The 288,358-nt window shown below is 45.1% G+C and overlaps 2 protein-coding genes and 2 pseudogenes across 2 annotated transcripts; 3 read left to right on the forward strand and 1 right to left on the reverse strand.

The window, feature by feature from the left end:
- Positions 1-2,350: 2,350 nt before the first annotated feature.
- Positions 2,351-182,667, forward strand: DIPK1C (divergent protein kinase domain 1C). The gene is made up of 4 exons (XM_063924970.1): positions 2,351-2,629; positions 69,524-70,201; positions 176,164-176,328; positions 181,914-182,667. The coding sequence occupies exons 1-4, from the start codon at positions 2,453-2,455 to the stop codon at positions 182,106-182,108; spliced, it is 1,215 nt and encodes a 404-aa protein (XP_063781040.1). The 5' UTR covers positions 2,351-2,452; the 3' UTR covers positions 182,109-182,667.
- Positions 84,352-84,470, reverse strand: LOC134930248 (5S ribosomal RNA; annotated as a pseudogene).
- LOC134930176 (5S ribosomal RNA) lies at positions 92,341-92,459 on the forward strand (annotated as a pseudogene).
- A 27,013-nt stretch (positions 182,668-209,680) lies between the features above and the next one.
- LOC134929632 (uncharacterized) lies at positions 209,681-281,662 on the forward strand (the record flags this gene model as incomplete). Its single annotated transcript, XM_063925215.1, has 10 exons — positions 209,681-209,805; positions 210,613-211,185; positions 212,851-214,750; positions 216,130-216,140; positions 274,123-274,172; positions 275,167-275,238; positions 277,272-277,364; positions 280,039-280,237; positions 280,388-280,510; positions 281,650-281,662. Coding segments are annotated over 10 exons (3,159 nt in total), but the record flags the coding sequence as incomplete, so codon positions are not given.
- Positions 281,663-288,358: the final 6,696 nt, after the last annotated feature.

Raw genomic sequence — 288,358 nt, forward strand, 5'->3', positions numbered from 1 at the left:
TATATGTATTTTTGTTATTTGTTGTGTCTATATTTTGCCTTTTAAAATGTTTGGTGAGTATGTCTACTCACTTTTATGTGATCCATTAAAAGTTACGTTTTACTAATTCTGTTGTACAAACCACATTTTGATACCTCTGATCAGTTGGAGTGCTTCCTAGAAAGAGAGTCTAGTGCCGTTCTTGGACGGTTTCTGTGTGTTTGCATTGGTTTTACTCTTTGATAGCACCCCTGACATATATTGCATGTGTATTTCTCACCAATAATATTTAGTCAGGATTACTGATCACAATACTACTCAATTTTGTACTATACCAGTGCGGCTGGCATACCCTATAGAATTGTATAACCTTATAAACCTGCCTGAGACCAATCCCAATGAGGCATCATCCCAGCCCTCACAGCGCTAGTCAATGAATGCCTGGCACCTGTTCACTCCTGGAAGTCAGGGAAGGTGTCAGTGCAACCAATATGCTACTGTATTTAATTAGCTGAGATGCAGTGGTGTAACTGAGTATGTCATTGTTTCTACCCTGGGTGACTGGCAGGCTGCACCCGGATTGTTAGGAAACAATCAGGTAAAAATATAGAGTGATAACTGAAATAGTAAATTATACTTGCATTCATATGTTTAATGATGGTATCTGTGGGATTTATTTGTAACTAGTTACCAGCCGGTCAAAATGACGGAACAACATAACGGTCATGTCAGCGCCGGCGGCTGTGCGCGCCCAAATGGAGCAACACTTGAATTGCTCTGTTGAGTGCCATCTAGTAACCACCGGTGCCTGAAATACTAGAATTCCCCCCCATAGAGGTGAGGAGTAGCGTTAGCCTTTTATTATATAGGATATCTGTTATACATAGGCTTACATCAGTAGCAGAACTTGCCACGGGCAAGCAGGACTTTTGCCCGGGGCGCCGCCTTCCGGAGGGTGCCGCACCACGACAAGATCCGCTGCTGCTGTGCCCCCTGCTGCAGCTGCCCCCGCTGCCCTGCTGTGAAGGGAAACTAGATGCTACGCGTCTAGTTTTCCTTCGTGGAGAGGACCTTTGCTGTGCGGTGCGCGATTACGTCAACGCGCACCGCACATCGTTTCAGCGGCGCTACTACTGTACAGGGGGCGTAACTGACCACGCCCCCTGTATGGAGCCACGCCCTATATGGCCGCCCAGGGCGCTCAAAGGCCCTGAGCCGGCCCTGGCTTACATGCTATCCCTTTAATCGGGACACTCATGGATTATACAGGTTCTGTGGCTGGCTGACTTCAAGCCTGCATGTCACCAGGTTTTAAACAGCCACAGAACCTGTGTAATTCATGAGCGTCCTGGTTTAAAGGGATAGTATAGTACGCCTAGTTATACATGATGGGCATTATAAATTATTATTACAGCATACTCAATTTAATATTATTTATCTATGTGTGTGTGTTTACTCATTTATATACATATATACTAGTATTACTTATCAGGTACATAGAGCTGCAACTGTAAGTGGATACACAGTAATATGATGCTCAGTACCACTCAGTGGCAGTGAAGGAGTTAAGTAAATTAGATATTTATGAATTTCTCCTAAGTCCCGAAAGACTTTTGGCATACTCTGAGCATTCTTTTTTTTTTCTACTGGGAAGAAATATGTATGTAATTTAATCTCTGCACAAATATAATTTTCACACATTGGAGGTTTCACAAAATACTCTATCTGTAGACTAATTGCTTTTCCAGCCACCGCTAATGATGCTAAATACATAATTACAGCAGTCCATTAACATCCCTAGGAGCTAATAGGTTTTTTTTAATATAAATATATCTTCTATATGGTTTGCAGCAGTGAATGTGAGGGGAAGATGTTTGCAGTTGTATAGGACACATGCAATGTGTGTGGTGTGTTTGTATAAAACATAATAGCAGCATTCATTGTGGGACAGCGATAATATCTCAGACGGATCCATCAGTCTCCCTGACATCTCTACACAAATGCGGCCATCTACACAGAACAGACTGACGGGCGCTCTACCCGGGGGCTCAGAGGGAGCTCCCTGTATTCCCCGGTGTGAGCCTGACAGGCTGCCTGTGAAGTGGGATTTCTGGGTGACAAGGGAGAGAGCATAAGAACAGGGCGGAACTACGTGTCTAATGCATCATCATCAGCACACCCTGAGCCACGGAGAAGTGGCCACACGGGTCCAGGTGCCCATCCAGAAAGCAGAGGCAGAGCTGGTTACTGCAGATCAGGGCCGGGATGCTACAGCAACAGCAGCAACAGCAGCAGGAGGGGCTGCCCAGTGCACACCAGCAGGGGGCTTCCTGCTGCCCCTCTGCTACTTTGTAGCCGCTGCTCCTCACTCACTCTGTATAATAAGAAGTCTTCTTCATATGCAGCAGCAGCAGCATCAGGCGGTCGGGGTCCAGGACTATGGCACCAGTCTACTGAGTCTACTGATCCTACCATGAGGGTGATCACTGTCAAATGGCTGAGGTTAAAGATCTGGAAGAAAAACACTTTCCTCTTCCTGCTCTTCTGGGGCTCTTGCTGGATTTTCGTGAATACTTTTCTGTTTGTTCAGCGGAGCATGTTCTCCGACCAGTGCACTGATGAGGAGAGCAGGAAGATCCTGGCAGGACTGGTATGTAGTAACGCGGTGCTGGCCACAGTGCATTCACTTCATAGACCCATCTTAGCAGCTGCTCCTCTGTAGTGGATGATGCAGGGCTGCTGGCTTGTACAGTACTCTCCTTATAAATCAGGGATGACACTTGTCTCTGTCCCCAGGACACTAAACTATCCCAGCAAAGCGCTGGGCTCAGCTCCTTGCCCATATACTGTAGCATCTGTATGGAGCCAAATATGGGAGAAGCATATTCCCCATTATACAGTTCGGAATACTTTTCTGTGATTGGCACATAGCAGATACAATGTAGAGTAACATCTGGGTTATTCATAATCCATAGTTCGCACAGTTGTTTTGTAGTGCTGAAGTATCCTGTTCCTTAAGAGGAATCTCTGGCTGTAGGTCTGATCAGGGAGATGGGATAGTGTAATAGCCTGAGTCACTTTTCATAGGACAGTATTTAGCAAATCACACAAACATGACATATTTCAACAGTTGCAATTTAGAGAAGATCCTTGCAGTAATCTACATACGTTTGAAAGATAATTTTACATGTATGATTTAAAATATATTTATATGATTTTATATAATAATAATAATAATAATAATAATAATAATAATAATAATACTAGTTCTACTACTACTACTACTACTACTACTACTACTACGACTACTACTACTATTACTACTACTACTACTACTACTACTACTACTACTACTACTAATAATAATAATAATAATAATAATAATAATAATAATAATAAAATAAGTTAATTTCATGATTTTGGCAATAATGTACAAAAATACACTGGACAAATAATTAAGTTGTCAAAACAAAGGAAAAAAGGAATGTGAAAATATGCATGCCTAGGGTCATTCCCAATTATCTGTGATTGCTCATGTCAAAATGTGTCATGTGGGCTTTGTTGGAGGGGAATTGTCACAACTGAATTCTGGAAATATTCGTGAGAAAAATAACTGGAATAATATAACAATAATGAGGGACTGGTGAAGTAACATACTCTCTTGATAATGTTTTTTTTTTAGGTATGTTTTGCATTGTTATTTTATTATGTCTTGTTGCTGTTCGTATAAGAGGTTGTTGCACTTATATTACTTGAGCATCAAGTTCTCAACACAGATAACTTGAAATGACTTCACTGGAAAATACTTTGCTAGTGAAGAAAGCAGGAAAATACACACTCTATACTTTGGGCATGTTTAATATAGGTTACTTACAGAGACACAGGAGTTCTACAAGTTACATTTATTGACGCCCCTCCACCTGCTTGAGTGTGGTATTGAAAGTCGACAGTAACTAGGTCGACAATGTCTAGGTCAACCACTATTGGTTGGCAGTAACTAGGTCGACAGGGTCTTTAGGTCGACATGTTCTAGGTCGACAGGTCATAAGGTCGACATGAGTTTTTAATGTTATTTTGGCGTCATTTTCTTCGCAGAGTGACCGGGAACCCCAATTAGTGCACCGCGTCCCCTCGCATGGCTCGCTTCGCTCGCCATGCTTCGGGCATGGTGCCTTCGCTCCGCTACCGCTTTGCTCGGCACAGATTACCATTCCAATCGTAGTCCACATGGATCGTTAAGTATGAAAAGGTTCAAAAAAAGAAAAAAATTTGTGAAAAACTCATGTCGACCTTTTGACCTGTCGACCTAGAACATGTCGACCTAAAGACCCTGTCGACCTAGACACCCTGTCGACCTAGTTACTGTCGACCAATAGTGGTCGACCTAGACATTGTCGACCTAGTTACTGTCGACTTTCAATCCGGATCCCCACCTGCTTATCTGTTACCTACAGTACTTGGCTGTTGTATAGCAAACCGAAGACAAATTCCTAGTATACGCAAGTATACCTGGCCAATAAATCTGATTCTGATTCTGATATTCTCATGTTTTACTGCATGTATATGTCTTTGTGTGTAACATTTTATGCCTTAGTGGTAATAAATAACTTTTTTTGGTTTACTGTACATGTTTTATTGCCTGAAACCTGACTACTAATAAAAGCTTTGTGCTTTTTAAAACAAATTAGATATACTGTATGTATATATATATATATATATATATATATATATATATATTTTTTTTTAAACTAAGCTCTATGTATGAGATATATACAAGTGGTTTTGATAAAATGGTAATTTACATATATTTACACAAGTTCTACAATATCGCCCTTCATTAACTAACAGGTGCTGTGATTACACCTGTTGAAGTGGGGGTACTGTATATTTTCGATAGTAAATACAATTCTGTGATCATGGAAATCTCAGCTTTATCTGTTAATTTGGATATGTGCTGTAAACTGGTAAAGGAGATAAACACAAATATGTTGGAACATACACTGTAGCCAGTTATTTAGAATGTGAGACTGACTCTCACAGAATTACAGAATTAGAAGTAGCACACAATGTAGTAATCATCAGTACATATTTACTTACTTTCTGCTTGCCCTTTGTGAAGCCCCAGAAACTGCACTCCTTCGTTCATATTCTGTAGCCCCTGAAATCTTTTATTGCTCACTAGTTTAAAATTACTCAGTGGAAGGACTAATAAGAAGCCGTATTTTCAGACTGTAACTTAGTGGTCTATGGCAGTGGTTCACAATTTTTTTTGAATCACAGCACGCTAGAGTATCAGAATTGTTGTCATGGCACCCCTAGGCCAAAAGTTTCTTATTGAGAAACTTAGAAATAAATATTAAATTAAGTAAATTGTGTTTACTTAATCATCCTTAGGTTCAATTGTGTGGCGATGGACAAGATCTGCTTCTGTTTGTCCATATACAGTATGTTATGATTGGCAGCCACCAGCACTGGTTTTGCCTATTACATTGACGATAAATAATTTGAATTGGTCCTGGACCAACAATCCAAGGCACCCCTGCAAGAGCCTCGCAGCACCCCAGGGTGCCACGGCACACAGTTTGAGAACTACTGGTCTATGCTTTCACACTCTACTCCTCAGCTTACAACATGTAGGTAGCGGGATTGGAAGTGAGGGATAAGTTCTGGAAAGAAAAGCTGAATTGCACGATAAGTGACCATTTTGTACGCAAAAAGTGCAACGAAAATACACAGGTTCTTGATTTTTGTGGGACCTATGTATTTTTGCACAAAAAAACGAGTGTTTTTTGCATGACATAGTTGGATAGGGGTGAAAAAAATGTGGCTATGTGGATACCGGGCACAGCTTTTATTGAACACCTTACAGTACACAGCATTGCAGTGAGTGACATATAGGGGGTCATTCCGAGGTGATTGTAGCTGTGCTAAATTTAGCACAGCTACAATCTTCTTCCCCGGCATGCGGGGGGACGCGCAGCACAGGGCTAGCCTGCCCCGCATGTGAGTTCGGCCCCCCCTCGCAGAAGTGCAAAGGCATCGCACAGCGGTGATGCCTTTGCACTTCAAGAGTAGCTCCCGGCCAGCGCAGCTTTAGCCGGGACCAAACCCACCAAACCCACTTTAGCCGGACCAAACCAACGAAACAGCGGCCAAACGCCACCGTTCTGCCTCCTCCCACCCAGCGATCGCCTCTGCCTGTCAATCAGGCAGAGGCGATCGCATCCCTGCTACGGCCTTCCGCCGTCTTGCATGCGCAGCAGGGACCCGTTACAATACAATACAATACAATACAGAGACAATTTTTTGTGACTGCCATACAATCAGAGCCAGCCCTAACCAGTATGATGCCCTAGGTAAGATTTTGTCTGGTGCCCCCTAGCACCACCACTAGTTCCGCCTCTGACCTTGCATTCCTTTCCCAGCACCATCACCCCTCATCCATAGCAGTCCTTATTTTGGTGTTCCTACCCTCTATATTTTAAATAGGAACAAAAAGGGGTGTGTTTTTGCTGGCAAGGGGCATGGCCACACAATAGTACCCTAATTCAAATTACGCCACACAGTACTGCAACTTTAGTCTCATTTTATCATGCGATAGTGTCCCTTATTCACGTTACATAACACACTTTACCTTATAAACGTTACTCCTCACATTAGTGCTCCTTATTCACATTACATCACACTGAATTGCTCCTTATTCACATTACACCACACCATATTGCTCTTTATTCACATTAGACCACACAGCAGTGCCCTTTCTATATGTTATGCCACACAGTAGAGCACCTTATACACATAATGCCACACATTAGTAATTAATTTATACACATAATACCACACAGTATTGCCCCTTACACATGACACACATTATTAATGTCCTTATAAACATAATGTGCCTTACACATTATGCCAACCTTTATTAATGCCCTTATACACATAATGTCCCTTACACATATGCCAAACACTATTGCACAACCAACTCACTCACACACAGCACTTACACGGCCGCTAACACTGTGACCTCTGCCTGGATACAGATGTATCCTCATACATCTTGCCTCAATGCGCCATGCAGCAGGAGATGCCAGGCCAGAGTCAGCTGGCAGCTATGCTAACGTCGGGCGCCTTTTTTTTTAAATGAAAATGCATCTTATTTGCATTGCTATGTGGCAAGGATGCACAAGCAGCTTCTGCTGATTAAAATGATATGCAGCATGCCTATATTCTGTGTGCAACTGTGGCTGTATCTGCATACAAAATGCTACACACAGAATATTGGCATGCCGCATATTTTAATCAGCAGAAGCTGCTTGTGCCCCTAGGCATACCAAATGCTCTAGGCATTTGCTTAGTTTGCCTATGCCTAGGACCGGCTCTGCATACAATACTATGTACTGCTGTGTGTTTTACATTGTTCTCTATCTCCCCCACATTTTGTAACATAGGGGTCTATTTACTAAGCCTTGGATGGACATAAAGTGGAAAGCGATAAAGTATCAGCTCCTAACTGCCATGGTACAGGCTGGGTTTGAAAAATGACAGTAACTGGTTGGCTGGTATTTTATCTTGGTCCACTTTATTTTTCTCCAAGGCTTAGCAAATAGACCCCATATTCTCAAATATGCTGTTTGTTACGACCATGTTCCTTGGGATTGATTTGCTTTGTAAAATAATACTCTGAAAGGGTGAGAAGTCCCATTTTCATTCCCCAATAGGCAGCATTCCCCTCCCCTCCCGACATCTCTAATACCCCTTTCAGACCGCTATTGGCGGGTCGCACCTGGGAGCTGTACACGGGTGCTTCACGGGTGCGACCTGCCTGAGCCCCTTTTACACCGCTCAGTGGTGATGCTTGTGGGGGACAGCGCTTGGAGAAAAGATGATCTCCAAGTGCCACCCATCCATATAGTGTGAACGGAAAAATGGGTCGCATTGACCCGGCAACCCGTTCACACCACATAGCGCTATCAGGGTTGAAATACCGGCTCACTCGACAGTTGACACTGGGCCCTTTCAGACAGCACAGCAACCCGGGTTAATGCGCACACATGTGCAATAACCCGAGTTACAAGCTGGCGGTCTGAGAGGGGTATAAGTTTTGTAATGTTAAATCTCCCACCCCTGTCTCTAAATCTAATAATCTTGTATTGTGCTCGCACTAGCCCCTGTATATTTTGCAATGTTCAACCCCGTGGTTAAGTGGAAAACTTATACCAGGCTGCTAACATTACCTTGTGTTCCTCTCCTCTGTTTCCATTTCTGCTAATCCCGTCCTGGCACTGTCATTGCACTCACCTGATGACAACCATGCAAAGTTCCAGTTTCCATGATGTTTTCTTGTCACTGTCACTGGCAGCTGGGGATTAACTAGTGACCTGGGCACCCTATTTGCATAAACCTGTGGATCTGGGAACCCCCAGTTTGTGGGTCCCTTGGATGATCACTATGTTGGTAATCCTACACTGCCTGTCGCCTGGCTATGTGACTGCTCCTCCGCACTCACCTATTGAAGTTTCTTTAGCTTGTCAGAAGTGAGCTATTAGCAGCTCATTTCCCCCCTGTGTCCACCTCCAGAATGCTGCATTGCGACAGTCCATCTGTTGTGCAGAGAAAGGGGGGGGCCACATTGAGCCACAGAGTGTGAATGTAAGTGTCCACCAGTGAGGAGGTAGGCCATGTGCTGTAACAATAGGCTGCACACAAAAACAACGGGGAGGGACTAAAGCAGCGCCAGGTTTTGTTACAAAACAAAGCAGTGCTGCTGCAGTTTTCTCAAACTTTGGGAGTCACGTGGCTTTTACAAATGCCTATCACTGGCCTGAGCTGTGAGTATGGTACCATACTGGGGGCATGACAGACAGAATGTGCTTGGTGACTATGGGTAACACCGCCACTTGTTTGCTTTAGAAGCTTTAGTAAGTCTACCCCAAGATGTCTATTTGCAGGCCAGACACAATGGGATGTAGTCAGGATTCTGGCGTTTAGAAACCTGACAGAATCCCAAAAGTGGAATCCCGGATGGTCATAATGCTGACGAATCTTGACGGTGAGTATTAGGGTTAGGTTTAGGGTTAGTCACTAGGGGGAGGGTTAGTCTGTGGAAGGGGTGGGTTAGGGTAAGGCTGTGGGTGGTGGGGGATATTAGGGTTAGGCTGTGGATGGGGTGGGTTAGGGTAAGGCTGTGGGGGGTGGGGGATATTAGGGTAAGGCTGTGGGGGGATATTAGTGTTAGGCTGCGGGAGGGGTGGGTTAGGGTAAGGCTGTGGGGGGATATTAGAGTTAGGCTGTGGGAGGGGTGGATTAGGGTAAGGCTGTGGGGGGATATTAGGGATAGGCTGCGGGAGGGGTGGATTAGAGTAAGGCTGTGGGGGGTGGGGGTATATTAGGGTTAGGCTGCGGGAGGGGTGGGTTAGGATAAGGCTGTGGGGGGATATTAGGGTTAGGCTGTGGGAGGGGTGGATTAGCGTAAGGCTGTGGGGGTGGGGGGATATTAGGGCTAGGCTGCGGGAGGGGTGGGATAGGGTAAGGCTGTGGGGGGATATTAGGGTTAGGCTGCGGGAGGGGTGGATTAGGGTAAGGCTGTGGGGTGTGGGCAGATATTAGGGTTAGGTTGCAGGAGGGGTGGGTTAGGTTAAGGCTGTGGGGGGTGGGGGATATTAGGGTTAGGTTGCAGGGGGGTGGGTTAGGGTAAGGCTGTGGGGGGATATTAGGGTTAGGCTGCGGGAAGGGTGGGTTAGAGTTAAGGTTAGGGTAAGAATACTCACCTGGTTCTGTCAGCATTGTGTACATTGGGATCCAAAATAACAGCATTTCATACCCATCCCGATACAATTATGAACGCAGTGAGAGCCACTAAGTTTTTAGGGAAGGTACAATGGTTTAAGGTATCGGGAAACATGCTCAGAATCCCATGTTACGGTACATAGCACCTTATTAACCCCTTCGCTTGCAATAATGTCACATAGTAATTGTTGGGGTGTGTGTTTTGTATTCGTGTTGTGAATCTTCTAAGCTACATAAGAATACAGTAGAATGAGTATCCCCTATAGGCTATTGGCTCCTATATGCTGCTACAAGACTTCTCCTGTGCTGCTACCCACTTATGGAATTCTCTACCACACTTCCTTAGATTCTTCCCTTTCAAAATATGAATCTGTAACTGGAAACCCTTTATTAGAGCCTAATATCAGTGGTTCCCAAGCTGTGTACCTAGGCACCCAGGGGTGCTGTGAGGTTCTTGCAGGGGTGCCTCAGGTTGGTCAAGAACCAAATCAAGTTATGTATGGTCAAAGTGATAAAACGTGGGCAATCAGAAACACAACTGTACACCACCGCATAACTGACCCTAAGGATGACAGGTAGGGCACAACTTAGTACATTTAATATTTTTTTTTCAAATTCAGCAATAAAAAACTTTTATCTTAGGGGAGCTGTGAAAAAAATTCTGATACTCTAGGGCACCGTGATTCAAAAAAGTTTGGGAACCACTGGCATAATCTATTCCCACCTATACTACTGACACTAGAACACCCTTGCTACTGTCCGACTCTGCCTTCTTTGCCATAATCCCGTGTATTAGGCTGCTGCTGCACCTGGATATTAGGATTCACTCTCCTTCTAAGCCTGCCCCAGACTCCTGTGAAACTAGCCAATAAGGACTCTGGGGGCGGGCTTAGAAGGAGAGTGAATCCTAATGTTGCTGAGTTCCGGGTGCCTCACAGTGGCTAACCAGCCAGCACATATATTACATACAGCATAACGTGTATACACTGTGTGGTCTGCGTGCTGCACCCACCACTAGTTATATATATGCTCAGTTTTTCCTGCTGTCCAACTCTGTGGAGCATTGTGGAACAGTGGCGTAACTAGAAATTTTTCTCCCCCAAGCCAAAAAATTCTCCGGCGGCCCCCACCCCCCATCCCCATAATTGGCAGTAGTAAAAGGATGAAACTGTTGCAAAAGGGGGCGTGGCTTTGTTGAAACGGGCGTGGTTTCACATAAAGGGGCGTGGCATTGCAGGAAAAGACTACCTTATACCCCGGTTTTGCAACCTGCACGCCCAGACGTTGGCCACCACAGGAAAGAAAAATAATCCTGATTCATGCCCCTTACATTATTTGTCATTTTTCCTCCTTATAGTAATGCCCAGTATACATTATGCCACATACTGCAATGGCCCTTAGACATTATGCCACACACAATAATGCACATGACACAATATGCACACACCATAATGCCCCCGACACATTATGTCACACACCGTAATGCCTGTGACACATTATGACAGGAATCGCAATGCCCGTTATACATTATGCTACACACTGCAATGCCCCTGATACATTATAGCACATACAATGTCTGTGACACATTATGACACACACCGCAATGACCCTGAGACATTATACCACATACCACAATGCCCGCGATATAGTATACCACACACCGTAATGCCTGACACATTATGACACACACCGCAATGTCCGTGATACATTATGCCACACACTGCAATGACCCTGAGACATTATACCACATACCACAATGCCCGTGATATAGTATACCACACCGTAATGCCTGTGACACATACCGCAAAGCCCATTATACCCTATGCCACACACCGCATTGCCCGTTATACATTATGCCACATTGCAATGCCCCTGAGACATTATACCACATACCACAATGCCCGTGATATAGTATGCCTCACACCGTAATGCCTGTGACACATTATGACACACACAGCAATGTCCGTGATACATTATGCCACACACCACAATGCCCATTACACATTAAGTCCTACAATAAGGCTTCTAATTACTTTTAAATTACCTGCTCGTTGCCAGGGGTTTCATGCTCTTGGTTCCATGCACGGTGCCACGGGTTTTCATGCTCAGGGTGTCATGCTCGTTGCCAGGGGTTTCATGCACTGGGTGTCATGCTCGTTGCCAGGGGTTTCATGCTCTTGGTTCCATGCACAGTGCCAGGGGTTTTCATGCTCAGGATGTCATGCTCGTTGCCAGGGGTTTCATGCACTGGGTGTCATGCTCGTTGCCAAGGGTTTCATGCACTGGGTGTCATGCTCGTTGCTAGGGGGTAATGCTTGTTGCTAGGGCTGTGTTCCCAGTGCCACATATGCCCCCAGCGCCAGATATTCCCCCACAGTGCCAGGTACACACATGCCTCCAATGCCAAATATGACCCCCCCCCCAAGTGCCAGGTACACATATACCCCCCAGTGTCACATATGCCCCCTCAGTGCCACATATGCCCCCCCTCCCCCAGTACCAGGTACAGCTCCCCCCCCCCCGCTACCCCGCTGTTTTGTGAAGGAGGGACACGGAGGGCACAGCGCGTGCCTCTCCTGTGTCCCTCCTGCGTCTCCGCGTGTCTGTTAAATGAAGTTCCGGTTCGTGAGCCAATCAGAGCTCACGAACAGGCACTTCATTCAATAGACACGCCGGAGACGCAGGAGGGACACAGGAGAGGCGCGTGCTGTGCCCTCCGTGTCCCTCCTTCCCAGCAGCGGCTACGGAAGGAGGGAGACAGCAGATTGACATGCGGACGGCTCATCCGCATGTCAATCTGCGCTAAATCAGTGGCGGCGCCCCCCCGCAGCCCTGCGCCTCCAAGCCACTGCGAGGGCTGCGGGGGCAGTAGTTACACCACTGCTGTGGAACCTTACAAATCAACAACAATAATAGCAATAAGAATAAAAGTTAGCAGTATGCAGCTATAATACGATGAAGAAATTCTAATGGAAATATAATGCTTAGCCTACAGTGATACTAGCATTAAAACAGCTCATTTTCCTAATATAACACACTCTGCATATTCATCTATACATTTCTTGTCAGCAGTGTCCAGACTTGTTTATGTTTAGAATGATTAGCCACTGAGCACTGGAAATTAGTGTATATATGATATTGCAATATAGATATAAATTTATTAACTTCAATAAATATTGTATAAACATTTTCATCTTTTCCTATGACATATATGGGCTGATTTAGTAACAAAGCGCCTGATTCTGATTAATACGCAAACTTGACGTTTATGTACAAATCTGCCGCTTGGGGAGCTACGTATGTGCAGGACCCATTCTGCGCATGTGTAGAACGGGTTCTGTGTGATCATTTGCAGTCCTCCTTTAACCACCTCACGATTGATTAAGGGACAGTGGCTGGGACCGTGACGTCCCAGTTTTGTAGGTGTTCTCTGCAACGTCAGACGCAGACTTCCTGGACCCGGCAAAGGGCTTCCGACGGCCAGTTTGAGTAAGCTTTGGCTTATGTAGACAGGCCGAGGGCATCTTTGGACGCAGCACTCAGATGCTGGCAGGAGATGTTTATTTCCTACAGACGCCTCCCGCATCTTTAGAATATTTGTTGTATGGCATTGCACAGCTGCTTCCTTGCAACTGTGCAATAACTACCGGATCAGAATCAGGCCCAAAGCCAAAAAAGTAAGTGACTTTGGGGTCTTTTCATTAAGCAGTGAAAAGTATGGAGAAGTGAGCCAGTGGAGAAGTTGCCCATGGCAACCAATCAGCATTAAAGTAACATTTATAATTTGCATACTATACAATTGTATGGAGCAGCTGACTTGTTGCCATGGGCAACTTCTCCACTGGCTCATTTCTCCACTCCTCACTGCTTCATGAATAGACCCCTTATACAGTATCTGTAACAAACCATGTTGCACTGTAATGGTTGCAAATACATTTATTTTTGCATGCAGGATAAATACTATCTGCTTTTGCATGTAGCCTACAAATACTGGAAAGCTTTGCTGTTATACTGCAATTTAGATTTTAGTTTGTTTTGTACATGCCCCTCTCATATCTAGGGCCTAATTCAGACCTGATCGCAGCAGCAAATTTGTCAGCAGATTGGCAAAAGTGTGTGTGTGTGTGTGTGTGTGTGTGTGTGTGTGTGTGTGTGTGTGTGTGTGTGTGTCAGATATAACATATGCAGAGAGAGTTAGATTTGGGTGGGTTATATTGCTTCTGTGCAGGGTAAATACTGGCTGCTTAATTTTTACACTGCAATTTAGATTTCAGTTTGAACACACCACACCCAAATCTAATCCTCTCTGCACATGTTATATCTGGCCTTCTGCAGTGCACATGGCTTTGTCCATTAGCTAGCAAATTTGCTGCTGCGATCAGGTCTGGATTAGACCCCTAAATGTGTCTGTTCATTGCTAACCTGCCCCACCTGCAGTGCAATATGGTTTTCCAAGGAGCTTACTGGCTCTTTTTTTCTTTTGCACCTAATTCATAATCAGCTCAATATATAGGTTCTATCACTACTGTCCACTGTTTTCAAGAAATACTGTTACACATAATAAATATGCTCAATAACTGTGACGTTTTTATTACAAGTTTGAATCTGTTATATATCCTTATTTTTTATGAGAAACACACACGCAGTAAGTCACTGGCTATCACTACATAATAAAAATAGAAGTTTAAAAGTTTCAGAAAGACATTTAAAAAATAGTTATAATTATTTTAATTGTCTGTAAATTAAACCAACTGTAACGATTTTGCTGAAAAATGATAAAATTGATTTAAAAGTTGTCAAAATGTCTTAATGGCAGCTGGGTTAATCTACATTTTTAGTAAACCTTAAATATTTCTTTATTCTTTTCAAAAGTCAAAGAATTGTAGAAACAGGAAAAGCTATAGCCTGGAGCCATAAAAGTAATGTGTAAGTTATGGATGCTGGCTCACCAAGGTCAAGTATGTCGCTGACTTCAGGTGTCAGACACAGCTTTATGTTTTTTTCTATTGTGTCAAATTGCAGGTCTGGGAAACAGAAATAGCACTTTGTCATGCATGCATTCCAAATTCATAATATTACCTTGCTGTGAAAGGCAGCACCTTCCAGCTATAATTGTTTATTTTATCCACAATTACTTCTAACACTCTCACATATTATGTAACACTTTCCATGGAATATTTTGTCATTCACATCAGTCTCTGTAACAATGCGAATCCCGGATGTTGCCTGGCAACCGGGACATCGCATCTTTCGACCGCAAAGGCAGCAGGTCCCCGTCTGTCGCTAGGCAACTGAGGCGTCGCCTGCTATCGCATCTCTGGTTGCCTAGCTACTCAACCTGGCTTCTCACTCGCTTGTCAGTGCAGCTATCGACGTGCAGCACTGCAGCTGCATGTTGTTTGTTTGAGACACTCCCACAAAGTGGGAGGCACATATAGCAACCGTTGTAATTCCTAAACTGTTCACCTGATTTGGATGTAAATACCCTCAAATTAAAGCGGAAAGTCTGCAGTTAAACCACATCCTGTTTGTTTCATTTCAGATCCATTGTAGTGGTGTATAGAGCCCAAAATATGAGAATTGTGTCGACGTCCCAATATTTATGGACCTGACTGTACATTTGTATGTTATTTTAATTTAATTGGTGGGCTCATTAATAGAAAGGGGATTGTTAAGCCTTCATCTAAAAGAAGTCTAGATCTGCTGCATCCTGCCTACACAGTCATTTTATAAGTGGTGAATATAGTTTTTCTGCTTCCATATTACAGAAATATAGGAGACCCAGGGAAAATTACTGCATGAAGCAGCTTATGGTGCTCCTGAAGGCAAAGGTTAATAACATATTACCATTACATGTTAACGCATATTTAAATATCACTTTTCAAGGAACAGATGTAGCCATGTTCATCTTTGCTGCGATGTGGCACGCTGCATGGTGTTCTGGGCTGTAACTATTTGCAGCCGGCGATCACTCCATTAGCGATCTCCGGCTGCGGATGAACATGACTACATTTGTAGTTTCAAAACAAGAAAAGATCTAGCTTGGGGCCATTAGGCTGAGTAAAGGCCCATATAGACGGGCCGATGCGGGAGAGATGTGTGCTGTGCGAACCGCTCAGCACACATCTCTCCCGCCGCTCAGCACAGCGCGATCTGTGCTGAGCGTGTGGGGGGAGATGGGGGGGGGGGGCGCTCATTTCACCCACGGGTGAAGTGAGCGACCCGCTAGATTGGCCTGCATGCATGCTAGATTGGCCTGCATACCCCCCTTAATAGATACCAGCTAACCAATGTCAGGCATGTTACTGACAGACAGAGCTTATGGGGGATATTCAATTGTCCCTGAAGACGGCATGAGGCAGGTGAAAAAATAAATCCCTGATAATCAGTCCTAATCAGCCCCGTTTTCTGCAAAAACACATAGGTTGATGAGCTTATCATGGATTCTATGTGTTTTTGCCTGAAAATAGATATTTTTTGGGGGAGAAAAAAATGGGTTTTAATTGAATAGCCAAAAGTGAAACATCAGGGAAAAAAAAAAGATTTTTCTCCCGAAAAGTTATTGAGGCTAATTGAATATCCCCCTGATGTGTTTCTCCTTTTGTGTCTGGGTTTGACAAATATGTGATCAGATGATCATGCCTGTGACACTCACATAAAGCACTGATAAGACGGACCATCTCCGTGCCTGCATAAAATTGCTCAACTACATGATCATCAGCATTGTGCAATGCTCTGCATTAGCTGTCGCAGACACAGTGATAATATGTGGTACTCTATTATTCCTCTGTACATTCTTAGCACCACCTATATTTACATCATGGCAATACTGAGGGGATACGTACTATTTGACGGCTGACGGGATGCCGGCTGTCATGATCCCGACAGCGGGATCCCGTCCACCGGAATGCTGGCAGCGGGGCGAGCGCTGGAAAGCCCCTTGTGGGCTCACTGCACTCGCCATGTTGCAGGCACGGTGGCTTGCTGCGCTCGCCACAGGTTATGTTCTTTATTTGTGTCGTGGACACCCACAGTAGTGGCATTTCACCCCCTGCCGGGATTCCGCGGTCGGTATTGGGACCGCCGGGATCCCGACTGGCGGTATTTTAACCGCTTCCCATACTGAGGGGTAAATGTATTACAAGGCACTGATTGTGCTGGTAATTCTCTTCCTACTTTGCTTCTATACCAAGGCTAAGCAGGAAGCAATAGCAACAAGATGTATCAATATATTGTTTGCCAAAGTGGAGGAGTGAGAACTCCCCCCACCGGCGATCTCTGCCAGCCCCCCACAGTGCATCAGCCTAGTGCTGATGCACTGTCTCCCCACCTGGTCGGATCTAGTGTGTATGTACAAGTTCTCACTACTATCATGAGATCTCCCATGTGCAGTCCAGAGCTGGCACCCGCAGACAGGTAAGTAGCTGTGTATGGGGCAATTACACCTACAGCTGTCAAAATCGGTAGCTGCAGGTGTTGAAACGGTCAGTGCCTCTGACCATTCTTACATCGCTCCGCACATAGGCATGCCAGCGCCGATAATGGCAAGGGTGCTCACACCGCTGCTGTAATACATCGGGGAGAAGCGGTATCTCGGCACATAACGTGCGCTGATATTACTTCTCCCCCATAACAGAAGAAATACATTTACCCTTTATTCTCTATATACTGTACATCACACTTGCCTACTCTCCCTGAATGTCTGTGTTAGGATATGCCTGAGCCAAGTTCTGGATTGGAAGGGTAATTCCCTTCCAATCCAGATTAATTTACCTGGAGTATAGCAACTTTCAAGGCAAGGGTAGATTGCAGGCAGACTCGATGCAAGATGAATTGGCAAGACTGGGGTTAATTGCAAACTTTGGCTAGGCAATGCAGAGAAGGCTGATGCAAGTGAAGACAGCAAGACTCGATTTAACCAGATAGCAAAGCAGGGGTAATTGCAGGTCAGGTTAGCAGGATACTGGAAAGGTTTCTGCAGACAGGCTTGACAAGGTATGATAACGGGAAGCCACAGGACTGAATATGCACTGGTAACTGAACAATGGTAACTGAATGAATGAGGTGATAACTGCTGGGAGTAACCAGGTGAGTGTTGATTGAAAGCAAAGTTCTGTCAGCCTGAGCAGAGAAACTTGCTTGGTGAATAGTGACTAGGCTGTAATAACACACAGAGGCAGAGATGTAGCTTGAATACAGATATCCAGGAAATGTGGGGTTCAGACAGACAGGCCAGGGTTACAGGAACAGGGAACTGAACAGCATGCAGCGACCGTGTAACAAGCTGACTAGGTGCAGAAACATAGTAATATTACCGGAAACAGGAACAGGGCAGAATCCCTAATGAAAGGGAAAGGTACCAATCACAGGAGGAGTCAGATAACAAAGGCATTTCAAACAGGTTTGCTAGCAGCCAGTAGCAACCAGCTTCCAGGTTGCTAGGAAACAGCCAGAACATGTGGGTGGGTCTTGATAAATCAAATCACGTGAATTGTGTCATCTTGGCTCCTCCTGCTGACAAGTGACGCGAATCATGGCATTTTGTCATAGGGCTATTACACATATCACATTGGCTACATCACATCTTTCTCCATCTTTATCTTTAATAGGACAACATCTTATTTGATGTAAGTTGGCTAAGAAAAATATTTGTCCTACATCTTTTTGTTCAGGCTACCCTTACAAAATGATGGTTGAACTCAGTAGCGGTTCTTGACATGGGCAAGCAGACTTTTTGCCCGGGGCGCCACTGTCCCCAGGGCGCCGCCGCTGCTGTGGCAAGAGCCGCTACTGATCCCCGCTCCCCGGCTGCAGCAGGCGCCGTGGGCTGTGTGGGCGCCCGCTGCAGCCGGCTCCGCCGACAGACGGTATCCGTTCACATGGTCGACCATGTTATGGTCGACAGTCATTAGGTCGACCACTATTGGTCGACATTGACATGGTCGACATGGACACATGGTCAACACATGAAAATGGTCGACACATGAAAGGTCGACAGATGAAAAGGTCGACATGATTTTTTCAACTTTTTTCTCTTTTGGGGAACTTTTCCATACTTTACGATCCACGTGGACTACGATTGGAATGATAATCTGTGCCGAGCGAAGCGGTAGCGGAGCGAAGGCACCATACCCGAAGCATGGCGAGCGAAGCGAGCCATGCGAGGGGACGCGGTGCACTAATTGGGGTTTCCAATCACTTTACGCAAAAAACGACACCAAAAAAAGTAATAAAACTCATGTCGACCTTTTCATGTGTTGACCTTTCACGTGTCGACCATTTTCATGTGTCGACCATGTTTCCATGTCGACCATGTCAATGTCGACCAATAGTGGTCGACCTAATGACTGTCGACCATAACATGGTCGACCATTCATGCCGGAACCCCGACAGACACTAGAGGTCATAATTGACTAGAGGTCACGTCTCTCCCATAGAGAGGAGCCGGCGGCCGGAGACGGAGGGCAGCGCAGCAGTGATCCGAAAGCAGGAGCGGGGCTGGTAAGTATTGTGTAGTTGTTTTTTTTAATGTGTGTGTTTGTAAGCGGCACTACTGGGGCACAGCTACAGGGGGCACAGCTACTGGGGGCAGAACTACAGGGGGCACAGCTACAGTGGGGCACAACTACTGGGAGCACAGCTACTGGCAGCACAGCTACAAGGGGCAAATCTACTGGGGGCACAGCTACAGGGGGGCACAACTACTGGGAGCACAGCTACAGGGGCCACAACTACAGGGGGTACAGCTACTGGGGGAACAGGTACTAGGTGCACAACTACTGGGGCACAACTACAGGGGGACAACTGTGGCCACGACCCTATTTTTGGGAAACTTTCACCCTGGGCGCCACAAGGTCTAGAACCGGCCCTGGTTGAACTAGTAATATGTTCAGATACCGAATGTGCCAGCAACAGGATTTGAAATGAGGCAAATATGTTAAACTGAAAGTCATCACCAACATTTTGATTTGTGGAATGTAAGTATAGATGCTGTCATGAGTAACTGCATGTGGTGTAATCAGCCATATGATAACTACAGGATTTGTTATAGTGGACAGTGCCAGACTGGGGCATGAAGGGGCATGCTGACATTGTGTTAGTAAGAGGTTACATAATGTGGAAGTTGGCTGCACCTGGCAAATAATAAGACCAGCTGGTATATTTATCATTAGTGGCAGGACAATAACAAGGGGAGTGTGTGACTGGTGCTGCCTCCCAGGTGACAAGGCCGAGGAAGGGGCAACACCACTGCCCTGCTGCAGGGAGAGGCACCTAGTGCCAAACTTCCTGCTTCTGGCCTCCTCTTTTGTGATTTCACAATGTCACATGTGCTGGAAGCATTGATGGGCAGCCCATGGCACAGAAGTCCCCTGTTATGGCATTGATTGGTGGGTCATTGGCTGTGGTAACTATAATTGTATTTATTGCATCTATCATGTATATTTTGTATCATTGCAATCATCATATATAGTTGCATATTGCAAGCAGTGGCGGCTCTGTGGTTGGTGACACCTGGTGTGGTAAATAGCCCCCCCCCCCTTCTCCCCTCCCCCCTTCCCTGTCATTGCTTGCGGAAAGTGTGTGAAGGGGACATTGCCTCACGGGAAGAGGGCATGACCTCATTGAAAACCCCTGACCACATCATTTCGTGAGAAACCCCTGTTTGCATCACTTTGCGGGCATTTCCAGCAATCCTGAAGTTGCTGGGCTGCCCCGGAGACTCTACCTGCACTGTGACAGGAGACGGGCTCTGCATGACGGTTTCCAGTCACTGCAGAGGAGCCATAATTGTGGTGTCACCCCCTAGAAAGGTGACACCCGGGTCCTGTCTGCACCCCCCTAGTGACGCCTCTGATCGCAAGATAAATATACAAAGCTGGGTCTGCTTTGAGATGATGAAGAAGGGATTTAGGGGGTAATTCCAAGTTGATCGCAGCAGGAAATTTTTTAGCAGTTGGGCAAAACCATGTGCACTGCAGGGGGGGGCAGATATAACGTGCAGAAAGAGTTAGATTTGGGTGGGTTATTTTATTTCTGTGCAGGGTAAATACTGGCTGCTTTATTTTTACACTGCAAATTAGATTGCAGATTGAACACACCACACCCAAATTAACTCTCTCTGCACATGTTAAATCTGCCTCCCCTGCAGTGCACATGGGCCCTCATTCCGAGTTGATCGCTCGCAAGGCGATTTTAGCAGAGTTACACACGCTAAGCCGCCGCCTACTGGGAGTGAATCTTAGCTTCTTAAAATTGCGACCGATGTATTCGCAATATTGCGATTACTAACTACTTAGCAGTTTCAGAGTAGCTTCAGACTTACTCTGCCTGTGCGATCAGTTCAGTGCTTGTCGTTCCTGTTTTGACGTCACAAACACACCCAGCGTTCGCCCAGACACTCCCCCGTTTCCCAGGCCACTCCTGCGTTTTTTCCGGAAACGGTAGCGTTTTTTCCCGCACGCCCATAAAACGGCCTGTTTCCGCCCAGTAACACCCATTTCCTGTCAATCACATTACGATCGCCGGAGCGATGAAAAAGCCGTGAGTAAAAATACTATCTCCATTGTAAAATTACTTGGCGCAGTCGCAGTGCGAATATTGCGCATGCGTACTAAGCGGAATTTCACTGCGATGCGATGAAAAATACCGAGCGATCAACTCGGAATGAGGGCCATGGTTTTGCCCAACTGCTAAAAAATTTCCTGCTGCGATCAACTTGGAATTACCCCCTTAATATTACTGTCTAGCCTGTTAAACCAGAGTTTTTTTTACTGAGTGCAGAGTAATAAATAATCCAGTCCACTTTCATCCTCTGTTTTATTACCTGCTAAACTTCACACAATACTGCAGCTCTTAATTAATGGGTCTGGGGTCCTAATTGAATCTCAGTATGATGTAAAGTAAAGAATAAATGCTGAACCCGAAAGACATAAAGCAGAGAATGGAATCAACTACTGTATATAAATCAGGAATTTGCCGTGGGCCCCAGGTGAAGGCTAGGAGGCCTGCATTTGACCCTGCGGACATCTATCGCATGTCATTTTGGTTCAGCATTTTTGTGTAGCTAGGTAAGTTCAGCATTTTTGTGTAGCTAGGCATGTCACTTTGGTTCAGCATTTTTGTGTAGCTAGGTAGCTGATTTATATACAGTAGTTGATTCCATTCTCTGCTTTATGTCTTTCGGGTTCAGCATTTATTCTTTACTTTACATCATACTGAGATTCAATTAGGACCCCAGACCCATTAATTAAGAGCTGCAGTATTGTGTGAAGCGATGTGTGCTGAGCGAGGTGGGGGGGTGGGGGGGACGCACATTTCACCCAGCGGTGAAATGAACGATCTACTAGATTTGGCATGCTGTTGCCGGCACCCCTACACTGTGTTCTTAATTTCTAAGCATAGAAATTAAGTGAGCATCGTTTGTGGGGGTCATTCTGACCTGATCGCATGCTGCCGTACATCGCAGCGCAGCGATCAGGTCAGAAGTGCACATGCACCATGCCGGGGGCGGGCCGCAGCGGCTGCGTGATGTCACACGCAGCCGCTGCGCCCCGGGCAGCGACAAGTAGCTCCCGGCCAGCACGCAAAAGCTGCGCTGGCAGAGAGCTACTCCTGAAGTGCAAAAACATCGCCACTGTGCAATGCTTTTGCACTTCTGCAGATGGGGGGGAGGGCCTGACATGCGGGGCGGACTAGCCCCCGCATGTCAGTATGCCTGATCATAGTGCAGGGCTACGATCAGGTCTGAATTAGGCCTCGTGTGTACCCCCCTTAAGAATGAAATGGCTTAGAATAGACAGGTTTATGCAATCCTTGTATTAACCTCTGCAACATGTAGTACATGGATTTACAGTGTCTGTTTTTAGAAGAGAAGTTCTATGAAATAGGTATCTTATAAAAATCTTTATGGAGTAATTAGTATATGATTGAATAATAAATAGTGGCGTCTATTACAAGCAGATGCCTACTGATGCAGTAGTGATGCGAGCTGCCCAAGATGTTTGCCCAACGATGGAGATCCTTGTCTCTTCCTTCCCCTAAATATCAGCGACACATCTCTGTTTTTACAAACAGAGGCCCTCTCCCTTCCAGAAAATGGTATCAGATTGCCAATCACTAACAGTCTGATGCTGTCCTATGTCTTGTGGCGCAGGACCGACCACTTCTGAATGAGGGCAAATATGCGCTGTAACATGACAGAATTCTGGGATTTTTGTCCAGGAAAACTTCCTGGCCAGAGACAAATTAAGGGGGGGGGGGGGGGGGCACAGGGAGTGAGCTATCCCGGGATCCCACTCTCAGGGATCCCCCAGGTCGGAGTTGACCCAGCGCAGGAAGCAGCTCTCTCTGCAGCTGTGCTGGGCCACATGTCAGTTGAGGAGGACATTGTCCCCCTTAAAGCAAAGCGTCCTTGGCCCCCACACCTCAGCCATCCTCCACTTCCTCACTCAGTGTAAACATGCCACAGACGGGCCACAGCAAGAGGAAGTGGAAGCAGGACTTGAAGCTGAGGAAGGGAGGAGGCGCGACTAGTCAGGAGGAGGACCCAGAAGAGTAGGGCAATGAGGCTGGCAGACACAGGGTCGGAAATGAAGCTGACAGACACAGGGTGGGGAATGAGGCTGGCAGACCCAGAGTGGGGAATGAGGCTGGTAAACACATGTTGGTTGATGAGGCCGGCAGACCCAGGGTGGTGAATGAGGCTGGCAAACGAGGGGGTAGGGGAGTAAGGCTGACAGATACAGGGTAGGAAATGATTCAGGCAGACACAGGGTGGGGAATGAGGCTGACAGACACTGAGGCTGACAAATACAGGGTGGGGAATGAGGCTGGCAGACACAGGGTGACGAATGAGGCTGAGAGACACAGGGGGGTAAGGCTGAGCATGTGGGCAATGAGGTTGAGAAACGGGGAGGGGTGGTAAGGCTGGTGGACACAGGGTGGGTAATGAGGCTGAGTGCACATCCACGGGGGCGGTACTGACAAGAGGGGAGGTAGGGCACCTCTGTCTTTAATGTCCAGGGCCCCCTAAGGCTTAATCTGGCCCTGCCCTGGCCCGGAAGAAAGCTTTGTGGCATGGCGTTGGGATGTAGTTAATGCTGTTGGGAGATATTCTGAGAACTGTGGAAAATTACAGAATTGGACTGTTTACAATAAAAGGAGGCTAAAAAATGGGTATGGAGACTAATGCAGCAGCCTGGGCAGACACCGCCCCTTGCTGAGGAGGAGTTGAAACAAAATATGCCCCCTGAAAATGGTGAAGACCTGAACATTAATGATACATATAGACCACAAGCGTCATCTGTGTCCAGTACGTGCAAACATCATATAAAATATTTGCCTTTTCATTAAAAAGACAAAAAAATGTGAAAACCATATACCAACAAAATACATTTGTGTCATGAAACAAAGTAATGCAATTGCAGTTTTACCTGCAACCGAGCGCTAAGTGTGTAAATAATGAAAAAATAAAAATAAGTAAAAAGTAAAAAATTTTTTTTATAAAAATAAGGACAAATAAAGAAGGAGGTGTGTGTGTGTGTGTGTGTGGGGGGGGGGTAGACATCCACAGAACAATATTAAAACAAGTAACAAGTAAAAAGTGGCAAAGGACCTAATGTTTACAGCCTTTTTTTGGAAAAGGTGTGAGCTGATGTGCAGGTCATCCAGGACTGGTCACTTCACTAATTGTGTATGGTTATAAATACGGAAGAGGATGCTGAGTCTCTTCAGAATGACTTAGGTAAACTAGAAGCTTGGGCAGCCAAATGAGAATGCGCTTCAATACAGACAAGTGTAAGGTAATGCACTGTGGTAGCAAGAACAAATTAAATGAGGTAAAATTAGGGGATTCTGTACTGGAAAAGGACTTAGGTGTTCTCATAGATAGCAAACTAAGCAGCAGTACCCAAAGTAGGATTGCAGCAAAGAAGGCTAATAAGATATTAGCATGCATATAACGGAGAATTGATGCAATGGACGAGAGTGTTATACTCCCATTATACAAATCACTAGTGAGGCCACATCTTGAATACTGTGTACAATTTTGGGCACCATACTATAAAAAGGATATCCTGGAGCTAGAAAAGGTTCAGAGGTGGGCGACCAAACTAATTAAGGGCATGGAGACACTGGAATACGAGGAAAGGCTTGCAAGGCTAGGCATGTTTACACTGGAAAAGAGGAGACTAAGAGGGTACATGATCAACATCTACAAATATATAAGGGGACAATACACAGAGCTTGCGTGGGACCTGTTTTTGATAAGATCAGCACAGAAGACTCGTGGACACTCGCTTAGGTTAGAGGAGAGGAGATTCCGCACAATGAGGCGTAAAGGCTTTTTCACGGTAAGTACAATACGTGTTTGGAATTCCCTGCCTGAGGGAGTTGTAATGGCGGACTCAGTCAACACCTTTAAGAATGGGTTAGATAAATTCCTAATGGATAAGGATATCCAGGGTTATGGTGCGTAGTCACGCACTATAGTTACTATAAAAAGAGGGATAAAATGCAACGGCTGACATCAGCATCAGACAAAATTATAGACCAAAATAATCCTGCATAGGAGACCATAAATAGGTAGAACTCGATGGACAAATTGTCTTTTTTCAACCTTAGATACTATGTAACTATTAAACGGGAATGTCCAACAGTCCAGGAATGTTACTATTTCCTACCTTGCCCTGAGCTAACTTCTCTGTAGGAGCGCGGCTGTTATAAGCCGCTACCGCTGATGGCGTAAAAAAACGGAACCGGAAGTGGTAAGTCCGTGATCCCGCTGGCCTCCTGATGCTCCTCTGCAACTGCTCACTCAGCATCCAACGCATTTAGAATCACCTGGATTCTTTGTCAAGGATGATTGTCTCAGTCTGCTTTAGTGCTTTTTAGAGCAAAAACCTTATTGATAAAACCGGAAGTACCAGGACCAGGAAGTCTAATTAATGGTGGGAACCTTATGTTCATTGTCTTTCAATGGGATTCCATTATAAAAATATAATGGAAACATTTTTTAAAAAGGTTTTCAGTGATGCTTCTCTTAGAAAAAGGGAAGGTAGGAAGGGCAAATGATTTTTAATTTTACATTGATGACATATTCTTTTTTTGGGACGGAACGGAAACCGAATTGGAAGTTTTCATTTCACATATGAACAAAAGCCATCTGAATCTGGAGTTCTCAACCACACAGAGCAGCAATATAGTAGTATTCCTTGACTTAGAAATCTACATTAAAGAAAATAAAATCGAATCCAGAACACACTTTAAAAAAGTGAACGGAAATAACATGCTGGCCCACAACAGTAATCATCACAAACAGGGCCGGTGCTAGGGTGCTCGGCGCCCCCCTACAAACTACAAATTTGCGCCCTCCCATATTTCACAAAGGGACAGCGTGTGCTGAAGGAACAGTGGTTGACAGGAATTGCTTCCGCGTGGTGCCTGACATTAACCAGTTATATGAGAGTATGTACCGTACTTAAATGGGATACGGTCATTAGGCCGACAGCACTTAGGTCGACAGTCATTAGGTCGACCACTATTGGTCACCATGCATTAGGTCGACATGGTTAATAGGTCGACATGTACTAGGTCGACATGGAAAAAGGTCGACATGAGTTATTCATTTTATTTATTTTTAATTTTTTCATAGTTTACGATCCACGTGGACTACAATTGGGAACGGTAACCTATGCCGAGCGCAGGGGTAGCAGAGCGAGGCACCTTGCCCAAGCATGGTGAGCGAAGCAAGCCACGCAAGGGGACACTGCGCACTAATTGGGGTTCCCTGTCACTTTACGAAGAAAATGACACCAAAAACAGTAAAAAAACTCATGTCGACCCTTTTCCATGTCGACCTATTGACCATGTCAGCCTACTGCATGTCGACCAATAGGGGTCAACCTAATAACTGTTGACCTAAGTGTGGTCGACCTAATGACCCATACCCACTTAAACGTACACAGGTGTACAAGGGGATTGGTGGGATCAAAGAGAAAATTAATCCTGTTTAAAGAAATCCTTTCTATTCACATATTACAGGCACTGAATGTTTCATAACCTAGGCTACCATAAATCACAATTAGTATCCTACCAGGAACCACACAGGTAAATCGTGTATGGTATCTCTGCATTTGGAGGCTAGGACTCCAGGATAACAGTGTGGGAAGAGGTATAGCCAGGTACAGGGGAAGCGGTTGTCTGTGCTCCACCACTGATAGCTGGCTGGCCTGGTAGGTAGCCGCAGCAGGATCTGCAGCAGCCTCCCATGTAGCTCCGCAACCTTAGGTCGCATTGAGCTCCGCCCCTCAGCTCCACGTAGCCCTGCCCCCTTTTTGGCCAAGCACAGCCGCTGTCAAAGGGAAGGGGGAGGAGGAGGCTACAAGCTGCCGGCGCTGCTGCCTGTCAGTGTGACAGGCACAGCAGCTGGCAGCAACAGCAGGGTGACAGGGCGGAGCACCAGCAGGGATGCAAAGCAGGGAGAGCGCCTCTCCAGTCAGGCATCTACCTGCTTTGCATCCCTTTGCTGAGCGGGTAGCGCCGGGCCTGATCACAAACACTGGATCGGAAACATTACAGGAGGCCAATTCCGCCGTTTGAGAAAAAACTGCACAGAAGATAATGTTTTCTACCAACAGAGAAGACATGAAGAAGAAAAAAAACATAGACAAAGGATACAATGAATCATTATTAAACAAACTACTGGAAACAATAAAACATTTACACAGAGAGGAGCTCGTCAAATACAAGAGGAAAGACAACTGTAAAGAACTCTCCATGTCCTTTATAACCCAATTCAACAGTAATCATAAGGAAATCGAAAAAATCTTGAACAAGCATTGGCATATACTACAATTAGATGAAGAAGTAAAAGAGAACATCCCTACTAAGCCAAAGGTTATATACAGAAAAGCGAAGAACTTAAAACAACTAACCAGTAGCATTCTTCCTATAACAAAATCAGCAGAAAATATACAACACAACAATGGTCTTCATTATTGTACAACTTGATTGAAAACAATTTAGCAATGATGCGCAATAAAATCTGATAGGCAGCCACAGAGCAAACAATCAAGTGTGTATCCCACACACCACAAGAGCAAATTTGGTAAAAAGATTACTTGTGTGCAAACAGAGCACCCCTCAGATATCACATACAGTGGGGATCGAAAGTTTGGGCACCCCAGGCAAAAATTCATTTTAATGTGCAAAAAGAAGCCAAGGAAAGATGGAAAAATCTCCAAAAGGCATCAAATTACAAATTAGACATTCTTATAACATGTCAAAAAAAGTTTGATTTTATTTCCAACATTTACACTTTCAAAAGAACAGAAAACAAAAAATGGCGTCTGCAAAAGTTTGGCCACCCTGCAGAGTTAATACCTTGTACTGCCCCCTTTGGCAAGTATCACAGCTTGTAAACGCTTTTTGTAGCCAGCCAAGAGTCTTTCAATTCTTGTTTGAGGTATCTTCGCCCATTCTTCCTTACAAAAGTCTTCCAGTTCTTTGAGATTCCTGGGCTGTCTGTGACGCACTGCTCTTTTAAGGTCTATCCATAGATTTTCAATTATGTTGAGGTCAGGAGATTGTGAAGGCCATGGCAAAACCTTCAGTTTACGCCTCTTGATGTAATCCACCGTGGATTTTGAGGTGCGTTTAGGATCATTATCCATTTGTAGAAGCCAGCCTCTCTTTAACTTCAGCTTTTTCACAGATGGCATCAACTTAGCGTCCAAAATTTGCTGGAATCTTATTGAATTCATTTTTCCTTCTACTCGTGAAATGTCCCCTGTGCCACTGGCTGCAATACAACCCCAAAGCATGATTTATCCACCCCCGTGCTTAACAGTTGGACAGAGGTTCTTTTCATTAAATTCTGTGCCCTTCCTTCTCCAAACGTACCTGTCACAACTGAGGGCCTGAGCTGACGGGAGGCAGCCTCAGTTGTAGGGGCTGAGATGTAACGGAACCTGGGAGGTTGTATCAGACCCCTAGACATGTAAGTAACATGTAGAATAACTGCCCGAGGCGTGACCACGACAAACAGGATAAAAGTCAATGATGTTTATTATGACAAACTCCGTAACACAGCAGCAGTAAAAGGAAACATAAAAGTCAACAGAGGATAAATACAATTCCTGGGTACTACAGGGTGGCAAGGGCCACAGGCACTGGTAGTGTGAGACAGTTCTTATAATCTTCTAGTTGGAAAGTCCTTACCAGGCCTGACTGTAGCAATGGAGAGAACCCAGGATCGTACCAGCTGATGTTCCAGGAAAGGCTGGGCTGCTGAAGGTAAAACGGCTGCTGTGGATACTGGCTGGAACCAGACTGTTGTTGGTACGGAGTGGATACTGGCTGGAACCAGTTAAATAATAAACGAACTTGAGAGCGATGAAATAATAATGAAGTTTGGAGTTTGAGAGCGGTGAAATAATAATTCCGGTGGAGAGTGGTAAACTGCAGAAAAGGACACCGGCCCTTTAAGAGAAGCTATACACTGCTGGAAGCTGGGCTGGAAGCAGGTGATTGTTTGAGAGCGGTGAAATAATAATACCGGTGGAGAGTGGTAAACTGCAGAAAGGACACCGGCCCTTTAAGAGAAGCTGTACACTGCTGGAAGCTGAGCTGGAAGCAGGTGATGTTGTAGCTGGAAACAGGTGAGTCCAGAATGGATCGGAGAGTCAGGCTACACCGCAGATGGAATGCTGGTGCGGGTCTCTATAGCAGAAGTCTGGAGACAGGAGCTGGAACCTGGAAGACAACCACAGGAGAGAGACAAACTGGAACTAGGTTAGACAACCAAAGCACTGACGTCTTCCTTGCTCAGGCACAGCTTACTTATACCTGCAGCAAGGAAGGGGTTGGCTAGGCAATTATGCAAATCAACAATACAGACAGCAGATTGGTGGAAATGCTCAGATGACAAAATCCAAGATGGCTGCGCCCATGCAGACACTTGGAGGGAAGTTTGGTTTGTAATCCATGTGAGAATTGAAACAGTAATGGCGACGCCGGCCACAGGAGACAGGAGACGCCAGACTGACAAGCGCACATTTAACCACGCGGGCACAGCGGAGGCCGCGGCTGATGAAATCACCACTCTGACATTCTGCATGTGGAAACTCAGGAGCAGCGGGATCCGGACCTGGAACGCTGAGCCAGCCTTAGGAGGCATCTGAAGGGTAAGTAATGGCGTCCAGATACCCGGATCGTGACAGCACCCCCCCCCTTTAGGAGTGGCCCCAGGACACTTTTTAGGCTTTAAAGGAAACTTTGCGTGGAAATTTCGGACCAAGGCAGGAGCATGGACGTCTGAGGCATTGGTCCAAGAGCGTTCTTCAGGACTATAGCCCTTCCAGTCAATGAGGTATTGTAACTGACCGTAACGGAAACGTGAGTCCAAAATCTTGGCCACCTCGTACTCGACTCCCCGTTGAGTCTGAACTTTGGGAGCTGGAGGAAGTGCGGAATGAAACCGATTCAGGATCAGCGGTTTCAACAAAGAAACATGAAATGTCCTGGGTATTTTCAAGAAGGATGGTAACTGTAACCTGTAGGCAACAGGATTGATGACTTGTTCAATCTTGAAGGGTCCGATGTAGCGAGGTGCAAATTTCATGCTGGGAACTCTCAACCTCAAATTCTTCGTGGACAGCCACACACGATCACCCACCTTGAGAGTGTTATGATTCCAGTACTTCTGACCAGAGGAGATCTTATGACAGAGGCCAGAGTACTGGAAGGAAATGCTGGTTACGGGAGCGGGAAAGCCTAGTAACCCCTGGCGCCCTAACTCCGTTGTCTCGCCCGTGTAATCAGAAATCCCCTGCGAGACTATGGTTGCTTGAGCCCATGGCAGCCGCGTTTGAAGGGCGGATTATGTCTGCCCAACTCCGATGCCCCCTCAGGTCTTAATGGGAGACAAAGGGAAATCCGAGACAGGGTGATAACAAGGGGCCCTCTGACTAAGCAACCAGGCCATGGGCTACAAGCTAACTAACTTAAACCAGAAGTATGTGCGGACAAACCGCCAGGGAAAAGGACAACCAAAAATCCACTAATCCGTTACTCCTATCCAGCACCGCTGGATACCAGAGTGGATTTGTGGGAGCGGAATCCTCCGCAAAAAGCTCCGAAACACAATATAACCAAATAATAAATAGTAAGCGGTCAAGCCGCAACACACGGCTACGCCGCGACTCACGAACACCACAGGATGTTAAAGGTGCTCGGTCTGGACTCCAGGAAAGGATGACAACTTCCGAGTACTGGATCACTGAGGACAGGAACGACCGGATAGAACAGGACTGGAAAACTCTCTGCAACTGACACAGCAAACAGGAAGCTATAACCGGCGTCTGTGAGAAGTCCTGAGAGTGCCTTTAAATGGAAGCCCTCCAATCAGGAGCCAGACAGGGCTAATTACAACATGCCGTGCAGCTGCATGCTGCACGGCCAGGAACCAATGAGGTGATTAACTTAGACCCAGCAACGGGGAACGCGGTCCGACAGTGGCGTCCCCGTTGCTAGGGTCTGTGCGGCTCCGTGCGCCCGGCGTCTAGCGTTGCTAGGGAGCCGGCGGCTGTCCGCATGCGGCGTCCCTAGTTGCTAGGCGCCGGGCCGCACTGACGAGCGGACCCTCGGCGCCTAACAGTACCCCCCCCTTGAGGAGGGGTCAAGGAACCCCTAAGGCCAGGTTTCTGAGGAAATTCTCGAAAAAATGCCCTCTTGAGCCTCGGGGCATGGAGATCCTTATCCAGGACCCAAGACCTTTCTTCTGGACCATAACCTCTCCAATGTACCAGAAAATAAAGCCGACCCCGGGACAACTTGGAATCGAGAACCTTCTCCACCAAGAACTCCTGCTGACCCTGTACATCTACTGGTGATTTCCCCTGAGAGACCTTTCGAGGAAATCTACTGGAAGAAACGTATGGTTTCAACAAGGAGCAATGGAACGTATTTCCGATCCGGAGAGTTCTTGGTAAACGTAACCGGAAAGCAACTGGATTGATTTTTTTTATAATATGAAATGGTCCAATAAATTTGGGGCCCAATCTGGCTGAGGTTTGTCGAAGTTTAATGTTGCGAGTCGACAACCATACCCTATCTCCTACTTTAAAAGTGCAAGGCCGCCGGAGCCTGTCAGAAATTTTTTTCTCCCGAAATGCCGCTTTTCTGAGAGCAAGGTGCACTTTTCTCCAAATGAGTCTGAGATGAGAGGTCAAGGTCAGCGAGGAGACAGAGGAATGTTGAAAAAAGGAATTAGCCCTGGGGTGAAAACCGAAAACTGTAAAAAATGGAGACACATTGGTGGAGGAATGACAGGCATTGTTGTAAGCAAACTCCGCCAAAGGAAGAAACTCGAACCAATCATTTTGGAGTTTGGAAGAGTACAAACGCAAATACTGTTTTAATGATTGATTAACTCGCTCAGTCTGCCCGTTGGATTGGGGATGGTAGCCGGACGTTAAAGACAATTTCATCTTTAATGAGGCACAAAAAGACTTCCAAAATTGTGCAATGAATTGTGGACCCCGATCAGAAACAATATCAGTGGGTAATCCATGGAGTCTGAAAACATGGCGGAGGAACAAAACTGCCAATCCCTGGGCAGATGGCAGTCGGGGAAGAGCAATGAAATGGGCCATCTTGCTAAAACGGTCCACTACTACCCATATGACTCGGCATCCGGCTGACAGAGGGAGGTCTACCACAAAATCCATGGAAATATGAGACCATGGCCTGAGAGGAACATTTAAGGGCATAAGTTGACCGATAGGCAAGGAACGGGGAACTTTATGCTGTGCACAGACTTGACAAGAAAAAACAAACTCCTTAATGTCTTTGGAAAGACCAGGCCACCATACTGAGCGGGAGACTAATTCCAAAGTCTTAGAGATCCCCGGATGCCCGGCAACTTTGCTATCATGAAACTCAGTCAAAACAGTTGCTCTCAAAAACTCAGGGACATAAAGACGACCAGCAGGAGTATTTCCAGGAGCTTGATGTTGAAGCTGCTTTAACTGGGTGAATAAATCTTGTGTGAGACCTGCCCGAATGACTGAAGACGGAAGTATGGGAGTAACAGGACTGTTATCATGAACTGGAAGAAAACTGCGTGACAGGGCATCCGCCTTGGTATTCTTGGAACCTGGCCTGAAGGTGATAAAAAACTTGAAACGAGTAAAAAATAAAGCCCAACGAGCCTGCCGGGCATTCAGCCGTTTAGCTGATTCGATGTACTGAAGATTTTTGTGATCAGTCAAAACTGAAATGGTATGTGTTGCTCCCTCAAGCCAATGCCTCCACTCCTCGAAAGCCCATTTAATAGCCAGTAATTCCCGGTTACCAACATCGTAGTTGGATTCAGCAGAAGAGAATTTCCTGGACATAAAGGCACAAGGATGTAATTCTAGAGAGTCCGGATCCTTCTGAGACAGGATAGCCCCTACTCCAACCTCCGAGGCATCAACCTCAACAATGAAAGGCAATTCTGGGTTGGGATGTCTGAGGACTGGGGCTGAGATGAAGGCTTGTTTCAAGGCCTGAAAAGATACTTCAGCTTCACGTGACCAGTTGGTTGGATCCGCTCCCTTCTTAGTCAGTGCCACAATGGGAGCAACCAGGTCGGAGAAAGAATGAATAAATCTTCTATAATAATTCGCAAACCCTAAAAAGCGCTGAATTGCTTTTAAGTTGGTGGGTTGCGCCCAACTAAGGATGGCTTGGAGCTTCTTTGGTTCCATACAGAATCCCCGAGGGGAAATAATGTACCCTAAAAAGGATACCTCCGTGACATGAAATTCACACTTCTCCAGCTTGGCATATAGGTGATTTTCACGTAATTTTTGAAGAACCTGACGCACCTGGGTAACATGTTGTTCAATAGAGTCAGAATAGATCAAAATATCGTCTAAGTAGACGACTACGAATCTTCCAAGAAAATCACGGAGCACATCGTTAATGAGATCCTGGAAAACTGCCGGAGCGTTAGACAGGCCGAATGGCATAACCAGATACTCGTAGTGACCCGATTGAGTACTGAATGCCGTTTTCCACTCATCTCCTGACTTGATTCGGATGAGGTTATACGCTCCTCTCAGGTCAATCTTAGAAAAAATCACAGCCGAACGTAGCTGATCAAAGAGGACAGAAATCAGCGGAAAAGGGTAAGTATTTTTTACTGAGATCTTATTCAAGGCTCTAAAGTCAATGCAGGGTCTGAGTGATCCATCTTCTCCACAAAGAAGAAGCCTGCACTTAAAGGGGATTTAGATGGCCTGATAAATCCTTTCCCTAGGCTCTCTTTAACATACTCATTCATGGCCACAGTTTCTGGTCCGGACAATGCATATAACCTTCCCTTTGGCAATGTGGCACCAGGAATTAGCTCAATAGCACAATCATAAGGCCGATGGGGAGGCAGAATGTCCGCATTGCCCTTGGAAAATACATCAACAAAATCCTGGTATTCCACAGGAATAGGTGCGGGAATGACAGCAGCAATTCTGAGGGGAAGCGTAATACATTCCTTATTACAGATGGTACCCCATTGTGAGATCTCCCCCGACTGCCAATCAATGATGGGATTATGAAAGGCCAGCCAAGGGTGACCCAGAACCACTGGAACTGCTGGGCAATGGGTAAGGAAAAATTCAATTTTTTCGGAATGAAGAGCTCCAACCGAAAGTAGAACAGGGGGTGTACAGAGAGAAATAACCCCATTGGATAAGGGACTCCCATCTAAACCATGCATGGTGATATGCCTACCCAAGGTTAACTGAGGAATACCTAAGGCCTTGGCCCACGTTAAGTCCATAAAGTTCCCTGCAGCTCCACTGTCAACGAAAGCCGACACCGAAGAACAGAGGCTGCCAAAGGAAACTTTAGCTGGGACTAACAGGGAATTATTCGAGGAGATAAGCTGCAGACCAAAGTGAACCCCCTCACAATTCACTTGGTCGAGGCATTTCCCGACTTGCTCGGACAATTACGGGCAAAATGTCCTTTACCCCCACAGTACAAACAAAGACCAGAATTTTGCCTTCTGGTTCTTTCTTCAGGAGACAGCTTGGAGAGACCCATCTGCATGGGCTCCTCTATGTCCACAGGAATGGAAAAAACACAAGGGGTAGACCCGACAGGTGCTCCTTTTTCAGCCCTCCGCTCTCTGAGACGACGATCAATCTTAATAGAAAGCTCCATGAGTTTATCGAGAGTCTCAGGAGCGGGATACTGAAGGAGACTGTCTTTTATAGACTCAGATAAGCCGAGGCGAAACTGACTGCGCAGGGCTGGGTCATTCTATCCACAGTCGTTCGACCAACGGCGAAACTCCGTACAATAAATCTCTGCGGGATTCCTACCCTGTCTGAGAGCACGTAACTGACTCTCGGCGGATGCCTCTCTATCAGGGTCATCATACAATAGCCCTAAAGACCCCAGAAAGGCGTCTACAGACAACAATGCCGGATCCTCTGTTCTTAAACCAAAAGCCCAGGTCTGGGGATCCCCCTGAAGTAAAGAAATAATAATTCCGACCCGCTGAGATTCCGTACCTGAGGAGACTGGTCTTAAACGAAAATAAAGTTTACAAGACTCTTTAAAATTAAAAAACTGCTTCCTATCACCAGAAAAACGGTCAGGCAAATGCATTTTCGGTTCAGGAACGACCCTCGGGGAAGTCCGTAAAAGATCTTCCTGTGACCTCACCCGAAGGGAAAGATCCTGAACCATCTGAGTAAGTTCTTGAATCTGGCTAACTAGAAGCTGGCCAGGATTTGGCCCTAAACCAGTGGGATTCATGAGGCCGACAAATCTTCTAAACTGAATAAGGGAAAAAATAAAACCCTGTTAAATTTTAAGTTTTGGTCTGGCCGGTTATAATGTTATGATTCCAGTACTTCTGACCAGAGAAGATCTTATGACAGAGGCCAGAGTACTGGAAGGAAATGCTGGTTACGGGAGCGGGAAAGCCTAGTAACCCCTGGCGCCCTAACTCCGTTGTCTCGCCCGTGTAATCAGAAATCCCCTGCGAGACTATGGTTGCTTGAGCCCATGGCAGCCGCGTTTGAAGGGCGGATTATGTCTGCCCAACTCCGATGCCCCCTCAGGTCTTAATGGGAGACAAAGGGAAATCCGAGACAGGGTGATAACAAGGGGCCCTCTGACTAAGCAACCAGGCCAGGGGCTACAAGCTAACTAACTTAAACCAGAAGTATGTGCGGACAAACCGCCAGGGAAAAGGACAACCAAAAATCCACTAATCCGTTACTCCTATCCAGCACCGCTGGATACCAGAGAGGATTTGTGGGAGCGGAATCCTCCGCAAAAAGCTCCGAAACACAATATAACCAAATAATAAATAGTAAGCGGTCAAGCCGCAACACACGGCTACGCCGCGACTCACGAACACCACAGGATGTTAAAGGTGCTCGGTCTGGACTCCAGGAAAGGATGACAACTTCCGAGTACTGGATCACTGAGGACAGGAACGACCGGATAGAACAGGACTGGAAAACTCTCTGCAACTGACACAGCAAACAGGAAGCTATAACCGGCGTCTGTGAGAAGTCCTGAGAGTGCCTTTAAATGGAAGCCCTCCAATCAGGAGCCAGACAGGGCTAATTACAACATGCCGTGCAGCTGCATGCTGCACGGCCAGGAACCAATGAGGTGATTAACTTAGACCCAGCAACGGGGAACGCGGTCCGACAGTGGCGTCCCCGTTGCTAGGGTCTGTGCGGCTCCGTGCGCCCGGCGTCTAGCGTTGCTAGGGAGCCGGCGGCTGTCCGCATGCGGCGTCCCTAGTTGCTAGGCGCCGGGCCGCACTGACGAGCGGACCCTTGGCGCCTAACAGAGAGCAGGAACCGCTCTACGCTTTCTATCGGCAAACTTCTTATACCTGAATGAGGCTTTAAGCAGGGCTGCGCGGACGTTCCTCCAGTTATTTTAAAACTGACGCAAGGTGACATCCACTGCTGGAACAGAAGTTGCGGGAAGCGGTTGGAATTCTGGAACTTTAGGGTGGAATCCATAATTAATGAAGAATGGTGTAGAAGAAGATGAGGAATGGTATTGATTGTTGTGGCTGAACTCGGCCCAAGGAAGGAGTTGAACCCAGTCATCTTGAGAGGAAGACACATATATACGGAGGAAGGCCTCCAAGTCCTGATTCACCCTCTCGGTTTGACCATTGGTCTGAGGATGGTAAGCCGTGGAAAACTTTAACTTGACTTGGAGGGCTTGACACAAACTTCGCCAAAATTTGGCTACAAATTGTACTCCACGATCCGAGATGATCTCTTCAGGAAGACCGTGAAGTCGGAAGATCTCTTGTATAAACACTTGAGCCAACTTGGAAGCTGACGGAAGACCGGTGAGAGGGATGAAATGTGCCATCTTGGTGAACCGGTCAACTACCACCCAGATGGTATTAAACTTGTTGCAGATAGGTAGATCGGAAACAAAGTCCATCGACAAATGGGTCCAAGGTCGACGGGGAACAGATAATGGAACCAGTTGCCCCGCAGGCGACTGGCGGGAGACTTTGTGTTGGGCACACTTTGGGCAGGAGGCAATAAATTCCATAACGTCCTTCTTCAGAGTTGGCCACCAGTAGGACCTAGAAATAAATTCAAGGGTTTTCTGAATGCCTGTATGTCCAGCAAAACGGGAAGCATGGGCCCAATGCATGAGCTTCTTCCTTAGAACTGGCTTAACAAAACTTTTCCCTGGTGGAGGCGTAGAGTCCATCCCTACCGTGGAGAATGCCAACGGATTAATAATAGGATGCTTGTCTGCAGACTCGGACTCATTTTCTTGCTCCCATGAGCGGGAAAGGGCATCGGCCTTACGATTCTGAGAACCCGGACAGAACTGGAGTTTAAAGTCAAACCTAGAGAAGAAAAGTGCCCATCTGGCCTGACGAGGATTCAGACATTGTGCGCCTTTGAGATATAAAAGATTTTTGTGGTCGGTAAGTATGGTGATTGAGTGGGAAGCTCCCTCCAACAGGTATCTCCACTCCTCCAGAGCGAGCTTGATGGCTAGCAACTCCTGATCGCCAATGGCATAGTTGCGCTCAGCTGGGGAGAACTTCCGGGAGAAGAAACTGCAAGGATGTAGATGTCCATCTTTGGCCCTCTGGGATAACACTGCTCCTACTCCAACGGAGGAGGCATCTACCTCTAAGATAAAAGGAGAGTCGGTGTCGGGCTGTTTCAGAACTGGTGCAGAGATGAACCGTTGCTTCAGAAGGTGAAAGGCCTGTGTAGCTTCCTCGGACCACTTGGACGGATTAGCACCTTTCTAGGTTAATGCAGTGATAGGCGCCACAATGGTGGAAAAGTCTCGTATAAATTTTCTATAATAATTGGCGAACCCTAAGAACCTCTGGACCCCTTTGAGGCTTAAGGGTATAGGCCAATTCTGGATTGCTTGGAGTTTCTCAGGATCCATCTCTAGTCCGGAACCGGACACAATGTAACCTAGAAACGGAATGGTTTTAACTTCAAACACACACTTCTCCAATTTACAATAGAGGTGATTGACACGGAGACGGGAAAGAACCTCTTTTACCCAGAAACGATGATCTTCGAGATTATTAGCAAAGATGAGGATGTCGTCTAGATAAACCACGACATGGCGGTACAAGATGTCCCTGAAAATCTCATTCACGAAGTGCTGGAAGACTGCTGGAGCGTTGCTCAATCCGAAGGGCATGACGAGGTACTCATAATGTCCGTCACGGGTGTTAAAGGCGGTCTTCCACTCGTCACCCTCACGGATTCGGATGAGATTATAGGCACCCCTCAAGTCCAGCTTTGTGAAAATAGTTGCACCACTAACTCTATCAAAGAGCTCGGTAATCAGGGGTAAAGGGTATCGGTTCTTGACGGTAATGTCGTTCAGACCTCTGTAGTCGATGCACGGACGCAGACCACCGTCTTTCTTCTTAACGAAGAAGAAGCCTGCGCCGGCTGGAGAAGAAGATGGTCGGATGAAACCCTTCGCCAGGTTCTCTTTGATGTACTCTTCCATGGAGTGTGTCTCAGGCAGAGACAACGGATAAGTTCGGCCTCGCGGTGGAACCTTCCCTGGAATGAGGTCGATTGGGCAGTCCCATTCTCTATGAGGAGGAAGGATATCAGCAGAGGCTTTACTGAACACGTCCGTGAAGTCTTGATATGGAGGAGGCGGAACATCAGATGACCTGGGGAAGGAAGAACAAACAGGAAGAACTTTGGCTAAACAAGTCTCAGCACAGGAGGAACCCCATGCCAGTATTTGCGTAGTCGTCCAGTCAATTGATGGGTTGTGGAGACGGAGCCATGGAAGGCCTAAAACCACTGGATGTGTGGCTCTTGGAATCACTAAAAAAGAAATATACTCAGAATGAAGAACTCCCACTCTCAGACGAACTGGAAGAGTCCTTAAGGAAATGACTGCGTCAAAAATCTTGCTGCCATCCACGGCAGTCAAAGAGATGGACGAGGACAGTCTCTCGGTGGGTAGGGACCACCGTTTAACATAAGCTTCGGTTATGAAATTCCCAGCTGCTCCGGAATCAAGGAGGGCAATGACGTTCCTGTAACGTTGAGCAATTTGGAGCGACACTGGGAGGTTACAGTCATGAGGAGATGGAGAGGAGATCATTACTCCTAGCCGGCCCTCTCCTTGGCGAGCTAGGATCTGGAGTTTCCCGGACATTTGGGACAGGCATTGATAGTGTGCGACGGAGCTGCACAGTAGAGACAGAGAGACTCAGAGAGACGTCTTCGGCGCTCAGCGGGAGATAGACGGGAACGACTAATTTGCATAGGCTCATCCTTGGAACCAAAAATTTGAACAAGATCAACCACACTTTTTTTCCAAGTACAACAGCTCTTCTTGTCAAATAAGAAAGATTCTTTCCAATAATTTTTCCATTTTACTTACTGATCCCATTCTCAGAACAGAAATTGGAGAAAAACCGTCAGTCATTTTTAAACGTTCCAATAATTTACAACAACATCTTTCACCTAGTTTTTTTGTTGATAAAAGAACTCAAATACAGTCAGACAGTTCATTAGATTCTTCACGATGGTTGACTAAAACAAAAGGCTGTTTTAAGTGTGGTGCGAATAAATGTTTAACTTGCTCATTTATAAAGAACAAAATTAAAACCTTTACATCTTCAGACAATACACAATTTACTATTGGTTCATTTATCAATTGTAATAGTGTATTTGTCATATATATCTTAGTTTGTAGCTGTAAACTGATTTATGTGGGTCGTACTACACGTAAACTAAAAATCCGATTCTTAGAACATAGGCGTAACATTCTAAAGGGATACTCTCTGCATAGTGTATCCCGACACTTTGCAGAATTCCATGAAAAGAATCCACAGGATGTTCACCTCATAGGTATTGAAACTATCCCATCAACCCCTAGGGGAGGTGATAGATATAGGAAACTGTGTCAAAGAGAAAACTTTTGGATTCATCAGCTGAAAACCCTCGTTCCCGAGGGACTTAACGAAGCAATTGAATTCGATCCTTAATATTATATGAGGCACCTCTTTAAACCACAAACAGTTTGTTCTGGGTTGCATATCAGTATGTGTATCTTTCTTAGATTATTTATCACTGTGCTTACATTCAGGGGATGCATTATTATATAATGCATCCTATATAACATCTACCCATGTATAATAATTTTTTAAGTAGGATCATTTTGGACACATGGTCCTATACACATTTATGTAGGTACACCTGACATCTCTGGGTGTGGGGGGGTTTCTTTGTTCTACGGCCCGACGTCTCGCCCACATCGTTTAGTATAAATTTGTTAACACATGTCAAATTAATCCCATCAGGGGTTATGACACTCATATTCATATTAAATACAAGTTAAAAATTACTCCATACAGAATCAATTTTATTTAATATACTATAATCTATGCTAAATAATAATGGAATTAAGTTTGTATACAATAAAAATATAATTTGTTCTCTCTCCCAATATATTACGAATGATTAAAAAATCATAGTACGATCTTTGTAAAATTATACCCCTTGGGTCCTATCTTATCATACTATGAAGAACTTATATTATTCCTAATAAGCTCGTTACAAAATTACCTTTTACATTGTCCTAAATCTCCTGTGCCATCAAACACTGTCTGACATGATATTCACAATTTTTGTTTATTTCATTTGAATTTAATTATAAATTAATTATATAATTATTTTATTGCTTTATAAAAAAAACTCTTTTTTACTCGTTTTTTTCTTATTTAATAAATTATATCTGTATATTTACGTATATCCAAATCTTTATAGAGTAACATATTGATAGCCATCTAGTTGCTAAATGATTGGAGAGTTGACCTTCTTAAATGAGTTTCAAATTAGCTTTTATTAGCCACACATGGCAGCACTTCTATTAATGCTATATATAGGATCAACACAGTGGAGGTGGTATACCTTTGAAAAAGTCACGTTAACCGTGACGAAACGCGTTAGGCTCCCCCCCCCTTTTTTTTACTCTGAATCACCAGCACCGCAGTTTCAAGGAACTCTGTCTACAGCGGTGATCTCCTTAATCTGCATGGTAGCTATACTGCTACCTCTACACGGCACCAGCCCGCACTGTTAGACGGCTGCAATCGGCAGCGGGACTCGTCAGCATCTATCATCAGACGGCTGTCCCCGGCAGTGGGAAAAACGACAGCCTACATTACCACTCTAAAGCAACACCGGGTTGTGAGACAGCACCAGCATTTATCACCCAAAACGGCTAATTGGCCGTGGGACAACACTCCAGCTTCACACAAACCAGCACAACGATTCTGGATAACATCTGTGAACCTTCACCGCAATTAGCGGCTTCAGCGTGTGCTTCCTTGATGTCCTGGAAGACGTGTTAATACCTATGCTTAGGGCACAAAAAGGATTTCCACCAGCCCAAGGTAACACACAGGGAATTACCCTGTATCCGGGACTCCTAATATAACAGCTAATCAGCATGATTATTCCTTAATCAAGTCTCTCTTCCTAAAACATCATACGGTGGGCTCCACACAGGACTATACCGAGGACGCTCGGTAGTACCAGCCCACAGGAGAGGTAAAATTGTATACTGCTTATTGCACACCTGACTGCTGGGCCCCTCATTTTTCTGTCTCAGATTATTGGTGAAAAAACCTATAGGTTGCTGTCTCCATCCATATTGCAGATAGTTATATTGTAACCGTTTAGTTACATCGCTGCTACAATTTTTAAAATAAGTTTCAATTCTATACTTAGAATTAGGTGAACACCACACTTAAATCTCTATTGATACTGTGTGTTCATTCTATGGTGTTTCAGAGTACAATTTGTCATTCATTATGTTTTATATGATTTATTTTAAATGTTGTTAATGTATTTTTTATTGTAATAAATCCATTTTATTTAGAAGGTGGTCAGCTCTCCATGATTTATACCCAATTGTAAAGCACCTTAAGCGCAGCCGATATTTCTCCCCTTTTTTCTTATTGTATCCATAGGCACACGCACAGTGCCAATCATCGGCAGCGCTCAGGTGTGATTGCACTTTGGTGGATCTATCTATTTATTTATTTAGGCGCTGTCAGTATTGTTTTGGTATTCATCCTTGGATGGAGATGGTTGACGAGGAGGAGGAGCAGAAGATTTAGGAGTAGATGATCTTCCTCGCTCAGTTGCTCTCTCTCTGAAACGTAGATCAACCTTCGTGCAAAGAGAAATTAGCTCATCCAAGTTAGAGGGCAAGTCTCTGGTAGCTAACTCATCCTTGATGCGTTCTGATAAGCCATGCCAGAATGCAGCATACAGGGCCTCGTCGTTCCATGCCAGTTCGGATGCCAGGATTTTAAACTGTATAAGATACTGTCCCACAGTACGTGTTCCCTGGCGTAAACGGAGAATCTCAGATGAAGCAGATGTTATCCGGCCTGGCTCGTCGAAGATGCGCCTGAATGTAGCTACAAAGTCAGTATAGGAGGATAGCAGGGGATCAGACTTCTCCCATAAAGGTGATGCCCAGTCAAGGGCTGAGCCACTGAGAAGGGAGATGATATAGGCAATTTTGGTACGGTCACTGAAGAAATTGCCAGGTAGAAGCTCAAAGTGGATTTCACATTGATTGAGAAATCCCCTGCAGAACCTTGGAGATCCATCAAATTTTGCTGGCGTTGGAAGATGAAGATGTGGACTGGAAATGGGTAAGGTGGGTGGGGTTACAGCTGGTGTCACTGTAGTGGACGCACCGGACGTGCCAGGTCCACGGAGGGTCGTTTGAATCCCATCCAGCCGTGTAGAGAGATCCTGGAGACAGCGGATGATGTGGCCCTGTGCAGCCTCCTGATGTTCAAGTCGGGCTGCCAGTTCTTGCATCGGCCTGGCCGCTTGATCCTGGTCTCCGGCTGGATTCATTAGGTCAGTGCTTACTGTCACAACTGAGGGCCTGAGCTGACGGGAGGCAGCCTCAGTTGTAGGGGCTGAGATGTAACGGAACCTGGGAGGTTGTATCAGACCCCTAGACATGTAAGTAACATGTAGAATAACTGCCCGAAGGCGTGACCACGACAACCAGGATAAAAGTCAATGATGTTTATTATGACAAACTCCGTAACACAGCAGCAGTAAAAGGAAACATAAAAGTCAACAGAGGATAAATACAATTCCTGGGTACTACAGGGTGGCAAGGGCCACAGGCACTGGTAGTGTGAGACAGTTCTTATAATCTTCTAGTTGGAAAGTCCTTACCAGGCCTGACTGTAGCAATGGAGAGAACCCAGGATCGTACCAGCTGATGTTCCAGGAAAGGCTGGGCTGCTGAAGGTAAAACGGCTGCTGTGGATACTGGCTGGAACCAGACTGTTGTTGGTACGGAGTGGATACTGGCTGGAACCAGTTAAATAATAAACGAACTTGAGAGCGATGAAATAATAATGAAGTTTGGAGTTTGAGAGCGGTGAAATAATAATTCCGGTGGAGAGTGGTAAACTGCAGAAAAGGACACCGGCCCTTTAAGAGAAGCTATACACTGCTGGAAGCTGGGCTGGAAGCAGGTGATTGTTTGAGAGCGGTGAAATAATAATACCGGTGGAGAGTGGTAAACTGCAGAAAGGACACCGGCCCTTTAAGAGAAGCTGTACACTGCTGGAAGCTGAGCTGGAAGCAGGTGATGTTGTAGCTGGAAACAGGTGAGTCCAGAATGGATCGGAGAGTCAGGCTACACCGCAGATGGAATGCTGGTGCGGGTCTCTATAGCAGAAGTCTGGAGACAGGAGCTGGAACCTGGAAGACAACCACAGGAGAGAGACAAACTGGAACTAGGTTAGACAACCAAAGCACTGACGCCTTCCTTGCTCAGGCACAGCTTACTTATACCTGCAGCAAGGAAGGGGTTGGCTAGGCAATTATGCAAATCAACAATACAGACAGCAGATTGGTGGAAATGCTCAGATGACAAAATCCAAGATGGCTGCGCCCATGCAGACACTTGGAGGGAAGTTTAGTTTGTAATCCATGTGAGAATTGAAACAGTAATGGCGACGCCGGCCACAGGAGACAGGAGACGCCAGACTGACAAGCGCACATTTAACCACGCGGGCACAGCGGAGGCCGCGGCTGATGAAATCACCACTCTGACATTCTGCATGTGGAAACTCAGGAGCAGCGGGATCCGGACCTGGAACGCTGAGCCAGCCTTAGGAGGCATCTGAAGGGTAAGTAATGGCGTCCAGATACCCGGATCGTGACAGTACCTTTGCTCATTCCGGCCAAAAAGTTCTATTTTAACCTCATCGGTCCACAGAACTTTATTCCAAAATGCATCAGGCTTGTCTATATGTTCATTTGCAAACTTCAAACGCTGATTTTTGTGGTGAGGACGTAGAAGAGGTTTTCTTCTGATGACTCTTCCATGAAGACCATATTTGTACAAGTATCTCTTTATAGTGGAATAGTGTACCACAACTCCAGTGTCTGCCAGATCTTCCTGGGGGGATCGTGCAGTCAAACGTGGATTTTGACTTGCTTTTCTCACAATCCTGCGAGCTGTTCTGTCTTATATTTTTCTTGGTCTTCCAGATCTTGCTTTAACTTCCACTGTTCCTGATGACTGCCATATTTTAATTACATTCCGAACAGAGGATATGGGCATCTGATAACGCTTTGCTATCTTCTTATAGCCTTCTCCTGCTTTGTGAGCGTCAACTATTCCCAGTTTCAGTGTTCTACACAACTGCTTAGAGGAACCCATGGTGCTGATTGTTGGAGCAAGGTCAGATGAGTCCGGGCTTTTAAAACCTTTGAGATTGACATCACCTGGTCTTTCCAGATGATGATTGAGAACAATCCATGACACTGCCAGGCCTCAGCTGTCCAAAGGGGGCAGTACAAGGTATTAACTCTGCAGGGTGGCCAAACTTTTGCAGACGCCATTTTTAGTTTTCTGTTCTTTTGAAAGTGTAAATGATGGAAATAAAATCAAACTTTTTTTGACATGTTATAAGAATGTCTAATCTGTAGTTTGATACCTTTTGGAGATTTTTCCATCTTTCCTTGGCTTCTTTTTGCACATTAAAATGAATCTTTGCCTGGGGTGCCCAAACTTTCGATCCCCACTGTAACAACAGGAACCACACACTTAAATGACATAAAAATAAAAATAATAACAATCACCATAATTGATGTAATTGTCCTCAATGAATGTGGGAGGTGAGTGGATGAACAAACTTTCTTAAAACAATGTCTGTCCCAAGATGATTTAGGATCGCTTTCGTGAACCTGAAAGATATGTGTCTTTTTCCCCCAGAATGAATGAGGAACAAAATAGACACTAAAAAGCACAGACCATAGTGCAGCACAATTAAAAGTAAAAAATATATTTAATACTACAAATTGCACTCACAAACGTCATAGATAAAAACAGCATAACACACTATCCTCCATACGACCGCACATCTTATATCACTCGGGGGGAGTCCTGACTCCACAGATGTCCTTAAAGTGGATGGTTTCACCGCTTGGATCCCATTCAGGATAGCACTGCCCCACATAGAAGTGTGCTGGTCCAGGAGTTCACTACACAGAATAAAACGGGAGCCACGCTTAACGCATTTCAGACGTATCGTCCTTCATCAGAGCTTGGCTCCACGGCTCAAAGTGTCCGTTTTTATTAGAGATGAGCGCCTGAAATTTTTCGGGTTTTGTGTTTTGGTTTTGGGTTCGGTTCCGCGGCCGTGTTTTGGGTTCGAACGCGTTTTGGCAAAACCTCACCGAATTTTTTTTGTCGGATTCGGGTGTGTTTTGGATTCGGGTGTTTTTTTCAAAAAACACTAAAAAACAGCTTAAATCATAGAATTTGGGGGTCATTTTGATCCCAAAGTATTATTAACCTCAAAAACCATAATTTACACTCATTTTCAGTCTATTCTGAATACCTCACACCTCACAATATTATTTTTAGTCCTAAAATTTGCACCGAGGTCGCTGTGTGAGTAAGATAAGCGACCCTAGTGGCCGACACAAACACCGGGCCCATCTAGGAGTGGCACTGCAGTGTCACGCAGGATGTCCCTTCCAAAAAACCCTCCCCAAACAGCACATGACGCAAAGAAAAAAAGAGGCGCAATGAGGTAGCTGTGTGAGTAAGATTAGCGACCCTAGTGGCCGACACAAACACCGGGCCCATCTAGGAGTGGCACTGCAGTGTCACGCAGGATGTCCCTTCCAAAAAACCCTCCCCAAACAGCACATGACGCAAAGAAAAAAAGAGGCGCAATGAGGTAGCTGACTGTGTGAGTAAGATTAGCGACCCTAGTGGCCGACACAAACACCGGGCCCATCTAGGAGTGGCACTGCAGTGTCACGCAGGATGTCCCTTCCAAAAAACCCTCCCCAATCAGCACATGATGCAAAGAAAAAGAAAAGAAAAAAGAGGTGCAAGATGGAATTGTCCTTGGGCCCTCCCACCCACCCTTATGTTGTATAAACAAAACAGGACATGCACACTTTAACCAACCCATCATTTCAGTGACAGGGTCTGCCACACGACTGTGACTGATATGACGGGTTGGTTTGGACCCCCCCCAAAAAAGAAGCAATTAATCTCTCCTTGCACAAACTGGCTCTACAGAGGCAAGATGTCCACCTCATCTTCACCCTCCGATATATCACCGTGTACATCCCCCTCCTCACAGATTATCAATTCGTCCCCACTGGAATCCACCATCTCAGCTCCCTGTGTACTTTGTGGAGGCAATTGCTGCTGGTCAATGTCTCCGCGGAGGAATTGATTATAATTCATTTTAATGAACATCATCTTCTCCACATTTTCTGGATGTAACCTCGTACGCCGATTGCTGACAAGGTGAGCGGCGGCACTAAACACTCTTTCGGAGTACACACTTGTGGGAGGGCAACTTAGGTAGAATAAAGCCAGTTTGTGCAAGGGCCTCCAAATTGCCTCTTTTTCCTGCCAGTATAAGTACGGACTGTGTGACGTGCCTACTTGGATGCGGTCACTCATATAATCCTCCACCATTCTATCAATGTTGAGAGAATCATATGCAGTGACAGTAGACAACATGTCCGTAATCGTTGTCAGGTCCTTCAGTCCGGACCAGATGTCAGCATCAGCAGTCGCTCCAGACTGCCCTGCATCACCGCCAGCGGGTGGGCTCGGAATTCTGAGCCTTTTCCTCGCACCCCCAGTTGCGGGAGAATGTGAAGGAGGAGATGTTGACAGGTCGCGTTCCGCTTGACTTGACAATTTTGTCACCAGCAGGTCTTTCAACCCCAGCAGACCTGTGTCTGCCGGAAAGAGAGATCCAAGGTAGGCTTTAAATCTAGGATCGAGCACGGTGGCCAAAATGTAGTGCTCTGATTTCAACAGATTGACCACCCGTGAATCCTTGTTAAGCGAATTAAGGGCTGCATCCACAAGTCCCACATGCCTAGCGGAATCGCTCCCTTTTAGCTCCTTCTTCAATGCCTCCAGCTTCTTCTGCAAAAGCCTGATGAGGGGAATGACCTGACTCAGGCTGGCAGTGTCTGAACTGACTTCACGTGTGGCAAGTTCAAAGGGCATCAGAACCTTGCACAACGTTGAAATCATTCTCCACTGCACTTGAGACAGGTGCATTCCACCTACTATATCGTGCTCAATTGTATAGGCTTGAATGGCCTTTTGCTGCTCCTCCAACCTCTGAAGCATATAGAGGGTTGAATTCCACCTCGTTACCACTTCTTGCTTCAGATGATGGCAGGGCAGGTTCAGTAGTTTTTGGTGGTGCTCCAGTCTTCTGTACGTGGTGCCTGTACGCCGAAAGTGTCCCGCAATTTTTCTGGCCACCGACAGCATCTCTTGCACGCCCCTGTCGTTTTTAAAAAAATTCTGCACCACCAAATTCAAGGTATGTGCAAAACATGGGACGTGCTGGAATTTGCCCATATTTAATGCACACACAATATTGCTGGCGTTGTCCGATGCCACAAATCCACAGGAGAGTCCAATTGGGGTAAGCCATTCCGCGATGATCTTCCTCAGTTGCCGTAAGAGGTTTTCAGCTGTGTGCGTATTCTGGAAAGCGGTGATACAAAGCGTAGCCTGCCTAGGAAAGAGTTGGCGTTTGCGAGATGCTGCTACTGGTGCCGCCGCTGCTGTTCTTGCGGCGGGAGTCCATACATCTACCCAGTGGGCTGTCACAGTCATATAGTCCTGACCCTGCCCTGCTCCACTTGTCCACATGTCCGTGGTTAAGTGGACATTGGGTACAACTGCATTTTTTAGGACACTGGTGAGTCTTTTTCTGACGTCCGTGTACATTCTCGGTATCGCCTGCCTAGAGAAGTGGAACCTAGATGGTATTTGGTAACGGGGGCACACTGCCTCAATAAATTGTCTAGTTCCCTGTGAACTAACGGCGGATACCGGACGCACGTCTAACACCAACATAGTTGTCAAGGACTCAGTTATCCGCTTTGCAGTAGGATGACTGCTGTGATATTTCATCTTCCTCGCAAAGGACTGTTGAACAGTCAATTGCTTACTGGAAGTAGTACAAGTGGGCTTACGACTTCCCCTCTGGGATGACCATCGACTCCCAGCGGCAACAACAGCAGCGCCAGCAGCAGTAGGCGTTACACGCAAGGATGCATCGGAGGAATCCCAGGCAGGAGAGGACTCGTCAGAATTGCCAGTGACATGGCCTGCAGGACTATTGGCATTCCTGGGGAAGGAGGAAATTGACACTGAGGGAGTTGGTGGGGTGGTTTGCGTGAGCTTGGTTACAAGAGGAAGGGATTTACTGGTCAGTGGACTGCTTCCGCTGTCACCCAAAGTTTTTGAATTTGTCACTGACTTATTATGAATGCGCTGCAGGTGACGTATAAGGGAGGATGTTCCGAGGTGGTTAACGTCCTTACCCCTACTTATTACAGCTTGACAAAGGGAACACACGGCTTGACACCTGTTGTCCGCATTTCTGGTGAAATACCTCCACACCGAAGAGCTGATTTTTTTGGTATTTTCACCTGGCATGTCAACGGCCATATTCCTCCCACGGACAACAGGTGTCTCCCCGGGTGCCTGACTTAAACAAACCACCTCACCATCAGAATCCTCCTGGTCAATTTCCTCCCCAGCGCCAGCAACACCCATATCCTCCTCATCCTGGTGTACTTCAACACTGACATCTTCAATCTGACTATCAGGAACTGGACTGCGGGTGCTCCTTCCAGCACTTGCAGGGGGCGTGCAAATGGTGGAAGGCGCATGCTCTTCACGTCCAGTGTTGGGAAGGTCAGGCATCGCAACCGACACAATTGGACTCTCCTTGTGGATTTGGGATTTCGAAGAATGCACAGTTCTTTGCTGTGCTGCTTTTGCCAGCTTGAGTCTTTTCATTTTTCTAGCGAGAGGCTGAGTGCTTCCATCCTCATGTGAAGCTGAACCACTAGCCATGAACATAGGCCAGGGCCTCAGCCGTTCCTTGCCACTCCGTGTGGTAAATGGCATATTGGCAAGTTTACGCTTCTCCTCCGACAATTTTATTTTAGGTTTTGGAGTCCTTTTTTTACTGATATTTGGTGTTTTGGATTTGACATGCTCTGTACTATGACATTGGGCATCGGCCTTGGCAGACGACGTTGCTGGCATTTCATCGTCTCGGCCATGACTAGTGGCAGCAGCTTCAGCACGAGGTGGAAGTGGATCTTGATCTTTCCCTAATTTTGGAACCTCAACATTTTTGTTCTCCATATTTTAATAGGCACAACTAAAAGGCACCTCAGGTAAACAATGGAGATGGATGGATTGGATACTAGTATACAATTATGGACGGGCTGCCGAGTGCCGACACAGAGGTAGCCACAGCCGTGAACTACCGCACTGTACTGTGTCTGCTGCTAATATATAGACTGGTTGATAAAGAGATAGTATACTCGTAACTAGTATGTATGTATAAAGAAAGAAAAAAAAACCACGGTTAGGTGGTATATACAATTATGGACGGGCTGCCGAGTGCCGACACAGAGGTAGCCACAGCCGTGAACTACCGCACTGTACTGTGTCTGCTGCTAATATATAGACTGGTTGATAAAGAGATAGTATACTCGTAACTAGTATGTATGTATAAACAAAGAAAAAAAAACCACGGTTAGGTGGTATATACAATTATGGACGGGCTGCCGAGTGCCGACACAGAGGTAGCCACAGCCGTGAACTACCGCACTGTACTGTGTCTGCTGCTAATATATAGACTGGTTGATAAAGAGATAGTATACTCGTAACTAGTATGTATGTATAAACAAAGAAAAAAAAACCACGGTTAGGTGGTATATACAATTATGGACGGGCTGCCGAGTGCCGACACAGAGGTAGCCACAGCCGTGAACTACCGCACTGTACTGTGTCTGCTGCTAATATATAGACTGGTTGATAAAGAGATAGTATACTCGTAACTAGTATGTATGTATAAAGAAAGAAAAAAAAACCACGGTTAGGTGGTATATACAATTATGGACGGGCTGCCGAGTGCCGACACAGAGGTAGCCACAGCCGTGAACTACCGCACTGTACTGTGTCTGCTGCTAATATAGACTGGTTGATAAAGAGATAGTATACTCGTAACTAGTATGTATGTATAAAGAAAGAAAAAAAAACCACGGTTAGGTGGTATATACAATTATGGACGGGCTGCCGAGTGCCGACACAGAGGTAGCCACAGCCGTGAACTACCGCACTGTACTGTGTCTGCTGCTAATATAGACTGGTTGATAAAGAGATAGTATACTACTAATATTATATATACTGGTGGTCAGGTCACTGGTCACTAGTCACACTGGCAGTGGCACTCCTGCAGCAAAAGTGTGCACTGTTTAATTTTAATATAATATTATGTACTCCTGGCTCCTGCTATAACCTATAACTGGCACTGCAGTAGTGCTCCCCAGTCTCCCCCACAATTATAAGCTGTGTGAGCTGAGCAGTCAGACAGATATATAATATATATAGATGATGCAGCACACTGGCCTGAGCCTGAGCAGTGCACACAGATATGGTATGTGACTGACTGAGTCACTGTGTGTATCGCTTTTTTCAGGCAGAGAACGGATATATTAAATAAACTGCACTGTGTGTCTGGTGGTCACTCACTATATAATATATTATGTACTCCTGGCTCCTGCTATAACCTATAACTGGCACTGCAGTAGTGCTCCCCAGTCTCCCCCACAATTATAAGCTGTGTGAGCTGAGCAGTCAGACAGATATATATAATATTATATATAGATAATAGATGATGCAGCACACTGGCCTGAGCCTGAGCAGTGCACACAGATATGGTATGTGACTGAGTCACTGTGTGCTGTGTATCGCTTTTTTCAGGCAGAGAACGGATTATAAATAAAACTGGTGGTCACTATCAGCAAAACTCTGCACTGTACTGAGTACTCCTAATGCTCCCCAAAATTAGTAAATCAAGTGTCTCTCTAATCTATTCTAAACGGAGAGGACGCCAGCCACGTCCTCTCCCTATCAATCTCAATGCACGTGTGAAAATGGCGGCGACGCGCGGCTCCTTATATAGAATCCGAGTCTCGCGATAGAATCCGAGCCTCGCGAGAATCCGACAGCGTCATGATGACGTTCGGGCGCGCTCGGGTTAACCGAGCAAGGCGGGAAGATCCGAGTCGCTCGGACCCGTGAAAAAAAACATGAAGTTCTGGCGGGTTCGGATTCAGAGAAACCGAACCCGCTCATCTCTAGTTTTTATACCCTTTATTCAAGGGTTCCCAGGTGAAGTCCATTCCCGTTAATCGGCGCTCCTCCGTTAGTGTGCATGCGCAGTTGATCCGGAACACGGAAGCGGAAGTTGTTCATGCGATCCATGTGCGTTCCACACAGCCGGAAGCACCGATACTTGCGTGCCACCATCAGAATAGATGTCTCTAACCATCAAGTGGTACTTTGGATATTACGTGTCTCCATAAAACGTCCCATATCCACCATCAAGTGGTACTTTTGATATTACATGTCTCCATAAAACATCCCATATCATGGAAATAATCCTCCAAATACATTTGTATGCAAAATAAACAGAGTGCAGCAATTACCATATAATAACGCACAGATAAATATTACACTTATAAGTGTACTCCGTGAGTACCCCCCTTTAGATTTGGGTGGGGTGTGTTAAAACTGAAATCTAAATTGCAATGTAAAAATAAAGCAGACAGTATTTACCCTTCACAGAAACAATATAACCCACCCAAATCTAACTATCTCTGCACGTTATATCTGCCCCCCCCTGCAGTGCACATGGGCCCTCATTCCGAGTTGTTCGTTCGTTAGCTGCTTTTAGCAGCATTGCAAACGCTAGGCCGCCGCCCTCTGGGAGTGTATCTTAGCTTAGCAGAATAGTGAACGAAAGAGTAGCAGAACTGTTACTAAATATTTTCTTGCAGTTTCTGAGTAGCTCCAGACCTACTCCTAGATTGCAATCAGCTCGGTCCGTTTAGTTCCTGGTTTGACGTCACAAACACGCCCTGCGTTCGGCCAGCCACTCCCCCGTTTCTCCACAGACTCCCGCATTTTTCCCTGACATGCCTGCGTTTTTTAGCACACTCCCGGAAAACGCTCAATTACCACCCAGAAACGCCCCTTTCCTGTCAATCATTCACCGATCAGCAGTGCGACTGAAAAGCGCCGCACGAACACCAGCAAATCTAAAAAGTTTTGTGTACATAAACTTAGCGCATGCGCTCTGTGTACCATGCGCATGTGCATTTAGCAACAAATCGCAGCATAGCGAAAATCGGCAACGAGCGAACAACTCGGAATGACCACCATGGTTTTGCCCATCTGCTAACAAATCTGCTGCTACGATCAGGTCTGAATTAGGCATCAAGGCAAAGAATACATTCATATCGCAAATAACAAAGAAAGGATTTAAAATTTTAAATTATTTGTCATGCCAAACAGAAGCTGTTATTTATCTGCTATCCATGCGGCATCCAATAGATTGGTCAAACTAAAAGAAAACTGAAGATTAGGAAAGCTGAACATATCTACAATATTAAAAAAGGATTGAAGGCTCACAGGCTCTCTGTCCGTTTTTTGGAAAAACATAATAAAAACCCAAAAGGATTAACTTTCATTGGTATCCAGAAGGTGACACCCCACTGCAGGGGAGGAAATTTGGTCACATCTCTAAGGAAAAAAGAAACAGAGTGGATATATAGATTCAATACATTGGAATTATTAGGGATGAATATAGATATTGATCTTAAGGTCTTCCTTTAACCATCATACACATAGTACACATCATTTCGATTTTTTGGCATTACAGGTTGAGTATCCCTTATCCAAAATGCTTGGGACCAGGAGTATTTTGGATATCGGATTTTTCCGTATTTTGGAATAATCGCATACCATAATGAGATATCAAGGCGATGGAGCCCAAATCTAAGCACAGAATGCATTTATATTTCATATACACCGTATACACACAGCCTGAAGGTCATTTAATACAATATTTTTAATAACTTTTTGTATTATACAAAGTTTGTGTACATTGAGCCATCAGAAAACAAAGGTTTCACTATCTCACTCTAACTCAAAAAAGTCCGTATTTCGGAATATTCCATATTTCGGAAAATATGAATATGGGATACTCAACCTGTATTTATTTATCTTTATTTTAATATCATATTTTTCACTTTTTTTTTTCTTATTTTTTTTTTGTTTATCTCACATTTTTTGCCTATATCGTTTTCTCCATCCTACCCTACCTTTTTCTAAGAGAAGCATCACAGAAAACCTTTTCAAAAGTGTTTTTATATTTTTATAATGGAATCCTATGGAAATACAAGGAACATGAGGTTCCCACCATTAATTGGATTTCCTGTTCCTGGTACTTCTTGTTTTATCTATAAAGTTTTTGCTATAAAAAGCACTAAAGCGGACTGAGGGCCTAATTCTGACCTGATCGCAGCAGCAAATTTGTTAGCAGTTGGGCAAAACCATGTGCACTGCAGGGGGGGGGGGGGGGGGGGCAGATATAACATGTGCAGAGAGAGTTAGATTTGGGTGGGGTGTGTTCAAACTGAAATCTAAATTGCAGTGTAAAAATAAAGGAGCCAGTGTTTACCCTGCACAGAAACAAAATAACTAGTGATGTGCACCGGAAATTTTTCGGGTTTTGTGTTTTGGTTTTGGATTCGGTTCCGCGGCCGTGTTTTGGATTCGGACGTGTTTTGGCAAAACCTCCCTGAAAATTTTTTGTCGGATTCGGGTGTTTTTTTACAAAAGACCCTCAAAAACAGCTTAAATCATAGAATTTGGGGGTCATTTTGATCCCATAGTATTATTAACCTCAATAACCATAATTTACACTCATTTTCAGTCTATTCTGAACACCTCACACCTCACAATATTATTTTTAGTCCTAAAATTTGCGCCGAGGTCGCTGGATGGCTAAGCTAAGCGACACAAGTGGCCGACACAAACACCTGGCCCATCTAGGAGTGGCACTGCAGTGTCAGGCAGGATGGCACTTCAAAAAAATAGTCCCCAAACAGCACATGATGCAAAGAAAAAAAGAGGCGCACCAAGGTCGCTGTGTGACTAAGCTAAGCGACACAAGTGGCCGACACAAACACCTGGCCCATCTAGGAGTGGCACTGCAGTGTCAGGCAGGATGGCACTTCAAAAAAATTGTCCCCAAACAGCACATGATGCAAAGAAAAAAAGAGGCGCACCAAGGTCGCTGTGTGACTAAGCTAAGCGACACAAGTGGCCGACACAAACACCTGGCCCATCTAGGAGTGGCACTGCAGTGTCAGGCAGGATGGCACTTCAAAAAAATAGTCCCCAAACAGCACATGATGCAAAGAAAAATGAGGCGCACCAAGGTCGCTGTGTGACTAAGCTAAGCGACACAAGTGGCCGACACAAACACCTGGCCCATCTAGGAGTGGCACTGCAGTGTCAGGCAGGATGGCACTTCAAAAAAATAGTCCCCAAACAGCACATGATGCAAAGAAAAAAAGAGGCGCACCAAGGTCGCTGTGTGACTAAGCTAAGCGACACAAGTGGCCGACACAAACACCTGGCCCATCTAGGAGTGGCACTGCAGTGTCAGGCAGGATGGCACTTCAAAAAAATTGTCCCCAAACAGCACATGATGCAAAGAAAAAAAGAGGCGCACCAAGGTCGCTGTGTGACTAAGCTAAGCGACACAAGTGGCCGACACAAACACCTGGCCCATCTAGGAGTGGCACTGCAGTTTTCTAGCGAGAGGATGAGTGCTTCCATCCTCATGTGAATCTGAACCACTAGCCATGAACATAGGCCAGGGCCTCAGCCGTTCCTTGCCACTCCGTGCCGTAATTGGCATATTGGCAAGTTTACGCTTATCATCAGACGCTTTCAATTTTGATTTTTGGATCATTTTACTGAACTTTTGTTTTTTGGATTTTACATGCTCTCTACTATGACATTGGGCATCGGCCTTGGCAGACGACGTTGATGGCATTTCATCGTCTTGGCCATGACTAGTGGCAGCAGCTTCAGCACAAGGTGGAAGTGGATCTTGATCTTTCCCTATTTTAACCTCCACATTTTTGTTCTCCATTTTTTAATGTGTGGAATTATATGCCAGTATCAATAGCAATGGCCTACTACTATATATACTGCGCACAACTGAAATGCACCACAGGTATGGATGGATAGTATACTTGACGACACAGAGGTAGGTAGAGCAGTGGCCTTCCGTACCGTACTGCTATATATACTGTTGGTCACTGTCAGCAAACTGCAAAACTAAAATGCACCACAGGTATAGAATCTAGATGGATAGTATACTTGACGACACAGAGGTAGGTAGAGCAGTGGCCTTCCGTACCGTACTGCTATATATACTGGTGGTCACTGTCAGCAAACTGCAAAACTAAAATGCACCACAGGTATAGAATCTAGATGGATAGTATACTTGACGACACAGAGGTAGGTAGAGCAGTGGCCTTCCGTACCGTACTGCTATATATACTGGTGGTCACTGTCAGCAAAACTCTGCACTGTACTCCTCCTATATAATATACTGGTAGTCCCCAGTCCCCACAATAAAGCAGTGTGAGCACAGATTTATGCAGCACACTGAGCACAGATATGGAGTGTTTTTCAGGCAGACAACGTATACTGGTGGTCACTGTCAGCAAAACTCTGCACTGTACTCCTCCTATATAATACAGCTGCTCCCCAGTCCCCACAATTAAGCAATAAGAAGAAATATTTGCATCAAGATTAATAAATGGAGAGGACGCCAGCCACGTCCTCTCCCTAAAATTTCCAATGCACGAGTGAAAATGGCGGCGACGCGCGGCTGCTTATATAGAATCCTAATCTCGCGAGAATCCGACAGCGGGATGATGACGTTCGGGCGCGCTCGGGTTAACCGAGCCATACGGGAGAATCCGAGTATGCCTCGGACCCGTGTAAAATGGGTGAAGTTCGGGGGGGTTCGGTTTCCGAGGAACCGAACCCGCTCATCACTAAAAATAACCCACCCAAATCTAACTCTCTCTGCAAATGTTATGTCTGCCACACCTGCAGGGCACATGGGGGGGTCATTCTGACCCGTTCGCTCGCTGCTTGTTATCGCAGTCGAGCAAACGGGTACCCACTGTGCATGTGCCGTAGTGCGCCGGCGCATGGCAGAAGGCCGTAGCGGGGCTGCGATCGCCTCTGCCTGATTGACAGGCAGAGGAGGTCGCTGGGCGGGAGAGGGTGGAACGGCGGCATTTGGCCGCCGTTTCGTGGGCACGGTCCGGCCAACGCAGGCGTGGCCAGACCATGCGGGGAGTGGCCTGCAGCGGCTGCGTGACATCATATGCAGCCGCTGCGGGCCGGGGAGCGACGAGTAGCTCCCGGCCAGCACGCTAAAGCTGCGCTGGTCGGGAGCTACTCTGGAAGTGCAAAGGCATCGCCGCTGTGCGATGCCTTTGCACTTCTGCGGGGGGGCCCGGCACTGACATGCGGGGCGGATTAGCCCTGTGCTGGGCATCCCCCCCGCATGTCAGTGTGAATGATCGTAGCTGTAGCTGTGCTAAATTTAGCACAGCTACGATCATCTCGGAATGAGGGCCATGGTTTTGCCCAACTGCTAACAAATTTGCTGCTGCGATCAACTAGGAATTACCCTGAGACAAACATCCTTGACAAAGAATCCAGGTGATTCTAAATGCGTTGGATGCTGAGTGAGCAGTTGCAGAGGAGCATCAGGAGGCCAGCGGGATCACGGACTTACCACTTCCGGTTCTGGTTTTTGACGCCATCAGCAGTTGCAGCTTACAACAGCCGCGCTCCTACAGGGAAGTTAGCTCAGGGCAAGGTAGGAAAATATTAACATACCTGAACTGTTGGATATTCCTGTTTAATGGTGACCAGTCCTGGATGACCTGCACATTGGTTCACACCTTTTCCAAAAAAGGCTGTAAACATTAGGTCCTTTGACCACTTTTTACGTGTTACTTGTTTTAATATTGTTCTGAGGATGTCCGTTCACCCCCTTCCCCCACTACTTTCTTTTTACTTATTTTTATTTATTTGTACTTTTTACTTGTTATTATTTATTTTTTCATTATTTACACACTGAGTTGCAGGTAAAACTGCAATTCCATTTCTTGTCAAAATTTCTTACTGAGCGGCTGAAATACACTAGCACGGCATACCATACCTAACGAGTCTTAAAACAAAGTAAAATGAATAGAGAAATCCCACATAGCGTTAGGGTCCATGCCTCTCATGGCAAGAACATTAAAACAAAGTGCTGTTGGTTTTCCACACAGTCTATAAACGTGCAACATGTAAGGTAGTGCTGCTTTATGTCAGACATGGCCAACCCGCGGCTCTTTCCTTGTTGTGATGCGGCTCCCGCTCTCATTCAGGTGATGTGGCTCCCACACTCGGCACCTATCTCAGCCTTCCCACTAACAGCCTGCCTCCTTCACGGGAGGCTTGGGAGGCACTGGCACCGCTCCGCTCTATGGTGGTAATTCAGAGTTGATTGTAGATGTGCAAAATATAGCACATCTACGATCATTTACTGTGACAAGTGGGGGGACGCCCAGCACAGGGCTAGTCCACCCCGCATTTCAGGCCCTGCCCCCCCCCCTTCCGCACAAGTACAAAAGCGCTTTTGTACCTGGCGAGTAGCTCCCTATCAGCGCGGCTCCTGTGTGCTGGCAGGGATCTGGGTCGCAATCTGCCGCCATCTGGGTCGCAGCGGCTGCGTGGGACGTCACGCAGCCGCTGTGGCCCGCCCCCCCAAAGGTCCAGACACACCTCCATTGTCCGGACCGCGCCCTGCCAACGGCATTCTAACGCCGTTGGCACACCCCCTCCCACCCCACAACCACCTCTGCCTGTCAATCAGGCAGAGGAGACGATCGCAGCGGAGGGGGTGAGCCTGGAGCCTGCCTGGGGAGCCTGTCATCTGTGTGGTGAGAGGGACCAAAGCACTTTTGTCATCTGCACAGTGAGGGGGACCAAAGTGCCTCCGCTGTCATCTGCACGGTGAGGGGGACCCAGGCGCCGCTGTCATCTGTGCGGTGAGGGGGACCCAGCACCGGGCATCGCTGAGCGGTGAGGGGTTCAGATGCTATATGCCTGCGGGACTGAGAGTGGAGGAGGAGGGAATACTGGGGTCGTGGATGTTATGCTGTGTGTGGAGGTACGGGGATGCTGGCTACTGTGTGTGGGGAGGGGATGCTAGCTATTGTGCTTGGAACTGGGGGGAATGCTGTGTGGATGCTGGGGGGGATGCTGTGTGTGGAGCTGGGGGGGGGGGGGGTTTGCTGGATAGTGGATACTGTGTCCCCTGTCACCCCACCTATAATCCGGCCCTGGGCTGGAATGACACATGGAGAGTTTGACGTGTACTATGTGAATCTGACTTTTTCAATTATTTTATGTGGTTTTGTATTTCAAAATTTATTTTATGTGTATGTCTTTTTTTAAAACATATTTTATGTGGAAGTGGCTTTTTTCAGTGTATTTATTTGGGAAGCAGTTACCTTCCCAATGGTTGGGATCCCGGTGGTCAATATATCGATGCCGGGATCCCGAAGGAGGGCTCAGTGCCGGCGTCTACATCCCAAAAGCAAGCATCCCGATCGTCCTCACAGGGACGCTGCCGTGTGCGGGGCGCGCGCGCGGGGGGGGGGGGGGGGGGTTGGGGGTTTGGGGCCAAGGAGGGAGGGTTATGTATAGGCACTTAGAGGGGGAGGTTAGGGTTAGGCATCAAGCAGGGAGGGTTAGGTTTAGCCAGCGGGGAAGGGAGGGTTAGGGTTAGGCATCAAGCAGGGAGGGTTAGGTTGAGGCAGTGGGCAAGGGAGGGTTAGGGTTAGGCATCAAGCAGGGAGGGTTAGGGTTAGGTACCCCCAGGGGAGGGTGAAGGATAGGGGCCTTAATGGGGGGCCGTCAGGATTCTGATGGATGGGATGCCGCTGTCGGTATACTGACAGCCGGCATCCCATCCATCAGCAAATCATACTGATCCCCTATAGTTATACTGGTGTGTTGTTCAAACAAACACTTGATTCAAGATGTTCTAGAGAACAATTGAACAGTTCATATTGAATGAATGGGTTATAAGATTTGACCAAGCCCTTCACCAAAGTCTGAAGTTGACCTGATGGTGTTAGTAAAAATAAAAATTTGTTGGGATCTCCCGGTCTCCTGACAGGTGGGCATTTTTCCGGTGCCTCTCACTTCCAAACTGAACTGGACGGCAGGGAGGTTCACTTTAAACAGTAAGGGGTGAGGCAACTTCAGACTTGGTGCCTGCTTGGTGTCTAACCCTAACCCTCCCTTCCCCCATGTAGTCCCACATACTACTATAAAATGCCACAAATTGTAGCTTTAAACAGCAGGGTGTAGGACATGAGCGAATGGAATGTACTGCACTGGAGGCAGTTGTTCCATCTGGGACTCTCATGGAGGGGATTTAATAAAAGTATGTTATATATGTTTACATTTAGCACAAAATACATGCAATTTCAGCAACCTCGCCGGCCAGGGGCACCACTTTGTACAAGTCGTATGCTATTAAAGCTGCTGACTTTTACGTTTCATATGTCAAAAATCAGGACAGAAATATATATCCAGTAGAGTGATTCCGGCTGGTTTCTGGTGATTTTAAGTCCATGCGGTAACTTCAATCTCGCTAGAACATTTTAAAAACGGGAGGCTATTACATTCCTACTACATTTTAAAAGAAGCATCTTTTTTAGATCTGAAATGTCTGCTTTATTTAAGTCAGCCTCTTATGCATCAATAAAATAGCCCTAACAGGCAAGTACAGCCAATAGCCTGAAATGGCACAAAGGCAGGGGCTGGCTGGCAACTTTCAGCATGGGGGGCAGACTCAAGCAAGCGGCCCAGCTTTTCACTGGGAATCTGCAGTCAGGTGGCCCTGGTACACTTAATTGCACTGGCCTGGGGGGGCAGATGGCACCCTGCCCCCCTGCCCAGCCAGCCCCTGCACAAAGGTAAGCAGTAAACTGTGAAAGGTTTAAGAAAAAAGGTTAGGTCAGCTAAAACTGAAATATACTGTAAATTTCAGCATTAGAAAAGACTCTGTTAGGAAACAGGTAATGGGATAAGAACAGCAATGATAGAGGCATGGGCCATTATGCACTGCAGTGGACGACTGAAGACTGGATGACGGTCTTATGGACCAATTAATCAAACTCTTTGGCTCATCATGCAGGGTTTATTTACTGGACAATGCTTTTAAAAGCAAAACACCCAGGGCCTGATTTAGAGTCACACGTGATGTTCACGGCAGTGAGTGATTTTTTTACTGCAGTGCATGTGCGAAAATCCCCCCAAAACCCGTACAGTGCATGCGTGCATATAGTGTACACACAAACACGTTGTGGAGACGCATGGTGCCTGAGATGTCTTGGAAAAGTGTTAGAAGATGGTTAAACAGTCACATGGAGATGGTTCTTCTTACGGATGTGTTATGGGTGTTTTTGGGTGGAAACTGCCCGTTTTATGGGAGTGTGCGGAAAAATGTTGGGCTGGCCTATCACCTGGGCAGCTTGTCCACCATCAGGAGCCATGTTCTTTGTCTCTGAAGCCACTTTACCAGCAACTGACAGGTTCCTGCAATCAGCTGATTCTCAACACTGGACTTAAGAAATACCTGGCCTGAATTCTCTCCAGCCACAACCCTGCATTTTTACACCCATATCCAATTTATACTGTTTCTTTCACAAATCTCTCTCTCTCTCTCTCTCTCTCTCTCTCTCTCTCTCTCTCTATATATATATATATCCTGAAATGTGCCATTTTTAACATACTGTTTTTCTTTCACTAAATTAATCAGGATGCATTAAACAATTTTGCCTTAAGCTTATCTTGGAAAAACATGCATCAGTAGAACATACTAAATGGTATTTCTGTACTTCAGGTCAGTGAAGCACATAATTTAGTAGCAGATTACATAATTTAAAGAACTACAGGATAAACTTGAAGGGGGTGTCAAGACTTTTAAAGAGGAGCTTTGCCTGTAGAACACCCCTACTTGTCTAAACTGTGTTTAACTTTGCTTGTATTCAATGCCAGTTTAAGGCTTGTGGGTGACCTGGGAAATTAAGTTGTGGGGGCCCCCACGAATAACATTGATGTTACACCACATCCCCCTCACCCCCCGCCCTGCACACCGCACACTGCCGCACAGCACTCTGTTGCAGACTGTCGCACAGCTGCGCACCGTACACAGCATACAGCCGCACACATTACCTATATTCAGCCAGAGATGGAGCAGGGAGCCGCTGGGAGAGTGCGCTGAATCCCCTACTTAATCACAGTGACCGTGGGTGGGACAGATTTTCCGCAAGACTGACTTTTGTAGAGTGAGGAGCTCCTGGCAGCCGAAGAAGGTGGAGACTAGAAACACAGCTAAATGCTGTATTCCAATTTTTTTTTGCAGTGCCGGTGGCTGATTAGGGGGAAAGTGTGTGGGGGCACTGGGATGACTACCCCTGTCGCCTCTCCTATACTCCGGCCCTGCTTGTATTACATTTTGTTGCTGTTAGGATTTTCAGCTGCTGATTCTTTGCATCCTTGTTTCTAATTTAATCTAGGTGCAGTTCAGATGTGGTACACCAATCACGCAAATCCTTGATGGCTGATCCGATTTGCAGATCAGTGAATTCTGATGATTGGTGATTCTCAGCTGATTGGCAAAATATTACACATTGCAATCCCACATTTACCGATTCCAATCCTTTTTGGGTCAAAATTGCCAAATCAAGATTGTTTAACATATTGGGTTTTGCTGATGTAAGTCTGCACATGGTTATGAGAAACCAATAAAAATCGACCTTTAGTATCGCTGAAAAGCATAATAATAAGACCAATAGATAAAACAATATATTTAGCAATGTTGCAATAGAAAAATATAGGGAAATAAATGATAGTATTTTAACATTCTTTTTAAAGTCCAGCTTTAATTAATGGTGTTGCTTGCTCTATTTTCTAGTATGTTGAAGAACAAACATTTTATAGAATGGTGAAACTAAAGTCAGTTGTTCAGTATTGGAGGATTTAATATTGCTGTCACTAATCATCAGACCAGATTTATTACAATTAAATACTTTCAGGTTTGTAACCTTTATTGACACCTATAAACCAGATATCAGGGTGGGGCAACACGTGCCACTGCACAGGGCACCGCAAGGCAGGGGCGCTGTTCTGTAGCACCTGTCAATTTTTTGTTTTAATCAATCTCACGTACAACTTCCTTCTCTTTAATCCCAGGCATTACCTGGCCGCCCCCATCTCCCCCTCACGTCCCCAAACACCTTTAGTCACATGCTCCTTTATTTAAGGCACACATTAAGCTCATGGGTTAAAATCCTGGGTATGACAGTATTTTGAAATGTGTGATTTAAATGAAAGATGATGTGACTTAAGGTACTGGGCAGTGGCGTCACAAGGTGGGTGCGTGGGGTGCGGCCAGCACCCAGGTGTCACCCACCGAGTGGTGACAACAAAATGCCGTCTCTTGCTCAGTGACAGGAGCCGGGTGATGCACTGTAACAATACATGCATCACCTGGCTCCTGTCACTGTGCTGGAGCCAGCGCTGCATAGCTGGCTCCCCGTGCTCGGATGATGCTGCAGCTGCCAGCACAGCGGCCAATCAGTGGATGCCGAATTCAGCCTGTGCGCGAGAGACCTGCCGCTGCGTGAGAGAAAGAGACCGGCAGCGCCGCGTACACTCACATGCAGACTGGGCACAGAGCACCATGTCTCGTCTCACAAAGGTGAGAGACACAGTGACAGAAGCTCCAAGCTACAGGCTGAGGAGGGGTGGACCCTGGGATGGACTGGGCATGTATGGGGCATAGAGGCACTCTCCCCAGGGGTCAGCCAGCATCTCCTTAATCCCCTGGAGTGCCAAAAACGGGGTCCTGGCCACCAGGCCATGGTCTCTCGTGCTAGACCACGCCCCCATTTTGCGACCTCCCGCACTGGGTGTCACCAGGGGCAGTGACGTCCCTGGTTCTGGGTATAACTGCTTAGGAATGTATTATTTAAAATAAAGGTTAATGCAACTAAATGACTAAAACCTGTGTCCAGGTGTTCTATATATATATATATATATATATATATATAGTGACAGGGACAGTGTGCTTTCACATGAGGTTAATGTGGAGCAGCAGGTTTGTGCAGAGATGGAGCAGTAAACAGCATGGTATAATGATATCCTCTTCAGGCTTTCCTAGGATCAGCTGTAAGCCATGTACAAGGCTAATTAACAGCACCTGACATCTGCCTTTAAAGTTGTGTCAGTGCAGATCTACAGGGCTTCCGATGGTGAACCAGTCTGCTTATAAGCTGTGGGCATAGGCGTTTCTATAATGGGTGCAGTGTGTGCAGTGCACATGGGCCCCTGCACCTATAAAATATACTTACCCCTCCGGAGTCCCGGTAATTTCCGAGTAATTTGCGCTTGCGCACTGGAGGTGTCCCCGGGAGACCTATGTATGCGCAGGAGAAGAGGGGGTCCCGCAACGGAGGCTGAATGTGGGTCCCCCCCCTCTTAAAATGATGCCCTGACGAAGCAGCCTCTGTGAAACGTGTGTTGGCGTTTTTACAGAGACTGACGATTGCTATTAATACCACTGCAAATGAAATAATGCTCTAAAACATACTGAACTGCTATACTACCGACTTAATTCAGTGCAATAGGAAAAATATATGTTCCTTATATAGATTGTACTGCCTAACCGCGGGCCCAGGCCGGGAGACGCTGTGTGAGGACGTGGGCAGTGAGAGCTCCAGCTAGATCCAATCCTCACGCGGCGGCTACCCGGAGCACGGCTGTGTGGAGACGCGGGCGGTGAGAGCGCTAGTAACATCACCGGTCTCACGCAGCGGTGGTGCCGGGGACGGCCATGAACAGCACACTTGAAAATAGAAATAGCCGGCAATGTGCAGCGGGCGGTAAAAGCCACTGCATAGAAACAGACCACAGTTAGCAGCACTGTATATGGAATGTGGATGGAAACAAAGTAGATAGATCTACCCATTATAAACACTAAAAGGGAAAAAATACATATGTGTCAATTGGTGGACATTTTAGTTATATAACTGCCCACTAATAAATCATCACTCTTTGTAAATTTGATTAAAGGGCTTGATGTACCATTAATGCTGAGCCACTACTCACTGTCTAAGATTTAACTAAGGAGCTTGAGATACTATTAATGTTGTGTAGGTAATAGCTACAGGATATGGAAATAACATATTTAGCAGTATATTACAGCCAGCATTGAGTATAAGAGGAGAATGTTAACTCTTTAAATTATTAAAAATTTGATGTATGGATGTGCAATTATCCACTAATGTTGGAAATTTGGTTATATACATATACCTATAAATAAGTTGGAGAGATATATAGTGCACCCTACATCATATTCAAACACCATTGGAGCCAGTGTTCAGAAAGGGAGGAGGTGACTCTAGGAAAAGTTTGAGCATAATGGAATTAATCGAGACACACACACAGTGTATTTATTGCATGTAAAGAGACATGTTATAAAAAAGACACAAGTGTTAAAATAAAGCTTTATTCCAGCAAAGAGGTACATGATATTTCAGATGAATAATATTCTGTGAAGAGAACATACACAGTGTATTGCATTCCATATAACAGTGGTGGTTCTGGAAACAGTATCAGTATAAGTATAAGGAGCACGATAGCATTGATTTAAGGATATACACACTGTATCTATTGCATATGTAAAAGATATGTTACTAAATAGATACATGTATTTATAAACAAAGCTGCATTTAAAGGGGGAAAATCATATTCAAGATATTCTAGATTAATGAGAAAATAACTACACAGTGGATGTGATTATAGACCCTCCCTATAACAGTAAGGTGGGAAACACTGATCAATATTGCATGACAACACTTGAGAACAAGTAGAATCCCACCTTTAGGAGCTTTGAATAAGCAGTGGGGGCTATTAGGCCTATATTGAATATAGCAACGGCAGTCTCTGATGAGAAAAATTTATTTTAATATCACATCTTCTATACTTCTTCACTTATCTTATCTTCTAATTTTTTATTATTTCATATTGCTGTTAAAAAAAAAATTTTTTTTAAAGGAAAATAATAAAGGATACGTTTTATCTTTAAAAAACTTTATTTTTGAATGTAAAGTTCTCAGTGCACCCAAAAATGGCTTCTCTTTTTCTGTATGTTTTTGTCATGTATCCCTAGGCCAAGGGTAGCACTCCTGAATTCAAGAAAGTAATACGTGGACATTACACAATTTGATCACAAGGGAATGAGAACATCTACTACCAAAGTGCTTTAATACTGGTGCGGGAATATTCTTTGTTCTGTGTGCTCTCTTAAAACGCCCCTGACTATGGGTGTGGGGTTACGGTAGGAAGACATATGGATGTGTCAACAACTTGCTTGTGAACTGTCATGCTATCGATGCTGTCTGAAACTAACCTGCTGCTGTTACCTGCTTGACAATAAAGGAACTACTTGAATCTTTTAATCCAGTGTATGTGATCATTTTCACATTATATATAATTATATGGGAAGGAACATCATAGCTTTCACTGGGTTCCAGGTTGGTACTCGCCAGGTGCACAGGTTGATGAGAGGGGCACCACCCGGTAGTGCCACCTGCAGCCAAGGAAGTCTAATAAAATAGTAGTGGCTGTACCTAGAAGAGACTCCCAGCACCCTTGCCGCACTGGAACCACTGCCCTCGCAGGAATAATTCCTGTAGAGACCTAGGGATTTCTGACAGGGGAGTCTGAGGATCAGGCCCGTGGTCCAGGCTGAGGACAGAATAAGCATTTACGGGTGTCAGGAAAACCCGGGGATCTGGCCTGCTGGCAGATGCATAAGTGTAAGGAAAACCAGATCAGCCAGCTGCGTGGGGGGTTGGAACAAGTCCCTGCTCACTGGCTACTGGGTTCAGGAGAGGCTGGGGCTCTGCTGAGTGGGTGTCGGGTGTCAGGAGAGGCCGGCGCCCTGCTGACCGGTGTCCCAGTCCTCCCACTGCTGGTCCTCATTCAGCATGTAGACCTCCACATGTCTCTGGATGTCAGTCATCCTGGTGGCCCTATACTGCAGGAGGCCTGTCAGTGGGAGGACTGGGGCACCGGCCATGTGTCCTTCGGCTTCATGGAGAGGCTGAAGGGCATGTCACTTCTGGCGAGGGCCAATAGCGACAGCTCACTGCTGTTGGAATTAAAAATGTACCCCAACACAGCTAAACAGAAAAACAGGTAAATATACTGTATGCAGTTCTACAGCTTTAACCCCTTCAACACCAAAGCAAGTTTGTTTTTAAGTGGATAGAAACCTTTTATTTTTTTTATTCTTGTTTTTACTATAAATAACTTTTTTCTTTTCATTTCTTATTCTACTATGCCAAATTGTAGTTGTTTTTTTGTCTCTCCACAAGATGTAGCATATTAAAAATATGCATATTAGCAGTATATTAAAAATTGGTACTTTATATGTGTCCTTTGCTGACAGTCTGAGTGAGTTATGAGGACACACTCATGCATTTCCTTTCAATGGAAATACCATATTTATTGTCCAGCCAAAGAAGAATGAGCAGCGGGGGTAATTCCAAGTTGATCGCAGCAGGATTTTTTTTAGCAATTGGGCAAAACCATGTGCACTGCAGGTGAGGCAGATATAACATGTGCAGAGAGATTTAGATTTGGGTGGGGTGTGTTCAATCTGCAATCTAATTTGCAGTGTAAAAATAAAGCAGCCAGTATTTACCCTGCACAGAAATAAAATAACCCACCCAAATCTAACTCTTTCTGCACATGTTATATCTGCCTCCCCTGCAGTGCACATGGTTTTGCCCAATTGCTATCAAAAATCCTGCTGCGATCAACTTGGAATTACCCCCAATATGAGGAATATGGACAGCACAGATGGTGTAATGGTTAGCATTACTGTCTGAGGTCATGGGTTTAATTTCCACAAGGGCCCTAACTGTGTGGAGTTTGTATATTTTCCCTTTGCTTGTGTGGATTTGTTCCGGGTGCTCCGGTTTCCTCCCACAATTGAAAAATATATATTAGTAGGTCAATTGGCTTCCAGCAAATATTAACCCTGTAGGTGTGTGTATGTACATGTGTTTAGAGAAGACTAGATGGTCCAAGTGGTTCTTAGTTGCCATCAAAATCTATGTTTATATGTACCATGTGTGGTGTGCTGCCCTGGGCAGTAACTGTAGTTCATTTTGAGTTTGATCACTGTAGTGCTGTGTTGTGCTGGACAGTGGTGCCAGTAACAGTGGTTGCTGTTTGAGTCTCCAGGCCAGGCACTGCCCAGGGTGGCATACCACACCAGGTACAGCCACTACTATTTGATTCTACCCCCAACAACATGTGGTACCACTGGGCAGCTCCCCTCTTCAGCTGGGCCAGGCACTAATGCATAATGTGTAAGGAGCACTACAACTGTGTGGGTATAATGTGTAAGGGGCACTACAACTGCATGGACATAATGTGTAAGGAGAAGTACTACTGTAGGCACAATGTATAAGGGGCACTACTACTGTGTGGGCATAATGTGTAATGGGCACTGCTACTGTGTAGCATAATGTGTAAGGGCCACTACTACTGGGTAGGCATAATGTGTAAGGGGCACTACTACTGTGTGGCCACAATGTAAGGGGTACTACTGTGTGGCATAATGTGTAAGGGGCACTGCTAATGTGTAGCATAATGTGTAAGGGTCACTGCTAATGTGTAGCATAATGTGTAAGGGGCACTGCTACTGTGTGGCATAATGTGTAAGTAGCACTACTATTGTGTATGCACAATCTGTAAGGGGCACAACTGTGTGGCATAATGTGTGTGGGGCACTGCTACTGTGTGACATAATGTGAAAGGGCACTACTACTTTGGGACATAATGTGTAAGGAGTACTGCTACTGTGTGGGCATAATGTGTAAGGGGCACTACTGCTGTGTGGGCATAATGTGTAAGGAGCACTACTACTGTGTGGGCACAATGTGTAAGGGACACTACTGTGTAGCGTAATGTTAATAAGGGGTACTATTGTGTAGCATAATATTAATGTGTGGTGTAATGTGAATAAGGTACTATTGTGTGGTGTAATGTGAATAACAGACACTATTGTGTAGTGTATTGTGAATAGGGACACTACTATGCAGTGTAATGTAAGGGGCACTAAATATGTGATGTAATTTGATTTGTGGGTACTATTGTGTGGCCACGCTGTTTCTTCATAAGTCCATGCCCATTTTAAGTCATGCACATCTTCCCTATTTCAAATATGGACTTGCATCATGTCCCTGTTAAGAAATATGAGGGGACACCAATATTTTTTTTCGCCCTGGCTACCAAACTGTCTAGTTATGGCCACAGCAGAAACTGTATGTCATAGTTCCACTGACCAACTATTTGGATTGTCAATTTGTACACTGCACTGTAAGCATCCGCAGACATTGTATGTAATTGTCTGATTTATAATTATTCCTTTAAACGAGCTGGTTATTGGTGACTTAGTCCATCCAGTAACTATAAGGGACCCTGGTTTCTTTATATATAGCTATAGATTTTCATATAAAAATGTCAATGCTCTGTTTAGGCTTTCTGATATATAGTTATTCTTATTTTCTTTCCCCAGTGTTATGATTACAGCGATGGAGCTGTGACAGGAGACCTGTGTGAAGATCTCTGTGTGACGCACAAGTTGGTTTATAAGCATTGTCTTTACTACCGCCGGGGGAAAAAGGTTATACAAGCTGACTGGCAAGGCAGTTCAATAATCCTAAAGTCAAAGAATGACGTTTTTTCTAAATTCCAAGCACCTATCTTGTTGGACAATTCAGATCCCAGAACCCTTACAGATACAGAACTTCTAGTCATGGTAGCTGTGGAATTTAAAAATGCCCTGGGTTTGGACTTACCAAATAACACCCTAGTACCCATTTGGATTGAAAGGAAGAATCATCAGAACTGGAAAGTGGAGCTTGCCAGTATGTGGTCTTTATTTCAGCAAGAAGAATATCTGCTCTTTAATTTGCTGCAAGACTTCAGCCGACACGTCCTACATGTAATTGGAACCTGTGGACACTTCTATGCAGTAGAGTTCCTGAGTGCTGGACACTCTTGGAAGCAAAATCTCTTCTCCTTAGAGGAGGTTGTTGGTCAGTGCAGAACAGGTGAGCAAAGGATGAATGCTCTCCTTGATATCGCCATCAGTTTTTTAGACATGGTCCATCAGTTTGACAACAAGTTCTCTCACCGGCTGCACCTTTGTGATGTTAAACCGGAAAACTTTGCCATTAGAAATGACCTTACTGTAAGTTTTCACTTTCTTGTTTTTACAAACTGAGTGAGAAAGAAAACAAAAAGAATAATTTCTTATTATCCCATGCACAAAACATTTTATTTGAAATTAACGTGTAGTTGAAATAGCTGACTCCTCTCGAAACAGTGGATTATGGGCCTAATTCAGGTTGGATCGCAGTGAGCGATCCAACCGCAAATATTGAGAAAAAGATGCGGGCGCAAGTGCCTGCATTTTCTGCAGGGGGGCTGCAGAAAATGCGATCACCTCTGCCTGTCAATCAGGCAGAGGTGGTCGTGGGGCAGGTAACGCTCCATTTCCCGGAGGAGACGGAGCGTTGCAGGGGCGGTGCGGCGCGAACGGGGGGCGGAGGCGGCCAAACGGGGGAGTGTCGGGGTCGTGATCACGGTGGCTGCCTGACGTCACATGCAGCCGCCGCGATCGAGAACATGGTGGCGGGACTCCTGGGGGCGCAGCTAAACTGCGCCGGCAGGAGGCTTGCTCAGTTTCTGCTAACAAGCAGAAATTGTGATGCGTTCGCAATTTCTGCTTGTTGAACTGAGGGAGGCGCCGGTCAGCATGCTGGGTGGCCTTGCCCTGTGATGGGCGCCCCCCAGCATGCAATCCAAAGAATTGCATATTCTGCTAATTAGCAGAATTTGCAATCCTTACTGAATTAGGCCCTATAAGTATACTGTATAGAATGGTATAGCACATAGAACTGTAAAACCAATCATCAGATAAAAGGATAAATGAAGATAAGAGGACTGGTTCAGAGATGTACACAAGAAAGCTGCATATGCAGCTGTATTGCGGATATTCGGCAGCATTCAGATTTGGCTGCATGTATGTGGTTACCCATCCTTTTCTGGAATTCAACGTCATCACTGTAAGTGCAGACTTACACCAGCCCTATCATGTATCTGATGAAATCAGATAGATCTCTGCGTACACTCAACAGTGAATAGTATGCGTACCCATGACTCACCCATAGAACACTTATTCTCCATGTGGGATGTACTAACGACAAAATTGCTGGCAAAACTTCATTTTGGCAACATCCTATACAATAAAAGGCTAATGCTGCTCCTCACTTCTATGGGGGGAATTTAAGTGTTTTGTACCCGACAGAGCAATTCAAGTGTGATATTTCTGTTATGTTGTTCTGTAATTTTGACAGGCTGGTACCTAGTTCCCTATATAGTAACATAGTTTACATAGTAACATAGTTTCTGAGGTTGGAAAAAGACAATTTGTCCATCGAGCTCAACCTATTAGTGGTCTCCTACACTTATTTTTAGGACTAATTTATCTGTTGTTAATGTCGGCCGTTATGGTTATTCCTCTTTCTTTTTAACTATAGTTTACCAAGCTCCAGAAGTGTGATATATTCTGGAGCTGGAACCCAGTAGGCAATGCAATCTGGAGATACCGGCATTGTACATACCAGCATTAGTAATGCCAGTATTTGCCCAATAAGTGGTGGGATGTATCGTATCCACAATGCAATGTGTAGTACATCCAGGGTCGGACTGGCCCATAGGGGAACAGGGGAAACCACCGGTGGGCCTCAACCCTGTGGGCCCTCCTCCTCCTCTAGGAATCAGGTTCCAGACTCTATCCTAGTGCACTTGAATTATACATTATACTTTTGTTACATTATACTTCACAAGAATACGGTTTACTATATATTTACCAAGTGGAACAGAACATGTACTCTGTAATGATTAGCCAAACCTCTGTGGTGACTGGCCACGCCCCAGTGGAGCCTGGCCACACCCTTAGGAATGGGCCCCTATAACAGCATCCCCCCCCGGTGGGCCCTTTATGCCCCAGTCCGACACTGAGTACATCCCATCCTTAGTATTTATTTATCAATACGGTAATGCTGGAGACATCAGTGATATCTCCTGCGTTCCGGAATAAATTGTTCACCAGTACCGTCTACATAATTCTCCAAGTGAATGTTAAAATGGGGCGATTTAACATGCTGCAAAAAGCTTAGCGTAGCCAGACAGGGATCTTTAGATTCCACCCCAGCAGGTTACGTTCTCTTTCCCTTCTTGCTGTAAATAATTGTATTTTTGTACATTGTCAGGTGGCTATGCATAAGCAGTGACTAGGCTGGCACAGCTTTTTTGCCAGAAGAGTAACCTTTGGATCTCAGGCTGGTTGATGTAAGGTTGCTTCAGAATGAAGCCTCTAAATCTAGAAATTATGTCCTTTATATGTATTTTCAAGAGGTCTGCCACCCTCCTTCTTGGGGCTCAAGCTGAGTTGGACATATATGCTTTCAACACAATAAGCGCTACAAAACCACATATAAAAAGGAATATGTATGCCCATGTGCCATGTACACATATAAAGATGCCCTTAAGTCTTAAACCCAGATACACTTTCAGGCAACCTTCTCATTATCACAAGAAACGTAAAAACATCCATTAGATCTTATTTTAATAAAAACAAACATGCAAACAAAATCATACAATATATACTGTAGGTACGATAAATGAGATATCCTTAAACAACCAGCAGTGACTAGCAGGTGCTGGCAACTGACATCATCATTGTCGTCACTGTGTAATTGCACCAGCCTTAGGCAATTGCAAGTGATACTGCCGTGTCTCCATGCAAATCTGTCCCTTTGCAATTACCTGTACATGCCCTTACTGTACCTGCATTTTCATTGCCCTCCTCCCAAAAAAAGACAGCTTCATTACCAAATCGGAATACAAACCTCAGCATATGCCCTGATGGTGAGGATGCACATACAAATGTGTGTATTGTATTTACATTTCTGCTCTTCATTTTTATTAGCAAACGTAAACTATAAAATCTATCCTAACTGCACTAATTTGTGATTTGGTGAATATGTGCAAACCCTCTCCCCCCCCCCCTCTCCCCCCCAAAAAAAACACAGTTGCCATACTTCCTTTTGGGATCAAATTTTTAAACTTAAGACACTATGGGAGTCATTTAGAGGTGGATGCAAACCTCACTTTCTACTGAAATACACTTTTCATACTGATCAAGCATACCAAAAATCCATATCCCTACATTTATGTTATGAGAGATGGACTGGGAAAAGGAAGAGTAGGGAAATACCCAGATGCGGATTGGCCGTAGAGTTTACAGGGAAGATTCCCGGTGGGCCGACGCACCCGTGGGGCCTGTTTTGTTTGAGGACATGTGGTCCCCTTTTATAGACATAATGAATAAAATGCAAAATAATTTGCATATATGAAAATGACTTTGCCACTTAGCCTGTGATTGCAGATGATCTAGTGTATGCTCTGTCTGCCTGCTTGGCTGACATATAAGATTGAGTGAATAGTGATTGGGATACGGTTGTAATAAGCAAGAAAATATATCTTTCTAAAGAATTATATAATTTCCTAAATTCTGAAGGTGTATCATATAATGTGCTCATAATATTTAATTTTATTTCTTTTTAACTTCCCCCTTAATGCTGGACATGCCCACTATCTGGAAAGCCTTGGGGGGAAGGTGCTGCTGCCATGGCCCATGGCTAGACCTTACACCTCTGGTGCTGCCCAAGTGGGGCCACTAGTACAAATTTTTCCAGGGCCGCTTTTTGTTCCCAATCCGCCTCTGGAAATACCATAAAGGCATGTTAATGTAATTATTATATAGTAGAGACTGAAGAAACTGCAAGTAGACTTATTAGGCATATCTGTTTTGGGTGCTTGTAGAGATGGCTACTTAGTGAATGTCTCAACACACTGACTCGAATCTTGTAGATGTTCGAATGATTTGAGTCAGGAAAAGCTGAAGTGTCGAGACATAATACTCACTGCAGCAGCCTCTCTCCCTAGTACACACACACTCACATACAGCAAAGCGCAGCCCACATGTCTTTCTGCCAAGTCCTGAGTGACTCCCGGGCTCAGGATCCGCCCCCTTGTCTCTCCCCTGAACGACGGCTCTCCTCTCCTAATGAGTCCTGAGTGACACCAGGGCTCAGGATCCGCCCCCTTGTCTCTCCCCTGAACGACGGCTCTCCTCTCCTGATGAGTCCTGAGTGACTACCGGCCTCAGGACCCCCCCTGTCTCTCCCCCGGGCTACGGCTCTCTCCTGATGAGCCCTGAGTGACTCCTGGTCTCAGGATCCGCCCCCTTGTCTCTCCCCCGAACGACGGCTCTCCTCTCCTGATGAGCCCTGAGTGACTACCGGCCTCAGGACCCCCCCCCCCCCCCTTTGTCTCTCCCCCGGGCTACGGCTCTCTCCTGATGAGTCCTGACTCCTGGGATTAGGATCTGCCCCCTTGTCTCTGCTCTGAGTCCCTCTGCAGTGCGATGCATTGAAGATGAGCCGTGAGCCAAGACACTGTGTCGAGCCACTCCACTGAGCTGAATCATGTGACTCGGCACACACCAGTGTCTTGGCTTGCCCATCTCTAGGTGCTTGACCCTGGGATGTATTAATGATGATGATTAGCATGGTGTCCTCCTGCAAAAGTCACAACCATTCTGACTGGACTTAGGGGGTAATTCAGACCTGATCGTAGCAGCAAATTTGTTAGCAGTTGGGCAAAACCATGTGCACTGCAGGGGGGGGGGGGGATATAACATGTTCAGAGAGAGCTAGATTTGGGTGGGTTATATTGGTTCTGAGCAGGGTAAATAGTGGCTGCTTTATTTTTACACTGCAATTTAGATTTCACACACCCCACCCAAATCAAACTCTCTCTGCACGTTATATCTGCCCCCCCTGCAGTGCACATGGTTTTGCCCAACTGCTAACAAATTTGCTGCTACGATCAGGTCTGAATCACCCCCTTAGTCAAAATATAAAAGGGAAACTGTGGGCTCAACTGTCATACATAATGTGACACAGCCCCAGCTTGTTCAGCATGGGGCTTAATTCTCTATTTTTATTATTGTTCTAAACCTCTTTCTGTGGGTTTCCCCTGAGTACTGTACATGGTTTCCGTATAAACACTAAAAACATAGTGGTAGGTTAAATGGCTTCTGATGAATTTTACAGTGTGTGTGTGTGTTTGTGTAACAGATTGAAAGCGCCACTTTGGCAGGACTGATATAAATGTTTAAATACACTCTGTATGTGAGTGAAAACACTTATGTTTGATGTTTTGAATCTCATTGTAGAATTTTTACTGGTGTAAACAAATCTCTCACTTCCTACAACACTATTATCCAGTGTCATCCAATCCCCTACCCCAGTTGATTTTTCAGCTACTGTACCTATAATCTAACAATGAACACCTTAGCTAACATAAACTAACAATGTATTGCAGCATGAATTTATCATGCATACTGTCAGGGCTGGCATCAGAAATTATGGGGCCCTGGACTGGAAAAATAGGCAGCCTCCCCCCCCAACAAAAATATTTAAAAAATAAAAAAATATAAAATAAAATAAAAATAAAAAATCTATAAATAAAATACATTTATATATTATGATAATAATAATAATAATAATAATAATAATAATAATAATTCCTATGCCCCCATTATCATATTGCTAAAATGCCCCAGTACCTGTAATGGGGTTATAATTGCGTTGTCAGGGGTTCTGCTCATCCTCCACCCTTCCCTTCCGCTGCAGCAGGCAGTTCAGCAGCCTGCTTCTAGTAAAACTATTGAAAATATCCCTTCCAAAATGGCCTCTGCTTCAGAGGAGACAGTTATTAAAGATACTAGAGCCTCCTCTAGTATCTTTAATAACCGTCTCCTCTGAGGCGATGGCCATCTTTAGAGGGACATATTCAATAGCCTACTGTGGGCACTGGGCACACAAGGGCAGTGGCGGCGGACGGAAGGCGGCGGCTGGTGGGCGGGCAGTGGCATGTGCAGACCGGGTCCTCCCCTCTCTTTCAGAGAGACCGGGCCCGGGACAGCTGTGCCCGCAGCACCTCCCTGATGGCGGGCCTGCATACAGTCAAGATGGAGTACAAACACACACACTGCAGGAAAAAACAGCTATGTGTGTACTCCAATATTTCTGAGGCAGTCTAATACTGTAACCATGGGCATAACTATAGTTTGTGCAAATGGTGCCATTGCTATGGGGCTCAGAGACTTAGGGGGGCCTAGATCCAGGTTATAAAGTTGCATACCAATTTCCCAGATTTGCAATTGGGTCTGATCCATTGGCAAGCCTGAATTGTGTGACATTACTTTTTCAGTGAGGGGCGGGTGTAGTGGTTGTTATAATTGAAAGGGGGCACTGAAATGTGGCATCATTTGAAATGGAGGCCCATTATTGTTGCCAAATATGGCATAATATGAACTGGTGCACTGTAACATGGCACAGTTTAAACTGGGGGGCACTCTAAAGTGGCACAATACAGAGGGCACCATAATGTGGCATAATATGAACTAGGGACACTGTATGTCATAATATGAATTAGGGACTCTGTGTGGCCTAATGTGTACTGGAAGCCCTGCAATGTGACATAATGTGAACTAGGTAACTAAAATGGTTCATAAAATAAACTAGGGCACTACTATGGAGCATAATATTAACTAGGGCACTACTACGGTTCAGAAAATGAACTAGGGCACTATTATGGGGCATAAAATTAATAACGGCTGTGGAGGCCCACAAATTTCTAATTGTTCAGCTGACTGTAACCTGATAGTCATGGATTTCTGGACAATGCCGCAAAAGATATAGGATGATATACATGTCAGTTCTTCTGCACAATTTTGGCAGCACAGAACATGATTATCCCAAATGTTGCTTTATGTGCTAAAGGCAAATACAACCTATGGAGAATAACTATTTGTATCTGTTAAAATCATTTAAGTGAAACAGAGTTGTGGGTGCTTTGCAACATACAGTAATATCTCAGTCATCATCACAGAAAAGAACAAGATTGGCCTCCCCGTGCATTCTAATATGTATCATAACATACAAGAGTTTGCTTGTAGGAGTATGGGAAATAAATCAATTTGCTGGGACCTACAGAGTGCAACTCCTTAATCGGTGCATCTAGTAATAGGGGAACCCCTTGTTCAAACTGTACAGCCAATGCCTGCCTTTTCTGTATATAGGCAAAACAATGTACAGTAGAATTGCAAAGATTTGGGCGGGTTATTTTGTTTCTGTGCATGGTAAATACTGTCTGCTTCATTTTAAATTTCAATTTAGATTTCAGTTTGATCACACCCCACCCTAATCTAATTCTCTCTGCACATGTTACATCTGCCCCACCTGCAGCATGGTTTTGCTTTTTTGGTTTATTAACAAACCTGAATAACCCCCTTTATCATGTGAAAAATATTAAACATAAAAGAAAACAGAAGTCACAAGAAGAAAAATATTAATAAACAAAAAATGGAGGGTTATATTTCTAACAAACCATATTTGGGGGGAATTCAATTAAATGCACTTAAGTTAGGAAATGTATATTCCCACGCCTAAAGAGTGCAGTTTAGTTGTAGTAAATGCCATTCTGTGACTTAAGTGGCGGACAGGATGCTGTTAGTGCGGGCAGTACGTTAGCAATTCATATCACAGCACTAGCTTTGTCGAATTTCAGCTTGCACCTCAGCAGGGTAAAAGCCGATATCCTCTAGTTGGGAGTTTACAGGTATTCCTGGCTTTCCACATGCTATTTAGCAGCGTGTTTAATTGAATTCCCCCAAAGAGAGAAAAATATTTTTTTTTATCTATTTAAAATATGATGCAGAAAAACAATTGATATACCCAGACAGACAATAAATGAATAATACCATGTAAATCAGTTGTTTTGTTTAATCCATGTGGAGACAGACCATTGAATTCATATTTCCAAAAAAGGGATTTTTTGCACAGATGTCTTTATCTATCCACTCCCCTGATTGTTGATCAAGGCATCTGGTCTCTAGGTCGACCACACTTAGGTCGACAGTCATTAGGTCAATCACTATTGGTCGACATGCATTAAGTCGACAGGGTTTCTAGGTCGACATGGTAACTATGTCGAAGTGTACTAGGTTGACATAACAAAAGTTCGATATGAGTTTTTAACATAATTTTTTCATTTTTTGAACTTTTTCATACTTTACAATCCAAGTGGACTACAACAGGGAATGGTTACCTGTGCCGAGCACAGGGGTAGCGGAGCGAGGCACCTTGCCTGAAGCATGGTGAGCGAAGCAAGCCATGCGAGGGGACACGGTGCACTAATTGGGGTTCCCGGTCACTCTACAAAGAAAACAACACCAATTTAAAAAAAAAAAAAACACATGTCGACCTAATGCTTGTGTTGACCTATTTTGTGTGTTGACTTAGTCACTGTTGATCAATAGTGGTTGACCTAGACACTGTCGACCTAAGTGTGGTCGACCCTATGAACCACACCCATTGTTTGATTGTTGATCGACATAGAAAATACAGTCAGTTTAATTTTACCAGTTTGCCCAACAAAACCCACTCATCTGCACGCCAGCAAAGAAGTACAAAATATCCTTTCATTGTAACTCTTTATTTACATTTTAGACTAATGAAGCCTGCAAAGATTTTACGGATCTGTGCAGTGCTTCAGTTTTCCCTCGTTTTTGAACATCTATTTGCTGTCAGTTTTGCACTCAAACATTAAAACTGATGACATTTATAGCTGCAAAAACCAACTGACATCAGCATCAAGTTTCAGCTAAAGCTGAAATCCAAAGTATGATAAATAGTTGTTTTTTTAACAGCATCATGGCAGCGATCATGGATGGTTTCCACTGGTTTTGGATTAGAACTAAGGTGGTCATTCCGAGTTGATCGCAGCCAGCAACTTTTAGCTGCTGCTGAGATCAATAGTTCATGCCTATGGGGGAGTGTATTTTAGCTTAGCAGGGCTGCGATCGCTTGTGCAGTCCTGCTAAGCTAAAATTTTTTCAAGCAGAAGTAGACCAGCCCTGGACATACTTACCCTGTGCGATGTATCCAGCTATGATGGGCCTGGCTTTGACGTCACTCCTCCGCCCTCCGTTGTCCTGGACACGCCTGCGTTTTACTCACCACTCCCCGAAAATGGTCTCCAACGGTCCAGATCCGCCCTGCCATGCCTCCTTCCTGTCAATGTTCTTAGCGGTCGCCTCTGCAACCACTGCCGTCGGTAGCCGCGACGTAACCTGGCGACCTCTGTCGCTGGGCAACGACGCGCACGTGCACAGCGGCTGCCGCGCATGCGCATTCCGCACCCATTCGCACCGCAGCGAAAAACCGCTGCGTGCGAACGGGTCGGAATGACCCCCTAAATTCATCATTTAGTGAATTATCCTTCAGCTGAAGTGTCAGTATATTGCTAGGATTTCATATCTGTAGGCAGAAGGAAGATTGGAAAAGAGTACTCAAAGTGAAATTGATCTTTCCTATTAGTCTCAGTTGTCCTCTTTTCTGCCCACCAGTCCATATCAACTTTAAGGACATTGCTAATGTCTCCTAAGTACACCACAAGGGTGTCAGGAAAATTGGCAATAAATTCACTGCATTTCACAAGTACATCACCATTATATAGGGGAGGAACATATTCCACCATTATTAATATTGTGGATGAGTTTAAAATAGTTATACATTCACACTATATTGATGCACACTTTATCTAAAATAAGAGATGCTTACAAAACAACACAGAGACACCCCTAGTCCTTGAGGTATTGGTGGTATAGGTGGCCCAACATGCTCAAGGTTTCTCAAGTACAAAAAGTTTTCCACCTTACCGATCTGTCTTCATCAACCGATTGTTTTTAACCATCCTGGAGACGTAGAAGCATAGAATTTGATGGCAGATAAGAACCACTTGGCCCATCTAGTCTGTCCTTTTTTTTTTATCCTTTAGGTAACATTAACCCTATTTGATCCTTATTACTTTGTAAGTACTGTACATTCATATGCCTATCCTAAGCATATTTAAATTGCTCTACTGTCTTAGCCCTGGACGGTAGACTATTCTATCTATCCACCATACTTTCTGTGACGTAATTTTTGCTTCAATCTCCTCTAAATCTACTTACCTCAAGTTTCAGCCCATGTTCTTGAGTTCTAATACTTCTCTTATCCTGTACCTTGTTAAAACCCTTGGTATATTTGAAAGTTTCTATGCTCCAAACTATACATGTAAAGATCTTTTACTCTTTCTGGGCAAGTTTGTGATGTAGGCCATGCAACATTTTAGTTTTCCTTCTTTGAAAGGTATTTAAAATATTTATATCCTTCTGGAGATACGGTCTCCCGAACTGGACACAGTATTCAAGATAAGTCCGTACCAATGACCTATGCAGTGGCATTATTATTTATTTTTTCTTGCTACTGATTACTCTCGCTATGCAACCAAGCATCTGACTTGCAAGCCTCATTGCTTTGTTGCATTGCTTCCCTGCCTTTAAGTCTCTTGAAATAGTGACTCCTAAATAACCTTTCTCCTCAGTAGTTTCCATAAATAGTACCCTTTGTACTGTGTTAAGCTTTTGGGGTTTTGAGACCCAAATGTATGATTTTGCATTTTTCTTTTTTTGCATTAAACTGTAGTTAACAAAAATTCTATATCACTCCTCGCGCTAATAGATTAATTAGAGGCAACAGGGCATGAATAACCTCAATCCATTTATTATTTTATGATATTATTTAATATCCATGAAATTAATCATAAAAAATACAAAAAAGACATCACACAAATTGACTTAATTAATATGCGCATATATAAAACCCCCACTATAAAACCTAATATATCATAATATTAATATTGAGCATAAGAGGTGGATCATATAACTATATTGCTGTACTTGACCACAGTGGATTAATCCGATGTTTGTACAAATGATATTGTCCTTAATTTATTGGATTTCTAAATAGGACAGTCCCGTTAGATGTATTTGATATCACTTGAACTAAATAACTTGTAGTATACTATAGATGCAGTATATTACCAATCGCTGAAATTGTCCGTATGCTTGCAAAGAGCAAGATTCTTTGTTTCGGGGAGATGTCTTAGATCCTGGAGGATAGAACAACCATGCTGAGCTCGGTGCACTGCACGCACCTGTTGTATATTGCAGCTCCCGTTCACTGACCACTACTCGTGGCGTCCTCCGTCTCCCGCTATCTTGGCTCCAAAAGGCAGTGCCCACACCTTGCAGGCTATGGGGAAGAGACCGTCCGGCTACTGGAGCTCAGCGCACCGCCGGCACCTGTCAGCTGAATGCGCTCCCGTCCTCAAGCCGCCGCATATAGCGTCCTCCTTTCTCCCGACTCTCAGCCTTAGAGCAACAACTGCACATCAACAGGAACCACCAGATAGTATCAACTGGTTCACAATTCGGGCACTTTCCCTGACGCGTTTCGCTTCTAATTGAAGCTTCCTCATAGAGGAAGAGGACTCTATGAGGAAGCTTCAATTAGAAGCGAAATGCGTCAGAGAAAGTGCCTGAATTGTGACCCAGTTGATACTATCTGGTGGTTCCTGTTGATGTGCAGTTGTTGCTCTAAGGCTGAGAGTCGGGAGAAAGGAGGACGCTTTATGCGGCGGCTTGAGGACGGGAGCACATTCAGCTGACAGGTGCCGGCGGTGCGCTGAGCTCCAGTAGCCGGACGGTCTCTTCCCCATAGCCTGCAAGGTGTGGGCACTGCCTTTTGGAGCCAAGATAGCGGGAGACGGAGGACGCCACGAGTAGTGGTCAGTGAACGGGAGCTGCAATATACAACAGGTGCGTGCAGTGCACCGAGCTCAGCATGGTTGTTCCATCCTCCAGGATCTAAGACATCTCCCCGAAACAAAGAATCTTGCTCTTTTCAAGCATACGGACAATTTCAGCGATTGGTAATATACTGCATCTATAATATACTACAAGTTATTTAGTTCAAGTGATATCAAATACATCTAACGGGACTGTCCTATTTAGAAATCCAATAAATTAAGGACAATATCATTTGTACAAACATCGGATTAATCCACTGTGGTCAAGTACAGCAATATAGTTATATGATCCACCTCTTATGCTCAATATTAATATTATGATTTATTAGGTTTTATAGTGGGGTTTTTATATATGCGCATATTAATTAAGTCAATTTGTGTGATGTCTTTTTTGTATTTTTTATGATTAATTTCATGGATATTAAATAATATCATAAAAGAATAAATGGATTGAAGTTATTCATGCCCTGTTGCCTCTAATTAATCTATTAGCGCGAGAAGTGATATAGAATTTTTGTTAGCTTACATCTGGTTTAAACCAGGTGGGATTGTGTTGGCTATATCCACAAGCCAATTATTCTTCGCTGCTTTGTTGATTATATTGGTTTTTTATACATTTATGTTATATTAATGGTTTGTATATATGTGAGGTGGGTGTGTATTTAGATATATGCACCTATCCACAGTTATATATACATTTGTGTATTTAGTGATTAGCGCCAGACATTACTAGTGGTGTATTAAACTGTAGTTGACACATTCTAGACCATTTCTCAAGTCTGCCTAAATCATCAGTCAATTGTTTTACCCCTCCCAGTTTGTCTACCCTGTTGTATATCTTTGTGTCATCTGCAAAAATGCATACGTTCCCTCAATACTGTTTGCAGTGCCACCAACAAAGATATTAAAGCACTGATCCAAATACAGATCCCTGGGGTACTCCACTGGTAACATTTCCTGGTTTCCGGACTATAGATCTACGCTAAAAAGGTCTACAGTCAATAGGTCTACCACTAATGGAAGACATGCATTAGGTCGACAGGGTCAAAAGGGCGACATGGTCAAAAGGTCAACATGTAAAATGTAGACAGTTCAAAAGGTCGACATGACAATGGTCTACACACATATGGTAGACACAAGGTTTTTCATTTTTGTTTTTCATTTTTTCAACTTTTTCATACTTTTCCATCCACGTGGACTACGATTGGGAATAGTAACCTGTGCCGAGCGCATCGGTAGAGGAGCGAGGCACCTTGCACGAAGCATGGCGAGCAAAGTGAGCCATGCGTGGGGATGTGGTACACTAATGGGGCTTGTTTATGGCAGTAAAGTGACAATACACCCCCAAAAAACAAAAAAATTGGTGTCTAACTTTTTTGTGTTGACCATTTACAGGTTGACCTTTTGACATTGTCAACCTTTTGGCCCTGTTGACCTTTCCTGCTGTCTACCTATTCTATGTCAACCCTTTGACTCTGTCGACCTAATGCATGTCTACCATTAGTGGTAGACCTATTGACTGTAGACCTTTTTAGTGTAGATCTAATAATCCACACCCACATTTACCTCAATAGAATGCACTCAATTTACTAGAACTGTCTGTTTCCTATCCTGCAACCATTTAACTGTTTTATAAACCCAATCCCACGCTTTTGAGTTTAGCAGTCTGCGATGTGAATTCCTTACTAAAGTCTAGATATGCGACATCTACGCTCCCCCCTACCTCTCCTTTCTGATCTATTATTTTAGTCATAAAGTCAAAATAGGCATTAAGATTTGTTTGGCATGATCTCCCACCAGTAAATCCATGTTGTTTGGGATACAAAGCTTGGGGCGATCGGGCACAGGTTACAAAGTATATTAATGTATATAAACCAAAAACGGACAATTAATTACCCTTACTAGCGGGAGCGAGAAAATATCTAGGATTTTCTCCTATGTATGCTGTCCTTGTTGGTGGTGCGCCCAGAGCCAGAGAGTGCATAGACTGAAATGGGAGAAAAAGAAGGCTCTTGTGTGGGCGCACTCTGTACAGGAAAGAGTTCCTATGAATATATCAAGAATTATTTAAAACATAACTTTTATTGATATCAATGTAAACATAATTTACCCATCTAAATGATCCATGAAAAAATAGGGAATTGGAAAAAATGTTAAAATGTGCTGGTCTCTTGTTACAAAGAGTGATTGGAAAGGTTGTAGACACGGAATTGTCATACCACCATTTCCCCTGACCAGTACAGATTTCTGTATTAATCGGACCGAGGAGTGGTCAAAGCATTGTTGTAAAAATATCCAACTATGATCACTAATATTAAGTGGATATGTTACTAATCAATGGTCACCAGACTTTAGCACCTGAATCGTTTGACAAGTGTCACAATTGTGAGTAGAAGAAACATTGAACTGCACTGGGCATTAACTGACTAAATAAAGAATTGTAGAATAGAAATAGTGGTGATACTGCTGTTGGCGTGTTCTTCTCACACAGAGAGGAAACAAATTCCTACTCTACAACACCAGGTGTTCACAGGCAGTCTCCTATCCTGGTACTGGCCTGGCCCAACGCTGTTTAGCTTCCAAGATCGGACGAGATCGGGCGATGGCAGCGTGGTATGGTAGTAGAGGATAGTATGATCAGTACGCCAATGAGAGTGCACCTATATAAGAAATGCTTAGATGGAAAATAATAGAAAGAATAAAAGAAGAAGGAAAATAAAGGGTAGCAAAATAGGTGGATCTGCTGTCCACGTTAGGCACGGTTCGACAGTACCCACATCCGTGGTTCTGTGTTCCGTGGATCGTGGATGAGAGTCCACGAGACAGGTGAAGGAGTGAGTTGATCTAGATTATTCGGGTTGTAACCCGGATTTAGGGATAATTTGAGGACATAGAGTTCCACTGTGGATGGGGCTTATCTGCAAAAATGATCACCACAATAAATAAATAAATTGTTGTGGCAACCTGCCACCAATTGCTATCACTAGGATCCTCCTTAGGAATGTCGGTTATCACAGAGTATGGTATTGGGCGGCAGTATTGTCACCACTATAAACAAATGAGTTGATTGGGCAGCCTGCCCCTAAATGCTGTCACTAGGATCTTCCTAGGGGATGCCAGTTATCACAGAGTATGGTGCTAGGCGGTATTAACAGAATAAACTAAGAAAGTGAGTGAAAAAAGCATGTATGTTACATGCACATCGGTTTTTCTAAGCAAAAAGTACAGTGATGATGCTTAATGCCAACAATTCAGTGTTAGTGCAGATCAAATATAAAAAATCAAGCACTATGACACAGATTCATATTTCTGAGTAGGAGAGAAGAACAGCTAATCTGTGATTAGGAATGAGCCTGACAGGCTATGTCTGTCAGGTACCACAAGAAAATAAATGAATAAGCATGCAAATAATAATATATGAAATAATACTGTGTTGTGCTGGCCTCTGTTGGAAACTGAAAAAATGGTCCGTATCAGAGGACAAGGCCTCACATACAGAAGAAAAAAGTCATATGCTCTAATAAGCAATTAACATACATGCACTATTAGTGTGACTGAATGTGATATTACTGTCTGTGTGTCCACAGAACAGTAGGGGCTTACGATACTCCAATCAGAGGGCAGGCAATTGGATCAGTGCATGATCAGGTGTGGAGGGCTGGTGCCATGTAGTCACCCCATATGCAGACCCCTGTGGGAAGACGCGTTTCGCACGTATAGGGCTTGTTCACTTCCGGGTTCGGGTGTGTGGGCAGGGGGACGGATTATAAAAGCAGTTCACTCACTGGGTCAGGCCAATGAACAGAGCGGATGCGGTGGGCGGCTGCGCCGCATCAGCGGCCACGCCCGCCTTCGCTCCGGAGGAGTGCACAGAGAAATTGCGCATGTCAGCTGATAGCTGATGAGGCCTACGTCGCCATGTTGGAGAAGGGATAAGGTAAAAGGGGGATGTGGGCATGTTTGATGACCTATCGCGGGGCCCAGGACGCCATTATAACTGGGGGATAAAATAGTCCCAGATAAGTAGAAGTATGGGCAGAGGAAGATACATGCAAATTAATAATTAACAAAAGTACAAACAACGAATACCTTTAATGTTGGAAAAAAGGGGATATAAGAGAATCAGGGAGGATATAGAGATGTTGATAAGTATAGGCAAAGACAGTGTTGAAGTGAGGAGACTGCGATAAATGACAGTGAAGGGAATCAATTTGGGGGGAAAAAAATCAAAGGGAAAGAAGATAGATAAAAATATAGGTCAGGCCAATGAACAGAGCAGATGCGGTGGGCGGCGGCGCCGCGTCTGCAGCTATGCCCGCCATCGCTCCGGAGGAGTGCACAGAGAAATTGCGCATGTCAGCTGATAGCTGATGAGGCCTACGTCGCCATGTTGGAGAAGGGATAAGGTAAAAGGGGGATGTGGGCGTGTTTGAGGACCTAGCGCGAGGCCCAGGACGCCATTATAACTGTGGGATAAAATAGTCCCGGAGAAGTAGAGGTATGGGCAGAGGAAGATACACGCAAATTAATGAAAAAGTACAAACAACGAATACCTTTAATGTTAGAAAAAGGGGGATATAAGAGAATCAGGGAGGATATAGAGATGTTGATAGGCATAGGCAAGGACAGTGTTGAAGTGAGGAGGCTGCGATAAATGACAGTGAAGGGAATCAATTTGGGGAAAAAACACAGGGAAAGATGATAGATAAAATATATATATATATATATATATATACATACATATATATATATATATAAGTAGATAGAAAACTTATATGAGATAGATGACAGAGAAGAGGAAACCGAGGTGGGCATATGGGATATGATAAAGGGGGGGGGGGGGAATCAGTTAAGGTGATGATATTGGGTGCAGGGGGTGAAATTATATTGCGGTGAAGATGATGGAAAAATTATGTGACCTAAGAAGAGATATGAAAATGAGTTATGTGTGCTGAATAATTAGGATTGAACGGTGAAGGTGAATGATAGGCTGTGATATGAATTGGCGGTGTGAGGGGTTGACGCAATTTAAAAGTGAGTGCCTGTTATCAGGGAAACTGGTAGGGGACATGATGTGGGTGAGTAAGGGGGGGCTAAATGGGTAACTGAAGACATGTGGGAGTATGGGGGGGGGGGTGTGGGTGTGGGTAGGTGAGATGAGTTAAGTGTTGGAAGAAGGAAAAAAGAAAAATAGAGAAAAAAGAAAAAGGAGAAAAGAAAAAAGGAAAGAGAGATGGAGGTTAGGAAGATAATTGGGATTGAATGGGTAGAACAGAGTTGAGACACTGTGAGATGCAAAGAGGCGGTAAATAAAGGAGTGAAGTGAAAGGTGAAATGCAAGTGTGGTGAGTAACAAGAAAGGAACGAATTAAAGAAAATAAGTGCACAATTGGTAGACAGCTAGGATATAAACGTGCATGGGAAAGGCAAAACTGGGTGAGGAATGATTAGATGACAGATTGGATGGAGGAAATACGGTGACTGGTTGAGATGAATGGTGTATAGTATTGCAAAAAATGACCAGTATGGGTTGGAGATGAAGAGCTGTTAATTCACAGAAAAACTGTGTAATTGATATTTTCGTTCAAACCAAAAGGCTTAAGACTGTTGAGGCGAAAGATCCACTCGCTCTCTTTTTTATATAGTTCTTTCGTGATGTCTCCTCCTCGTATGCCCAAGTGAACACGGTCCAAGCCAAAGGCCTTAAATTCTTTGATGGATCCTTTGTGGTGAAAGTGAAAATGCCTGGCAACCGAGGTAAGCTGTTTCATGCGTGCCAGATCTTTTGCAGCATTACGAATATTTCCCAAATGTTCCAGGACCCTTTCTTTTAATTTACGTGTGGTCATTCCAATATATGTAAGATTGCACCCACAAGTTATGCAGTAAATCACTGCTTGGGTATTACAGTTAAAGAAATGATGTAGTGTGACTACTTGCCCGTATCTGTCTATGACAGTTTTAGTTTGTAATATCTGTGGGCATGATTTGCATTGGCCACACGGAAAGGAGCCAGAAATGGATGGTTTTTTGGGGGTGGATGTTACAAAATGGCTGCGCACTAGCTGGTCTTTTATATTCTTAGATCGGCGCCAACTCATCTGTAATGGAGAGTCCAGGAGCGGGGATAAGTCTGGATCCAACTGTAAAATAGGAAGGTGTTTGGTTATGACATTCTTCAACATTCTCCATTCAGGGCAGAAAGTCCCTATGAATCTTAAGGTATCATCTGGTTTGTTGTCCTCTTTCTTCTTCCCAAAAATTAAGCTCTCCCTCTTGGCTGCTGTGGTGGCCGAGTAAGCTCGTTTGAGTGAGCGTTTACTGTAACCTCTGGCAAGGAGGCGTTGGGTAAGTTCTCTGCTCTTTATTTTAAAGACTTGATCCTCCGAGCAGTTGCGTCTCAGCCTAAGGTACTCCCCTTTGGGGATATTTTCAATGGTTGGAGGAAAATGTGAACTGGTTTGAAAGAGGAGACTATTGGTTGCAGTCTCCTTGCGATATAATTCTGTTTCTAGGAAGCCTGTATCAGATTTGTAAATATTGAGATCAAGAAAGGGGACCGTCTCTGGGCTAATGGTATGAGTCAATGTAATATTGAGATCATTGGTGTTAAGGAGTTGGATAAAGTCCATAAGGAGACCTCTTTCTCCGTTCCAAATAATGAATATATCATCAATATATCTTAGCCACAGAGTCACATGCGTGGTATATTTTTCATTGATGGTGTTGAAAACATAAAGGTGCTCCCACCACCCCAAAAAGAGATTCACATAGGTGGGTGCACAAGCAGCACCCATTGCGGTTCCTCTTACTTGCAGAAAGAATTGATCTTGAAACACAAAATAATTTCGGGAGAGAACAAAATGAAGTAATTTTAGAAGAAAATCCAAAAAATCCTTTTCTCCTCCTTGGTCCAGATAGTATTTGACTGCAGTAAGGCCATGATGGTGATTGATACTTGTGTACAGTGCCTCCACATCTAGAGTCACTAAGAGAAAGTCATTCTCAAAGTGTACATCATGGATTTTGCGTAATAAATCCGATGTGTCCTACAGGTAGGAGGGTAAATCAAGGACAAATTCGCGTAAGTGTAAGTCCAGAAATCGGCTGGGTTGCTCCAGGAGCCCACCATTACCTGACATTATTGGTCTGCCAGGTGGCTGATGGGCATTTTTATGGATCTTAGGCAAAAGGTAAAAAGTGGGTGTTTTTGGATTCTGGACAGTAAGATATTGTAATTCCTGTTTGGTGATGGTGCCTTGGGTAACAGCCTCGTGTACTAAGATATTGTAAGCATTCAAAAATCTGGGGGTAGGATCGCTGAGAAGTTTCTTATAACATGAGAGATTATGTAGTTGTCGATGTGCTTCGGTAATGTACATTTCGCGAGGCCAAAGTACAATATTACCACCTTTGTCGGATGGTTTTATAATTATGTCATGCCAAGATCCCATTTCTTGCAGGGCTTTTCTTTCTTTGATTTGGAGATTATGAGAAGAGTGGTGAAGACCATTTCTAGTTTGAAGATAGAGATCGTCAAATTCTCTGGACACCCGGTTCAAAAAGACTCTGACCTCTGGGCTGGTATTGTCAGGAGGAAAAAAGGAGGATTTGGGTTTGCATTTCGGTCTGTGGGTGATTGTTCCATCCATGTTGGATTCCATTTGAAGTTCTTCTAATTCCTGAATGGCGTGGAGATCATCTGTGGTCAGTTCTGAGCTGTACGGATTCTCCACCTGTCTGTGTTGTTGCCTGGCAAATAATTTTTTGAGAAGAAGCTTCCTTCCAAAGATCCTCAGATCCTTTTCCCAGGTGAATCTGTTAAAAGGTCTGGATGGTGAAAAGGAAAGTCCCTTTGCAAGTACTTCCATATGGTCGTTGGAGAGAGGCCTATCAGATAAATTGATAACCTGTAGTTTGGAAGTATTGTTATGGTCTACCGCACCGTCTTCCTCTGCCGAGCTGGATATATCGGGCGGTCCTTTGTGTGTCCCAATCTGGATTGCGTCTGTCGCTTCTTCTTTCCACCTCTCCTGGTTTTCCTTGATTTCTGATACGGCCTCTTGGCCTCGAACCTTGGCCTAAAAAACGTGGGGAAAAGTCTTCAACTTCTGACTGGTTGTATGGGGTATTTTCAAATGTCTCACTGGCCGAATCTCTACTGTTGGAGGACTCAAATTCCGAGAGGGTTGGGTCTTCCCTCTGTTTTCTAATCCTTTTGAGGGTGTGGGATTCCACCTGAAGTTTGGTCCGGCCCACCAGCTTGTGTCAGTGAGACACGCTGCCGCTCAGTCCGGCGGCAGCGTGTCTCAGCTGTCAGAACAGGGAGACAGGGAGGAGAGCGCGGCTGTCGAGTGGGAGCGGCGGCGTGTAGTACTGCAAACCAGCCGCCGGTCCGTGAGCCAATCAGAGCTCGCGGACCGGCAGCCAATCAGGAGCCGCGGCTGCCGGTCCGCGAGCTCTGATTGGCTCTCGAACCGGCGGCTGGTTTGAAGTACTACACACCGCCGCTCCCACCCGACAGCCGCGCTCTCCTCCGTGTCCCACGGTAAGCAGCACGGAGGGGAGAGGGGAGGGGGGAGGGCATCTGTATACCTGGCACTGTGGGGGCATCTGTATACCTGGCACTGTGGGGGCATCTGTATACCTGGCACTGTGGGGGGCATTTGTATACCTGGCACTGTGGGGGCATCTGTATACCTGGCACTGTGGGGGCATCTGTATAACTGGCATTGTGAGGGGCATTTGTATACCTGGCACTGTGAGGGGCATTTGTATACCTGGCACTGTGAGGGGCATTTGTATACCTGGCACTGTGGGGGCTTTTGTATACCTGGCACTGTGGGGGCAATTGTGGATCTGGCACCGCACTATTGGGGGCATATGTGTATCACGTCCCATTTTAACTGGCCACACCCATTTTTTGGCACGTGTGCGCCTCCGGCGCGCACACACAGTACCTCTAAGGGGCAGACCTACTGGGGGGCAGGGTAATTTTTTAAGTTGAGCATTTTTGTATGGCCCCCGAAGGATTTTATAAATATCCAAATGGCCCTCGGTAGAAAAAAGGTTCCCCACCCCTGTAGTAGAGGATAGTATGATCAGTACGCCAATGAGAGTGCACCTATATAAGAAATGCTTGGGCCCCGCGATAGGTCATCAAACATGCCCACATCCCCCTTTAACCTTATCCCTTCTCCAACATGGCGACGTAGGCCTCATCAGCTATAAGCTGACATGCGCAATTTCTCTGTGCACTCCTCCGGAGCGATGGCGGGCGTGGCCGCTGACGCGGCGTCGCCGCCCACCACATCCGCTCTGTTCATTAACCTGACCCAGTGAGTGAACTGCTTTTATAATCCATCCCCCTGCCCACACACCCGAACCTGGAAGTGAACAAGCCCTATACGTGCGAAACGCGTCTTCCCACGGGGGGTCCGCATATGGGGTGACTACATGGCACCAGCCCTCCACACCTGATCATGCGCTGATCCAATTGCCTGCCCTCTGATTGGAGTATCGTAAGCCCCTACTGTTCTGTGGACACACAGACATTAATATCACATTCAGTCACACTAGTAGTGCATGTATGTTAATTGCTTATTAGAGCATATGACTTTTTTCTTCTGTATGTGAGGCCTTGTCCTCTGATACGGGCCATTTTTTCAGTTTCCAACAGAGGCCAGCACAACACAGTATTATTTCATATCTTATTATTTGCATGCTTATTCATTTATTTTCTTGTGGTACCCGACAGACATAGCCTGTCAGGCTCATTCCTAATCACAGATTAGCTGTTCTTCTCTCCTACTCAGAAATATGAATCTGTGTCATAGTGCTTGATTTTTTATATTTGATCTGCACTAACACTGAATTGTTGGCATTAAACATCATCACTGTACTTTTTGCTTAGAAAAACCGATGTGCATGTAACATACATGCTTTTTTCACTCACTTTCTTAGTTTATTCTGTTAATATCGCCTAGCACCATACTCTGTGATAACTGGCATCCCCTAGGAAGATCCTAGTGACAGCATTTAGGGGCAGGCTGCCCAATCAACCCATTTGTTTATAGTGGTGATAATACTGCCGCCCAATACCATACTCTGTGATAACCGACATTCCTAAGGAGGATCCTAGTGATAGCAATTGGTGGCAGGTTGCCACAACAATTTATTTATTTATTGTGGTGATCATTTTTGCAGATAAACCCCATTCACAGTGGAACTCTGTGTCCTCAAATTATCCCTAAGTCCGGGTTACAACCCGAATAATCTAGATCAACTCACTCTTTCACCTGTCTCGTGGACTCTCATCCACGATCCACGGAACACAGAACCACGGATGTGGGTACTGTCGAACCATGCCTAACGTGGACAGCAGATCCACCTATTTTGCTACCCTTTATTTTCCTTCTTCTTTTATTCTTTCTATTATTTTCCATCTAAGCATTTCTTATATAGGTGCACTCTCATTGGCGTACTGATCATACTATCCTCTACTACCATACCACGCTGCCATCGCCCGATCTCGTCCGATCTTGGAAGCTAAACAGCGTTGGGCCAGGTCAGTACCAGGATAGGAGACTGCCTGTGAACACCTGGTGTTGTAGAGTAGGAATTTGTTTCCTCTCTGTGTGAGAAGAACACGCCAACAGCAGTATCACCACTATTTCTATTCTACAATTCTTTATTTAGTCAGTTAATGCCCAGTGCAGTTCAATGTTTCTTCTACTCACAATTGTGACACTTGTCAAACGATTCAGGTGCTAAAGTCTGGTGACCATTGATTAGTAACATATCCACTTAATATTAGTGATCATAGTTGGATATTTTTACAACAATGCTTTGACCACTCCTCGGTCCGATTAATACAGAAATCTGTACTGGTCAGGGGAAATGGTGGTATGACAATTCCGTGTCTACAACCTTTCCAATCACTCTTTGTAACAAGAGACCAGCACATTTTAATATTTTTTCCAATTCCCTATTTTTTCATGGATCATTTAGATGGGTAAATTATGTTTACATTGATATCAATAAAAGTTATGTTTTAAATAATTCTTGATATATTCATAGGAACTCTTTCCTGTACAGAGTGCGCCCACACAAGAGCCTTCTTTCTCTCCCATTTCAGTCTTGTTTGGGATACAGTAAGTTGTTTGATTTAAGATATTCCACAACCCTTTATTTTAATAATGTTTCCATTACTTTCTCTTCTACTGATGAAAGGCTTACTTGGCTCTATCTATAGAAGTATCAACAGTACAGTATATCAAAAATGTATCCCAAAAATGTATGGAAATAATGTGTTTCTCGGGTTTAAATCTTAAAGTTATTACGTTATTAATGAGTTGGATGTAACTGTCAAAATTTTAAATAAAAATAATTAGCAGCTTAGAAGTTCTTCCATTACACCTATGAGGTGGCTGCCTAGTTTTCTTTGGTTTTTGTGGTGTCGTCAGTAGCCCTAATCCCCAGCTTTCCTTTCTGTTTAGTTTTATAATCACTTTTACATTGCGAGATGGGTTTAAAGTTTTTCTTTCTGTTATCAATATAGCTATTCCAATGCTTTTGGGTCCACATTTTTTTTTTGTCTTCCCACCTCCATTTTGTCAGTTATTTTAGTTCATTGAGCTATAGTTATTTCAGGTCATTGAATTATGGTTATTTCTGTCAGTTATTGTAGTTTATTAAAGTTCTTATCCAAATCCATCCAGTGAAAAACCCAGAATAGGCTTCCTGTGTCAAAGTTCTGTCTGAAGTACACCAACGGTAGGTCTAACCAGGACCTCAACCCTTTAGTATGTCTTCTTGGACCCAATGTTATCACTCTGTTAAGTTTTCATCTATATCCATCCAGTGAAAGGCTCAGAACAGGCTAACCGGGTCAAAGTTCTGCCCAGCATACACTAACAGGATGTCCGACCAGGACCCCAACACCCTAGTATGTCTTCTGGGATCCAGTGTTACCACTCTTTGAAGATTTCATCAAATCCATCCAGTGGAAGGCCCAGAATAGGCACCCTGGGTCAAAGTGCTGCCCAGTATACAACAACGGGAGGTCAGACTAGGACCTCACCTCCCTAGTATGTCTTCTAGGATTCAATAATACCACTCTGTGAAGTTTTCATCTAAATCCATCCAGTGAAAAGTTCAGAACAGACTCTCTGGGTCAAAGTTGTTCCCAGTGTACAACAACGGGAGGTCCAACTGGGATCTTAATCCCCCTAAATCCTGGCCAGGATCCAACTAGACCTCCAATTGGTGCAGGGGTGACCAAATGCAAAACCGGATAGACAAACAAACAAACAAACAAACAAACAAACCAACAGACCAATTAATTTTATATATACAGTAAGGGGGACTAACCAAACTTAGAGTCTCTGAATTACCAGTTATACTGGTAGGAAGTATGCTACTCTGATAATAAAAAATTTTTTGCAGCAGTTTGCACAAGTCAGCGATATTGAGCCTGAATCATACTTGCACGTGAATTTATTCACAGCTGCCATCCCACATGCAGATACTGTGCAAAATCAGGCAAATGTCTCAGCCAGCAGGATTTGTACTGAGACGCCCACTGGCGGCTGTGCTAATCTCAGCAACTGCATACAAAGACGCAGCTCAATTGCAGATCCTTTAATCGCCCTCTTGAGTAACCCCTGTGCTCATGCAGAATGCCTGCGTGTACTGAGACATCGGAGACATCTTTAATGCATACGATTAAGTGTCTGAGTCTGCAACCATTTATGCGATATGCACGTGAGATTCCAATAACATGTCCATAAGAAAGTGTATCTCCATGTGTCCAAATAAACCAAGTCCTATTCACTGCCCAGGAATGCCCAATACATCTGCAATGCATTTCTAAATCCGTGCGTTTCGATCACTACTACTTCTCTGTGTGTATAATACAAATCAGTGGAACCATGCGCAGTGTGACTTTTTAGCAATTTAGACAAATGCGTAGTTGAAAAACATTGATCATTTGCACGTATAACGGCATTGCATGCGACTGAGCATTAGGTCCATAGTGTGGTCTCATTGCAAATCACTAAAAAATCTGTGTTCTAAAAATGTCAAGTAGGAGTGAAAACTTAAATCTAGCTGCTACATAACGTTTATTTGCATTTATTTAAATACACTTGTTATTGTAAATGCCTACTTAAGGGATCTAGACAATGTATACTTTGTGATTTAACCCACACTGCTCTATCTGGTACTAAAAATAAATAAAAAGTTAAATGTTTGTTACTATAGTTGAACCAATGTAATAGTCCGGTTGAATTCATCAGTAGCTGTGCCAAAGTTCTAGTATTATTGGCTAATGCAATAATGACTACATAGTTTTTCTTGTGAAATTCCTACAGTTAAAATATATCACCTAATTTCTCATTTCTTCATCCACGCCCCATGTTCAGATTTCTCCAATGTTTTGTTGGCTAAAGTGACATGTTTGCATTTAGAAACTTAAGATTTATCCTGAAAGTATGTGCTCATTTTTATTCCGATGTCACGTAGAGAGTGGGTAGGAGGATCACCAGTGACTTCTAGCAAAAGTCTAAATTTTGTCAAGATGTGAAAGTTTATTTTGTTTATTATACATCTTGACTTCATCTGTTTTTTTCAGTTTAATATCTTATTGAAGCAACAATGTTTAGTCATTGTAGCCGAGTGTTACATACCCACAGTGCCGTAACTAGGCATTTTAGTACTGCGTGCAAGAAATGGCATTGGCGCCCCCCCCATGCAAGATAGGGGCAGTGCGTGCAAAAAATATATAGGGGTGTGGCTTCATGGGGAAGGGGCATGGCCACAAAATAATACCAATTCATACCACGATGCACAGTAGTCTCCATTATTCAAATTACGCTGCACAGTAGCGCCACTACACCAGGTAGAGCCCTTTTTACACATTACGGCAGACAGCGTCCCCCTTTTTACACATTACGGAAGACAGCGTCCCCCTTTTTACACATTACGGAAGACAGCATCCCCCTTTTTACACATTACGGCAGACAGCGTCCTCTTATTGCACATTACGACAGACAGCGTCCACCTTTTTACACATTACAGTAGACAGCGTCCCCCTTTTTACACATTACGGCAGGCAGCATCCTCTTATTACACATTACGGCAAACAGTCGCCCTTTTTACACATTACGGCAGACAGCGTCCCCTTTTTTACACATTACGGCAGCCAGCGTCCCCCTTTTTACACATTACGGCAGCCAGTCCCCCTTTTTACACATTGTGGCAGAAGAGAGAGAGAAAGAGAGAGAGAGAGAGAGAGAGAGAGAGAGAAAACATGAGAGAGAAAGAAAGAAAGAAAGAGAGAAAGAAAGAAAGAGAGATAGAGAGATATATACTTACCATCTCTCCCCGCTGGCTGTCAGGTTCCTCGTGCTGGCAGAGATCCCGGGCAGCCGCAGGGGAGAAGGAGGAAGAGGGAGGGGGACTGGAGCCGCAGCAGCGCTATGTCATTGGTAGTAGCGCCGCTGCAGCAGCCCCCTCTCCTTCCGCATTGGCTGAACACTGCTGTGAATGCTGGGATGAGGGAACCGCATCCCATCATTCACAGCAGCGCCGAGGAGCCAATACGGAAGGAGAGGGGAGTGCTGCAGCTGCGCTACTACCAATGACATAGCGCTGCTGTGGCTCCAGTCCCCCTCCCTCCTCCTCCTTCCCTGCCTCCGGCGCTGCTGCTGCTCCTCCAGCACGGCGCACGGCAAAAAAACGGCGGCTTGTAATGAGTCAATTTGACTCATTACAAGCCGCTGGCCATGTGCCCTCAGGGTAACTGCGCTGTGTGCCAGGCACACCTTGGCACACAGGTAGTTACGGCGCTGCAGTGCATACCCAATAACATAAAATAATTTGACTAATCCTTTCATCGCTCTCTTTATGCCATATTATGTGGGGTATCTCAGACTTTACTATTACCTACCAAAGCTTTACATATCAGACATGTTGCAACATTAATACTGTAGATTGTAATTATTTGTAGACTAAGGGGTCTATTTACTAAGCCCTGGAGAGAGATAAAGTGGACGGAGATAAAGTACGAGCCAATCAACTCCTAACTGCCATGTTACAGGCTGTGCTTGAAAAATAACAGTTAGGAGTCGGTTGGTTATTTATCTCCGTCCACTTTATCTCTCTCGAAAGCTTAGTAAATAGACCTCAAAGATGCAGTTGGCCTGTGGTTTCAATTATTGTGTTTACTGTTATTGGCGTTTCTTCTTTTATTGGGATGTAATGGATATAATTTTATTTCTGACTAATACAAATAATTTGTTACATGCCATTAATTGCTTTTTGGGTCAACCAGATTGCAATTGGAAAAGCTCTTAATGCACCTGAATGATCCAGTTACACAGCAGTATAAGTTTATAGGTCAGTAGGCTGAGTGTAAATATTGCATGAACAATATGGAGCGGTTGTATTGGGGTAGTATATTGTAGGGGAGGTAAGAAGGCTGTCCTGGAGTTTGCTTGCATTAAATGGTGTGTGTTCAGGGAACAGGTGAAAGTTTGAAGGCTATTGGAAAGTATTCTACAAAGGAGCAGTGCAGAAGCAGGACCCGCCATCACTCAGCCTGAAGCCTGAATACTGGGGCAGACTTAGGGGTCAGGCCCCTAGGCACATTACTGCTTCCCTCCCCCTTCTCCAATCACGTCATTGCCCCCTTAATTTCGGGTGACCGTCTGGATGCCTCGAGAACACCAAAACAGCCCCAGCCTCACCTTCCTACTGACTACTGGACCACAATTTGCTGCCCATTGTCCCACCTCCATCATTTGCTAAATTAAATATATAAAAAAAAGTCATAATGATGAAAAAAAAAGACTCACCTGGACCTAATCATGCAAGGAGACAGGCCACTAGTAGGAAAAAGTAGCTGAAGGGTGCCTTTCTACCGCTCCCTATGGCCCTGCAAGGGAGGAGATGTCAGAGTCGGTGCATAAAAGGTCCAGTAACTTGAAAAGAAGCTTATAATATTTAAGGATTAGATGCACAGATCTTGACTTTAAATGATAGTAGAAGTATTTTATACTGGAGTCTGTAATGAACAGTCAGCTAGTACAGAAGTGTGGCTCACCAGAAGAAGAAGGTTTGGAGAAGAAAAATAATCTGCAGTAACTGCTACAGTTACATACAAGGAGGGCTGAGTGAGTTACCTGGGTTTTAAATATACTAGGTGAACTTAGGTAGTCTAGAGATGTGCGGCGGGCACTTTTCGTGTTTTGTGTTTTGGTTTTGGTTCTGGTTCCATGTTCGTGTTTTGGATCTGGATTGGTTTTGCCAAAACTACCCTTTCGTGTTTTGGTTTTGGATCTGGGTGATTTTTTGAACACCCCCCCCCCCATAAAAACAGCTAAAATCACAGATTTTTCTGGTAATTTTGATCCTACGGTATTATTAACCTCAATAACATTCATCTCCACTCATTTCCAGTCTATTTTGAACACCTCACAATATTGTTTTTAGGCCAAAAGGTTGCACCAAGGTGGCTGTATGACTAAGCTAAGCGACACAAGTGTGTGGCACAAACACCTGGCCCATCTAGGAATGGCACTGCAGTGGCATACAGGATGGCACTTTAAAAAACTAGTCCCCAAACAGCACATGATGCAAAGAAGAAAAAGAGGTGCACCAAGGTTGCTGCATGACTAAGCTAAGCGACACAAACACCTGGCCCATCTAGGAGTGGCACTGTAGTGGCAGACAGGATGGCACTTAAAAAAACTAGTCCCCAAACAGCACATGATGCAAAGAAAAAAAGAAGTGCACCAAGGTCGCTGGATGGCTAAGCTAAGCGACACAAGTGTGCGGCACAAACACCTGGCCCATCTAGGAGTGGCACTGCAATGGCAGACAGAATGGCACTTACAAAAAAATAGTCCCCAAACAGCACATCATGCAAAGAAATAAAAGAGGTGCAATGAGATAGCTGTATGACTAAGCTAAGCGACACAAGTGTGCTGCACAAACACCTGGCCCATCTAGGAGTGGCACTGCAGTGTCAGACAGGATGGCATATTAAAAAACTAGTCCCCAAACAGCACATGATGCAAAGACGAAAAAGAGGTGCACCGAGGTTGCTGTATGACTAAGCTAAGCGAAACAAACACCTGGCTCATCTAAGAGTGGAGTGGCACTGCAGTGGCAGACAGGATGGCACTTTAAAAAACTAGTCCCCAAACAGCACATCATGCAAAGAAGAAAAAGAGGTGCAATGAGGTAGCTGTATGACTAAGCTAAGCGACACAAGTGTGCAGCACAAACACTTGACCAATCTAGGAGTGGCACTGCAGTGGCAGACAGGATGGCACTTAAAAAAAACTAGTCCCCAAACAGCACATGATTCAAAGAAAAAAAGAGGTGCACCAAGGTCGTTGGATGGCTAAGCTAAGCGACACAAGTGTGCGGCACAAACACCTGGCCCATCTAGGAGTGGCACTGCAGTGGCAGACAGAATGGCACTTAAAAAAATAGTCCCCCAAACAGCACATCATGCAAAGAAGTAAAAGAGATGCAATGAGATAGCTGTATGACTAAGTTAAGCGACACAAGTGTGCGGCACAAACACCTGGACCATCTAGGGTTGGCGCTGCAGTCCCACTAATGGCGGATACCGGACGCACGTCTAACATCAACATAGCTGTCAAGGCCTCAGTTATCCGCTTTGCAACAGGATGACTGCTGTCATATTTCATCTTCCTCGCAAAGGACTGTTGGACAGCCATTTGCTTAGTTGAAGTAGTACAAGTGGTCTTCCGACTTCCCCTCTGGGATGACGATCGACTCCCAGCAGCAACAACGGCAGCAGCAGCAGCAGTAGGAGGAAGTGGTTATTGATCTTTCCCTATTTTTTCCTGAAAAATGTTTGTTCTCCATTACTTTTCTGGAGTTACAGTACATAACAAAATGCAGCAAAGGAGAGCATACCTCTACACCACACAGGGCAAACCCTGTGAAAATTATTTGGATTTAATATTAATAACCCCTTTATTTGGAGTAAATAATATACAGCACAGGGCAGCACCACTGAACTTATATGACAGCACCACTGGACTGGACTTATACGGCAGTACCCTTGGACTGGATTTATATGGCAGTATCACTGGAGTTATACGCCATTACCACTGGAATTATACAGCAGTATCACTGGAATTATACGGCAGTACCCTTGGACTGGATTTATATGGCAGTATCACTGGAGTTATACGCCATTACCACTGGAATTATACAGCAGTATCACTGGAATTATACGGCAGTACCACTGGACTGGATTTATACGGCAGTATCACTGGATTTATACGCCAGTACCACTGGAATTATACGGCATTATCACTGGAATTATACGGCAGTATCACTGGAATTATACGGCAGTACCACTGGACTGGATTTATACGGCCGTATCACTGGACTTATACGCCAGTACCACTGGACTGGATTTATATGGCAGTATCACTGGAGTTATACGCCATTACCACTGGAATTATACAGCAGTATCACTGGAATTATACGGCAGTACCCTTGGACTGGATTTATATGGCAGTATCACTGGAGTTATACGCCATTACCACTGGAATTATACAGCAGTATCACTGGAATTATACGGCAGTACCACTGGACTGGATTTATACGGCAGTATCACTGGATTTATACGCCAGTACCACTGGAATTATACGGCATTATCACTGGAATTATACGGCAGTATCACTGGAATTATACGGCAGTACCACTGGACTGGATTTATACGGCCGTATCACTGGACTTATACGCCAGTACCACTGGAATTATATGGCAGTATCACTTGACATACACGGCAGTATCACTGGAATTATAAGGCCGTTCCACTGGACTGGATTTATACGGCAGTATCACTGGACTTATACGCCAGTACCACTGGAATTATATGGCAGTATCACTGGAATTATATGGCAGTATCACTGGAATTATACGGCAGTACCACTGGACTGGATTTATACGGCAGTATCACTGGATTTATACGCCAGAACCACAGGAATTATGCGGCAGTATCACTGAACATATACGGCAGTATCACTGGAATTATACGTCAGTACCACTGGACTGGATTTATACGGCAGTGTCACTGGACTTATACGCCAGTACCACTGGAATTATACGGCAGTATAACTGGAATTATATGGCAGTATCACTGGAATTATACGGCAGTACCACTGGATTTATACGGCAGTACCACTGGACTGGATTTATACTGCAGTATCACTGGATTTATATGCCAGTACCACTGGAATTATATGGCATTATCACTGGAATTATACGGCAGTATCACTGGAATTATACGGCAGTACCACTGGACTGGATTTATACGGCCGTATCACTGGATTTATACGCCAGTACCACTGGAATTATATGGCAGTATCACTGGACATATACGGCAGTATCACTGGAATTATAAGGCCGTACCACTGGACTGGATTTATACGGAAGTATCACTGGATTTATACGGCAGTACCACTGGAATTATACGGCATTATCACTGGAATTATACGGCAGTATCACTGGAATTATACGGCAGTACCACTGGACTGGATTTATACGGCCGTATCACTGGACTTATACGCCAGTACCACAGGAATTATATGGCAGTATCACTGGACATATACGGCAGTATCACTGGAATTATAAGGCCGTACCACTGGACTGGATTTATATGGCAGTATCACTGGACTTATACGCCAGTACCACTGGAATTATATGGAAGTATCACTGGAATTATATGGCAGTATCACTGGAATTATATGGCAGTATCACTGGAATTATACGGCTGTACCACTGGACTGGATTTATACGGCAGTATCACTGGATTTATACGCCAGTACCACAGGAATTATACGGCAGTATCACTGAAAATATATGGCAGTATCACTGGAATTATACGTCAGTACCACTGGACTGGATTTATACGGCAGTATCACTGGACTTATACGCCAGTACCACTGGAATTATATGGCAGAATCGCTGGAATTATATGGCAGTATCACTGGAATTATACGGCAGTACCACTGGACTGGATTTATACGGCAGTATCACTGGACTTATACACCAGTACCACTGGAATTATATGGCAGTATGACTGGAATTATATGGCAGTGTCACTGGAATTATACGGCAGTACCACTGGACTGGATTTATACGGCAGTATCACTGGATTTATACGCCAGTACCACAGGAATTATACGGCAGTATCACTGAACATATACCGTAGTATCACTGGAATTATACGTCAGTACCACTGGACTGGATTTATACGGCAGTATCACTGGACTTTTACGCCAGTACCACTGGAATTATACGGCAGTATAACTGGAATTATATGGCAGTATCACTGGAATTATACAGCAGTACCACTGGACTTATACGGCAGTACCACTGGACTGGATTTATACGCCAGTACCACTGGAATTATACGGCATTATCACTGGAATTATACGGCAGTATCACTGGCATTATACTGCAGTACCACTGGACTGGATTTATACGGCCGTATCACTGGATTTATATTCCAGTACCACTGGAATTATATGGCAGTATCACTGGACATATACGGCAGTATCACTTGACTTTTAAGCCAGTACCACTGGAATTATACGGCAGTATAACTGGAATTTTATGGCAGTATCACTGGAATTATACGGCAGTACCACTGGATTTATACGGCAGTACCACTGGACTGGATTTATACAGCAATATCACTGGATTTATACGCCAGCACCACTGAAATTATACGGCAGTACCACTGGAGTTATATAGCAGTACCACTGGACTGGATTTATACGGCAGTATCACTGGAATTATACGGCAGTACCACTGGATTTATACGGCATTACCACTAAACTGGATTTATTCGTCAGTATCACTGGATTTATATGCCAGTACCACTGGAATTATACGGCAGTATCACTGGAATTATACGGCAGTATCACTGGAATTATACGGCAGTACCACTGGACCTATATGGCAGTACCACTGGACTGGATTTATACGGCAGGACCACTGGAATTATACGCCAGTTCCACTGGAATTATACGGCAGTATCACTGGATTTATATGGCAGTATCACTGGATTTATACACCAGTACCACTGGACATACTGGAATTATATGGCAGTACCACTGGACATATACGGCAGTACCGCTGGACATATACGGCAGTACCGCTGGACATATACGGCAGTATCACTGGACATGTACGGCAGTATCATTGGACATATACAGTAGTACCACTAGACATTGTAAACGGTTAAAAAAGGAGAATGTAGGTCCATTAAAAGATGAACTAGGAGCCTTGATAAACGATGACAAAATAAAAGCGGATATATTGAACAATTTTTTTTCCATCAGTATTCACCAGGGAGGATCAGACGGTGACAGTAGTGCATAACGACAGAGACGATAATGATTCGTGGCTAGATACTTGTTTAAGTGAGGAATTAGTCCTGGAGAGACTAAGCAACATAAAGATTAATAAATCACCGGGCCCAGATGGCTTTCACCCGAGGGTTATGAGGAAGCTTAGGGCTCAGTTAGCAAAACCCTTATACTTGATTTTCTATAGTTCAGTTAGATCAGGTATGGTACAGAGGGATTGGCGTATAGCTGAGGTAGTGCCATTATTTAAAAAGGGATCTAAAAATCCTCCTGGGAACTATTGACCAGTTAGTATAACCTCTATAGTGGGTAAAATATTGGAAGGAATTTTGAGGGATAGCATAGAGGATTATCTGCGGAATTCTAAGTTTATTAGCAATAATCAGCATGGGTTTGTGAGGGACAGATCGTGTCAAACTAACTTAATTAGCTTCTACGAGGAGGTGAGCGATAATCTCGACCAGGGTAAAGCAGTGGATGTGGTCTTTTTAGATTTTGCAAAAGCCTTTGATACAGTGCCTCACAGGAGACTGATCATCAAATTAAGGGAACTTGGACTAGGAAATACTATTTGTACATGGATAGGAAATTGGCTGGATAACAGGGTACAACGAGTAGTGGTTAATGGGATGTTCTCCAGCTGGGCACCAATAGTCAGCAGAATACCACAAGGGTCCGTAATTGGCCCTCTACTGTTCAATATATTTATTAATGATCTAGGAATGGGCCTGGGAAGCACAGTGTCAATCTTTGCAGATGATAGTAAACTGTGTAAGGTAATTAATTCAGAAATTGATGTACACTTTGGGATTAGAAACAAACTTGCATCCTACACTTTAAATGGGGAAAAGATAGGGGTAACTGTGGTGGAAAAGATTTGGGGGTGCTCATAGATAATAGGCTTAATAACAGTACACAATGTCAAAATGCAGCAAAGAAGGCAAGTAAAGTCCTTTCGTGCATAAAACGGGGTATTGAGTCAAGGGACGCGGATGTAATCCTGCCCTCTGTATAAATCATTGGTACGTCCGCATCTGGAATATTGTGTTAAAGTTTGAGCACCATATTATAAAAAAGATATCGGGGAGTTCGAAAGAGTTCAAAAGCGTGCTACTAAACTGATTAAAGGGTTAGAGACACTGGAGTATAAGGAAAGGCTTACTAGGTTAAATTTGTATTCCCTTGAAAAGAGGAGACATTATTAATATCTTCAAATATGTAAAGGGTCATTACAAAGAGTTACCAGGGGATTTGTTTATTAATAAAACTCTGTATAGGATGCGTGGGCACTCGCTGAGGCTAGAAGAGAGAAAATTCCATACACAACGTAGGAAAGGGTACTTTACCGTAAGGGCAATAAGGATTTGGAACTCCCTGCCAGAGAAAATAATAATGGCGGACTCTTTAAATGCATTTAATATATTGATATTATGTATATGGGAGTGATACAAAATATAGTTGTCAGTAGGTATGAAACCATTATGTTGGCTGGTGCATTATAATACGCACTGCTTAATATGGATACAGGTTGAACCCAATGGGCATTTTGTCTCTTTTCAACCTCACTAACTATGTAACTATGTAACATATACAGCAGCACATGGACACCACCACTGGACTGATGCAACACAAGACACCACCACTGGTCTGATGCAGGACAACACAGCACCACTGCAATGGACTGGACTTATACAGCAGCACTGGACATATGGCAGCAGAGGACACCACCACTGTGACTGGACTGATGCAGCACAAGACACCACCACTGGTCTGATGCAGGATAACAAAGCACCACTGCAATGGACTGGACTTATACAGCAGCACTGGACATATGGCAGCAGAGGACACCACCACTGTGACTGGACTGATGCAGCACAATACACCACCACTGAACTGATGCAGCACAAGACAGCACCACTGGACTGGACTTATTCAGCAGCAGTGGGCATATGGCAGCAGAGGACACCACCACTGTGACTGGACTGATGCAGCACAAGACACCACCACTTGTCTGATGCAGGATAACAAAGCACCACTGCAATGGACTGGATTTATACAGCAGCAATGGATATATGGCAGCAGAGGACACCACCACTGTGACTGAACTGATGCAGCACAATACACCACCACTGAACTGATGCAGCACAACACAGCACCACTGGACTGGACTTATACAGCAGCAGTGGGCATATGGCAGCAGAGGACACCACCACTGTGACTGGACTGATGCAGCACAAGACACTACCACTGTACTGATGCAGGTCATTGAGGATGGAGACACGTCCTCTCGCTACACTCTCCAATGCCGGAGTGAAAATGGCGGTGACGCGCAGCTCCTTATATGGAATCCAAATCTTGCGAGAATCTGACAGCGGGATGATGACGTTTTGCCTCGTTCTGGTTTCTGAGTCAGGCAGGAAAACCCGAGCCTGCTTAGCAGTGGCATGAATAATCACCAATCCACTAGTTCAGGTTTTACTCAAACAGTATTTATTGGAATCTTGCTATTGGAATCAGCCAATGCGAAAAAGGGCTGTCATTTGTGGAGATGAAATCTGAGTGCCGCTCAGGAGAGAGAGAGAGAGAGAGAGAGAGAGAGAGAGAGAGAGAGAGAGAGAGAGAGAGAGAGAGAGAGAGACTGCCTGGCAAGCTATGGGGAGGAGCTATGAAGCATGGCAGGAAAATATACATAATGCAAGCAACAGATCATGGCGTTATGTTTGCCTGTATATAAATAAACACCATATGGGGGGATTTCTCTGGACTTTTCTCTGCACATAAATAATGGGTTAAATATAAATATCACATTCTCCAGCTAATATGCTGGATAAATGCAATCATTTTGTTTACTAAATAAACCACAATACCGCCACGCACCAGTTCTCAGAAAATTAACAACACTTCTCCAGTCCACACCCCAGAATGCAGAAGACAGTCACAGAGAACTCCTGGTCCCCTAACTTCCTGTCCTTTTAATCACTGCTGAATGTCAGGTATCTGGTAATGTTGTCACATTTGGGTATTGTATTAGAATTGGCTAGAGTAAGACTGAGCACGTACTTAGTCTGCAGACTGCTATATCCGCCAAGCGGCCGATTCTGGTAAGCGTACACACTTTCCAATCGACCACTTGATGTGTCTGCACAGCCCTGTTGAGATGTCAGTTATTGATGGTCCCTGCAGCAAGTGGTTAGTCGGTGGGTTGCCCGTACACACAGTCAAATGCCCCAATATATTTGCAGATATATCGGACTTCAGCTGTTTTGCAGGGCCTACGCGTTAACACCGTTCACAGACATATAGGGGCAGATGTATTAACCTGGAAAAGGCATAAGGAAGTGATAAACCAGTGATATGTGCAAGGTGATAAAGGCACCAGCCAATCAGCTCCAATATGTAAATTAACAGCTAGGATCTGATTGGCTGGTGCCTTTATCACCTTGCACATATCACTGGTTTATCACTTTATGCCTTTTCCAGGTTAATACCTCTGCCCCACAGTGTGTATACACCCACTGATCCGCAAACAATATATGGTCCATTCTACTGAGCAGATGATATATCGTCCAATCTGTACCCAGCTTTAGGATAGGGACTGGCTTGTGTGACAGTACATAACTTTTCTTTTCCTTTCTACCCCATGCTGGGGAGACAGAAGTTGTCTGCAAAGTGTAAAAGGAACTTGTAGAACAATGAAAAGATGCAATGTCTCTAGTGAAGAGAACCTCCTCAAGTTCCTTCCATGACTTTAGCGGGGCAAATGACTTCCTGTATAAGAGTGACAGGAAACAGCATCCTTTACAGATCATGTGATAAAGACCCTCTAGGTAATTACCCATAATACACATGGCAACATGATAACAGTAACATTGTAAATTCCCACAACATCCTTACAAGCTTAAGTATACATAGGGGTTAATTCAATTAGGAATGTATTATTATTATTATTATTGTTATTATTATTATTATTATTATTATTATTATAATAATAATAATATTTATTACTTTTGTTTATATAGCGATCTTTCTCCAGTTGGACTCAAGATGCTTAACAGGTAGAAATTGCATGGTACAGATGATTGCATTTTAAAAACAGAGAGATTAAGAACATAATATACCATAAAGAACATTTAGGGTCATCAGTAGCAGGATTATTCATCCTACCCATGAAGAATACAGATAAGGCATCCATTTTAGGCGCACTACATAGGATAACACTGGCAGAATAGGCAGTGCATGGAATCAATGACACATAATAGGAGAGATAAGAATACTAGGTAAGTGCCTCATAACCATGTATTTTCATTCTACACAGAGCACTAAACGAGGCAACCATGTTAGGCACTACATTGGTTACAAATTTGTGCAAATAAGTGAAGTTGAACCATAAGTGAATAGGATATACCCTGTATCAGCACATTAATGGGTTACTCATCTTGCACTTGAGAGTACCAGGGGACGCAGCCATCTACATAGGTTACAGTAGGCAGGATGGGCAATTCATGGAAGTGCGACATGCAGTGGGAAATTACAGGAAAAGGTAAACGAACAGTTGAAGTGGAGACCATGACATGGCAGTAAGGAAAGATAAAAACACATGTACACCTAACAGACATAAGAAAGAAAGCTGGGATAACACATGTTAATTAAATGATGAATGTCCTGCTCTCATTGGAGCGGTCCGGGTGGAGTGGTGAGAAGGTGGGTAGTCCACTTGTATCTGGTAAAAATATCTCTGCTCACACTGATCACACCGTTCTCCCCCCTTGCTCATTGGACAGTCCTGGTGTTCTTCCCTGTCAGCTCCCATTTCACCTGGAGTGGTAACCCCAGAGACAATCCCAGTGTTCTCAGCCAGAAATGAAGGCCCAGAGCTTGGGTAGGCCTGGTCCTGGTGTTCTAAGTCAGGAGGTGGTCTGGAGCTAGAGCTTGAGTTGGCTCAATCACTGTGTCAGAGCTGCTACGGTGACTATACTGGCAGTTAGAAGTGAGTGGAGACAGGCAGAGGCCTAGCTGATAGGAAGCATCTCTGGCAAAGCAGGAGGAGGTGCGCTGCGGCCACGATTAGCAAATTGAGGCTGCAGCTGCGACTGGAAGGGCTGACTATACGTTCTGGGCACTGTGTTATGTTGCACTGCACACAGGGCAGATTTAAAGTGTGCAGAGACATTTTTTTTTGAGAGATGCATTCCAAACTCAAAACTGCATTGTAAAATAAAGCTGACCAGCATTTGTGGGCTCCATGCAAAGCAGCCACTATTTACACTGCATGCAAAAATACCTGCACCCCTTGCTTTGCAACAAGGTACACACTTACTTGCTCTAATAGCTGTAGGGAGGAGTGTGTGAGTGCAGTCATTGCACAAGTTATAGTGTCCTGGGGTGGCACCATCACGGCTCCGTACCCCATGCATTTGGCTTGCAGTATGTCTGAAATGGCACTTTGCAGTCAGTATCAGAGCATGCAAACTGCAGCCTGTACAGCCTGTACAGCCACCTCGAGCATCCTGAGGAAGCTCCAGGCAGTGCTGTACTTCCCTGTGCTGATAGCCCCGCCCCTTCAGCATTAAGTCACATGTTTAGGGGGCAGGGCTGGCATTGGGTGCCCTGCTCCGGCACTGCTTGTTCTATTTTGCTTTGCTCCGAGCTTAGAATGTTGAGAGATTTGAATAAAAAATTTTGTTATATCCTCAATTGTCACAGGTTGTAGGTTTCATCGTTTTGATAATCATTAAAAGATAATTGCAGTCATCAATGCAGAATATTTATTAGTGCTTGAATTAATATTGAATTAACATTTTGCAGTGTCTTCTGTGAGAGAAGTACATATTCTGGGATGTTTCTTGCACAATGTAAAATGCATTCTAACAGGAGTTGGAGATCAGCTGCATGTCAGTTACAGCTCTGAGCGGTCTATTTACTAAAGCCTTGGATGGAGGTAAAGTGTACAGGGATAACGTACCAGCCAACCAGCTCCTAACTGTCATTTTTCAAACCCAGCCTTGGACATGGCAGTTAGGAGCTGATTGGTTGGTACTTTATCTCCATCCACCTTTTCACTCTCAAAGGCTTAGTAAATAGACCCCAGAGTCATGCAAAGACAAGCTCATGTTAGATCAGTTTTTGAAAGATTACATTTGAGGGAGTGACAGGGCAAGCAGGATAAAATGACAAAAGACATTCTGTAATGTGGGTCAAATCATATGGTAATTTAGAAAGGATAGATACATTTGGGTGTCATCCATATAGAGGTGAAACTGAAAATCAAAGGAGATTATGCATTTTTAAAACAGAAGAAGTATTGGTAGATAAGACCAGAGGGTCTTGAGTCTGAGTACCCCAACTGATAGGTGAAGTGGAGATGAGGTGGATCCACATAATCAAACACTGAAATTGGTAGTTTAGATGAAAATCATATTATAACCCTTATTTGTTGACCATCTTAATTACTGCAGCCTTTGTGGAATGTTGGCAATGAAAGCATGACAGAACAGCATGACTGCAGAAGGGCTAACTGGTTGTGTGAGGAAAGGATGCAAGGAAAATACCTCATGAAGGTTGAAGAATCATGGGAGTTGCGAGGCAGGATAATATAAATTGAGATTATTCTGGAATAATGATGGAAATATGCCTGTAGGGAAGGAGAGATTATTGATGTTAACTAGGACTAGCATGAGTACGGTAGACAGTGAGTTTATTATGTATCAGGTGATAGGATGAAGTGGACAGGTAGTAGAATGGGGGGAGAAGTGTAAGGACTTTGTACGGAATGTAGAGTGAGTACAAGACCAGTTATCATATTATAGAGTATATTGCATGAAATCAATCTGTGCTTGCCCATAAAAGTGTCTGATTATGTGAGCCAAATTTTCATTATTTCCAGAGGGTTAGGTTTTTGGAATTCAGGTCATAGATAGAGGTTAGTTAGTTGCAGGCAGAATGTGCATTCCATAGGGCATGTTTGAGGGATCTGATAATAGATGGAGAGATTGATATGTTTGAGATTTGTTGGATTTGCATAGTGGCCGATAGTATTATCAGCTGCTAGAAACAGTAATAAAGACATAGAGCAGGTGATTGCTTGATGAAAAAGGTTTTATTGTTGACTCCTAAAGGACTAATTATATACAGTTAAGGACATACTGTACTAAAGGACTAATTAGATACAGTTAAATTTGTCCTGGTGCAAGTAAATGCTAAATGATTGGATGCAAGGAGTACAAGTGCAATTTTTTTTTACATGCAGGCAGGGGTGTATCTACCCATTGGCCAGGATGGCACTCGCCAGGGGCGCCAGGCAAGGAAGGGGCGCCGCCTGGCTGTGCCACCCGTGGCCAAAGGGTAGAAAAGCAGTACTGTCAGACTGTACCTAGTTGGAGTCTGTTACTGCTGGAGCAGCACCAGTGTCCGGCAGCACCACACTTGTAATCAGACTCAAAATAAACTACAGCTCCCAGCAGCCCTTCTTGCTGGGAGCTCTGGCAACAAGGGCTGCTGGGAACTGTAGTTTATTGTGAGTCTGATTACAAGTGCGGTGCTGCCGGACAATTGTCTGATCACTTGTGCAGTGCGGTATGCGGTGCTGCCGGACACTAGTCTGATCACTTGTGCAGTGCGGTGCTGACGGACACCGGCGCTGGCAGTAACAGACTCTCACCAGGTACACAGCAATTGTTACATAGCACAGTGCTATAGGTCAATTTGTTGTTGAAGATAATAAAGTGTCAGTGTTTGGGAGAAGGGACTGTAGTACCTGGACAACTACATGATTTTCATGCATGTTAGATGTAAGTAAGTCAGCGAAAACTTTAACTTGTTGAGTGTAATAAAGAACATACATACATACTTATCTTACCTATTTCAAGGCCAGGTTCAAGGAACTGTATATCAGTTAATTGTATAATTGATCATGTTATCTTGGAAGTGATGGCACCCTGATGTTTCTTCTAACAGGAAGCACTTCTACCATCCAACTAATGGTGTTTGGTTAATGGCCGGGTCCATTTGAGGCTCATCTCCCAGCATCTCATTAGCATTTCATTCAGGATGCAGTCAAGATGCCGGCGTTTGGCATCCCGGCGGTCGGAAAGCTGACGCCAGCATCCCGAAACTGCTAGGAATGCTGATGCTGGCATCCCAACATAGATAGCAATGCAGAATGCCAAAAGCCGGATCAAGTTGGTGCCAAACTCTCCACTGGCAAGCCACGTGGGAGGGCTAGGGTTAGGCTGCGAGGGTGGGAGGGCTAGGATTAGGCTGCAGGGAGGGAGATTAGGAAGGGTGGGTTAGGGTTAGGCACCACTGAAGAGGCTGGGTGGGGTGGGTTAGGGTCAGGCTATGGGAAAGGTGGGTTAGGGTTAGGGGGGAGGGATGGTGTACCGTGAATACGAGACACTACTGTGTGGTGTAATGCAAATAAGGGATACTACTGTGCGGCATAATTTGAATTGGAAGTACTCTCGTGTCCACACCCTTCCCCCACAAGACCATGCCCCATTTCCAATACGTACACCTTATTCCAAATGTGTGTAGGGGGGCGCCAGCCCCTTACTTTGCCAGGGGCGCTCGGACCCCTAGATACACCCCTGCATGCAGGACAATTACCGTACTTCATGTTCTTGCATGTAATACAGTACATTAAGCTCTTTTACACTGAATTTTACTGCAGAGTGGGGCTATTATTGTGGCAATTTACCCCCCAGAATATTGCACGAGTGAAACTCAGCGTGGCAATACTAGATCAGAGTGATAATGGTTATCTTAAGGGCCCTACACACTTGGCGATAACGATGACAGATATGATCAAAATCGTTCAGAAATGAATGATAAATCGTTCATATCGGTCAGTGTGTATGCATCAACAAAAAATGATGCACGGTCCCGCAATCATTCATCGTTGATCTATCCTCGTTTAAACATGCAAGTAAATTTGGACGATATAGGTGTTTGTACTCTCATATCGTCCAAATCGACCATCAATATCGTTCAGTGTGTAGGCAAAAATTGTTGTTGAAAAAATCGACCAGAGATAATATAATATAAACATCGCTAAAATCGCCCAATGTGTAGGACCCTTTACTCCTTTGTCAGGACAGTTTCTGCAGATATGCACATGTACAGTATGAGTCAGTTGCATGGTTAGTGCATGCCCAGTGGCGCTCACAGGCCAGAACTGTAAGCTCAGATTTGGCCTTTCATTTCAACATACCTCCCAACTGTCCCGCTTTCAGCGGGACAGTCCCACTATTCGGGCCCTGCCCCCCCCCCACCCGCGGGCAGCAGTGTCCCGCGGGTGGGGTGGGGTGGGGCTGTTGGGAGAGCCTTTGATCACCCGCTGCTCTGCTCTGTAGAGCAGCCGGTGATCACTGAAAACATGCTGTGCGCACGAGCACTGCATGCATTCAGTGCTAGGAGGGGAGCAGGGGCTGCCCAGCTGCTTGGGGAGAGCTGGGCACGTCCCCAAAAGGCAGGAAAATGCCCCGTTTGGCGAGACCATGCCCACTCGTACGAGGTCACGCCCATCACGGGCGAGGCCACGCCCCTTTTTCGGATTGGCGCGCGGCTACTCTGCGCGAGAGTCCCGACTTCATCAAGCCAAAAGTTGGGAGGTATGGTTCAATAACAAAATAAATGCAGCAATAATATAAATAAAAATAAAACAGAGATAAAAAGTGATAATTATTATTTATTATTATTATCCTTTATTTATATGGCGCCACAAGGGTTCCGCAGCGCCCAATTACAGAGTACATAAACAAATAATCAAACAGGAAAACAGCAACTTACAGTTGACGACAATATAGGACAAGTACAGGGTAAATAAACATAGTTACATCAGCAGATGACACTGGAATAAGTATCAGGTGGCAGAAGACTGATGGATTTGGTGCAGTTGAAGATTGTTAAAGTAAGAAAGGATAAGCACATAAGGGAAGAGGGCCCTGCTCGTGAGAGCTTAAATTCTAAAGGGGAGGGGTAGACAGACAGGGGTGACACAGATCGGGTACATAGAGAGCGTAGAACAGAGGGTTAGGATGAGATTTGGCTGGGTTTGGTGAAGAAGTGGGTCTTGAGAGCACGTTTGAAGTTTTGTAGAGAGGTGGAGAGTCTGGGGGGGAGAGGTAGGGAATTCCAAAGAAGTGGTGCAGCACATGAAAAATCTTGGAGGTAGGAGTGGGAGGAAGTAATCCGTAGGCAGGAGAGTCGGCTTGCATTAGCAGAGCGAAGAGGACGGGTGGGAGTGTAAAGGGAGATAAGGTCAGAGATGTAGATGGGAGAGGAGTGGGTGAGGGCTTTGTAAGCGAGTGTGAGAAGCTTGAAATGGATTCTGAAAGGGAAGGGGAGCCAATGAAGGTCTAGTAAGAGAGGAGAGGTGGACGTAATGCGTTTGGTGAAGAAGATGAGCCAGGCAGCAGCATTGAGGATAGATTGGAGTGGAGAGAGGTATTTGTCAGGAATGCCAGTCAGGAGCAGATTACAGTAGTCCAGTCTGGAGACGACCAGTGAGTGGATAAGAGTCTTAGTAGCATCCTGGGTCAGAAAGGGTCTGATCCTGGAAATATTTTTTAGATGAAAATGGCAGGTTGGTGAGAGGTGCTGAATGTGTGGTTTGAAGGAGAGGGAGGAGTCAAGGATTACTCCAAGACAGCGCACTTGGGGGCTAGAGGAGATAGTAGTGCCATCAATAGATAATGAGATTGTAGGAGGTGAGGTTATGCGGGAGGGAGGGAAGATGATCAGCTCGGTCTTAGACATGTTAAGTTTAAGAAAGCGCTGGGACATCCAGGAAGAGGTAGCAGAGAGACAGTTGGAGATATGAGTGAGGAGAGCAGGGGAGAGGTCTGGAGAGGAAAGATAGATTTGGGTGTCATCAGCATAGAGATGATATATATTACCTCTTAAAACTATAAACCTGTACACATTACAAAAACAACTACTTTATTTTCTATATGTATTATTATTTATTAATGATTATCGTCAGTTTACTGTAACTGAGATGGCTATAGCTAAATATGTATATTGGATGCACAAGTAACACTGCAATATACGAGTACTGTATGTTACATAGGAAAAAGGATGGGATAACAATTTCTGCTGCAATTCAACAAATGCTATAAGTCTTCTGACCAATGTTATCACCAGTGGCAACCATTTGTTGTATAGGGCAAAGGAAGAGAAATCTATTATCTTGGGTAATAATATACATTACTAGGACTTTTTGGTGGTCATTCCGAGTTGTTCGCTCACTAGCAGTTTTTAGCAGCCGTGCAAACGCTATGCCGCCTCTCACTGGAAGTGTATTTTAGCTTAGCAGAAGTGCGAACGACAGATTTTTTTGTGCAGTTTTAGAGTAGCTCAATACCTACTCAGCGCTTGTGATGACTTCAGACTGTTCAGTTTCTGTTTTGACGCCACAAACACGCCCTGCGTTCGACCAGCCACGCCTGCGTTTTTCCTGGCATGCTTGCATTTTTTTCGAAGACTCCCTGAAAACGGTTAGTTGACACCCAGAAATGCCCACTTCATGTCAATCACTCTGCGGTCAGCAGTGCGACTTAAAAGCTTCGCTAGACCCTGTGTGGAACTACATTGGCCATTGTAAAAGTACATCGTGTGTGCGCATTGCGCAGCATACGCGTGCGCATTGCACAGCATATGCATGCGCAGAAGTGCCATTTTTCTGCCTCATCGCTGCATAGTGAATGAATGCAGCTAGCGATCAACTTGGAATGACCACCTTTGTCTCTTGCTAAATGGGTCCATAATTTTTTTACCAGATGCAAATTTTGCGCTTACAGTACCTGGATATTTTCCTAACCTTAAATCAGCCCCTAATTAGATAAAGTATTTATTTAAAAGAAAACAAATACACTTTCACTACAAGACTTTGTGCATATGTGCTGTGGTGGATCCAGAAAAAAATAGCAGGGGGAGTACCCTAATCCGTTGAGAGGTTGTGGTTAGGGGTGGAGGGAGTATGACCAAGGGCCTAATTCAGATCTGATCGCAGCAGCAAATTTGTTAGCTAATGGGCAAAACCATGGGGGTAATTCCAAGTTGATCGCATCAGGGATTTTTTTAGCAGTTGGGCAAAACCATGTGCACTGCAGGGGAGGCAGATATAACATGTGTAGAAAGAGTTAGATTTGGGTGGGTTATTTTGTTTCTGTGCAGGGTAAATACTGGCTGCTTTATTTTTACACTGCAATTTAGATTTCAGTTTGAACACACCCCACCCAAATCTAACTCTGGCAGTGCTAGATACACTGGCAGTGCTAGATACACATAATTGACCCCTGCTGTGCCAGATACACATAATTGCCCCCACAGTGCCGGATAACACATATTCCCCCATGGTGCCAGATAACAAATATGCCCCTACAGTGAAAGATACACATACTGTTTGCTCCCTTGGTGCCAGATAAAAAAATATGCCCCCACAGTGAAAGATACACATATGCCCCCTCTGTGGCAGATAAATATGCCCCCACAGTAAAATTTACACATATGCCCCCTCAGTTCCAGAAAAAAAATATGCCCCGACAGTGAAATTTACACATATGCCTTCTCTATGCCATATAACAAATATGCCCCCACAGTGATATTTACACATATGCCCCCTCTATGCGAGATAACAAATATGACAGTAAAATTTACAGTACACATGTGCCCCCAGCAGTGAGCTCACCACACTTTTCATGGCTCTGCTCGCACTGCCTCTGCTGTGGCTGGACGGCTCTGCTCTGCTGTGGAAGATGTCCCTTCGGTGGCGAGTGAGTGAAATCAGGTGCTGGCTCATGAGCCAATCAAAGCACACGGTCCGGCAGCAGCGGACCATGAGCACTGATTGGCTGATGATTGGCGCCTGATTTGAAATGGAAGGCCGCCTTTGGTGTCCGGCGCGCAGCCCGCAGGCCACAAAAGTTGGCGGTAGGGGATGCATGCGGCCCGTGGCCCGCGAGTTTGACATGCCTGCTCTAGGGAGTACGCACTGATAAAGGTGGCGTGGCCACTCAAAATTTCAATGAGGCAGACTAGGGTAGTGAGGGTGTAGTGGAACTGGTATTGGATGTTCCCAGAGTTAGCTCAAGGGCATCTCTGGCAGCATAAGCTTTGTCATGAGCTTATACAGGAACCGGACATTCTTGCTAAAGGACTACTACGCTGGAGTGGTAATTGACTAGTGAAACTGGGACTGGCTGGAACTGAAGGGCTTCTAGTGCCAAGCTAAAACAGATTGTAATATAGGATCAGTCTGGAACCGGTTGTGATACAGGACCGGGTTAGGGTCTGTTGAGGTACAAGGCAGAGCTGGGATCGGTAGAGCTTCTTATGCCGGACTGGAACCGGCTACAATGCAGGACTGGGCTGGGACCGTTATTGCTTTGTATGCAGGACTGGATTAGGGCCGATGGTGCGTCTTATGTGAATCACTGGAACCTGTGTAATGGCTGTAGACTGGCTAAAACCTGTAATTCGCTAAATGTGGCAGGTGCAGAACAGGAAACGTACTGAGATGTGAACTGCTGATTGAGGACCGTAATACACCCTGGTCAAGCTGGTCACCTGATCTAATTCCTCAATCACAGCGTAGCAGAGGGTATAAAGGGGACTACTAGGTTATTAACAAATCGTCAGAGGAACATAGCATATCCAGCCACGTCCCTTGGCTCCTGTTGCTTTGCGGTCCATGAACTTGTGTCCAGAGAATTAGCATTTCCACTCGGTGTTTAGTGTGCTGTCTCTTCAGTTTCCAGACCTAGGGGGACATGTACTAAGCAGTAATAAAAGTGGAGAAGTGAACCAGTGGAGAAGTTGCCCATGGCAACCAATCAGCATTGATGTAACATTTAGAATTTGCCTACTATAAAAGTATACAGAGCAGCTGATTGGTTACCATGGGCAACTTCTCCAATGGCTCACTTCTCCACTTGTATCACTGCTTAGTACATGTCCCCCTGGGTCTGGAAACTGAAGAGACAGCGCACTAAACACCGAGTGGAAATGCTAATTCTCTGGACACAAGTTCATGGACCGCAAAGCAACAGGAGCCAAGGGACGTGGCTGGATATGCTATGTTCCTCTGACGATTTGTTAATACCCTAGTAGTCCCCTTTATACCCTCTGCTACGCTGTGATTGAGGAATTAGATCAGGTGACCAGCTTCCATTGCCCAATTGGTCATTTCTGGTCAGCTGACTCCTTTGAAGGTGGCGACACCTATCGGGTGAAGCTAGCGGAAATGGACCACATACAATGCCAGATGAGGACACAGCAGAGCCACAGGAGCAGCGGGAAACCACGGGACAGGCACCTGAGCGCCAGGAGCCAGACCGGAATAGAAGAGACCAGTGCACAGGTAAGTAAGCTGGCTGCTGCTGCTGGGATCTGACACTGGTTTGTGTGTGGACTGTGGCTGCAGCAGGATGAGAATGCAGGGAGCCTATTGGCTGAGAACCATGAGAACTGCTCTCTCAGCCAATCAGCCTTCAGCCCATTGATTTCAATGGGACTTTGAAATTTGCACCCAAATTTAAAACCCACGAGATCTGACAGCGGGAAGATGACATTTTCCTTATTTTGGGATCCAAGGCAGGTGGGGAAATTCCAGTCCTGCCTCAAATCCACTTGTATCCCGGATGTCAATACAAATGGGCTATGCAGAGTTCGATGTAAGCATAATCATGCTTATTTTCAGGAATATCATTTCCACATAATTTAGGGTAGGTACAAGTGCTCACTGTTGAGGTTGACTAATAGAAAACCAAGTAAACACATAGGGGTGATTGCATTTCAAGATAGATTCAGTTTTGGAGAAACATATTCCCACTTTACTGTTCATCAGGCACCATGTATTTAACTGAGAGTAATGCTAGCCATACATCAGATCAACTTCAGACCAACTTTCTTCCAACTCTCCAAACTTCCAACCGTCCAACTTGTCTGACCAACTAAAACAGTGCCTCACACATCTAACCAACTTTTCATCAAACCAGCCAACCTGCCAACTTCTATCCAACTTGTGATGTCACATAAGTAGGCAGACAGTGTCTGCCTACTTCTGAAACTGAAAACTTTTTTGCTCTCTCTCTATATATCTAAATGTATCTCTCTCTCTATCTCTCTCTCTCTGTCTCTTTCTCTCCTTACCTGTAAATTTATTATTTAGAGTTGTCTGGTTACCTGAGGGGATATAAGTGGGGTATACAGTTTTGGCTGTCAGGAGATCACCCCACGTTGTTATTATTGTCCCCGGATGTTATTATAGGTATAATTCTTTAATTAATAGGTCTTCTTCATCTATTTTGTATTATGAAGATTAGATGTTAAACAGATATTTAGATACTGGTTTGGGGTTGAGTTTGTGTTGTTTGACCCACTGAATGGTTGCTTAGCGACCAGTATGGAACGTGACCCTCGGGGTCATGTGACGCTGTATGGGAGTGAGATTGAGTCTGTTTGTACAGACCCGTTCTGTGGTTGCCTAGCGACCAGTCGAGGCACGTCACTTCCGGTGTCACGTGATGCGGTTCACCTGATACAGGAAGTAGCTGGCGTGCTCCCTGTGAGAAGCGCAGCACCGTTATGCGAGGTGGCTGCATTTTGATGAGTACAGTGGGCTGGTGTTGTAGATGCGCTAGTGGGTAGGTGATACATGGCGAAGTGGCTTTACAATTTTGTTGTAATGATTGAGTTGCATTTACGATCTGGTTGATGTGTTTTGTGGCCCCGCCCACTTGCTGACGTCATTATGACGTCTATTTTTGCCACTTTTTGTGAATTTGAGGGTATTTAAGGAGCCGGTGAGGCATGGTCAGATATGCAGCTGATGATTTGGGATCTGGATGAGACAGCTTTCGTTACATCTGTTAATATTCTCCTGATGATGGTCTGTGTGGGACCGAAAACGTTTGAGAAAACCTTTACTATGCTGCAAGATGCAGCTGAATTATGCTGTCAATTAAATAAATTTGGTGCATATTTAAGGACTAAGACTGGTGAGTGCTCCATTTTCTGATTTCTATAAGTGGATGCTCGTGAGAGCCTCTGTGGATGACACCCCAGCGGATGGACTTTGGTCTAAACGTGAGTGCGACCCATATTTATATGTAAAAGGAAGTGGATCCATCTGTGGAACTGTTTCTCTGGCCTGACACCCGTGACCTTTCTTGTATATGAAGAGATTCTATTCGATTTGCTTAATATGACCTTATCTTCAACTTAACATGTTTGGTCATTTGAGGATGATTTTTATGACACTCTTTTTTAGAAAAAGTATTTTTGATTATTTATGTGCATTGGTCCTTTACCCCTTGGTGCCATTTCTAGGATGGGATATGATTTTCAAGTGTAGGAGATAAATAACAGAGTTGTTACTATGCTATGATATGTTTATATTATGTTCATTGATACATTGAAGCAAGTTTTATGTTGACTTTTTAGAACGATATTTGAGAACTTTCTGTTAAAATGTCTCAGTCAGAAGTGGTTTTCTTTGATGAAGAACTCTTGTCTGCTGCTGAAAATCAGCTCATATCATTGACTGATGACGATGCGGAAAACGTTTATTTTGACCATTTTGAGTTTACAAGACTCCCTGCGGAGAAACCTACCAGGGCCGTAACTAGGTGTGTGCCGATGGTGCCTTGCCCACAGCGCAAATGCACTGCAGGCGCACCATCTGGCAGCACACTCCCCTCCATCACCCCGCACGGCAGCTCTACCCAGTGAGGAACTAATGTAAATTCCGCCTACCGCCGCCTCTGGAGCTGCCATGTGGTAGCATAAACCCGCATGGCGCTAACACATCCCCCACCTGTGAGTCCCGCCGCCGAGTCCTACATAGAGAGGGAGCGCTATTTCAGAGCGTTGCTCCCCCGTATCCCGCTGGTGAGTCCCACTGCTGCCGCCTGTGAAGACAACGGGAGTGGTGCTGCAGCTAACACATCCCCACCGCCGAGTCCTGCCGCCGGGTCCTTCATGGAGAGTGAGCACTATTTCAGCGCGTTACTCCTCCGAGTCCCGCTGCTACCGCCTGTGAAGACAACGGGAGTGGTGCCGCATCTAACACATCCCCGCCGCCGAGTCCTACAGCCGGGTCCTTCATGGAGAGGGAGCGCTATTTCAGCATGTAGCTCCCGGATCGTGTCAGTGCCTGGAAGCCGGACAACCCCCACAGGTGACAATCACACACACACACACACACACACACACACACACACACACACACACACACACACACACACACACTCTCTCTCTCTCTCACACAATCTCTCTCACACTCTCTCTCTCTCTCACATTCTCTCTCGTGAAAAAAAGGGGGCTCTGTTCCTGTAACATGTAGAAAACAGGGAATGCTGCCTAATGGGCAGAGCCGGCCTTAGCTATAGGCAGGCTAGGCATTTGCCTAGGGCATTCAAGCATGTCTAGGGGCATCCAAGCATGTCCCTGCAGCATCTCATGCTGAGAGGGACAGTCCGCAAACTAACTGTTACTTTCCAATTGTATTCAATCAGTACTTGTATACACTGCTGTTTACATTTGTCAAAAAAAATGCACACTGTGCCTTAAACTTCCTCTGACATGCTTGAATGCCCCTGACTTTTGTGAGACCTCAGACAGACAGCAGAAGCCAAGTAAATGCAATTCCTGGACCTGTGACATTTTTACTGACTATATAAGGTTATTACTGGATGGCTTCTATAACACATGTGTATTTTGGAAGACTGCTTCACAGAAACCTGACATCACCTATACTGCTTGTGCACATGGGGGAGGGGGACCCTGCCATCCTGTGTGTGTCCCTTATCCCTGTGCAAACCCCAGGTGTCTGCAGGGACATAACATGGACAGTGTTCTCCCCACACTTTATTTCCTAGTCAGTCCATACCGTAAAATTCCCCTGCCATCTAGCACTGTAACGTGGTCAGTAAGTTGCGTTGTGCTATTTCTATATGAAACATCAGTGCAGCGTGACTTTCGGACACATCAGACTGGAGGGCAGAGCATTTAGCTCCCACAGTATAAAATAAAGGGCATGCAGTTAACGGGAGTAACAGACACCAGCAAACACACTGAATAGTGAAGAGAATGGACAGTTTCTACATGTTTGATACTGATCTTTTTGTATAACCAGCAAGTGTGGCAGTATCTGTGGCAGTATATGTGTATTATGGGCATTACTAATGTGGGGCATATGTGTAAGGTGCATTACTGTGTGGCATTATGTGTATTATGGGCATTACTAATGTGGGGCATATGTGTAAGGTTCCTTTACTGTGTGGAATTGTATGTATTATGGTCATTACTGTGTGGCATTGTGCAGAGTTGAACTGGCCCACAGGGTAACCCCCCGGTGGGCCCCACTACCTGAGCGTTGCAGGTACAGATGCAGAACTAGCGGCGGAGCTAGGGGGCACCAGACAAAATTTTGCCTAGGGCATCAAATTGGCTAGGGCCGGCTCTGCTAATGGGGGGAAAAAGGGAGATTATGCCTGCCGTGCTGTGTAAAATGGGGACTCTGCCTGCCGTGCTGTGTAAAATGGGGACTCTGCCTGCCATGCTGTCTAAAAGGGGGGCTCTGCCTGCCGTGCTGTCTAAACGGGGGACTCTGCCTGCCGTGCTGTCTAACAGGGGGACTCTGCCTGCCGTAATGTATAAAAGGGAGCTCTGTAGCCACGCCTCTTCCCCGTAAAACCATGCCCCTATATTTTATCACACGCCTGCGGCGCGCATTGACCTGTTTTATATATGGTGTGTGCGTTTGGGGGGGGGGCGCCGATGCTGTATCTTGCACACAGCGCTAAAATGTCTAGTTACGGCATTGAAACCTACTGATTTAGTTTTTAAGATTTCACGTCTAAAGAAGAGGGAAGTTGAATTGACACTCCACGGTCAGTTTTTATCCGAATACCATAGGTCCAAGAGGATACCACGAGGATTCCGCATCACTAACACTCCAACTATTGGTAGAACCAATGCTGTATTTTGCAGCAAGTGGTGCGGAGTCCTCAATAAGTGTTCCTTGGACCTAATTCTATTTGTTATTGAGGAGGTCGGTAATGAGTTAGTGAAAGTTCGTGATGAGATCACAAAATTTTAGAAAACTAACCTGACAGTACTCAGGAATGATAAAACTGAAAACTGGTGTGAGAAAATTCAGAGTCAGATCGACACTTACAAGGAAGAGCTTGTCTCTTTTAAGAGGAAAAAATTGCAAACTGTGACCAATGATTACACAACTCATAATGTATACAAATGGCTGTCAGGTGGCCCTAATAGTGGCAGGAGACAAAGATCCTTTCGTCCACAGAGAGCTAGGACTTCGCCAGGTGTAGAGTCTTCCACTTCACAGTCAGCTTCGGACTCAGAACCTTGTGTCCCACTCCCGCCGAGCATTTTTTTAGGCCGAGGTAGGGGAGGGCCTCAGGCAAGCAATGTAAAAAATCACAGAGACCGTACCCGCGGAGAGGGGGACACAGGGCAAAGATGGCGGAAACGGCAGACATAGGTTGTGTATTTAATTTATCGGATCATATTCTATCAGAGGCTGAACACTCTCTGTTGTCATTGGGGTTAAGTTTTGTACCGTCTTCTAGGCATGATGATTTTAAATTTGCCAGCGATCACTTTAAATTTGGCAGAAAACTGCGATTACGGGATTTCTTTAGTGACAAAGAAAAAGGAGGATCTGAACAATTAGGTACCTCCTTTTTGAAACCTAGCCTATTTGACCCACTGACAACCAATGCGAGTAAACATACTTATTTGAGAATGACAGAGAATGATTGTAGGGCTCCCACTGACAGGAGGAGTTTTGACAATTTGAACCCTGTGCAGAGGCAGGCATTTAAATCCTTACGGGATAATGATGCGATTGTGATTGTTATACAAAGGACAGTAGATTATGACAAAGAGATCAGACATCAACTTGCGGATGTGACTACATATTTTAAATGTCAGATGAACCCTATCCCGGGTATTAAAAGGAAGGTTGACACTGTGTTTGATATGGCTGTACGAAATGTGTGGTTGACTGAGCAGATAGCCTCTTTTTTTAAAAACTGATCACCTCATTTGTCCATTAATCTATACTCTACCCAAGGTCCACAAGTTTCTTGTGGACCCCCCTGACAGACCCATAATCTCTGCCAGGGGTTCCCTGTTGCAGCCTTTAGCTATTTTTGTAGATAGCTTCCTACAGGAGCTAATTCCTTTTATACCAAGCTATCTCAGGGATATGAGTAATTTTTTTGAGAATATCTTTGAGTTAGGGGATATCGATGAGAACGTTCTCTTTGCAACTTTAGACGTATCATCGTTATACACTATAATTCCCCACTCAGCGGGTATTGATGCTGTTAGGAGACTCATGGTGAAACTCAAGTCTCAGAACCCTCCTTGTGAATGTATTCTTGAATTACTGGAATTGATATTAGTACACAATCATTTCTCTTATCAAGGTGATTATTACATTCAGTGCTCGGGGACCGCAATGGGTTCAAATGTGGCCCCGATGTATGCAGGCATTTTTATGCATGATTTCGAGTCAATGAATATTCATCCAAAGTTTGGCTGTAAGTTAAATTATTACAAAAGATTCATAGACAACATATTTCTCCTGTGGAATGGCACTGAGGGGGAGTTTTCTCTAATGTTAGATGAGCTTAATTCTTTAGAGTCCACAGTCCGGTTTACTGGGACTTGTAATTCTAAATCTATTAACTTCTTGGATGTGACGGTCTTCTGTGAAGGGAGGAGACTGGGTACAACTTTATTCCGAAAAGAGACTGATAGAAACACTTTTTTACATGCAACCAGTAATCATCCCCCCTCTTTTAAGGCAAGTCTCCCAATATCTCAATTTATGAGGGTCCACCATAATAATACAAACCCAGTGACTGCAGAATCTCAGATTACACAGATGAAGGGTCGTTTCCTCGAAAGGGGATATAGAAGGAATGCCATAGAAAGCTGTCTCAATAAAGCGCAGAAGAGACTCACTCAGAAACGAGATAGTCAACAAGGACGAATGATCTTTGTAACGCAATATGACGATATGTCTCCCGTGATCACTAAGACCATCAAAAAACACTGCCCGATACTTAAATCTGAGCCGAGATTTAAAGGCATTATGGAAAAACCACCAATGACGGCCTACAGACGTGACAGGAACCTCAAACAGATCCTGATGCAACCAGTGAGACCCCTTGTATCAAGGGAGGATAATACATGGTTAAATTCCAGAAAGCCCGGGTGTTTTAAATGTGTGGGATGTGTAACGTGCCGATCACTACTGCCTGGTAGTACATTTCCACACCCACACACCGGTAGACCCATTAAGATTCGATATAAGTTGCACTGCAGACTGAGTTTTGTAATTTACATGCTCTTATGCGCCTGTGGACTAGCATATGTTGGAATGACGACATGTAGTTTCAGAGAACGAATGGCGAATCATAGAAGCTCAATCCATCAGGCCATTCTTTCTGGATGGACAGATAAACCGGTCGCACAACATTATTTGACAGCAGGACATCAGGTATCTGCACTCAGATGCAGATTGATTGACTGGGTACCAGACCCTATAAGAGGGGGTGATCAAACGATGATCCTGAAGAAATTGGAGGCCAGATGGATTTTCAGGCTGGGGACATTGGCACCGGATGGACTTAATGAGAATAACCCATTAGGGGTTGTTTTGAGATAGCAGTTATAGGACCAATGCACAATATAACATATAAGAACATTTATTAAAATTTATAAAAATTATAACATTTAGATCTCTTTTGTAATGTTGTGGGATCTAGTGTATATGTAGATATTGATAGTTTTTATGTTATGTGTTATATAATTGTCCTCTATGGCTCACCGGCTCCTTTTTCCCTCTTACTGTTATGAGTAGCATATGTTGCCATATTTATCTAACAGTATATGCTATTTGAGATCCGAGACTGCTCCTTACCTGTAAATTTATTATTTAGAGTTGTCTGGTTACCTGAGGGGATTTAAGTGGGGTATACAGTTTTGGCTGTTAGGCGATCACCCCACGTTGTTATTATTGTCCCCGGATGTTATTATAGGTATAATTCTTTAATTAATAGGTGGTCTTCATCTATTTTGTATTATGAAGATTAGATGTTAAACAGATATTTAGATACTGGTTTGGGGTTGAGTTTGTGTTGTTTGACCCACTGAATGGTTGCTTAGCGACCAGTATGGAACGTGACCCTCGGGGTCATGTGACGCTGTATGGGAGTGAGATTGAGTCTGTTTGTAAAGACCCGTTCTGTGGTTGCCTAGCGACCAGTCGAGGCACGTCACTTCCGGTGTCACGTGATGTGGTTCACCTGATACAGGAAGTAGCTGGCGTGCTCCCTGTGAGAAGCGCAGCACCGTTATGCAAGGTGGCTGCATTTTGATGAGTACGGTTGGCTGGTGTTGTAGATGCACTAGTGGGTAGGTGATACATGGCGAAGTGGCTTTACAAATTTGTTGTAATGATTGAGTTGCATTTACGATCTGGTTGATGTGTTTTGTGGCCCCGCCCACTTGCTGACGTCATTATGACGTCTATTTTTGCCACTTTTTGTGAATTTGAGGGTATTTAAGGAGCCGGTGAGGCATGGTCAGATATGCAGCTGATGATTTGGGATCTGGATGAGACAGCTTTCGTTACATCTGTTAATATTCTCCTGATGATGGTCTGTGTGGGACCGAAAACGTTTGAGAAAACCTTTACTATGCTGCAAGATGCATCTGAATTATGCTGTCAATGAAATAAATGTGGTGCATATTTAAGGACGAAGACTGGTGAGTGCTCCATTTTCTGATTTCTATAAGTGGATGCTCGTGAGAGCCTCTGTGGATGACACCCCAGCGGATGGGCTTTGGTCTAAACGTGAGTGCGACCCATATTTATATATATATATATTAGTTAGTGATGAGCGGGTTCGGTTCCTTGGGATCCGAACCCCCCTGAACTTCACCCATTTTACACGGATCCGAGGCAGCCTCGGATATTCCCGCCCTGCTCGGTTAACCCGAGCGCGCCTGAACGTCATCATCCCGCTGTCGGATTCTCGCGAGATTCGTATTCTATATAAGGAGCCGCGCGTCGCCGCCATTTTCACTCGTGCTTTGGAGATGATAGCGAGAGGACGTGGCTGCGTTCTCTCAGTTTCGGTGTTCAGTGTGCTGCAAATATCTGCTCAGTGTGCTGCAAATATCTGTGCTCAGTGTGCTTGCAAATATCTGTGCTCAGTGTGCTGAAAATATCTATATTCTCTGCCTGAAACACGCTCCATATCTGTGCTGCATTGTAGTATATAGTAGGAGGACAGTGCAGAATGTTGCGGTGACCACCAGTATATACATAGCAGTACGGTACAGTAGTCCACTGCTCTACCTCTGTGTCGTCAAGTATACTATGCATCCATAGTCATACCTGTGCTGCATTTTAGTTGTGCGCAGTATATAGTAGGAGGGGACAGTGCAGAATGTTGCTGTGACCACCAGTATATATATGTATAGCAGTACGGTACAGTAGTCCACTGCTCTACCTCTGTGTCGTCAAGTATACTATGCATCCATACCTGTGCTGCATTTTAGTTGTGCGCAGTATATAGTAGGAGGGGACAGTGCAGAATGTTGCTGTGACCACCAGTATATATATAGCAGTACGGTACAGTAGTCCACTGCTCTACCTCTGTGTCGTCAAGTATGCTATGCATCCATACCTCTGCTGCATTTTAGTTGTGCGCAGTATATAGTAGGAGGGGACAGTGCAGAATGTTGCTGTGACCACCAGTATATATATAGCATTACAGTACAGTAGTCCACTGCTCTACCTCTGTGTCGTCAAGTATACTACAAAAGTTCAGTAAAATTACCCAAAAATCAAAATTAAAAGCGTCTGATGAGAAGCGTAAACTTGCCAATATGCCATTTACGACACGGAGTGGCAAGGAACGGCTGAGGCCCTGGCTTATGTTCATGGCTAGTGGTTCAGATTCACATGAGGATGGAAGCACTCATCCTCTCGCTAGAAAATTGCAGTGCCACTCCTAGATGGGCCAGGTGTTTGTGTCGGCCACTTTTGTTGCTTAGCTTAGCCACACAGCTACCTCATTGCACCTCTTTTTTTCTTTGCATCATGTGCTGTTTGGGGACTATTTTTTTATTCTGCCATCCTGTCTGACACTGCAGTGCCACTCCTAGATGAGCCAGGTGTTTGTGTCGGCCACTTGGGTTGCTTAGCTTAGTTACACAGCTACCTCATTGCACCTCTTTTTTTCTTTGCATCATGTGCTGTTTGGGGACTATTTTTTAAATCTGCCATCCTGTCTGACACTGCAGTGCCACTCCTAGATGGACCAGGTGTTTGTGTCGGCCACTTGGGTCGCTTAGCTTAGCCACACAGCTACCTCATTGCACCTCTTTTTTTCTTTGCATCATGTGCTGTTTGGGGACTATTTTTTAAATCTGCCATCCTGTCTGACACTGCAGTGCCACTCCTAGATGGGCCAGGTGTTTGTGTCGGCCACTTGGGTAGCTTAGCTTAGTCACACAGCTACCTCATTGCACCTCTTTTTTTTCTTTGCATCATGTGCTGTTTGGGGACTATTTTTTAAATCTGCCATCCTGTCTGACACTGCAGTGCCACTCCTAGATGGGCCAGGTGTTTGTGTCGGCCACTTGGGTCGCTTAGCTTAGTCACACAGCTACCTCATTGCACCTCTTTTTTTCTTTGCATCATGTGCTATTTGGGGACTATTTTTTAAATCTGCCATCCTGTCTGACACTGCAGTGCCACTCCGAGATGGGCCAGGTGTTTGTGTCAGCCACTTGGGTCGCTTAGCTTAGCCATCCAGCGATCTCGGTGCAAATTTTAGGACTAAAAATAATATTGTGAGGTGTGAGGTGTGAGGTTTTCAGAATAGACTGGAAATGAGTGGAAATTATGGTTATTGAGGTTAATAATACTATGGGATCAAAATGACCCCAAAATTCTATGATTGAAGCTGTTTTTGAGGTTTTTTTGTAAAAAAACACCCGAATCCAAAACACACCCGAATCCGACAAAAAATTTCCAGGGAGGTTTTGGCAACACGCGTCCGAATCCAAAACACAGCCGTGGAACCGAATCCAAAATTAAAACACAAAACCCGAAAAATTTCCGGTGCACATCACTAATATTAGTACAACTAGTCAGCGGCACTCCACTTAACCCAATAAAACGTACAATAGCCGGTGCCCTCCAGATGTAACGGGACTCACCCCCGTCACCATGTGCAGTCAGATTCCTGTTTGCGGCACTCACGCCAATAATTGAAAGAAGACAGGAGTCTTGTATGCTGTCAACGTTTCAATGTTTAAAATAAACATTTTCATCAGGACAAACAAGATATGTACAACACTCACCAATATACCATCTTCCGTCTGTCCATGGTGCCGTCTGCCCGCCGTGTCCTGCTCGGCCACTGGTGACATCATTGCTGGGCGCCAGCGTCCAGCATCATGGCAACAACTGGAGCACATCAACTCAAACTAATACAGGATAAAAACACAGTTTCAAAAACCATCACCATACAAAAAAACACTGACTTTTCAGACCCCGAATCCATACACCAGACCCACATACACTTAAAGGTCTATTTACTAAGCCTCGGATGGAGATAAAGTGGATGGAGATAAAGAACCAGCCTATCAGCTTCTTATTCTCATGTCACAGTCTGGGTTTGAAAAATGACAGTTAGGAGCTGGTTGGCTTTTACTTTATCTCCATCCACTTTATATCCATCCAAAGCTTCGTAAATAGACCCCTTTGTCACCATGTACCCCATCTACCATATACTACTCAATCCTCTACTGGTACTCCCAATCCCATTCTTAAACTGTACTCCATATTCACCATACCCCATAGCATACTACCATTTTCTCTCCCAACCCCATTCAGACCCTGAATGCATACACCCTACCCCCTATACCCAATGCTCCTCCTGTACTCCATATACTCCACCCTCCCCTTGTACCTACATTCACCATCCTCTTTCAGGACCCACATATAATCCATCCACCCCCATTCCATCATACACCCCCCCCCCCTTCCCCCCGGTACAGCCCATATACCCCAGCCACCATCTTCCCTCCTGTACCTACACAATATACCGGCACACCCTAGCCATGCTAGCCTCTGGTCTCTCACCCCATATGCTGTGCTCTCAGGCTGTCCCTCCAGCAGTGGATGCTGCTGCCTCCCCACCTGATAGCAACCAGCTGTAGCACTGCCCCAATGCCCTCTGCACCTCCCAGGCCATGCCCACTTCATTCAGTGCCTGCCCAGCAGACACACAGCTTGTACCCTGACACACTCGGGGCTCACCCTGGGCACTACCTGAGGACCAATCTCTTCGCCTCCAGCTGCCACCTTTATCCATAGTAACATAGTAACATAGTAATTGAGGTTGAAAAGAGGCAAAATGCCCATCGCGTTCAACCTGTATTTTGTATTAAGTTGAGTTGATTTTACTGTACCTGCTGAAGAATGTTTTATGACTAGTTAACAACTATAAATCATGTTACACCAAGATTAGCAACGTCAGTATTTTAAATGTTGTAACCTTGGATATCCTTTTCAATCAGAAATTCATCCAATCCCCTTTTAAATGCATTTACAGAGTCCACCATTACCACCTTCTCTGGCAAGGAATTCCAAATCCTTATTGCCCTAACAGTGAAGAACCCTTTCCTCCGTGGCGTACGGAATTCTCTCTCCTCCAGCCTCAGCGAGTGCCCACGTGTCCTAAACAGTTCTTTTGATAAATAATTCCTCTGATAACTCTTTGTAGTGCCCCTTTACATATTTGAAGACATTAATAATGTCTCCTCCTAGACGCCCCTTTTCCAGTGTATACATATTCAACCTAGTAAGCCTTTCCTCGTAATCATGTCCCTCTAGCCCTTTAACTGCAACTGCAGCAGCAGGAGCTTCAATCCCCCCCCCCCCCACTCTACTGCTGTCACTGCCTGGAATCTTGGACTGACAGGAGGAGCCCTGGAAGCTCCTCCTAACCTGCTCTGCTGACAGAGAAGGATCCCAGGCTGAGAGGAACAGCCCTGGCATTAATGACTGAATTATAAGGTGGGTGCCCATCGGAGTGGTGGAGGGGCCATGATTGCGGGGTGCCAATCGGTGCCAGCGGTGGTACGGGAAGGAGATAACTGAAATAGTGCAGTTTAGGAGAAGTGAAGTGAGTGAAGTACCGACATATACACCTTGTGCAGGACTGATCTAGCACAAATGCTCCGACTCTACTGCTAACAGGCATCCCAGGTTGATAGTAACACAGCCATGTCAGTGATGACAGTAAAGAAGTAGGTGGACGCTGCTTGTCAGTGTCCGCCTACTTATAGTTTAGATGGGGGAAAAGTTTCCCCTACACTACAACGATTAGTTGGGAAAATCAAACAAGTTTGATTTTCCCAATTAGTTGGACCAACCGTTTTGGCCATTTTTCAGTGTGTGTGAGCAAACTGCTGATAATTGTTTGCTCCCACACACTGCCAGATTATCGTCCCAAGCAACCAAAAACTTGGCTGGTTGGAATGATATCGTTCTGGTGTATTTCTAGCATAACAAGAGAGCATTTTTTTCCCACAGTTTTCAATCAATGCCTTTTACACCAGATTATTACAACCCACTTTTCAGGTCCCTTGAACGTGCACTCAACTGCAAAATAAAAGATTTACCATGTCAAGGGTACAATAGGCCATTGTGTTGAGTGTAAAATGAAATTTTACTGCAGTGTCGAGTAGCTGACCTCTAGCTCTGCAAAGTGTTTGTCTTATTCATTTTCTTTATGTAAGATGAATGCTTATTATTCATATATTATACATGGACAAAAAACAGCATTCTTTGCAATACAGCCTCTAACCAAAATAGCTAGCAATGTAAGTTTTGGCAGAGATAAATGACTTTATTGCCTTAGTCAGCTTAGGGCTTCCTGCAAGGTGCCTTATGGCTTAACAAATCAGCCTGACTTAACCTTCCACACAAGCAACTGTGACAGAGATACTGTACGTGTCAAGACAGTACTGCTGCAATTATTAGATTTAAATAAATAATAAGGCATATATCAACTCTTGTAGGAATTTTACTCAGAAATAAATTTACTGAAAATGTTGTGCAACACATAATCTATACTGCTGCAGATCATTTTGTGCTCTTCTAATTTTTGTTGCCTGGTAATAAAAGGTACGACCTTGCTTTACTTTTATAAAGTTCAAATGCAAATTAAGTTGATGGAGAACTGTTCACTGCAGTGGTCTTTTTGCAGCAGTTATACAGATTGTTATAGTGTGCGAAAAAGCTGGGAGCACAAATCTCACCACCCCTCACCCAGCACCCCTCTCCCAGCACAGCACCCTTCACCCAGCACAGCACCCCTCTCTCACTACAAATCACAGCACCCAGCACCCCTCTCCAAGCACAGGACTTCCCAACCTGCACAGTACCACTCTAGTAGCACAACACCCCTCACTCAGCACAGCACCCTTCACCCAGCACAGCACCCCTCTCTCACTACAAATCACAGCACCCAGCACCCCTCTCCAAGCACAGGACTTCCCAACCTGCACAGTACCCCTCTCGTAGCACAACACCCCTCACTCAGCACAGCACAGATCACAGCAGCAACACCCCTCACCCAGTACTGCACCCCTCACAGCACAGTTAGTACCCCTGACTCACAGTCAGGGCCAGATTAAGGCTAGTGGAGGCTCCAGGGCAGCAAAGATTGGGGGCCCACCAACAAAATTGACTCTGCATCCCGCCACTGTCACTACTATGCCCCTTAGGAGAGCAGGAGAGAGAGAGAGAGAGGGGGGGGGGGAGTGAGAGAACAAAGAGGGTGTCAGAGGAATAGAGAGAGAGAGAAAGAGAGATGGGGAGGAGTGAAGGAGGGAGAGGGGAGAATGAGAGAGGGTAAAAGGGAGAAAAAAAGAGGAGCAAAAGAAAGAGAGAAAAGGTGTCAGGGAGAGAGAGAGTGTCAAGAAGAGAGAGCAAAGGGGGTCAGGGAGAGAGAGAGGGTGTTCGAGAGAGAGATAGAGAGGGTGTCAGGGAAAGAGAGAAAAAGAGAGATGAGGAGGAGTGAGGGAGAGAGAGAAGGGAGGGAGGGGAGAAGGAGAGAAGGTAACGGAGAAAGAGAGAGGAGTGAGAGAGAGAGAGAGAGAAAGAGAAAGAAACTCAGGTGGAGAGAGAGCGTGTGTCAAGAATAGAGAAAGCAAGGGGCTCTTGTGGAGAGAGAGGGTGTCAGGGCAATAGAGAGAGGGTGTCTTGAAAAGAGAGAAAGAGAGGGGAGAGTGACCGAGAGAGAGGGTGTCAGGGAAAGAGGGAAAGGGGAGCAAGAGAGAAAGAGAAGGTGTTAGGAAGAGAAAAAGATAGATAGGGGAGGGAAAGAGGAGCAAGAAAGAGTGAGAGGGTGTCAGGTAGAGAGGGAGACTGCGGTGGAATGAGTGGGATAGAGACAGATGGTGTCAGGGAGAGAGAGACAGGGAGAGAGAGGGGAGCAAGAGAGAGAGAACATGTCAGGGAGAGAGAGGGAAAAGACAGAGAGAAAAAGGAGCAAGAGAGGAAGAGAGACAGGGTGTCAGGGAGAGATGGGGAGTGTGGTGGAGTGAGTAGGAGAGAGTGTCATGAAGAGAGACAAAGACGGAGAGGGACACAAGAGAGACAGAGAGAGCATGTCAGAGAGAGACAGAGAGAGGGAGGGGGAGCGAGCGGTAGAGAGAAAGAGAGAGTGTCATGGAGAGAGAGAGATTGAGAGGAGCAAGAAAGAGAAGTAGACACTACCTGTTACAGGTTACAGCATCAGTTCTCTGATTGGGAACGGGCACTTTGCAGCATTAGGCCCTGACCCCTTCCCCATACACCCATGAATCCCAGCATTATGTCCACAGGGCTGTGGGGCTCTGATAGTCAGCCACACCCACTCACTGTACAGAAGGAGACAAAGCTGTCTCCGTTTAATAAGATAAGTTATCCTTCACTGACTAAACTTCTGCTGGAAGCTGTCCAGATAGGGTGCAGAGTGGGTCAGGCCAGGGCAATGTTTGCTACAGTGTGGGGCCCTCAAATGTGTGGGGGCCCCTGGGCGACCGCCCCATCCGCCCTGCCCATAATCCAGCCCTGCTCACAGTACAGGCTGACAGCTAAAATGATGAATTGAAGACTCTTAAGCTAAGAGGTACAGGCAGTCGCAGCTGCCCCTGATTTTCCTGGATCCTTAGTGTGCGCTCAAACAAGCTGCAGCTATGTGTCCCTTCAGTAGCTCCATCTCACAACCCACAAAGGTTAGTCACCATAAATTCCTTATAATAAAGCACAGTTCTCCAGCTGTATCAAAACAAGCAAATGTACTGTATCCTTCTAAGCTCTACAGTGAAACATTGTAACAGTGTCTTCTTTAACTTACAAAGATGATCACCCAAGTTTCTAAAGAGATTCTCATGTAGTTTCTTCTTCTTCTTCTAAAAAGATTTATATTCACATAAAAAAACAATAAAAATTATATTTCACATGTTCATTGGGGGTCATTCCGAGTTGATCGCTCGCCAGCTAGTTTTAGCAGCCGTGCAAACGCTATGCCGCCACCCACTGGGGATTGTATTTTAGCTCAGCAGAAGTGCGAACGCTTGTGCAGCCGAGCTCTGCAAAAACAGTTTGTGAAGTTTCAGAGTAGCTCTGAACCTACTCAGCGCTTGCGATTTTCAGCCTATTCGTGTCCGGATTTGACGTCATACACCCGCCCAGCGAACGCCCAGCCACGCCTGCGTTTTTTCAGACACGCCTGCGTTTTTGCAAACACTCCCTGAAAACGGTCAGTTGACACCCAGAAACGCCCCCTTCCTGTCAATCTTCTTGCGGCCGTCAGTGCGACTGAAAACTTCGCTACAACCTGTGTATAACCACAACGGGCTTTGTACCCGTACAAAGTCTATATGTTATCATATGAACCTTACCATCCATGAGAACAAATAAGACTCCATCGTGTAAGGTCCTTTATTTTGGGGGTATAAACTTAGCGCCACGTGGTGCCACATCTGTTCTGTTTTATTACATTATTGTGAATCACGGTGAAAGGTTTTCTTGGTAACCAAGGGCTGCTATTAGTATATAAGCGCACAAGGGTCCATTTTTTCTTTGTTTCATCTCCTTACTTGGACTTGGTGACTGCAGGAGGTGGAACTGTGAGGTATTGCTCCCAACCCCTTCCACCTTGTTGACCATCATCATCACTAGTCCACACCCTTCTTACCAATGTGGATGATGGAGTCTAGCCGTGCCCATAGCAGTGTCATATCCCCTTGGCCCCCTACTCCCCATATGCCTCCCCCTCACCCCCACAGCTGTGTCATTAGCCCCCTGAGCCCCCACTACCCATGTGTCTATGACTTTTGCCCCCACCAAGAGCAGTGTCATTAGCTCTGTGAGCTCCCACACCCCCATGTATCTGCCTCCCCCAACCATAGCAGTGTCATCAGCCCCCTGAGCCCCCACTCCCCATATGAATATGTTTCCCAGCTCTTACCTTTATCCTGTGTGTGCTGGGGCAGTGTCCTGCAACTCCGTGCATGTTGTCTGGTTTCTTCTGCAGCTGCTCAGCCTCAGGCAAAAGTGAAGATACACACACTTCCTGCCTGCCTGAGGCTGAGAAATGGCTTTGTGCTCTCCTGCTGCAGCCTCCTGATGTTTCCTCATGACTAGTTTGGATTGTTAATATAGTGATCAGCGCTGGAGCAAGCTGGAAGAAAACAAATCTATAGCTGACCCTTGGCTTGGGATGCCCCTTGGCATTTGCTTATGATGCCTATGCCTAGGGCAAGCACTGTCCTTGCCCCCTGCTATACAGTGCCATGATTACCGGCATTAGGAAGCCAGGGATAGGGCCATGATGATGACATTCAGCACAAATCACTCTTGCATAGCATCTTCACCTCCCCCCTCCCCCCCCCCCCCCCCCCCCCGAGTACAGGGCGTGAAATGGGGGTGGGGAGCCCTAAAGGCCATGCCCCCTTCCCATGAGACCACATGATATTTTGGGAGGTATGTACTTCAACTTCGAACGCCAGTGAAATTGCATGTCATATTCAAATATACTTGATATGAGGTTGATAACTATTTTATGTACTTAGGGCCTAAGTTAGATTTGTACATAAACCAAATGGTTTACACACAAATCTGATGGTGTGAGGTCTGCACAGGAGTAAGATCATTCTGCGCATGTGCAGAGCGGGTATTGCGATATCGCTCACAGCCCCTTGTCAGCCGCAGAATGATTGACATGGTGGCACCCAGCGCCATTCTTCAAAATGGGTGTGTGCTGCCCCCATTTTAATGGCTTGATGGGTCCAGGGTCTGCGTGGTTGGATGCAAACTTACTGGACCTGTAGCATAAGTAAGATTCAGCTTACGTAGGCTGACTGGTGCCTAAAAACATTGCGCATCGCGACCAATGGTCTTGATGGTGATCCAAGGGTGCGTCGCACTCAGATCTCGCAAATGCTAACAGGAGGCATCTATCTTCTACAGACGCCTCCCGCTGCATTTGCAATCCTATAAAAACATGAATTAGGCCCTTAGATCCTTTCATTTGACATGACCAATAGACATTTAATCCTAATGCAGACACAATATAACATTACATGTTTGGAATGTATTGTAATTATTTTTTATCAATATCAAAATTGTTATCAGAACTGTATTTAAAATTTGGGCCAAACCAATACAAGCCTGCAGTACAAAGATCCTTATCTTTGTTTAGCTCACCTACATTTCCATAAATTCACACATTTTATAGGCTTATGCTTTACGCATTTTATTACAAGTTGTAATGAAAAAAAATTATTGGGGTTAATTAAAAGCTTTGTGCTGCATCACACAACTTATTTTAATAATTTCTTATATTTGATATTGGACTTCTGCCTGAAATTTGCAGTTGAAGTTATTATTAACTTCAGAACTCTGTTTATAACAGTTAAGGATTATTGACAATAAAATGTAATGGGTGCTATGGAAGGATCTTCACACAAAGCCTTACCAATTGGAAGCTACTTCTAGGAGGTTGAAGATCCTATTCTATCTGTTAGGATTGGCACTAACTTGGACAAAGTCTAATGTGCCATTATCATATCTATAGTGGGTACAGGGTGTGCGGTGCACGTGGGCTCCTGGGTCCAGAGGGCCCCACACTGCACACCCTACACCCATTATACATACCTCTCTGGAGTCCCAGCGTGACAGGCTGATATGGGTTCACTACAATATGCCGGTGGTCGGGCTCCCGGCGACCAGCATACCGGCGCCGGGAGCCCGGCCGCCGGCTTACCGACAGTGTGGTGAGCGCAAATGAGCCCCTTGCCGGCTCGCTGCCCTCGCCACGCTACGGGCACGGTGGCGCGCTACGCTATTTTATTCTCCCTCCAGGGGGGTCGTGGACCCCCACGAGGGAGAATAAGTGTCGGTATGCCGGCTGTCGGGATCCCAGCGCCGGTATACTGTGCGCCGGGATCCCGTCAGTCGGCATACTGAAGACCACCCGGCTGATATGACAGAAGCCAGTTACTGAATATGGTTTGATCACAGTCAGTCAGGCATACATGGTGCAGATTCATAGATAGGGTAATACTAAGCCTACAAGAGAAGTTCATAGGTGCACAGGAAATCTGAATAGCATACAAGGAAACTGCAAGAAAAGTGAGGTGAATAGACACACGACTACAAATCCGTGTTTCACCATTAGGCTTTTTGGAACATCTTAAATTGGGGAAGACCGCCATGCCCATACAGGGCTATGTGAAGATCAGTTTTCAGCGGGTACCTGTAATATATGGCAGTACGGATGATGTAATGGTTAGCATTACCGCTTCACAGCGCTGAGGTCATGAGTTCTATTCCCACCATGGCCCTGTGTGGAGTTTGTATATTCTCCCCGTACTTGTGTGGGTTTCCTCCGGGTATTCTGGTTTCCTCCCACAATACAAAAATATACTGGTCAGTTAATTGGCTCCCAACAAAATTAACCCTAGGATGAATGTGTGTGCTTGTATATGTGATAGGGAATATAGATAAGATTGTAAGCTCCACTGGGGCAGGGATTGATGTGAATGGCCAAATATTCTCTCTGTAAAGCGCTGCGGAATATGTGTGCGCTATATAAATAACTGGTAATAATAAATAAAATTAAATACCCAGGTAGTTAAATTTGTTATTCTTGGCTACAGCAAACAGTGCAGCATATTTAGGTTAGATCAGTGGTTCCCAAACTTTTTGAATCATGGCACCCTAAAGTAAAGTATAAGAATTTTTTTCATGGCACCCCTAGGCTGAAATTTAGAACGATATATTAAATTAAGTAAATTGTGTTTATAGTAGGGATGAGCAGGTTCGGTTCTCAGAGACCCGAACCCTCCCGAACCTAGGGGATCCAGGGCGATCCGAGCTACAGCTCGGATCTCCCTGCCTGCCCCGGATCCCCAATCGAGGCAAAACCTCAGGATCCCGCTGTATCTGACCTTGCACTGTAGCCAACCCTCACTGCATGCACACCCACTGTATCCAACCTGCACTGTAGCCTACACTGTATCCAACCCCACTAATTCAACCCACACTCTAACCTGCACTGTATCCAACCCAAACTGTATCACACACTGTGTCCGACCTGCACTGTGTCTCGCACTGTATCCGACTTTGCGCTGTTGCCAATGCGCACTATATCCAACCCGCACTGTATCCAACCCACACTGTATCCGACCTGCACTGTGAACCTAATTCAGACCTGATCACAGCAACAAATTTGTTAGCTTATGGGCAAAACCATGTACACTGCAGGGGGGGGGGGGGGGGGGGGGGAGAGATATAACGTGCAGAGAGACCTAGATTTGGGTGGGTTATATTGTTTCTGTGCTGGGTAAATACTGGCTGCTTTATTTTTACACTGCACTTTAGATTTCAGTTTGAACATACCCACCCAATTCTAAATCTCTCTGCACATGTTATATCTGCCCCCCCCTACCCCCCCTGCCCATTAGCTAACAAATTTGATGCTGTGATCAGGTCTGAAGAAGGCACTGTGATCTGTACTATATACAACCCGCAATGAATTCCACCTACACTGTATCCGACCTGCCTTGTATCCACCTGCACTGTATGTGACCCACACTGTAACCTGTATTGTATCGGACCCGCTTTGTATCCAGCCTGCACTGTAACCCTCTCTGTGTCTGACCCGCACTGTATCCGACCACCAAAGTATTCGGCACTGTACTACGCAGGTACGGAATGCTGTTTTTTGTGATTGGGGAGAATTTGGGGATCTGCTCGACAAAATGGCTGATTGATCGGGACTTTACATGGCCACAGAGTGCCAGTCATCAGTAACCAAGAGCCCCCAGGAGGGAGGTACAGACTAGGCCCTGAGAATAGGCCTATGCTAGGGGCATGTGCACTTGTGTAGGGGGCAGAAATGTCTTCTGTTGCTATTTTACAAATGGTTTCATTTTTTTTCTTTGTTGTTTGATAACTACTTTAGAGCAATGTTATTGTACACACAATTCTCAGGAAATTTCTGTGTTAGATTCTATTGATAGTACTTGTGAGTTGGCTTGATTGGTTATTGCTAATACAGTACTAATTTGTGATTTTTTTTTAAACAGAAATAACTGCCGTGTGTTTGTGCCGCTGCTCTGTTGCTTAGTTTAACCAGCCAGGCTTTGGCTTATGTTCGTGAACAATATTGTGAGCAGTGAGGTGGTCAAAATTTACTGGAATTGAGTGGAAATTAATGTTATTGATGTTAATAACACTGTAGGAACAAAAATACCCCCAAATTCTGTTACTATAGCTGTTTTGATGATTTTTTCGAAAATAATCCAGAACCAGAACCAAACCCGAAAGGGTGGTTTGGCAAACCCAATCCAGATCCAAAACAGGAGATCCAGACCCAAAACCAAAACACAAAACACAAAAAGTGTCCTGTGCACATCTCTAGTTTATAGGTCATCCATAGGTTCAACTGCGTGGTAAGGGACAAGATTTGCTTCTGTTTGTCCACATACTTTATGATTGACAGCCACCAGCACTGGTTTTGCCAATTACATTGACAATAAGTAATTTGAATTGGTCTTGGACCACCAATCCAAGGCACCCCTACAAGTGTCTCGAGGCAGCCCAGGGTGCCTAGGCACACAGTTTGAGAACCACTGGGTTAGATTCTGTAGGTAATATTTTGCTTTTTACTATAATGGCTTTTTGTGATGTTTAATCCGTAAGAATCATTATAATAACATACAGTATATCACTGCAGGTGGTAAGAGACTTTCTAAAAAGATTTATTCCTGATAACAACCTGTGAAAACCTGTAAAATGTGGAGCTCACTCTGAATTTAATTTTATTTGATGAAACTACCATAAGACTAAGTAATTCCAGCTGGGGATCATATGTTTGGTTTGGGTTTAGTCCAATTTTTTTTTAACGTATTCTTTATAACCAGCTGTAAAAAGCTTGATATGTAGAAATGGCTCCTCTGTGGATTAAACTATGTATTTCCCTAAACCCATCTTCTTTATAGAGTAGTTATTATTTCAGTGTATGAAAGATATATTTTATTCACCCTCCATCTATTATATCTAATAAATTAATGGCTTGCAAAAGTCAAAAATGAATCCCAGTAATTATTTTAATTGTGCCCTGTAAGAAGCAGTGGTTTTATAATGAATGCATAAAATTATGTGACCAGCACAATACATGTTCATTATAGGGAATATGGGCCTAATTCAAGATTGATTGCAAAACAACATTTTCCTCTAACGGGCAAAACCATGTGCACTGCAGGTGGGGCAGATATAACATGTACAGAGAGATTTAGATTTGGTTGGTTATATTGTTACTGTGCAGGATAAATACTGCCTGCTTTATTTTGACACTGCAATTTAGATTTCAGTTTGAACACACCCCACCCAAATCTAACTATCTCTGCACATGTAATATCTGCCCCCACCCCCCTGCAGTGCGCATGGTTTTGTCCATTAGAGGATTTTGCAATCAACCTTGACTTAGGCCCTATATCCGTATAGGGACATATTTCTGTGTTTATTTATTTATTGCTGCGGCCACTATTTTTGACAACCGCAGCAATACCTGTAGAAGTCTATGGGAACTGCGATAAAGGCAAATGTATGAAGCTTAGCTTTTCAGTGCTTACCTCCCTATGGCATCTTTTGATGTGCATTAGCCATTGTATCCTATAGGATACAATATTGCATTGTTTTTTTTTTTTCTGAGAAGAATCCTCCAGAAACCTTTCCAGTAATGGGCGGAAGTAATGTGTTTGTGTTAATGATCTAGCTTGACTTCGGAGTTTCTGTCTCTGAATGAAGTTCTGAATAATACTGCACAACGGTGAAAATGTTTCCATCATGACAATAGTTACTTCTGATTGATTTTAGCATGTGAAAAATGAATATAACATTTAAAACTCTCAGCACTCAGTTTTGAGATATAACTAATTTATGATGATGTAGGGGTATTTTACTAAATATTAGGGAATTTTGGCATCTAGAAAATATATAGGATGGCAAACTTAAGTACAGTAATGCTGAGTCATTGTAGACCATGTTTTGTTCATTGTATGAGTTATGGTCCTTTCCTTTGTTTGAGTTTTGTGGTTATAATTTAAGCGAAAAGCCAGTAAGCTACATAAATGTGATAACATTGCTGACAATTTTTTGTTATGTGTGTAGTAATGTGACATTTCCACCCAGAAACACCAAATTACTCTCCTCATGAAGACAGCCAACTATCAATATTTTGCCATATAGGGGCATATTCAATTAAAGTCAGATCCATTCCGAGATGCATGTGTCGGAATGGATCCAACAAGGGCTATCCAATGATATCGGATTTGGCTGTTCCTGACCATCTCAATCTGACTTTAAAAAAAGTCGGATTGACTTGAGGGAGCTGAGAGGAGGAGACGGGGAGAGCCGCGGGGAAACAGGGAGAGCCGCGGGGAGATGGGCGAGAGCAGCGGCTACAGCTGTGTAGCACCGTAGCAGGAGGATGTGGCACCACCGCCAGACCTCACGGCAGCGTCCACCCGGCTCCAGCAAGCGGGACCTCGCTTGCTGTAGCCGGGTGGACACTGCCGTGAGCGGCGGCGGTGCCCCATCCTTCTGGTGACGCTGCTGTAGCCGCTGCTCTCCCCACTGCTCTTCCCTGTCTCCCCGTGCTGCTCTCCCCGTCTCCTCCTCTCAGCTCCCTCATCTTAATCCGACTTTTTTTAAAGTCGGATTGAGATTTTCGGAAAGGGGGCCAAAACCTGCCGGATTTGGGCCCGTTTCCGACAGAAGCACGCGGAACGGCAGCTATTCCGCCAATCCACGTGCTTTCCGACAAGTCGGGAATTCCGACTTGTCGGATAATTTTGGGGTGTATTGTATAGGTCGGAACCCCTTCCGACCTAAAAAAGTTGAATACTACGGTCTTTCCGACAGACGGCAGCTTTCGACTACAATTGAATATACCCCATAGTTAGGGGAACAGTACATACCCTGAGAATCTCATATTTGCTGCAATACATGTTCTGTGAAGCCTTTAAAGGTGCAGTGCATGGCTTCTTGGGTAACAAAAGAGCTGGAAACTATGTTGAGATTGTGAACAACCTCATAGAAAAGTATTTTTTAGGCTGCAACATGTCAAAATTATACTTGCCTACCGGAAGTTGCGAGAGACTCCTGATTTTTCGTATAGTCCTCCACACCCCTGAAAGAGTAGACTGGTCTCCAGCATCCTGTGTGCTTAATAGTGAAGATGGCTGGATTTTAGTGAAGTGGGCAGGATCACAGTGCAGTATTGGAGGGGGCGGATCTTAATTATGCAATTCATGTAATTTTAGCACAGACCCCTCCTGCGGACCCGCATATCTTTGCCTTTCTGGGAATGATGCTTATTGATGTACGCATGTCTGGCTCAGTTCTCAGAAGTGCCACCTCTCCCCACTTAAGTGTCCGGCCCCACCCCCTGAAGTGTTCAGCAGACAAACTGGGAGTCCTTTGCATGTGCAGCTGCTGGCCAGCCCATCTGTGAGCCTCTGGTGACACTGGGATGGATACTATTAAATCCCTGTTGTGGAATTCTGCATAGAAACTCAAAGAAACTGCATAGGAATTTGGCAGAGAAATTGGCTTCTATTATATTGTTTCCTCTTGAAGAAGACATACATCCACCATAACCATCTTATTGGAGACCAACAGGGACAGGGACAGATTAACAATGGGGTGGATGGAGCTACAGCTCCAGGCCTCCACAGAAAAATAGGCTCATTTGCTGGCAGCCAGATGATGACCAGGCACACAGCTGGCTACACAATCATAATCATAAGTATTAAAATTGTTTTTGTAGTTTTCTCCCAAAAGTATCCAATTTCTCTATGTTTATGTATTTAAGTGGACAGTGGTGCTCATAGTGTATTGGATGTACACGCCCACACGGCTCTGGCCACATTTACATAGCACTGGTCACAGCTCCTCTCCTTCTCAGTATAGGCAATAAATATAAACCTACCAGTTGAAAAACTGCTGTATGTAAAGGGATTTACTGGATCACCAATGAGAGTCCCAGAAATTATAAGAATAGGTTATTGGAGGCCCCTTTAAGGGAAATTCAGTTTGCCACGACAAACAGACACCAGAGTAAATGCTGGATCCATTAACGTTGAGTCACATGTCACTATTCTGTTATTTTCTCGCAGTTCACTGCGGGAATTAAATTGTGTACAAATCAATATTTGATCTTATGAGTAACAAATTGTGTTATCATATATCTGCTGCCTCGGGAGGCCAACCTCAGGCCATTTTTTCAATCCCGGGTATCGGGATTTAAAAATGATCAATCCTGGGATTCCCGGGATACCTGGGCTTGGCATTCAACTCTGTCCGGCCATCCCCCCACGCCCCGCCCCACCTCTCCCCACCCACCCTGCAGACATAAATAAATGTACAAACCTGCACAGCCGGGCGGTGAGTGAGGAGGAGGTGGCGGGTGAATGCAGGGGGAGCTGGCGGATGAGTGCAGGGGGAGCCGGGAGAAGGCGGTGGGTGAAGACCGCTGTACCTTCCGGATCTGCGGCTGCAGACAGCGCAGCTTGACCTCACAGTCACAGGTGACGCTGCGCAGGGGGAGTTGGGAGGGGGGAGCCGAGCTGCATCTGAGCATCATGAGGACGCTCAACGCTGTTCCCTCAATCCCCGCGATTGGAGCTTCCAATCCCGGGATTGAATCCCGGCCATTTTGTGCCTAAATCCCGGGATCCCGCCGATCCCGATCTCGGGATTGGCCTCCCAACTGCTGCCCAAGCGCCTACACTGATCTATTCATCATTTGTTTATGATAGGAGACCTTATTTTAGATTATTATAATAAAGGTTATGTTTTACAAAATACAATAATTCTACTTTGTTTTAAAGAGTGCACCAAACAAGAAGTCTTCTCTCTTCTCATTTGCATGTACAGATTCTACTTTACTTGAGCACGACACATCTTCAGGTGGCTCCAACTCATGTATATTCACATTTATATTCACATTTATGCTTTTTTCATGTTTGTTAAAAAAAAATCATCCAAGTCTAAATGAGCCCTATAATATGTCTTCTCCATCTAGCTACTGTAGATAATAAATGTAGCCTAAATTTACTCCTGCACACTTTTAATAACTTTGGTAAACTCACTCTCTGACCTTTTGATAGACGGATATTGTTAATTAACATTGTGATCAGGGGTGTAGGGAGGGTGGTTCCAGTGAAACTTCAGAGGGCGCCTGGCAGCGGCGCCGGCCCGGCAGCATGAAGCGGCAGCCTCCTCTCCCCCTCCCCTGCCACAGTGCAGTGTGTGTGCGCGCTGCGGACCTAAAAGGGGTGGGGTTACATGGGAAAATGGGCGGAGCTACACAGGACCAGACTGCAGCTCCTGCCTGCCAGATTTCCTTAGGTAAGTGAATGGAGATTGAGTGAGTGAAACTGTGTGTGTGTGCAGTAGCGGATCTTGCCACGGGCAAGCAGTACTTTTGCCTGGGGCGCCGCCTTCCGGAGGGCGCTGGCGCCATCCGGAGGGCGCCGCACCATGGCAAGATCCGCCACTGCTGTGCCCTCCGCTGCCCGCTGTGTCCCCCCGGCTCCTGCGGCTCTGGTCCCGTGAAGGGAACTAGACGCGTAGCGTCTAGTTTCCCTTCGCAAAGAGGACCATTACTGAGCGGTGCGCGATGACGTCATCACGCACCGCACAGCAAAGGTCCTCTCCGCGAAGGGAACTAGACACTACGCGTCTAGTTTTCCTTCGCGGAGAGGACCTTTTGCTGTGCGGTGCGCGATGACGTCATCGCGCACCGCTCAGCATTTAGGCGGCGCTTCTGCTGTACAGGGGGCGTGACTGACCACGCCCCCTGTAGTAAGCCACGCCCCCATTCCCTGCCCGGGGCGCCGAGGGCATTCGAACCGGCCCTGTGTGTGTGTATACAGTATCCACTGGCGTATCTATAATGGGTGCTATCTGTGTACTGTATGTATGTGTGACTGTGTATGTATGTACAGTACTTATGTGGTGTGTGTGTATGTATGACTGCGGCATAATGTGTGTAAGCGTCACTGATACAGAGGACGCTACGTGTGTAAGCGTCACTGCTACAGGGGGCATTACGTGTAAGCGTCACTAATACAGGGGTGTTACATGTAAGCGTCACTGGTACAGGGGGCGTTTTGCGTGTAAGCGTCACTGCTATAGGGGGCGTTACGCGTGTAAGCATTACTGCTATAGGGCTCGTTACGCATGTAAGGGTCCCTGCCACAGGGGGCATTACGTGTGTAAGTGTAACTGGTACAGGGAGCGTTACGTGTAAGCGTCACTGCTACAGAGGGCGTTACGTGTGTAAGCGTCACTGGTACAGGGGGCATTACGTGTAAGCGTCACTGGTACAGGGGGCATTACGTGTGTAAGCGTCACTGGTACAGGGGGCTTTATGTGTAAGCTTCACTGGTACAGGGAGTGTTACATGTGTAAGCTTCACTACTACAGAGTGCTTTTCGTTTCCCCCTGTGGAGGCTATTGTGTTTTTTTTCCCCCGTGGGGTTCAATGCTTCTTTTCCCTGTTGGGAACTATGTGTTTGTGTGTATATAGGGGGGCGCCGTGATGTGAGCTTGCTCCGGGAGCCATGGCTCCACGCTACATCTCTGATTGTGATATTTATTTTCCTTGATAGCCACTGTAGATGTATGCTGTATGTGGATTGCATTATGACTACCCACTTGCCATATAGAAAGTATTTGTTATACAGGAAGCTTTTATAATATACTGTAGTAAGTGCTGCTAGACATTGTTCAGCATGATCTGCAGGGAGTAAGGACACACTTTTACAGCTCTCCAGAGTCCTGTGGTGATTTGCACACAGACCACTTTACAGCCACATTTCCTGACTGGATCTTTTTAGCCTGTGGGAACATTAATCCACCATTGCTTTATTTGACTTCTGGTGCCAGCGTCTCAGAATAAGCTTCTACTACTGTGTTCACAAGACCTCAGGGTGACTTAAGCTGGGAACACACTAGAGTTTGACGGCAGATAAAAACCACTTGGTACATCTAGTCTGCCCCTTTTTTTTTACCTTTTGGTAACCTCAACCTTATTTGAACCTTAGTTCCTTGTAAGAATATTCATATGCCTATTCCTAGCATGTTTAAATGGCTCTACTGACTCTGATGGGAGGCTATTTGACCTATCCACTACTCTTTCTGTGCAGTAATTTTTCCTAAAATTTCCCCTGAACCTGCCTTCAGTCTCAGTGAATGTCCTCTAGTTCTAATACTTCTCTTCATTTCAAGAATGTCTCCCTCCTGTACCTTGTTAAAACCTGTGATATATTTGAACGTTTCTATTCATGTCCCCCCTTTCCCTCCTCTGCTCCAAACTATACATGTTAAGATTTATTAGTCTTTCCGGGTAAGTTTTGTGATGTAGGCCATGCATCATTTTAGTTGTCCTTGTTTGTACGCTCGCCAATGTATTTATATCCTTCTGGAGATATGTGGGTAATTCTGAGTTGATCGCAGCAGGAACTTTGTTAGTAGTTGGGCAAAACCATGTGCACTGCAGGAGAGGCAGATATAACATGTGCAGAGAGAGTTAGATTTGGGTGGGGTGTGTTCAATCTGCAATCTAAATTGCATTGTAAAGATAAAGTAGCCAGTATTTACCCTGCACAGAAACAAAATAACCCACCCAAATCTAACTCTCTCTGCACATGTTATATCTGCCTCCCCTGCAGTGCACATGGTTTTGCCCAACTGCTAACAAAGTTCCTGCTGCGATCAACTCAGAATTATCCCCATGGACTCCAGAACTGGACACAGTATTCCAGATGAGGCTGTGCCAATGACCTATGCAGTGGCATTATTACTTCTTTTTTTCCCTGCTACTGATTCATCTCCCTATGCAACCAAGCATCTGACTTGCATTTCTCATTACTTTCCTGCCTTTAAGTTACTTGAAATAGTGACTTCTAAATCCCTTTCCTCCTCAATAGTTTCCATTATAGTACCCTGGATACTATATTTAGCCTTTGGGTTTTTTAGATCCAAGTGGATGATTTTGCCTTTTTTTGTTGTTGCAGTTACCACATTCTTGGCCATTCCTTAACTCTACCTAGATCATCAATTATTTTTTCTGCGCAGGGTACACTGGTATTCCACAGGGAATAACATTGGGGTGAAGAGTTGGATCTTGATCCAAAGCACCAACAGGCTAAAGCTTTGATTGTTCCCAGGATGCACTGCACTGCCTCCTCTATAGCGCCACCTCCAGGCACTGGAGCTCAGTTTGTAAATTGGTGCCTAACGGGGGGGGGGGGGGGGGGGGGGGCTATTAAGAGCTTTTTAAGAAGAAAGTAGACTTCAAGGGCCACAGCACAGGCTCTAGATGCTGTGTATGTCATGCTGACATTCTGTCTAGCTCACATATTGCTATCACTGCATTCTGTGCCCTGGGGGTCTAAGTGCATCAGGGTCTCATATACCATATAGTGTTCCACAGGATATGCTGTTTTGTATTTTTCACTGCGTGTTTCAGTCACCTCATACCACTTAAATCCTCTGTTTGAGCTCTGCAATTGCGGTCACATATCTTAGGGGTTTTTTGTCAGGTATTGTGTTTGTCTGGTTATATTGTACTGATATGCCCTAAGGCTACATTCCCAGTAATGTCTGCAATACAGGGTGGGAAATCTGCAGACGCTCCTGCATCATCCGGTGCTGGCGCCACATATTTACCTGAGGATAAGATTTCTGCTGAGGGTTCAGGTACTGGGTGTTCTGCACCCCCTAGTCAGCCCGCAGCACCTGTGGCAAATCAGGATCCACCTTGGGCTACATTTTCAAATATGCTGACTACTCTTATAACACGACTTACGCCCCCTGTGGGACCTCCTGTGCCATTACAGCCACATATTGTCCCTGTAGTTAATCCACCATGGGCGGATGCTCTGTCAACACAGTTACAGCGATTAAATCAGTCCTTGGTTAAACAAAAACCTAACCCTCGCCTTACTGGGTCCAAAAGGTCATTTAAGCGGGCCATTTCTTCCTCACAATCCACTAATATTTTGGATGATTCGGATGGGGAATATACTGATCCATCAGATGCTGATACTGCTGCTTCTGATGAAGATTCTACAACACAGGTTGATGTTCCTGACCTAGTGGAGGCTATCAAGCTGGTTCTTCAGATTGATGAGATTGACCGTCCTGACATGTCTAAGAGACCTGATAAATTCAAACGTCAGAAGGTTACTGGATTAGTCTTACCACATTCTGACCATTTAATTGACATACGTCAGGAATCCTGGTCTTCTCCAGGAAAGAAATTTTCTCTGTCTAAAAAGGTGCTAGCTCGTTATCCTATCTCTGCGGAGTTGAGTAACAAGTGGGAAATCCCGACACCAGTGGACTCACATGTAGCCCGTCTTGTAGTGTCATCTACTCTGCCTGTCACCACCGTCACCTCTTTGAAGGAACTGACGGATAAGCGTGTAGAGGGTTGCTTGAAGCCTATTTACACTCTTACAGCTACTGTACATAGACCCACTATGGAAGCCTCTTGGGCTGCAAAAGGCATTGAAGCATGGGTTCAAGCAATTGAGGAAGAGCTACATCTGAATTTTTCTGACACTGCCAGACAATATCTGTCACATATTACCACAGCCTCCCACTATATTCAAGAGGCGGCCTCTGATGCAGGCGTTATGGCAGCCAAGGCATCTACTACGTCTATCCTGGCTCGCCGGATTCTGTGGTTATGGTCCTGGTTGGTGGACCTGGACTCTAAGAAGACCTTGGAGGTGCTCCCTTTAAAGGGAGATATACTATTTGGAGATGATCTAAATAAGATTGTGACCGACTTGGCATCGACCAAGGACTGCGTTTCTCATAAGTACTAATCTTTCGGCTCCGAAGGCTAAGAGTACTACATTTCATTCCTTTCGACCTCCAGGTAAAGCAAAGGGTCAGGCATACCCGAGACAGGCTCACACTTCCAAATCCTCTAAGCCCAAACCTAAACGTTCTTGGGACGCTCATCAGCCTGCTTCCAAACCGGACTAGCCTGCTGCATGACGGGGCGGGCCTCCCCCTGGGGGACCGCAGGGTGGGAGGCCGACTTCTGCAGTTCGCTCAGGTATGGTTAAAGACCACTTTGAACGCCTGGGTGCGGGAAGTGATCTCTTTCAAGAAACGTCCCTCTCACCAGTTTTGCTCAATGGTTATCCCTTTGGATCCGTTAAAAGCACAAACTCTACATTTGGTTGTCCAATCCCTCCTGGATACAGGAGTGATAGTGCCGGTGCCTCTGTCTCAGAGAGGCAGCGGATACTATTCGATGCTGTTTCTAGTTCCGAAGCTGAATGGATCCTCCCGGCCTATACTCAACCTCAAATCTTTGAACGAATTTGTGAAGGTGTCCAAATTCCGTATGGAAACTCTGCACTCCATTGTACTGGCTTTGGAACCCAAGGACTATATGGTATCCCTGGACATACAGGATGCTTACCTTCACATACCTATTGCCATGTCGCATCAGCAATATCTACGGTTTGCTATTGGCAACCTTCATTGCCTTTCGGACTGACCACGGCTCCTCGGATCTTTACGAAGGTTATGGCAGTCATGACAGCCCATCTCCGCCATCAAGGTATCAGGATCCTGCCATATCTGGACGACTTGTTGGTTCTCCTGCCATATCTGGACGACTTGTTGGTTCTCCTCCGTCATCTGGATCTGACGGTCCAATTCCTATAAGCCCATGGGTGGCTCATCAACTTGAAGAAATCCTCACTGGTCCCTGCTCAGAGCATGGTGCACCTGGGAGCATTACTGGACACACACAACTAACATTTGTTCTTGTCTCCAGAGAAGATCCTGAAACTTCAGGACAGAATGAGATGCTTCCTCCCTCGCCAAAGAATGTCGATACACTCGGCAATGCAAGTACTAGGCCTCATGGTGTCGGCTTTCAACATGGTAGAGTACGCTCAATTTCATTCCTGCCCTCTGCAGAGGTTGGTGCTTTCCAAGTGGGATGGCCTGCCTCACCGCCTCAGGTCTCAAATGATCTCCTTGACTCTGGAGGTTCATCTGTCACTGAGTTGGTGGCTACAGGACCAACAGTTGAGCAGAGGTTGTCCCTTCTGGATCTCCAACTGGGTCCTCCTAATGATGGATGCCAGTCTGCGGGGTTGGGGCGCGGTGTTGGAGCAACACACTCTCCAGGGTCAGTGGACCAGGGAGGAATCTCTCCTCCAGATAAACATTCTGGAATTGCGGGCAGTGTTCAATGCGTTGACACTGGCCCTGCCTTAAGTACAGAACAGGCCTGTTCAAGTACAATCAGACAACGCCACCACGGTGGCATACATAAATCATCAAGGCGGCACTCGAAGCCGCATAGCAATGATGGAAGTGTCAAAAATGAAACGATGGTAGGAACGCCATCTGCCAGCAATATCGGCAGTTTTCATTCCGGGGGGGTCCTCAACTGGGAAGCGGACTTCCTCAATCGGGGAGTGGAGTTTTTATCCGGAGGTCTACCAACTCCTTGTGGACAAGTGGGGTCTACCAGATGTAGACCTGATGGTGTCTCGACACAATCACAAGGTTCTGGTCTTCGGAGCAAGGACAAGGGATCCTCAAGCAGCGTTCATGGATGCACTGGCAATTGCATGGAACTTTCAGCTGCCATACGTGTTCCCTCCAGTGTCACTCCTGTCCAGGGTACTACGAAGTTCAAGCAAGATGAAGGAATACTGCTTCTAGTTGCTCCAGCGTAGCCCAGACGGCATTGGTTCTCAGACCTGCAGGGTCTCTCGATCGAGCGTCCTCATCTACTTCCTCAATGCCCAGACCTCCTTGTTCAGGGCTCTTGTGTTTACCAGGACCTGGCAAGACTGGCTTTGATGGCGTGGCTCTTGAAGCTTTACTCCTGAGGGCCAAAGGATGTTCTAAGGGCGGTTATTCAAACTATGTTGTAGGCCCGCAAACCGGCTTCTGCACGGATTTATTATAGGGTCTGGAATTCTTACTTCACCTGGTGTGCTGCTAAGAATTACGATGCATACAAGTTTAGTACTTCCAGACTTCTGGCTTTTTGCAACAAGACCTGGATTTAGGACTTTGCCTGGCCTCCCTCAAGGTTCACATTTCTGCCTTGTCGGTGTGGTTTCAGCGAAAAATTGTATCTATTTCTGACGTTCATACATTCAGTCAGGGCATACTATGGATTCAGCCTCCCTATGTCCCTCCTGTGGCTCCATGGGATCTGTCTGTTGTTAATGCCCTCCAAGAGTCTCTGTTTGAACCTCTTGAGTCTGTGGACCTTAAATGCCTTACGCTTAAGGTCATTTTTCTGTTGGCTATTGTCTCTGCTAGGAGGGTGTCAGACTTAGGTGCTTTGTCCTGTCTCCACCCTTTCTGATTTTTCACCATGACCGAGCAGTTCTTAGAACTCCCCCTAGTTATCTACCTAAGGTGGTGTCATCTTTCCATCTTAACCAAGAGATTGTGGTTCCCGCCTTTATCTCTCCTGGTTTGTCCTCCAAAGAGCGGTCTTTGGATGTGGTACAGGCTCTCCGTATATATGTAGAAAGGACTGCCTCTATCAGGAGATCAGATTCTCTTTTTGTACTTTTTGGTTTTCACAAACGTGGCTGACCTGCGAATACGTAGACCTTGGCCAGATGGATTAGAATGGTTATTGCACAAGCTTATGCTCAGGCTGGACTCCCAGCTCCTGCTGCTATCAAGGCTCATTCTACTCAGTTTGTTGGACCATCTTGTGGGGCCCACCGTGGCGCGTCCGCTGAGCAATTGTGCAAGGCGGCTACGTGGTCCTCAGTGAACACATTCATCAGGTTCTATGCCTTTGATACTTCCGCCTCCCAGGATGCTTCCTTTGGACGCCGGGTTCTTGTTCCCGCTACAGTGCGTCCCCTCCCATGAGGAACTGCTTTAGGACATCCCCGATGTAATTCCCTGTGGAATACCAGTGTACCCTGCTGCATAAAATGAGATTTATAGTAAGACTTACCATTGTTAAATCTCTTTCTGTGAGGTACACTGGTTTCCTCCACAGGGCGCCCTCCCTGATGCACTTAGCTTCCTTGGGTTTGTATAGCATTAGCCGCTAGTCCCTTCTCCTGTAGTGAGAATGTGGAATATGTGACTAACATTTACCATCTCTCTTACCTGCTACTGCATTGGACTGGTTAACAAAACTGAGCTCCAGTGACTGGAGGCGGGGCTATAGAGGAGGCAGTGCAGTGCATCCTGGGAACAGTCAAAGCTTTAGCCTGTTGGTGCCGCGGATCAAGATCCAACTCTACACGCTGATGTTATTCCCTGTGGAAACCAATGTACCTCACAGAAACAGATTTAACAATGGTAAGTCATACCATAAATCTCCTTTTTTACCCCTGCCGATATGTCTACCCTGTTGCATATCTTTGGGCCTAATTCAGACCGGATCATGCCTCTGTGAATTTGCAGAGTTTTGCGATCGGACAGTTGCCACCCAGACAGAGTGAAAATCCTCCCAGTGCAAGTCTGCGTACGCCGTGCGAAAAGCTTTGCAAACATCGGTCAGCTGCAAATCCATTCACAACTCACTCACCATCAAATGTTTTTTCCAGTCTGTGCAGTCTGTGCGCAGCCCAGGATTTAACTCCTACAGTGCAAAAGAAACAGGCTGATCAGGCTGGAGCTGACGTCACACACCCTTCCTAAAAACACTTGAGAACACCTGCGTTTTTCCTGACACTCCCAGAAAATGGCCAGTTAATACCCCCAAATACCCGCTTCCTGTCAATCAATCTGCGAATGCCTAGCGATCAAAACAGATACAGGATTTTTTTGCAGTTTGGCCTCGCGCCTGCGCATTACAATCCGTACGCATGTTCAGTCGTTTGATAATCATCCGCCTTGTGATTTCGCACAACAGCGATCAGGTCTGAATTAGGTTCATTGTTTCATCTGCAAAAAGACATACTCTCTCTTCAATACTGAATGCAATCTCAACAACATAGGGGGTAATTCAGAGTTGATTGCAGCAGCAAATTTGTTAGCAGTTGGGCAAAACCATGTGCACTGCAGGGGGGGGGGGGCAGATATAATATGTGCAGAGAGTGTTAGATTTGGGTGGGGTGTGTTCAAACTTAAATCTTAATTGCAGTGTAAAAATAAAGAAGTCAGTGTTTACCCTGCACAGAAACGAAATAACCCACCCAAATCTAACTCTCTCTGCAAATGTTATATCTGCCACACCTGCAGTGCACATGGGGGGTCATTCCGACCCGATCGCTCGCTGCATTTTCTCACAGCGCAGTGATTGGGTCGGAACTGCGCATGCACCGGCACCGCAGTTCGCCGGCCCATGCCAGCCGTCGTTGCCTAGCGATCGCCTCTGAGGCAGAGGCGGTCGCTGGATGCGAGGGGGCCGGACGGCGGTGTTAAGCCGCTGTTTAGCGGGTGCGGTCCGGCCAACGCAGGCGTGGCTGGACCATTGTGGGGGCGGGCCGTGGTGGCTGCGCGATGTCACACGCAGCCGCTGCGGGCCGGGGAGCAACGAGTAGCTCCCGGCCAGCACGCTAAAGCTGTGCTGGTCGGGAGCTACTCTTGAAGTGCAAAGGCATCGCCGCTGCACGATGCCTTTGCACTTCTGCGGAGGGGGTCGGCACTGACATGCGGGGCGGACTAGCCCTGTTCTGGGCGTCCCCCCGCATGTGAGTGTGAATGATCATAGCTGTGCTAAATTTAGCACAGCTACGATCAACTCGGAATGACCCCCATGGTTTTGCCCAACTGCTAACAAATTGCTGTTGCGATCAACTCTGAATTACCCCATAGATATTAAAGAGCACTGGTTCAAGTACAGATCCCTGGTGTACACCACTGGTAACATTTCCCTCCATAGAATGTGCTCCATTTACTACAACTATTTCCTATCTTGCAACGAGATTCTTAGCCAATTCCACTATTTTATAATCCAAATCCACGCTTTTGAGTTTACTTAGCAATCTGCGATGTGGGACTGTGTTACATGTCTTACTAAAGCCTAGATATGCTAAAGCTATGGCCCCTCTAGATCTATAATTTTAGTAACGGATTCAAAAAAGTCAGTAAGATTTGTTTGGCATGATCTCTCCCCAGTAAATCCATGCTGCTTGGGATCCTGTGAATTGTTGGTGTTTTCATTACTTTCCCTACTATTGATGCAATGCCTACTGGTCTATAGTTACTTGCTTCTTCCTTGCTTCCACTTTTGTACAGTGGAACTACATTCGCTCTTTTCCAGTCCTCTGGAATTGCACGTGTAACTAGTGACTGGTTGAATAATTCTGTTAATGATGCTGCCAGCACATCTTTAAGCTTGTTTAGTATCCTTGGATGTATCCTATCTGGCCCCAAAGATTTATCCACTTCCAGTTTTGAAAGTTCTGTTAGAACCTTCTCTGTAAATATACTTTCATCCACCTTATTTATGTCCTTGCAATGTAACTGTGGCCCTTCCCCATTTTCTCTTCAGCTTCTGCCTTTGCACGCCTGATCACCTTCTTAGCCTCCTTCCATCTGGCAAGATACACCTTTTGTTATTATTTTCAGTCTGCTTATATTTCTTAAAGGCCATCTCTTTTCCCACTAGCTAATACTTCTTTTGTAAACCACACTGGCTTCCTTTTCTTAGTGCTTTTACTAACCCTTTTCATACAAAGGTCTGTTGCTTTTAGTATTGCACTTTTTCATTTTTCCCACCTCTCTTGCAAGGTACTGCAATCTGCCAATGAATAGCTAACACATCTCCCCATTTTTGCAAAGTCAGCCTTCCTAAAATCCAACACCATTGCTTTTGTGTGATACAAGTAGGACCCTGTCTTTATATTAAACCATACTGTTTGATGGTCACAGGATCCTAGGTACTCACCCACATATACAGTATGTCTGATATCCTGTCACCATTTGTGAGTATTAAATCTAATATTGCCTTTTTGCGAGTGCCAGAGCCGGATTAAGGGAGAGGCGACAGGGGTGACCGTTTTGGGGCCCCCACACATTAGGGCCCCCCACACAGTCTGTTTTGAATAGGAAGTGGCTCCCTCCGACTGCTCAGGTGTTCAGTAACAGTAGCCATTGAGGAGCTCCTCTGTGCACAGTCTGTCTAGTTGGACAGGGAAATAGTGACTGTGATCTACTGGCATGTGCTGCTGAGGCGCGCTGTTCATGCTGCTGCTCTCTGTAAATGACGTACGCGTGTGTATGTGTCGGGAGGGAGGGCTTTGCAAGCAAGTTTAGTACTGGGGCCCCCCAGAACCTCCGTTGGCTAGGGCTTCCACCAGCCTTAATTTGGCCCTAGCGCGTGGTCTCCCTTACCAATTGCTTGTGTGAAACTAGAATTTTTGTCACCTGGAGCAAAACAGTAATTTGCTTCCCTGACCCCCCTTCCCTCTCCCTATTTTAACATTTTCATTATTTGGTCATGAGTCCTAACTAGGCAGTTGCCAGTATACTGTAATAATATGCATGTTACACCACAGTAGTACTCCTTATACACTGTAGAATATACACATTACACCACAGTAGTACCCCTTACACATCCATGATCCACTACATACTGTACATGCAACCTGCACACACAACATGAGTTGTATAAAAGGGGGGGCAGCATGAGCTGGTAACAGGGGAAGTTTCCTGTTTCTGCAATTACTGAACACCTTCACCTTAACCAAAGACAATATATAACATGAGCCGGCCCTGCACAGAAACTACCAGGCTGGCACAGGCAGGGTTGGTGGGTAGGAAGGAGCCAGCAGCTACGGCACACAATTAGTGGACAGCAGCTCCCACATGTCTATTGTTGGCCCGCCCTCACAACTTGCAATGCTGCATGCTTTGGGAGTCTCCGTTTCTGCTAGCACAACACTTAAGCCTGACTCCAGTCTTGTGGGTGTGGATCACCATTTTTACCCAATAGGAGGTCAGCAGAGTTCCTTCTGGTCAGCTGACATTTCTCTTCCTCCAGCACAGTATTGCAATTAGCTCTGGAATTTTTCCCCTAAATTCCTTGCATTTGCACACATAGCTTTAAGAATTGTGTTTGTGTATCTGTTATTCCTAGCCATAATCAGACAGTACATAACAAAATGTCAAGTTTAAAGTTGAAATTACCTGCTTGGTGATGTTTAATTATTATTTTTTTATTAACTGTTCAGAAATCACACCTGTCCTTTTAAAACATGGCTGCAATCCCCAGGCACGGCTGCCCCTAACTGAATCTAAAGACACACCTGTAGTAAGTCAGCTTAAGACAGACTATACCTCACACAACATGGACAAATGATCAGAGACAAATAGCACTGTGTTTGAGTAAACACCAGGCAGCATGCAACAATAACTATGATTCACTGAACAACAACACCACACAGGCAATTACATGTTTGTGTACGACATCACATACTCTCCAACTGTACTTTTTTGGCAGGTACAGTACCTTTTTTTATGGTCTGTACCGATTTTTGGCTCTCCAAACCTTCATTGAAAGTATATGAAAAGGGGCGTGGTTACCCGTGGCCACGCCCTTTCCTAATTTGTACCGAAATATCGAGCGTCCATAGTCTTGTAATGGGAAGATTACTCCCACCTGTTGTGGGAAAGGGGGCTTGTACAGGTGAAGACCAAAACTAACACTTTCTGGAGGTTTATTTTAGGAGTAAGAAGAGATTCCAGCAGCCGCCAACAGACTTCTCTGACACGATTGCATCAGATGTGACCATATCAGGGAAAGCACAGTTTGCCATGGTTACATCTTATGCGATTATATCAGGCAGGTGCAGTGACGTCACAAGCAAGGCGGGTGCGGGGGTGCAGCCCGCACCTGGGTGTGACGCATGGAAGGGGTGACACCGAACTGTGGGCTCCTCCACAGTGACAGGAGCCAGGTGCTGCAGCGTGAAAGTCTCCTACAGCACCCGTCTCCTGTCAGAGAAGAGAAGCCGACAGTCTCTGGGGGCAGCCCAGTACAGAGCAGCATCTCCAGAGATGCTGGGCACGCCCCCGGAGTGACGATATTGCGAGGCAACGTCCCCCTTATTTGAGACCATGCCCCCTTTTTGCCGCTAACGCACCACTGGCGCACTGGGATAACAAGGGTGCGCACCGGGTGTCACCACACCCGGTGACACCTTTGGGCAGGTGGCTAATGAGACATGTCAGAGGGATCTGGAGGTCACAACTTATGTTCTGTATAATATTTGTCGGCCCAACCTCTAAATCCCATAGAAGCCCATACACACTGCGAGGAGGCTAATAGCAGATCAGGCTGGGGACACACTGCTCTGCTAATCAGGATCGTTAACCCGAACAGCAGAGTGATCGTAAAAGTGTGTACCCAGCTCTTCTGTGCTGAAAGGAAAACAATTGTATTGAAGTCATTTTTTGATTGAAGTAATTAGCATATTGCTTGTTACACATTACAGATGGTTTCTGGCTGCGCTTCTTGTGTTTGTCTTCCGTCATCTGTAATCAAGGAAACTCATTATCAAACAGAGAGAAATCCACTTTCCAATTGGTTAATGGAAACATTGCTCATACTGTACTTGTACACCAGTAGTCCTGTCACAGAATTGGAAAACATCCATCGTCAGTCGCTAAAGCAGGACAAAGTCTGTAATATGTATCAGTAATTCATAGCTATGGGCGTATTACAAAGGCCTTCCAGGAAATATTGGAGGACAGGCACATGTGAGCGGCAGAGAGGACAGGGTTATGGGGCATTGATTTGAGTCATCACAGGAGACTCCTAGACATTGCAGAAGGGAAAGTAAATCTACTGTAAAGTAAGGCATACAGTACACCCATATTTCTGTAGGGATACCCTTATGTCTGACAGTTGCAAGCATTCTATTAGGATAGGGGAATAGTGGCATGAAACCGAAATGTGAAGCAGACTTATCCTTCTGCCATGCAGATATATGTTTGGTGCCAGCCTCTGAACACAAAGGATGTCATGGTTATCAATGTAAAATGAAATTGGAGCTATAAATACTTTGTGGTCCAGTATCATTCATGCATGAAACGCTATGTATGCAGGAAAACTTTCCAGCCTCCTTGTTTGGTCTTCTCAAGCTAAACATATTTTTGGAAGAAACATTTTTATTCTGTTTTATGGTTATACTTTATTTTATAATTAAATTTTGCCATGAAACTAAAAAAGCAAACTTGCCATACTTGTAATTACTATTTTATAGTTGATTATCTTTTAGAAGGGTTGTTTATGGCTATCTGGCACTTGGGATGCCAGTGGTCAGAAGACTGGCAGCGGGATCCTGATTCGCAGAATCCCGACACCTGCTAGGTAAGTATTCTAACCATCTTCCACAACCTCTTTTTACCCTCCCTATTTGCAGCCTAACCCTAACCCTCCCTCCTTAGTGCCTAACCTTAACCCCCCACAGCCTAACCCTAACTGTACCCTCTTAGTGCCTAACCCTTACCCTCTATTTTTTGTGCCTAAGCATACGACCCTCCCCCCCTGCGCAGCCTAACCCTAACCCTCCCCCCAAAGCCTAACCTCCCTATACTGCCTATACCTAACCCCACGAGGCCCAAATGTAACCAGTCCTGCATACTTATGTTTGGGATGCTGACAGTTGGGATTCCGGCTTGGGCCTTGTAAGTGGTGTCGGAGTTCTGGTGCTGGTCTTCTGACTAGTGTCGTAATTCCGGCATTGGTATTCTGACTGCTGGTATCATGAACACCGGCATGCCCAAAGCATCCCATTTAGGGGTTGGTTACGTTATCACTAGTAAGTAGAGATGTAAATAGGCTGAGGGTGGCCAGCATGTGACATGGTCACTGGTAAGGAGGGGAATGGAGACAAACGGGAAACCACAGTACGGTAAATAATGGAAGCTATAGAGTCCTCTAACAGCAAAGAATAATGTGTGTGGAGCTCGTGTCATTGTTCACACAGAACCAGAGCCGGCCTTAGGCATAGGCAAACTAGGCAAATGCCTAGGGCATTTGGTATGATTAGGGGCACCAGCAGCTTCTGCTGATTAAAATGATATGCAGCATGCCTATATTCTGTGTGTGACTGCGGCTGTATCTGCATCCGAAATGCTACGTTGCAGTGTATTCCTGGAAATCACTGTAATGTAGCATTTCGTATGCAGATACAGCCGCAGTCACACACAGAATATAGGCATGCTGCATATCATTTAAATTAGCAGAAGCTGCCTGTGCATCCTAGCCCCACAGTAATGCAAATAAGATGCATTTTCATAAACAAAACACGCCTGACGTTAGCAGAGCTACCAGCTGACTCATGCCAGGCATCTCCTGCAGAACTAGCGGTGGTGCTAGGGGGCACCAGCCAAAATCTTGCCTAGGGCATCATATTGGTTAGGGCCGGCTCTGCACAGAACATCTTGGTATCCAACACAACTTAATATCAAGTTGTGCTGAAGTATCCGGAAGTGACTGCTTTGTTATGTACAAGTGCTAGATCTATTCTGCATACTGTGACCATATGTAATTCACATTGTGACTCAAGCTATCGTCCACATGCACAGATTTTGGTGTGAGTTTTCCTGCAAGCACAGAATGGATGTAAATGTCATTTGTTGCTGCAAAAAAACTTAAAAAACTGAATTATGATGCATTTTATATTAGAGATGAGCGGGTTCGGTTTCTCTGAATCCGAACCCGCCAGAACTTCATGTTTTTTTTCACGGGTCCGAGCGACTCGGATCTTCCCGCCTTGCTCGGTTAACCCGAGCGCGCCCGAACGTCATCATGACGCTGTCGGATTCTCGCGAGGCTCGGATTCTATCGCGAGACTCGGATTCTATATAAGGAGCCGCGCGTCGCCGCCATTTTCACACGTGCATTGAGATTGATAGGGAGAGGACGTGGCTGGCGTCCTCTCCGTTTAGAATTAGAATAGATTAGAGAGACACTTGATTTACTAATTTTGGGGAGCATTAGGAGTACTCAGTAGTGTACAGTGCAGAGTTTTGCTGATAGTGACCAGTGACCACCACTTTTATTTATAATCCGTTCTCTGCCTGAAAAAAGCGATACACAGCACACAGTGACTCAGTCACATACCATATCTGTGTGCACTGCTCAGGCTCAGGCCAGTGTGCTGCATCATCTATTATCTATATATAATATTATATATATCTGTCTGACTGCTCAGCTCACACAGCTTATAATTGTGGGGGAGACTGGGGAGCACTACTGCAGTGCCAGTTATAGGTTATAGCAGGAGCCAGGAGTACATAATATAATCCGTTCTCTGCCTGAAAAAAGCGATACACAGCACACAGTGACTCAGTCACATACCATATCTGTGTGCACTGCTCAGGCTCAGGCCAGTGTGCTGCATCATCTATTATCTATATATAATATTATATATATCTGTCTGACTGCTCAGCTCACACAGCTTATAATTGTGGGGGAGACTGGGGAGCACTACTGCAGTGCCAGTTATAGGTTATAGCAGGAGCCAGGAGTACATAATATATTATATAGTGAGTGACCACCAGACACACAGTGCAGTTTATTTAATATATCCGTTCTCTGCCTGAAAAAAGCGATACACACAGTGACTCAGTCAGTCACATACCATATCTGTGTGCACTGCTCAGGCTCAGGCCAGTGTGCTGCATCATCTATATATATTATATATCTGTCTGACTGCTCAGCTCACACAGCTTATAATTGTGGGGGAGACTGGGGAGCACTACTGCAGTGCCAGTTATAGGTTATAGCAGGAGCCAGGAGTACATAATATTATATTAAAATTAAACAGTGCACACTTTTGCTGCAGGAGTGCCACTGCCAGTGTGACTAGTGACCAGTGACCTGACCACCAGTATATAATATTAGTAGTATACTATCTCTTTATCAACCAGTCTATATTAGCAGCAGACACAGTACAGTGCGGTAGTTCACGGCTGTGGCTACCTCTGTGTCGGCACTCGGCAGCCCGTCCATAATTGTATATACCAGTGACCTAACCGTGGTTTTTTTTTCTTTCTTTATACATACATACTAGTTACGAGTATACTATCTCTTTATCAACCAGTCTATATATTAGCAGCAGACACAGTACAGTGCGGTAGTTCACGGCTGTGGCTACCTCTGTGTCGGCACTCGGCAGCCCGTCCATAATTGTATATACCACCTAACCGTGTTTTTTTTTTCTTTCTTTATACATACATACTAGTTACGAGTATACTATCTCTTTATCAACCAGTCTATATATTAGCAGCAGACACAGTACAGTGCGGTAGTTCACGGCTGTGGCTACCTCTGTGCCGGCACTCGGCAGCCCGTCCATAATTGTATATACCACCTAACCGTGGTTTTTTTTTCTTTCTTTATACATACATACTAGTTACGAGTATACTATCTCTTTATCAACCAGTCTATATATTAGCAGCAGACACAGTACAGTGCGGTAGTTCACGGCTGTGGCTACCTCTGTGTCGGCACTCGGCAGCCCGTCCATAATTGTATATACCACCTAACCGTGGTTTTTTTTTCTTTCTTTATACATACATACTAGTTACGAGTATACTATCTCTTTATCAACCAGTCTATATATTAGCAGCAGACACAGTACAGTGCGGTAGTTCACGGCTGTGGCTACCTCTGTGTCGGCACTCGGCAGCCCGTCCATAATTGTATATACCACCTAACCGTGGTTTTTTTTTTCTTTCTTTATACATACATACTAGTTACGAGTATACTATCTCTTTATCAACCAGTCTATATATTAGCAGCAGACACAGTACAGTGCGGTAGTTCACGGCTGTGGCTACCTCTGTGTCGGCACTCGGCAGCCCGTCCATAATTGTATATACCACCTAACCGTGGTTTTTTTTTCTTTCTTTATACATACATACTAGTTACGAGTATACTATCTCTTTATCAACCAGTCTATATATTAGCAGCAGACACAGTACAGTGCGGTAGTTCACGGCTGTGGCTACCTCTGTGTCGGCACTCGGCAGCCCGTCCATAATTGTATATACCACCTAACCGTGGTTTTTTTTTCTTTCTTTATACATACATACTAGTTACGAGTATACTATCTCTTTATCAACCAGTCTATATATTAGCAGCAGACACAGTACAGTGCGGTAGTTCACGGCTGTGGCTACCTCTGTGTCGGCACTCGGCAGCCCGTCCATAATTGTATATACCACCTAACCGTGGTTTTTTTTTCTTTCTTTATACATACATACTAGTTACGAGTATACTATCTCTTTATCAACCAGTCTATATATTAGCAGCAGACACAGTACAGTGCGGTAGTTCACGGCTGTGGCTACCTCTGTGTCGGCACTCGGCAGCCCGTCCATAATTGTATACTAGTATCCAATCCATCCATCTCCATTGTTTACCTGAGGTGCCTTTTAGTTGTGCCTATTAAAATATGGAGAACAAAAATGTTGAGGTTCCAAAATTAGGGAAAGATCAAGATCCACTTCCACCTCGTGCTGAAGCTGCTGCCACTAGTCATGGCCGAGACGATGAAATGCCAGCAACGTCGTCTGCCAAGGCCGATGCCCAATGGCATAGTACAGAGCATGTCAAAACCAAAACACCAAATATCAGTAAAAAAAGGACTCCAAAACCTAAAATAAAATTGTCGGAGGAGAAGCGTAAACTTGCCAATATGCCATTTACCACACGGAGTGGCAAGGAACGGCTGAGGCCCTGGCCTATGTTCATGGCTAGTGGTTCAGCTTCACATGAGGATGGAAGCACTCAGCCTCTCGCTAGAAAACTGAAAAGACTCAAGCTGGCAAAAGCACCGCAAAGAACTGTGCGTTCTTTGAAATCCCAAATCCACAAGGAGAGTCCAATTGTGTCGGTTGCGATGCCTGACCTTCCCAACACTGGACGTGAAGAGCATGCGCCTTCCACCATTTGCACGCCCCCTGCAAGTGCTGGAAGGAGCACCCGCAGTCCAGTTCCTGATAGTCAGATTGAAGATGTCAGTGTTGAAGTACACCAGGATGAGGAGGATATGGGTGTTGCTGGCGCTGGGGAGGAAATTGACCAGGAGGATTCTGATGGTGAGGTGGTTTGTTTAAGTCAGGCACCCGGGGAGACACCTGTTGTCCGTGGGAGGAATATGGCCGTTGACATGCCAGGTGAAAATACCAAAAAAATCAGCTCTTCGGTGTGGAGGTATTTCACCAGAAATGCGGACAACAGGTGTCAAGCCGTGTGTTCCCTTTGTCAAGCTGTAATAAGTAGGGGTAAGGACGTTAACCACCTCGGAACATCCTCCCTTATACGTCACCTGCAGCGCATTCATAATAAGTCAGTGACAAGTTCAAAAACTTTGGGTGACAGCGGAAGCAGTCCACTGACCAGTAAATCCCTTCCTCTTGTAACCAAGCTCACGCAAACCACCCCACCAACTCCCTCAGTGTCAATTTCCTCCTTCCCCAGGAATGCCAATAGTCCTGCAGGCCATGTCACTGGCAATTCTGACGAGTCCTCTCCTGCCTGGGATTCCTCCGATGCATCCTTGCGTGTAACGCCTACTGCTGCTGGCGCTGCTGTTGTTGCCGCTGGGAGTCGATGGTCATCCCAGAGGGGAAGTCGTAAGCCCACTTGTACTACTTCCAGTAAGCAATTGACTGTTCAACAGTCCTTTGCGAGGAAGATGAAATATCACAGCAGTCATCCTACTGCAAAGCGGATAACTGAGTCCTTGACAACTATGTTGGTGTTAGACGTGCGTCCGGTATCCGCCGTTAGTTCACAGGGAACTAGACAATTTATTGAGGCAGTGTGCCCCCGTTACCAAATACCATCTAGGTTCCACTTCTCTAGGCAGGCGATACCGAGAATGTACACGGACGTCAGAAAAAGACTCACCAGTGTCCTAAAAAATGCAGTTGTACCCAATGTCCACTTAACCACGGACATGTGGACAAGTGGAGCAGGGCAGGGTCAGGACTATATGACTGTGACAGCCCACTGGGTAGATGTATGGACTCCCGCCGCAAGAACAGCAGCGGCGGCACCAGTAGCAGCATCTCGCAAACGCCAACTCTTTCCTAGGCAGGCTACGCTTTGTATCACCGCTTTCCAGAATACGCACACAGCTGAAAACCTCTTACGGCAACTGAGGAAGATCATCGCGGAATGGCTTACCCCAATTGGACTCTCCTGTGGATTTGTGGCATCGGACAACGCCAGCAATATTGTGTGTGCATTAAATATGGGCAAATTCCAGCACGTCCCATGTTTTGCACATACCTTGAATTTGGTGGTGCAGAATTTTTAAAAAAACGACAGGGGCGTGCAAGAGATGCTGTCGGTGGCCAGAAAAATTGCGGGACACTTTCGGCGTACAGGCACCACGTACAGAAGACTGGAGCACCACCAAAAACTACTGAACCTGCCCTGCCATCATCTGAAGCAAGAAGTGGTAACGAGGTGGAATTCAACCCTCTATATGCTTCAGAGGTTGGAGGAGCAGCAAAAGGCCATTCAAGCCTATACAATTGAGCACGATATAGTAGGTGGAATGCACCTGTCTCAAGTGCAGTGGAGAATGATTTCAACGTTGTGCAAGGTTCTGATGCCCTTTGAACTTGCCACACGTGAAGTCAGTTCAGACACTGCCAGCCTGAGTCAGGTCATTCCCCTCATCAGGCTTTTGCAGAAGAAGCTGGAGGCATTGAAGAAGGAGCTAAAAGGGAGCGATTCCGCTAGGCATGTGGGACTTGTGGATGCAGCCCTTAATTCGCTTAACAAGGATTCACGGGTGGTCAATCTGTTGAAATCAGAGCACTACATTTTGGCCACCGTGCTCGATCCTAGATTTAAAGCCTACCTTGGATCTCTCTTTCCGGCAGACACAGGTCTGCTGGGGTTGAAAGACCTGCTGGTGACAAAATTGTCAAGTCAAGCGGAACGCGACCTGTCAACATCTCCTCCTTCACATTCTCCCGCAACTGGGGGTGCGAGGAAAAGGCTCAGAATTCCGAGCCCACCCGCTGGCGGTGATGCAGGGCAGTCTGGAGCGACTGCTGATGCTGACATCTGGTCCGGACTGAAGGACCTGACAACGATTACGGACATGTCGTCTACTGTCACTGCATATGATTCTCTCAACATTGATAGAATGGTGGAGGATTATATGAGTGACCGCATCCAAGTAGGCACGTCACACAGTCCGTACTTATACTGGCAGGAAAAAGAGGCAATTTGGAGGCCCTTGCACAAACTGGCTTTATTCTACCTAAGTTGCCCTCCCACAAGTGTGTACTCCGAAAGAGTGTTTAGTGCCGCCGCTCACCTTGTCAGCAATCGGCGTACGAGGTTACATCCAGAAAATGTGGAGAAGATGATGTTCATTAAAATGAATTATAATCAATTCCTCCGTGGAGACATTCACCAGCAGCAATTGCCTCCACAAAGTACACAGGGAGCTGAGATGGTGGATTCCAGTGGGGACGAATTGATAATCTGTGAGGAGGGGGATGTACACGGTGATATATCGGAGGGTGAAGATGAGGTGGACATCTTGCCTCTGTAGAGCCAGTTTGTGCAAGGAGAGATTAATTGCTTCTTTTTTGGGGGGGGTCCAAACCAACCCGTCATATCAGTCACAGTCGTGTGGCAGACCCTGTCACTGAAATGATGGGTTGGTTAAAGTGTGCATGTCCTGTTTTGTTTATACAACATAAGGGTGGGTGGGAGGGCCCAAGGACAATTCCATCTTGCACCTCTTTTTTCTTTTCTTTTTCTTTGCATCATGTGCTGATTGGGGAGGGTTTTTTGGAAGGGACATCCTGCGTGACACTGCAGTGCCACTCCTAGATGGGCCCGGTGTTTGTGTCGGCCACTAGGGTCGCTAATCTTACTCACACAGTCAGCTACCTCATTGCGCCTCTTTTTTTCTTTGCGTCATGTGCTGTTTGGGGAGGGTTTTTTGGAAGGGCCATCCTGCGTGACACTGCAGTGCCACTCCTAGATGGGCCCGGTGTTTGTGTCGGCCACTAGGGTCGCTAATCTTACTCACACAGCTACCTCATTGCGCCTCTTTTTTTCTTTGCGTCATGTGCTGTTTGGGGAGGGTTTTTTGGAAGGGACATCCTGCGTGACACTGCAGTGCCACTCCTAGATGGGCCCGGTGTTTGTGTCGGCCACTAGGGTCGCTAATCTTACTCACACAGTCAGCTACCTCATTGCGCCTCTTTTTTTCTTTGCGTCATGTGCTGTTTGGGGAGGGTTTTTTGGAAGGGCCATCCTGCGTGACACTGCAGTGCCACTCCTAGATGGGCCCGGTGTTTGTGTCGGCCACTAGGGTCGCTAATCTTACTCACACAGCTACCTCATTGCGCCTCTTTTTTTCTTTGCGTCATGTGCTGTTTGGGGAGGGTTTTTTGGAAGGGCCATCCTGCGTGACACTGCAGTGCCACTCCTAGATGGGCCCGGTGTTTGTGTCGGCCACTAGGGTCGCTAATCTTACTCACACAGCTACCTCATTGCGCCTCTTTTTTTCTTTGCGTCATGTGCTGTTTGGGGAGGGTTTTTTGGAAGGGACATCCTGCGTGACACTGCAGTGCCACTCCTAGATGGGCCCGGTGTTTGTGTCGGCCACTAGGGTCGCTAATCTTACTCACACAGTCAGCTACCTCATTGCGCCTCTTTTTTTCTTTGCGTCATGTGCTGTTTGGGGAGGGTTTTTTGGAAGGGCCATCCTGCGTGACACTGCAGTGCCACTCCTAGATGGGCCCGGTGTTTGTGTCGGCCACTAGGGTCGCTAATCTTACTCACACAGCTACCTCATTGCGCCTCTTTTTTTCTTTGCGTCATGTGCTGTTTGGGGAGGGTTTTTTGGAAGGGCCATCCTGCGTGACACTGCAGTGCCACTCCTAGATGGGCCCGGTGTTTGTGTCGGCCACTAGGGTCGCTAATCTTACTCACACAGCTACCTCATTGCGCCTCTTTTTTTCTTTGCGTCATGTGCTGTTTGGGGAGGGTTTTTTGGAAGGGACATCCTGCGTGACACTGCAGTGCCACTCCTAGATGGGCCCGGTGTTTGTGTCGGCCACTAGGGTCGCTTATCTTACTCACACAGCGACCTCGGTGCAAATTTTAGGACTAAAAATAATATTGTGAGGTGTGAGGTATTCAGAATAGACTGAAAATGAGTGTAAATTATGGTTTTTGAGGTTAATAATACTTTGGGATCAAAATGACCCCCAAATTCTATGATTTAAGCTGTTTTTTAGTGTTTTTGGAAAAAAACACCCGAATCCAAAACACACCCGAATCCGACAAAAAAAATTCGGTGAGGTTTTGCCAAAACGCGTTCGAACCCAAAACACGGCCGCGGAACCGAACCCAAAACCAAAACACAAAACCCGAAAAATTTCAGGCGCTCATCTCTATTTTATATATGGTAACTAGAATGAAGAAATGTGACGTTCCCCAAAATAACAAAAACCTAACCTAAACATGAAATGTTGGAATTGTGTAGACATAAACCGCAGATAAAGCAGAATTTGACTTATGTCATGAGGAAAATCTCTTCATATGTTGTCAGCACTCCGGAATCTCAGCTGCTCATCTTGGGCAGTCCAACTTGTGACCCCAAACTGCCTAGCGCATAACATAGGCTTACTCACAGCCAAATACTAGTACAGTCATTACAGCGCTGGCACAGGCAGCATCTCATAGCACTGCAGATGTTTAGTCCTGCTAGAAACTAGATTTTTTTATTAACAAACATAGATAGATAGATAGATAGATAGATAGATAGATAGATAGATAGATAGATAGATAGATAGATAGATAGACAGATGAATATACTATTTTATATGAAGTATGCTTTTTTTGTTTTGCCTTTGTGCAGCTGATGTAACTATCACAGCATTACATAAGGCTCATCACACTTGGCTGCTCCGTGTAACTGGCAACTGACTGTGGACAGGTCACTTCCATCTGGTTAGCGTATTTATATAACATCACATTGTCTATGTGTCTCCGTAATATAAGCCACATGTGCCATTGGAAACTAGTGAGAGCAAGAACACAATATACAGTAAGTTAGCATTACATCTATGTTCCTCTGCAAAACACAGCTGAATACATGACCAGATACAGGACTGCTTCTGAGTTAGACAGAAGTGCACAGACCCAGTTGTTGCATACAGTGCAGAGCTAGCATGCATTCTTGCTTATGTCTGTGTGGAGATGTGTCCTGTTTTACAGGACACATTCCAGCTGCGGAGGCATTCAAATGTTGGCGCCCTCCGGGAGCCAATCGCGGCTCCCGGAGCGACGGCCAATCAGAGACGGGCGCGGCGAGCCAATCGGCGCTCGCCGCGTCACAGGCCCCGCCCCCGGCGTCTGACGTCAGACGCCGGGCGGGAGCCGAAGAGGCCGCGCGCGTGGATGAGCGCAGAAGAAGACGCCGCGAGGAGAAGAAGACGGCCGTTTGAAGAGGAGCTCCGGTGGCCGCTGAAGAGGCCAGAAGACGTCGGCCTGCAGGAGGAAGATGTCCAGCAGCGGCTGGACGCTGTGGAGCAGAGGCGGCGCCGCTGGCCAGGACGGGTCAGCGGCAGAAGAGGGCGCCGGAGACCCCCCGGATCAGGTGAGGCCTCAGTGAGGCTACTCTCACCCCCTCCCCTTTTCCTCCCTAGACCATCAGGGATGGGCATTAGGCCCGGGGGCACAATTCGGGCACTAGGCCTGGGAGCAGATAGGAGGTTGGGACCACCATTTGATTAGGTGGTTTGGGCATTAGGCCCAAGCCACCTCAACGGCACTGTCAGGCGGGCATTAGGCCCGAGGCCACAGAGTGGGCACTAGGCCCATAAGGATAGTCAGGCCACCGGCCTGTGGCACCAGTTAGGCGGCATTAGGCCCGAGGGGCATATCAGGCAATAGGCCTGTGGGGGGGCATTAGAGGGCATTAGGCCCTAGTGTATTTTGGCCAATTAGGTGGATATAAGGTGACGCTGGGTACTAGGCCCAGGTCACCCAACGAGTGACGAGTTAGGCGGGCGCTAGGCCCGTGGGTGAAGTCAGGCCTACGGCCTGTGTGCAAATAGGGGGCAATAGGCCCAGGTGTTAAGCGGTTCCGCCGAGGTGAATAAAGGTGGCACCGGGCACTAGGCCCAGGCCACCCTGAGGTGTTTAGGTAGGCAGGTCCGCTTGACCTGAGCCCCATAGAAGGAAGTGTACAGGAGGTGGGCAGGCTGTGTGGCGCCCACCCCCTTCCAGCGGTAGGTAGAGATTTAAAGGAACAGCACCGTTTGATGTTGTACTCTGATATGTGTGTTGTTACCGTGCAGGGCAAAATGTTGTTTTAGAGTTTGTGCATAGTTTGTGTTGCACCACCCACACGTGAGCCAGTTTGAGGGCTTTGTTATGTAGCTAGTGTAGCGGACGCACACTAGGTTAGAGTTAGGCCCTGCACGTCTGTTTCTCTCTTTGCCTCCTTACAGGGACCTGTAAGTGGAGAAGATCGGAGTACAAGACGTAGGACGGTGAGTAACATCTGTCTGTGTGTTCCTTCTGTGTTCGTCCCTATCTGTCTCCCTTCCTTCAGGGCGAGCGGTGAGCCTTGCACGCTGGTGCAAGGTAGAATTTCCACCTGGTGCGAGAGTGCCAATAGGTGAAATTCGGGCTCTGAGGCGTACGCCTGGGATGACCCTCACCTTGCCCGAAAGTGTTATTTTTCTCGGTTCCGGAGGGCGTTTCGGTCCACAGTCAGGAGGAAGGCACTCAGCAATCTCCTTCCTCCTAGGTCATCGTGTCCGGGTCCGTTGAAGGTTCCGGTACCTGAAGGTGAGAGAGTGCGGTGCCTGGTAAGTGGTGAACCTACACCTGCACGGCAGCAGGCACTACACGCACCGCACCGTCGCCCCTCTTACATTTGTCCAATCTTTAGTCGGACTGGACTTGGCTGGATCTATCCTTCTGTAAAATTGGGCGTTTTGTGGTGAGAACTGGGTGGCAACAATTTATCACAGAGAACTATAATGACTTGTCGGAATATTATGGGAGTGAGATGGAAAAGTCGTGGGTGTATATATTTTTTAATTCAAAATCGGTTCCGTGTACATATTGGAAATATTCTCTCTGAAAACACCAGCACTTCGTTTCTGTCTATATGTGTTTTGGAGTCTCCTTCAACTCCTTTGGAGCTGCAGCGGCCAGAGAGATAAAAAAAAAAAAAAAAGAGAGAGTTACTGTAATCTATAGATAGTGCTCTGGAAACATTCTTTTTATTTGTGTATCTAAAGCTTCATGCAATTCATACCTACCTACTGGGAAGGGAAGCCTGATTGTAACGGCATACAAAGTGCCAATACTAATGATGATTGTTGCGGTAGCTGGGGTAAAATCAATGGGGCAGATGTATTAACCTGGAGAAGGTATAAGGAAGTGATAAACCAGTGATATGTGCAAGCAAGGTGATAAAGGAACCAGCCAATTAGCTCCAATATGTAAATTAACAGTTAGGATCTGATTGGCTGGTGCCTTTATCACCTTGCACATATCACTGGTTTATCACTTACTTATGCCTTCTTCAGGTTAATATATCTACCCCAGTGAGTGGTGCAACTTTTGTAGCCGCCCACAAAAGCAGCCTCTGAATCAGCCACACATCATACCCACTAGTGTGAAAGGGGTGGTGTTCAGGTTTGCTGGTGGCCGGGCTCCCGACGACCACCATACCGGCGCCGGAATCCTGACCGCCGGCATACCAACAGATTTTCTCCCTCTTGGGGATCCTTGACCCCCCTGGAGGGTGCGCCACCGTGCCCGCAGCATGGCGAGTGCAGCGAGCCCACAGGGGGCTCATTTGCACTCGCCCAGCTGTCGGTATGCCGGCGGACGGGATTCCGGCGCTGGTATGCTGGCCGCCGGGAGCCTGACCGCCGGCATCACATACTACACCCGTGTGAAAGAAATGCACTTTATTAACATTTTAGAGTGCTTGTAGAGCAAATGTATATGACACTGGTAACGTCACCATTCTGAGCATTTGGCTAGTGTTTTGGTAGCGCTCAGTTTGCATAACATTTCTTTTAAATCTTGTTCTAATTTCAGCCTTTATTATATAGGTACAGTAAGTTTCACTGAGGGAGTACAAAGTAAGCTCCAAATACAACTAGTAGGAAATGTACTAGTGTTTTCACTTGCTTTATTATTACTTTTAAAAATACTAGCACAGAACTGTGGAGTAGTGGGTCTAACCACTGTGTAACACACTGAGGTTGGCGGGTATGTCTAAGAGGTTGAAATAGGTATCACAGGTGTTGGGTGGCTATGTGACAAACCTTTTCCCTAAAATGTTTCTCCCCATACCTTACCCTGTAGTACCATGTTCAGAGAGGTATGGTAGATTGGTACGAAACAGGAGTGAGTCAGCAATTCCAAAATGATGTCTTTTTATAGAGCCGCAATGAACTCTGGATTGAAAATGATGATTGGTTAATTGGCATTAAATTTGAATAATCACAAAAAGAATTTGTCAATAAAGAAGACCAGAGAAAAGAGAATTGGCTACAGTTCACACCACAAAGGAGCCTTCAATATGCAAAAGACAATCGATTTGAATCACAGATGAATGGAAGAATATCATTGGAATCACAGATGAACATGTTATAATTGGAATCACAAATATTAGCATAGGAATATTGGAATCACAGTCTATAATGTGGTCATGAGGAGAATGATGAAAAACACAAACAGCAATAGCAAACACTAACTTTCTAGCTTTCCCTAGCCAAGGTACAACAAAATTCACCTGCCATAAATGTTGGAGCTCTGGTAGAATTCTGCAGTGACGCAATGTATCATTGGGAGAAATTGGCACACAGATGTATGGGGTATCCTAGGTTGTGACACGGACAAATGTTCTCAGTTCTATCCAAAGAAGATGTAGCTAGTGAAGGGATGGTAGAGTCTCGTAACAAATTTAACTCACTTAACAATATGGGTCTATTGGTTGAACAAACTCAGTATCTCTCTCTCTGTTACAGGGCTTTACTTGACTTGCAGAAACAACTCAGTCTTTCCAGAATAAATGTCTACCTTGCACATGTACTGTAATAAAACTCACTTTTCAACGGCTCCTCAATGTCATAAGATAGCCGCAGCGTCCGCGCCTTTCACTAGGACTGGTGGTGTCCAGTGTCCGGCTGCAGCGTCTCAACACATGCTCACCATGCACTTGGCTCTCCGTCAGCACCCCGCTGCTTACTCTCTGCAGTGCTGCTCTCACCACCCAGTGTACTGCGGCTGATACTCGTTCTCAGCCCCAGATTTGCTCCTTGCTCAGTATGTGTTCAGCACCTCCGGTCTCCACTCGGCTCCACCTCCTTCTTCCCACAAGGCTCCTTTCTATCCAGGCTGCCCTGTCCAATCAGCTTTACACAGTCAGCCCACGTGATTGGACCAGGGTCCTTGCTTAACTCCTGCTGTGCCAGCACCCTTCTCCGCTGCTGCTGTGGGCATGTCAGTGATCTTAAAGGGGCACACACAATCCATTTTCCAGCTACCACATTTGCTTCTATTTTTGTGATGTCATCTGTTTATCATTTAATGATATTCAATGGCCGTCTATATAGGACTTATTTTGATCCTGGGCCCCTCCTCTACTTGAGTTTAAAACCTTCCTTGTACCCTGATTTCCAAACAAATTCAGCACTTGTATGTTATGTAGGGTTAACTGACTTACGCGCAACGAGAACCGATTCTCTGTCCACTCCTGCGAGCCATGTAGTACTGGCGGTTCCTCTTTGCTCCTCCACACACTGCGACAGCTTCACGGCTGTACAGTGTCATTAAAAGACATTCGTAAACTTAGAGCTGCCAGTAGCAACAACCCTGCATGCCCCTTTCTACATGCTTCAGGGTACATCAATGAGTCAGAGGATTCACACATTAAACACTCTAATACCAAAGTAGTTATATACTTATCATAGACACTAATTAGCCCTGGCCACTATTACCATCGCAGGCCACGAGCTACCTCCTGTATTGTTTGGCATCAACACGCTGCTGGGTGGGACCTCAGCACAGTATAAGCTGCATGCGCTGCACTCGATATAGATGCCAGTCAGGAGGTGGTCAGGTGTCTTGACTGAGCAGGGTCCCCTGACCTACAGGATCCACAGACATGTGCCCCCCATGCAGACAGCCCTACTGTCACCTTCAAGTATGTATGGGGGTTTGCTGACATCAGTATTTTGCTGCATGATGACTGTAGATGCCCTTAGTGTCAAATGGGTATCAGCAGGCTCCTTCATTGGCATATGGAAAAGCTGTGCAGAGCTGCTGAAGTACATTCTTTCTGATTGCTATGGCTATATCTCTGCCCGCTACCAAGCAGTCTGAGGGAAGATTTATGACCATGTCAAAATGTCAACATTTAAAAACTAGGCAACTGTTATAGGCGTGCGCAGCTTATTGTATTAGGGTGTGCACCACCGAGTACATGTCTCTCAGGGACGTGTCTAGTAACGCCTTTTAGGTGTGTCTAGCACCACCCAGGGACGTGTCTAGCACCACCTTCTAGGTGTTGCTAGCACCACCCAGAGACGTGTTTAGCACCGTCTTCTAGCAACACCCAGGGACATATCTAACACCGCCTTTTCGATGTGTCTAGCACCACCCAGGGACGTGTCTCACACCATATTTTAGGTGTGTCTAGCACCAGCTTTTAGGTGTGTCTAGCACCACCCAGGGACACGTCTAGCACCACCCATAGATGTGTATAGCACAGCATTTTAAGTGTGTGTAGCACCACCCAGGGATGTGTCTAGCACCACATTTTGGGTGTGTCTAGCACCACCCATGAACTTATTTAGCACCGCCTTTTAGATGTGTCTAGCACCACCCAGGGACGTGTCTAGCACCACATTTTAGGTGTGTCTAGCACCACCCAGAGATGTGTCTGGCACTGCCTTTTAGGTGTGTCTAGCACCACCTAGGTGCTTGTAAAGCACCGCCTTTTAAGTGTGGCTAGTACTACCCAGAGATATGTCTAGCACCGTCTTTTAGCTGTGGCTGGCACCACCCACGGATGTGTCTAGCACTGTCGCCTAGCAACACCCAGAGACGTGTCTAACACTATCTTTTAGGTATGTCTAGCACCACCCATTAACGTGTCTAGCACCACCCAAGGACGTGTCTAGCAGAGCATTTTAGGTGTGTATAGCACCACCCAGCGATGTGTCTAGCACCGCCTTTTAGGTGTGTCTAGCACCACCCAGGGACGTGTCTACACCACCTTTTAGGTGTGTCTAGCACCACCCGGGGGGGGGGGGGGAAGGGTGCGAGCGCAGCTAAGACCTTTGCTGCGCTCGCCACAGGTTATATTCCCACTCTATGGGTGTCATGGACACCCACGAGTAGGAATAGTCCCTGTTAGTCAGCATGCCGACTGTCGGGACTGTAAAGGAGCGGGATTCCGGCATCAGTATTGTGACCGGCGGTCTCCTGACCGCCGGTAAATGTAACTACCTCCCTCCACACACTACCTGCACTTCCCCTGATGGTCTCAAGTGTCTCTCATCAGTCACTGTGAGTAGATGTGCAGTCAGAGCTCTTCAGATGCATCATGCATTGCATGGCATGGCATGCATGATGTGAATGAGGCATAATGGTACGACTGCTGGCTGGAACTGACTGTCCGCCCTGATATAACCCTGAGCCCTAGCTGCTGCTGCTACTTCCCCATTCTATCCCTGGCCTGGTCTGTGAGACCCCTAGCTTCCGTGTGCCTCACTTTGAGCATGCTGGCTTATGTAGACTAGTGCTGGGGGCAGAGCCGGCCCTACGCATAGGCAAATGCCTAGGGCATTTGGAATGCCATGGGACACAAGCAACTTCTGCTGATTAAAATGATATGCAGAATGCCTATATTCTATGTGTGACTGTAGCTCTATCTGCATACAAAATGCATTACTAATGTGCAGCATTATATGTATAAGGTGTACTACAGTACTTTGTGGCGTAATGTGCTGTATAGAAAGGGCACTACTGTGTGGTCTAATGTGCATAAAGAGCAATATGGTGTGGTGTAATGTGAATAAGGGGCACTACTGTGAGGAGTAACGTGGTACTACTGTGGGATTTAACATGAATAAGAGACACTATTGCATGATATAATGTGAATAAAGTTGCAGTACTGTGTGGCGTAATTTCAACTGGGGGTATTATTGTGTGGCCATGCCCCTTCCTAGCAAGAACACGTACCATTTTGGGCTGCACACCGAATGTGCACACTGTTCCTATTTAAAATGTAGGGGGTAGGAGCACCAAAATTAGGACTGCTACGGGTGAGGGGTGATGGTGCTTGGAAAGGGGTACAGGGTCAGAGGCGGAACTAGCATCTGTGCTAGGGGGTACCATCCAAAATCTTGCCTAGGGCATCATATTGTTTAGGGCCGGCTCTGGCTGCGGGTGCCGACATTAGGGTGTGCCTGTGCACATAAGGCCCCCCGTGTACACTCTTATGGTAACTGCTGATAGTGGTATATTAAGTCAACATAGAGAATATAGGCAATCCTAATGTGTACCTACCTAGATGTCTGTATTTTATATATCAACATTTTGACCATAGCAAAATTATGACATGGTCATAATGGGAACAGTAAAAATAAAGAGGCATGGAGCCTCTCATTCCCATTCAAATGACTGGGCACACTCTGATTGGCTGCTATGATCATAGCTTGTCAGTTCATTTTTCAGATTTTTTTGCCAGGACAAGGAGGCGTAATTTTTTGTTTTAAAAATGTTGACCTTATCTTAAAGTTTTATTCCCCAGTATCTTATAATAATAGATAAGAGCGTAGTATAATACCTTATAATAATAGCTGGTAGAACTAATCACATTTTTACATGTATTGCTGTAAGTCTGGATTATTGTTAACATGTTGATCATAGGGATGCAAAGATGCACCTAAAAATGAATAGTGTAGGAGCACACATAGCTATTTATCAAACTTTGGGAAATACATACATTCCAGTTGGTAATGTTTCTGATCTACATTTCATTTAAACAAAGTGTTCACTGTAAAAATCAGATACAAAGAATAGACCGAAGTTTTGTTTCTTTCATTACAACTGAGGCTTTCCTGCGGAGTCTTATGCCTGGAGCTTGGTACAGGAATGTGACATGTAAAGTTTAGAATGATGAATAAAAATGACTGGATGTTTTGTTTATGTTATATTGCTGGTTGCAGGTGGTTGCCATTGATATGGATATGGCATTTTTCGAACCAAAAATGCGTAACATACTGGAGCAGAAATGTACATCTGATAAGGACTGCAATTTCTTTGACTGTTTTTCAACGTGTGATTTAAAGACATTCATGTGTGGAGCGCAAAGGGAGAACAACAACCTACAAGTAAGTGATTCACAAGCAGAGTACAGATGTGTTCTGTGTTATTCTGCATTGCCTATTTCCATGACAATGACTCACTAGTCTAGTTATTCAGTCTTCATTGAAGTAATCATTTGGCTACAATGTGCTACACATTAAAGGGAACTTGACCACTTTTCTCATTTTGCAAAACGTTTAATCAAGGAACTGTCCTAGCTTTTATATTTGTGTCGATACTAATATATTACATATGCCCACATGATAAATGATTCACTGCTAGTTACAGGAAGATTATTCCAAAATGATTATGAATTATTCGCATGATAATTTGCAGATTTGGCCACGACCCACGGATCCGCTGACCCAGTGGCTGATTGTTAAAGCTATACACACTTACCAATCTGATGCTCAATATGTCTGGCCAGACATCACAACCTGAATAAGGTCCTTTGACAGTTAGGCTGGGTACACACTTGGCGATGTATACCCGATATATCATCCGATCTGGTATCATTCACATCGTCTATTGTGTATTCACTATATCGTTAGCGATGCGCACTCCCACGCAGGGGTGTATCTAGGGGTCCGAGCGCCCCTGGCAAAGTAAGGGACTGGCACCCCCCTTACACACATATGGAATAAGGTGTGAGTATTGGAAATGGGGCATGGTCTTGTGGGGGAAGGGCGTGGACACAATAGTACTTCCAATTCAAATTATGCCACACAGTAGTGTCCCTCATTCACATTACACCGCACAGTAGTGTCTCGTATTCACGTTACACTATCCCTCCCCCCTAACCCACCTTTCCCACAACCTGACCTTAACCCGCCCCCCCCCCTAGTCTCTTCAGTGGTGCCTAACCCTAACCTACCCTTCCTAATCTCCCTCCCTGCAGCCTAACCCTAGCCCTCCCACCCTCGCAGCCTGACTTTAACCCTCCCACGTGGCTTGCCAGTGGAGACTTTGGCACCAACTCGATCCAGACTTTGGCATTCTGCATCGCTAGCTATGTTGGGATGCCAGCATCAGCATTCCGAGCAGTTTTAGGATGCTGGCGTCAGCTTTCCGACTGCTGGTATGCCAAACACCGGCATCTTGACTGCATCCTAAATGAAATGCTAATGAGCTGCTGTGAGATGAGCCATTAACCAAACACCATTAGTTGGATGGTAGAAGTACTTCCTGTTAGAAAAAAACATCAGGGTGCCATAACTTCCAAGATAAAATGATCAATTATACAATTATCTGATATACATTTCCTTGAACATGGCCTTGAAATAGGTAAGATATGTATTTTCTTTATTACACTCAACAAGTTAAAGTTTTCGCTTACTTACTACTTGCTTACATCTAACATGCATGAAAATCGTGTAGTTTTCAAGGTACTACAGTCCCTTCTAACAAACACTGACACTTTTTTATTATCTTCAACAACAAATAGATCTATAGCACTGTGCTATATAACAAATGCTGTGTACATGGTGAGAATCTGTTACTGCCATTGCGGCGCCGGTGTTAGTCAGCACCGCACTGCACTAGTGATCAGACTAGTGTCTGGCAGCACCGCACTTGTAATCTACAGTAAACTGCATTTCCCAGCAGCCCTTGCTGCCGGTAGCTCCCAGCAACAAGGGCTGCTGGGAGCTTTAGATTATTTTGAGTCTGATTACAAGTGCGGTGCTGCCGGACACCAGCGCCGCTCCAGCAGTGACAGACTCTCACCAGGTACAGTCTGACAGTACTGCTTTTCTACCCTTTGGCCGCGGGTGGCAAAGCCAGGCGGCGCCCCCTCCTTGCCTGGCACCTCTGGCGAGTGCCATCCTGGCCAATGGGTAGATACACCCCTGCTCCCACGCGTAATTAACAATGTACGATATCTTTAGTTTTCACCTTGAACTCTAAAGTATTGAACAAGACTGGATGAGGCAGGGTGCTGTCATCCAGTGTAGCAAACAATATCATTCAGTGTGTATGAATGATATCGTTTGCAGGGGGAAATCTTGCATGATGTCACATCTGATGTGCATTGGCAAGTGTGTACCCAGCCTTATAAATGCAATGCAATCACATACATAGGAAATTAAAAATATCTAAGTACGTACATTAGGTGAATAGTTTATAGTTAGATCTGCGCATCAGCTTGATGCTAAACTAAGGCTAAACAGTCACATTTTTATTTGCAATTTCAACAGATATGCAAATAAATGTGAGGAGCAAATGACTAAGCAAGTTGAGGTACATTTTGTGCATGGTGCCTATAGTAATAGGCCCTACACACTGGTCGATCTAACTGAAAGATATGAACGATCTCGTTCATTAATGAACGAGATACCATTCATATCTTTCAGTGTGGAGGCACAAGCGATGAACGATGCGCGGCCCCGCGCTCGTTCATCGCTGGTGCCCCATCGGCTGTGCATGCAGGCCAATATGGACGATCTCGTCCATATTTGCCTGCACTTCCATGGAGCCGGGTGACGGGGGGAGTGAAGAAAACTTCACTCCCCTCGTCACTGCCCCCCCCCCCCCCCGCCGTCGGGCAGCTCGGCGGTGGATCGTTAAATGTGTAGGGCCCTTAACATATATTATGCACCTGTTGGGAGCTTCACAGCTGGTGACACCACCATTTTGTGGGATTTTTCAGTTATTGATACCCAGGTCACTGAAATTGTGAACTCAGTCATGATATAAACACACTCTACAACTGTCATTTGAAAATCATTTTGTGTTATCTTTATATAGGGACTGTATACAGAAAATGCATTGAGGCTACTTTTACATAACACATAAAAAGGTACATTTTATCAAAGGAAATACTATTACAGAACAGTAAGGCTATCTGGGCATGGCACCCTCGGCTTTAATTAAAAAATCCTTTTAAGTCTGGGCAGGGAAAGGACATCTATTTGTAGAATTCACAAATGACTTCCCATGGCTAGTAAAGAACAAGATATTTTTAATCTCACAATTTGCTGGCACTGTTGAATAGCGCACATAAGATTGGAGGTAGGCGAATCCATTGATCTTGACATTGCATGTATACATGAGTGCTTCTCACAAAGCTACATCTGACTTCCCTTTGGCCGCTTGTGGTGAAGTAAAACTGAACATGGCATCATGTTGTCATGCTGCCCACTCATTGCTTCCAGTTACTACAAGCTGCTTGTAGATGAGGTAAAGATTTTCTTCAGTTCCCAGCCACTGAGTTTTTGGCAAAATGGGTTTGTTTAATATCATATTAAAATCAGTTTTTCTCCAAAGAGTCCTGAAATTGTCTGGAAATCCGCCCAGATGTATGGAAATAGCTCAGTTATTATCCCCCATTAGCTGCCTGCAGTGATATTTCATATACAGTAAAGCACATTACATTAAGCTGCAAATAAGGCATCGTCCTTACCGAGTATCACTGTGCAGTCAATAACTTATATCAAGCAGCAATATAAACAACTAATTATTTGTGGTCCTATAATAAAGGTAAAGGAACTGTAAGGTAATATTATAGTTTGTGCCCCCCAAAAAAATCAGTATTTACAAAATATAATTTAGGTTAGTTCTTAAAGCACACAAAGGGACTGAGGCGCAGCTAAATGTACATTCATATGTGTAATGTTTCTTACGTGAATTGGCCCTGCATGTGCTCAGCAGCAAAGTGCACTCAAATACCGCTAAGCAGGCCGCATGCATTCTGCACGTTTTCAACCTCAGGACTCAGGACTTAGAGGCAAAACAGTAGAGGGAAGAGGCAGATGTGGCCCAGGTTAAATACGCCTGTTAGAAAACAATCTTGTACATGCACCTACTATAGTGTAGGTGCATGTACACACTGATGATGATGATGACGACTTATACATGTGCAAAAATATTTTTCTAAATACTTTTCTTTTGCATACCTCCCAACTATCCCGATTTTCGCGGGACAGTCACGTTTTGTGGGGGACTGTCCCACCCGCGGGCCACAGTGTCCTGCAGTGGGGGTGGGGCAGTTGGGAGGCTTCTGTCACTGCTGCGCAGCAGTGAATAGACGCTGTGCGCAAGCACACAGCATTTATTCACAGGTGACAGAGGGAGAGAGGACATGCCAGCAGCTCACAGAGCGCTGGGCATGCCCCCTCAGTGACGGTAAAAGGGGCGTGACTCACGATAGTGGCTCTGCTGAGATGCCATGCCCCTTTCACATAGGCCACGCCCCTTTTCACAAAGCACAAATGTCCCGTTTTGTGCTTTGAAGAAGTTGGGAGGTATGCTTTTGAGTGACTTACACCCAGTGTCCTGTAAGGTGTCACTTGGGAAAAAAGGGAGTCAATCTTTTAATTGAACCACATACTGTATAGCAACAGAACTCATCACTCTTCAGAGGTAAATTATTTCAAGCTTCTCTTTCAAACATACATATATACTGTAGGGTTGGCTTTGCTTGTAAATGATTGCTGCTTTAAAAATACAAAATAGATAACTGACTTTTATAGATGACTGTCAAAATCATGAATTGATAACTGATATTTTTTAAATAAATGATAACTTTTATTATTATCTATATTGTATATAAATGTATAACTATTTTCTTGTTTAGTCCACATTCACTATATGTAGACCTAAATGTTCTGTTATGTGTCAGTATCCGTTAATGTTTGATATAAACCCAGCAGACCAAAAACAAGATTTTAGATTTTTTTTTTTAAACCAATAATTCCTCTTTATGAAGTGCCTCTAGTTGTCGTGCTGTTGGCAGCCTTGCCTTTATATTTTCCCAAGCTCACTTTTCGCTGACCCCGGGCTCTTTCCTCTGTGTGTGAGCTGTACCACATACTCAGTACAGCTTGCTTTGCAGATTTAAAACAGCTGTATATTGGTGTGCAGTATATTATCAATGGAAGGTTAATTTCTGCTTTTATGCCCAGGTTCAGCATTGATCCACAGGTCCCTCTCAGGCGGGAAGTGACGATACTTAAATATGTAACTATAATAAATTATGTTTTATAGATGTGAATAGATATCAACATAAAGGTGACTTTAATATCAATTACACAAAGCACTGAATCTCACTACGCCCTCACAAGTGGAATATATACCTATTACCTGCAGCTGGGATCCCAGTATGCCGGCAGCGGGGCGAGCACTAGAAAGCCTGTGGAGTCGCTATTCCAGCGGGGGTATTTCACCGCCTGTTGTGATTCTGGCATTGGCATTGTGACCGCTGGGATCCCGACAGGCGGTCTCGTGATTGCTTTCCCTCACAAGTAGTAGAAGGATTTTCTTGTTATTATAAAATGTAGGGAATTAAAACTTAAATACAAGTACACAATTTTGAAAACAAAAAGTAGCTGGTAAATAAAAATTAAAAATAAACAGGCATGCTATAATAGGTCAGAGTATGGGATGAGCCAATCAGAGTGCGCCTATTCATTTAAATGGGAATGAGAGACTCTATGCCTGTCATTCATGAAGAGGTACTTAGAGACAAGTTCAGCATCGTAGAAATAAATGATGATAAGGAGGTAAGTGTAAATTTATATAGTACATAAAGGCCAGCAGCCTAATCAGATCATGTGTGTTGTCAGAAAACGCTGCTACTTTTCTACATACAATAATGACTTTTCATTTGTTCTAGGTTATCTGTGACAAGATATTTCGGCGATGGTTCTCCATCAGCATTATGGAGTCTACTGGTCCCTTCCCCCTTCAAGTTGAACTGCATAAAGCTGTGCAGCAATGTGCTCAGTCTACACATAAGGAAACCTTGTTTTCAGAGTTATACAGCCTATTGAGTGCTATTCAAAGACAGCTACAGATAGGAAATGTGTGATCTCAGCGGTTGTGGAAATATTAGAAGGACCTGTCAAATGGAGGAAACTTATCTTTTATTTACTAGAAGATCATAAAGACCTACTTACAAAAATCTAGCTACAAACATTTCTTTTAATGTATTTCAATCATCTCTCAGGTTTGCACTTCGTGAAAAATATTGGGGATTAAGGGGCAGATGTACTAAACCTTGGAGAGGGATAAAGTGGAGAGAGATAAAGTAGCAGCCAACCAACTCCTAAGTGTCATGTTGCAGGCTACCTCTAAGGTTGATGTCTCAAGCAGTGAAAAGAGTGGAGAAGTGGACAAATGAAAAGTTACCTATAGTAACCTGTCAGCTCCTAGGTAACATTATCAAGTATATGCTATAAAATCACATGTAGAAACTGATTAGTAACTAGGTGCAACTTCTCCACTTCACATTTTCACTGCTTGATACTGTACCTCAGTGCATCACCCCCCTAATGATTAGCAAACGTGGTTTGTTATGCACTGGGTGTTAGCAGTGGTCTATAGTATGTAATGAGAAAAAATAAAGTTTATACAGTTTAAGCATTTTATATACTGTCTTTGTCTACATTTTTAATTTTTTCTATTTTATAGCCTTAATCACCTTTTGTGGGCCTTTTTAGGGATAACTGTACAAAAAAGGTAGTTTCTTTTAAAAAGGTGCTCCATGTAACAATTTTCTTTATACAGGACACTGTCTAGTAATGCGTATATAACCCTTCCTCAGTTCTAGTCATCATTGTTGGATTTCTTTACTCAGGGGTAGGTGTATGCCGTTATGGAGGAGAAGTGGCATCAGTGCACGTTATGTACACTGATACTGATCCTCTCTTGTAAAATCGCTAAGTGTGTATGCACAATATTATTTGTCCTAGAGTTCCAGGGATTTTAAGGGAAATCGTGAGCGACATCGTATTGTTTGCGTGTTGTCTAGTGTGTACCCAGCATAAGACAGCAGTAATCAGTAAGATAGCAGTAATCATGATAACAGCGAGATCTCATTGCATGCCCACTGGAGCCGGCCAAGAGGAAAGGAGGGGGGTTAGATTTAGGCTGCGGAGGGAGAGATAGGCTCCCGATCGACTGACTGATGGGACATCGGAGAGGTAAGACACCGGGGTGGGGGGGAGGGGTGTGTGTGTGTGTTAGATTTAGGCTGCAGGGGGGGAGTTAGGCTATGGGAAGGGGGGCTTAGGTTTAGGCTGCAGGGAGTGGGGGTTAGAGTTAGGCATTCCCAGGAGGGATAGGCTGTGGGGAGGGGAGGGTTAGTGTTAGGCTGCAGTAAAGGAGGGTTAGGGGTTAAGGGAGTTAGGGGTATTCTGACTGCTAGCATCCTGCCCGCTGCATTTCAGCCCCAACTCGGTTAGAAATAGCATTTGGATTATATTTTCCGATTTTACTTCTTAAATTTCTGGACAGTAATTGGACTTTGAAATAACAGAATGGAGAAATGTGCAGTTGTCCCCAAGCAAATCTACACAGACAAGATACTTTAAGTCTATTGCCCAGACATTTTGCTCAGTTTAGGGGTTGTGGTAACTATGAGACCATTATTGTAAACTAAGAAGGGCATGCCCTGAATTGTAAAGATTCTTTGAATGGAAAACTGACATCAAGGAGTCCATTTATCAATGAGTGATAAAAGTCATTATGGATGCTAAAACTTATTGCGTATGATAAATAGTGCTCCAGCCAATCAGCTCCCAACTGTCATTTTCAAACACCTGACCTTTAGAAGCAGAACCTGACAGAAGCAGAACACGACAGTTAGAAGCAGAACACCTGAAAGTTAGAAGCAAAACACATGACAGTTAGAAACAGAACACATGACAGTTAGAAGCAGAACACCTGACAGTTGGAAGCAAAACACCGGACAGTTAGAAACAGTACACATGACAGAAGCAGCACACCTGACCGTTAGAAGCAGAACACATGACAGTTAGAAGCAGAACACATGACAGTTAGAAGCAAAACACATGACAGTTAGAAACAGAACACATGACAGTTAGAAGCAGCACACCTGACCGTTAGAAGCAGAACACATGACAGAAGCAGAACACCTGACAGAAGCAGAAAACCTGAAAGTTAGAAGCAGAACACCTGACAGTTAGAAGCAAAACACATGACAGTTAGAAGCAGAACACATGACAGTTAGAAACAGAACACATGACAGTTAGAAGCAAAACACATGACAGTTAGAAGCAGAACACATGACAGTTAGAAACAGAACACATGACAGTTAGAAGCAGCACTTTTTATCATACGAAACACGTTTTATCATTCACAACATGTTTTATCAATCGTTGATGAATGAGCCCCCAAGTTTTTCCATGTACAAGTATGGCTCCAGCAGAAATCTACTACAACTCTATCTTTCCTAAAGTGTATTCAAATTGCCTCTGTCTATTACTCCTAATCTGCATAGCACACATTCACTGGTAATCTTAATATGAATAAGCATTCCAAATGAAAGATTTACAGCAGAAAAATGTTGGACTGTTCTGAATAATCTGGGAATAGAAAACGAGTTAATATCAAAATCCCGACACTCACTATCCTGTCAGAATGCCGACAGCGGCACCCCGATGGTCAAAATCCCAACGGATCCTTATAAGTATTCTTACCTTACCCACAAACAACCATTCCCGCAGCCTAGTCCTAATCGTCTACTCCTGCAGCCTAACTGTCCCTGCAGGCACATGGTTTTGCCCATTAGCTAACAAATTTGCTACTGCGATCAAATCTGAATAACGCCCTAGGACAGAGCTAGGACACTTGCTTGATCCCCATATTTGCAGAAGACGTGGATGCAGCTGTTGCCAGGAAAGAAGCCGACAAGGATCACCAAAAGAAGCACAGAGATGGCATCAAGCCATTACATAAGGTGAAAATTTTATTTTGTTAGCTGCGTTGATGGTATTAGCCAGATGCTTATTTGGTGCTGTTCTGGGGTTCAGGGATACACTGTGCCCTGATTTAACAATAAATACAGTAAAATAAAGCAAATTCCCTTAGCACAAACAAATAGCTACAGTATATATTACAATATATTAAATGACAATTCATGGATTAAAAATGATTTCACAGTGTCTGCTGGCATTTTACTTACCCTGTCACTGTTGAGGCAAACTCTGTTTAATTCCTTTCAGTGTGCGGTATTTGTAGGTATGAGCTATGCAGATCTTTCGATACTCTGGGGAAACCAGCGAGTACCGGAGAAACGTAATGGAGTAAAACTGGTGCTGCGCTGACACTCGATAGATGTACAGTCAGCATGGTTAATCTGCCGGCTAACCCGTCTCTCCCCTCACGAGTAAGTGTCCAAGGGAATACTAGACTGTCCCTTTACACAATGATCTGCACATCTCATACATACAAACACCTGACACCGAGTCCTTTATATTGCATACTGGTATTCAGGGATGGACTGGGGCCGTGAAGTAGCCCTGGCATGTAACTGTGTGCACGCACCGGACAAGGGGGGCGCGGCATGTGCCCATCTATCTGTATATGAGCTGCAGGTGGAAGGTGGGGCAGAAAGCTGGAAGGCTGCGCTGCTCTCTGTGCGACTGGACCGGCCCATCCTACATTTGACAGAAATTCCAGATTGCCAGTCCAATGCTGCTGGTATTAGTTAGTTCTTACAGTGATATCCTACCCTCCAACATTACTCATTCCATTGAGTACAAAATGCTCTGTTCCTGGACTTCCTTGCCAGTGGCAGCTCCAGAGGTGTGGCTGCAGCATAGTCCAAAATTCATATAAATAAATAAATAAATAAATAAATAAATAAATGTCTGCGCTGTTAAATGCAGGTTACCTGTGAGCAGCTCTGGGAAAAAAGGGGGGATTCTCTTTACTTATGTATAATTAACAGAGCACTTGTTTATGTATTATGTGTACACAAAATCTGTAAAAAAAAGACATTATTTGTTTACTGTTTACAGCTCTTTTAAGAATAAGTATATTGAAAGTTCACTGAGTTTGAATGTAAGCAGGGATTCCAATATGAAGCCGTTGGTGGATGAATGGGTGCAGTAGCAGATACTTACAACCGCTAACTTTCCCTATCTCTTGTACCTTGTAGCCGGACACATCTCAGGTACAAGAGATAGGGAAAGTTAGCGGTTGTAAGGAATGTTGTTGTTTTTTTACAGGTTTTGCGTACACATAAAACATAAACAGGCGCTCTGTTGATTATTCATAGTCCAAAATTCAGATAGGGAACCTACACCAACTGCCACCCCAAACTGCCAAACATCGCCTGCCAGGACTTATTGGCAGTTGGTGTGGCTCCCCTATTTGAATTTTGGACTGTGCTGCAGCCACACCTCTAGAGCTGCCACTGGCAAGGAAATCCAGGAACAGAGCATTTTGTACCTAATGGAACGAGTCATGTTGGAGGATATGTTAACATGTATAGTTCTTGCACTGACATTATGCATATAGATATAGATATGTATATTTATAAAATGATGTGGTATATTGAGACAGATTTCACCCACATGATTGGGCACATTAGATCACATGACTGCATTATTTCCCAACGACCGCACACCTTAGGCATGATCTACTTCCAACAGTAATTGAACCTGATCACAAAGCCACAGCTGTATCACTCCACAAGTTTAAATAGCAACAGCTGTCACAGAGATACAGGGAAGCAGCACATCACTGCCTCACTCTGACACACATTTCTGACAGAAACATTTCCCAAAATGTAACATTTACCACATAACTCAATTGATTTTACATCACACCTCATCACACATGACTTGTACAATGATGATCTATTAAAAAAATTTGAACAGGACTTCCGTGAGCAGCCATTTCAGAATCAGGAAACATCCGTGTCACCCTACATTATCTCCACATTTGTCAGAACAAGGACCATTTTATAAGATATACCATTCTTTTGGGTGCGTGGTCTCACTCTGATATACAGTACACATGCCTTGGGTGGTTGAATGCATGTCACAGTGCACACCAAGGTGGGAGAACATCACACCCAAGAGTGGTATATCTATTACATATACTACATTTAATAAAGTTAAATAATTTTTAATCTATGAATAGTAATTAGATGTATTGTAATACATACAGTATTTCTTTGCACTAAGGGAATTTGCTTTATCTTTATTCAAGCCATTACAGTTGAACTCACTGGCGGGTCTATAAGCTGTGCTGAGATTGTACACATACCAACTGCCTGAGGTCATGGGTTCAATTCCCACCATGGCCCTAACTGTGTGGAGTTTGTATATTCTCCCCGTACTTGCGTGGGTTTTCTCCGGGTACTCCGGTTTCCTCCCACAATCCAAAAATATACTGGTAGGTCAATTGGATCCCAACACAAATTAACCCTAGTATGAATGTGTGCTTGTGTACATGTGGTAGGGAATATAGATTGTAAGCTCCACTGGGGCAGGGACTGATGTGAATGGCCAAATATCCTCTGTAAAGCGCTGCGGAATATGTGTGCGCTATATAAATAACTGGTAATAATACCAACCTTACCCCAGGAGTATGGATGCTCATCAGCACTTCTCTTTAATATACTATGGCTGTCACAATTTTTTCAATGTTTTATATTTGTGGGATCAAGATTATGTAGAAGGATACAGCACAAACCACTAAAGTGCCCTGTATTGTATTTATTATAAAATGTAATTGTATATTGTTAAGATATAAGTATATTTTCTAACTTAAGAATGTTATGACTAGAGATGAGTGGCTCAGTTTTATTGAAATCCGAACACACTTGAACTTTGGGTATCCATATCCTCAGTCAGGTCTTCCCTTGAGTTTGGCACTCAGATTTAAAACCAAATCTGGGGTTTTGGATTGCATGTAAGTCCCTCCCTAGTGATTTCAGGTGTCTTTTCACTCAGGACAGTGTATGGTGAGGTGGGCAAAATTGACAAAAAATTACTAGAAATTTATGTTATTGATGTTAATAATATTATAGAAACAAAAAACAGGTCCACGTTACATGATTTTAGCTGTTTTTATTGATTTTTATCAATTTTTAAAGAAACACAGATCCAAAACCATACCCAAAACTAAACCCAAAACCCTTGAGTTTTGCAAAACCAAAACGCAGTGATGATTTAGAACCGACACGATGTGGAAAGTGTAATGCACTAACTTAGTGATGAACATTGGAAGTCTTGCATACTGTATATTGCTTCTGTTCCTTGTGGCATAATGAGAAAGAAGAACAAGTCTTTGCTGATCTTGCATAAAATACTGGAGTGAGAAGAAATTCAACATCCCCAAAAGTTAAATTGTCAGTCAATTACATTTAGCTGTATTAACATAAATGGATTGCACTTACAGTGTAATTAAGAGTGCCTTATGATAGGTCTGAGTGTGCTTTGGCACTAACAATTACGTGATCCACGGAACTTTTAAGTAGGCTTTATTGATTCAGTAATTTACCATTTTGTAGTTAATATGGATACGCATCCTTCAAAAAAGAATTTAGTAAAACAAAAATACCACTTTTACACAAAAAATATACAATATCAGATTGCTTTTAAAAGAAGAAAATAACATCTAAATGTTAGTTTTATAATGTTGCAGATAACTGAAACTACTTTAATTCCATTTTTTTTAGTTTAATCATTACAAAGTACACAAGTTATGTTTTTATTGACTGTTTTGATGCTCCTTTTTTATATAATGTGCATCATTCTATTTATTATTTCAATGTTTCATCTTATTCATGAAGTCGGTATCATAGCAGGACATTTCTGCCCCTGGGCCGTCTCCAGCTTCTTCTCCTCCAGGCAGCAGGATGCCCTTCCAGGCAGCCCACGAGCCGGAGACTGGTGTCACCAGGGTAACCAAAAGGTCACCACCTCAGCCTTGCACCCTGGTTGGTGGCACTAGTCACACATCCCTCATTATGGCCTTGCATGAACTACTGACTCAAACTTCAACCATGAACTTTCCATAGTCTGCTAATTTTAATGGGGTAAAATATACTATTATTACAGTTATTGATTTGTGATGGTGTATATAATTTAAGGACATACGGTACAATTACTATGGTATAAAAAACATGAAAGAGCTCAAAATCTCTTGGGAGTAGGGCACAGCTAAAACTAGAGGTATGGGGCTGGCCTAGAGGTGAGATTGGGATAGTTGTTTTTCACCTGCTGGACTGCGTTGGATATCAGTGACCAGCGGTCGGGATACCGGCGGTCAGTATACTAACACTGGGATCACGGCCACCAGAATGCCGACATGGAGGCGAGTGCAATTAAGCCCCTTGCGGGCTCGCTGTAGGCTCGGTGTCTTGCTACGCTTGTCACAGATACTATTACCACTCTGTTAGTGCTGTGGACACCTACAAGTGGGAATAGTCCTGGGCACCGTATTGGCATTCTGGCGGCTGGGATCCCGGCATCGGTATGCTGACCACAGAGATGGTGACTACATTCCGCTGGAATTAGATCTGTCTTACCCAAATCAGGGAACCATGGGGGTAATTCAGACCTGATCGCTGTTGTGCATTTTTGCACAGCAGGCGATCAGGTCTGTACTGCGCATGCGCATGCACCGCAATGCGCTGGCGCTTCGGATGACTGCACCGGGCATCGGTGCATAGCGACAGGATGGTGCGAAAAAAAGCATTCGCACGGGTGATCATAAGGTGACTGACAGGAAGAGGCCGTTTGTTGGTGGCAACTGATTGTTTTAGAGGAGTGTCCGGTAAAACACAGGAGTTACCAGGCGTTTAGAGGGAGGGTTTCTGACGCTCCGGCCCCGATCATCGCAGCGGCTAAGTAAGTCCTGGGCTGAGCAGAAACTGATGTTTGTGCAGTTCTGCTACAAATGCGATCGCACACCAGCACACAGCTAATACCCTCCCCCTGTAGGCGGTGGCTACCTGATCGCAGGGATGCAAAAAACGCACCCTAGCGATCAGGTCTGAATTATCCCCCATAGCACTCACATATAACTGTAAATTGTACTTGGTAGAGCCTCAGTGGGCAGTTCTACTTATATATTGTATGTGAACCACAGTAATATTTACCTTTAACAGGGCAGGCTCTACCATTAAGCAGCTTTAGACAGCTGTTGGGGGGGGGGGGGGACTGAGTGTGGCTTTCACAAAATTAAGGATTTCTCTGCAAGAAACATCCTTGTTATACTTAAAGCAAGTGGTGGCTGTGGAACTTCAAAGTCACACTTTCATCGGAAAGGCTGAGAAGTGGGTTTTGGTGGTGGCTGGAGGCAGTAGGATGAAATTTTGCCTAGGGTGTTGAGCAGGCTTGGTCTGGCCAACAGGGGTACAGGGGAAACCAGCGGTGGGCCCACCTTCTACTCTAAGGATCAGGTTCCAGACTGTGCACTTGAATTATACATCATACATACTGTATGTTACCTTATACTGGACTATGGTGTATTTTCTACAGTGCATTGCTGTTAGTAATCTGGTACATTATCATGCATGCAGCTGCTGGATTTACTGTATATATTTATGAAGGGGCCCAGACGTTGCACTCTCTAATGGTTAGTCAAACCAATGAGGTAGCAGGCCACACCCCCTCTGCATATTGGCCACACCCCTAACATGGACCCCTACCACTGCATTCCCCCGGTGGGCCCTACATGCCCCAGTCCGACACTGCCAGGGTCGGACTGGCCCACAGTGGTACCAGGGAAACCACCGGTAGGCCCCACTGCCTGAGTGCCCACTCCTTCCTCTAGGGATCAGGTTCCAGACTGTGCACTTGTATTATACATGGTAGATATGTTGCATTACACTGCACTAGACTATTGTGTATTTCAAGCCTCTGTGGAGGCTGGTCACACCCCCTTTGTAGGCTGGCTACACCCTTAAGTATGGGCCCCTATCACTGCATTCCCCCGGTGGGCCCTTCATGCCCCAGTCCAACACTGGCTCTACCTACCTCTGTGTCGTCAAGTATACTATCCATCCATACCTGTGGTGCATTTCAGTTTTGCACAGTTTGCTGACCACCAGTATATATAATATATAGCAGTACGGTACAGTAGGCCACTGCTCTATCAACCTCTGTGTCGTCAAGTATACTACCCATCCATACCTGTGGTGCATTTCAGTTTGGCACAGTTTGCTGACCACCAGTATATAATATATAGCAGTACGGTACAGTAGGCCACTGCTCTACCTACCTCTGTGTCGTCAAGTATATCCATCCATACCTGTGGTGCATTTTAGTTTTGCACAGTTTGCTGACCACCAGTATATATAATATATAGCAGTACGGTACAGTAGGCCACTGCTCTACCTACCTCTGTGTCGTCAAGTATACTATCCATCCATACCTGTGGTGCATTTCAGTTTTGCACAGTTTGCTGACCACCAGTATATATAATATATAGCAGTACGGTACAGTAGGCCACTGCTCTATCTACCTCTGTGTCGTCAAGTATACTATCCATCCATACCTGTGGTGCATTTCAGTTTTGCACAGTTTGCTGACCACCAGTATATAATATATAGCAGTACGGTACAGTAGGCCACTGCTCTACCTACCTCTGTGTCGTCAAGTATACTATCCATCCATACCTGTGGTGCATTTCAGTTTTGCACAGTTTGCTGACCACCAATATATATAATATATAGCAGTACGGTACAGTAGGCCACTGCTCTACCTACCTCTGTGTCGTCAAGTATACTATCCATCCATACCTGTGGTGCATTTCAGTTTTGCACAGTTTGCTGACCACCAGTATATATAATATATAGCAGTACGGTACAGTAGGCCACTGCTCTACCTACCTCTGTGTCGTCAAGTATACTATCCATCCATACCTGTGGTGCATTTCAGTTTTGCACAGTTTGCTGACCACCAGTATATATAATATTTAGCAGTGCGGTACAGTAGGCCACTGCTCTACCAACCTCTGTGTCGTCAAGTATACTATCCATCCATACCTGTGGTGCATTTCAGTTTGGCACAGTTTGCTGACCACCAGTGTATATAATATATAGCAGTACGGTACAGTAGGCCACTGCTCTACCTACCTCTGTGTCGTCAAGTATACTATCCATCCATACCTGTGGTGCATTTCAGTTTTGCACAGTTTGCTGACCACCAGTATATAATATATAGCAGTACGGTACAGTAGGCCACTGCTCTACCTACCTCTGTGTCGTCAATATACTATCCATCCATACCTGTGGTACATTTCAGTTTTGCACAGTTTGCAGACCACCAGTATATAATATATAGCAGTACGGTACAGTAGGCCACTGCTCTACCAACCTCTGTGTCGTCAAGTATACTATCCATCCATACCTGTGGTGCATTTCAGTTTTGCACAGTTTGCTGACCACCAGTATATATAATATATAGCAGTACGGTACAGTAGGCCACTGCTCTACCTACCTCTGTGTCGTCAAGTATACTATCCATCCATACCTGTGGTGCATTTCAGTTTTGCACAGTTTGCTGACCACCAGTATATATAATATTTAGCAGTACGATACAGTAGGCCACTGCTCTACCAACCTCTGTGTCGTCAAGTATACTATCCATCCATACCTGTGGTGCATTTCAGTTTTGCACAGTTTGCTGACCACCAGTGTATATAATATATAGCAGTACGGTACAGTAGGCCACTGCTCTACCTACCTCTGTGTCGTCAAGTATACTATCCATCCATACCTGTGGTGCATTTCAGTTTTGCACAGTTTGCTGACCACCAGTATATATAATATATAGCAGTACGGTACAGTAGGCCACTGCTCTACCTACCTCTGTGTCGTCAAGTATACTATCCATCCATACCTGTGGTGCATTTCAGTTTTGCACAGTTTGCTGACCACCAGTATATATAATATTTAGCAGTACGGTACAGTAGGCCACTGCTCTACCAACCTCTGTGTCGTCAAGTATACTATCCATCCATACCTGTGGTGCATTTCAGTTTTGCACAGTTTGCTGACCACCAGTATATATAATATATAGCAGTACGGTACAGTAGGCCACTGATCTACCTACCTCTGTGTCGTCAAGTATACTATCCATCCATACCTGTGGTGCATTTCAATTTTGCACAGTTTGCTGACCACCAGTATATAATATATAGCAGTATGGTACAGTAGGCCACTGCTCTACCTACCTCTGTGTCGTCAAGTATACTATCCATCCATACCTGTGGTGCATTTCAGTTTTGCACAGTTTGCTGTCCACCAGTATATAATATATAGCAGTACGGTACAGTAGGCCACTGCTCTACCTACCTCTGTGTCGTCAAGTATACTATCCATCCATACCTGTGGTGCATTTCAGTTTTGCACAGTTTGCTGACCACCAGTATATATAATATATAGCAGTACGGTACAGTAGGCCACTGCTCTACCTACCTCTGTGTCATCAAGTATACTATCCATCCATACCTTTGGTGCATTTCAGTTTTGCACAGTTTGCTGACCACCAGTATATAATATATAGCAGTACGGTACAGTAGGCCACTGCTCTACCTACGTCTGTGTCGTCAAGTATACTATCCATCCATACCTGTGGTGCAATTCAGTTTTGCACAGTTTGCTAACCACCAGTATATAATATATAGCAGTACGGTACAGAAGGCCACTGCTCTACCTACCTCTGTGTCGTCAAGTATACTATCCGTCCATACCTGTGGTGCATTTCAGTTTTTGTGCGCAGTATATATAGTAGTAGGCCATTGCTATTGATAAATATATTACTGGCATATAATTCCACACATTAAAAAATGGAGATCAAAAATGTGGAGGGTAAAATAGAGAAAGATCAAGATCCACTTCCACCTCATGCTGAAGCTGCTGCCACTAGTCATGGCCGAGACGATGAAATGCCATCCACATCGTCTGCCAAGGCCGATGCCCAATGTCATAGTAGAGAGCATGTAAAATCCAAAAAACAAAAGTTCAGTAAAATGACCCAAAAATCAAAATTAAAATCATCTGAGGAGAAGCGTAAACTTGCCAATATGCCATTTACGAGATGGAGTGGCAAGGAACGGCTGAGGCCCTCTCCTATGTTCCTCATGACTAGTGGGTCAGCTTCACATGAGGATGGAAGCACTCATCCTCCTGCTAGAAAAATGAAAAGACTTAAGATGGCAAAAGCACAGCAAAGAACTGTGCGTTCTTCTAAATCACAAATCCCCAAGGAGAGTCCAATTGTGTTGGTTGCGATGCCTGACCTTCCCAACACTAGACGGGAAGAGGTGGCACCTTCCACCATTAGCACGCCCCCTGCAAGTGCTGGAAGGAGCACCCACAGTCCAGTTCCTGATAGTCATTGAAGATGTCACTGTTGAAGTACACCAGGATGAGGATATGGGTGTTGCTGGCGCTGGGGAGGAAATTGACAAGGAGGATGATGGTGAGGTGGTTTGTTTAAGTCAGGCACCCGGGGAGACACCTGTTGTCCGTGGGACGAATATGGCCATTGACATGCCTGGTCAAAATACAAAACAAATCACCTCTTCGGTGTGGAATTATTTCAACAGAAATGCGGACAACTGGTGTCAAGCCGTGTGTTGCCTTTGTCAAGCTGTAATAAGTAGGGGTAAGGACGTTAACCACCTAGGAACATCCTCCCTTGTACATCACCTGGAGCGCATTCATCAGAAGTCATTGACAAGTTCAAAAACTTTGGGTGACAGTGGAAGCAGTCCACTGACCACTAAATCCCTTCCTCTTGTAACCAAGCTACTGCAAACCACACCACCAACTCCCTCAGTGTCAATTTCCTCCATAGACAGGAAAGCCAATAGTCCTGCAGGCCATGTCACTGTCAAGTCTGACGAGTCCTCTCCTGCCTGAGATTCCTCCAAAGCATCCTTGAGTGTAACGCCTACTGCTGCTGGCGCTGCTGTTGTTGCTGCTGGGAGTCGATCGTCATCCCAGAGGGGAAGTCGGAAGACCACTTGTACTACTTCCAGTAAGCAATTGACTGTCCAACAGTCCTTTGCGAGGAAGATGAAATATCACAGCAGTCATCCTGCTGCAAAGCGGATAACTCAGGCCTTGGCAGCTTGGGTGGTGAGAAACGTGTTTCCGGTATCCACCGTTAATTTACAGGGAAGTAGAGAATTGATTGAGGTACTGTGTCCCCGGAACCAAATACCATCTAGGTTCTATTTCTCTAGGCAGGCGATACCGAAAATGTACACAGACGTCAGAAAAAGAGTCACCAGTGTCCTAAAAAATGCAGTTGTACCCAATGTCCACTTAACCACGGACATGTGGACAAGTGGAGCAGGGCAGACTCAGGACTATATGACTGTGACAGCCCACTGGGTAGATGTATTGCCTCCCGCAGCAAGAACAGCAGCGGCGGCACAAGTAGCAGCATCTCGCAAACGCCAACTCGTTCCTAGGCAGGCTACGCTTTGTATCACCGCTTTCCATAAAAGGCACACAGCTGAAAACCTCTTACGGAAACTGAGGAACATCATCGCAGAATGGCTTACCCCAATTGGACTCTCCTGGGGATTTGTGACATCGGACAACGCCACCAATATTGTGCATGCATTACATCTGGGCAAATTCCAGCACGTTTTGCACATACATTGAATTTGGTGGTGCAGAATTATTTAAAAAATGACAGGGGCGTGCAAGAGATGCTGTCGGTGGCCCGAAGAATTGCGGGCCACTTTCGGCATTCAGCCACCGCGTGCCGAAGACTGGAGCACCAGCAAACACTCCTGAACCTGCCCTGCCATCATCTGAAGCAAGAGGTGGTAAGGAGGTGGAATACAACCCTCTATATGCTTCAGAGGATGGAGGAGCAGCAAAAGGCCATTCAAGCCTATACAGCTACCTACGATATAGGTAAAGGAGGGGGAATGCACCTGACTCAAGCGCAGAATGATTTCAATGTTGTGCAAGGTTCTGCAACCCTTTGAACTTGCCACACGTGAAGTCAGTTCAGACACTGCCAGCCTGAGTCAGGTCATTCCCCTCATCAGGCTTTTGCAGAAGAAGCTGGAGAGATTGAAGGAGGAGCTAAAACAGAGCGATTCCGCTAGGCATGTGGGACTTGTGGATGGAGCCCTTAATTCGCTTAACCAGGATTCACGGGTGGTCAATCTGTTGAAATCAGAGCACTACATTTTGGCCACCGTGCTCGATCCTAGATTTAAAACCTATGTTGTATCTCTCTTTCCGGCAGACACAAGTCTGCAGAGGTTCAAAGACCTGCTGGTGAGAAAATTGTCAAGTCAAGCGGAACGTGACCCGTCAACAGCTCCTCCTTCACATTCCCCCGCAACTGGGGCTGCGAGGAAAAGGCTAAGAATTCCGAGCCCACCCGCTGGCGGTGATGCAGGGCAGTCAGGAGCAAGTGCTGACATCTGGTCCGGACTGAAGGACCTGCCAACGATTACTGACATGTCGTCTGCTGTCACTGCATATGATTCTGTCACCATTGAAAGAATGGTGGAGGATTATATGAGTGACAGCATCCAAGTAGGCACGTCAGACAGTCCGTACGTATACTGGCAGGAAAAAGAGGCAATTTGGAGGCCCTTGCACAAACTGGCTTTATTTTACCTAAGTTGCCCCCCCTCCAGTGTGTACTCCGAAAGAGTGTTTAGTGCAGCCGTTCACCTTGTCAGCAATCAGCGTACGAGGTTACTTCCAGAAAATGTGATGAAGATGATGTTCATCAAAATGAATTATAATCAATTCCTCCGTGGAGATATTCACCAGCAATTGCCTCCAGAAAGTACACAGAGACCTGAGATGGTGGATTCCAGTGGGGACGAATTAATACTCTGTGAGGAGGGGGATGTACACAGTGAAAGGGGTGAGGAATCGGAGGATGAGGAGGAGGTGGACATCTTGCCTCTGTAGAGCCAGTTTGTGCAAGGAGAGATTGATTGCTTCTTTTTTGGTGGGGGCCCAAACCAACCAGTCATTTCAGTCACAGTTGTGTGGCAGACCCTGTCGCTGAAATGATGGGTTTGTTAAAGTGTGCATGTCCTGTTTATACAACATAAGGGTGGGTGGGAGGGCCCAAGGACAATTCCATCTTGCACCTCTTTTTTCTTTCATTTTTCTTTGCATCATGTGCTGTTTGGGGACTATTTTTGGAAGTGCCATCCTGTCTGACACTGCAGTGCCACTCCTAGATGGGCCAGGTGTTTGTGTCGGCCACTTGGGTCGCTTAGCTTAGTCACACAGCTACCTCATTGCGCCTCTTTTTGTCTTTGCATCATGTGCTATTTGGGGACTATTTTTTGGAAGTGCCATCCTGTCTGACACTGCAGTGCCACTCCTAGATGGGCCAGGTGTTTGTGTCGGCCACATGGGTCGCTTAGCTTAGTCACACAGCTACCTCATTGCGCCTCTTTTTTTCTTTGCATCATGTGCTGTTTGGGGACTATTTTTTGGAAGTGCCATCCTGTCTGACACTGCAGTGCCACTCCTAGATGGGCCAGGTGTTTGTGTCAGCCACTTGGGTCGCTTAGCTTAGTCAATCAGCTACCTCATTGCGCCTCTTTTTTTCTTTGCATCATGTGCTGTTTGGGGACTATTTTTTTAATCTGCCATCCTGTCTGACACTGCATTGCCACTCCTAGATGGGCCAGGTGTTTCTGTCGGCCACTTGGGTCGCTTAGCTTAGTCATCCAGCAACCTCGGTGCAAATTTTAGGACTAAAAATAATATTGTGAGGTGTTCAGAATAGACTGGAAATGAGTGGAAATTATGGTTATTGAGGTTAATGGGATCAAAATGACCCCCAAATTCTATGATTTAAGCTGTTTTTGAGGGTTCTTTGTAAAAAAAACACCCGAATCCAAAACACACCCGAATCCGACAAAAAATTTTCAGGGAGGTTTTGCCAAAACGCGTCCGAATCCAAAACACGCCCGCTGAACCGAATCCAAAACCAAAACACAAAACCCGAAAAATTTCCGGTGCACATCACTAGTTTACATACAAATCTGAAATAGGCTTATAGTAAGGAATGGAATAAGGCTGCTTATATTACCTGGCTATCACTGGCTCCCTTTTTCCTTTCTACACTCCATCCACCATTGGATACCATCACCATCAGGTCTTTACTACACCTACAGTTCCCTGTCCATTTTTAACATCTGAGTCAACTAAAATGAACATGCAGAAATGTGAGCAGAATTTAGTGCAGTCACTAACTGTAGAGCTATAGAGTTAACTGACAGAAAATGCCGAGTTTATCACTGACTGTAAAATATGGATTAATAAATCTCATTTGTTTCTTAAGTGTAAGACACTTCAGCAGTCATGAATTTTCAGGGCTTGTCCTAGCAGTTATTTGTCAATTTTCACACTACATTTTTACAGCTTGAGGTCTTGGAGAAAACAGATTTTTTTTTTATACTGCAAATGCTTTGAATCTTATTCATAGTGCCTGCAGATTAATCTTAGTGTATACACGTCATCCTGACGGCTGTAACAGTTGAGAAACTTGGAAGTGTTTGTATAGCATTAAAGGCATAACTACAATGGGTGCAGGGCATGCGGTGCACATGGATTCCTGAGTCAGGGATTGCATATACCACTTACTATACATCTACTGACTATACTTACCTTTCACTGCCACTGGAGACATCACCAGGAAAATTACGTTTTTCCCAGCAATATGCACATTCGTCGTAGACTCTGGCACATTGCTGGGGTGTTCAAATCAGATGCGCTGGCACAAGAGGGGGTGGATGCAGAATGAACCTGAGCTACCTCCTCTGAAGAAACACACATTGAAGCATTGTGTTGTCTAATGAAAGCAGGAACTTATAGAAGAGTACTGTGGGGTAAATGTATTATCCTCCATTATCGGGGAGAAGTGGGATCAGCGCACTTTATATGCACTGAAACCGCTTCTCCCTCATGTACAGTATTACAGCGGTGGTATGGGTATTATCGGCGCTGCTATCTGTATGTGCGGGGCAATGTAAGAATGGTCCATGGCATTGACCGTTCCGACACCTACAGCTATCGACTTCGACAGCTGCAGGTGTCATTGCTCCATTCACAGCCATTCTTACCTGGCTGCAGCTGTCAGCTCAGGACTGCGCATGGGAGATCTCGCGATAGTAGCGAGATCTTGTGCATGTGTCCTAAAGCCGGCCAGGAGGGGAGACACAGTGCATAAGCACTAGTCTGATGCACTGTGGGTGGACTAAAAGGAATTGCCACAGGGTTTTTTCTTTCCCCCACCCCGGCAAACAAGATGATGATGCTTCCTGTATCTCCTCGGTGAGGCAGGAAGAGAATTACCAACATGATTAGTGCCTGACAATACATTTACCCCTCTGTTTGTTGCATGCTGGATATCAGTACATGTATAGAACAGATTTCCTATTTAACATGTACATCCCGTGGGTATGACCTTGTCATTGAAATCCCATCTCAACATGATGAATGTGCACATTTTAATGTGTTATATTCCTCAAATTTCACTTATCTCAAAGAGGCCCATTCATCATTCCTTAAAGTTAGTGACTTTTTTTTATTTTTTCATCAAAATCCAAAAACTGAAAGTTTTGGAGTTTAACTTTAGGAACCTACTTTCAAGGAGAAGTGTAAAGATCAATGGCGGCTCCTACTTACCAAATATAGGGGGGCTGCTGCTACCCCTGTGCTGGAGAGGAGACAGCCAGCCCCGGATCCCAGCACCTGTGCAATGGATCCATTAGGTGCTGGGACAGCGCAACGATGCCAGATCCCACGTGCACCGGGTGCATACGCAACCCCCAAGATTCTATGGACTGCACCAACTGCAGTCCATAGAAGCCAAAAGGCAGGGAGTGTCTTCCTACAGGAAGCCAGCTTTCTGCTTATCACACCCTGGTCTGGCAGTCCCAAAGGGAGGAAACACCTCCCAATGGGGCTGCCTTGGCTGTCTGTGACTGACAGATAGGACTTCCAATGGGATGTTACTGCCAGTCACAGTGAAGCCAGTGCAGTCACGTACTGCACTGGCTTCACTGACACTGATCGGGGTGGCAGATTTTACCTGGGGGTGCTGCAGTACTGCAGCCCATAGGTAAAATCCACCACTAATAAGGATCAATCAGCAAGGTTACAATTACAATAGTTGTCCAGATAATAGAGTCAGCATGCTCAATGGCAGATGCTTTGTTCAGATATAATAAGGAATCTCCATAGCAAGAGTGAGGGCTACAGATAGTTAATGTCATATAATAGGAGTTTCACCTGCGTCAACTGATTGGACAGATTCTGATGCCAAACAATGAGGTGTCACCTCCACTGCTTATTCATTTGGTAGAAAGGCTTTCTTCTTCTTTTTTAGTGGTAAAGACTTTGTTTGAGCTGAGTTATTCTTTTACTGCAATTATGTAAGATGGCTTCATGCATTCTATAACATACCTCCCAACCACCGACACTGAGAAGCGGCGGAGCAGGTACTAATTACTGAGCGCAGGTTTGTTAGGGAGGCTTGATGGGGGTTCGTGTCTGATGCTCCCCCTAACACACCCTCACAAATATACTTACCTTGTGACGGCAAGTGGGTCCCTCCTCTTTAAAGCGCCATTGTTATGAACCACAGGTAGTGGTTCATTTCTATTTTATGTTTATTAAGTTGTCTTGCATGCCAGGATTTCCTGTTGCTCTGTTTTAGTATGCTCTTGTCTGCTGCCGCTGGTTAGTCTGTGTAATTGCAGCTTGTTCCATGTGTTCAGCCTCACCTGGCTGCTAATTGCATCTTGTCAGTTGGAATCATGCAATAGGCCAGCTGCTCTGGATTATTAATTAGGCCTTTCTGTTATATGCTGGCTGATTGCAGTTCACAGACGCTGGTGATATTTCTGGGTTTTCAGTCTGCTTGAGTTCTGAGCTTGGTTCCTGCTAGTTCCTGAGCTTCCTGTTTGCTGTATCTGTTGCAGAGAGTGTTTCCAGTCCTGCTCTATCCGGTCGTTCCTGTCCTCAGTGGTCCAGTACTCGGAAGTTGTCATCTGTTCCTGGAGTCCTGACCGAGCACCTTTAACATCCTGTGGTGTTCGTGAGTCGCGGCGTAGCCGTGTGTTGCGGCTTGACCGCTTACTATTTATTATTTGTTATATTGAGTCTCGGAGCTTTTGCGGAGGATTCCGCTCCCACAAATCCACTCTGGTATCCAGCGGTGCTGGGTAGGAGTAACGGATTAGTGGATTTTGGTTGTCCTTTTCCCTGGCGGTTTGTCCGCACATACTTCTGGTTTGAGTTTAGTTAGCTTGTAGCCCCTGGCCTGGTTGTTTAGTCAGAGGGCCCCTTGTTATCACCCTGTCTCGGATTTCCCTTTGTCTCCCATTAAGACCTGAGGGGGCATCGGAGTTGGGCAGACATAATCCGCCCTTCAAACGCGGCTGCCATGGGCTCAAGCAACCATAGTCTCGCAGGGGATTTCTGATAACACGGGCGAGACAACGGAGTTAGGGCGCCAGGGGTTACTAGGCTTTCCTGCTCCCGTAACCAGCATATCTTCCCAGTACTCAGACCTCTGCCATAAGATCTCCTCTGGTCTGGAGTACGGGAATCATAACAGCCATCTTCATAGTGACATCTTTGGGAAGAGTATTTGCTCTCTAGTGCACAAGCGCCATCTTTCTGAATATCACTGTGAAGATGGTGCTGATGATGGGAGGGACCTGATTTACATAGCAAAGTAAGATGATCTGCAGCCCCCTGATTATGCCATGCCCCCTACAGTACCAGAGCCCAGCGCTGCTCTCAAAGCCCCTTCTCCCAGCTTTCTCGATTTGGACAGTACCATCCCTCTTTTTGACATTGTCCTGCTATCCCATCCATGGGCCGCAGTGGGATGGAAGGGGTGCGGGGGGGGGGGGGGGGGGTGGATGGGTGGTTTGGGAGGACACCTCTTACCCGGTGCTCTGCAGGCTTGGGGTGTGGCTTTTGGCCACACACCCTCATTTTGGAAGCTCGTCTTTGCCATGCACAGCTGTCCTGTTTCACCCAGTGTGAAAGTTGGGAGGTATGCAATAATTCTAGTGGTAATCAGTCAATAATGTGGCATCTTTGGATAAAACCAGTGATGTATGGTCAGGATAGTGAGGGAAGGCAAAGCCTCACCTGTTCCACTGACCTCACTGGGTAAAACACTATCAGATGTGTAGGACTGAGGTATACTAGATACTTAATAATACTTAATAATTAAGTTGTAAACATTTTACATGGAGCCAAATAGATGCCTCATCATGTCACACTAAACTTTCATTGTTGTCTTGTTGAACAGTTTTGTGTTTCTATTAGTCCTACAATGAGGTTACAGTAAAACCTATATGTAGCCTTTTACATGAGGATAAATCATTTTCAATGCATACAGGGGCTTGCAAATGCATTCAACCCTTACATACAGTATGGCACACAAATTGTTCAGGCAGTATTTTTATTGCAAACTAGTAAGTGATTAATGTAAATTTTCAAAATCCTAATTCAAATGAGATTTTCTGACAATTCTCCCATGCAGATCTGTTCCGGTTGAATGAATGACACTTGTGAACTGCAATTATCAAATAGTGTTTCAGATTCTCAATTGCATTGAGAGTTGGGCTTTGACTTGGCCATTGTAGAATATTCAGGTTGGCTTGCAGTATCCTCCTGTATTTCGCACCATCCATTGGGCATACAATTTTAACAAGATACTGAGGAATCACTGAGGAAAAGCACCCCCACAGCATGATACTGCACCCTCAATCTTCACTGTTAAGAAGGTGTTTGCTGAGGAATTGACAGTGGGGGTAATTCAGACTTGATCGTAGATGTGATAAATTTAGCACCTCTACGATCACTTTCACAGACATGCGGGGGCACGCCCAGCACAGGGCTAGTCCGCCCCGCATGTCTGGCTCTGCTCCCCCCGCACAGGTACAAAAACATTGCATGGCGGCAATGCTTTTGTACCTGAAGAGTAGCTCCCTACCAGCGCAGCTCCTGCACACTGGCAGGGAGCTACCCATTGCTCTCCAGGTCGCAGCGGCTGCATGTGACAACACGCAGAAACCGTGGCCCGTCCTCTGCTCGGTCCTGGAACGCCTGCGTTGCACGGATCACGCCCCCAAAACGACGGCCCAACCTGCCGGCCCGCCCCCTCCAGGCCAGCGAACGCCTCAGCCTGTCAATCAGGCAGAGGCAATTGCTGGGCTGAGATGCCGATCGCATCTCTCAGAGCTGGCCCTAGGCATAGGCAAACTAGGCAATTGCCTAGGGCATCTGATATGCCTAGGGGCACAAGCAGCTTCTGCTGATTAAAATGATATGCGGCATGCCTATATTCTGTGTGTAGCATTTCGTATGCAGATACAGCCACAGTCGCACACAGAATATAGGCATGCTGCATATCATTTTATTCAGTAGAAGCTGCCTGTGCATCCTAGCCACATAGCAATGCAAATAAGATGCATTTTCATAAAAAATAGGCACCCGACGTTAGCAGAGCTGCCACTTGACTCACGCCAGGAACTATATGTGTCATTATGTGTATAAGGTCATTAACAATGTGCGGCATATGTGTAAGGGAAATTATGTGTATAAGGGCATTAATGAGGATTGGCACAATGTGTAAGGCGCATTATGTTTATAAGGACATTAATAATGTGTGTCATATGTGTAAGGGGCATAACTGTGTGGTATTATGTGTATAAATGCATTATCAATGTGTGGCATTATGTGTATAAGGTGCTCTACTGTGTGGCGTAACGTATAGAAAGGGCACTACTGTGTGGTCTAAATGTTAATAAAGAGGAATATGGTGTGGTGTAATGTGAATAAGGAGCAATATGGTGTGGTATAATGAGAATAAAGAGCAATATGGTGTGGTGTAATGTGAATAAGGAGCAATTCAGTATGATGTTATGAGAATGTGGGGCACTACTGTGAGGAGTAACGTATATAAGGTAAAGTGGTACTACTGTGTGATGTAATGTGAATAAGGGACACTATCGCATTATAAATTGTGAATAAAGTTGCACTACTGTGAAGCATAAGTTGAATTGGCCATGCCCCTTGGCAGCAAAAACACATACCTTTTTGGGCTGTGCGCCGAATGTGCACACTAATCTTATTTAAATTACAGGGGGTAGGAAAACAAAAAAAAGGACTGCTATGGGTGGGGGGTGATGGTGCTGGGAAAAGGGTGCAGGGTCAGAGGCGGAACTAGCGGTGGTGCTAGGGGGCACCAGCCAAAATCTTGCCTAGGGCATCATATTGGTTAGGGCCGGCTCTGGCATCTCTGGCATGCGCCGGCGCACTGCAGTGCCTACGCATGCGCAGTTCAGACCTGATTGACAGCTGTGCGAAAACGCACAGCAGCGATCAGGTCTGAATTAGCCCCATTGTTTGGATTCTCAACTGGGGACAAAAAACTACATTTTTGTGTCACATTTTAGCTGGTTTACTCTGATGTGTTACTGGCAAGCATCAGGTGTGCTGTGATGTGTTTTTCTTTATTAATGGCTTCTTTCTAGCCTCTCTCCCATTAAAGCAGATGTAGTCAGAGTTCTTGATATGGTTTACTGGTGCACCTTCACTCCTGTCTCAGCCACTGCACTCTGTAGATCCTTCAAAATGATAGTTGGTCTGTCTGTGGCTTTCCTCACAAGTCTCCTTCTTGCTCTGACTCTGAGAGGTATTGCCTTATCTAGGCAGTGTCTGGGTGGTATGAGACAGCTTCCACTTTCTCACAAATACTGTAAGTTCAGCTACTTGGAACTTGGATACTGTTATTTGAATTGGGGGTATTTTGGGGGTCATTCCGAGTTGATTGCACGCTGCCGATTTTCGCAGCGCAGCAATCAGGTTACTACTGCGCATGCACCGCAATGTGCACGCGCGTCACACGGGTACAATGCAATGCAATGCTTCTAGCGATCATTCCATTCACACAGCCGTTCGCAAGGAGATTGACAGAAAGAGGGCGTTTATGGGTGTCAACTGACCGTTTTCTGGGAGTGGTAGGGAAAACGCAGGCGTGTCCAGGCGTTTGCAGGGCGGGAGTCTGACGTCAATTCAGGGACCGGACAGGGTGAAGTGATCGCAAGGGCTGAGTAAGTCCAGAGCTACTCAGAAATTGCAAAAAAGTTTTTCGTCCCGCTCAGCTGCACATGCGATTGCACGCTTGCAAAAATACCAACCCCCCCCCACCCCCCCCTACCCCCCCGTGGGCGGCGATTATACGTTTGCACGGCTGCAAAAAGTAGCTAGCGAGCGATCAACTCGGAATGAGGGCAAAGCTGACTTTTTAAAAATGATTTACAAGTAGAGGCTAATTGAAAGCCAATTGTTAGGTCAACATCTGCTTCCAAAGCATGGGGGTTGAATCTCTATGCAAGCAGCATTTTTCAGGTTTTTTTTATTTTTTTTTTTATTTTTTTAAACTCTGCAAACAAATAATGAATTATGAGTTTGAAAATAAACTTCAAGGGCCTACTGGCTTACAAAAAAAAAATACAATCTGGAACATTCTGTGTTAATATGTGTCCAACTGCAGCAAAAAGTATGAAAATGTATTTGTGTATAAGATTTATTTTCTTTTCAGTCTCTGTTTACTGAGAAAAGTGTTGTCGTTGTTGGTATTCCTGTTACATGCCTTGGGGAAAGGCAAAATGGAAGTAGTAGTAGTAGTAGTAGTAGTAGTAGTAGTAGTAGTAGTAGTAGTAGTAGTAGTAGTAGTGGTAATATCAGTAGCAGTAGTGGTAATATCAGTAGCAGTAGTAGTAGTGGTAATATCAGTAGTAGTAGTAGTAGTAGTGGTAATATCAGTAGTAGTAGTAGTAGTGGTAATATCAGTAGCAGTAGTAGTGGTAATATCAGTAGTAGTAGTGGTAATATCAGTAGCAGTAGTGGTAATATCAGTAGTAGTAGTAGTGGTAATATCAGTAGTAGTAGTAGTGGTAATATCAGTAGCAGTAGTGGTAATATCAGTAGTAGTAGTAGTGGTGGTAATATCAGTAGCAGTAGTGGTAATATCAGTAGTAGTAGTAGTGGTAATATCAGTAGCAGTAGTGGTAATATCAGTAGTAGTAGTAGTAGTAGTAGTAGTAGTAGTAGTAGTAGTAGTAGTAGTAGTAGTAGTAGTAGTAGCAGTAGTGGTAATATCAGTAGTAGTAGTAGTAGTGGTAATATCAGTAGCAGTAGTGGTAATATCAGTAGTAGTAGTAGTAGTAGTAGTGGTGGTAATATCAGTAGTAGTAGTAGTGGTAATATCAGTAGCAGTAGTAGTGGTAATATCAGTAGTAGTAGTAGTAGTAGTGGTAATATCAGTAGTAGTAGTGGTAATATCAGTAGCAGTAGTGGTAATATCAGTAGTAGTAGTAGTGGTAATATCAGTAGCAGTAGTGGTAATATCAGTAGTAGTAGTGGTAATATCAGTAGTAGTAGTAGTAGTGGTAATATCAGTAGTAGTAGTAGTGGTAATATCAGTAGCAGTAGTGGTAATATCAGTAGTAGTAGTAGTGGTAATATCAGTAGTAGTAGTAGTAGTAGTAGTAGTGGTAATATCAGTAGTAGTAGTGGTAATATCAGTAGCAGTAGTAGTGGTAATATCAGTAGTAGTAGTAGTAGTGGTAATATCAGTAGTAGTAGTAGTAGTAGTGGTAATATCAGTAGCAGTAGTAGTAGTAGTGGTAATATCAGTAGTAGTAGTGGTAATATCAGTAGTAGTAGTAGTAGTGGTAATATCAGTAGCAGTAGTGGTAATATCAGTAGTAGTAGTAGTAGTAGTAGTAGTGGTAATATCAGTAGCAGTAGTGGTAATATCAGTAGTAGTAGTAGTGGTAATATTAGTAGTAGTAGTAGTAGTGGTGGTGGTAATATCAGTAGTAGTGGTAATATCAGTAGTAGTAGTAGTAGTGGTAATATCAGTAGTAGTAGTAGTAGTAGTAGTGGTAATATCAGTAGCAGTAGTAGTAGTAGTAGTAGTGGTGGTAATATCAGTAGTAGTAGTAGTAGTAGTGGTAATATCAGTAGCAGTAGTAGTAGTAGTGGTAATATCAGTAGTAGTAGTAGTAGTAGTAGTAGTAGTAGTGGTGGTGGTAATATCAGTAGTAGTAGTAGTGGTGGTAATATCAGTAGCAGTAGTAGTGGTAATATCAGTAGTAGTAGTAGTAGTAGTGGTGGTAATATCAGTAGTAGTAGTAGTAGTAGTAGTGGTAATATCAGTAGCAGTAGTAGTAGTGGTAATATCAGTAGTAGTAGTAGTAGTGGTGGTAATATCAGTAGTAGTAGTGGTAATATCAGTAGTAGTGGTAATATCAGTAGTAGTAGTAGTAGTAGTAGTAGTAGTAGTAGTAGTAGTAGTAGTAGTAGTAGTAGTGGTGGTGGTAATATCAGTAGTAGTAGTAGTGGTAATATCAGTAGCAGTAGTAGTAGTGGTAATATCAGTAGTAGTAGTAGTAGTAGTGGTGGTGGTAATATCAGTAGTAGTAGTGGTAATATCAGTAGTAGTAGTAGTAGTAGTAGTAGTAGTGGTAATATCAGTAGTAGTAGTAGTAGTAGTAGTAGTAGTGGTAATATCAGTAGTAGTGGTAATATCAGTAGTAGTAGTGGTAATATCAGTAGTAGTAGTGGTAATATCAGTAGCAGTAGTGGTAATATCAGTAGTAGTAGTAGTAGTAGTAGTGGTAATATCAGTAGCAGTAGTGGTAATATCAGTAGTAGTAGTAGTGGTAATATTAGTAGTAGTAGTAGTAGTAGTGGTGGTGGTAATATCAGTAGTAGTGGTAATATCAGTAGTAGTAGTAGTAGTGGTAATATCAGTAGTAGTAGTAGTAGTGGTAATATCAGTAGCAGTAGTAGTAGTAGTAGTAGTAGTGGTGGTAATATCAGTAGTAGTAGTGGTAATATCAGTAGCAGTAGTAGTAGTAGTAGTGGTAATATCAGTAGTAGTAGTAGTAGTAGTAGTAGTAGTAGTAGTGGTGGTGGTAATATCAGTAGTAGTAGTAGTAGTGGTAATATCAGTAGCAGTAGTAGTGGTAATATCAGTAGTAGTAGTAGTAGTAGTAGTAGTAGTGGTGGTAATATCAGTAGTAGTAGTAGTAGTAGTAGTAGTGGTAATATCAGTAGCAGTAGTAGTAGTGGTAATATCAGTAGTAGTAGTAGTAGTAGTAGTGGTGGTAATATCAGTAGTAGTAGTGGTAATATCAGTAGTAGTGGTAATATTAGTAGTAGTAGTAGTAGTAGTAGTGGTGGTAATATCAGTAGTAGTGGTAATATCAGTAGTAGTAGTAGTAGTAGTAGTGGTGGTGGTAATATCAGTAGTAGTAGTAGTAGTAGTAGTGGTAATATCAGTAGCAGTAGTAGTAGTGGTAATATCAGTAGTAGTAGTAGTAGTAGTAGTGGTGGTGGTAATATCAGTAGTAGTAGTGGTAATATCAGTAGTAGTAGTAGTAGTGGTGGTAATATCAGTAGTAGTAGTAGTAGTGGTAATATCAGTAGCAGTAGTAGTAGTAGTGGTGGTAATATCAGTAGCAGTAGTAGTAGTAGTAGTGGTAATATCAGTAGTAGTAGTAGTAGTAGTGGTGGTAATATCAGTAGTAGTAGTAGTAGTAGTAGTAGTAGTAGTAGTGGTAATATCAGTAGCAGTAGTAGTAGTAGTAGTAGTGGTAATATCAGTAGTAGTAGTAGCAGTAGTAGTGGTAATATCAGTAGCAGTAGTAGTGGTAATATCAGTAGCAGTAGTAGTGGTAATATCAGTAGCAGTAGTGGTAATATCAGTAGTAGTAGTAGTGGTAATATCAGTAGTAGTAGTAGTAGTGGTAATATCAGTAGCAGTAGTAGTAGCAGTAGTAGTGGTAATATCAGTAGCAGTAGTAGTGGTAATATCAGTAGCAGTAGTAGTGGTAATATCAGTAGCAGTAGTGGTAATATCAGTAGTAGTAGTGGTAATATCAGTAGTAGTAGTAGTAGTAGTAGTAGTGGTAATATCAGTAGCAGTAGTAGTAGTGGTAATATCAGTAGTAGTAGTAGTAGTAGTAGTGGTGGTAATATCAGTAGTAGTAGTGGTAATATCAGTAGTAGTAGTGGTAATATCAGTAGTAGTAGTAGTAGTAGTAGTAGTAGTAGTAGTGGTGGTAATATTAGTAGTAGTAGTAGTAGTGGTAATATCAGTAGTAGTAGTAGTAGTAGTAGTAGTAGTGGTGGTAATATCAGTAGTAGTAGTAGTAGTAGTAGTAGTAGTAGTGGTAATATCAGTAGTAGTAGTAGTGGTGGTGGTAATATCAGTAGTAGTAGTAGTAGTGGTAATATCAGTAGTAGTAGTAGTAGTAGTAGTAGTAGTAGTGGTGGTAATATCAGTAGTAGTAGTGGTAATATCAGTAGTAGTAGTGGTAATATCAGTAGTAGTAGTAGTAGTAGTAGTGGTGGTAATATCAGTAGTAGTAGTGGTAATATCAGTAGTAGTAGTGGTAATATCAGTAGTAGTAGTAGTAGTAGTAGTAGTGAGTGGTGGTAATATCAGTAGTAGTAGTAGTAGTAGTAGTGGTAATATCAGTAGTAGTAGTAGTAGTAGTAGTAGTAGTGGTGGTAATATCAGTAGTGGTAATATCAGTAGTAGTAGTAGTAGTAGTAGTAGTAGTGGTAATATCAGTAGTAGTAGTGGTAATATCAGTAGCAGTAGTAGTAGTAGTGGTAATATCAGTAGTAGTAGTAGTAGTAGTAGTAGTAGTAGTAGTAGTAGTAGTAGTAGTAGTAGTAGTGGTGGTAATATCAGTAGCAGTAGTAGTGGTAATATTAGTAGTAGTAGTAGTGGTGGTAATATCAGTAGTAGTGGTAATATCAGTAGCAGTAGTAGTAGTGGTAATATCAGTAGTAGTAGTAGTAGTAGTAGTAGTAGTGGTGGTAATATCAGTAGTAGTAGTGGTAATATCAGTAGTAGTGGTAATATCAGTAGTAGTAGTGGTAATATCAGTAGTAGTAGTAGTAGTAGTGGTGGTGGTAATATCAGTAGTAGTAGTAGTAGTAGTAGTGGTAATATCAGTAGCAGTAGTAGTGGTAATATCAGTAGTAGTAGTAGTGGTGGTAATATCAGTAGTAGTAGTAGTAGTAGTAGTGGTAATATCAGTAGTAGTAGTAGTAGTGGTGGTAATATCAGTAGTAGTAGTAGTAGTAGTAGTGGTAATATCAGTAGCAGTAGTAGTAGTAGTAGTAGTGGTGGTGGTAATATCAGTAGTAGTAGTAGTAGTAGTAGTAGTGGTAATATCAGTAGTAGTAGTAGTAGTAGTGGTAATATCAGTAGCAGTAGTAGTAGTGGTAATATCAGTAGTAGTAGTAGTAGTAGTAGTAGTGGTAATATCAGTAGTAGTAGTGGTAATATCAGTAGTAGTAGTAGTAGTAGTAGTAGTAGTGGTGGAAATATCAGTAGTAGTAGTAGTAGTAGTAGTAGTGGTAATATCAGTAGTAGTAGTAGTAGTAGTGGTGGTAATATCAGTAGCAGTAGTAGTAGTGGTAATATCAGTAGTAGTAGTAGTGGTGGTAATATCAGTAGTAGTAGTAGTGGTAATATCAGTAGCAGTAGTAGTAGTAGTGGTAATATCAGTAGTAGTAGTAGTAGTAGTAGTAGTAGTAGTAGTAGTAGTAGTAGTAGTAGTAGTAGTGGTGGTAATATCAGTAGTAGTAGTGGTAATATCAGTAGTAGTAGTAGTAGTAGTAGTAGTGGTGGTAATATCAGTAGTAGTAGTGGTAATATCAGTAGTAGTAGTAGTAGTAGTGGTGGTAATATCAGTAGTAGTAGTAGTAGTAGTGGTAATATCAGTAGCAGTAGTAGTGGTGGTAATATCAGTAGTAGTAGTAGTAGTAGCAGTAGTAGTAGTGGTAATATCAGTAGCAGTAGTAGTAGTGGTAATATCAGTAGTAGTAGTAGTAGTAGTAGTAGTGGTAATATCAGTAGTAGTAGTGGTAATATCAGTAGTAGTAGTAGTAGTAGTAGTGGTGGTAATATCAGTAGTAGTAGTAGTAGTAGTGGTGGTAATATCAGTAGTAGTAGTAGTAGTAGTAGTAGTAGTAGTAGTGGTAATATCAGTAGTAGTAGTAGTAGTAGTAGTAGTAGTAGTAGTGGTAATATCAGTAGCAGTAGTAGTAGTAGTGGTGGTGGTAATATCAGTAGTAGTAGTAGTGGTGGTGGTAATATCAGTAGTAGTAGTAGTAGTAGTAGTGGTAATATCAGTAGCAGTAGTAGTAGTAGTAGTAGTAGTGGTAATATCAGTAGTAGTAGTGGTAATATCAGTAGTAGTAGTGGTAATATCAGTAGTAGTAGTAGTAGTGGTGGTAATATCAGTAGTAGTAGTAGTAGTAGTAGTAGTGGTGGTAATATCAGTAGTAGTAGTAGTAGTAGTAGTGGTGGTAATATCAGTAGTAGTAGTAGTGGTAATATCAGTAGTAGTAGTAGTAGTGGTGGTAATATCAGTAGTAGTAGTAGTAGTAGTAGTAGTGGTAATATCAGTAGCAGTAGTAGTAGTAGTGGTGGTGGTAATATCAGTAGCAGTAGTAGTGGTAATATCAGTAGCAGTAGTGGTAATATCAGTAGTAGTAGTAGTGGTAATATCAGTAGTAGTAGTAGTAGTAGTAGTAGTAGTGGTAATATCAGTAGCAGTAGTAGTAGTGGTAATATCAGTAGTAGTAGTAGTAGTGGTGGTAATATCAGTAGTAGTGGTAATATCAGTAGTAGTAGTGGTAATATCAGTAGTAGTAGTAGTAGTAGTAGTGGTGGTAATATTAGTAGTAGTAGTAGTAGTAGTAGTAGTAGTAGTGGTAATATCAGTAGTAGTAGTAGTAGTAGTAGTAGTGGTGGTAATATCAGTAGTAGTAGTAGTAGTAGTAGTAGTAGTGGTAATATCAGTAGCAGTAGTAGTAGTAGTGGTGGTGGTAATATCAGTAGTAGTAGTAGTAGTGGTAATATCAGTAGTAGTAGTAGTAGTAGTGGTGGTAATATCAGTAGTAGTAGTGGTAATATCAGTAGTAGTAGTGGTAATATCAGTAGTAGTAGTAGTGGTGGTAATATCAGTAGTAGTAGTGGTAATATCAGTAGTAGTAGTGGTAATATCAGTAGTAGTAGTAGTAGTAGTAGTAGTAGTAGTGGTGGTGGTAATATCAGTAGTAGTAGTAGTAGTAGTAGTAGTGGTAATATCAGTAGTAGTAGTAGTAGTAGTAGTAGTAGTAGTAGTAGTGGTGGTAATATCAGTAGTGGTAATATCAGTAGTAGTAGTAGTAGTAGTAGTGGTAATATCAGTAGTAGTAGTGGTAATATCAGTAGCAGTAGTAGTAGTAGTGGTAATATCAGTAGTAGTAGTAGTAGTAGTAGTAGTGGTGGTAATATCAGTAGCAGTAGTAGTAGTAGTGGTAATATTAGTAGTAGTAGTGGTAATATCAGTAGCAGTAGTAGTAGTGGTAATATCAGTAGTAGTAGTAGTAGTAGTAGTAGTAGTAGTGGTGGTAATATCAGTAGTAGTAGTAGTGGTAATATCAGTAGTAGTGGTAATATCAGTAGTAGTAGTGGTAATATCAGTAGTAGTAGTAGTGGTGGTGGTAATATCAGTAGTAGTAGTAGTAGTAGTGGTAATATCAGTAGCAGTAGTAGTGGTAATATCAGTAGTAGTAGTAGTGGTGGTAATATCAGTAGTAGTAGTAGTAGTAGTAGTGGTAATATCAGTAGTAGTAGTAGTGGTGGTAATATCAGTAGTAGTAGTAGTAGTAGTAGTGGTAATATCAGTAGCAGTAGTAGTAGTAGTAGTGGTGGTGGTAATATCAGTAGTAGTAGTAGTAGTAGTAGTAGTGGTAATATCAGTAGTAGTAGTAGTAGTAGTGGTAATATCAGTAGCAGTAGTAGTAGTGGTAATATCAGTAGTAGTAGTAGTAGTAGTAGTAGTGGTAATATCAGTAGTAGTAGTGGTAATATCAGTAGTAGTAGTAGTAGTAGTAGTAGTAGTAGTAGTAGTGGTGGTGGTAATATCAGTAGTAGTAGTAGTAGTAGTAGTAGTGGTAATATCAGTAGTAGTAGTAGTAGTAGTGGTGGTAATATCAGTAGCAGTAGTAGTAGTGGTAATATCAGTAGTAGTAGTAGTAGTGGTGGTAATATCAGTAGTAGTAGTAGTGGTAATATCAGTAGCAGTAGTAGTAGTAGTGGTAATATCAGTAGTAGTAGTAGTAGTAGTAGTAGTAGTAGTAGTAGTGGTGGTGGTAATATCAGTAGTAGTAGTGGTAATATCAGTAGTAGTAGTAGTAGTAGTAGTAGTAGTGGTGGTAATATCAGTAGTAGTAGTGGTAATATCAGTAGTAGTAGTAGTAGTAGTAGTGGTGGTAATATCAGTAGTAGTAGTAGTAGTAGTAGTGGTAATATCAGTAGCAGTAGTAGTGGTGGTAATATCAGTAGTAGTAGTAGTAGCAGTAGTAGTAGTAGTGGTAATATCAGTAGCAGTAGTAGTAGTGGTAATATCAGTAGTAGTAGTAGTAGTAGTAGTAGTGGTAATATCAGTAGTAGTAGTGGTAATATCAGTAGTAGTAGTAGTAGTAGTAGTGGTGGTAATATCAGTAGTAGTAGTGGTAATATCAGTAGTAGTAGTAGTAGTAGTAGTAGTAGTGGTGGTAATATCAGTAGTAGTAGTAGTAGTAGTAGTAGTAGTAGTAGTAGTAGTAGTGGTAATATCAGTAGTAGTAGTAGTAGTAGTAGTAGTGGTAATATCAGTAGCAGTAGTAGTAGTAGTGGTGGTGGTAATATCAGTAGTAGTAGTAGTGGTGGTGGTAATATCAGTAGTAGTAGTAGTAGTAGTAGTGGTAATATCAGTAGCAGTAGTAGTAGTAGTAGTGGTAATATCAGTAGTAGTAGTGGTAATATCAGTAGTAGTAGTGGTAATATCAGTAGTAGTAGTAGTAGTAGTAGTGGTGGTAATATCAGTAGTAGTAGTAGTAGTAGTAGTAGTGGTGGTAATATCAGTAGTAGTAGTAGTAGTAGTAGTGGTGGTAATATCAGTAGTAGTAGTAGTGGTAATATCAGTAGTAGTAGTAGTAGTGGTGGTAATATCAGTAGTAGTAGTAGTAGTAGTAGTAGTGGTAATATCAGTAGTAGTAGTGGTAATATCAGTAGTAGTAGTAGTAGTGGTGGTAATATCAGTAGTAGTAGTAGTAGTAGTAGTAGTAGTAGTAGTAGTAGTAGTGGTGGTAATATCAGTAGTAGTAGTAGTAGTAGTAGTAGTGGTAATATCAGTAGCAGTAGTAGTAGTAGTAGTGGTGGTAATATCAGTAGCAGTAGTAGTAGTAGTAGTGGTGGTAATATCAGTAGTAGTAGTGGTAGTAGTAGTAGTAGTGGTAATATCAGTAGCAGTAGTAGTAGTAGTAGTAGTAGTAGTGGTAATATCAGTAGCAGTAGTAGTAGTAGTAGTGGTGGTAATATCAGTAGTAGTAGTGGTAATATCAGTAGTAGTAGTAGTAGTGGTGGTAATATCAGTAGTAGTAGTGGTAATATCAGTAGTAGTAGTGGTAATATCAGTAGTAGTAGTAGTAGTGGTAATATCAGTAGCAGCAGTAGTAGTAGTAGTAGTGGTGGTAATATTAGTAGTAGTAGTAGTAGTAGTAGTAGTAGTAGTAGTAGTAGTGGTAATATCAGTAGCAGTAGTAGTAGTAGTAGTGGTGGTAATATCAGTAGTAGTAGTAGTAGTGGTAATATCAGTAGTAGTAGTGGTAATATCAGTAGTAGTAGTGGTAATATCAGTAGTAGTAGTAGTAGTAGTAGTAGTAGTAGTGGTGGTGGTAATATCAGTAGTAGTAGTAGTAGTAGTAGTAGTAGTAGTGGTGGTAATATCAGTAGTAGTAGTAGTAGTAGTAGTAGTAGTAGTGGTGGTAATATCAGTAGTAGTAGTAGTAGTGGTAATATCAGTAGTAGTAGTAGTAGTGGTGGTAATATCAGTAGTAGTAGTAGTAGTAGTAGTAGTGGTAATATCAGTAGCAGTAGTAGTAGTAGTAGTAGTAGTAGTGGTAATATCAGTAGCAGTAGTAGTAGTAGTAGTGGTGGTAATATCAGTAGTAGTAGTGGTAATATCAGTAGTAGTAGTAGTAGTGGTGGTAATATCAGTAGTAGTAGTGGTAATATCAGTAGTAGTAGTGGTAATATCAGTAGTAGTAGTAGTAGTGGTAATATCAGTAGCAGTAGTAGTAGTAGTAGTGGTGGTAATATCAGTAGTAGTAGTAGTAGTAGTAGTAGTGGTAATATCAGTAGCAGTAGTAGTAGTAGTAGTAGTGGTAATATCAGTAGCAGTAGTAGTAGTAGTAGTGGTAATATCAGTAGTAGTAGTAGTAGTAGTGGTGGTGGTAATATCAGTAGTAGTAGTAGTAGTAGTAGTAGTAGTAGTAGTGGTAATATCAGTAGCAGTAGTAGTAGTAGTAGTGGTAATATCAGTAGCAGTAGTAGTGGTAATATCAGTAGCAGTAGTAGTAGTATCAACATCATAATTTATTTGTACAGTACAGGGCCATCATAATACACAATGTTATACATACGGTAGAATATTTGTAATTTATATCAGTCTCTATCTCATTGAAGATTACAGTCTACTTTCCCTAACATGCCAGCACACAATACTGTATGTTATTTTAATACTTCAGTATATGCAGCAGGGGAACTTTGTGGTGAATCATTCAGGGTTGACATCCTGGCATCACGTTACAAAAATCTTCAAAGAACTATTGAAAGCCAAGCTTTATAGGCTAATGTTTATTAAAAGAGGTTTAATCCACATCTGAGAATATACCCCTTATAATTCAGGGGACAAAATAGCTACATTGTAGATTATTTCTGTACATATATATATATATATATATATATATATATATATATATGTGTGTATATATATATATATATATGTATGTATGTATGTATGTATGTGTGTGTGTGTGTGTGTGTGTGTGTGTGTATATATATATATATATATTTCATTTATTTTGGCATCTAAACAATACAGCAGAATGTTACATTTCCCCATAAGGATGTGTATAGAGTGTAGCATTGCTGTTTCTATTTCTGTTTATTTTACAGCACAGACTCTTGTTTGACTAGAAATTTGTTGCAATTCACCAAACAAGTCTTCCTGTAGCTGTGTGCCAGTGTGAATGAGCAGATGCCGTAATTGTAACACAATGCGCCAACAAATTGTAATTCAGAAGTGGCATGTTGTTATTTCTGAAGATATCTGGCCCAGTGCCACCAGCACATGCCTTGCTTCTTCCTTGGAGCATAAAATAATACTTAAACATTCTTCACTCTACTGTATCCTAGTTATGGAGGTTTTATAACCTATGTCTGTCTAATCATGCTTCAAAAAACATTGGAGGTCATTCTAAAGGGGGGTACACACGGAGAGATCTGTGCTTAAAATCTAAGCAATCTTGCTAGATTGCTTAGATTTTAAGCACGGATCTGCCGTGTGTATGCCCTCCAGCGATAGCAATGCGCGGCCCCGCTCGCGGCATCGCCGATGCTAGATTGAGCCTGCATGCAGGCTCAATCTAGCGGGTCGCTCACTTCACCGTTGTGCTGTGCTGAGCGGGGTGAGAGATGTGTGCTGAGCAGTCTGTGTTAAGATCGTTCAGCACACATCTCTCCCGTGAGTACCCCCCTTAACCCGATCGCACGCTGCAGTTTATTGCAGCGGTGCATCGGGTCAGAACTGCACATGTGCCGGCGCATGCCAGACATTGTTTATAGATTTATTTAAAAAAAAAGACATGTTCCAGTAACCAGATCTCATTTAGGCTGCAAACAGCCCTCACGGCTACACAGTGCTGTAACGAGACATTTTAGCGCTGTGTGCAAGAAACAGCATCGGCGCCCTCCATATTTCAAATAGGACACGCGTGAAAATATAGGGGCGTTCATTAGAAAGGGGCGTGGTCACAAAATAATACCAGTTCATATTACGCTGCACAGTAGTCTCCATTATTCATATTACGCTGCACAATAACGCCGCTTACACACATTATGGCAGGCAGAGCCCCATGTCACACATAATGGCAGGCAGAGCCTCATGTCACACATTACAGGAGGCAAGAGTCCCCATTTTACACATTACGGCAGGCAGAGCCCCATGTCACACATTACGGCAGGCAGAACCCCATGTCACACATTACGGCAGGCAGAACCCCATGTCACACATTACGGCAGGCAGAACCCCATGTCACACATTACGGCAGGCAGAGCCCCATGTTACACATTACGGCAGGCAGAGCCCCATGTTACACATTACGGCAGGCAGAGCCCCATGTCACACATTACGGGAGGCAAGAGTCCCCATTTTACACATTACGGCAGGCAGAGCCCATGTCACACATTACGGCAGGCAGAACCCCATGTCACATATTACGGCAGGCAGAGCCCCATGACACACATTCCGGCAGGCAGATCCCCATGTTACACATTACGGCAGGCAGAGCCCCATGTCACACATTACGGCAGGCAGAGTCCCATGTTACACACTACGGCAGGCAGAGCCCCATGTTACACATTATGGCAGGCAGAGTCCCATGGTACACACTACGGCAGGCAGAGCCGCATGTCACACATTACGGCAGGTAGAGTCATCATAAGCAGCTATATGTGTAGCTAACAGTATATCTGTGGCATATAATTTCTGTGCGATCGCAGTAAGAGGGGAGGGGTGATCAAAGGGAGGGGGATTGTTATGGGGATGATGAAAGTGCTGCTGTTCTGTGCGTGTTTGGGGGGGTATGATACTGAATGTGCTTCTGCTCTGGGGGTGGGGTGATGATCGCGGGGGTGCATGTGTGCATATAGAGACAGTTACCTGCACTGCTGAAGCCTGTTTGGTGAGGTCCATCTTCCTCTGTCCTGGCGATTCCCGGGTCCCGCACTCACAGTCCTCCAATACATGCCTTACATCGGTCAGTCATTGGCCCGCCCACCCCCACTGGCCGGAGATCTGTCTTGGAGGCAGAACTCTGTCTGGGCTGCATGATGAGAGCCGGGCGTCACGCAAGTGACATGCGGGCACCCAGGCCGGCAATTAAAGGTTGTGGAGTCCTGGACTACTGGTAGTGTCAGCGGCAGGATTATTTATGGGTAGGAGAAGGCGGACTTGGTGGTGGGCAGGAGAGGGGGCTTGATAAATTATGAATAACATTTAAAAATGGGTCAATACCGCTGCCTACAGCAGACAGCGCATGATGCGCCCTCAGCTGAAGTGCGCTGTGTGCAAGGCACACTTCGCACACATGTAGTTACGGCCCTGCGGCTACAGATAAGAACCCCAGGGGAACATTTTCTAAGCAGCGCAGGAACAAGCATGTTTGTATCGTATTTAACATTATTGTTCCTTTAAATCCCACCCAAAACACAGTGGCTTTGAAAAGGGACACTTACTAAATGTACCCCTACTTGGCAGAATCTGATGACAATGTTTAAGAACATTTTAAACATTAACGAAATATGAGGCTCTGAACATCATACATTGCAGACAACCTGCTTACACATTCCATATTAAATGGTAACACTTCAACATTAATTACTTAGGGTCTGTTATCTAGATTGATCTAGTGCAGTGATTCCCAAACGTTTTTGAATCACGGCACCCTAGAGTTTCAGATGTTTTTTTCACAGAACCCTTAGGCCTAAACTTTCTTATTGAGTAATTTAGAAAAATATTATATAAGTAAATTGTCTTTATATGTCATCCTTAAGGCCCTACACACTTAAAGATTAGCTGTCCAATCTGGTTCATTGGAACGAAAATCTGGTAATGTACGGGAGCAAATGACAATTGACCATTTGCTCCCAAATACTGGAAGACAGACAAAAATGGTCCAGGTTTAGTTATGTGGTGAGAAACAAGATGTGCTTCTGTTTATCCACATATTTTATGATTGGCAGCAACCAGCACTGGTTTCGCCTGGTTGGGTATGCGTGAACGGCGGTCCGATGAGCATACCGATGCCTGTATCCCGGTAGCGGAATGCCGGGGGGCGGGGCAATCACAACAAGCCCCTTGCGGGCTCGGTGACTCACTGCACTTGCCACAGGTTCTATTCCCACTCTATGGGTGTCGTGGACACCCACGAGTGGGTATAGTCCCTGTTGGTCGGCATGCCGACCATCAGGATTCTAAGCGGGTGGGATTTAGGGGCCGGTAATGTGACCAGCAGTCTCCTGACCATCGGTTACATAACAGCAACCCGCTTTGCCTATTACATTGACCATAAATAATTTGAATGGTCCACCAATCCGAGGCACCCCTGCAAGTGTCCTGAGGCACCCCAGGGTGCCATGGCACACAGTTTGAGAACCACTGATCTAGTGAAATGATTTTCTCTTACGTTTACACATTCTAGATGTGATCTTTCTCATTTATCCTGGGAGGATAGGATTAATGCGCTTAAGGTGATTTCTCTGCCCATTTGCTCTATATATTTTCAAACATACCCAAATTCATCTGCCACTTTCCTACTGCCAATCACTGGAAAAATTGTTAACACATTTCTTTTGGCTAACAAGGATCCTAGGGAAAAATATAGAAAAGGTGCGTCCTGATAGGATAGAGTAACACAGTTTAATGTGTATTCACACACTCATGTAATTCACAGTCATAAGTCACCATACGGTCCAGACATAGGCCCTCATTCCGAGTTGTTCGCTCGCAAGCTGCTTTTAGCAGCTTTGCACACGCTAAGCCGCCGCCTACTGGGAGTGAATCTTAGCATAGTAGATTTGCGAACGAAAGATTAGCAGATTTGCGAATAGACAGTTCTTAGCAGTTTCTGAGTAGCTCGAGACTTACTCTGCCACTGCGATCAGTTCAGTCAGTTTCGTTCCTGGTTTGACGTCACAAACACACCCAGCGTTCGCCCAGACACTCCCCCGTTTCTCCAGCCACTCCCACGTTTTTCCCAGAAACGGCAGCGTTTTTTCGCACACTCCCATAAAACGCCCAGTTTCCGCCCAGAAACACCCACTTCCTGTCAATCACACTACAATCACCAGAACGAAGAAAAAACCTCGTAATGTCGTGAGTAAAATACCAAACTTAATAGCAAATTTACTTGGCGCAGTCGCACTGCGGACATTGCGCATGCGCATTAGCGACTAATCGCTCCGTTGCAAAAAAAAAAATAACGAGCGATCAACTCGGAATGACCACCATAATGTCCATGTATGAAGTGTAGTTTCAAATCCTCAACAAAAAAAAAAAAAACAGCAGGGAAAGGGACCTGTGTGTAAAACTAACACCAGAGGTAAACTTGAGTGGATAAATCCTACTTACTACTCTGCATCCTTGTCACAATGTGTATCAAGAAAGCAGGACCAACTTCTGTAAGCAAGAATTTAATATTTATTGAAGTTCATCCAAAAAGTATTTTACCACACCTCTTATTTGCTTCCAAGATTTTGATACTGTCACACGAATGTTCCAAGTGCGGGGAAATGCTTTCTGTCTATCCAGGAACAGAAGCCTATGGAAAATAAAAACCACAGGTTGCACTACAGAGATGTTTTATTTTTTAGTGAGAAGTGGGAGAACAGAACTAGCCTGATGGAAAGGATGTAGCTTTCCACATGTCCTATGTACTGTATACCATATATTGTCTACCATCACTGTATCTTTTAGTTGCAAGGTGGCAAATTTGTTACTGTTGGCAATATTACATTTTGTATTCACCTGCAGAATCTCCTAAATACAGAATATACAAATATAACAAAATACTTTTCTAACAAATGTTTTGATTTGTGAAGCTGGGTACACACTTGTCCAATCGGCCGGGGATCCAACTTTAGACCAGACTGTTGACATAATCCTACTGGAAACCTTGGGCCTGATTACGAGATGGATGGAAAGCAATGCTGCATGCAAGCAGCATTGTATTTCCATCCATTTTGAAGGAGGGGCATGCAGGAGACATCTCAGAAAAGCCTCCTCCTGCATGTAGCTGTGAATCCCGGCACTGCGACTGATGTTGTGATATTCCATGCCAGGGCCGTAACTAGGGGGGGACTAAGGAGGCATGCGCCCTGGGTGCAGGATTTGAGGGGGCGCCAAAGAGTTACAGAGTAGCAGGTTTATTTATTATTATTTATTAACAGTTTTTTATATAGTGCAGCAAATTCCATTTCGCTTTACAATTCGAAATAAAATGATATAACAAAACTGGGTAATAACAAACAGTCATAGAGGTAGGAAGGCCCTGCTCGCAAGCTTACAATCTAGACATAGTTATTTTATTTTGTTTTTTTACCGACAGTACTGTGCTGATCCAGTGAGACAGGAGACAGCTCCCAGGGCAATGTATCTGACCCACCTGCCTACTCGCTGCTGACTCCGATGCTGTGTGGGTGAGCTCCAGTAACTGGGATCTCTCCTATGTCAGCTACTGTCTTAAACTCTCATGCCGTGCTGCGACTAGCGTGCGGTGCATCGTACAAGCTATAGAAGTGCGCTGTGCTCCCTTTTAGCAGTATCAACCTCCGCTTTGCCTTCCAGGTGGGGGGATTTAGTGTAGCATATAGGGGGGTGTAGTGCAGTGATGTAGTGTACCATATAGGCCAGGGTATGTAGTGTAGTAATGTACTGCAGTATATAGGGGCCTGAAGTGCACTGATGTGGTGTAGAATATAAAGGGATGTAGTGTAGCGATGTCATGCAGCATATAGGGTATGTAGTGCAGTGCATAGGGGCATGTAGTGTAGTGATGTAGTTCAATGTGTAGGGGATGTAGTATAGTGATATAGGGCCTAATTCAGACCTGATCGCTTGCTAGGGTTTTTTTGCACTGCTGCAAACAGATAGTCGCCGCCAACAGGTGAGTGTATTTTCGCTTTGCTAGTATGCGAACGCATTTGTAGCAGAGCTGAACAAACAGATCTTGTGCAGTCTCTGAGTATCCCAGGACTTACTCAGCCGCTGCGATCACGTCAGCCTGTCCAAGACTGGAATTGACATCAGGAACCCTCCCTGCAAACGCTTGGACACGCCTGCATTTTTCCAACCACTCCCTGAAAATGGTCAGTTACCACCCACAAACGCCTTCTTTCTGTCAATCTCTTTGCAAACTGCCGTGCGAATGGATCTTTTGCACAAACCCATCGCTGATTGGTGATCCACTTTGTACACATGCGACGTGCCTGCGCATTGCAGTGCATACACATGCGCAGTTCTGACCTGATCACAGCGCTGCAAAAAAGCTAGCGAGTGATCAGGTCTGAATTACTCCATAGTGCAGTGGATAGGAGAATGTAGTGCAGTGATGAAGTGTTATGATAAGGTGCAGTGATATAGTGCAATGTATGGGGACACACAGAGGAGCATGTAGTTGAACATGCTGGGGGGGGGGGCATGTGACGCTTAGGGCATTTGGAATATTGTCCAATAGTATCCCCTTTTTTAATTTATTTTTTATTTAGGGCATTTGGAATATTGTCCAATAGTATCCCCTTTTTTAATTTATTTTTTATTTTAATATTATTATTATTTATTTAATTATTTTTTGGGGTGGGGGCAGGCGCCAAATTATTGCCTTGCCCCTGGTGCTGAAAATCCTAGTTTCGGCCCTGTCCATGCAGATGGCCAACTGAGTAAGCTTCAGCTTATTCAGATGACTGATGGAAGTAGGGGCTGGCCTGGCCAGGAAGTCTACATGGTGACACGCAGACTCCAGGCTCCATAGCCAGATTAAGGAAGGGGAACATTGGATACTGTACCCCAGGCCCCACTCTATCAGGGGGCAATCCAGCCAGAGAACAGTGACATCACTAGCTCTCACTATTGTGCAGCAACAGAACCAGGCAGCCAGAATGCGAGTAGGACAGGATGTAATGCAGGCAGAGACACAGGAGTATCAGGTTTCATGACACCCCATTGAAGCTTCCCGACCAGAGGAGAGATAGGAGGGGGGAGAGAGCTATAAATTACCCAGGGATCCCAGCTTCTCATCCTGTGTTGAAATAACTTTTTTTATCAATTAAATAGTTAAACACAGGTGATGGCAGTCCAGGAGCATTTCATTTTGTCCCTCCGGGAATGGGTCGTGTTGAGAGGGGTGCATAATATACACCCCCTTCCCCTGGCCCCCCCCCTGTTTTAAGTGCCTCGGGTCCCCCAATAATCCGTGCCTGCCTGGCTTTCCATTCCCGGAAAACAGGGCCGATATGCCGCCATACAGGCTTTCCCCCACCCCCTCAAACTGCTGCCTGTCAATCAGGCAGCGGCAGAGGGGAAGTGCGGGGGAGATGGCAAGACCACAGATTCCTGATATTCGGTAATTTGTGTGTTGCTCCAAACCTGCGGCCATGGCTGAATCAGGCCCCTTGTTTGTAGACACCCAATCTATGCATACACACCTGTCCAGTTTTGCTGCAGTTCTCCAATCTGTATCTCCTGAAACCATCTGGCGTAAGAATTGTGTCACTATACACACTTCCAATCTTCTGCAGCCTCACAGGAATGAATTCGGAGAAGAATTGGAAAACCAGTCTAGTAATTGGTGATCTAGTCTCTTTTTTTTTTTTCAGCAGGTTTAAAAATCTTTTGACAAGACCAGGCTACTGTTTATATCAATATTATCGTATACAGTAGGTTCAATGGTAGAGACTACATAAACGCATGGGTGCAAAATTGTTTCTGCATCCAGTTTCCACAATTCATTTCTTGGCCATGCAGATATCTATCATGTATCAGTTATATAGATGATGAAAGAGGAAAGGTGGAGATCAGCGCTTTTACCCATTCCTGATTGTCATTTGCCTCGTTAAAGTTCCAGTGTGTACTATAAGTCTGTCTTTCCATAGATATCAATGATAGCCATTCTCCCGCCAAATATTTGGAATGAAGTGTAGGTAGATATTAAATCAACCATTTGCACATGTTCTCATTTACCTAATTTATAATATGCACTGGATTTGCACCATTACACCTAGATGGTCCACGCAGCACACATCTAGGTGCAGGTTTAGTCTCAGTTCTTGGCAGGGGCATAAGTTCATAACAGGAGCCCAAGTCAAAATAGACAATGGTTCCCCCCAGTGCAGTAGGAAGTAGGAGGAAGTAATGTGCCAGTAATTCTACCTGGTACTTCCCAGCTAGTTCTCCCCAGCCTCGTTACCCAGTGTTTCTGCAGCTTCAGCTCCCCAGTGTCTCTCCTCCCAGCTGCTTCTGTCTCTAGAGCCCACTTCAGTCTCACCAATCAGACACCCCTCTAGCCAGCAAGCTCCCATTTCTGTCTCACCAGCCAGCCAGGACCCATTCTGTCTCACCAGACAGGCAGCTTCCCTTCAGGGAACAAGTAATGGGTTCAGGACTTACAGCCATTCTACAGCAATGAAAAAGAGCTTTACCAGGGTCAAGAAGCACTGCAAGTGGACGTCTGAAGCCTGGAAGATATATATTGGGATATTCAATTTGGCCTGAAGCTGGCGGGTGATAAGTCTCGCCGCCGGGGCTATTTAATTGGCCCTGATAAGCCGGCGTGTGCCACGGCTTATCAGGGGTTTTGCTTCACCTGCCTCCAGCAGACGAAGCAAAATGCCCGATAACAGCCCCGTTTTCATCCGAAAACGGGGCTATTTCACCCAAAAAGTAGTCCGACCGCAGCACCCGAAGAAACATCAGGTTTTTTTTACTCCCGATGTCTCTTCGGGCCAATTTGAATATGAAACGGTGGTATCTCGGTGTATGTGATTTATTTACTTCCCAGCGTGTTTAAATCTATGTTCTTCTATTAAAAACATTTTCCTTTTAGCTATCAGTTTTAAACATGTTGGGAAGCAGCGGCTTTTACAAGCTGCCACTTAGTACATAAATCCCTGTGAAACCAACTGCCCTACAGGGAGGATGAAGTGTGATGGTCTGGGGCTTAGAAACATAGAAACATAAAACTTGACAGCAGATAAGAACCACTTGGCCCATCTAATCTGCCCCTTTTTACCATACTTTTACCTCAACCTTATTTGATCCTTATTTCTTTGTAAGGATATCCTTATGTCTATCCCATGCATGTTTAAATTGCTCTACTAACTTAGCCTCTACCACCTCTGATGGGAGGGTATTCCACTTGGCCACTACCTTTTTTGTGAAGTAATTTTTCCTCAAGTTTCCCCTGAACCTACCTGCCTCCAGTTTGAGTGCATGTCCTCGTGTTCTAATTTGCAACTTGCAAATAGTGACTAACACGAGGGATGCCACAGGCCTGGACTTCCCTGTATTGAGGGTCAATATTAATGAGGGCACTGTAATGTGGCATAATATGAACTGTGGCACTTTAATATTGCATTCTATGAACTGGGGGCACTACAATCTGGCATAATATGTACTGTGGACACTGTGTGACATACTGTGAACTGATGGCACTACAATGTGGCATATTTTGAATTGGGGCACTACAATGTTGCCCATGGCAACCAATCAGCTGCTCTGTATACTTTATAGTATGCAAATTCTAAATGTTACGTCAATGCTGATTGGTTGCCATGGGCAACTTCTCCACTGGCTCACTTCTCCACTTCTATCACTGCTTAGTACATTTCCCCCTAAGGGCGGGATGTACTAAGCTCTACCGCTGCGATAATTGCCTTCTCACCGCTCTGTTGACATCGCCATAGTAACATTTCTCCTCCCCTCCCAGCGCTGCCATTCTCTCCCTTTGTTTTCTCTACCGGCAATCGCCGGTATGAACTAACAGAAGTATCGCTGCTTCTCCGTTGCGGCCACTCAGCGTTGTGTATGCTGCGCTCGGCTCTTCACAGATACCCTCCTGCGCATGTCTTAGGATTCCATCATGTGCACGCTGAGCTCTGAGTGTCCGCAGCGGTGCGCATGCGCAGGAGGGTATCTATGGAGAGCCGAGCGCAGCATACACAACGCTGAGTGGTCGCAACGGAGGAGCAGCGATACTTCTGTTAGTTCATACCGGCGATTGCCGGTAGAGAAAACAACGGGACAGAATGGCAGCACTGGGAGGGGAGGAGAAATGTTACTATGGAGATGTCAACAGAGCGGTGAGAAGGCAATTAGCGCAGCAGTAGAGCTTAGTACATCCCGCCCTAAGTCCTGTAGACACATTTGTTAGAGATTTCAACTCTTCCATCAGAAAGAGAACTCCTCCTTTATATCTTCCCATAAACTCAGCTTCTTGTGCAGCTCAGCTCTCCACATGTTTTTTATTTAACAATGTCAAAGAATAAAAAACATTAATAGGCACACTATCAAGCATTAAGTTTCTGTTTGATTGAAGGTTGTAAATCTTCCATTTTTCATAGTGTATACCCAAGGGGTGTTTTCAGAGGAGTTTAAATCACTTAAGGAATGTTTGCATTTTTTAAAATAAACCAAAAGATTATTTATTAACTGAAAAAAAAGCTCCAATATATACAGCAATTTTGTCAAATTAATGCTCTCAGATATTCGAGAAATCAGGTGAAAAACAGCCCCTAAGTTTTAACTGTACACATTTTAGTTTTAGAGATAGGTAAAGAATGTGGGTTCAGTTTTTCTGGTGCAGAGACCAAGGGCCTAATTCAGAGTTGATCGCAGCAGCAAATTTGTTAGCAGTTGGGCAAAACCATGGCCTTCATTTCGAGTTGATTGCTAGCTGCCGTTGTTCGTGGCGTAGCGATTAGAGATGAGCGCCTGAAATTTTTCGGGTTTTGGTTTTGGGTTCGGTTCCGCGGCCGTGTTTTGGGTTCGAACGCGTTTTGGCAAAACCTCACCGAATTTTTTTTGTCGGATTCGGGTGTGTTTTGGATTCGGGTGTTTTTTTCAAAAAACACTAAAAAACAGCTTAAATCATAGAATTTGGGGGTCATTTTGATCCCAAAGTATTATTAACCTCAAAAACCATAATTTACACTCATTTTCAGTCTATTCTGAATACCTCACACCTCACAATATTATTTTTAGTCCTAAAATTTGCACCGAGGTCGCTGTGTGAGTAAGATAAGCGACCCTAGTGGCCGACACAAACACCGGGCCCATCTAGGAGTGGCACTGCAGTGTCACGCAGGATGTCCCTTCCAAAAAACCCTCCCCAAACAGCACATGACGCAAAGAAAAAAAGAGGCGCAATGAGGTAGCTGTGTGAGTAAGATTAGCGACCCTAGTGGCCGACACAAACACCGGGCCCATCTAGGAGTGGCACTGCAGTGTCACGCAGGATGTCCCTTCCAAAAAACCCTCCCCAAATAGCACATGACGCAAAGAAAAAAAGAGGCGCAATGAGGTAGCTGACTGTGTGAGTAAGATTAGCGACCCTAGTGGCCGACACAAACACCGGGCCCATCTAGGAGTGGCACTGCAGTGTCACGCAGGATGTCCCTTCCAAAAAACCCTCCCCAATCAGCACATGATGCAAAGAAAAAGAAAAGAAAAAAGAGGTGCAAGATGGAATTGTCCTTGGGCCCTCCCACCCACCCTTATGTTGTATAAACAAAACAGGACATGCACACTTTAACCAACCCATCATTTCAGTGACAGGGTCTGCCACACGACTGTGACTGATATGACGGGTTGGTTTGGACCCCCCCCAAAAAAGAAGCAATTAATCTCTCCTTGCACAAACTGGCTCTACAGAGGCAAGATGTCCACCTCATCTTCACCCTCCGATATATCACCGTGTACATCCCCCTCCTCACAGATTATCAATTCGTCCCCACTGGAATCCACCATCTCAGCTCCCTGTGTACTTTGTGGAGGCAATTGCTGCTGGTCAATGTCTCCGCGGAGGAATTGATTATAATTCATTTTAATGAACATCATCTTCTCCACATTTTCTGGATGTAACCTCGTACGCCGATTGCTGACAAGGTGAGCGGCGGCACTAAACACTCTTTCGGAGTACACACTTGTGGGAGGGCAACTTAGGTAGAATAAAGCCAGTTTGTGCAAGGGCCTCCAAATTGCCTCTTTTTCCTGCCAGTATAAGTACGGACTGTGTGACGTGCCTACTTGGATGCGGTCACTCATATAATCCTCCACCATTCTATCAATGTTGAGAGAATCATATGCAGTGACAGTAGACGACATGTCCGTAATTGTTGTCAGGTCCTTCAGTCCGGACCAGATGTCAGCATCAGCAGTCGCTCCAGACTGCCCTGCATCACCGCCAGCGGGTGGGCTCGGAATTCTGAGCCTTTTCCTCGCACCCCCAGTTGCGGGAGAATGTGAAGGAGGAGATGTTGACAGGTCGCGTTCCGCTTGACTTGACAATTTTGTCACCAGCAGGTCTTTCAACCCCAGCAGACCTGTGTCTGCCGGAAAGAGAGATCCAAGGTAGGCTTTAAATCTAGGATCGAGCACGGTGGCCAAAATGTAGTGCTCTGATTTCAACAGATTGACCACCCGTGAATCCTTGTTAAGCGAATTAAGGGCTGCATCCACAAGTCCCACATGCCTAGCGGAATCGCTCCCTTTTAGCTCCTTCTTCAATGCCTCCAGCTTCTTCTGCAAAAGCCTGATGAGGGGAATGACCTGACTCAGGCTGGCAGTGTCTGAACTGACTTCACGTGTGGCAAGTTCAAAGGGCATCAGAACCTTGCACAACGTTGAAATCATTCTCCACTGCACTTGAGACAGGTGCATTCCACCTACTATATCGTGCTCAATTGTATAGGCTTGAATGGCCTTTTGCTGCTCCTCCAACCTCTGAAGCATATAGAGGGTTGAATTCCACCTCGTTACCACTTCTTGCTTCAGATGATGGCAGGGCAGGTTCAGTAGTTTTTGGTGGTGCTCCAGTCTTCTGTACATGGTGCCTGTACGCCGAAAGTGTCCCGCAATTTTTCTGGCCACCGACAGCATCTCTTGCACGCCCCTGTCGTTTTTTAAAAAATTCTGCACCACCAAATTCAAGGTATGTGCAAAACATGGGACGTGCTGGAATTTGCCCATATTTAATGCACACACAATATTGCTGGCGTTGTCCGATGCCACAAATCCACAGGAGAGTCCAATTGGGGTAAGCCATTCCGCGATGATCTTCCTCAGTTGCCGTAAGAGGTTTTCAGCTGTGTGCGTATTCTGGAAAGCGGTGATACAAAGCGTAGCCTGCCTAGGAAAGAGTTGGCGTTTGCGAGATGCTGCTACTGGTGCCGCCGCTGCTGTTCTTGCGGCGGGAGTCCATACATCTACCCAGTGGGCTGTCACAGTCATATAGTCCTGACCCTGCCCTGCTCCACTTGTCCACATGTCCGTGGTTAAGTGGACATTGGGTACAACTGCATTTTTTAGGACACTGGTGAGTCTTTTTCTGACGTCCGTGTACATTCTCGGTATCGCCTGCCTAGAGAAGTGGAACCTAGATGGTATTTGGTAACGGGGGCACACTGCCTCAATAAATTGTCTAGTTCCCTGTGAATTAACGGCGGATACCGGACGCACGTCTAACACCAACATAGTTGTCAAGGACTCAGTTATCCGCTTTGCAGTAGGATGACTGCTGTGATATTTCATCTTCCTCGCAAAGGACTGTTGAACAGTCAATTGCTTACTGGAAGTAGTACAAGTGGGCTTATGACTTCCCCTCTGGGATGACCATCGACTCCCAGCGGCAACAACAGCAGCGCCAGCAGCAGTAGGCGTTACACGCAAGGATGCATCGGAGGAATCCCAGGCAGGAGAGGACTCGTCAGAATTGCCAGTGACATGGCCTGCAGGACTATTGGCATTCCTGGGGAAGGAGGAAATTGACACTGAGGGAGTTGGTGGGGTGGTTTGCGTGAGCTTGGTTACAAGAGGAAGGGATTTACTGGTCAGTGGACTGCTTCCGCTGTCACCCAAAGTTTTTGAACTTGTCACTGACTTATTATGAATGCGCTGCAGGTGACGTATAAGGGAGGATGTTCCGAGGTGGTTAACGTCCTTACCCCTACTTATTACAGCTTGACAAAGGGAACACACGGCTTGACACCTGTTGTCCGCATTTCTGGTGAAATACCTCCACACCGAAGAGCTGATTTTTTTGGTATTTTCACCTGGCATGTCAACGGCCATATTCCTCCCACGGACAACAGGTGTCTCCCCGGGTGCCTGACTTAAACAAACCACCTCACCATCAGAATCCTCCTGGTCAATTTCCTCCCCAGCGCCAGCAACACCCATATCCTCCTCATCCTGGTGTACTTCAACACTGACATCTTCAATCTGACTATCAGGAACTGGACTGCGGGTGCTCCTTCCAGCACTTGCAGGGGGCGTGCAAATGGTGGAAGGCGCATGCTCTTCACGTCCAGTGTTGGGAAGGTCAGGCATCGCAACCGACACAATTGGACTCTCCTTGTGGATTTGGGATTTCGAAGAATGCACAGTTCTTTGCTGTGCTGCTTTTGCCAGCTTGAGTCTTTTCATTTTTCTAGCGAGAGGCTGAGTGCTTCCATCCTCATGTGAAGCTGAACCACTAGCCATGAACATAGGCCAGGGCCTCAGCCGTTCCTTGCCACTCCGTGTGGTAAATGGCATATTGGCAAGTTTACGCTTCTCCTCCGACAATTTTATTTTAGGTTTTGGAGTCCTTTTTTTACTGATATTTGGTGTTTTGGATTTGACATGCTCTGTACTATGACATTGGGCATCGGCCTTGGCAGACGACGTTGCTGGCATTTCATCGTCTCGGCCATGACTAGTTGCAGCAGCTTCAGCACGAGGTGGAAGTGGATCTTGATCTTTCCCTAATTTTGGAACCTCAACATTTTTGTTCTCCATATTTTAATAGGCACAACTAAAAGGCACCTCAGGTAAACAATGGAGATGGATGGATTGGATACTAGTATACAATTATGGACGGGCTGCCGAGTGCCGACACAGAGGTAGCCACAGCCGTGAACTACCGCACTGTACTGTGTCTGCTGCTAATATATAGACTGGTTGATAAAGAGATAGTATACTCGTAACTAGTATGTATGTATAAAGAAAGAAAAAAAAACCACGGTTAGGTGGTATATACAATTATGGACGGGCTGCCGAGTGCCGACACAGAGGTAGCCACAGCCGTGAACTACCGCACTGTACTGTGTCTGCTGCTAATATAGACTGGTTGATAAAGAGATAGTATACTCGTAACTAGTATGTATGTATAAAGAAAGAAAAAAAAACCACGGTTAGGTGGTATATACAATTATGGACGGGCTGCCGAGTGCCGACACAGAGGTAGCCACAGCCGTGAACTACCGCACTGTACTGTGTCTGCTGCTAATATAGACTGGTTGATAAAGAGATAGTATACTCGTAACTAGTATGTATGTATAAAGAAAGAAAAAAAAACCACGGTTAGGTGGTATATACAATTATGGACGGGCTGCCGAGTGCCGACACAGAGGTAGCCACAGCCGTGAACTACCGCACTGTACTGTGTCTGCTGCTAATATATAGACTGGTTGATAAAGAGATAGTATACTCGTAACTAGTATGTATGTATAAAGAAAGAAAAAAAAACCACGGTTAGGTGGTATATACAATTATGGACGGGCTGCCGAGTGCTGACACAGAGGTAGCCACAGCCGTGAACTACCGCACTGTACTGTGTCTGCTGCTAATATAGACTGGTTGATAAAGAGATAGTATACTCGTAACTAGTATGTATGTATAAAGAAAGAAAAAAAAACCACGGTTAGGTGGTATATACAATTATGGACGGGCTGCCGAGTGCCGACACAGAGGTAGCCACAGCCGTGAACTACCGCACTGTACTGTGTCTGCTGCTAATATAGACTGGTTGATAAAGAGATAGTATACTACTAATATTATATATACTGGTGGTCAGGTCACTGGTCACTAGTCACACTGGCAGTGGCACTCCTGCAGCAAAAGTGTGCACTGTTTAATTTTAATATAATATTATGTACTCCTGGCTCCTGCTATAACCTATAACTGGCACTGCAGTAGTGCTCCCCAGTCTCCCCCACAATTATAAGCTGTGTGAGCTGAGCAGTCAGACAGATATATAATATATATAGATGATGCAGCACACTGGCCTGAGCCTGAGCAGTGCACACAGATATGGTATGTGACTGACTGAGTCACTGTGTGTATCGCTTTTTTCAGGCAGAGAACGGATATATTAAATAAACTGCACTGTGTGTCTGGTGGTCACTCACTATATAATATATTATGTACTCCTGGCTCCTGCTATAACCTATAACTGGCACTGCAGTAGTGCTCCCCAGTCTCCCCCACAATTATAAGCTGTGTGAGCTGAGCAGTCAGACAGATATATATAATATTATATATAGATAATAGATGATGCAGCACACTGGCCTGAGCCTGAGCAGTGCACACAGATATGGTATGTGACTGAGTCACTGTGTGCTGTGTATCGCTTTTTTCAGGCAGAGAACGGATTATAAATAAAACTGGTGGTCACTATCAGCAAAACTCTGCACTGTACTGAGTACTCCTAATGCTCCCCAAAATTAGTAAATCAAGTGTCTCTCTAATCTATTCTAAACGGAGAGGACGCCAGCCACATCCTCTCCCTATCAATCTCAATGCACGTGTGAAAATGGCGGCGACGCGCGGCTCCTTATATAGAATCCGAGTCTCGCGATAGAATCCGAGCCTCGCGAGAATCCGACAGCGTCATGATGGCGTTCGGACGCGCTCGGGTTAACCGAGCAAGGCGGGAAGATCCGAGTCGCTCGGACCCGTGAAAAAAAACATGAAGTTCTGGCGGGTTCGGATTCAGAGAAACCGAACCCGCTCATCTCTAGTAGCGATCATATAAAAAAGCGGCAAAACTACGCATGCGTATGGACCACAATGCGCATGCGCGGCGTACGCGTACAAAGAGCATCGTTGTTTTGCACTGCTTCTAGTGACGATTCCAATCGCGCAGCCGATTGCAAGGAGATTGACCGTTTTCTGGGAGTGTTTGGAAAAACGCAGGCGTGTCCATGCGTTTGCAGGGCGGGTATCTGACGTCAATTCCAGGTCCTTCGTCGCAGCAATCATCGCACAGAATAAGTAACTACAGGGCTGGTCTTGTTTTGCACAAAATGTTTTTGTACTGCTCGGCTGCACAGGCATTCACACTCTTGCAAAGTGAAAATATACTCCCCCATGGGCGGCGACTATGCATTTGCACGGCTGCTAAAACTAGCTAGCGAGCGATCAACTCGGAATAACCCCCCATGTGCATTGCAGGGGGGGCAGATATAACATTTCCAGAGAGAGTTAGATGTGGGTGGGTTATTTTGTTTCTATGCAAAGTAAATACTGGCTGCTTTATTTTTACACTGCAATATAGATTTCAGTTTGAACACACCCCACCCAAATCTAACTCTCTCTGCACATGTTATATCTGCCCCCCCCCCCCCCCCCCCTGCAGTGCACATTGTTTTGCCCTGCTGCTAACAAATTTGCTGCTGCAATCAACTCTGAACTAGGCCCCATGGAGATCATTCCGAGTTGAACGTAGCTGTGCTAAATTTAGCACAGATACGATCGTTAACTCAGACATGTGGGGGGACGCCCAGCTTAGGGCTAGTCCGCCCCGCATGTCAGTGCTGCCCCCCCCCCGCACAAATACAAAAGCATCGCACAGAGGCGATGCCTTTGTATTTGAGGAGTAACTCCCGGCCAGCGCAGCTCCTGCATCTGGCTGGGAATTGCTTGTCGCTCCCGCTGGCCGCCGCGGCCCGCCCCCCCAACGGTCCGGCCACGCCTGCGTTGGCCGGACCGCTCCCCCTAAATGGTGGCTTGACGCCGCCATTCAGCCCCCACCCGCCTAGCGACCGCCTCTGTCTCAGAGGCGATCGCTAGGTAACGAAAGCTGCCATGCACCGGCACATTGCGGCGCTGGCGCATGCGCAGTTCCGACCCGATCACTGCGCTGCGACAAACTGCAGCGAGCGATCGGGTCAGAATGACCCCCCATGTGCATTGCAAGGGGGGGGGGGGGGGCAGAAATAACATGTGCAGAGAAAGTTAGATTTAGGTGTAGTGTGTTCAATCTGCAATCTAAATTGCAGTGTAAAAATAAAGCAGCCAGTATTTACCCTGCACAGAAATAAAATAACCCACCCAAATCTAACTCTCTCTGCACATGTTATATCTGCCCCCCTGCAGTGCACATGGTTTTGCCCATTTGCTAACAAATTTGCTGCTGCGATCAGGTCTGCATTAGGCCCCATGCAGAGGCGGAACTACCGCCAGTGCAACCAGTGCGTTGCACTGAGGCCTGCCTCTGTCCAGGGGCCCAAAGCATGTAATGAGTCAAACTGACTCATTACATGCCGCTTTGTGCTGCGGGCAACCGCTGCCCGCAGCACACAGCCGCCCGGAGAGGAGCACACTGCAGCGGCCATGGGGGTAAGGAGGAGGAGGGAGGTGGAGGAGGGAGCAGCAGCAGTGCTTTGTTACTGGTGGAGGCGCTGCTGCTGCTGTCCCTCTGCTTCACTATAGGCTGTCTTCCGAGAACAAACTATAGTGAAGCAGAGGGGCAGCAGCAGCAGCGCCTCCACCAATGACACATTGCTGCTGCGGCTCCCTCCTCCACCTCCCTCCTCCTCCTTCTCTCCTGCCCATGAATTGTCAGAAGCTGCACCGAGGAGCCTGAGCCAGCGGAGAGGGTAAGTATATAATTTCTTTCTTTCTTTCTTTCTTTCTTTCTGTCTTTCTGTCTTTCTGTCTTTCTGTCTGTCTGTCTGTCTGTCTGTCTGTCTGTCTGTCTGTCTGTGTCTGTCTTTCTTTCTTGGGACTGCCTGCCGCAATGTGTAAAAATGGGGAATCTGCCTGCCGCAATGTGTAAAAAGGGGGAATCTGCCTGCCGCAATGTGTAAAAAGGGGGAATCTGCCTGCCGCGATGTGTAAAAAGGGGGAATCTGCCTGCCGTAATGTGTAAAAAGGGGGAATCTGCCTGCCGTAATGTGTAACAAGGGCACGCTGTCTGCCGTAATGTGTAAAAAGGGGACGGTCTGCCGTAATGTGTAAAAAGGGGACGGTCTGCAGTAATGTGTAAAAAGGGGGACGCTGTCTGCCGTTGTGTAAAAAGTGTACGCTGTCTGCCGCTATGTGTAACAAGGGCACGCTGTCTGCCGTTATGTGTAAAAAGGGGACGCTGTCTGCCGTTATGTGTAAAAAGTTTGCGCTGTCTTCCGTAATGTATAAAAAGGCGGACGCTGTCTGCCGTAATGTGTAAAAAGGGGACGCTGTCTGCCGTAATGTGTAAAAAGAGGAATCTGTCCGCCGTAAGGTGTAAAAGGGTCTCTACCTGGTGTAGTGGTGCTACTGTGCGGCATAATTTGAATAATGGAGACTACTGTGCACCGTTTTATGAATTGGTATTATTTTGTGGCCACACCCCTTCCCCATGAAGCCACGCCACTATGTATTTCTGCGTGCGCCTACGGCGCGCACTGCCCCTGTTTTGCATGCAGGGGTGGGGCTCCGATGCCGTTTCTTGCACATAGTGCTAAAATGTCTAGTTACGGCACTGTTGCTAGGTATCCATTTCTCTGGCCCTGAGCAGGTCCACCTCACCAGATCCTCTCCAGGGGTGCGGGGGTGGACTTGGATGGGATGGGGGGGGGGGGGGCAAAGCATTTTGTCGCACCTGGGCCCACCGCTCGCTAGTTCCGCCACTGGCATCATGTCTGCCCTGCATACTGTGCGAGGGGGCGAAGTACCATTGTATCATCAGCAGTGGCATTTCATCTAAGCCTAATTTCATCCCAGACTCATGGATTTTAGTACACACACCTATGGGGCGGATACCATAAATATAGCACATGGATCCTTTAGTATGTAAATTATCATCAGTAGTAGCAATTGTGTTAGAACACATCCAGAAGTACATGAAATATTATACCAATACCACTTATGTGTGTTCCAAAGGTAAGTCATTTTCATAGGAGGGATGCGGTTAATAACCCAGCTGTCGGGATACCAGGTGTTTAGGATCCCGATGCTGGAATCCCGACAGCCATGGAAAGCAACTTCTTAAGCCACTTTCCCAGGCTGCATAGACTCAGCATAAGCTGGAGTGAGGGGAGGGCTAGTGAGGTTTGATCAATAGGAAACTATTGATTTACAAGTCATCTTTCCCTTGAAAGAACAAAATATTTATAGTGTGACACACAAAACTAACATTATATTTAAAGGCCCCTACACACTAGTTGTTAAAGTAAACAACATCACTCATTTTGACCCTTCCTGAGCGATGTTTACTATATTGACTAGTGTGTACTCTGTAAATGACGAGCGATACGCGGCCCTGCGGGTCGTTAATGACCCTCTGTCACGGACGTTCACGCAGCTCAATTTGGACTCATCGTCCAAAGCTGCATGCTCCGGCTGGCCACAGCATGATGCCACTGTGCGATAATGCTAGCAATATCGCACAGTGTGTATGCCCGCTGTTGGGTGGCCCGGCCTGGGTGGGGGACACACTAGGCGATGTCGCTCACCAAGCACATTGCCTAGTGTGTACCCACCTTTACCCACACAAGAAATAAGTAATTATTGTGTATAATAAATGGCTGGTACTCTTCCCTCTAAATAAATGGACATGAGCTGAGAAACTCATTAGATGACGGGCAAAATAAATTTTTAGTAACATTAGATACATTTATTCCGTGGTTTTGGGGTGTTTTGACTTTTAAATGGAGCAGACAGGCTCCACTGTCTTAAAACTCAAAGTTTTGCTGTCTGTATTACACTACCTCACCTACCACAGAGCAATGCAGTGACCTCCATACCATACGGAGAGCATTGCAGTGACTGCCATATAATACAGAGAACATCATGGTGGCTGCCATATAATGCAGAGAACATCACATTGACTGCCATATAATACAGCGAGCATCAGTGATATAATATAAAGGAGCAGTTGTGACCACCATACAATAAATATTTTTATTACCTACTTCAGTATCATCATAACAACCCCAATCAATGTAATTAATATAATACCCCTACAATAATTATCTTTATAATATACATTACTATTTAACTCCAACATCATCAAATAAATCCATTTATGTTCATGCCCTAAAGTGTCATAAAAAAGACCTTCATCTTCATTAAGCCCATTAAAGCACTATGTCCTTACTATTGCTACAATAAGCTATACCCATTTCTCCTTATATTGGAAATACAGGTTAAGTCTCCCATATCCGTTATTCTGCTATCCAAACTATTCTGAATATCAGAATATTTTGTTTCAGCAGTGACATCATCAAACCTCCTTAAAGCCTGGCAGTCCTCCAGGACCCCCGCAGTGTCCTGGCGAATCTTCCATGAAGCCCAGCAGTCCCTCAGGGCCCCTACCATATCCTCCATGAAGCCCATAAGTCCCCACAGTGTCCCGGTGCATCTGGTGCCTACTTCATGAAGCCCAGCAGTACCCGAGGATACCTTGCAGAGCGTCCCCGATACAGGTATGTAAATATTCTGAAATGCAGAAAAATTTCGCATATCTGAAATTTTTGTGGTCCCAAGCATTTTGGATATGAGAGACTCAGAATATATTTACTAAAGGTTGATTTTGTTTCTTTAGTCGATTTTTGATAATTTCCAGACAATTTTACAAATCTGAGATCTACTAAAGGCAAAAACAACTGAAAAATTTACCACAAAAGTAAATAAAAATGATACCTGACAAATAGAATATAGAATACAGAATTCCCAGATTTACACATAATTGACAGGCAGCCCGCCCAAATAATAGACCTGCCTGTGGCAGTCATGTTTGGGAGAAGCACTGCACAGATCACTATGATCTTTGCAATGCTTCTTAGGGTTAAAGGTCAATGATAGTGTTAAAATGAAAAACAAAAAACACACAAAAAACATTCCAGCCCTGGATCTCTGTGTGGTCTGGTACTGAAAAAACAGGGGAATTTTTTTTTTTTTTTTACCAGTATCCATTACTGGACTGAACCATCATTAATACGGAATCTAACACAAAATAGAGAGTGATTCTACTACAGTATATAGATCACCCTGTCAGCACATGAAAAACAAACTCAAAGAATCATTGCTCAATGACTGCATAATACAATACAGCAATTCAGGTGAGGATAACAAAAACAAATAGCAGACGCTCTCAACAAATTGTGACAAATACAAATGAGGGGAGGGGGGTGCGGGGGCATTTGGAGATAATCTGAGCAAAAATGTAGACATACATTTCACCATAAAAAAAATATAAATCAACATTCCGTGCATGATGAGAGGCAACATCAACCCAAGGTTATACACAGCAATAAACCACTATTGATGAAACCACGGTAATTAATAAGGCGTCATAGATGACAATTGTCTGTACAGATACCATGTTGTGCTATTAAAATCTTTCAGAATATCAGCTTGAATTGCAGAATCTAAATGTTCTATGTAAAGACCCCATTTACCATAAAACCTTGAGACTCCCTTTTCTAAGTCTGTAAAAAGAAGTTCTAGTAAAGAGGACTGGACTTCCAATAAAGAGTTGCTATAGATACAGTCCATTTTCAAAGGACAACTTTTAGCCATACTTAATAAAACCATGAGGAGTGGGAATGAAGGTGAGGCATTTTACCCCTGAAACAGAAGGACCCAAAGATTAAAATTGCATAGGAATAATATGAAACGTTAAAGGCAAACCAGTAAGGGTTTTAAGGAATTGTAATATTTTGTTTCAAACATGATTCATTTTCGCACTATACATTTTCATTCTATAGGGGTTCATCTTAAGAAAATGAAGTAAAAGCTCCAATGTGTCAGAAGGGGGTAGGGTATAGTTTGTAGTGGTAAATGACATCGCCTAATGGTGGAGTTGTAAGTACATAAAGAATTGCGATTGAGGTATCCCATATATGTCCTGTATTTGTTGGAATGAATAGAGAACACCTCCTGAATCGAAGACATCACATATTTTAGCTATTCCTGCTTCTCTCCAGTGCAGAAAAATCCCTGCAATCTAGCATAGGGGTGGCCAAACTATGGTTTGGGGACGCACCTGGCTAGAGTCTGGTTCCTGTCATGTTTAGGATTCCTCCGGAGAACCAGACCTATATGTCCAGAGTGACTCCACAGATAGTTTAGCAGCTGCTTGAGGCAATGCTGCCAAGAAACTTAACTGCTGCCTGGGCTGACCACATCTAACACTGGACGCAGTGGTGCAGGATGAGTTGACTGCTGACTCTGAGAGGTAAGTAATTCAAACATAAGGGACTCTGGGCTTTCACTTAATAGGGGGAAGGCACTCTGGGCTGGCACTTAATGAGGGACTCTGAGCTGGGAAATAAAGGGCGGACTCTGGGAGGGTACCTAAAGGGCACACCAGGCTGGCACCTTTGTGGGAGAGTTTGGGATGGTATTTAAGTGGAGGACTCTATGCTGGCATATGAGGAAGGGGACTCTGGGATGGAACATAAGGGGGGAATTCTGGGCTGGCACAAAAGGAAAGAATCTGGGCTGGCACATATGGGAGGCTCTGGGCTGGCACATACTCAGGTGGGGGTTCTAGTCCAGCATATAAGGCTATGAGCTGACATATGAAGACATAAGGGGGGCTCTGAGGTGGCATTTAAGGACATGATGGGGGCTCTGAGCTGGCATATAAGGTCATGAGGGGGACTGAGTTGAGGCATAAAGAGGGTTATGTCTGAGGGTTATGAGGCAGGAATATAATGGGGTCTGATTGAAGGGGCTCTGTAGGGAATATTAGCAGCTGGGGGCATTATCTATTGGAGATATTACGTTGTGGCATATTATCAATTGGAGTATTATTGTGTAATATATTATCAATTGGAGGCACTATTGTGTGGCATAATACGAATTGTGCATACTGCTGTGTGGTATATTTTGCATCTTATTGCAATCATCATATTTCATAAAAATGCTTAATGCAGCACTCCTACCTGTGCAAGCTCATTCTCTGCAGCACATATGCCCAAATATGCTTAATGCAGTTACAGTAGTGGCATTCACTGGGGTGAGTTTTGACTATATAAAGTATATGAAAAATACAAAGAATACATTAGAAATATCATCTTTGTATAATTTTTATAGTCAAAACTCTGGAGCAAAAAGTCTATGGCAGGTGAGGCATTGCTTCTTTTCCGCACATCTCTGTTTAAAACTCACCAAATTTCTAGCAGTATATACTGCTCAATCTTTGTATAATGCCCACGTGAACCCTTTGGCTCATAAATTGGGCAGGATATAATGAAGTCCGAGTTTGGCGGTAGTGCAGGATGCCAGACGAATTTGGATTTTTTTTAACGGGGCAATCATTTACAAGGCATGGTTTAGCCTTGTACATGATTGCCCCTTTAACAAAAGTGCGAGTTAGGATGGCATCCCGCACGGCTGCCAAACTTGGCCTTCATTACATCCTGGCCAAAGTGTGTAAATCTGGCTCTGGTACTAGCCAATGCCTCCTGAGCCATTTACCTCATCGCAAGTCCCTGAGCTACAGAAACAAAAACTCGCCCTGCAAACGCCTCGACAAGCCTGCGTTTTTCCAAACACTCCCAGAAAACTGTCAGTTGCCACCCACAAACGCCCTCTTCCTGTCAGTCACCTTGCATTCGGCTGTGCGAATGGATTCTTCACTAGAACCAGTGCACAGCAACGTTCCGCTTTGTACAAGTACGGCGCGCCTATGCATTGCGGTGCATACGCATGCGCAGTAGTTACCTGATCGCTGAGCAGCAAAAAACGCTAGCGAGTAAACAGATCTGAATTAGGCCCTAAGACTGTGGCAAATTCTGCAGCTAGAACATACCGTAGGTGCCTGTTGCTTTCCACTGAGGGTTTATCATGCTGGGGTAAACATTTATGTTCAAAAATGAACCTGTAAACCCTAAATTAGTGAAAATAAGCAGCAAGTGCGCAGGGGTAGCAGTAGTACTATAGTCACTTCATATCAACAATTTTATCCATTACAGACGTGTTCAAAACTTACCATATGCTGAATCAATGCTGAATAATTATATTTATTTTTTATTTTTTATAAAGGAATAAAACCTGTTATACCATTTAGATTAAAATGCTCTTAATTAAAAGATAACAACTATTAAATAAACATATTACACAGTACAGTATATATTCTTTTTCTTTTGAGCCTGTAGACAATTTTGGTAAAAGTGGTTTGGAGTGATAAGCAAAATTATCAGAAAAGTAGGGATTGGACAAAAACCGGAACGGTCCCGACCACAGAACACCAGACCAGACCAGCTCCCTGCAGCAACCTATGCCACTGTGGAGCTTGTAGTTCATATTCTTGTGAGGGGGGGTGCCCCGTCCAACGTAGAGCTGTCACCGGGGAGATGGGGAGGGAGAAATGAAAACCTATTCATATGGACAATTCTGGTTTTTACCCGTTCCGCTTCATTTGGGGAGGCTGTAACATCTTCCTCCCTGCCTTCCTGGTGACAGCGTCACAGGCAGCCCACAGATGGGGATGAACTGGGAAACGCACTACATGCTCCACAGGGGTTTTGTATAAAATACCTACAAAAAAAATCCTGATGATCAAAATCCAAACAACAATTGACTCCCGACAAGGCCAAAATAACGTCAACATCAAAATACCGACATTTAAAATGTTGACAGGTCAAAAAGTCGAAACAAGTTTTTCATTGTTTTTTTCTGTGTGTATGTCGACAAAGGTCGACATGGACACCGTATAAGTGTACCGCTCGCCATGCTTCAGGCACAGTGCCTCGTTGCGCTTGGCATAATATTATATTCCCCCTCCACTGGGATGGTAAAGTATGAACAAGTCGGTTTCAATGAAAAAATAATGAAAAACTCCTGTCGACTTTTTGACCTGTCAACATTTTAAATGTTGCTATTTTGACCTTGTCTGTATTTTAATTCTCAGGATTTTGACCTTGTTGGGATTTTGACCTCGTCGGGATTTTGACCATCAGTCAATGGTTGTCAGAATTTTGACCATCGGGATTTTTATTGTAGGTAAATTGACAGCATCCCACCCACAGTGTCAGACCTGTCTGCAGGGAGACGGTCCGGCATTCCATTGTCAGGATTTTTCCAGTTTTACCCAATCGTGAAAAATTACTTCAAAAAGCCAAATGTGCTACTGTACTGCAGCTGGAAAAGTGATGGTGAGGGGAAAGCCAAACAGGCAAAAGGATGTGGATCTGTTGTACCACTGTGGGGTGTATTCAATTATAGTCGGAACTGCTGTCTTGTCAGATAGATGTCAGTTTCCGAATTTTTTAGGTCGAATCATGATTCGACCTATTCAGTGGGGCTGCTGTTTTTCCGACTTGTCGGAAAACACGTGGATTGGTGGATTAGCTGGGATCCACGTGTTTTGTCAGATTTAGCTGACAAATCCAACAGATTTTAGCCCGGTTTCCAACAATGTCAATCTGACTTTAAAAAAAGTCAGATTGGCATTGTTGGTAACGGCCAAAACCAGTCGGATTTGGCTGCTAATTGAATAGTGAACTGTCGGATCCTCTCTGTTGGAGAGGATCTGACAGCAATTGAATACACCCCTGTGGATGAAAGTAAAAGTAATGTCTTCCTAAATGGATGTTTTGAAGCTTAATTTGCTGATCATGCTCTCTGTTATATAATAACGTCTTTAGCATCCCAATTAATTTACCCTATCCTAAGCAGAATAAAAACAGCCTAGTCCTGCATACAAAACCCTTGGATGACCTTATGCTGTTGTAACACTATCACCATATACAAATATCAGCATCATACACATACACACACAAAGTTGTTATTGTTAAATTACAATTATTGTCCAAGCAATTGGTACTCTCATTATCAATGAAGAGAACATCAACATGTAGGGTAAAATATGGGTAAATGTGAGGGGCACACATTCACAACCTTACTCTCAGGGCTTAAAGTGGTCCTGGAGAGGTGGTGGAACTCATTTAACCTCGGCAAAACATACGGGTACCAAGCGGATCGTTGCTGGGCGATGGATTTAACAAAGAATCCATTCGCACAGCCGATCGCAAGGAGATTGACAGGAAGAAGGCGTTTATGTGTGTCAACTGACCGTTTTCAGGGAGTGGTTGGAAAAGGCGTGTCCAAGCGTTTGCAGAAAGGCTGAAGTGATCGCAGCGGATGAGTGAGTTCAGACCTACCCAGAAACTGCACAGAACTTTTTTGTACCACTCAGCTGCACAAGCGTTCGCGCACTTGCAAAGTGAAAATACACTCCCCCATAGGCAGCGACTATCTGATCGCAGCACTGCAAAAAATAGCTAGCGTGCAATCAGGTTGGAATGAGCCCCCATGTGCACTCTGCAGGGGGGGGGGGGGGGGGGGGCAGATATAACATTTGCAGAGAGAATTAGATTTGGGTGGGTTACTTTGTTTCTGCACTGGGTAAATACTGGCTGCTTTATTTTTACACTGCAATTTAGATTTCAGTTTGAACACACCCCACCAAAATATAACTCTATCTGCCCCCCCCCCCCCCCTGCAGTGCACATGGTTTTGTCCAACCGCTAACAAATTTGCTGCTGCAATCAACTCTGAATTAGGCCCACTGATCTCACAAAGAAGCAGTGTGGTCATACAATAGTACTTTCAATTAAAATGACACCACACAGTAGCACAATCTTGTTCACATTACATTGTATATAGTGCCCCTGATTCATATTACTTCACATAGTAATGCCCCTTATTGTGGTTACATCACTCAGTTGTGCCCTTTATTCACATTACGCTACACCGTGATAGCCTTTATGCACATTATGCCACACAGTAGTGCCCCTTATATACAATGCCCACAATAGTAGTGCCCCTTACATATAATGCCCACAGTAGTGCCACTTATATACATCATGCCCACTGAAGTACAGCTTATCTACAAAATGCCCACAGTAGTAGTGCTGCTTATATACAGAATGCCCATAGTAGTAGTGCCACTTACACATAATGCCTACAATAGTAGTGCACCTTACACTTAATGCCCACAGTAGTGCCCCTTATACACATCTCTGCTTCTGTCCCTCCAGCAGCTCCATGCCCTGTATCCCTCCAGAAGCTTCCTCACCTCTCAGTTCAACCCCCTTACATCCTGTCTTCAAGATGCACAGAGCCTGCTCTTCTTCACTTCAGCAGCGGGGACAGCATGACATCACATATGCCATGCCAGAAGAGGAAGCCACTGGGCCCTGAGGAGGGGATGAATGCTGTCCAACAGACATAGCATGGGTGAGTACCAGGAGGGGTGGGCTGTAGATGGAGGAGGACCATGGAGCCACCAGGACCCGAGGAAGGGGGAGGTTGCTGCAGCTAATCAGTAACACTAGCACCGCCTGCATCATCGATTGACGTTGGTGATGGTGGCAGTTGTTTCTGTTGGAATTACTGTGCAGGGCAATGGTAAAGGTGGAACTAGTTTCCCCTACCATTACAGGTGGTGGAAATGAGTTCCACCTCCTTCCCCCTCACTTTAACCCCTGCTTACTCTGTCCTCTGTGTCCTGGGTATGATCTGTGCTGCTTTATGTTACATGCAGTCTGGGTACACAGTAGACAATGTGTGTACTCAGTGATATTGGCGGCGACGGGACCTGGCGGGGGTGTTAGCATCGGCAAGTGCGTACACACTTGACAATGATGGCGGCGATGGAGTGACTGTGGGGGGGGGGGGGGGGAACAGGGCCATTCTGCATTCGTTGGAATTACTGTTTCTGTTGGAATTACTGTGCAGGGCAATGGTAAAGGTGGAACTAGTTTCCCCTACCATCCGCGCATAGTCAGTTGCCACTGACTATGCGCGGATGCATGCATCATCAGCAACGTAGTGCGTACGCACGGGTGATTTGAAACGTGTCATTCTGATCCATCAGAAACAGTCATGTCATATACAATATCGTCTAGTGTGCACCTTGCATTGCTGTATTACAATGAGCATGTCATATACTGTATTTATGATGATCATCCATCAGTAATGGTGGACATCTAGCCTTTTTTTGTAGTTGACTCTTAGTGGCAGGAATGTAAAATAGTGATCCTGCTGTCTTCTATATGGCCAGAAAGTGCCAACAGATTATATAATTCTTCTATATCTAATAACTAGTTTATTACACGTTTGGATATGCAGGCCGTGCATTGTTTGCTACTGAGACTGCTTAGCAAGATGTGGAGTACTCTGGCGGAGCTAGAGTAAAAGGTAGTATACTGTGCTCTAGGTGATGGAACTGTGACGGCAGCAGCTCTACCTGGAGATGCCCAGTTTCCTACAGTAATAAGAGTAAATGGCTTGGCTATAGTGCTGTAACCTTATTGTGACAGATATAACACTGCGCTCAGCTCTATTGGGATGATAGTAGTGTTTGTATATATTCTTATACAGTGCCGTTTCTTGCGGCGGGCAAGCCGTGCAACCGCACGGGGCGCCTGCCGCGGCACTTTGCGTGTCCTTGTCTGCTCCTCCTCCCTCTTCCCGAGCACTCCTGCTCGGGGGGCGGAGTTTCACTGAATGACGCGATTGCATCGTGACGTCACGACGCAATCGCGTCATTCCATGAAACCACGCCCCCCCGAGCAGGAGTACTCGGGATGATGGAGGAGGAGCAGACTAGCTGGAAGGAGGAGGCGGCCGGCGCGAGGGAGGTGAGGCGGCCCAACCCGAACAGCGGGAAGGTTCTCTATATGTAAGTAGTCTCTATCTCTACCCCCCTCCCTCTCCCTTCCTTCCCCCGCACTTAACACCTGCCTGCCGCACTGTATAAAATGGGGACACCTGCCTGTGTACTGTGTAAAATGGGGACAGCTGCCTGTGTACTGTGTAAAATGGGGACACCTGCCTGCCGTACTGTATAAAATGGGGACACTTGCATGCCGTACTGTATAAAATGGGGACACTTGCATGCCGTAATGTGTAAAATGGGGAGTCTTGCCTGCCATAATATGTAAAATGGGGACACCTGCCTGCCGTGATGTGTAAAATGGGGACACATGCCTGCCGTACTGTATAAAATGGGGACACTTGCCTGCCGTAATGTGTAAAATGGGGACACGTGCCTGCCGTAATGTGTAAAATGGGGAGTCTTGCCTGCCGTAATGTGTAAAATGGGGACACCTGCCTGACGTAATGTGTAAAATGGGGAGTCTTGCCTGCCGTAATGTGTAAAATGGGGAGTCTTGCCTGCCGTAATGTGTAAAATGGGGAGTCTTGCCTGCCGTAATATGTAAAATGGGGACACCTGCCTGCCGTGATGTGTAAAATGGGGACACCTGCCTGCCGTACTCTGTAAAATGGGGACTTTAGATTTTTTTTATTTTTCCCTGTGGTGGCCGTGATGATATCAGATGAGGCCATGCCCACATTAATGAGACCACGTCCATTTTAATGAGGCCACACACCCTTGCCGGGAGTGCTAGAAACAGCCCTGCTGTTATAGTCCCCTTTGTGTAACAACCATTGTATGTAACATTCTGTATTTACACAATGTATCAACCTGAAAAGAATGCGTTTGGATACTGTGTGTTTAGGAAACAATTTATTCACATCTGGATACACAGTACTCCTGAATCAAAGATAAAACAAAACAGACTTGTACTGATGACACTCAGCAAAGTGTCTATAAGCACATAGCACGTGAAAACAAAAATTAGAGATGTGCACCGGAAATTTTTCGGGTTTTGGTTTTGGATTCGGTTCGTTTCGGACGCGTTTTGGCAAAACCTCCCTGAAATTTTTTTGTCGGATTCGGGTGTTTTTTTCCATAAACACCTCAAAAACAGCTTAAATCATAGAATTTGGGGGTAATTTTGATCCTATAGTATTATTAACCTCAATAACCACAATTTCCACTCATTTCCAGTCTATTCTGAACACCTCACACCTCACAATATTATTTTTAGTCCTAAAATTTACACCAAGGTCGTTGGATGACTAAGCTAAGCGACCCAAGTGGCTGGCACAAACACCTGGCCCATCTAGGAGTGGCACTGCAGTGTCAGGCAGGATGGCACTTCAAAAAATTGTCCCCAAACAGCACATGATGCAAAGAAAAGAGAAAAAGAGGTGCACTGTGGTCGCTGGATGGCTAAGCTAAGCAACACAAACACCTCAATATCACAGGAATTATTCGTTCTAATCAATGGTATTATTGGTCCAAATCACTGGAAGAAAATGACAAAATCACTGGAATTATTCATTCTAATCAATAGTATTATTGGTCCAAATCACTGGAAGAAAATGACAAAATCACTGGAATTATTCGTTCTAATCAATGGTATTATTGGTCCAAATCACTGGAAGAAAATGACAAAATCACTGGAATTATTTGGCAAGATCACTATAATTAATAATTATAAATCACTGATATTAATTGGTAAAATCTCGCTATCGCCTGCCTAGTGAAGTGGAATCTAGATGGGATTTTGTACCGGGGACACAATAACTTCATCAATTGTCTAAATCCCACTGCACTAATGGCGGAAAACGGGCACACGTCTAACAGCGCACTGATTATACTGAGAACTGATTATACTGATCACTGATGATACTACGGAGAACTGACACTGAGCAGCGAGAACAGCACTGGACTATTGTACTGTAGTATACTGGTCACCACAATGCAGCACTGACACTGAGCACAGATATTAAGCACTGATCAGGATACTAGAAGTGACACAGAGCTGCAAGATACAGCAATGGCCTACTGTACTGTACTACTATATATTGGTGGTCACCACAATGCTGCACTGTACTACTATATACTGGTCACAACAATGCCGCACAGATATGGAATGGATACTTGCAGTGACACAGAGCTGCAAGATACAGCAATGGCCTACTGTACTGTACTACTATAATTATATACTGGTGGTCCCCACAATGCAGCACACTGAGCACAGATATTACCAGGTGTATCTCACACATCGCTCAGTACAGATTACAGTATGTATAATCACCAGGTGTATAACACACATTGCACAGTACAGTATACAGTATGCAGCTCTGGAGGGATCAGTATTTGGCAGGAAGGCGAGGCCTGGTCCTGGCAGCAGAGTGACAGGCGGCTGTATAGTAGCAGCCAGCTCCAAATCTGGCAGTGTGTGGAGAGGGAGGGGGTGAGGGAAGGGAACGAGCGCTGGAGTGTCTTAGTGGAGGGCTTGGAAGTTCAGGGGGAGTGAGGCGGTAGCTGCTCTTCCATAGAGCAGCGCACAGTGGTGGTGACGGAGTCTGACAAAGGACGGAGGAGGAGGATTGGGGCAACTGGCCACAGGGGAGCACTGTGCCGCAGCCATAACCTGCAGGGGGAGTGGAGGGAAACACATCCTATCTGCCCCAGATAAGTGACTTCTGATCAGAGCAATTGAGGGTCAGAGTTTTTCTGAAAGGTGGAAAGGAAGAGGTTCTTTTTCATGTAGACTGGAAGGACTACAACAAACTGTTATGATTCCAGCACTCTGGTCAGAGGAGATCTTATGGCAAGGACCGGAGCACTGGAACGGAATGCTGGGGAAGGGAGCAGGACAGGAAAATAGCCCCTGGCGCCCTAACTCTGTTGTCTCACCCGTGTTGTCAGAAATCCCCTGCGAGACTATGGTTTCTTGAGCCCTTGGCAGCCGCGTTTGAAGGGCGGATTATGTCTGCCCAACTCCGATGCCCCCCGGTCTTAATGAGAGACAAAGGGAAATCCGAGACAGGGTGATAACAAGAGGCCCTCTAACTAAACAACCAGGCCAGGGGCTAAGCTAACTCAAAACTATAATATGTGCGGAGAAACCGCCAGGGAAAAGGACAACCAAAATATCCACTTGTCCAATTCTCCTACCCGGCACCGCCGAGTACCAGAGAGGACTTGTGGAAGCGGAACCCTCCGCAAATGCTCCAAAAGCAAAATATAAAAGGTAAAGCGGCTGAGCCGCAACACATGGCAGAGCCGCAACTCACGAACACCACTGGATATAAAACGGTGATCAGTCAGGACTCCAGGGAACCAAACGACCTCCTGGGATGAGATGACAACTCCCGAATACCGGACTTCTGAGGACTGGAATGACCGGATACAGCAGGACTGGAAACAGACTCTCAGCAAACAAAGGCAGCATGCAGGAAGCTATTACCGGCGTCTGTGAGAAGCCCTGGGAGTGTATTTAACAAGGAGTCCTCCAATCAGCTGCTAAAAGGCTGATTAGAATAAATGCCGTGCAGCTGCCTTGCTGCACGGCCAGAGAGCAGGTGAATATATTAATTCCTAAAGCCTAGCAACGGGGAACGCGGTCCACCAGTGGCGTCCCCGTTGCTAGGGTCCGTGCGGCTCAGCGCGCCCGGCGTCTAGCGTTGCTAGGGAGCCGGCGGCTGTACGCGCACGGCGTCTCTAGTTGCTAGGCGCCGGGCCGCGCAGACAAGCGGACCCAGGCGCCTAACAGTACCCCCCCCTTGAGGAGGGGTCAAGGAACCCCTAAAGCCAGGTTTCTGAGGAAATTCCCGAAAAAATGCCCTCTTGAGCCTCGGGGCATGAAGATCCTTATCCAGGACCCAAGACCTTTCCTCCGGACCATAGCCTTTCCAGTGAACTAGAAAATACAGCCGACCCCGGGACAATTTGGAATCGAGAACCTTCTCTACCAAGAACTCCTGTTGTCCCTGTACATCCACTGGAGATCTACCCTGAGAAATCTTCCGAGGAAATCTACTGGAAGAAACGTATTGTTTCAACAGGGAACAATGAAACGTATTTCAAATCCTGAGAGATCTTGGTAAACGTAACCGAAAGGCAACTGGGTTGACTCTTTTAATAATAAGAAATGGCCCAATAAATTTGGGTCCCAGTCTAGCCGAGGATTGTCGAAGCCTGATGTTGCGAGTCGACAACCACACCCTATCTCCCACCTTAAAAGTGCAAGGACGTCGGAGCCTGTCAGAAAATTTCTTCTCTCGAAAGGACGCTTTTCTGAGAGCAAGGTGCACCTTTTTCCAAATGGCTCTGAGATGGGAGGTTAAGGTTAGCGAGGAGACTGAGGAATGATGAAAAAAAGAATTAGCTCTGGGGTGAAAACCAAAAACTGAAAAGAATGGAGACTCTTTAGTGGAGGAATGACAAGAATTGTAAGCAAATTCAGCCAACGGAAGAAACTCGGACCAATCATTCTGGAGTTTGGCTGAATACAAGCGCAAATATTGTTTCAATGATTGGTTAACTCGTTCGTTTTGCCCGTTGGATTGTGGGCGGTAACCGGATGTTAACGACAATTTCATCTTCAATGAGGCACAAAAACATTTCCAGAATTGTGCGATGAATTGTGGACCCCGATCAGAAACAATATCAGTAGGCAACCCATGAAGCCTGAATACATGGCGGAGAAACAAAACTGCCAACCCTTGGGCAGAAGGCAATCGGGGAAGAGCAATAAAATGAGCCATTTTACTAAAACGGTCCACTACCACCCATATGACTCGGAATCCGGCTGAAAGGGGAAGGTCAACCACAAAATCCATGGAAATATGAGACCATGGCCTGAGAGGAACATTTAAGGGCATAAGTTGCCCGATAGGCAAGGAACGGGGAACCTTATGCTGTGCACAAACCTGACATGAATAAACAAATTCCTTGACGTCTTTAGAAAGACCAGGCCACCATACTGAGCGAGAGACTAACTCCAATGTCTTAGAAACTCCTGGATGCCCTGAAACTTTGTTATCATGGAATTCCGTTAAAACAGTAGCTCTCAAAAACTCAGGGACGTAAAGATGACCAGCAGGAGTAATTCTAGGAGCTTGGTGTTGAAGCTGTTTTAACTGGGTAAATAAATCTTGTGTGAGGCCCGCCCAGATGACCGAAGATGGAAGTATGGGGGTAACAGGATTATTATTGTGAACCGGAAGAAAGCTACGTGACAGGGCATCAGCCTTAGTATTCTTGGAACCAGGCCTGAAAGTGATTATAAATTTGAAACGAGTAAAAAATAATGCCCAACGTGCCTGCCGGGCATTAAGCCGCTTAGCCGATTCAATGTATTGCAGGTTCTTATGGTCAGTCAATACCGAAATAGTATGTTTTGCTTCCTCCAGCCAATGCCTCCACTCCTCGAAAGCCCACTTTACCGCCAGTAACTCCCGATTACCAACGTCATAGTTGGATTCAGCGGAGGAGAATTTCCTGGACATAAAGGCACAAGGATGTAACTCCAGAGACTCCGGATCCTTTTGAGAAAGGATAGCCCCCACTCCAACCTCCGAGGCATCAACCTCCACCACAAAGGGCAATTCCGGATTAGGATGTCTGAGGACTGGAGCCGAGACAAAGGCTTGTTTCAAGGCCCGGAAGGACAACTCAGCTTCACGCGACCAGTTGGTAGGATCCGCTCCTTTCTTTGTCAGAGCTACAATGGGAGCAACCAGGTCAGAAAAAGAATGAATGAACCTCCTATAATAATTCGCAAACCCTAAAAAGCGCTGAATTGCTTTTAAATTGGTGGGTTGCGCCCAACTAAGGATGGCCTGGAGTTTCTTTGGTTCCATGGAAAATCCCTGAGGGGAAATTATGTACCCTAGAAAAGATACTTCCGTGACATGAAACTCACACTTCTCCAGCTTGGCATATAAATGATTCTCACGTAACTTTTGAAGAACCAGACGCACCATGGTAACATGTTGTTCTATTGATTCAGAAAAAATCAGGATGTCGTCTAAGTAAACGACCACGAATTTCCCTAGGAAGTCACGGAGCACATCGTTAATGAGGTCCTGAAAAACTGCTGGAGCATTGGACAGACCGAAGGGCATCACCAGGTATTAGTAGTGACCCGACTGAGTACTGAAGGCCGTCTTCCACTCATCTCCAGATTTAATTCGGATGAGGTTGTACGCTCCTCTAAGGTCAATTTTAGAAAAAATCACAGCAGAACGTAACTGATCAAAGAGTACAGAAATCAACGGCAAAGGATAGGTGTTTTTGACTGAGATCTTATTCAGGGCTCTAAAATCAATGTAAGGTCTAAGCGAGCCATCCTTTATCTCCACAAAGAAGAAGCCTGCACTTAAAGGAGATTTTGATGGTCTAATAAATCCTTTCTCAAGGCTCTCCTTAACATAATCATTCATAGCCGCAGTTTCTGGCCCGGATAATGCATATAATCTTCCCTTTGGCAATGCGGTGTCAGGAATTAACTCAATAGCACAATCATAAGGCCGATGGGGAGGCAGAATGTCCGCATTGCCTTTGGAGAAAACATCAGCAAACTCCTGGTATTCCACCGGAATGAGTTCTGGAATGATAGCTGCTACTCTGACTGGAAACGTGATACATTCCTTATCACAAAAAGTACCCCATTGTGAAATCTCCCCCGACCGCCAATCAATGGTGGGATTATGAAAGACCAGCCAAGGGTGACCCAGAACAACTGGAACTGCTGGGCAATGTGTAAGATAGAACTCGATTTTCTCGGAATGTAGAGCTCCTACTGTAAGTAGTACAGGGGGTGTACGGAGAGAAATAATCCCATTGGACAGCGGACTCCCATCTAAGCCATGCATGGTGACACACCTACCCAAAGGTAACTGAGGAATGCCTAAGGCCTTAGCCCAAGTTAAATCCATAAGGTTTCCTGCAGCTCCACTGTCAACAAAAGCCGACACCAAAGAACTGAGGCTGCCAAAGGAAACTTTAACTGGGACTAAAAGGGAGTTATTCGAGGAGATAAGCTGCAGACCTAGGTGAACCCCCTCACAATTCACCTGGTCAAAGCGTTTCCCGACTAGTTCGGACAATTACGAGCAAAATGTCCCTTACCCCCACAGTACAGACAAAGACCAGAATTTTGCCTTCTGGCTCTTTCCTCAGGAGACAGCCGGGAGAGACCCATCTGCATGGGCTCCTCTACGTCTTCAGGAATGGAATATACACACGGACTTGACCTTACAGGTGCTCCTCTTTCAGCCCTCCGCTCTCTGAGACGACGATCAATCTTAATAGAAAGCTCCATGAGTTTATCGAGAGTCTCAGGAGCGGGGTACTGAAGGAGACTGTCCTTTATAGACTCTGATAAGCCGAGGCGAAACTGACTGCGCAGGGCTGGGTCATTCCAGCCACAGTCGTTCGACCAACGGCGAAACTCCGTACAATAAACCTCCGCAGGATTTCTACCTTGTTTGAGAGCGCGCAGCTGACTTTCAGCGGACGCCTCTCTATCAGGGTCATCATACAAGAGCCCTAAAGACTTAAAAAAAGCGTCAACTGACAACAATGCAGGATCCTCTGCTCTTAAACCAAATGCCCAGGTCTGAGGATCCCCCTGGAGTAAAGAAATAATAATCCCGACCCGCTGAGATTCTGTACCCGAGGAAGTCGGTCTTAAACGAAAATAAAGTTTACAGGATTCTTTAAAATTAAAAAACTCTTTTCTATCACCAGAAAAACGGTCAGGCAAATGCATCTTTGGTTCAGGGACTACCCTTGGGGAAGCTCGCAAAAGATCTTCCTGCGACTTCACCCGAAGAGAAAGATCCTGAACCATCTGAGTAAGTTCTTGAATCTGGCTGACTAAGAGCTGACCAGGATTTGGCCCTAAACCTGTCGGATTCATGAGGCCGATAAACTCTCACAAAACTGAATGAGAAAAAATTAAACCCCGTTTAATTTTAAGTTTTGGTTTGGCCGGTAATAATGTTATGATTCCAGCACTCTGGTCAGAGGAGATCTTATGGCAAGGACCGGAGCACTGGAACGGAATGCTGGGGAAGGGAGCAGGACAGGAAAATAGCCCCTGGCGCCCTAACTCTGTTGTCTCACCCGTGTTGTCAGAAATCCCCTGCGAGACTATGGTTTCTTGAGCCCTTGGCAGCCGCGTTTGAAGGGCGGATTATGTCTGCCCAACTCCGATGCCCCCCAGTCTTAATGAGAGACAAAGGGAAATCCGAGACAGGGTGATAACAAGAGGCCCTCTAACTAAACAACCAGGCCAGGGGCTAAGCTAACTCAAAACTATAATATGTGCGGAGAAACCGCCAGGGAAAAGGACAACCAAAATATCCACTTGTCCAATTCTCCTACCCGGCACCGCCGAGTACCAGAGAGGACTTGTGGAAGCGGAACCCTCCGCAAATGCTCCAAAAACAAAATATAAAAGGTAAAGCGGCTGAGCCGCAACACACGGCAGAGCCGCAACTCACGAACACCACTGGATATAAAACGGTGATCAGTCAGGACTCCAGGGAACCAAACGACCTCCTGGGATGAGATGACAACTCCCGAATACCGGACTTCTGAGGACTGGAATGACCGGATACAGCAGGACTGGAAACAGACTCTCAGCAAACAAAGGCAGCATGCAGGAAGCTATTACCGGCGTCTGTGAGAAGCCCTGGGAGTGTATTTAACAAGGAGTCCTCCAATCAGCTGCTAAAAGGCTGATTAGAATAAATGCCGTGCAGCTGCCTTGCTGCACGGCCAGAGAGCAGGTGAATATATTAATTCCTAAAGCCTAGCAACGGGGAACGCGGTCCGCCAGTGGCGTCCCCGTTGCTAGGGTCCGTGCGGCTCAGCGCGCCCGGCGTCTAGCATTGCTAGGGAGCCGGCGGCTGTACGCGCACGGCGTCTCTAGTTGCTAGGCGCCGGGCTGCGCAGACAAGCGGACCCCGGCGCCTAACAGTACCCCCCCCTTGAGGAGGGGTCAAGGAACCCCTAAAGCCAGGTTTCTGAGGAAATTCCCTAAAAAATGCCCTCTTGAGCCTCGGGGCATGAAGATCCTTATCCAGGACCCAAGACCTTTCCTCCGGACCATAGCCTTTCCAGTGAACTAGAAAATACAGCCGACCCCGGGACAATTTGGAATCGAGAACCTTCTCTACCAAGAACTCCTGTTGTCCCTGTACATCCACTGGAGATCTACCCTGATTGACCGGGGTTCCCCCATATTTAATCAACCAGCACCAGGCTCTGCGCCTGGTCCTGGTTCCAAAAATACGGGGGACAAAAAGCGTAGGGGTTCCCCGTATTTCTGAAACCAGCACCGAGCTCCACTAGCCAGATACATAATGCCACAGCCGGGGGACACTTTTATATTGGTCCCTGCGGCCTTGGCATTACATACCCAACTAGTCACCCCTGGCCGGGGTACCCTGGAGGAGTGGGGGCCTCTTCAATCAAGGGGTCCCCCCCTCCAGCCACCCAAGGGCCAGGGGTGAAGCCCGAGGCTGTCCCCCCCATCCAAGGGTGGCGGATGGGGGGCTGATAGCCTTTTTGTCAAAATTTGAATATTGTTTTTAGTAGCAGTAGCAGTCCCAGCAAGCCTCCCCCGCAAGCTGGTACTTGGAGAACCACAAGTACCAGCATGCGGTGGAAAACCGGGCCTGCTGGTACCTGTAGTACTACTACTAAAAAATTACCCCCCAAAAAACAGAAGACACACACCTTGAAAGTAAAAGTTGAATTAATACATCCACACCTCCAAACATACATACTTACCTATGTTCACACGAGGGTCGGTACTCTTCTCCTATACTGTCATCAACTGTAAGTTACTGTTTTCCTGTTTGATTATTTATGTACTCTGTAATTAGGCACCGCGGAACCCTTGTGGCGCCATATAAATAAAGGATAATAATTATAATAATAATATAGGGTATATAATCCCCAGGTGTATCTCACACATCGCTCAGTACAGATTACAGGATGTATAATCACCAGGTGCGTAACACACGTCACACAGTACAGTATACAGGGTGTATAATTAATTACCAAGTGTATCACACACATCGCACAGTACAGTATATAGGGTGTATAATCCCCAGGTGTATCTCACACATCACACAGTACAGTATATAGGGTGTATAATCCCCAGGTGTATCTCACACATCGCTCAGTACAGTATACAGGGTGTATAATCCCCAGGTGTATCTCACACATTGCTCAGCACAGATTACAGGACGTATAAAATCACCAGGTGTATAACACACGTTGCACAGTACAGTATACATACTGGTCACAACAATGCAGCAAATATTGAGCACTGATCAGGATACTAGAAGTGACACAGAGCTGCAAGATACAGCAATGGCCTACTGTACAGTAGGGATCACTGCTACTGTACCACTTACACACCTACAGTATCAACGTGCCTGCAGTTCTCTATGTGATTTTCATATACAGTATACTGTAGTATTGTGTTGCACATTTATTGTAACCTGACCTCCCTTTTTGTCTACTGTATGAACTGTGTAGGCTGGCAGGGGGGAAAGGGGATGGGGGTAGGGGGAGGCAGTGGAAAATACCATGTTCAAAGAAAAGGCATAATCAAAACCAAGGGGAAATGACATCCTGGGCGCAAGATGACAACCTGGGATGCCTGGGATGCACGCCATCTGGAACGCATTCCGTCTGAGACACTCATTGTGAGTATTGTACAGTACTGTATATCATGGCTGCCAGGGACCATCCCTATTCCCTTGGAGAGCTCCGTCTCCTCATTTGCTGGTGGGACAGAACTCTCGCCAGCAATGAGGAGAAGGTTAGGGCGTACCGGTGGGCACGCAGGGAGATCCTCCAGAAGTACAACCGGAGTAGGGCCGTGAGGTCACTCCAAAGGCGGTGGAGTGACCTTGCCCGGAGGACCCCAAGGAGCCTGCAGGCCACTCGTGACTGTAAGTACAGTACAGTACATTGCTGTATTTTAAGTTACTATAATTACAGGTACTGTATAAAACAGGGTCTGCTGTTGCAGCAGGTATCCGGTCAATACAGTACCTGTGGTAAGCAAATGGTTAAACAAGGTGCAAATGTTAACCAGGGTTAAAAGGTCAATTTTTAAATACATTTTTCCACTTTTTTTGCATTTACTATCCATGTCAAAAATGACACCGCCTAGGTCGACACCAATTGGTTGACACCAGATATAGGTTGACATGGCCGTTAGGTCGACATGGCAAAAGGTTGACATGAGTTTTTGAAATTGTTTTCTTTTTTTAAAACTTGTTTATACAGTTTTTTTTTACGATCCACGTGGACTACGATTGGGAATAGTAACCTGTGCCGACCACAGTGAGGCACCTTGCCCGAAGCATGGCGAGGGGACACGGGGCACTAATTGGGGTTTCCATTCACTTTACAAAGGAAACGACACCCAAAAAACATAAAATACTCATGTTGACTTTTTCCCATGTCGACCTTGATGCCTTTCCACAAATTGGGGTTAAATTTTTTTTTTCAAACATTGAGTGTCGCACTTTTGACTGTCGACCAAATGACTGTCTATCATTTTAATGTCTACAGTATCTTCTGTAACCTACAGTATCTTCTGCAACCATAGCAGCGTTACTGTTTGCCTTAATGTACTGTAAATTACAGTGAGGTGCTGTATGTTGCAGATTGTGTTCTAAGGGACATTTGTGTTTCAAACACTGTAGTATTCTAAGGGCATTACTGTGGTACATTACAGTTAGTGACGTGCGGTGAGGTCCGGGCCTGGGGAGGCACTGCAGCTAAACACCCCCCCCCCCAGAAAAAAAAAAGTGCAGTCCCCCCACACCACTAAAACCAGCACCAGGCAGAACCAGCCAGGGGGGATAATGCCATAGCAGGGGAGACACTCAGTGTGGGGTCCCCCTGCCATGCCATTAAACACCCCCCAAACGAGTCAGCCCAGGGCTGGAATTCCTCGGAAAGTGGGGCCCCCAAAAAATCTAAATGGGGTCCCCCCTCCCGAGCAACAACCAGCACGGCGCTGATAGCCCAGTGCTATGCCCCGCACCCCTGGTGGCGGTGGGTGCGGGGTTCATTGTATGCTAATACTGTTCTTTACAGGTGGCCTACAGATCCCAGCAAGCCTGCCCCAGCATGCTGGCACTTGGAGAACCACAAGTGCCAGCATGCCCGGACATAAAGGGCCCGCTGGCACCTGTAGTCCACCTGCAAAGAATAATAATATTGTTCTTTACAGGTGGCCTACAGGTCCCAGCAAGCCTGCCCCAGCATGCTGGCACTTGGAGAACCACAAGTGCCAGCATGCCCGGACATAAAGGGCCCGCTGGCACCTGTAGTCCACCTGTAAAGAAAATATTGGGAAAAAAACAAGACACATTCTTTAAAAAATCCTTTATTAAACTGGGTCTTCACCTGGGGGCGGCGGCCTTTAAGCTCTTTTGCATGGCCGCCGCCTTCCCAGGGCTTCCGGCGTCTTCACCTGGGGGGGGCGCCACCTCCCCAGGGCTTCTGGGGTCTTCCTCCGGCGTCTTCACCTGGTGTGCGGCGGCTGCTAAGCTCTTTTGCATAGCCGCCGCACATCCAGGACTTCCACGACGTCTTCACCTGGGAGGCGGCGGCCTTTAAGCTCTTTTGCATGGCCGCCGCCTTCCCAGGACTTCCAGCATCTTCACCTGGTGGGCGGCGGCTGCTAAGCTCTTTTGCATAGCCGCCGCCCATCCAGGACTTCCACGGCGTCTTCAGGAGCTCTTCTCCGCTCCTCCTCCGCCGTCGGACTGACAGCCGCTGCCTCGCGCTGACTTATATAAGTCAGCGGGAGGGGGCGGGGCGATGACGCGGCGAGCCATGATTGGCTCACGGCGGCCATCTTGAATTTCAAAAATAACGCTGAGGCGCCATTTTTGAAATGGGTACCGCTTCCGCTGCCAAACTCTGCACAAGGGGTCTGAATGCCGCGTCCCGCCGCCGCTACCGCCGCTCGCCTCTCTGCCGCCAGCACCTTCGCCGCCCGGCCCACCGCATCCCGCATCTCCGCCGCCCGCACCTCCGCAGGTACCGACGCCCACACAGTGATTGACAGCGGATCCAGTGACGGATCCGCTGGCCAATCACTGTGCCTTCACTCACAGGGACGTGCTTTCATAGGATGAAAGCACGTCCCTGTAGGAAAGCGGCACCACTAATGGTGCCGCTTTCCCATGTTATTTCAATGGGCTTTTCCTGCCCATTGCTAGGCCCCGCCCGCGCCCACCCCCCGCTCCCCATACCTTTCCTAATCACTACGGGAGGCACCACGATCGGTGCCTCCCAAACTGATTTTCACATAGGTAAAATAATAAAGAAGATACTTATGTGTCATAAGTATCTTCTTTGTATTATTTTACTCATCAACGACAGGGGAGGCACTGCCTCCCCTGCCTCCCATGACTGCACGTCCCTGATTACAGTAGATAGTATTCTAAGGGCATTACTGTGGTACATCACAGTATATTGTTTTCTAAGGGCATTACTGTGGTACATTACAGTATATTGTGTTCTAAGGGCATTACTGTGGTACATTACAGTAGATTGTATTCTAAGGGCATTACTGTGGTACATTACAGTATATTGTGTTCTAAGGGCATTACTGTGGTACAGTAGAATGTATTCTAAAGGCATTACTGTGGCAGATACTGTAGTATTCTAAGGGCATTACTGTGACAGATTGTATTGTAACGGAGATTTGTACTTCAGATCGTATTCTAAGGGCATTACTGTGCCGATATTTATTCTAAGGAACATTACTGTGGCAGAAATTATTATAAGGGACATTACTGTGGCCTAATGTGTTATAAGGTGCATTACTCTTGCATAATGTGTTATAAAGTCCATGACTGTGGTAGATCTCTACTTTGTGACATAATGTGAATATACTACTGCAACGTACAGTAACGTGAATAAGGTGCTCTACTGTGTGACACAATGTGAATCAAGGGCAGTACTGTGACGTGACGTGAATAAACTGCACTACTGTGATGTGAGTAAGATGGATTCAGGTGAGTGCTGCATCATCTGTCATGAAAGTGTTCCGTCTATTACCCTGGACCTACTGTACTGTACTGAAGCAATACTGTAAGTGTATGTCACATTTAAAAATGTGCCCCTTAAATTTTGAAGACAGCACAGTACACTATTTACAGGGCTGGAAGCACGACGGCTTCCAGCCACATAGACTATCTGACGAAGAGGGAAAACCCTTGAAACGCGTTATAGCTACTGCCGCTACTGACCAGACCTGAGGGAGACCAGAGAAGCCGGGAACATCTGAGGCCACATCCGCTATTCCATCCAGTCCGTGTCTGCAGCCGGATTGACTGAGGCGCTTTTCTCGATGTGGTTTATGAGTCTCCTTTCATGATTTTGTCAGTTTTTAAACTTTTTAATAATATTAAATATTGCTTTTGGACACTAAAGAAGTGTGGGATTATCAGGATCGTTGCTGAAAGATACCTTTATGGGAATGCGAGAGAGGATATTAATGTAAGTATATTTCCAGTGATGGGCTTGCTGCATTGATTTAATCTGAGTTGTTAAAGAAACCTTTCAGTGTCTACGGGTGTGTGAACTAGAGATGAGCGCCTGAAATTTTTCGGGTTTTGTGTTTTGGTTTTGGGTTCGGTTCCGCGGCCGTGTTTTGGGTTCGACCGCGTTTTGGCAAAACCTCACCGAATTTTTTTTGTCGGATTCGGGTGTGTTTTGGATTCGGGTGTTTTTTTTAAAAAACACTAAAAAACAGCTTAAATCATAGAAGTTGGGGGTCATTTTGATCCCATATTATTATTAACCTCAAAAACCATAATTTCCACTCATTTTCAGTCTATTCTGAATACCTCACACCTCACAATATTATTTTTAGTCCTAAAATTTGCACCAAGGTCGCTGGATGACTAAGCTAAGCGACACTAGTGGCCGACACAAACACCTGGCCCATCTAGGAGTGGCACTGCAGTGTCACGCAGGATGTCCCTTCCAAAAAACCCTCCCCAATCAGCACATGACGCAAAGAAAAAAAGAGGCGCAATGAGGTAGCTGACTGTGTGAGTAAGATTAGCGACCCTAGTGGCCGACACAAACACCGGGCCCATTTAGGAGTGGCACTGCAGTGTCACGCAGGATGTCCCTTCCAAAAAACCCTCCCCAATCAGCACATGATGCAAAGAAAAAAAGAGGCGCAATGAGGTAGCTGACTGTGTGAGTAAGATTAGCGACCCTAGTGGCCGACACAAACACCGGGCCCATTTAGGAGTGGCACTGCAGTGTCACGCAGGATGTCCCTTCCAAAAAACCCTCCCCAATCAGCACATGACGCAAAGAAAAAAAGAGGCGCAATGAGGTAGCTGACTGTGTGAGTAAGATTAGCGACCCTAGTGGCCGACACAAACACCGGGCCCATTTAGGAGTGGCACTGCAGTGTCACGCAGGATGTCCCTTCCAAAAAACCCTCCCCAATCAGCACATGACGCAAAGAAAAAAAGAGGCGCAATGAGGTAGCTGACTGTGTGAGTAAGATTAGCGACCCTAGTGGCCGACACAAACACCGGGCCCATTTAGGAGTGGCACTGCAGTGTCACGCAGGATGTCCCTTCCAAAAAAGCCTCCCCAATCAGCACATGACGCAAAGAAAAAAAGAGGCGCAATGAGGTAGCTGACTGTGTGAGTAAGATTAGCGACCCTAGTGGCCGACACAAACACCGGGCCCATTTAGGAGTGGCACTGCAGTGTCACGCAGGATGTCCCTTCCAAAAAACCCTCCCCAAACAGCACATGACGCAAAGAAAAATAAAAGAAAAAAGAGGTGCAAGATGGAATTGTCCTTGGGCCCTCCCACCCACCCTTATGTTGTATAAACAAAACAGGACATGCACACTTTAACCAACCCATCATTTCAGTGACAGGGTCTGCCACACGACTGTGACTGATATGACGGGTTGGTTTGGACCCCCCCCAAAAAAGAAGCAATTAATCTCTCCTTGCACAAACTGGCTCTACAGAGGCAAGATGTCCACCTCATCATCACCCTCCGATATATCACCGTGTACATCCCCCTCCTCACAGATTATCAATTCGTCCCCACTGGAATCCACCATCTCAGCTCCCTGTGTACTTTGTGGAGGCAATTGCTGCTGGTCAATGTCTCCGCGGAGGAATTGATTATAATTCATTTTAATGAACATCATCTTCTCCACATTTTCTGGATGTAACCTCGTACGCCGATTGCTGACAAGGTGAGCGGCGGCACTAAACACTCTTTCGGAGTACACACTTGTGGGAGGGCAACTTAGGTAGAATAAAGCCAGTTTGTGCAATGGCCTCCAAATTGCCTCTTTTTCCTGCCAGTATAAGTATGGACTGTGTGACGTGCCTACTTGGATGCGGTCACTCATATAATCCTCCACCATTCTTTCAATGGTGAGAGAATCATATGCAGTGACAGTAGACGACATGTCCGTAATCGTTGTCAGGTCCTTCAGTCCGGACCAGATGTCAGCATCAGCAGTCGCTCCAGACTGCCCTGCATCACCGCCAGCGGGTGGGCTCGGAATTCTGAGCCTTTTCCTCGCACCCCCAGTTGCGGGAGAATGTGAAGGAGGAGATGTTGACAGGTCGCGTTCCGCTTGACTTGACAATTTTCTCACCAGCAGGTCTTTCAACCCCAACAGACTTGTGTCTGCCGGAAAGAGAGATCCAAGGTAGGCTTTAAATCTAGGATCGAGCACGGTGGCCAAAATGTAGTGCTCTGATTTCAACAGATTGACCACCCGTGAATCCTTGTTAAGCGAATTAAGGGCTCCATCCACAAGTCCCACATGCCTAGCGGAATCGCTCCGTGTTAGCTCCTCCTTCAATGTCTCCAGCTTCTTCTGCAAAAGCCTGATGAGGGGAATGACCTGACTCAGGCTGGCAGTGTCTGAACTGACTTCACGTGTGGCAAGTTCAAAGGGCATCAGAACCTTGCACAACGTTGAAATCATTCTCCACTGCGCTTGAGACAGGTGCATTCCACCTCCTATATCGTGCTCAATTGTATAGGCTTGAATGGCCTTTTGCTGCTCCTCCAACCTCTGAAGCATATAGAGGGTTGAATTCCACCTCGTTACCACTTCTTGCTTCAGATGATGGCAGGGCAGGTTCAGTAGTTTTTGGTGGTGCTCCAGTCTTCTGTACGTGGTGCCTGTACGCCGAAAGTGTCCCGCAATTTTTCTGGCCACCGACAGCATCTCTTGCACGCCCCTGTCGTTTTTTAAATAATTCTGCACCACCAAATTCAAGGTATGTGCAAAACATGGGACGTGCTGGAATTTGCCCATATTTAATGCACACACAATATTGCTGGCGTTGTCCGATGCCACAAATCCACAGGAGAGTCCAATTGGGGTAAGCCATTCCGCGATGATCTTCCTCAGTTGCCGTAAGAGGTTTTCAGCTGTGTGCGTATTCTGGAAACCGGTGATACAAAGCGTAGCCTGCCTAGGAAAGAGTTGGCGTTTGCGAGATGCTGCTACTGGTGCCGCCGCTGCTGTTCTTGCGGCGGGAGTCCATACATCTACCCAGTGGGCTGTCACAGTTATATAGTCCTGACCCTGCCCTGCTCCACTTGTCCACATGTCCGTGGTTAAGTGGACATTGGGTACAACTGCATTTTTTAGGACACTGGTGAGTCTTTTTCTGACGTCCGTGTACATTCTCGGTATCGCCTGCCTAGAGAAGTGGAACCGAGATGGTATTTGGTAACGGGGGCACACTGCCTCAATAAATTGTCTAGTTCCCTGTGAACTAACGGCGGATACCGGACGCACGTCTAACACCAACATAGTTGTCAAGGCCTCAGTTATCCGCTTTGCAGCAGGATGACTGCTGTGATATTTCATCTTCCTCGCAAAGGACTGTTGAACAGTCAATTGCTTACTGGAAGTAGTACAAGTGGGCTTACGACTTCCCCTCTGGGATGACCATCGACTCCCAGCAGCAACAACAGCAGCGCCAGCAGCAGTAGGCGTTACACGCAAGGATGCATCGGAGGAATCCCAGGCAGGAGAGGACTCGTCAGAATTGCCAGTGACATTGCCTGCAGGACTATTGGCATTCCTGGGGAAGGAGGAAATTGACACTGAGGGAGTTGGTGGGGTGGTTTGCGTGAGCTTGGTTACAAGAGGAACGGATTTACTGGTCAGTGGACTGCTTCCGCTGTCACCCAAAGTTTTTGAACTTGTCACTGACTTATTATGAATGCGCTGCAGGTGACGTATAAGGGAGGATGTTCCGAGGTGGTTAACGTCCTTACCCCTACTTATTACAGCTTGACAAAGGGAACACACGGCTTGACACCTGTTGTCCGCATTTCTGTTGAAATAGTTCCACACCGAAGAGCTGATTTTTTTGGTATTTTCACCAGGCATGTCAACGGCCATATTCCTCCCACGGACAACAGGTGTCTCCCCGGGTGCCTGACTTAAACAAACCACCTCACCATCAGAATCCTCCTGGTCAATTTCCTCCCCAGCGCCAGCAACACCCATATCCTCCTCATCCTGGTGTACTTCAACACTAACATCTTCAATCTGACTATCAGGAACTGGACTGCGGGTGCTCCTTCCAGCACTTGCAGGGGGCGTGCAAATGGTGGAAGGCGCATGCTCTTCACGTCCAGTGTTGGGAAGGTCAGGCATCGCAACCGACACAATTGGACTCTCCTTGTGGATTTGGGATTTCGAAGAACGCACAGTTCTTTGCGGTGCTACTGCTTTTTCCAGCTTGAGTCTTTTCATTTTTCTAGCGAGAGGCTGAGTGCCTCCATCCTCATGTGAAGCTGAACCACTAGCCATGAACATAGGCCAGGGCCTCAGCCGTTCCTTGCCACTCCGTGTGGTAAATGGCATATTGGCAAGTTTACGCTTCTCCTCCGACAATTTTATTTTAGGTTTTGGAGTCCTTTTTTTACTGATATTTGGTGTTTTGGATTTGACATGCTCTGTACTATGACATTGGGCATCGGCCTTGGCAGACGACGTTGCTGGCATTTCATCGTCTCGGCCATGACTAGTGGCAGCAGCTTCAGCACGAGGTGGAAGTGGATCTTGATCTTTCCCTAATTTTGGAACCTCAACATTTTTGTTCTCCATATTTTAATAGGCACAACTAAAAGGCACCTCAGGTAAACAATGGAGATGGATGGATACTAGTATACAATTATGGACGGACTGCCGAGTGCCGACACAGAGGTAGCCACAGCCGTGAACTACCGTACTGTACTGTGTCTGCTGCTAATATAGACTGGTTGATAAAGAGATGTAGTAGTATGCATGTATAAAGAAAGAAAAAAAAACCACGGGTAGGTGGTATACAATTATGGACGGACTGCCGAGTGCCGACACAGAGGTAGCCACAGCCGTGAACTACCGTACTGTACTGTGTCTGCTGCTAATATAGACTGGTTGATAAAGAGATGTCGTAGTATGTATGTATGAAGAAGAAAGAAAAAAAAACCACGGTTAGGTGGTATACAATTATGGACGGACTGCCGAGTGCCGACACAGAGGTAGCCACAGCCGTGAACTACCGTACTGTACTGTGTCTGCTGCTAATATAGACTGGTTGATAAAGAGATGTCGTAGTATGTATGTATAAAGAAGAAAGAAAAAAAAACCACGGTTAGGTGGTATACAATTATGGACGGACTGCCGAGTGCCGACACAGAGGTAGCCACAGCCGTGAACTACCGTACTGTACTGTGTCTGCTGCTAATATAGACTGGTTGATAAAGAGATGTAGTAGTATGTATGTATAAAGAAGAAAGAAAAAAAAACCACGGGTAGGTGGTATACAATTATGGATGGACTGCCGAGTGCCGACACAGAGGTAGCTACAGCCGTGAACTACCGTACTGTGTCTGCTGCGACTGGATGATAAATAATGATATAAAAATATATATATATATATCACTACTGCAGCCGGACAGGTATATATATTATATAATGACGGACCTGCTGGACACTGTCTGTCAGCAGAATGAGTTTTTTATAGAATAAAAAAAAAAACACCACACAAGTGAAGTCACACGACGAGTGTTTAACTTTTTCAGGCAATCACAATATAGTATACTACTAACTATACTGGTGGTCAGTGTGGTCAGGTCACTGGTCAGTCACACTGGCAGTGGCACTCCTGCAGCAAAAGTGTGCACTGTTTAATTTTAATATAATATGTACTCCTGGCTCCTGCTATAACCTATAACTGGCACTGCAGTGCTCCCCAGTCTCCCCCACAATTATAAGCTGTGTGAGCTGAGCACAGTCAGATATATAATATATATACATAGATGATGCAGCACACTGGGCTGAGCAGTGCACACAGATATGGTATGTGACTGTCTTGTACTCCTGGCTCCTGCTATAACCTATAACTGGCACTGCAGTGCTCCCCAGTCTCCCCCACAATTATAAGCTGTGTGAGCTGAGCATAGTCAGATATATAATATATACATAGATGATGCAGGCATGCAGCACACTGGGCTGAGCAGTGCACACAGATATGGTATGTGACTGAGTCACTGTGTGTACCGTTTTTTCAGGCAGAGAACGGATATATTAAATAAAACAACTGCACTGCTGGTGGTCACTGTGGTCAGTCACTAAACTCTGCACTCTCTTCTACAGTATCAGCCTCAGGTCAATCTCTCTCTCTCTCTACTAATCTAAATGGAGAGGACGCCAGCCACGTCCTCTCCCTATCAATCTCAATGCACGTGTGAAAATGGCGGCGACGCGCGGCTCCTTATATAGAATCCGAGTCTCGCGAGAATCCGACAGCGTCATGATGACGTTCGGGCGCGCTCGGGTTAACCGAGCAAGGCGGGAAGATCCGAGTCGCTCGGACCCGTGAAAAAAAACATGAAGTTCGTGCGGGTTCGGATTCAGAGAAACCGAACCCGCTCATCTCTAGTGTGAACCCGAATGTAAGTGTTTTTCTAAAAGTTAGAACCCGGCCATTTGTGACTGCCGGACAACGCACGATCATTTGGAAACTTTCTGGCACAGCGCTGAGAACACTATTTCTTGTGTTTTGGTTTTAGTTGATATAGGGGTTTTAAAAGGGCGAGCTCCATTAGTGTTTTTATGCTGCTTATGTGCATGGTAGTGCAGGTGAAGCACATTTGTATTCGTTCCGAGTACTTAACGAACCCCGGTCGTAATTTTCGTATTTGGAATTTTTTCAATCGGGATGCCGTCATTGGGGTACTGAGCGCCGGCATCCTGAATGCCGGTGATATCATATGATATTTCATGCTTTTCCCCCCCATTATTTACAGTACTGTCTTTCATTGTACTGTAGCTTCTTACATTACAGTGTTATTTTTCCACAGTACCTGTACCTGCGTACTGCTGCTAAGTTTGTTATCTACAGTATATGAATGCCCTGTAAGTAGTTTTTCTAATACAGAATCCCCTAATGTTACCCCATTTAGTGTGTAATGTAGGTGGTATTTCTCATACGTCCTAGAGGATGCTGGGGTCCACTTCAGTACCATGGGGTATAGACGGTTCCGCAGGAGCCATGGGCACTCTAAGACTTTTCAAAGGGTGTGAACTGGCTCCTCCCTCTATGCCCCTCCTCCAGACCTCAGTTTTAGAAATGTGCCCAGGCAGACTGGATGCACTCCAGGGGAGCTCTACTGAGTTTCTCTGAAAAGACTTATGTTAGGTTTTTTATTTTCAGGGAGGACTGCTGGCAACAGTCTCCCTGCTTCGTGGGACTGAGGGGGCAGAAGTAGTAACCAACTTCCTAAATAGTTTCATGGCTCTGCTTCTGGCTGACAAGACACCATTAGCTCCTGAAGGGTACTGAACGCTAGCTGTGCCTAGACGCTCACTCCCACAGCACGCCGTCACTCCCCTTGCAGAGTCAGAAGATAGGTGAGTGTTAGAAGAGAGATCTTCAATCAAGGTGACGGCTAAAGGTACCGCGCGGCTGGTGTGAGCGCAGTGCGCCATACTGCCCACACAACACAGGCACTGCAAGGTGCACGGCGCGGGGGGGCACCCTGGGCAGCATGAAACCTTATAAAATTGGTAGAAAAGGGGGCATAAGATGCCGAGGCACAGCCCTACCCCTGCCAGTATAAATATAGTTATCAGAATCTCTTAGGAGAAATGTGCCATTGCAGGGGCGGAGCTTCCTCCACAGTCAGCCAGCACACTGCTCAGCGCCATTTTCTCTCTCTCCTCAGGCTGCAGAGACAATGCTGGTCCTCCTCCACTACTGAATACAAGTATCAGGGTGCAAAACAAGGGGGGGGGGGGGGGGCACAGTGAAATTGGTGCTTTATATTGTGTATTTACATTATAAAAAAGCGCTGCATGTCAGTGGGCATTTTATGTTTCACAGGCATTGTGTTACTGGCGCTGGGTTTGTGAGCTGGCTGCTCCTATCTGTGTCCTTCTGACAGATTTTACTGTGGGTCTGTCCCCTATAAGTCCCGGAGTGTCTGTGGTGTGTTTGTGCACATGTGTGACATGTCTGAGGCAGGTTCAAAAGCCGCTACCATGGCAATATCGGCTCGGAGGGCGTTGTGGATTCGCCAGTGGAATGCTGATGCAGATTCTAAAGGTGAGGCCTTATTTGGTGATGGGCTGGATGCGTTAGTCTCGGCGGCTACCGCAGGTAAGTCGACATTCTTGCCTTATGCTCCTACACCGGCGAAAAAGACACATCATTCTCACATGCAGTCCTTTCGGCCCAACAAATACAAAAAGGCCAAAGGTTCCCCCTTCTTTGCAGGTAGGGGAAGGGGAAAAGGAAAGAAATCTGCAACGTCTCCAGGATCCCAGGAGCAGAAGCCAACCCCTGCTTCTGCTAAATCTGCAGCATGACGCTGGGGCTCCCTTGCGGGAGTCCGCTCGGGTCTGAAACTTTTTAGTCAAATCTGGATTCAATCTTGCCTGGACCCATGGGTCTTACAAATAGTGTCCCATGGGTACAAACTGGAGTTTCAAGACGTCCCCCCATGCCAATTTTTTTCAAATCGACCTTGCCAGCTTCTCTTCCAGAAAGAGAGGCAGTAACAACGGCAATTCAAAAATTATGTCAGGATCAGGTCATTGTCCTGGTACCCTTGTCACAGCAAGGAGAAGGTTTTTATTCAAGCCTCTTCGTAGTTCCGAAGCCAGACGGCTCGGCCAGACCGATTTTAAACCTGAAAAATCTGAATCTCTACCTGAAAATGTTCAAGTTCAAGATGGAATCCCTGAGGGCAGTGATTTCCAGTCTGGAGGAGGGGGACTTCATGGTGTCAGTAGACATAAAGGATGTTTACTTGCATGTTCCCATTTATCCTCCTCACCAAGCTTATCTGAGATTCGCAGTACAGGATTGCCATTACCAGTTCCAGACGTTGCCGTTCGGACTCTCCACGGCATTGAGGGTATTCACCAATGTGATGGCGGAGATGATGGTCCTCCGTCAAAAAGGAGTCAATATAATTCCTTATCTGGACGATCTCCTGATAAAAGCGAGATCCAGGGAACAGTTGGTGCAGAACATCGCACTCTCCCTGTCAATACTCCAACAACACGGTTGGATCATGAATTTTCCAAAGTCGCAGTTGGAACCAATGAAAAAATTGTCCTTTTTAGGGATGATTCTGGACACAGAAGTACAGAGAGTATTTCTTCCAGTGTAAAAGGCTCTGGGAATCCAGAAAATGGTCAAACAAATATTGAAACCAACAAGCATGTCGATCCATCAATGCATTCGGTTGTTGGGGAAAATGGTAGCAGCCTACGAGACCATACAGTTTGGTCGATTTCATGCCAGAGTATTCCAGTGGGACCTGTTGGACAAGTGGTCCGGATCCCACCTACACATGCACCGGAAAATAATCCTGTACCCCAAAGCAAGGATTTTGCTCCTGTGGTGGCTACACAGTTCTCACCTATTAGAGGGATGCAGGTTCAGGATTCGGGACTGGATCCTGGTAACCACGGATGCAAGTCTCCGAGGCTGGGGAGCTGTCACACAGGGGGAAAGCTTCCAAGGAAAATGGTCAAGTCAGGAAGCCTGCCTTCACATAAACGTTCTGGAATTGAGAGCCATTTACGGCCTTCTACAAGCAGTACATCTTCTTCAAGATCATCCCGTGCAGATCCAGTCAGACAATGTAACAGCAGTCACGTACATAAACAGGCAAGGCGGAACGAAAAGCAGAGCGGCAATGGCAGAGGTGACAAGGATTCTCCTCTGGGCAGAAAGACATGTAAGAGCTCTGTCAGCAATTTTCATTCCGGGAGTGGACAACTGGGAAGCAGACTTCCTCAGCAGACACAATCTCCATCCAGGAGAGTGGGGTCTCCACCAAGAAATGTGTTCGCAGAGGTGGCAAGTCTTTGGGGAGTTCCTCAAGTAGTCATGATGGCACCTCGTCTAAACAAGAAGCTTCAGAGATATTGTTCCAGGTCGAGAGACCCTCAAGCAATAGCAGTGGATGCACTGGTGACCCAGTGGGTGTTTCGTCGGTATATGTTTTCCCTCCACTTCCACTGATTCCAAAAGCTCTCAAGATAATAAGAAGAACAAGAGTTCGAGCAATCTTCATTGCCTCAGACTGGCCAAGGAGGGCTTGGTATCCAGATCTTCAGGAGTTACTCATAGAAGATCCTCGGCCTCTTCCTCCTCGAGAGGACCTACTACAGCAGGGGCCGTGTGTGTATCCAGACTTACCGCGGCTACGTTTGACGGCATGGCTGTTGAGCGCCGGATCCTAGCCCGAAAGGGTATTCCCAAAGAAGTCATCCCCACTCTTATTTAGGCCAGGAAAGGAGTAATGTCTAAACATTACCACCATATTTGGAGAAAATATGTGTCTTGGTGTGAATCCAAGAAGGCTCCTACGGAAGAATTTGAGTTGGGACGTTTTCTCCATTTTCTGCAGGCTGGTGTTGATGCGGGCCTTAGATTGGGGTCAATCACGATCCAGATTTCGGCCTTATCAGTTTTCTTTCAAAAACAATTGGCCTCCTTTCCAGAAGTTCAGACGTTCGTGAAAGGGGTTCTGCACATCCAGCCTCCATTTGTGCCTCCAGTGGCACCATGGGACCTTAATGTGGTGTTGCAGTTCCTTCAATCAGATTGTTTTAAACCTCTGCAGGAGATAGAATTGAAGTTTCTAACTTGGAAAGTGGTGATGCTTTTGGCCTTGGCATCCTCAAGGCGGGTGTCTGAGTTGGGGGTCTTGTCTCACAAGAGCCCTTACCTGATCTTCCATGAAGATAGGACAGAGCTAAGAACTCGTCAAAAATTTCTTGCAAAGGTGGTTTCGTCCTTCCACATAAACCACCATATTGTGGTGCCAGTGGCTACTGACACTTTCACTGAGTCAAAGTCTCTAGATGTGGTTAGAGCTTTGAAGATTTATGTCTCAAGAGCAGCTCGGATATGGAAAACAGAGGCTCTGTTTGTCCTGTATGCTCCCAGCAAGATTGGGTGTCCTGCTTCTAAGCAGACTATTGCGCACTGGATCAGAGGGACGATTCAGCACGCTCATTCTATGGCAGGCTTGCCGGTATCGAAGTCGTGAAGGCCCATTCTACTAGGAAAGTGGGCTCATCCTGGGGCGTCTCGGCTTTACAACTTTGCTGAGCAGCTACTTGGTCAGGGTCAAACACATTTGCTAAATTTTATAAGTTTGACACTTTGGGCGAGGACCTCAAGTTTGGTCAATCGGTGCTGCAGGGTCATCCACACTCTCCCGCCCGTACTGGAGCTTTGGTATAACCCCATGGTACTGAAGTGGACCCCAGCATCCTCTAGGACGTATGCAGTGTCGGACTGGAGCATGAAGGGCCCACCGGGGGTATACAGTGGTAGGGGCCCATGATTAGAGGTGTGGCCAGCCTCTGAAGGGGGTGTGGCCAGCCACCACAGAGGTTTGGCTAACCATTATAGAGTACCTGGTCTGGACTCCTTGATAATTTATATAGTAATTAATGCTAGTGCATGCATGATAATGTGCCAGATTAATGACAGCAATGTACTGTAGAGAATACATCATAATCCTGTGCAGTATAAGGTAATATATGTATAATATATAATTCAAGTGTACAGTATAGAACCTGATCCCTAGAGGAGGAGGACTCCCCAGGCAGTGGGGCCTACCAGTGGTTTCCCCTGTACCCCTGTGGGCCAGTCCAAGCCTGGACGTATGAGAAAATAGGATTTTAATACCTACCGGTAAATCCTTTTCTCCTAGTCCGTAGAGGATGCTAGGCATCCGACCCAGTGCGTACTTTACCTGCAGTTTGTTCATTATAGTTACACAAGTTATGTTACATTTGTTTTCAGCATGTTGCTGCAAATGGTTCATGCCTGTTGGCGTGTGTTATGTTGAATGCCATGTTGTGCGGCATGGTTGAGGTGTGAGCTGGTGTGAATCTCACCATTAGTATAAAAGTAAATCCTTTCCTCGAAATGTCCATCTCCCTGGGCACAGTTCCTATAACTGCGGTCTGGAGGAGGGGCATAGGGGGAGGAGCCAGTTCACACCCTTTGAAAAGTCTTGGAATGCCCATGGCTCCTGCGGAACCATCTATACCCCATGGTACTGAAGTGGACCCCAGCATCCTATACGGACTAGGAGTAAAGGATTTACCAGTAGGTATTAAAATCCTATTTTTCATTCTTGCTACCAAAGTGGATTACTGTACCTTACACTTGTCTGTATTGAACTTCATTCTCCATTTTGCTGCCCATGCTTCCAGTTTAAATAAGTCGTTCTGAAAAGACTCAGCATCACCCTCTGAATTTATAACCTTACACAGTTTAGTATTGTCTGCAAAAATTTACACCATGCTCTGTAGACCTACTGTACAGTACTGCTACTGTATATCTTTTATGAAAATGTTGAACAATAGTGGTCCAAGAACAGACCCTTCTGGCACTCCACTTACTGTAGTACTGTACTTCAGTCCAATTTGAAAAAGTTCCATTTACCACAACTCGGTGCTCCCTATTACCTAACCAATTTCTAACCCAAATGCATATTGTGCTCCCTAGCCCCATTTCTTGTACAGTAATTTATAGATAAAGTAAGTCTCATGTGCGGTACTGTATCAAATGCAAAGTCTAAAAAAATTACATCCACCTCCTTACCCTGGTCCAGGTTCGCCCTGTTTCGTAAAAGCCTAACAAGTTTTTTTTACATGATCTATCGAACACAAACCCATGTTGGTTCCTAATAATAACCTTATTGGCTTCAAGGAAATTCTGTATATTATCCCTTAAAATACCTTCCAGTACTTTTCCCACTATGGATGTAAGACTAACTGGTCTATTGTTACCTGGTTCAGATTTACTTCCCTTTTTGAATATCGGCACTACAGTACTTCCGCTGTACGCCAGTCTTTGGGAACCATGCCTGATGTACAGTACTGTACTATAAGTGAGTAATTGAAGTTCAAAAATAGCAGTATTGCTATTTCAGAGTGTACAGAACAGGTAGTTCCATAAGAACCCTAGGGTGAATTCCATCTGGACCAGGTGACTTATTAACCACTTGCCTGGCATGGTCGCATCAGATGCGACCATGCCTGCAAGTGCTCTATCTGACCTGGTCGCACGGGATGCGACCAGTCAGATAGACAGTGTTAGCAGCGGCAGGGAAGATAAACTTCCCTCCGCTGCTGCTGTCAGAGGGACCGGAAGGTCCCTCTGTCTCCCTGCACTCTCCCCCTGTGTCTGCCGTGCTGCCGATCACTGCTGATCAGTCAGCACGGCAGGATCCCCCCCTCCAGCGGCTGCTGACAATGGCAGCCGCTGGGGAGAGTAAATTAACCCTCCCAAGCCACCCCCAGATCTCCCCCCTGCAGGCTGTCCCGGCTTTCAAAATGAAAGCCGCGATAGTCGCGATGTTCCCGATGTTCCGATGGTCGCGATGTTCCTGATCGATGTTTGAAAAAGAATTAAAATATTTTTTTTCCTTTGTTTTAACTAAAATCATTTGGGATAGGGTTAAAGTAATGTTCTTCACTTATTTCACTCATAAAAATCCCGACAATTTCAGAGCGGTTTTCGGCGAAATAAATCGTCAGTTAGTCTTGATTTTTTTTTATCAGTCACAAACTAGTTCCTCTTTTAAATACAGTAAGCACTTACAGTAGCAGTGTGACATTATTGTTGCTGAGGTTATGTGTTAATTCCGTCATCTGGTCTTTTCTTGGGAATACAGAAGAGAAAAAAATAATTTTAATTTTCCCACTACTGTACAGTATGCCATTATCAGCTGTGATTAAGATGCCCAACTTGTCTTTTCAAGGGCCTAATGTATACTGTCCTTCTTTAATCGTTGCTATTGATGTATTTGTAGTAACTGGAGTGTACGGTATTTGGTTTATATTATTTTTTTGTTTTCCCACTCTGTAATTATCAGTGACCCCAAGAAGGAAGAGGAAGAGAAGGAGAAGCCTTCTTCCCAACTTGGTAAGTAATCTACAGTACTGTACTGTTCTGTATATTGGGTTATACCAATGGGTTGGGTTTGCGTGACCAGCAGTCAGGATTCCAGCAGTCAGGTGACCGACAGTGACATCCTGGTTGCAGCAATCCCAACAGGGTGAGGTACAGTATCCTAACCCTCCTCCACTACCCCCTGATTCTGGCCTCTGCATTCTTGACATAGAGGTAGAGACGGAGAAGGAGCCCCAGTGCAGTAAGTACTGTAATCTACAGTACTGTTCTGTACTGTAACATAGTAACACACAGTACTGTAGTTTCTGAGTTTGAAAAAAGACAATTTGTCCATCGGGTTCAAGCTATTTGTGGTCTCCTACTGTACACTGTATTTTTTTGGGGGGACTAATTTTATCTGCTGTGGATGACTGCCGATGTGTTTATTCCTTTTTTTTTACTATAGTGCGCAATCTAACCACCATAACCCTGTATATCCTTATCCATTAGGAATTTACCTAGCCCATTCTTAAAAGTATTGACCGAGTCCACCTTTTCTACTCTCGCAGACAGGAAATTCCAAACACATACAGTATTGTCCTTACTGTGAAGAAACCTTTTCGTCTTTGTGTGTGAAATCTACTCTCCGCCAAGCTGACTCAGGGGGTAATTCCAAGTTGATCGCAGCAGGAACTTTTTTAGCAATTCGGCAAAACCATGTGCACTGCAGGGGAGGCAGATATACAGAGAGAGTTAGATTTGGGTGAGGTGTGTTCAATCTGCAATCTAAATTGCAGTGTAAAAATAAAGCAGCCAGTATTTACCCTGCACAGAAACAAAATAATCCACCCAAATCTAACTCTCTCTGCAAATGTTATATCTGCCCCCCCTGCAGTGCACATGGTTTTGCCCAACTGCTAAAAAATTTCCTGCTGCGATCAACTTGGAATTACCCCCTCAGTTTTTTTTATATTCAACACAGAAATCGTGTCAAAAAGAGTATTTCATGGAATTTTTGTTTTCACAGGCCCTACACTGTCACAGGCCATGGAGGAGGAGGATCAGCAGCCTCCGGCCCCCACAACACCACTCCCAGCAAGTAAGTTCAGTCCAGTACAATTTGGAAATAGAAATACAGTACTGTAGATAGTGTAAACAATGCACTGTACTGAATGTGTATTTTTAGCTTTTGCAGGGCTACAGTAGTTGGTGTGTGTGTGTGTGTGTGTGTGTGTGTGTGTGGGGGGGGGTACATTTTTACTCTGCTGCATTTTACTTACAGTACTAATAGTACTGTATGTACAGTAGTGGGTAATAACAGTCATGGAGGTGGGAAGGTCCTGCTCGCAAGCTTACATTCTATAGGTAAAAATCCATTGATACTGTACTGAAGACGCGAGGATACTGTCCTGCATGTGTGGACTTTGCAGTGGGGATGCAATTGAAAGTTTCATGTACTGTACTGTATTGTGTCAAAAACAGTATTTCATGGAATGAACCTTTTTTGTCCTTCATTTTTCTTTTCACAGCCCTACACTGCCCCAGGCCATGGAGGAGGAGGAGAAGGAGGAGGAGCAGCTGATGGATGAGGGTGAGGTTGCATTTAGTAGTGGTAAGAATTAGTGCTGAGAGTGATCTGATGCGATTTGTGCACTTTTCATCTGATTTCGAAGCATCTGCACAAAAAATCTGCTGAAAAGTGCACAAATCGGACTTTAGATGGGTGTTTTTTTTTAACTGGTCATGTTGCCCATAGCAACCGATCAGATTCTACATTAATTAACATTTCTGCAGCGGGGTACACTGGGGGTCCACAGGGATAACATCGGAGTGTAGAGTTGGATCTTGATCCGAGGCACCAACAGGCTAAAAGCTTTGACTGATCCCAGGATGCTTAGCGCCGCCTCCTCTATATCCCCGCCTCCAGGCACTGGAGCTCAGTTTGTAAGTTGGTGCCTGCAGTGCAGGCACCTAACAGGGAGAGCTGCGCTGAGTAGCCCTGAAAAGAGCTTTTCAGAAGAAAGAAGACTTCAAGGGCCGCAACATAGGCACTTACAAGTACTATATGTCATTTTGACATATCATGCTGCGGCTCCCTCACCTCCCCCGGCGGTGCTGTATACTGCCGTGCCCTGGTTGCCGGGTACTTACAGCGGAGGGCTCCGGTTTCTATTAGGGCACACACACTTGCCGCTGCTCTCTGGGATCACGTGGCTGCATCAAGGGAGGAGGTAAGAGGATCCCCTAGGAGGGACCCGCTGCAAATTGCTATCCAGCGCAGTCTTTAGGAGACAGACTGCGTGCGCAGGCATGGACACTGTGGCTCTACAGGAACCCCACTAGACCGCCAGGACAAGAGCACAGGTCAGATTACCTCATAATACATTTTACTAAGGCCCTCAGTACCCAGTGGTGAAGTCCAGCAAGGGGATAAGGCTTTGACCTGTAGCCCCTCCCCCCAGCCCAGGTGCCATTTACTGCTAATGTTCCCTCGCTGGAGCTACATCTCTCTGCATCCCTCACTCCCTGTCAGCGTTTGGGCGCCATTACACACAGTCTGAGCTGACTTTGGGACTGCTGGGCAATGTCTCCTCTGTAAAGCTGCCTGCATCATCAGCGCTGAGCATTTACAGGACACTTAAGTATTCTACATGTCTTTTAGACAGTGTTAGTTAATATTAGTGCTTACATTCAGGGCTATTTAGTACAAGTACCCTGGGATATACATCCAGTCTTTACTGTGCATTGTTATATCTATATTCATATATAGCTTTACTTTGTAGTGCAGTTACTTAGTATTGCTAGTGATAATTTCTGCTTTGTACATGTGACTGTGTGTGTATGTGCCAGTAGCTGCTGTGTGATTTCCATTCTGTGTATCTCACATATACTGGTATCCCTATATTCTATACCCTGAAGGGGGCTAAGTGCATCAGGGTTCTCATATAATATAGTGTTTCACAGGATATACTCTTGTGGTATTTGTCTCTGTGTATTACAGTCTCCATATACCTCGTAAATCCTCCGTGTGTGCTCTGCTTGCAGTCACACTATACAGGGGGATTTATGCTAAACTTTGTCTACTTATATTGTACTATTTTGCCCTACGGTTATGCTTTCATATCATGTCAGCTAAACAGGGTGATAATTCTATGGCTGATCTTGCAGCATGCAGTGCTACTGCCATGGATGCCTCTGAGGAGAATATTGCAGCTGAAGGTTCAGGTACTGGGGGTTTTATACCCCTCAGTCAGTCTACAGTAACGGGGGTGAATCATGACCCGCTGTGGGCTACATGTTCTAATTTACTGACTACGCTGGTAACAAGACTTGCCCCCCCATGGGACCTCATGTGCCATTACAGCCACATATTGTCCCTGCAGTTAATCCACCATGGGCAGATACTCTGTCCTCTCAGTTACAGCAATTAAATCAGTCTTTGGCTAAGCAAAATCCTAACCCTCGAGCGCCTAAGACCAAGGGGTCATCTAATCGGGCTATTACTTCCTCACAATCCACACATATTTCAGATACTTCATCTGATGAAGATGGTGCATATACTGAACCCTCGGACACTGATGCAGATGCTTCTGATGGGGAATCTACGACATAAGTGGATGTTCCTGACCTCTTGGAGGCTATCAGGCTGATTCCTCAAACTGATGATGGCGAAGAACCTCCAGCTACCTCTAAGAAACCAGATAAGTTCAAGCATCAGAAGGTTTTAGTTTTGCCCCCACTCTGACCACTTAGTTGACATACGTCAGGATCCTGGGAGTCTCCAGGAAAGAAATTCTCCCTGTCTAAAAAGATGCTAGCTCATTATCCCCTCGCTGCAGAGTTAAGTAAAAATTGGGAAACACCACCGCCAGTGGACTCACAAGTCGCGCGTCTGGTGGTGTCCTCTGCTCTGCCTGTCGCTACCGTGACATGCATGCTCTGTGATTGGTGTAGGGATGAATGCACCTACAAAGGCACCAATCACAGAGCATGCTTTGAGCGGGAAGAATTTCCTTTGTTTGAATCAGGATAAGAGTGTCTCAGTCACAGCACGGTAACCACTCTGCAAAGCGGTTTCCTCGTAATCAGACTTGCTGTGTGAAAAGCCTCCGGCCTTCGAAACTTCTCCTGCTAATTTGCTCTCTGTGTTCCTGCTGTTGAAATCTTTTGCTGGCCTCACTTGTTCCCGCTGGTTTCTTCAGTTTCTCCATACAGTATTTGATCGGTAAATCTTTCATATACTGTTTTCATTTATTTATATATTTAAATTAATATCCTCACTGTACTGTACTATTCGTGTGTATTTTAGCTAGGGTGTTGGGACGCTTCTTCGGCATTGCCCCGTCGCCTGCAAAACCTGTGCCATCACTCGCTCCGTAGCCGAGCGCTGCCACGAGGCGAGGTCATCACGTGCGGCGGACATTTTGTCAACATGCTATGCGATCGAGTCCGGTGTATCGTAATGTGCATAGAGCTCGCCTAGCCCTATCAGCTCTGTGTATTTTTAGCTAGGGTATTCAGATGCTCCTTCAGCATTGTCCTGTAGCCTGTAAAGCCTATGCCATCACTCGCTCTATAGCTGAGCACTGCCACAAGGCGGGATTTGATGGGCGGCGGCCATTTTGACAGTTTGCTATGCGATCGAGTCCAGTGTATCGTAATGTGCATAGAGCTCACTTATCCCTATCTCCCCTGTGTATTTTAGCTAGGGTATTCAGATGCTCCTTCAGCATTGCCCCATAGCCTGCAAAACCTGTGCCATTGCTCACTCCATAGCTGACGGCTTCCACGGGGCAAGGGGTCACGGGCGGCAGCCATTTGGTCAACTTACTATGCGATCGAGACTGGTGTATTGTAATGTGCATGGGTTACTGTACCATACTATACTGTAGGTGTAGGCAGTGCAGCTGCTATGGGGTCTTTTCACCTGTCAACCTAGACCATGTCGACCTAAAGATCATGTCGACCTAGCATCCCTGTCAACCTACTTACTGTTGACCAATAGTGGTCGACTCCATCAATGTCTACCTACAGTACTTACTGTCGACCTAACATACCACACCCCATTGTAGTGTGGTACAGTACAACATGAACTGTAGGACATTTTAATGTTATATGGACCAGAGCTCTGTAATGAGACACAATAGGTGACATACAGTACAGTACTGTAGGGTGAATGTATTCACTACTACAGTACAATTCATAAAAGAAACTAGGGCACTACTATGGGGCATATTATTAAATAAGGCTCTGCTATGGTTCAGAAAATTAACCACAGTACAGTACTGGAGGACACTATTATAGGGCATAAAATTAAAAACTGCTGCAGAGAAGAGTCTCTCTACAAGCATTGGGATGGGGGCCCCTTCAAAATACAGTATTTTGTCCCACAAAGTTCTGGATATGCCCCTGAGTCTGGTGTACAGTATCTTACGGTGCATTGAGCTCGCTTATCCCCATAGCGCCCTGTGTTTTTTAACTACTATATTGAGATGCACATTTATAGGCCTACAGTATTTAATATACAGTAAGCTGCATTGCTGGTAGGCAATAATTGAAGAATTTACATACAGTAGTGACATGTATTGTACAGTATGTAATGCTGGTACAGTATGTCAGTCGTCCCTTATGCTGTACAGTACTGTAAGTCGCACAGGGCCCATGCACTTCCAAGGAGGGTTATTCAACTGTTTTATACAGGAAAGTAATTGCAGTCCATAACACTGATGTGGTATTTTCAGTACAGTAATGTACAGTACAGTAAACAGTACTTAAATTTGAACATCAGGTACTGTATAGTAAACATGTACAGTATTAGCTTTTATCACAAAACCGTTGCAAATTTTCAAATGTGTACATTTTAGAATACAGTATTCACAAATGTTTTTTCTCCACACAGGAGTTACGGTTGGACAACATGCCAGTAACTATCAACAAAACTATAAGCAAGATAATTGCAAACATGAAAAAAAAAATAAAAGCATCAAAGAGATCCATGCATGGCTCAAGGAAAGTGGCATTATAGTCACTTTAGAAACTGTGCGCTATCATGCTTTCGAGAGAACGCCCAGATTTGCATTTCCTACAAAATGCACATGGTAGGTACTGTACAGTACTGTAATGTTTAACTGACATACTGAATACAATAGTCAATTTTGTTGTAATAGTAAAGAAAAAAGGGAACACTTCATCTTCCTGTACTTGTGCTGTTCATTAATTTGTATTTTTCATACTGTATTGTACTGTAGGAGAGCGCAAGAAATTGTGGAGGAACTAACTCGTGAGGATGATGAGCGTACTGCTTTGCAAATAAAACAAATTCTCCATTCCAAGTATGACCTGGACAAATCAATCGCCAGCATTAGAAGGATGTAATGGAAAATGGGATGGACCTTTGGCGCTACAAGGTAAAATACTGAAAGCAGTATAAAGCATAAATGCACACTTATTCACAGTTAATAATCCCTTGATAAGTGATAAAGCAATGACGTAAATCATTATACAGAGTGTATACTAATATATATATAAATGTGTGTTTCAAGCAGTACTCCCAATAATCAGATACAGTAGCTGGTGCCTTCGTAGCTGGTGCCTTCGTAGCTGGTGCCTTCCTACAGTAGGTAACACAGCATGTCCAATCTATACCAACAGTCACGGGGCACACAGATGAATAAACAGGCAACAGGCAGTTGTAAATTCAATGTTTCAAAGCAGTTTACTTTGTCATCAGGTCGAAGCAAACTGCTTCGAAACGTTACATTTACAACTGCCTGTTGACTGTTTATTCATCTGAGTGCCGCCTGACTGTTGATATACAGTGTATATACTATGTATATACTGTCTATAGTATACTTTTTACAGTACAGTGTATACTGTACTGTGCAGGTATATACTGTATTGTGTATACCCTGTATACAGTGTATATGTAGATTATATATATATATATATATATATATATACACTGTGTATGTATATATATATATAAATATATATATAGACAGTATACAGTATATACACAGTAATGTGTATATATAATGTATATACAGTATAATGTATACAGTATGTATACAGTACCGTATACTGTACATACAGTCTACTGTATATACTGTAATCTATTTCATTATTGTAGCTGATTAATTATTTTTGGCTCTTCACAGGATATCTCCCATGATAAGAGATGCGAATAAAGAAAAGATGAATTGAGAGTGGTGAAACATTTCACAATGTCATTTTCACAGAAGAATCGTCTGTTGCTATTGAGAGGTTCTCCAGAATGTCATTCTGGAAACGTCACCATATCTCATTAAAGCCACGCCCAAAGCATCCATTGAAGGTCCATGTATGGGGAGGCATATCATGATTAGGAGCTGGTCCCCTATTATTTTTCGCAAGTACTATACTTTATTCTGTGCCTGTGTTCTGTAAAAATACATGCTGTATAGTACAATACATGTAAATGCACAAAAAAATTAGTTGCTTATTAATGAACAACATTTTGTTATTTCTGTAGGGATCATGGATAAGCAATTCTTCCAAGAAAAAATAGTAGAGGGATGTATGGTGCCATTCGTGAGTAAATATTACCCATCTCATCACAGGATATTCCAAGACAATGACCCTAAACACTTTGCCTCAGCCAAATTTATGGAAGAGAAAGGTATCCATTGGGAATGCACACCACCAGAGTGAGTATTGTTTTAATATTGTACAAGTAAAATTCTGGGTAGCACTCTAGTACTGTAAATGTATTTTTTTGTTTAATGAACAGTACAATACTGTATGTTTAATTTTCTCTTTTTAACTTCATTAATTAACAAACATTTTTTTCTGTACTGTTTTTATTAGATCACCGGACATTGAATTAGTGTGGGCTCAATTGAAGTGATACATTAGGAGTGTTGCGAAGCTAACAACAAAACAGCAGCTGTTGGATGAATCCAAAACTTTTGGCTAGAAGTACTCACAGCTGAACATTGTAATAATTATATAAATCACCTGTATAAAAGTATTACCTGTTATAGTTGAAAGAAATGGTCAAGCCACAAATATGTAGTTCTGTACTGTATTTTCTGTATAAAATTTCAATCAAAGCATTATTAAAAATGTTTATAAAATTGCCTTTGTCTGAATATTGCGTAAGCTAATGTACAATATTATACATTATACCATACAGTAGTACTGCTATTGATGTGTATGAACAGTTGTTTACAGTTTTATAAGTCTAATAGAGTACTGTACATTTTTGACCAGTACATTGCATGAAATCTGATTTTGTAATAAAAACGTTTTTTACATTTACAGTATATTGATGCTTTTCCAATAAATATTCCATTATACAGCACGGTATGGTACCATACAGTATGATGTGTCGCTATGGGGGAGAAGTATTAGTAAACAGAGAAACATACTGTACAGTACTGTACTGTAGAAACATACACTAGAATTTGACGGCAGATAAGAACAACTGTGTCTACAATATTTTTAGCTCAAACCTTATTTGATCCTAGCCCCCCCTTTCCATTCTCTGCTCCAAACTACAGAACAGTACTTACAGTCTTTCTGGGTACAGTACTGACAGTACTGTACTGCAAGTTCATTGAGACAGTACAGTATTTCTAAAGTACAGTGCATTAACTCCTGAGGTTGCTGTGTATAGTAAAGTACTGTTACACACCTTTACAGTAAGACTGTGCAGTATGTTGATAACGACTTATGTACAGTAGCTTTACTGTACATTACTGTATTAATATTCAAGTTACAATTTTGCTTATAATATATTTTTCAGTACAACACTGTATGTTACACAGTTATTAATGATGTGTGTATTTGTTTTTTATTATTTTATGCAATAAAAAAGCATTTGAGAACTTTGCACAATTGTATTGAGTGCTTCCTTTATGCAGTGAAGGGTTATTCCTCTCCACACATATGCTGATGGTTCATACAGTACAGTAATTGCCTACCCTCATGGATATTGTAGGAGTCTACAAATTACAATTCTTACCTCCTAATCGCCTGCATCATACAGTACATTAAATCAAATCTCCCAGAATGCAGCCTAGTTTACAACAAGGAATTTGTAAGGACAGTGACTTGTGCCAGTCAATACATGTACAGAATGACTGCTACTGTACAGTATTTGTGCAAAGCAGTCCTGACTCTAAGCAACCCCCTCCTAGCCCCCCCCCCCCTCCCCGCGGTATAGAACACATCCTGTGTACCAGCAAGCTTCTTACTGTACTGTACATTGGCCCTCATTCCGAGTTGTTCGCTCGCTAGCTGCTTTTAGCAGCTTTGCACACGCTAAGCCGCCGCCTACTGGGAGTGAATCTTAGCATAGTAGAATTGCGAACGAAAGATTCGCAGAATTGCGAAAATAAACTTCTTTGCAGTTTCTGAGTAGCTCGAGACTTACTGTCACGATCCGGGTATCTGGACGCCATTTCTTACCCATCAGATGCCTCCTAAGGCTGGCTCAGCGCTCCAGGACCGGATCCCATCTGTTATCCTAATGTTCACATTCCTGCATCCTCTCCTGTCTCTCTGAGACGCTGTCACAGTAACGCCTTATTACATCTGGCATGGCGTCTCCCGCGGCCTCCGCCGCCGTCCCTGAGCTTCTGCATGCAGAGTGTCAGAGTGGCGATTACGTCAGCCGCGGCCTCCGCTGTGTCCGCGTGGTTGGATGTGCACTTGTCAGCCTGGCGTCTCCTGTCTCCAGTGGCCGGCGCCGCCATTACTGTTTTCATTACCACATGGATTACAAACCAAACTTCCCTCCAAGTGTCTGCATGGGCGCAGCCATCTTGGATTCTGTCAGCTGATCATTTCCTCCAATCTGTTGTCAGTATTGTTAATCTGCATAATTGCCTAGCCAATCCCTTCCTTGCTGCAGGTATAAATACACTGTGCCTGAGCAAGGAAGGCGTCAGTGCTTTGGTTGTCAAACCTAGTTCCTGTTTGTCTCTCTCCTGTGATTGTCTTCCAGGTTCCAGCTCCTGTCTCAAGACTTCCACCATAGAGACCCGCACCAGCATTCCACCTGCGGTGTAGCCTGACTCTCCAATCCATTGTGGATTCATCTGTTTCCAGCTACAACATTACCTGCTTCCAGCTCAGCTTCCAGCAGAGTACAGCTTCCCTTAAAGGGCCGGTGTCCTTTCTACACTTTACCACTCTCCACCGGTATTATTATTTCTCCGCTCTCAAGTTCTACATTTCAGTTCATATTTCATCGCTCCCAAGTTCATTTATTATTTAACTGGTTCCAGCCAGTATCCACTCCGTGCTAACAACAGTCTGGTTCCAGCCAGTATCCACAGCAGCTGTTTTACCTTCAGCAACCCAGCTTTTCCTGGAACACCAGCTGGCACAATCCTGGGTTATCTCCATTGCTACAGTCGGGCCTGGTAAGGACTTTCCATCTAGAAGATCATAAGAACTATCTCACACTACCAGTGCCCTGTGGCTCCTGCCATCCTGTAGTACCCAGGAACTGTATTTATTATTTGCTGACTTTTACGTTTTCTTTTACTGCTGCTGTGTTGCGGAGTTGTCATAATAAACATCATTGACTTTTATCCAAGTTGTCGTGGTCACGCCTTCGGGCAGTTATTATTCATGTTACTTACATGTCCAGGGGTCTGATACAACCTCCCAGGTTCCGGTACATCTCAGCCCCTACAACTGAGGCTGCCTCCCGTCAGCTCAGGCCCTCAGTTGTGACAGTAAGCACTGACCTAATGAATCCAGCCGGAGACCAGGATCAAGCGGCCAGGCCGATGCAAGAACTGGCAGCCCGACTAGAACATCAGGAGGCTGCACAGGGCCACATCATCCGCTGTCTCCAGGATCTCTCTACTCGGCTGGATGGGATTCAGACAACTCTCCGTGGATCAGGCGCATCTGGTGCGTCAACCACAGTGACTCCAGCTATAACCCAACCCACCTTACCCATTTCTGCTCCACGTCTTCATCTTCCAACGCCAGCAAAATTTGACGGATCTCCAAGATTCTGCAGGGGATTTCTCAACCAGTGTGAGATTCAGTTTGAGCTACAACCTGGCAATTTTCCCAGTGACCGTACAAAAATTGCCTACATCATCTCTCTTCTCAGTGGCTCCGCCCTTGACTGGGCATCACCGTTATGGGAGAGGTCCGACACCCTGCTATCTTCTTACACTGCATTCGTGTCAACATTCAGGCGCATCTTCGACGAGCCAGGCCGGGTAACCTCAGCTTCATCCGAGATTCTCCGTTTACGCCAGGGGTCACGTACTGTAGGACAATATCTGATACAGTTCCAGATCCTGGCATCCGAACTGGCATGGAACGACGAGGCCCTGTATGCTGCATTCTGGCATGGCTTATCTGAGCTTATTAAAGATGAGTTAGCTACCAGAGACTTACCTTCTAAGTTAGATGAGCTAATCTCACTCTGCACGAAAGTTGATTTACGTTTCAGAGAGAGAGCAACTGAGCGTGGAAGATCATCTGCTCCAAAATCTTCTGCTCCTCCTCCTCGTCAACTGTCACCATCTAAAGATGAGCCCATGCAAATTGGCCGTTCCCGTTTAACTCCTGCTGAGCGCCGAAGATGTCTCTCTGAGTCTCTTTGTCTTTACTGTGCAGCTCCGTCTCACACCATCAATGCCTGTCCCGAACGTCTGGGAAAACTCCAAACCCTAGCTCGCCCAGGAGAGGGCCGGCTAGGAGTAATGATCTCCTCTCCATCTCCTCATGATTGTAATCTCCCAGTCTCGCTTCAAGTTGCTCAACGTTATCGGAACGTCATTGCTCTCCTTGATTCCGGAGCAGCTGGGAACTTTATTACTGAAGCCTATGTTAAACGGTGGTCCCTACCCACCGAGAGACTTCCTTCCTCCTTTTCCTTAACTGCCGTGGATGGCAGTAAAATTTTTGATACTGTTATTGCTCTAAGGACTCTACCAGTTCGTCTGAGAGTGGGAGTTCTTCATTCCGAACTTATTTCACTTTTAGTGATTCCAAGAGCCACACATCCTGTGGTCCTGGGCCTTCCATGGCTCCGTCTTCACAATCCTACAATTGATTGGACGACTACGCAAATCCTGGCATGGGGTTCCTCCTGTGCAGAGACATGTTTGTTTAAAGTATTGCCTGTCTGTTCTTCCTCCCCCAGGTCGTCTGATGTTCCACCTCCTCCATATCAAGATTTCACGGATGTGTTCAGTAAAGCTTCTGCTGATATCCTTCCTCCTCATAGAGAATGGGACTGCCCGATTGATCTCGTTCCAGGGAAGGTTCCACCTCGAGGCCGAACTTATCCGTTGTCTCTGCCTGAGACGCATTCTATGGAGGAATACATTAAAGAGAACCTAGCAAAGGGGTTCATTCGACCTTCTTCTTCCCCAGCCAGCGCAGGCTTCTTTTTTGTAAAAAAGAAAGATGGTGGTCTGCGGCCGTGCATCGACTACAGAGGTTTGAACGACATTACCATCAAGAACCGTTATCCTTTACCCCTGATTACTGAGCTCTTTGACAGAGTTAGCGGAGCTACCATCTTTACAAAGCTGGACTTGCGAGGTGCATACAATCTCATCCGGATCCGTGAGGGTGACGAGTGGAAGACCGCCTTTAACACCCGTGACGGACATTATGAGTACCTCGTCATGCCCTTCGGATTGAGCAATGCTCCAGCTGTCTTCCAGCATTTTGTCAATGAGATTTTCAGAGACATTCTATACCGTCATGTCGTGGTCTATCTAGACGATATCCTCATTTTTGCCAACGATTTAGAGGAACATCGTTTTTGGGTTAAAGAGGTTCTGTCCCGTCTCCGTGTCAATCATCTCTATTGCAAATTAGAAAAATGCGTCTTTGAAGTCAAGTCCATTCCGTTTCTAGGGTACATTGTGTCCGGTTCCGGACTAGAGATGGATCCTGAGAAACTACAAGCAATTCAGAATTGGCCGGTACCCTTAACCCTCAAAGGGGTCCAGAGGTTCTTAGGGTTCGCCAATTATTACCGAAAGTTTATACGAGACTTTTCCACCATTGTGGCGCCTATTACTGCTTTCACCAAGAAGGGTGCTAACCCGTCCAAGTGGTCTGAAGAAGCCATGCATGCTTTTCATCTTTTAAAACAGAGGTTCATCTCTGCGCCTGTCCTGAAACAGCCTGACATCGACTCTCCTTTCATCCTAGAGGTGGATGCCTCCTCCGTTGGAGTAGGAGCGGTGTTATCTCAGAGGGCTAAAGATGGCCATTTACATCCTTGCAGTTTCTTCTCCCGGAAGTTCTCCCCAGCTGAGCGCAACTATGCCATTGGCGACCAGGAGTTGCTAGCCATCAAGCTCGCTCTAGAAGAGTGGAGGTATCTGTTGGAGGGAGCTTCTCATTTAATCACCATACTTACAGACCACAAGAACCTTTTATACCTGAAGGGCGCACAATGTCTCAACCCTCGTCAGGCCAGATGGGCACTTTTCTTTTCCAGGTTCGACTTTAAACTCCAGTTCTGTCCGGGCTCTCAGAATCGCAAGGCCGATGCCCTTTCCCGCTCATGGGAGCAAGAAAATGAGTCAGAGTCTTCAGACAAGCATCCTATTATAAATCCGTTGGCATTCTCCACGGTAGGGATGGACTCTACGCCCCCATCAGGGAAAAGTTTTGTGAAGCCGATGCTAAGGAAGAAGCTCATGCATTGGGCCCATGCTTCCCGTTTTGCCGGACATACAGGTATCCAAAAAACCCTGGAGTTTATCTCTAGGTCCTATTGGTGGCCAACTCTGAGAAAGGACGTCTTGGAGTTTATTGCATCTTGCCCAAAGTGTGCCCAACATAAAGTATCCCGCCAGTCGCCTGCGGGGCAACTGGTTCCACTATCCGTTCCCCGTCGACCATGGACCCACTTGTCGATGGATTTCATTACAGACTTACCCATGTGCAACAAGTTCAATACCATCTGGGTGGTAGTTGACCGGTTCACCAAGATGGCACACTTCATTCCTCTCACCGGTCTTCCGTCAGCTTCCAAGTTGGCTCAAGTATTCATACAAGAGATCTTCCGACTCCACGGTCTTCCTGAAGAAATTATCTCAGATCGAGGAGTTCAATTCACAGCCAAATTCTGGCGAAGTTTATGTGAAGTCCTCCAAGTCAAGCTAAAGTTTTCCACGGCTTACCATCCTCAGACCAATGGTCAAACCGAGAGGGTGAATCAGGACTTGGAGGCCTTC

Source organism: Pseudophryne corroboree, chromosome 5 (assembly GCF_028390025.1).
Source record: "Pseudophryne corroboree isolate aPseCor3 chromosome 5, aPseCor3.hap2, whole genome shotgun sequence".
NCBI lineage: Eukaryota > Metazoa > Chordata > Amphibia > Anura > Myobatrachidae > Pseudophryne > Pseudophryne corroboree.

What these genes read in the sequence shown, in the direction of transcription:
- DIPK1C (XM_063924970.1), top strand. Translation starts at nt 2,453, where the DNA reads ATGAGGGTGATCACTGTCAAATGGCTGAGGTTAAAGATCTGGAAGAAA. An exon ending in CCATTAGAAATGACCTTACT is followed by an intron (nt 70,202 to 176,163) that starts GTAAGTTTTCAC and finishes TGCTGGTTGCAG; the next exon opens with GTGGTTGCCATTGATATGGA. An exon ending in GGGAGAACAACAACCTACAA is followed by an intron (nt 176,329 to 181,913) that starts GTAAGTGATTCA and finishes CATTTGTTCTAG; the next exon opens with GTTATCTGTGACAAGATATT.